General features: G+C 48.0%; 6 protein-coding genes across 9 annotated transcripts; 3 read left to right on the top strand and 3 right to left on the bottom strand.

Moving 5' to 3' along the window:
• Positions 1-8,028: 8,028 nt before the first annotated feature.
• Positions 8,029-87,374, bottom strand: LOC116909120 (ATP-binding cassette sub-family A member 17). Its single transcript, XM_032912596.1, has 30 exons — positions 87,172-87,374; positions 86,046-86,307; positions 74,935-75,062; positions 73,817-73,982; positions 68,930-69,189; positions 67,029-67,145; positions 65,941-66,058; positions 58,165-58,338; positions 55,362-55,534; positions 54,301-54,444; positions 50,931-51,060; positions 46,864-47,018; positions 41,665-41,820; positions 41,314-41,524; positions 39,719-39,869; positions 38,280-38,378; positions 35,251-35,413; positions 31,707-32,013; positions 29,103-29,376; positions 28,763-28,967; positions 27,815-28,034; positions 25,790-25,948; positions 20,506-20,684; positions 19,744-19,866; positions 18,292-18,486; positions 10,697-10,884; positions 9,297-9,467; positions 8,909-9,099; positions 8,706-8,779; positions 8,029-8,325 (listed from the first exon to the last, which is right to left on the bottom strand). The coding sequence occupies exons 1-30, from the start codon at positions 87,223-87,225 to the stop codon at positions 8,029-8,031; spliced, it is 5,244 nt and encodes a 1,747-aa protein (XP_032768487.1). The 5' UTR covers positions 87,226-87,374.
• Positions 87,375-94,284: 6,910 nt separating this feature from the next.
• On the top strand, positions 94,285-151,537 carry Abca3 (ATP binding cassette subfamily A member 3). Its single transcript, XM_032911711.1, has 32 exons — positions 94,285-94,544; positions 103,671-103,869; positions 107,739-107,848; positions 107,956-108,220; positions 109,147-109,274; positions 110,286-110,451; positions 117,977-118,236; positions 119,915-120,031; positions 120,228-120,348; positions 121,222-121,395; positions 125,244-125,425; positions 127,214-127,357; positions 127,778-127,907; positions 128,726-128,880; positions 129,134-129,289; positions 129,450-129,660; positions 130,739-130,889; positions 135,385-135,483; positions 138,533-138,719; positions 139,367-139,670; positions 140,347-140,620; positions 141,964-142,168; positions 142,733-142,952; positions 143,102-143,260; positions 144,596-144,768; positions 146,623-146,751; positions 146,884-147,078; positions 148,837-149,024; positions 149,388-149,558; positions 149,789-149,979; positions 150,117-150,190; positions 150,613-151,537. The coding sequence occupies exons 3-32, from the start codon at positions 107,795-107,797 to the stop codon at positions 150,742-150,744; spliced, it is 5,115 nt and encodes a 1,704-aa protein (XP_032767602.1). The 5' UTR covers positions 94,285-94,544; positions 103,671-103,869; positions 107,739-107,794; the 3' UTR covers positions 150,745-151,537.
• Positions 151,538-157,496: 5,959 nt separating this feature from the next.
• On the top strand, positions 157,497-167,794 carry Rnps1 (RNA binding protein with serine rich domain 1). 2 transcript variants are annotated; one of them, XM_032912582.1, is made up of 8 exons: positions 157,497-157,605; positions 160,742-160,922; positions 161,152-161,307; positions 162,626-162,817; positions 163,997-164,099; positions 164,419-164,572; positions 166,291-166,432; positions 166,965-167,794. In XM_032912582.1, the coding sequence occupies exons 2-8, from the start codon at positions 160,852-160,854 to the stop codon at positions 167,062-167,064; spliced, it is 918 nt and encodes a 305-aa protein (XP_032768473.1). In that variant the 5' UTR covers positions 157,497-157,605; positions 160,742-160,851; the 3' UTR covers positions 167,065-167,794. The 2 variants fall into 2 exon arrangements, with proteins under 2 accessions (XP_032768473.1, XP_032768472.1); XM_032912581.1 differs by having other exon boundaries at positions 157,567-158,040.
• On the top strand, positions 167,623-182,462 carry Eci1 (enoyl-CoA delta isomerase 1). The gene is made up of 7 exons (XM_032912601.1): positions 167,623-167,631; positions 168,554-168,911; positions 174,673-174,800; positions 179,740-179,886; positions 180,802-180,923; positions 181,014-181,192; positions 182,204-182,462. The coding sequence occupies exons 1-7, from the start codon at positions 167,623-167,625 to the stop codon at positions 182,368-182,370; spliced, it is 1,110 nt and encodes a 369-aa protein (XP_032768492.1). The 3' UTR covers positions 182,371-182,462.
• Positions 182,463-183,855: 1,393 nt separating this feature from the next.
• Positions 183,856-186,051, bottom strand: Dnase1l2 (deoxyribonuclease 1 like 2). Its single transcript, XM_032914340.1, has 6 exons — positions 185,695-186,051; positions 185,467-185,555; positions 185,296-185,379; positions 184,924-185,215; positions 184,578-184,829; positions 183,856-184,281 (listed from the first exon to the last, which is right to left on the bottom strand). Exons 1-6 carry the CDS (start codon positions 186,022-186,024, stop codon positions 184,228-184,230), a joined length of 1,101 nt encoding a protein of 366 aa, XP_032770231.1. The 5' UTR covers positions 186,025-186,051; the 3' UTR covers positions 183,856-184,227.
• On the bottom strand, positions 183,856-198,864 carry E4f1 (E4F transcription factor 1). Of its 3 annotated transcripts, none has more exons than XM_032914336.1 (17): positions 198,447-198,864; positions 194,486-194,637; positions 192,545-192,656; positions 190,329-190,522; positions 190,121-190,241; positions 189,814-189,966; positions 189,550-189,716; positions 188,993-189,202; positions 188,486-188,594; positions 188,161-188,378; positions 187,792-187,990; positions 187,571-187,713; positions 187,438-187,500; positions 185,467-187,362; positions 184,924-185,379; positions 184,578-184,829; positions 183,856-184,281 (listed from the first exon to the last, which is right to left on the bottom strand). In XM_032914336.1, exons 1-14 carry the CDS (start codon positions 198,598-198,600, stop codon positions 187,006-187,008), a joined length of 2,352 nt encoding a protein of 783 aa, XP_032770227.1. In that variant the 5' UTR covers positions 198,601-198,864; the 3' UTR covers positions 183,856-184,281; positions 184,578-184,829; positions 184,924-185,379; positions 185,467-187,005. The 3 variants fall into 3 exon arrangements, with proteins under 3 accessions (XP_032770227.1, XP_032770228.1, XP_032770229.1); XM_032914337.1 differs by having other exon boundaries at positions 188,486-188,591; positions 198,447-198,656; XM_032914338.1 differs by lacking the exons at positions 183,856-184,281; positions 184,578-184,829; positions 184,924-185,379; positions 185,467-187,362 and having other exon boundaries at positions 187,378-187,500; positions 198,447-198,660.
• Between the last annotated feature and the right edge of the window lie 7,418 nt (positions 198,865-206,282).

Here is a 206,282-nt window from a genome sequence, read left to right on the forward strand (position 1 = left end):
ATGAGTTTTGATTGCTGGACCTTGTGTTTTGACAGTTGGACCTTGGTGATTAGTCTCAGGAATGAGACAGGCAGAGGGAAGTGGCCAAATAAATGAACGGACCTTGGAGGGGGTAGGAATGTGATCTAATAGTTTAGCAAGGGAGAGGGGAGGGGAAAGGGCAGAACCTGTGGGGCTCTGTCTGCCACTCACGAGCCTGCTAGAGCCCTTCAAGGGTCACATTTGGCTTAATGAAATAATAGTTGACAGCCTAGGGGTGGATGAGGAAAAACTCCAGGATAGCAGGCTACAGAAGGCAAAGTATGCAAAAGTTAAATATTACGGGATCTGAGGGACCTCATCGATTTGAAAGAGGCTGAATGGAGCGGAAGATGTGGAAAAGCCTAGGAAGGTTTCCATTATGAAAGGATCCAGGAATATCGTGGAATTCTGCAGAACACTCATTTGAATAAGAGATCAAGAAAACATTTAGCATAGCAAGCAGGGGTTGCATAGACTGCTGAGAAGACCGTCCACAGTATTTGAATGTTCTATAGATGTCTGTCAAGTTTGTTTTATTTATGGTGTCACTTACGCCAGATATTTCTCTATATTTCTATCAAGATGATCATTCAATTGGGATGAGAAGAGCCTAGAATTCATTACTAATATCATCCTGGGGTTGATCTGTGACTTTACATTTAATAGTATTTGTTTTATGAAATTGGGTGTGCCTGTGTTTGGGGCATGTGTTTAGAGCTGTACAGTTTTTTTTTTCTTTTTTTTTGATGCTCCCTAATCAGTAGGAAGTGACCTTTATTATTTTTTTCCACTAGTTTTGGTTTGAAGTCTATTTTGTCAGGTGTTAGACCAGCTATGCCTGCTGGTTTCCTTGGTCCATCTGTTTGGACTGTCTGTCCCAATCCTTTCGCCATGAGGTACTGTCTGTCTTCTCCGGTGTCTTCTTTCTCAGGCAACAAATAAATGGTTCCTATCTTCAAATCCAATCTACTGGTCTGTGTAGATACTTAGTTGTTATGAAAAGGCGTGTGTTGGATTCTGTCTTCTTTCTGATTTTGTAATTTGTGGTTACTCCTCCTTTTGCTCTTAATTACCGCTCTACCATGGTTTGTTTCTTTTAAAAATATTGTATTTTCATGTGTATGAGTGCTTCACCTACATGTATGCACATGTACCCCATGTGTGTGTGGTGCTCTCAGAGGTCAGGTGAGAGTCGGATCCCTAGAACTGGAGTTACGGACATTGTGGACAGGCTGGATGCTGGGAACCAAGACCAGGTCCTTTGTAAGAACAAAGCCTCCTTAACTGCTGAGTCATCTTTCCAGCCCCAGTTCATTCTTTCTTTCAGCCTTCTGGATGGTTCTCCCCCTGGAGCCAAAGAATTCTTTCAACTATCTTTGTAGTGGCTTAGTGGCCATAAAGTCCTGTAGCACTTTTTTTTTTTTTTTTAAATCAAGGAAAGTTTTTGTTTCTCCTTTGGTTATGATAGATTGCTCGACTGAGTATTGCTGGGTATAGTCTGGATTATCTGTTCTTGTCTTTCAGAACTTGAAATACATCCTTCCAGGCCTTCTTGGGTTTTAAAGTTTTAGTTGTAAGTTGTCAACAGCCTTGACTAAGGGCCCTGTGACCCCTGACACACCAAGTCAGAGGGAAGGCTCTGCACAACAGGAGTTTCTGCCTCAGGGATCTGGGAATGTGCTATTGCTTAAGACATGTGGACGTGGGCTGGAGAGATGGCTCAGCGGTTAAGAGCACAGACTGTTCTTCCAGAGATCCTGAGTTCAAATCCCAGCAACCACATGGTGGCTCACAACCATCTGTAATGAGATCTGATGCCCTCTTCTGGTGTGTCTGAAGACAGCTACAGTGTACTTATATATAATAAATAATTAAATCTTTAAAAAAAAAAAAAAAGACATGTGGACGTGCAAGTTTCCAAGGTTTTCTATCCATACTTCCTTGTCTTCTGCCTCTGTTCTCCTGGTGATCTTCTAAGTAAAACATTCTATTCCTTATAAACACGATTTGATGATTTTTTTTTTTAACATTATGATTATCTTTGCATGTAGTTATTCCTTATAAAAGCCCCTAATAAAAAAAAAGTGTTAAGAGGCACTCTGGATGCTTAGAGCTTCGTGCTTGCTTTGTGTCCCCAGCCGCCTCGGCTGAAAAGTCCCATTGCAGACTCTGAGTCTCATTTCGTGCACGGAACTCAAGTGGCTCTGGCAGTAAGTCTGCTGTTAATTATGAAAACAATGATGGGCTTGCCTTTATATGTGTTTTGGTATTTCTATCTTGATGCTTTCAAGATACTTTATACTGTATATTTATTTATTTTAATATGATGATGGCCGGGAGGTTCTTGTTTTGGGAGGGGGTTTGGTGTCCTAAGTGCCTTGTGTATTTGGCTTGGAGTCTCTCTCTCTCTCTCTCTCTCTCTCTCTCTCTCTCTGAGAAATTTCATCATGATTCCTTTGAAGATGTTTTCAGTTCCCTGAGAATGAGATTCTTGTCCTTCTTTTGTTTGTTTGGTTTTTTTCCCCCTAGTGTCTTGTGTATCTTGGAATTCAACTTATACCTTATTATTTTTGCTTTGATCTTATTGGATCTGATCCTGTTTTCAAGTTCAGATGTTTTGCCCTCCCTTTCATCTAGTCTATTGTGAGAGTCTCCACAGAGCTTCTCTGGGGTGCATGCGTTGTCTTAGTTAGCTTTCTACTGCCGTGATAAAGATTATATATGACCAGCAAAAGCAGCATGTGACGGAAGGGGCTTCTCTGCTGGGCTTACACAGTTACAACTCATCATGAAGGGAACCCAGGGAAGAAGCGCAAACCAGGAACCCGAACTCGGGAACTGAGACCGTGGTGGGAGCAGCTTCTTGGCTTGCTCTCCATAGCTTGCTCAGCTTTTGTACACACTTCAGGGTTACCTGACCCCAGGGTGACATGACCCCCAGCCATGACCCCCTGGTTCCTCCCGCAACAATCATTAACCCTGAAAATGCCAGACAGATGTGATGGAAGTATTTTTTTTTCTATTGAAGTTCCTCTTCCCAGATAACCCCAGCTTGTATCAAGTTGACAAAAACTAGCTAGCATTTATTTAATTTTCCTCACAGAGCTTTTTGTTTGACTTACATTTTTACTTCCTGAGTTTCAGGGTTTTGTTTTTTTTTTTTTCAGTTTTTTTTTTTTAGATTTATTTATTTATTTATTATATATGAGTACACTGTAGCTGTCTTCAGACACACCAGAAGAGGGCATCAGATCCCATTACATATGGTTGTGAGCCACCATGTTGCTGGGAATTGAACTCGGGACCTCAGGTTAACACTGAGCCACCTCTCCAGCCCTAGTATTTTTTTTTTTTTTATTGAATTTCTTTTTGGTAACTTGTACCACTTTATGTCATCTATTTGTGCTCCCAGTCAGGAGCTTATTTTCTTATATTATATCATCATCATCATCATCATCAGTAGTAGTAGTAGTAGTAGTAGTATTGTGTTGTGATGTATGCATATGAGTGCAAGTGTGTGCATGTGGGATACAGAGTATAACTTTTAAGATTATATATTCTATATTTTTACTGTGTGGGGTCCATGGATTCAGCTCAGGTCTTCAGGCTTGGGTGGCAAGTGTTTTGATGTGCCGAACCATCTTGCTGGACCTATCTGAGCTTAGTTTCTTCTTTGACTTCACAGAATACCATTGTCGACGCCATGACTTACGTTGCCTTTGTTTTCTGTGTTTATTATGCTGCTGCATTGGTCGCTTCTGCATCAGGGCCTTTGTTTGCTTGTTTGTTTGGTCGGCTGGTTAGTTTTTTGGTTTTGGTTTTGATTTTTGGTTTTTTGTTTGTTTGGTTTGCTTTGGCTTTCCAAGACAGGGTTTCTCTGTATAGCCCTGGCTCTCCCAGAACTGGCTTTGTAGACCAGGCTGGCCTCGAACTCAGAGATCTGCCTGCCTCTGCCTTCCAAGTGCTGATATTAAAGGTGTGCATCACCCCGCCTGACCCGCATCTCTAAGCACTTCAGAGAGGGCAGATAATTCTGAGACAGAAAAGTATATTATCCCACTAAAGATCTAATTATCCCTCCTGTGGTGGTTTGAATGAGATTGGCTTTCAGTCTCATAGGTTTGAATGCTTGGTCTCCACTTGGGGGGGACTGTTTAGGAAGGATTAGGAGGTGTGGCCTTGGTGAAAGAGATGTGTCACTGTGGGTGGGCTTTGAGGTTTCAAAGTTAGCGCTTTCTCTCTGCCTTGTAGTTTTGGATCTGATATAAGCTCTCAGATGCTTACGTGTACCATGCCGGCAGGTATGGTACTTTCTGCCCCAGTTAAATGCTTTTTTTTTAAGTTGCCTTGGTCATGGTGTTCTGCCGTGGCAATAGGAAAGTAACTAAGACACCGCCCACTTCGTAAGCCTGGCTTAAGAACCTGCCTTCTTGAGAGGCTGCCGTGGTCAGGTGACCGACCTGTCCAATTAAATTAACTTTTTGTTCTGTATTGTTTCGAAATAAAGTCTCCCTGTGTAGTCCTGGCTGACCTGGAACTCATTCTGTAGGCCAGGCTGATCTTGAACTCAGAGATCTGCCTGTCTCTGCCTTCCAAGTGCTGGGATTAAAGGGGTGTACCACCATCGGCCTGCAAGAATTAACTCTTAAGGAAGGAGACAACGATATGCCTCCACTGAGATTCCAATCTTCTGGCTAGGAGGTAATAACGTTCCCTTAATGGCCGTCAATGTAACTATACAACCCTCGCCCCTCCAAGAAGTAACTTTAAAATCATTTAGAAGATGGGCCGTGTGCTGGTTGGTTTTGTGTGTCAACTTGACTTAAGCTGGAGTTATCATAGAGAAAGGAACCTCCTCGGAGGAAAAGCCTCCATGAGACCCAGCTGTAGTGATCAAAGGGGGGGAGAACCCAGCCCATTGTGGGTGGTGCCCGTCCTTGGGCTGGTGGTCCTGGGTTCTATAAGAGAGCAAGCTGAGCAAACCAGGGGAAGCAAGCCAGTAAGTAACATCCCTCCATGGCCTCTGCATCAGCTCCTGCTTCCTGACCTGTGTGAGTTCCAGTCCTGACTTCCTTTGGTGATGAACAGCAACATGGAAGTGTAAGCTGAATAAACCCTTTCCTTCCCAACTTGTTTCTTGGTCATGTTTTGTGCAGGAATAGAAGCCCTAATTAAGACAGGCTGAAATCGGAGAATAAATATACATCCCACCCAATCTCACAGTTCTTCCAGACGGCTTGACTTGGCCAGTGTAAAGTCAGTTCTAGAGGAGTTATATGTGAGCGTCTGATTCTCAGGTCTCCCACCTGCTTTCCTGAAGCAGGCCCTCCTAGCTTAATAAGTTCCTACAGTCAGTTTTGGTGTGAGCGCAGGCGATCAGATGGAACTGTGGGGTATTCACTTCCACTGAAATGCCCCTGGGTGCCACTCTGCCCTATGAATGCGATTTGAGGTGACCCCGTATCAAGCTTACTGGGCTAAGAGCTGCCCTTCTTTTTTTTTTTCTTTTTTTTTTTTTTTTTGCAGCTGGGGACCCGAACCCAGGGCCTTGGCTTGCTAGGCAAGCGAAGAGCTGCCCTTCCAACCATGCTATGTGGGATGGTTAATCTCTCTTGTCAGCTTGATGAGATTCTTATTCACTGAAGAGAGGTGGGGAGCTCGGAACACTCTTCCCGAGGATTGTTAGTGGACTTGATGAGAAGACCCACCCACTGTCTGAGGCGCCATTGGATGGGGTGGGAAAGCCCACCCACTGTCAGAGGCACCATTGAATAGGGTAAGACCCACCCACTGTCGGAGGCGCCATTGGATGGGGTGGGAAGACCCACCCACTGTCTGAGGCGCCATTGGATGGGGTAGGAAAGCCCACCTACTGTCTGAGGCCTGAATCTCTTGGGACTCTCTGAATGTTTAAAAAAGGGAGCTGGGCACAGGCATTCATTGAGCCCTGCTTATTGACTGAGAGTGGGACATTACCAGCTGCTTCAAATTCTTGCCATTGTGACTTTCGCTCTATAGCAGACAGTAACCTGAAACCCTGAGCCCAAGGCAGCTCTGACATTGCTTTTGTTAAGATATTTTGTTACAGAAAAAGAAAAGGTAACTAAGAACATTTGCACAGACAAATAGTGCTGCTGGTGGTGGGATACACTTTACCTTTGGAACGGCTTTGTGGGAGAAATGTAGTTGAGTTCGAAAGTCTGGACTGGAAAGAGCTTACAGCTTTTCTGGTGACAGCTTGAAGGTGAGACTGCTGAGAGAACCCTGGGTTGTGCAGGCTCAGTTCCCAGTTTCAGAGGGCTCTATCAGGAACTGGAATAGGAACCATTCATGTGATATTTTCACTAAGGATCTTAGGGTTTTACTGCTGTGAACACACACCATGACCAAAGCAACTCTTATACATTTAATTGGGGTTGGCTTACAGGTTCAGAGCTTCAGTCCGTTATCATCAAGGCGAGAACATGGCAGCATCCAGGCAGGCCTGGTGTAGGAGGAGCTGAGAGTTCTACATCTCCGTCTTGGAGGCTGCTAGCAGAATACTGACTTCCAGGTGCCACACCTAACTCCAACAGGGCCACACCTCCCAATAGTGCCACTCCCTGGACCGAGCACATACAAACCATCACACTAAGGATCTAGTTTCATTCTGCCCACATCCTGAGAATTGGAGTGAATTCGAATTTAAAGGTAATGGGCTAATTTCTTAGGCAGGGAGACTTTCAAGACAGGAGAACATTCAGGCTAGCTCAGAGAACACAGATGTAATTGTTAAAGAGGTCAGCACCACAGGGAGAGACCTCCTGCACTGTACGGAGACGGTATGAAAGTTTTTTGGGATCGTCCCCATCTGTCTTGTCAAAATCCAAATCTATTTGAAGGTGGGTGAATTGAAGGGGTTCCTGGCTCCCCAGGGCCAGCATGCCGAATTGATATAGCTGTGGTCCCAGGGGTCCTGGCCACATATTGAGCCCACAGCGGAGCTTCACAGTATTGTTCAGACAGTACTTGTTTTTTTTTTTTTTTTTAGTCATGAAAGCAGGCAGGTAGATCTCGGAGTTCAAGGCCACCCTGGTCTACCTAGTAAGTTCAGGGACAGCCAGGGCTACATAGACACACCATGTCTAAAAAGAGAAACAGAAAACCCAGAACAAAACAGGCTATGTGTGATACAGCCTGCAGATCTAGAGAGGTGGGGCTACCTAAATCCTTTGGTGCCCAGAAAATTACATCATGAACTGCAGAGGCAGGGCGTGGAGTTAAGTACGGATTTGGTTTTGGTGTTGCTGTAGCCTGACCATTCCTTACTGTGCTCTGTTTCTCCCATGTTGGAAGGAGAATGTTTACTGTCTGCCGTTGCATGTTGCAAGTGTATAACTTGTTTGGGGCTTTATAGAATTGAATAGTTAAGAGGTCGCCTTGAGTCTTAGGTAAGATGTGAACTTTGACCTTTCCGGCCATTGAAATTGGTAAAGACTATGGGGCACATTGGAAGTAGCCTTACAGCATGAGATCTGGGGACAAAGGGTGGAAGGTCATGATTTAAATGACATGCTTTGGTGTCAAGTTGACAAGGGGTGGGATTTTAATGGTTGTCACCAGTTGTCAACTTGGTGAGATCTAGAAACACTTGACAGACAGGCCTCGCCTATGGTGATTATCTTGATTAGGTTGAGGTGGGAAGATTCGCCCACTGTGGGTGGCTTCCTTCCCTAGGCGGGGATCTTGGACTGTATAGAAAGGGGAAAGTGAGCAGAGGACAGACATCCACTGCTTTGTCCTTCCTCACTGTGGATGTGGCCATCTTCATGACTGTGGATCTTCTTCGGGGAGCTGCTTCAAGAGCTGCCGTCTTGACCTTCTTGCCTCGATGGCCTCATTGAACAATGGGCCAAAATAAACCCTCCTCCATTAAGTTGCTTTTGTTAGGGAATTTGCCACAGCGACAGATGAGTAACTAACATAGCAGGCTATGCGCACCCAGGCTACCCTGCACTAAGCTCTTTATTACAGAAGGACAGGCTCTGAGGGAGGCTGAGAAGGACGTGAGGGAGGTCGTGAGGGAGGACGTGAGGGAGGACTTGAGGGAGCACTTGAGGGAGCACTTGAGGGAGCACTTGAGATAGGCCTAGAGTTAGAGTGTGATAAGGAGATGTCTAGGGCAGCTTGCCCTTGTTGGATGTTTTCTTTAGTGTCAGGCACGGGTCTGGTGAAGCTCAGGAAGATGTCCTCCAGGGATAGCTGGCTGATGGAGTAATCTTCCAACATGTAATCCTTCTTGGCTTGTTCCATGATGCCAAACACCTGTAGGAAGGGAAGCCATTGCTGCACGGAAGCCCACCCATAGGTGATGTGACGCACACAGGGAGAGGTGATGTGGGAAAGTGCAGGAGAGGCCACCCTCCGAGACCTTGTGACAAGGCGCACAGCGCGCCTCACTCAGTTGCTACCAAGTGCCTGCAAAGGAGTCCAAGCTGTGAGCTCATTCCAGCTGGGTCTCTGGCTCGCTATGCTATGCTCCTCGCTAGCCCCCACCCCCCACCGTGGGAAAAGCTGACTTCCCCAGCTCCTTGCGGCTTTTAAGTTAAGCTCTGCGACATCCACACAGACATCTCTGTGGTGTGGGCGGAGGACATGGGCATGGCCCCTCTTGGAGAGGGGGGTGGAGTAAGAGGCGCCCTCACCTTGGCCCAGCTGAGGTTTTGGCCCGGCAGGTAGTACTGAACCATGTTTTGGTGCTCGTCCTCCAAACTGCTGCCTGTACAAACACAGAGACTGGTTCTGGAGGGCTCGCAAGGGCAGCCCGGGTGCCCAGCATCCATAGGGACGGACTGTGCAACAGCCAACAGGTCCAGACAGGAGCCTGGATAGCAGCGCCATCACACACCTGGGAAGGTCACGTCCACAAATGCCTTGAACTCCTCTAGCATCTGCTGCTGCCATTTCCTCCGGACCTTGGCCTGCAGGGAGTAGCCGCTGCCAAACCTGCTCTTGAGGTGCTGCGGGCTGCCCAGGCACTTGAACTGGCCCTGTACCATGATGGCCAGCCGGGTACATAAGGCTTCACACTCCTCCATACTGGGGAAGAGGAGAAAGCCTCAGACAGTGCGGGAGGAGGCTGATGCCGACAATGAATGTCAAAGTCTTGTGCAGACTGGAGGGGCTCTGTGTCCAGACCAGGACATTCCAGACTCCACATGCAGAGCCTGGGAAGTGTCCTGGCAGAGGAGCTTCTGCTCACCTGGTCCCACCCCAGCCACCCATTCTGCCTCTACCTGTGGGAGGTGATGACGATGGTCTTGCCAGACTCACGGACCCGTCCCACAGCGTCCCACACCAGGCGCCGAGCCACAGGGTCCATGCCAGTGGATGGCTCGTCTAGCAGGATGACCGTGGGCTCTCCGAGGAGGGCGATGGCGGTGCTCAGCACGCGCTTGTTGCCGTCACTGGATGTGGGGGAGATAAGGGTGGGGACATGGAGGGTGTAATTGTGGCCTCCGGGACTGAAGCCTGCGCGTTCAGCGTCCAACCCTGGCCTTCTCTCTGACGCACTTCACACTCTGGTGGGGCTCTCAAAAGTAGCCCCACCGTCTTCACTCAGGTGGAACGGTGACTTGGTTTGTTCACTGAGGATCTAAATGGCTCTAGGTGTCCAGATTGGGCATGTGGTCTGAGAGTAAGGGTATAGGGTTATTTTAACAGTTTTTCTTAAGAAACTCACTGTGTAGTCCAGGCTGGCCTTGAACTCCCCATCCTCCTGACGGCCTCTCAAGAGGTGTGCACTACCATACTGGCTTTGTTTATTTTTCTAAACTTAAAAAAAAATGTATGTGTACATGTGTATGCCTAAATGCGGGTACTCTCGAAGGCCATAGCGTATCAGATCATCTAGAACTGGAGTTAGACGAGGTCGTGAGCTGCTTTTCTGGGTGCTAGGAGCCAAACCTGGGTGCCCTGCAGGAGCAGTAAGTACTCTTGACTGCTGAGCCATCTCCCCAGCTCCCTCACTAAACTCGCACAGCATTTACTGTGTGCAAAGCTTCGCTCTAACGTTTTTAAATGTAAATTCATTTGATCCTCAAAATATTCAGGGAGATGTGGAAAGCTGCCCAGGATTCAAGCCGACAAACTCGGGGAGGGCTGAGGACTCTATCTGACACCCGAATCCATTTGGTCAGGGTTAGAGGCATCTCTGTGCTCTTCCCAGTTCCAAGGATGGAGTGCTAGCAGACACCTGCCCGAGAGCACAGTGCACAACTCAAGGGGAGCAGAATCAGGACAGTCGGTTCCAAGCTTTGACTAAGCTAATCCGAGTTAGGGTTCTGTCATTGGCAACAGGGATGGACTGCCTCAGACTCCTTGGGAGATTTATCATGGTGAAGTAACTATAGGTTTGATAAGAAAACCTACCCTATCCGAAATAGGAAGCTTGGCATGAACCGACACAGAGATCTGCCCACCCTGTTGTTTTAATCACACGTGATACCATAGACTTATTCTCAGCCACAAAACTGCCTCTGGCTTGGGATAGGGACCAGCTTCCCCATCCCCAGTGGCATAGATGGCACAGCTTCTCTATACCTGACAGGCTTTAAGCTCGGCTCTAGTTCTGAGAAGAACTGGGATTATCTTGCAAATGGAGGTGGGAAGGGTAAGGGGACCCCCCAAATCTCACCTATAGGTCTTCACCAGCTTGTCTGCATACACGCACATGAGTAAGTTCTCAAGGATCATGTCCACACAGGTTTTGATGTGGCACTCGGGGATGCCCCGGATACGGGCATGCATGACAAGCATCTCTCTTCCTGTCATGAAGTTTAGCAGGGCATCAAACTCAGGACAGTAACCAATCCACTGCTGCACCTGAGTTACAACAGCCCAAGAGGGAGACGCGTCAGAGCGAAGCCTCTTCTGTAGTCTCCCCACACCTCCAGCTCCTCAGTGGTTCCCAGACCCTCCCTTGGCCTGGTGCTTCAGTTTAGCGTTTGTAAATAACCATGTCTACTATGGGAACAGTCGTGCAGCATGAAGGAGCCATGCGTGGATGACAGTGTGCTGGGCAGAATTAGTGTATCCTTTGCTGGTGGTGTTGCTGGTGTACAGGCTTCTAAAGGATGGAGGGGGAGGATGGAGGAGGAGGAGGAGAAGGAAGATGAGGAGGAGTAGGAAGAGGAGGAGAAAGAGGAGGAGGAGGAAGAGGAGGAAGAGGAGGAGGAGGAGGAGGAGGAGGAGAAGGAAGATGAGGAGGAGGAGGAGAAGGAAGATGATGAGGAGGAGTGTGTCTTGTTCCCCCTCTTGCCCACATGCCCTGGAAACAGAGGCACTTAGTGTCCCCTATTTTAGTAGTCAGGAGAAGCCATCTTAATTTTCACTTTTATTAAATATTAATTCACTTTTATTAAATATTTCACTAAATATTACTTCTCATTATCATTATCATTATTACTATTACTATTATTATTATTATTATTATTATTATTATTATTGGGGGAATGGGTGTACACATACCATGGCTCATAACTGGAGACCAGAGGACAACCTTGTGGATCTGGTTGACTCCTTATACCTTTAGGTGGGTTTTGGGGTGGATCTCGGGCTTTTGCAGCAGGAGCCTTTACCCACTGAACCATGTCAACGGTTTATCACTTCTTCTTTATGTTTTCTATTAGACATGCAATCTATAAATAGACTACGTACATAGTCTACTTTATATACATATGAAACATTTACATGAAGGCCACTGGAGTCTCTGCCAGGGGCTTGTGGTCTGGTTGGTGTGCGTCCTCCAGACTTCTGTGTTAGTGCTGGGTCTTACACGGGAATGCTCTCCTAGAACAAGGCTGTTTGCATGCTAGCATCATCCCATGATTACCATGTGTGATCCCATGTGTTTTCCTAACAGAATATTGCAGACTGTCTGTAGCTCTTCCTGTGTTGCCATATACAGCCCATCTCCCAACTCAGTTTAGCTGCTGTATACCCAGAACAGGTTTTTAAAATACTCATTTAGGCTCAGCGGTTAAGAGCGCTGTCGGCTCTTCCAGAGGTCCTGAGTTCAATTCCCAGCAACCACATGGTGGCTCACAACCATCTGTAATGGGATCTGATGCCCTCTCCTGGTGTGTCTGAAGACACACATTTAGTCATATTAAAATACTCATTTAAAATTACTGAGATCTGTTCTTTGATATCACAGGTGTATACAATGTATTCCAACTACTCTCACCCTTAACTTCCCTCATCTCCCTCCGAATGTTGCAACTCCACTTTCTTACAAACACCCTTTCCACACATGTGCCTTACTGTTTTGTTTCGTGACACTGAGTTTAACCAGGGCTGTCTGTGTAAGCATGGGTTTAGAATGACAGATCCCGAAGAGCTCGGCTGGCTCACTAATAGTATCCGGTAGAAGACAATGACTCCTCCTGGAATCTTTCAGTGGGAAATAGTTCAGCAGAGATGGGTAAGGCCAGGGAAGTTTCTTAGATTTCACTTAGAAAGTTACTAACTTGGGATTTTCAGATATATTTGAGTTACTTCTGTCTTATGCTATTATAAACGTAGAGCTTGCCAGCCTGAAGTACTCTCCTGTCACAGAGTGACACAAGCTTTGCTCTAGAAGCTGGATACTGCAAGGCTGGGGATGAGGACGGGCAAACACAAAGCCACCTGGGGTGTCTGCTTAGGGAACAAAGGGTCAGAGGTCAACGAGAGAGAGAATGAGGAGTTGGGTTCCAGGTGGCCTGGAAGACAGATGCCTCCAGATCCGAGACGACAGTTGAGAAGCAAGCCATGATGTGGGTTGCATGAGGATGCTTCGGGTGTCTCACGATTAAACATGGAGAGTTCTGGTAGGCCGTCTTCACCAATTCATCTTACTTTTTCTTTTACTTCTGACGTGTTAAGTTCTTGCTTGTTTTGCTTTGTTTTAGACACAGGTATCACTGTGTATTCCAGGCTGGACTGGAACTTACTACATGACCCAGATGAGCCTTGAACTCACGAACCTCCCATCTCCATGTCCTCAGTGCTGGACTAAGGGCACGCTGAATCAGGTTAAGTCTATCTCGGCCTAGGATTTTTTTCAAATCACGAATGCAAAGTTTTCGATAAGCGCTTTTTAAGCACTCTTCCCATGAGTGAGTTATCACTCTCAAAAAGGGGAAAGAGAGAGAGAAAGAAAGGAAATGCTTCAGCAATCCCTGAAAGAAACAAAAAGGATACTGGGAAAGACGCGTTGGGCTGAAGTGAGCAAATGAATGCAGCCTTGGCAGCAGTTTCCTTGTTTCAGGGGTGGGGGTTAGAGTTGGAGGTGGGGGGGGTGAGGGAGTTTCTTTTCCTCTTTGCTACTGTTACTCCAGTGGTGAAGAGCACTGGCTGCTCTTGCAGAGGACCAGACTTTGATTCCCAGCAACACATGACAGCTCATACCTGTCTGTAACTCTCGTCATAGGGGATCCAATGCCCTCTTCTGACCACCTTGGGCACAAACATATATGGAGCAGAACGCCCATGCATAAAAATAAATATTAATTAATTTTTAATAAGGTGGCAACTCGACGATTGAACTCAAAGATCCTTCTTGTCACTGAGATAGAATACCAAGACCGAAAGTGACTTACGGGAGAAAGAGTTTATTTTAGCTTATGATTCCAGAGGGGATGTCCTTAATGGTGAGGGAGGCATGGCGTCAGACAGACAGAGCAGGAAGCAGAGCAAGCACATGAGCCACAAACACAAGCAAGAGACTCAACAGGAAGTGGTGGCTATAAACTCTCAGAGCCTGTTCCCATGACGCATTTCTTCCAGCAAGACTATGAAACCTCCCCAAACAGTGCTTCTAACTGAGGGCTTAGCTTTCAAATACCTGAGCCTAGTGGCGATTTCTCATTCAAACCACCACAGATACGGAAAGAGGCAAAATGACTGACGATGACTTTTAAAGTTTTCAGACAAAGATGATCCATGGGTACAGAAAAAGAAAGTTCAACAAAAATCACAAAAGAAAATTTCCGGGGTTGGGGATTTAGCTCAGTGGTAGAGTGCTTGCCTAGCAAGTGCAAGGCTCTGGGTTCGGTCCCCAGTTCCGAAAAAAAGAAAAAAGAAAAAGAAAATTTCCCCAGTCGAAGTAAAGAAATACCCATTAAGTGGCAAGAGATATACAGGACACCAAGTGGACAAGACCAGAAAGGAAACTCTCTGGCCAGGGGCCGGTGATGCACACCTTTAATCCCAGCATTCAGGAGACAGAGACAGACAGATCTTTTGAGTTTGAGGCCAGTTTGGTCTATAGAGCAAGTTCCAGGACAGCCAGGGTTACACAGAGAAACAACAACAAAGAAAAAATAAAAGAAACTTTCTATGACACGTAATAATCAAAACACTAAACATACAGAACAAAGAATGTATATTGAAAGCTGCATCAGAGTAACACCTGATGGAGACGTTGGAAGCCCAGAGGAACTGGACTGGTGTTCTACAAGTTCTGGATTACTACAGAGGCCAGCCCAGACAACTGTAGCTTTGAAGGAAAAAATAGAAAATGTACAGTTCAAAAATTTAAGGGTCACCGGGAAGTGGAATGGAGCTAAATCCTGTGTTTAAGAATATTAAATGGAGGGGCTGGGGATTTAGCTCAGTGGTAGAGCGCTTGCCTAGCAAGCGCAAGGCCCTGGGTTCGGTCCCCAGCTCCGAAAAAAAGAAAAGAAAAAAAAATAATATTAAATGGAATTAAGAGAGTGGTGAGCTCAGTTCAAGGTCCCACCTAGCTAAGCTTGTTGCTTATGTGTTTGCAGTTGAGGGATGGTTACACCATTGTTACCACCTATTATTGGTTTCATTTGAACATAAAGAGAGATGCTTGTGTGTCAGACTGACAAGGATGATGGATTGTGACAACTATTCTCAGTTGTCGACTTGATGATATCGGGAACGAACTGCGATCCCCGAACGGAGGGCACACCTGTGATCCAGATCCTGAGCCAGAGTGACCATGCTTGTAAAGATCTCGTGAAAAGGAATTAAATTAAAGTCATATCCAGGCATGGCAGTACACGACTTTAATCCCAGGAGACCGAGGCATGTACGTCTCTGGGTTCAAGGTCAAGCCTACAGAGTAAGTTCCGGGACAACCATGCTTAGGCAGTGAAGGCACGTAAAACAGAAAGTTGAAGATGTAATAGAACAAGGGGGCCATGTTCCAGCCTCAGACCGCAGCAGAACTTGGCAACTCTGGCCTTGGGGCTCTGCCTTTAGAGTCAATGATGTAAGCTGTTATGGGGACAATTGATTCTGGTTACCTGGAGCTAAGAAATCAGCAGTGATTAAGAAGGCATCATTGAGGTGAAATCTTCTGGGAAGTGTTTTCTGAGAGCAGAGGAAGCTGTGTTCCAGAGACAGACATAGTACTGCAGTTGGACTTGGTATTAAGGCATGAAGGGGGCATGGAGAGCAGCTGAGGCTTGGCGCTGTGAGAGGTCAGGAAAGGAATTGGGTGAAGGTACCATATTGGCAGTTGAAGGCCCAGGACTGAAGGGATCATGCCAAGAAGCTGAGGCTTGACACCGTGAAGACAGCCTATGAGAGGCTATTGGTCAAAGTGTAGCTTAGTTGCAGTGGAAGACCCCAGCATATTGGAGAGGCCAGGACTGTGGGATGACCACCAAGAATAGCAGCAGCAGTGGAGTGGGTCAGCCAAAGCCTAGAGTGTTACAGAAAAGTGTTGGAGAAGTGACCCAAGACCTTTGGAGGAGTCAAGAAGATTATGTGTGAACCCCAGACACATTGGAACAGGACACCGTGAAATTGAAGTTGCCTTGGAGACCCCAAAATGTTTGAGATGCCAGAGCCATGACATATCTGCCAAGGAATGCTGCTAACAGGGAGTGGAACCAGCCCAAGAGAAAGAAGTGCGTTTCCGTCATCAAAGCTGGAAGGAATTGGAGATCTGAAGAGTGCTTTAACACCAGACATGGAGATGCAGCGTTCCCAGTTGGCCCAGTGGTGTTTGGTCCGGTATTTCCTCACTATGACATTTGGAATGCTCAGTGTATATCCTGTGCCATGATAGGTTGTAAATCTGCGATCTGCTTCTTTATGTTGATTCTATACGGGACTACAGTTAAGAGACTGCATGAATCTCAGAAGAGACTTTGAACTTTTAACACCTTTGAGATTGGTATAGACTATGGAGGCTTTTGAACTTGGATTAAATGTATTTCGCATTTTGTTATGGCTAGGTATGGCCTGTTGCAGGTATCTGATCATATGATGAACCCCAAGATGGTGAACTGGAAAAACCCATTTCTTATAGTGGTGTGGCTCAGCCCTAGCACATACCTTTAATCCAAGAGCTTTCTGTAAACGGGATTGAATAAAAGCCAACTATAGTTCGAGAGGTAGAGCAAGTACTCAGTTGACAGGGAGTGAACACAGGGAAAAAACCCCACAGAGTGTGGAGGACAAGGAGGAAAATCGAGAGATGCACAGGAAACAGGAAGGAGGAGCACTTAGTTTGAAGGGTTTTATGGCAGTGTGGAGGAGAATGACTCTTTCCCTCTAGGACATCAGTGAAACAGGAAAGCCAGCTGTGTTTTTCTGCCTCTCTAAGCTAACAGGCTTTCACGCCACCATCACCATCTGCCTCCTGAGTCTTCATTAGTCAAGTCAAACTTATGGGATTTTGTTTTATAAAAAACAACAATGGGCCCCTATAGACCCATGTGTTTGAACAAGCCTACGGGATCCATGGATTGGAATGTGGTGGTTTGACTATGCTTGGCCGAAGGGAAGTGGTACTGTTAGGAGATTCGGCCTTATTGGATAAGGTGTAGCCTTGTTAGAGGAAGTCTATCACTCTGGAGGTAGGCTTTGAGGTCTCATCTATATGCTCAGGTCTGGCCAGTGTGGCCCTGCTCCTGGCTGCCCTCAGATGGAGATGTCGACTTCCTGGCTCCAACAGCACCAAGTTTGCCTGCAGGCTGCCGTGTTTCCCACTATGATGATAATGGACTGAACCTCTGAGCTGTAAGCCAGCTCCCAATTAAATGTTTGCCTTTATAAGAGTTGTCTTGGTCATGGTGTCTCTTCATTTATGGTTATAAATGAATGTCTTTTGCAATGTTGAGCAAGTTTTAGCTCTTGTCCAGTTATGGAAGCTGAGTTCTGCAATTGGACGCATAGGACTAGAGTTGGCTATATGGCTACTTTGGAAGCATCAGCAAGTGGGCGGGAGTGGGAGCCAGAGAATCAGAACGAGCCATGCGGGGATAGAAGGTGAGGGCAGCGAGATGTGCATACGTAGCTCCGGAAAACCACAGCTTTCAGGAACGGATAAAGGTCTAAAAGGTCTACCGGAAGAGCCAAGTGGTGGCACAAGCCTATAATCCCAACCCTTAGGATTACAAGTTTGAGGTCAGCCTGAGTTACATCACGAGACCCCGCCTCAGAGCAAAAGGAAGGATTTACTAAAAGCCTGGGAAAGAATTGTTGGCGACAGAGATGGAAAGGGAGAGAGGGGGGCTGTGGAATAAGCAGAAGAGGTCTTGGAGCTGGAAAAGGCTCGCAGTTCCAGGTAGTACAGAGAAATGAGGAAGATATAGACTAGAGTGACTATGTAGAAATGGGTTTGAGAGGCTGGAGAGATGGCTCAGTGGTTAAGAGCACTGGCTGCTCTTCCAGAGGTCCTGAGTTCAAATCCCAGCAACCACATGGTGGCTCACAACCATCTGTAATGGAATCTGATGCCCTCTTCTGGTGTGTCTGAAGACAGTGACTGTGTACTCACATACATAAAATAAATAATATTTAAAAAAAAAAGAAATGGGTTTGAGAGAACAGAGCTGAGGGGTTTTGTTATTTGTTTGTTTGTTTGTTTGTTTGTTTTGGGGGGGTTGAGCATCTATGCACCATGGCTGCCAACTGGATAACTAGAGGTATCTTGAATGGCAGGTGGATGAGCGTGCCCCTATGTCTTAGGAAGGACAGGGGAGAAAGAAGAGGCAGAGGAGGAGGAGGGGGAGGAAGAGGAGGAGGGAAGATAAGGTAGTGGAGACACTAGTGGGCTGACTGTGTTTCTGGCTCCTGTAACCATGAGAGTGTTATGTGAACAGCCAGCCCTGGGACCGAGAGTGGAGAGAAGTATCTCGGATATATCTTTACATTTGGAGGTTACAAATGACACAGGCACGCGGGCCTTTTAGAGATCAAGTCCCAGCTTCATGACCCCGAATCCTGTATCTATCTCCAAAATTTGTTCCAGGCCACACCCACCTTCGCCATGTCAGTCCTGATGTTGAAACCCTTGACAAAGGCATCCCCTGAAGTGATGGGCTGCTCCCTGGTCAGCATGTTGAAAATGGACGTCTTCCCAGCTCCATTGAGGCCAAGAAGGCCAAAGCATTCTTTTTCTTTAACGACAAAGGACACCTTGTTCACAGCCAACAGGGGCACCTTCTTTTTATAGACCTGAGCGACACAGGACAGAGATGCAGAGAGGAGGCTGGCAGCCGGCAGCCACTGCACGCCCGACCTAGCTGCCCCTCCTGACCCAGCCTCAGTCTACCTGCTCCTTCCTACAGCTCTTGCATATTGTCAACATCGTTCTTGGAGGTACACCACCTCTCTTTGTCCCTGAGCAAGTAAAACTCGCTGATGTTGCTGAAGGCTTTTGTGTTTTGTTAACCACCAGAAACTGAAGGGAAACGTGACTAAGAAACTTGCAGGGGGCGGGGCGGGATTCTATAAATGTTTGAAACGCCTTTCAAAACTCTTCCTAGGAATCTCAGAGAAACTTAGGAGGCTCCCTTTAGTTTCCAGAGTCCTTATCACTTGGCCACTTGGCACCGCCATAATTGTTGTCTGGATACAGGAGAGGCCATGCTTGGTAGGCCTCTCCCGTTCTTTCTCGGGTTTTTAGCAAGCATGGCTCTCATCCCCTCCTGCCTCAGACCCTCCCTTTACCACGGTGATCCCAGCAGAGTACAACAGTCTCTGTCTCTGGGTGAGAATGATCTCAGGTGAGCTTCATTCTTTTTTTTTTTTTTTCCCTCTGGAGCTGAGGACTGAACCCAGGGCCTTGTGCTTGCTAGGCAAGTGCTCTACCACTGAGCTAAATCCCCAACCCTGAGCTTCGTTCTTAACCAGAGAGACCTCACTAAGTCTGTCTTCCCAGAAGCCCATCTGCCATTGCGCACAAGCCACAGGCTCATCAGAAGGGAGAGTCTGTGTGGATGGGCATGGCTCCCATAGACTCACGTGTTTGAATGCCTGGACCTTAGAGAGGGACACTATTAGGAGGTGTGGCCTTGTTGGAGGAAGTGTGTCACTGTGGGGGTGGGCTTTGAGACCCTCCTCCTAGCCATGTGGGAGTCGGTAGTCAGTCTTCTGTTTGCCTTTGGAAAGAGATGTAGAACTCTCATCTCTCCAGTACCATGCCTGCCTGGATGCTGCCATGTTTCCCCGCCATGATGATAACAGACTGAACCTCTGAAACTGTAAGCCAGCCCCAGGTAAGTGTTGTCCTTTATAAGAGTTGCCACGGTCATGGTGTCTCCTCACAGCAATGGAGACCCTAACTAAGACACAGGGCATATTCTTGTAATCAGGGCATTTAGGAGGCGGACGTAGAAGAATCATGAATTCAAGGTCTATGTAGGCCACATAGCAGGACCCCGCCTCAAGTCAGACAAACAGACAAAGGAGCAAAGCTAAGTCTAACTTTACCTTTGACAATTCTTTAACGACAAGTGGACTTTTCTCTATCAGTGTATCCAAATGATACTTGATGTTTTCTGCCTCTTCTAGAACGTCTTCATCTTCAGCCCCTGTTACATTCAAGAGCATCCTCTACATTCCCAAGACAAGGGTAGAAACGCGAGATTAGAAGACAGAGCTTGACTAGGGTCAGAAGGGATGGGACCCTGAAGGTCCTGTGACAGTGCCCCTGTACACACCACCACCGTGACCTCAGGAACAACGTAGACGTCTACATTTATGGTGGCTTGACTATGCTGAAGTGGGCGGTCAAACCGCACAGTGTCAGCTTCTGAGTCGCACGAGTTTAAAACCCAGAAATGTCGAGATAGACCAAAAGCTTGTCTCCTTCAGTTTCCTCTGGAGACCCTGTCCTCTCGAAGATATCGTACCCTGAGCTAACAGAGCAGATCTTCCTCTAGACTGTGCACAGTTCACTGCAGGGGCATTTCATATGGTGAGTTATCCTAGCGAGCTAGGGTCTCATCCCTAAATACAGCCCAGTGATCAGTATGTGGAACGGGGCCTCAGGGGCCGAATCAGGTGCTTCTTCTCCGCTGTAGTCCCTAGGCATGGGCTGATACCTCTCTGCCCTGAGATTATGAACAGATGGCTGGATGGCCTCAGGGACCCCTCTGAGATGGAAAACTCAAGGTGGCTAAAGAACACAGGAAGGAAGCTTAGAGCCAGAACTTGGCCTGTTCTTACATGACTTAACCCCAGTTAACTCACCAATTTTTGCTTACAAAAGAAGCCAGAGAGCCTGGCTTTCAGTGCATAGAATGCATTGGCTTCAATGAGGAAAAGCAGGGTGATGTACACAGGTCCCAAGATGGCCAGGGCTGTCAGATACTTTCCTATCCCCAGAGATTCCCAGGCATAGATGTTCTTTTGGACCACATATCCTTCTACTAATAGGAAACAAGCAGATATTAGCACACTGATTTGGAGATTTTCAAAGGCATTCCTCGTCTCAAATATAGCAAGGAAATTCACATAGTAACAAATAGTACCAGAGAAGCATCATTGTTACCATCGCATACCCTAGCCCAGGGGTGGAGAAGAATGCTTTTGCTCCCTGCCTCCAACGCTTTGTAAAAACAATGCAAGGAGCTGAGCGCTGTGGTTCACACTTGTAAGTGCAGGTCTGAGGAAGCTAAGGCAGGAGAACTGCCATAAACATGAGAGGAGTGTAGGATACTTAGCAGCTCGCAAAAGCAAAGCAGCAAGACAAACACCCAAAACCTTGAGACTAAATAGGGTCATGAACCCTGGGGGGAAACTTACTACTGTTTTTCTGCTGAATGAATGTTGCGATCAAATGACTCCCATGCCTATAGATCACTGCACTGCCCAACCCTGGTCAGAGAAGGTTCTTTTTGCAGCAGATGATAATTAGCACCGAATCCCACACTCTGCATGTTTGCAAAGAGAAGCTTTGGAATGCTCTGCCCTAAATGAAACGTCTATGTGATTCCCTTCTCCTCAAGGCTCAGGGATCTAAGCCAAAGACAGGGCAGGAAGGCTGTAAGAGCTGGAGGTGGTGGGTGGATAACGGCAAAGAAACTGCGTTTTCCAGGAAGAGGCTGTGATAACCTGCACAAGATCTCCACAAGCTCAAGCCAGACAGAATCCCGGCACAGAGGGGAAGTGGGCGTGAAGTCCCACCCCTAATCAGGAGGCTATTAGTAACTGTTGGGAAAAGGAAAGTGAGTTCCCTTCAGTGGAGTAACACTGCACATCAACTACACAGGGGCTCCATGCTCAGAAGAGAGCAGCCGACACAAACCGGACTCTATCCTTGTTTGTTTGTTTGCTTAAGAGAGGAAGAAACTGGGTTGGGATTCAGCTCAGTGGTAGAGCGCTTGCCTAGGAAGCGCAAGGCCCTGGGTTGGTCCCCAGCTCCGGAAAAAAAAAAAAAAAAAAGAACCAAAAAAAAAAAAAAAAAAAAAAGAGAGGAAGAAACTGAAGTTCAGTGGTTATGAAACAGGAGGATCTGGAAGGAGTTGGGGGATGGGAAAGAGTAAGATTAAAATATTTTATGAAATTCTCAAAAAATTAAACAAAAACATTATTTAAAACAACAAGAAGAGGGCTGGACAGATGGCTCTGTGGATAAAAGCACTCTCCCATAGGACCCTGGTTTGGTTTCCAGCAGCCATGTGGCAGCTCGAAACTGCCTGTAACTCCAGTTCCAGGGATCTGATGCCCTCTTCTGGATTCTGCAGGTACTACATGCATATGCTGCACAGACATACACCCAGGCAAAACACCCATAAAGTGGAAACACCCATAAAGCTTCTTTAGAAAGTCAGTTGTGTCTAACGGTGTTTTGTTGGAGCAAACATTCCAAGGAGTGTGTTCCTGAAGTGGATACAAGTAGAAAGGCGTTTTACTAAAACAGATGCAGGGGTTGGGGATTTAGCTCAGTGGTAGAGCGCTTGCCTAGGAAGCGTAAGGCCCTGGGTTTGGTCCCCAGCTCGGAAAAAAAAAGAACCAAAAAAAAAAAAAAACCAGATGCAAAGGAAAGGTTTCGCTAAAGCAGACACAGGTGAAAAGATGTTTCACTAAGGCAGACTCATAAAGAAACATTTAGCTGAAACAGACACAAGTAAGAAGATGGTTTGCTAAAGCAAGCACATAAAAGGACGTGTAATAAAAGATTCTTCACCAACAACATGCATGTATTGGTTTGCCTTACATGCACTGATGAGCTCCATTTGTTGTGACTCCGTAGAGAGAAACAACCAAAAAACTTCTCAAGAGGTTCCTGTGGCTTCTTGCCCCTTTTGAGGACACAGAGGACCCGCAGGGCGATGTCAGCTGACACAGACTTCCGTGAAGTTTTGCTAAGACAGACTCGCATACTGAGACAAGACACATGGTGAGGCAAGACCCATGGAGGACATGTGATGTTTGGAGGGAGCATAAATAGGACTCAGCAGGGGCTTGGCTTGCACAGCTAGCTTTGCATTTCTTGGTCCCGCATCTTTGCTGAGAGACACACAGCTGAGAACTTCTCCTGGTGTCCCTGGTGCTCCTGGTTCCTCCTGCTGACTCATGCTGATTCAGCTGAGGCCGCGCTGTCTCCCCTAGGTTGTGCCTCTGCTTTTGATTGGTGTTTGCTATCCCTAGGCTTCCAAACTGAACCTGCTGGTGTATTCATAAAGTATTTACGAGGAGAGCCAGCTGCTGCTGCAAAGTCCTAAAACCTGAACTGCTGGTTTCCGGACAACACAAATGGGGTTTGCTCCAAAAAATAATTTCTAAACAGGTCCACTTCCCCCATATCCTAGTAACCTTTCCATTCACTCTGGTGGGTGATGGGCTAGAAGGGAGGCTAAAGCAGTTAAGAATCGTCATTAAAAGTAGGTTTTAAAAAATTAAAATGTGGCTGGGGATTTAGCTCAGTGGTAGAGCACTTGCCTAGCAAGCGCAAGGCCCTGGGTTCGGTCCCCAGCTCCGGAAAAAAAAAAAAAATTAAAATGTGCACACTACACACCCATACACATAAAATAAAATAAGTGAAAAAGGAGAATGCAATAAAAGGCGTTTCTCATTCTGTAGTATATAAATGCATATGATTTTTGCCAATTTAAGAGCTTGAAAATGGGGGTTGGGGTTTAGCTCAGTGGTTAGAGCGCTTGCCTAGGAAGCAAGGCCCTGGGTTCGGGTCCCCAGCTCCGAAAAAAAGAACCAAAAAAAAAAAAAAAAAAAAAAAAAAAGAGCTTGAAAATGTAGCTCAGTGGTAGAGCATGCTAAGTATGTTTGAGGCAAAATTTAAAAAACCCATCAATATTAATAAAAGAGACTTCCTTGTTTATATAACATCTATCTAAAACACAAAACGCTTCCATGTTTGATTGTCCATTCAACCATCAATCCCCTTGCAAATGAACTGGCTGCTTACGTAGAAAGCTTTCAGGAGACTTGGGAGGTTACCTCAGTGTCGAAGGACGCGCTCAGCATGCAGGGGACCCTAGGGGTCGCATCCAGCATTGCAACATCGAACCAAAAATCTGACTTTCGACATTCTCTTTTTTATCTGATCTGCCTTAAACATCTGTAAAGATGTGTACTAAGAAATTAAAAAAGAGGGGTTGGGGATTTAGCCCGGGGGTAGAGCGCTTGCCTAGGAAGCGCAAGGCCCTGGGTTCGGTCCCCAGCTCCGAAAAAAAAAACCAAAAAAAAAAAAAAAAAAGAAATTATACAATAAAATCATGTTCACCAAGGAAACAAAAGAGAATGACACAGGCAGTAAAAGTTCTTTTCCACTTCCTTAAACGTGGCTTGGCTCTGTGCATAATTAATCCTTTTTTTAAACTTGTTTTTATTATGCAGTGTTGGTGCTCCAACCCAGGGCATCATGCATGCTACTCAAACCACTACTGAGGTGCAATGCCTACATATTATCTCGTTAAAACTATTATACTAGCTGGTGTGGTGGCACATGCCTTTGACTTTGATCCCAGCACTTGGAAGACAAAGGCAGGCAGATCTCTGACTTAGAGGCCAGTCTGGTCTACAGAGCAAGTTCCAGGAGAGCCAGGGCTACACAGAGAAACCCTGTCTTGAAAATTAAACAACAAAAAATTGTTTTATGTGTATGGGGGTTTTGCCTGCATGTTTGTCTGTATAACGTGTGCGCTTGGTGCCCACAGAGTCCTGACAAAAGCATTAGGTCCCCTAGGTCCCCTAGGATTGGAATTAGCTGTTGGTCACCAATTGGCTGCTGGGAATTGAACTCAGGGCTTCTGGAAGAGCAGCTGGTGCTCTTGATGGCTGAGCCATCTCTCTAGTCCTTAATTTTTAAAATTACATTTATTTACCTACTCATGTATGCATATGTGTGTATGCATGGGGTGGGAGGCACATATGCCACAGCACGTTTAGAGATTAGACAGCTCTGTCTTCCCCTTCTACCAGGTGAGTCCCAGGGATCAAACTGGGTCATCAGGCTTGGCAGCAAGCCCCCTTTCCCACTGAACCATGTCACTGGCCCAGATACTAAAATGGATACCTTAAAATGGAAATGGAACTGTCTTCTTGAGTCCCACACAAAATTACATAGCGCAGTGATGATCTCTCTGTATTCATAGGTTCTACAGCCATGGGGTTCAAACAATGGGAAGGTGGAGATGACAAAAATTCAGACAATAAAAACTGTATTTGTACTAAATATCTATCATTTTCTCCTTGTCATTCTTAAATATAGAATAACTACTACTTACATAGCATCTACACTATATTAAGTGTTTTAAGAAATCTAGAGATAGGGGTTGGGGATTTAGCTCAGTGGTAGAGCGCTTGCCTAGCAAGCGCAAGGCCCTAGGGTCGGTCCCCAGCTCCGAAAAAAAAAAGAAAAAAAAAGAAATCTAGAGATAATTTAAAGTATGTGTGAGCAGACTAGGATATAGCTCAGTGTAGAACAGTTGCATAAAATGCACAAGGCTCTGTATTAGATCTTGAGTGTCACAGAGGGCGAAGAGGAGGGGAGGGGGATGGAGGGAGAGGGAGAGGGCGAGAGGCAAAGAGAGACAGAGAGAGACAGAGAGACAGAGAATGTGCAGATATACACAGCTTATATGCACATGCCGTGTCTTTCCACAGAAAAAGGTGAGTGCTGCATGGAGCTATAGGCCGATGGAGTAGCACATGCCTGTAACTAGGTAAGTCTTTCCAAGTTCAAAGCTAGCCTGGTTAAATAGTGAGTTCCTGAACAGCCAGGAATACATAGTGAGACTCAGTCTCAAAAAGACCAAATTAAGCCAGGTGGCAGCGGTACAATTCATTAACCCCAGCACTCGGGAGACAGAGGCGCGGGGGGGGGGCAGAGGGAATCTCTGAGTTCTAGGCCAGCCTGGTCTACAGAGCGAGTTCCAGGACAGTCAGGGCTACACAGAGAACCCTGTCTCAAAAAACAAAAGGGGGGAATAAAAAGAAAGAGAGGTCAAATCGTATTATATAAACCACGGGGGTGAGAATGTTCTCAGCACACTTCCCTCATAGTACTCACAAACATCATTGCAGTCAATGTCACTCAAGTTCTTAGCATTGCAAAACTTTTTTATCTCAAAGTTGTAGTACAAGTTGGAGAAGGCCATTCCCAGGCAATGTCCAGGAAATATTAGGAAAATACGATCCAAGGTGTCTGAGAGCTCTGTGTAGCCAAGGTCTGCAATGAGAATAGGAAGCACTCATTTCACTAGCACGAAGGCGAGAGGCCATGTCACCCCTCTCCTCAGTCACTTCTGGACTCCAGACGTCTACTCTCAGGCCTCCAGACCAAACATGGGTTCCCTGACTCCTGGTGTTGACTCTCCCTCCCTCTGTTCATTCAAACCCTAAGCAGTGAGAATGTTTCTTTGCTTAGTTCCTTCGATCTGTCACTTCCAGAATCTAGAGAGCACCCCGTGTCTGAGAAAGTCAGAGACGGCATGGCTCCTGGGGCTGTGTGAGCAAAATGGGAAGGCAGAGGGGAGGGGTGTGGGTTGGAGGTGAGCTGAGCCTGACCGAGCAGGGATAGGACCCAGCCCTGGACTTCCCGGGGTGTTTACTTTCCCTGTACTGAAGACTGAACCTAGGGACTCACACATGCTAGGCCAGCATTCCAGAGTGCCATCTTGAAGTCAGACAAGGAGTATAAGGTCCCTTCCTCCATGGTTTATGGAGACTAAACTGTCATGAAGGGTCCCTTAGACGAGAGGACAACTAGGACAAGTCCCCAAGTAAAAGAAAAGAAATTGTAAATCAAATTTTAAATACAAGTAAGGAGGCTGCCTGGGGCGATGGTTCAGTGGTTAAGAATACTGGCTGTTCTTCCAGGGGACCTGGGTTCAATTCCCAGCACCCATGTGGCAGCTCATAGCACTCTGACTCCAGTTCCAGGGAACCTGACACCCCTTTCTGGCCTCTGTGGCTACCAGGCATGTAAGTGATCTACATACAGGCATTCATGCAAACACTTACACACATAAAATGATGTTTCTTAATCTTAGGTGCAGGAATGTTTTGCCTGCATGCAGGTATTCCCTAGAGATAGAAGAGGGCATTAGACCCCCTGGGACTGGAGCTACAGGCATTTGCGAACCACCATGGGGGTGCTGGGAGTAAAAGTGGGTCCTCTTAAAGAGTAGCCTGTGCTCTTCACTGCTGACCCATCTCACCAAGCCCCGCCCCCAAATGAAAATTACTTTTAAAAATAAAGAAGAACGTGGGAGGGAAGGGAAGTCCATGTGAAGATGCTGTGAGGTGTAAACGCAGATGACAAAGAGCATCGTGGGGCAGAAGAGACCCTCGGCAGTGAAGGGCCTTCTGCTCTTACAGAGGACTGGAATTTGGGTCCCAGCACCCAGGTCAGACAGCTCACAGACCACTTGTCCTGTCCCTTCAGCTCCCGGGGGCCTGATACCCTCTTCAGTCCTCTGTGCAGACACACAGAAAAACACAGACACAAACACACAACGATATAATAAATCTTAATAAAAAACGGAGGTAACGAATTGGCCCTTTTGTCCAACCCTGACGCATGTTGGCAGCATAAGCACGGGGATTTTAGTTTAAAGGAAGGGACGTAACATTTTAGTGAAATGCATGGATCGAGGGTGGACAATGACTTGTGAGTATGTATTTCCACATAAACTAGTGCCGGGTTCAAGATCAAGAACATCTCTTCATCCCCCAAAGCTTGCCAGTGTGTTCTTTCCCTCAGCCCTGTCGACACCCCCCCCCCGCCCTGCACTGCTCCCCCGGGCTCCGAGGCAACCCTTGTTCTGATTTTGTCTCCAAGATTCATTTTGTCTGTTCATGGACTTCACTCAGGACAGCAAACTCTCCCACTCAGCGTTGTCCCCTTTTACAGCTGATCGGTAACCTACAGAGGGAATGTGACTGAGTTGTTTGTCCGTGCTCTGCCCACGGCAGCTGTGAAGGCTTTCGCTTGGGTCTCCGGTTAGACACACGTTCTTGTGGGCGTGGCTGCTGTGGCGGCTGCTGGAGGGGAGATCCCTGCTTTAGGCAAAGCGTGGGTGTGATCTCCTACCTTTCTCACTTGTGACGGTGACGAGGACCACAGGGCTGATGCTCAGGAAGGTGAGCATTGCCACGAGCTTCACGCACCCGCTACCAGGGGTTTTAAAAGAGAAGCTGACTGTGTAGACCAAGGGGATGATAGCCCAGCCGTATAGCATCATTATCAAGACCACCGCCGGGATGCTCTGGGGGTGTGCAAAAGCTTCTTCCTTGTACCAAAAAAACACCAACTTAAGAGAGGGGAGGGGGAAGAATTTGGAAAAGTCAGTGAGGGTCCACGCCAAGTGCTGAGAATACAGTGATTTCAGTGTTAAGTACTTTATGTACTCGTGGGGGATGGAGCCACTGCTGTGGGAGGACAAAGGACCATTCTCTAGGGTGGGTTCTTCCCGCCACCTCTTATGACCCAGGGATTAAACAGGTCACAAGGCCCGTGAGCAAGTGCCTTTATGGGCAGAGCTATCTCACAGGCCCATGAGCTTAGGTTTTTAAAGCAAGGCGCTAACAAACCTTCACAAGCTAATGAGCGAGCCCTGAGACATGCTCTCGGGGAGCTGCCCTGGTTATCAGTGACAGAGCAGCACAGCAAAAGATGGGGAGATGCTTATAAAACACACCAGACAAGGCAGGAGGTGATCCACTCTGCACAAAGTAATCAGGCTGGTTCCGCCACAACCAAGTACTTCATCCCCGGTTCTCTGACTATCTACTTCTGAACGATACATACATGTCTCCAAAACACTGTCTCTCCCTGACCTGGGGCAGCAGCTCTGTGAGGACTACACAGACACCAGTGCACAAGGTACCCGGTGCCTGAAGATATCAGGGCTAAAAGATCTTGCCGTTCCAGTCAGGGCTGAACCAACTGAACTTCTCAGCCGGTTCTGGTTCGGCAGGTGGTTCTATCAGGGAAGACCCTGGTCTGCAGGACATGATGTCAGCCCCGCCAGGTACTCACCGCCAGCAGCAGAGTAGGAATAAGGAAAGAGATGAGGTCCCACAGCAGAGCGGAGAGCCAGAACGCAGCCATGCTGACTCCGCTGAGGAACTGGAGGTTCTTGGACTTCATGCTCTTCTCTCCGACCGTCAATATGGAGAAAGAGCTTGACAGAAAAGCTATTCCAAAAAGGAAGTTGACCACAAGGTAGTGTCCTTTAGGGCCCCTGTGGAAGACAGAAAGCAACTGGGACTAGCAAAATGGGCACTTGAGGTGAAAAGGAGACGAAGAAGCAGGCAGGAAAGCGAGAAGTCCGACAGAAGCGGAGGCTTGGAGCGGGGAGGAGGGAAGTCTCACGCACTGGTACAGGATAGTCTCTGAGAGCTCCATGGCTGTCTGAGGCTGAGGATAGTTGGTTGTGGTAATGGAAGCATTGGCACCAGAAAGCAACTTGAAGAGAACGTTGTCCACCAGAGCCAGAGCCAGGCTGGGGGAGTGGTAGGCCTGGTTGTTGAACAGAGCCTTCACCGTGGTGTGGTCATTTACGTCTTCGAAAGAAGCCGCCACTACGTAGAGCTTATCGAAGTCCTCAGGAGCCTCCTTGGCCTTCTTCAGTAGGAAGTGCTCTACAGAACCTGGGGGGAAGCCAAAGGCACGCTGGGCAGGGAGGACTGCTGAGAAGACACCACACCAGGCCCAGGGCCACACACTACACTCATCATGGGCCTCCCCAAGTCCTCTGCTCCTTCTGGGTACCCCTGTTACCAACCTCACACACACCCAAGGCTGGCCTCCTCCTACCTGGATCTCTATTGGATTCCAGCTGATCTCCAAATCCCGGTCTCTTAAGTCCTTGTGAATCCCAATTACTATTCTCCTGCCTCACACCTCATCTGGGTCTAGCCCCATAATGGCTTCTGGGACCATGTGTTCCCAAACGAAACTCTATACCGTCTGGATGGTATCTGCATACTTGGTGCAGAAGGACACACCTAATACCCACCATATTTGCAGTGACTCTGACCTCTAGGCAAAGCCACGTAGCCACATGTTATAAAATGCACCTTCTGTTTTGCTTTTGTTGTTTGTTTTTGAGACAGAGTCTCACTATGTAGCTCAGGCTGGAACTCACTCTACAGACCAGGCTGACCTCAAACTCACGGAGGCTGACTGGGAAAAGCATACAGCACCTTGCCTGGCTTAGAACTCATTTTCTGTGTTATGGTTTGGATGTAGTTTGCTTCCCACTAAAGCTGTTTAGAAAGACGGTCTCCAGGTAATCGCACTGAAGGATGGCAAGAGCTTTATTGTGGATGACCTTGTGGGCTCGGATACTTCAGCCTTAAAGAGTTACTATTGCTGTAGTAGGAGTGGGTTACTTCTCTTTGGAGGTTGTGTCTTAGTCAGGGTTTCTATCCCTGCACAAACATGATGACCAAGAAGCAAGTTGGGGAAGAAAGGGTTTACTCAGCTTACACTTCCACATTGCTGTTTATCACCAAAGAAGTCAGGACTGGAACTCAAGCAGGTCAGGAAGCAGGAGCTGATGCAGAGGCCATGGAGGGATGTTTCTTACTGGCTTGCTTCCCCTGGCTTGCTCAGCTTGCTTTCTTATAGAACCCAAGACTAACAGCCCAGGGATGGTACCACTCACAATGGGCTGGGTCCTCCTACCTTGATCACTAGTTGAGAAAATGCCTTATAACTGGGTCTCATAGAGGAATTTGCTCAACTGAGGCTCCTTTCTCTGTGATAACTTCAGTTTGTGTCAAGTGGACACACAAAACCAGCCAGTACAGAGGTGGCGAGTCATGGCAGTGGATTCAGCTTCCTCTTCCATGAATTCCCTCCCTCCTGCTACAACATGAAGCTCTCCTCAGAAGCCAGGCAGATGATACCTTACTCCTGAACCTCTCACCTCAGCACCGCATGCCAGAACAAACCTCTACTTTCTTCTTGGTTGCATGTTGACAGAGTGAAACTAGCTAGTCGCTATCTAGATGCTTGGCCTCCTGTCTTTAAATTCTCACTTCACCTATGATCTAAGAGCCCCTTACCTTAAGCCTGCAGGTCCTCCTGATGCTCCAATGCCTTTGGTTACTTTTCCTTTCCACTATCCAGTTCCCACTCAGATGGCACCTGGGATCCCCAGAAGCTGAGACGTACGCGTCTGTTATAATCATTGCTACTATTCTGTAACTATCCATCAATCGTGATGGGCTTCCTGCTTACAAGTTCCCAGAGGGCTGGTGCTAATTCAATACCATAGTCCCAGTACATGACGCCATACATAATATAAAGCCTACCTATAGTTTTTAGAAACTTTAAAGCTGAAAAAGACCATTAGTGATCTAAGAAAAATAATGACGACTCTATTATGGACTGGACACCAAGTATACAAAATATTCATCTGAAAACTGTCCTAAGGAGACAGCAAAACAGAGTTATCCTAATTTAGTACACGAAGAAACTGAAGCTTTATTAAGCATGATGTATTAGTCCTGTTTTCTATAACTCTAACAAACATCCGAGATAATCAGCTTGTAAAGAAAAAAGGTTTGTTTTAGCCAATAGTTCAATTCACAGTCAACTGACCTTGTGGTAGAATATCATGAAAGGGGTGTGGAAGTGCAAGCTAGTCTCCTCGTGGACGGGAAATGGAAAAGGATCCGGAAGTGCCTGGGATATACCCATCTCTTTCAAGGATATGCTGTCAGAGACCTGGGTCTGACCTTCCTCTATGATCAATTTCTTACAAGACTTCAAAACGTCTGGAGAGACACATAGGGTCTGACCTCTAGAAGTCCTCCACTTCCCGTTAGCCAGAGTCTACATGACATTTTCCTGAGCCTCCCAGCTATTCAGTCTGACGTCAGGGAGCTCTGTGTGGTTCAGAAAGCCACAGCCTTCCCTGCAATGAAAAGCAAGCCCACTTCCCGCTCAGGCCCAGTGCCCTGCTTCTTACCTTGAATACGCAAAGGAACCTGTCCTGCAGCCACGAGCATTTTTACAAAGTTATCTGAAAGCTGAGGATCCAGGCGGGAGTTCTCGGCAATAAAAAACGGAACAATGGTCTGACCATAGGTTTGCAAGGTCAGCTCCAGGGGCACGTTATCCAGCTTCCTTAATTTGAAGTTGAAAAAACTGAGGCTTAACATAATGATCACCAGAGGTAGCAGAATCTGCACAGACAGCACCAGCCTCCAGTTGCGCCGAGAAAACGCGACCTTTTTCAGGAGCATGGCATAGAATTGTTGGCACAGGAGAGAGAACTGCGGTTAAAGAAGAAGAGGGGAGGTGCTATGTCAACACAGTGACCGGAGCTGGAAGAAGCACTGAGGTGGCTTCTGCTCACGGCCACTCACAGTCCCTCACCTCACTTCTCAACTGTCCCAGAATCTGCCTTAGGTTAGGATGCAAGGATGTCACCGCGTTAACCAGTACTCAGAGGATATGCCAATGGGAACACCTCCAGAGGTGGAACGGAGGGCCTTCAGACACCAAATGCAAACGATGGCGTTGTTCCCTGCCTTGTAAAAGACTTGTAAAAATTTAAATTTGGTGAGACTATGGAAGAAATGACGCCATCAGTGGATGTTGTATTTGTTACAACTTAAAAAAAAAAAAAAACCCGGAGAAACGGCTTGTTAGTTAATAGCACTGACTGCTCTTCCAGAGGAACCTGGTTCAGTTTCCATCACCCACATGGTGGATGGCAGCCATGTTAACTCCAGCTCCAGTGGATCTGATGCCTTCCGACTCCATGGGCACCAGGCAGACGCTATGCATGGACATACATGCAGGCAGAACACTTGTATACATAAAATAAATAAATCTTTGAAAAATTCTTGCAGGGTGACACACGACTTTAATTCCAGTATTCGGGAGGTAGAGGCAGGAGAATCTTGTGAGTTAGAGGCCATCCTGGTCACACGGTGAGTTCGGAGCAGGGCAGCCAGAGCTCCATAGTGAAACCTTAGCTCAAAAAAATGAGAAAACAAAAAAACAGAGCAAAACAAGACAAAAACCCCTCTGGATGGATATAACTTAATTTCAAAGTCATCTTTAACTTAACATGTCCTGCTTCTACTCAGATAATTTGTATAAGCGGGGGGACCATAAGCATGCCTTTGTGGTAATGATAATCAAAATAGAAATATACACGGAGCTGACGCTGGGCCTGGAGTGAAAAGCCGTCGTGGTTAGCGCTGTCTGTGCTCACTAAGCCTCTCTGGGAAGCGGCATGACTGAGGCTGTGGGGAAGGGCCAGGTTCCATATATACACAGCCCTTTGCCTAGGAGCCATGTGGAAAGAGGTCTCGTGGTCAGGTTTAAATCAGGCATTCCAAATTCCTGGCTGAATTATCAACAAGCCATTGGAGGGCTCTACCAAACATTTGAGTTTTCTACGTTTGAAGTGATGGACACTCACCTTCAGTGTTCTCCGAAGGTCTGTTTTAACTCTGAGGGCAAACATGGAAGGTAATTTATAAGCTCAGGGGAGGCGCCTTCAAAAGCACACCAGGGCCGTGTGGCACCAGACAGTGCCTTGCTAAGGATTTTAAGAGAAATGATTAATCCAAAACAAAAAAAAAAAAAAAAAAAAAAAAAAAAAACCCAAAAAAAAAAAAAAAACCCAAAAACAAACCAAAATCCCAGACATGTCCTAGTTTTGTGGATAAAATAATGTCCCCTTCCCATGCGGCTAAAGATTGAAAACAAGGAAATCAATCTCTAACCCACAATAATTGTGTTTTATACCAATACCATCGATAGCTAGGTAAAGATTATTTTATAAAACGTATATCAAGTCAGGCCGTGATGGTGTGCTCCTTTAATCCCAGTACTCAGGCGGGAGGCAGTGACAGGAAGATTGGTCTACAAAGTGAGTCCCAGGACAGCCAGGGATACCCAGAAAAGCCCTCTCTGAAAAACTAAAAAATAAAATTATATAATATATAATATGTATAATATATAATTCTCTAAATATATATATTTCTCCAAATATATATAATTCTCCAAATATATATAATTTTTCAATATTAAGAAAACATCATAGATGTTCATGTATTTAAAAGGACATGTACACACACACACACACGTGTAATCTTTTTTACACAAGGTCTCTCTTTTAGAAAGCCCAGGCCAGTCTTGAACTTAGGACCCTTCTTTGTCATCCTCCCACAAGTTGGGATTATAAATACATTTTCTAAACATTTGAATTCTAGGTGGTACAATACACAACCTACTTCACAGTGCAAAGACTAGGTACTCTGGCCAGTACACGTAGTTCTTTCATTCTCTTATCTGATGAAGAATGGCCAGACCCCTGCTAGGATGCTTTTAGATGTTGTTTTTCTACTGGGTTAATGACCATCTGTAGTGGTTTGAGTGAGAATGGCCTCCATAGGCTCATATATTTGAGTGTTTTGGTTTTCAGTTGGTGGACTGTTTAGGAAGGATTAGGAGGTGTGGCCTTGTCAGAGGGGTGTCTATCAAAAGCCCACCTCAGGCCTAGTCAGCCAGTCAGCCAGCCAGCCAGTCAGTCAGTCAGTCAGTCAGTCAGTGTGTCTGTCTGTCTCTGCCTCTCTCCTCCGCTTCCCCCTCTCTCTGCCTTCTGCCTGCCTACAGATCAGGATGTAGGTAAGCTCTCAGCTACTACTCTAGGACCGTGCCTGATTGCTTGTCTGCCTTCTATGCTTCCTGCCATGATGGAAATGGACTAATCCTCAGAAGCCCCAATTAAATGCTTTCTTTTATAAGAATTGCCTTGGTTATAGTAAGAGCAACGCTAGCTTGGACACTTTAGCCTTTGTGCAAGAGCAGGCTGTGTAGTACTGCAGAAGACTGACGGACCCATTCTTTATTCTTATCTTATTGACACAGATCTCTACAGGTAGCCTAGGCTGGCCATGAACTCATAAGCTGCCTGATTCAGTCTCTCAAACACTGGAATTACAGGCGTGTATTACTAAACCTAGTTCTTTATTTTTATTTTTATTTTTTGAGACAGGGTCTTGCTATGTATCCTTGGCTAGATCCATAGTCCTGGAATACATTGTGTAGATGAGGCTAGCCTTGAACTCACAGAGATCTAGTTGCCTCTGCCTCTGCCTCTGCCTCTGCCTCTGCCTCTGCCTCTCTGCCTCTGCCTCTGCCTCTGCCTCTGCCTCTGCCTCTGCCTCTGCCTCTGCCTCTGCCTCTGCCTCTGCCTCTGCTCTCTGCCTCTTTGCCCTCTCTCTGCCTCTCTGCCCCTCTCTCTGCCTCTCTGCCTCTGGGATTAGAAGTGTGCCCCCGGGGTTGGGGATTTAGCTCAGCGGTAGAGCGCTTGCCTACCAACCACAAGGCCCTGGGTTCAGTCCCCAGCTCCAAAAAGAAAAAAGAAAAAAGAAAAACAAAGAAGAAGAAGTGTGCCCCCATTATGCCCAGCCTAAACACAGCTCTTGATAGAATGCCAGCATGACCCCATCAATTAAACCACATTTGTATATTTGAAACATGCTGCTTACCCCCGTGTTTAGTCTTATCGGCTGGTCAGAGCTCAATGAGAAGATCCTTGAGTGGAGAGATTTAATTCTGTCAACGGGAACTCTGTGATTCCGGGGAAGATGACGGAGAGAGGGTCGCTTCTCAGTTAAGACATTTGTGCTGGGATCAGCCAACTTACAAACTCTAAACCAAAAACAGAAGCAAACACAAAGTCACAAGACAGTTCACTCTGCTCAGGTTTAAAAACTGAAGTTCATAGATTTGGGAAAATGAAAGTTATAGGGATAGTGATGGTGCCAGGAGCTGTATCTAAGCTGTATGATGGGGGCATATGACCGTCCATTTTGTGTCGACTCATCCACGTCTTTTCCAAAGATCTTACATAACATTATCATGACTACATTTTGTTACTTTGTTTTGAAACCTACTACATGAAAATTAAAGCAAAATAATAGTTAATCTTATGAGGAAAAACTCTAAATTCTTTTTTAAAAGGTTTATTTATTTATTTATTTATTTATGAGTTCACTGTAGCTATCTTCTGACACATCAGAAGAGGGCATCAGATCCCATTACAGATGGTTGTGAACCACCATGTGGTTGCTGGGAATTGAACTCAGGATCTCTGGAACAGCAGCCAGTGCTCTTAACCACTGAGCCATCTCCCCAGTCCAAAACTATAAATTTTAAAACATAGCACCATTAAGATTATAGACTAGGAACTTAGTAAGTTCTGGTTAGTGGTTCGGAAGCAGCTAAGGCCTAGCCCTGAACTCAGAATGGTTTTGCGTTTTGAAATGGTTGCATGTTGGTAGTTACATAAGTGCCTACATAATATTCTTGATTGTGCCACTAAGCTTACATAGCATAAAATACTATCTGGCTCTTTAAGAATAGTTTGCTGACCCCTGCTTGAAGCAGAGTCCATTCACGGAGAAAAGTATTCAGTGGCAGGTAACGTATTTCTGTTGAGTCTTTTTTCTATTCCTAGGAGTTTGTCCCAATAAAAGACACAATTAGTTGTGGCTAATCTTTCTTTCCTCCCAGTTTTATAAAAGGTGATACGTTTGTTGTTTATTATTACAACAAAGTTTATCATCAACTTAAAACAGCTGTAAACATACATTATCTCTCACGGTTTCCATGGCTAAAGAAATGGGGCAGGAATTAACTTTATATGAGGCTGCATACTGGCAAGGGCTGCAGGTGTCTGGAGGTTGGACTGGGACCATTAGATTCACTTCTCAGAGCAGGACGTGCATAAAGCTTTTTCTACGCCCTGTCTTTCTCTTGGGATAACATCTTGTAGTGCATGGTTTAAAAAAAAATATGGACTAGAACCAGTAGGTTCTTTCTTTAAAAACAAAAGAAGTAGAAACTGACAAGTTCGTATCAAGGTACCTATAACAACTGAAACAATCTTAAAAACAGACCAAGGCTGGAGAAACTAAACTCTGCCCACCTCCGAAACATATCGTAAAGGTGCATTGGGGACAAAACAGACCCATGGAGCAGAATTGGGAACATAGAAGATTTAAAGTCAACTGACTTTGGGGGATGGAATCCAAGTAATTTAATGTGCAAAGAACAACCTTTTCAACAAATAATTGTATCCCAACTGGATAGCCATGTAGAAGACCACTGACCCCTTATCAAGTCATACCCTAAAATAGTCATTAGTTGAATTATATTCTTTTTTTTTTTTTTTTTTTCGGAGCTGGGGACCGAACCCAGGGCTAGGCAAGCGCTCTACCACTGAGCTAAATCCCCAACCCGAATTATATTCTTAATGTAAAGCCAAAACAATAAAGTTCCCAGAAGAAAAATCAGGGGAAATTTTTGTGATCCCCTAAAGTAAATATTTTTTTAAAATGGGATGGAGTTTTTAAGTCCAGGAAGGCAGAAATGTATAAATCAACTTCCATAGAGATGGCAAGTTTTCATTTAAAAATTGCGAGCTAGGGAGGCCAGGAGGTGGTGTGGCATGCCTTTAATTCCAGCGCTAGAGAAGAGGCAGGCAGATCTCTGAGTTCAAGACCTGGCTGGTCTTCAGAGCGAGTTCCGGGACAGCTGTGGGTGCAGTCCCAGCTGAGTGGGGATCTGAAGTAGGAAGTCATAAATTCAAAGACTTTGGAGTAAGTTCAAGGCCAGCCTCCCCAACTTAGTGAAACGCCATCTCAAACTAAAAGTAGAGGGAGGGGATTTCAACTGACAAAAGAGTTGGTCAATGGAAAAAATGGTTGTTGCATGTTTGTTAGAATACCAGCACTCAAGAAGCTAAGGCAGGAGCATCACCCCAAATTTGAGGCCAGCTTGATCCTCATAGAGAGTTTCAAACCTAGTTAGAACTATATAGTGAGACCATCTCGAAAAGTCAAAAGACTAAAACCACAAAACGAAACAATAACAAAACCAAAAAGAATTGTTAGGCCAGGGGTTGGGGATTTAGCTCAGTGGTAGAGTGCTTGCCTAGCAAGCGCAAGGCCCTGGGTTCGGTCCCCAGCTCCGGAAAAAAAAAAAAAAGAATTGTTAGGACCAAGCATGGTGGCACCCACCTTTAACCCTAGCACTCAGGAGGCAGAGGCAGGTAGATCTTTGTAAGTTTGAGGACAGCCTGGTCTAAATAGTGAGGTCCAGGACAGCCACACATACAGACCCTGTCTCACCGTCCCCAGTGTAAGTTTGTCAAATAATAATACCTTGAACATATATCTAATTTGACATATCTAATATTTCATTAGATCAAAAGTACTACCCAGAGGCTCGATAATCATTCAGCAGGACAATTAGGAAAAAGAGTGAAACACTGGATAATGTTTAAACGGATGATGTTCATGATCCCTTCCAAAACTGGGATCTTTGGAGCTGTCAGGTGTGTGTGTGTGTGTGTGTGTGTGTGTGTGTGTGTGTGCACGCAGATACATTTGATGACAGAGAAAGATGTCTGGTGTTTTTCTTTATTAATTTCCATCTTATTCGTTGAGACAGGGCCTCTCTCTCTGAACCTGATGATCTCTGGGTTTGTTTGTTTTTTTTTATTTTTGCTTACCGTATGAACACTTCCTCCATAGTGGTTACGGAGGCCCCAAAAGTAGAGATTCCCAGGTCTGTCTGTCTCTGTTCCAGGTCAGCGAATAGAGCTTCGAACCTAGACGGGGAGAAAAGGTTTTATTTCTCAAAGATGGAGGTGAATCCTTTACCACCCTTAGCTTTCTAGAGCAGAGAAGACATGGAATTTGCTGTCAGGATATCTGTTCAGATGTCCTTGTAATAGCGTTTATTTTGGAACGTTCCTATGGGGAGAAATGTAAACTGTATCTAGTACAGAGGTGAAATTTTGCTATTTCTGAGCCCAGGCAATAAAAAGAAGTAACTAGATTTTCTCTCTGTTTTAGTCAGACTTTCTATTCCTGCACAAAACATCATGACCAAGAAGCAAGTTGAAGAGGAAAGGGTTAATTCAGTTACACTTCCACGTTGCCGATATCACCAAAGGAAGTCAGGACTGGAACTCAGATGGGGTGGGAACCTGGAGGCAGGATCGGAAGTAGAGCTAGGGAGAAATGCTGCTCACTGGCTTGCTTCCCCTGGCTCGCTCAGCTTGCTCTCTTATAGAACCCAGGACTACCAGCCTAGGGATGGCACCACCCACAATGGGCTCTCCTGTCCTTGATCACTAATTGAGAAAATGCCTTACAGCTGGGTCTCATGGAGGCTTTTCCTCAAGGAAGGCTCCTTTCTCTGTGATAACTCCAGCTTGTGTCAAGTTGACACACAGAACCAGCCAGCACCCTCTCCACCACTCCTTTTGTTCAGTTCAATCCTTTTCTTGGATTCTGTCTGCCATACTGTGAGAAGCCAAAATCATCTGAGAGTCCACCTAGAGGAGCACTGGATGCCACAGTTAGCAGCTCTTGTAAGCGCCCAGTCGTTAGCCAGCACCATTTTCCCAGGTGTGAGAATGAGCCATCTTGGACATTCTAGATCGTTCTAGCCCAGGAGAATAAAATTAATGTGGAGCAAGAGAACTATCCAGCTCAGTGCAGCCAACATAGGGAATCTTCTGGGGGAAGGGGTAGGCAAGAGTTAGAGGCCCTGATTTTTTTTTTTTTTTTCAGAGCTGGGGATCGAACCCAGGGCCTTGCGTTTGCTAGGCAAGCGCTCTACCACTGAGCTAAATCCCCAACCCGAGGCCCTGCTTTTTACGTGTAAGGCCTTGGGCTGAATTTCCAGGACAAGGGGGGTAAAAAAACCCATGAGAAACACTAAAATAGTTGCTAATTTAAGTCCGAATTTTTGAGTTGAGTAACTTAGTAATCCAGGAATGTACAAGTGATCCAAAAGGCACTATTAAAAAAACCTTCTAGATTCTAGGACATGTGTCATGTTTTGGGGGCAAGGACAGTGAGGTGAAGGCAAGAGAGGCTTCAAGAGAAGCCCAGGTGGTGGACGGAGAACAGTGAGGATTGTTAATGACCCAGGTCATACCTGGGCATGGCCTTCTTAGGAAGTGTGAAGATCATTTCTTCTCCAATTCGGGACTCCAAAATTGCATTCGGAATGTGGTGGTAAATAACTTTAGCGAGCTTCTCAGTGTCGCAGAGAGGTGTTTTTATTATAGTCATGTAATACCCTGCACCTGAAATGCCACATAAGAGATGATGAGACCACCTTATTCCTTATTCCATTCTTCTCGGGGCTTCGCTCTGTTCTTCAGGACGGAGAGAATTAGGGCAAAGAGAAGGGAACCCTGTGAGGCCCGTTACAACTGGAGTAACCTGGCTTCACTCATGTTTCAGGAGATGGACTGATAGCAAACCCAATAGTGCTAGGCAGTGAAAAAGGGGCTTCAGTAAGGGTGACCATCAGGGGTCTGCACGGGTCCTTAGGAATTCTGAACGGAATGCTAGACATTGTCAGGTACTCGCTGGGACTAGTGGGTTGAGCACAGAGTCCGAAGGTGTGAGGTTAAAGACAGAGATGGGCTAGGAGTCATCTGCAATAGTCCAGGTAGGGGGGGTTGGGGGTTTAGCTCAGTGGTAGAGTGCTTGCCTAGCAAGCTCAAGGCCCTGGGTTCGGTCCCCAGCTCCAAAAAAAAAAGAATAGTCCAGCAGGTAGGAGGAGCTGCTGACCAGAGTGCTACAGTGGGGTCACAGACTGAGAGAGATGGATAGAAATATTTTGAAATGAAGGCTAATTCTGTTTTGCAGACAGGTCAGACTTGGACCGTGAGAGAGATAGAGGTCTTGGGTTTTGTCTGGGGGTTGTTTGTTTCTGCTTCACAGATTAGATTTTTTTTTTTAAACCCCAAGAAAGGATATGTGGGTTGCTGTCAATTTACAGGTGCGGGTGGGCACAAGCTAAGGCAAGAGCCTGTGATTGGGCAGTGGAAAAGGAAGGCGGGCTGGTAATTTTAGAGATGGGAAGATTGAGGAAGAGAAGGACGATCTAGGTTCCACGTGGCTTTAAATAGCCACAGGTAGCTATGGATATCTTATAAGGAATGGATAATGCAGGATGGTTTGTCTTATCTAGATGGGCCGTTTATATCAATATCAGCCGGCTCTGAGTTCATCGTGTGGACACTTTGTGGTGTGAGAACTTACAGATATGAATCTGATTGATAAATTACAAGCCTCTAGATTTGATTGGGACTTGTGACTATACCCACAGGGGGCGGACGGCTGGGAATGTGAGCAGAGCCCACAGCAAGAGAGCCGTGAGATGGGCGGTCGATACATGGGGCTTAGCCATGGAAGCCGGAAGACTGCTGGGGCCAGTAGCCGGTGCTAGCGTGGGATGGTGCCTTTTTTATTATTTCACACAACAAGGATAGACTAATTTGGTGCCTGGATGAAGAGACAAGAAAGTGACAAACTGAAATATAAACATGGCTCTTCTGATCCTAAGTCTCAAAGGTATCTTTTACTTCATTTCTGCCTCATTCTCCTAAGACCTTCCACTGGACCAAGGGAACAGGAAATCTAGAAGGCCGTTCCCAGCCAGGATCAGGACCCTTCCCAAAGGCACGGATTCTGCCCCAGGCTGGAGGCTGATCTGGGCTCCTGCTGCCCGCTGCTTACCGTATTTCTGCTTGAGGAACGATGGTGTCCCGCAACACTGGAGCTCCCCCTTGGCCAAGATGGCGATGCGGTCTCCCAGCAGGTCAGCTTCGTCCATGAAGTGAGTGGTCAGCAGGACGGTGCGGTCACCCTTCTGCTGCTGAAGAAGGTCCCAGATGGCCCTCCTGGAGGAGGAGTCCATGCCTGAGGTGGGCTCGTCCAGAATCAATACCTGGAGGGCAGAGGTTCGAGCTGTGGGACCCCGTGCGGCTCCAGCTGGGGTTAGATAAGCTGTCGTCAGCCCCCTGGGGTTTGTCCATGTGTGGGAGCCTGACTTGGCTGCATCGAGAGGCCAGACCCCCTGCCCTATACCTTAGAGCCCGCTATGAGGGCGATGCCGATGGCGAGCTTGCGCTTCATCCCCCCGCTCAGGAACTTGGACCTTGAGTTCCGCTTGTCCTCCAGCCCGAGGGTGTGCAGCATCTCCTCTATTTTCTCATGACAGTCCTGGTGAGACAGGCCTTTCAACTGAAAGGCGAGAAATGGGGGTGGGGGAGGCTGCTATGAAGCAAGATACTGATGGGAGTTGAGCTGTCTAATCGAGCTTTTGATTGTATACACGTATAAGATACGGACAAGAAAAGTATGCCAGAAACATTCTTTTCAGGGAAAGGGACAAAGGAAGATATATGAATTATGTGAGTGAATAGATAAATGTGGAGGATGTAAACGAAACGCATCCTTTCTATTGGAGGTTGAGTGAGACGAAGGAAGTCCCATCTTTAAAGAAATCTGTAAAGACGTAGAGACCATCTGGCAAAAAGTCCTCCTCCGCACCAACACCAATCTCCCCTCCCCTCCTCCTTCTCTGGTTTATTTTTAGACAGGGTCTCACTGTGTAGCTCTGGCTGGCCATACAGAGCTGGCTCTGTAGACCAGGCTGGCCTCAAACTCACAGAGGCCTGCCTGCCTCTGGGTCCTTGGTGCTGGGATCAGAGCTGTGCGCCACTACTGCCTGGCAAATCAACACGTTTCTAGGATCAAAGTATTTGCTCAAAGTTGTATTCCGTTATCAAAAGCTGCACTTCGCTTGTGAGTGACGTCACTCTGAATTAGCCAGCTATGTAGGACTGTGAGGCCAGTGTCTGACCACTCAGGCTGAGGCAGAGGCAGAGAACCCCTGCTGTGTGCCTTTGATTGCTTGACCTGACATGGCTACCCACCCTTCTGTTTAGAACTTTTGCCTTGTTGGAATACTTGGGGTTGTGTGGTCATGGTCTTGTGCCCTCAGACCCAGTTCTAACAGTAAATGACTTAAAAATAAATACTTGGGCACATTACTGAACACGCTAAGACTCAGTGAGATTTTTCAACATGGTTTTTAAAACTGATGTTTCATGGTGAAGAATTTATGTGGCCTTTGTCCCTGGTTGCTGGCAAGGACTCTCTTGAATTTGGAACTTCCCAAGTGACAAGAGCATCTTTGTCACCAAGTCTTCAAGGTAATCGTCTCTGAAAGGCCAGCCTTGTGCAAATTTGTATTTCTCTCTTTGTTTTGGAGTGTGTGTATATCTGTGTGTGTGTGTGTGTGTGTGTGTGTGTACCTATGTCTCTGTGTATGCACGCACATTCATGCACATGTCTTGTGTGTACACAAGTGCATTTGTGCATGTAGGCTAGAGTCTGATATTGGTGTCTTCCACCAACTGCTCTCCACATTATTTCGTGTGTGTGTTTCTGTGTGTGTGAATGTTGTGTGGGTATGTGTGTGTGAGTGTGTGAATGTTGTGTGGGTATGTGTGTGAATGTGTGTGTGTGTGTGTGAATGTGTGTTAATGTGTATGTGTGTGTGAATGTGTGTGTGTGAATGTTGTGTGGGTATGTGTGTGTGAATGTATGTGTGTGTGAATGTGTGTGTGTGTGTGAGTGTATGTGTGTGGTGAATGTTGTGTGGATATGTGTGTGAATGTGTGTGTGAATGTGTGAGTGTGTGAATGTATGAGCGTGTGAGCGTGTGAATGTGTGTGTAAGTGTGTGTGTATGTGTGTGTGTGTATGTGTGTGTGTTTTGTTCTCTCTGTGCTTTGCTTTTCCATCTTATCTCTTGAAACAGAGTCTCTCACTAAACCTAGAGCTCACCAATTGGCTAAACTGGCAAACCAATGAGCTCCATGGATCGGCCTACGCCATTTCATTTACAAAATCACCCCATCCCCCACTCCCATCCTCCCATCCCTCCATTCCCCCCGCCAGCCCTCCCCACCTCCCTCAGGCCTGGGCTAAGGACTATGCTCTGCTTGTGGGTGGCTTGGACCACAGGTACTTTGCCAATTGTGCTAAATCTCCAGCTATGTTTTGTTTTGTTTTGTTTTGTTTTGTTTTGTTTTGTTTTGAGGGTGTGATTCAGGCTGACCTTGAGTATGCTCTGTTGCTATGAATGACATTGAACTATACTATTACACTGGTCCTCCTGCCTCAACTTCTTAGAGAACTGAGATTACAGGCTGTGCCACCATGCTTGATTTTCTATGGTGGTGGGGCTTGAACCCAGGGCCTCACACACATTAGGCAAGCGCTGCATAAACTAAGCCACACCACCCACCCCCAAGTCTGTATCTTTTTATACTGGCAATAAACAATTTAAAAACACGGTTTACTCTGGCATCACAAAGGTATTTAGGAGTAAATTTATCCATGGAGATGCAAAAGTTGCACACTGGAAACTACAAAGCACTTCTGAAAGAGACTGAGTACGCAGAAACATATTTCCTGTTCAAGGACTGGAAGCTGAACTTTATTAATAACGTTAAGATGCCATTGCTATTCAAAGAGCCCTGCACATTCTGACAGCCCTTAAAACATGTTTTTGTTTGTTTTGCTTTGTTTGTTTTTGTAGATATGGACAACACTTGTGTTCCTAAACTCGCCTGCAAAATAATCAAGACAGCCTTGAAGACAAGAACGGGGTAGGGGAGTCGCACTTCCAAAGCCAGCGCTTACTGTAAAGCTATAGTCACACCGCACTGAGGTAGTTCTATAGAGACAGGCATTAGAAAGGCAGAACAGAACTGAGATTCTGACAACAGTGGTGCCTGTTCGAGGACTGAAGAGGGGTGCGTCTTGGCTTTTAGATCCATTCTTCCTGTGTGGTTCTGGGTAGCCTGGAACTCGCTATGCAGACTAGCGCTGGTCTTGAACTCGCAGTGATCCTCCTGCCCCTCCCTCCCCCGAGGGCTGGGATTACAGGTATGTGCCACCCTGCTCAGCTAAGGAGAGTCTTTTCTTTCCCTTTTAAAAGTTAGATGTACATAGTTTATGCGTGGGTGAGTTTTTAGCCTGCACGTGTGTACGGAGACCACATGCATGTTTGGTGCTCACAGAGGTCAGAAGAGGGAGTCAGATCTCCAGAACTACGGGTGGTTGTAAGCCACTGTGGGAGTTCTGGGAACCCAACCCAAGCCCTCTGAAAGAAGAACAAGTGCTCTTAATCATGGAGCCATCGCTCCAGCTCCTATAGAGCCATTTCAGTGTGTATGTGCAGGGGTGTGTCAACGATAAAAATAAACTTCTGTGTATCAGAATTTACTATCGATAGTGGGAATAAAGACCGTGGGTCGTGTTGGAGAACGTTTCTGCAGACCACACTTATTTTTCAGGGGCTTAGTAGCCAGCACCTAATTAAAAATGTCTTACTAAAGGTTAAACAACTCAACTAGAAAAAGGATATGGAGAGAGATTTCTCCAAGGAAGCACACAAACAGCCTCTAAGCTCCAAGGGACCAGGCCTCTGGTTTCTGTGAGACCAGAAAGTACTTGCATTCCGACCTCCAGTTTCAGTGAGACCCAAGGGCACTAAAGGAAGAGGCCTTCTGCTCCAGAGAGTCCTGAGAGCACCCTGAGACCTGATTCCCAGCTCTCGTAGGGGGTCTGGGGGCAGTACAAGCACAGGCCTCCCGACCCAGGGGCCTTGGAGGTCAGTGTGGATGCGCGGTTTTGACTCCTGAGGTTCACTAAAGGACTGGGGGAGCCTATAATACTGGAGTGCTAGGTTACGTCAGGCCTGTGGCTCTAACCGTGGCTTCCAGAGAGCACACAGACTTCAGTGGGCCTGGTGTTCGATGTCCTTTTCCCATAATTACAAGATCTCAAGGGATGACCGAGGTTTTGCCTCCGTCTGGTTGCCTGGGGCTTAGTGAACAGCCTGCCCTTCGTCATGTTGGCACACAGCCAACATGGAACCGCCTAGCAGCTCCATTCAACAATCAACGCCAAGCCCCATGTCGGTGACCCTCTAGGGAGAGTCACAAAAAATAAAACATCTAGACTAACCTGGAAGAAGGGAAAGGTGAAACTTAGAGACAACCAGCGTCCAACAGATGTATAAGACAAAACAAAGAAAAACAAAGAACATAATCCAATCACCGGTCACACCCTACTCCCAGTCACCTGGCTCCCCTGCAAGGGAACCTAAGACTACAGACATGGCTGAATCGTCTGAGAAAAAATTCAGTCGTACTTTTTAAAAGAATTAATGATCAAACAGAAGATTCAAATAAATGCACGAGCTAAGAAAACTTATCCAAGACCTTTTCGATACAGTCTCCAAAGGGATGAGCTAGTCAGTAAATTGGAGGAGAAGTTCAAAATGTAGAAAAAATTCAGTAAAAGAGAGATTGAAACATTAAAAAAAAAAAAAAAAAAAAAAGAACTAGAACCAGGCAGTGGTGCGTGACTTTAGTCTCAACACTCGGGAGGCGGAGGAAGGTGGATCTCTGTGAGTTTGAGGCCAATCTGGTAACGATAAAACAAAATGAAAAGAAGAAGAAAGAAAGAAAGGAAAAAACCAAATAGAGAGATTTAAAATGAAGGAGTCAATCAAACAAAAATACCAACAAATACTATCAATATAACTGACCATATATCCTATATATCATAGTCTATATTCATATTCTGTAGAAGGATGAATTTCTGTGATGGAGGGCCAAGTGGAGACAATAATACCAACGACAGATAAGGAATTAAGGAGAATGGGTGAAATTTCTAAGCAATCTGGAGCACATTCAAAATTATTATTATTACATAATAATTCATGGTATAGAAGAAGGAATAAGTGGGAGGCCTTGCTGTATCTGCTTCACCTGAGTGCTCACTGTAGCCTTATTTACTTATTTACTTATTTATTTATTTATGCAAGGAATTAGTCACTATAAGGAAGTGTTCCTTTGAGTTTTGTGAGCAGTCACAGAAAATACCAAATCCGGGGCATGAGCTACGGAAACAACTTGAGCTTTGCAAGTGACCTCTCAAGCGGGAGGTCGTCTTGTGGGATTGGATGCCCAAGCTGATTGCTAGCTCCAGGTAGCGCGAGAACTGAATTACAGGACGCCCCCGGTCAGTGTGTACGGGACTGGATCAGTCGGGAAACTGCCTCCCCATATCTGGTCTCAAGAAACACATGCATGTTCCCTTAAAAAGACCCCTCCCCACCCCAGAATGAAGCAGAAAAAAGCAGAGCTGTAGTCTACCTTACCGTTCCTAAGAATGAACACGGGCCCATTGTTCTTCAACTCACCTGACCGTAGAAATAAAGATGGTCGGTTACCGTGAAGTTATCAAACAAGATGTCATGCTGTGGGCACCAGCCCACGTTCTTCCTGATCCGAACCATGTCTTTCGAGATCTCACAGCCATGGATATACGCTTGTCCTTTTGAAGGAGGAATAAGACCTAGAACCAAGCAGAGAGGACATCCTGAGGTCATTTCCTGTCAGAGGCTGTAAGAGCAGGAAGGCCTAGCCACCCTGGCTCCGTCTCTTCTCCCACAGACCAGCCTCATTCCACTTTGCCACCGTCACTCAGTCAGCAGCACCTGAGGGACACTTGTACTGTGTGTGACTGTGCTTGAGAACGCACAGGAAAAGACTGGAGACAGGAGAAATACTTCCTGCATCTGAGCAATTCCAGTCAGGCTGAATGAACTCAATTACGTGGGCGTTTACAAAGTAAATCACATTGCTGCCCCGATTACGGCAAGTCTGCATGATTCGTAAATATGTTGGGGGGGGAGGGGAGCACTTTGGGAATCTAAGGGTTTTGAAATGTGATCCTCAAAGGCAAGGTCTGGCTTTATCCTGATCGACAATCAATATTTGTTTCCTGAATAAATGAATAAATGACGTCACTGACAGATGCATACCAGTATGCACCCTGACGGCCCGACTACCCACATTATTTTTTCTCTTTATTCTAGTAAGAATGACGGGAGCAAGACGTTCTTATCACAAAGAGCTGAGAAAAAGGAAGAAAAGGAGTGACCAAAGAAACAGAGGCTGGAGAGTTGAGCCAGAGGTTAAGAGCATTTATTTGTTCTCTCGGAGGACCAGGCTTCAGTCCCCAGAACCCACAAGGTGGTTTACAATGTCAGTAGCTCCACTTTCAGGGGATCTAGCGCCCTCTTCTGGCCTCCTCGGGCATCAGGCATATCCACGCATGCAGGCAAAACATTCATAAGCATAGAGGAAAAAAAATTTTAAACTAGGTGGTAATGATGCATGCCTCTGATACCGGCACTCGGGAGGCAGAGGCAGGGGGGTCTTTGTGAGTTCGAGGCCAGCGTGGTCTACAGAGCGAGTTCTAGGACAGCCAGGGCTACACAGAGAGACTCTGTCTCAAAGCAAAACAATACCACCGCCACCACCAGGTGTAGTATATATATGTGTGTGTGTGTGTGTGTGTGTGTGTATTACACACACACACACACATATATCAGTTATAAATATGTTTAGTCTTACCTAGTTTTATACACATTCTACTTGTTATTTATGTTTGCTGTGGTACAGATAGACTGAATCTAGGGTTTCATACAGGCCAGGTAAGAACTTTACCAACGAGCTAGACTCTTAACGTCGTATATTATTTTTATACTAAAATAAAAAATACAAGGTTTTTCTTTTTAAAAAAAAAAACAACATTTTCTTTTCTGTTTTGTGGGTCTTGGTCGTTTAAGACAAAGTCTCCATGAATGCCAGGCTGCCCTTGGCTTTGCCATTCAGCATGGACTGGCCTAAACATTCTGGTACAGACCAGGCTGGCCCTTCTAGGCACGCACTAAGGTGCTGCATTCACTCGCTGCCACTGTTGCCGCTGTGTTTGTTTTCAGTAGAATGGTGTGTCCATGCTGTTTGTCTCCAGAAAAACTGTCTCCTATTTATTTATTTATTTAGAGATGAAGTTTGAGCGTGTAGGCCAGGCTTTTGACTGCTAGCTTTACAGGCATGTGCTACCATGCATGGCTAGAAACACATCGTCTTAAAACTCACACATGCATTTATTTATGTGCCTCAGTTGTATGCATGGGAGGGGGTGAGTGCATAATACATGTGGAGGCCAGAGAACAGCTTGAGGTTCTCTCCCTCCACCACAGAGGTTCTAGGGGTCGAACTTAACTCTTCAGTCCCGGTGCCTTCATGTGCGGAGCCATCTCACCGGCTCGGATCTGTATGACTTAAGAGCTAAAGAGAGGGGTTGGGGATTTAGCTCAGTGGTAGAGTGCTTGCCTAGGGCGCAAGGCCCTGGGTTGGGTCCCCAGCTCCGAAAAAAAAAAGAAAAAAAAAAAAAAAAAAAAAAAAGAGCTAAAGAGATCTATCTCATTGCCACAAGGTGTGGGCCTGTTTAGTTATCCGACCCACTTGTGCCTCTCCCCAGCAAGTCCCTCATGTGAGGCTTGTTGTGCAGTGTGGCTTTGTGGGATTCCCTGGCTCCCGAGTGCCAGGAAACCTTACACTGAGCTGTCACTTACACTGGCGATACCTCACCCAGCCAGCCATGACACTTCCAGTACACACAGAAGACGGCTCACGGCTAGCTGTGACCCCAGCTCCGAGAGATCCAACATCTCCCCTGGCCACTGTGGCGAGTGCTGGTGCTGAGTACATGAATCCTAGAGCCAGAGGTCACCCTCAAGTGTCACTCCTCGGGAGCTGTCTGCCTCGGACTGTGAGACAGGCTCACTCACAGGGACTCGGTGCTTTGCTGATTAGGCTCAGCTGGCTGACCGGAGAGCCCCAGGGATTGCCTTGTACGGCAAGCTCCCTACCACGGGGAATTGAGGCTACAACTATGCAGCTTATGCCTTCAGCTAACAGGAGATCCTGAATTTAAAAAATGCCAAGCTAGCGCAGGGCCCTGGGTTCGGTCCCCAGCTCCAAAAAAAAAGAAAAAAAAATGCCAAGCTGCCTTTAAAGGTCAGCGTGTTCTCTGGAGTCCCGGAATGCTGGGATGGGTGCAGCACACACACACACAGACACACAGACACACAGACACACAGACACACACAAGTGTATATATATGACTATATATATAACAGTGTTGAATATAATGGCACCTAGCTATAATCCTAGCACTTGGCACTTGAGGCTAGCCTGGGCTACACAACAGATTTTTGTCTGCAAAACATCATGGCCTTGGAAGCCTTTTATTAGCCAATGTCCTGGGGAACCAGCTGGATTTCCCTTTTCCACTGAGTATCTGCCGGGCACACGACTATCATTGTTCTCCTAGGGGCATCTTTCACTGAGCCGGAGTTCACTTTTTTGGTATGGTCTGTCATTTTGCTAGGAATCTGTGAGAGAGCGTCTATGACACCGCATTCATAGCTGGCATTTGGTCAATATTCGCAATTCACCCTTTCAGTCAATGAAGTGCACGTGTTCTGTGCAAACGCACTGTTCCAGCATTGTAAGTCCAGAAGTAAACGGGGCAGATTCTTAGGGGATAAGATGGGATGGGGACACAGAGAAATCACAAACACATACGAACGAAACGCAGGCTTTGAGAAATCTGGCCACAAAGATTGTACAAGGGACTGTAATCAGGAAGCCTGAGTGAGGAAATATGGACTTGTGGCCTTCCTTAACGATCTGCTACCGGACCTGCCTACTTGACGCTTAGCCTATGGGCACAGCTGGACCTCTTTTCCAGCAGTGAGAACTTCGCACACACCTTAGCCTAACGTGTCAGGAACCGCCTACGTTTGAAGAGGTCTACCCCTCTAGACATGTCTGTACCTCTGTTTAGGACAATGTGGGGCTCAGTTGCAGTGTGACACACACAAAACTCACCCACTGTATGTGCTAGTTGACACTCGGCGTTCAGTCCTGATAGCAGAGGTGTGCAGCCAAGAGCGCCTCCCAGCAATTGTCACTAAACCCTGCCGTTCGGGTGTCTGTACATGTATATATGAGGAGACTTACAGCTGCCTGGCTGAGCCGCTAACAGCTTCCTAGCCCTGTGGTATCCTGTGTGTGAGAACCTGCTGGTTTCTGGAGCTCCTTCAAGACTGAATATTCACCCCCTTTGGTGTGGTGCAGAGCCTTGTACGTGTCGAACCTCCAATAAACGTTTCTTGAATGAGTTTTCAAATTCCACGGGATATCATTTCAGTTGACGGGATGTGAAATAATTGTTTCAACATAAAAATTACTCTGAAGTGGGTATCTTAGGGCCATCCACAGATGCCGTCCCTAAAAGGACCTGTGGTAATCAATCCAACAATGTTTTCATTGGGAGGTTAGCAGTAAATCTAGATCCGTGCAGACATTTATCATGGGCTTTCTCAGCAGAGCTGACCCACACAGGTACCTGTCAGAACGGAGCAGACAGTAGTTTTTCCTGCTCCGTTGTGTCCCAGAAGAACCGTGATCTGTCCCTTGTACAGGTTCATGCTCAGATCTTTGACAGCTATGCATTTATTCCTTCCCGTATAGAACACCTGTAAGAAAAGCCAGGGTGTGACTGGCACGGTAACACCACACGCAGAGGCAGTTCTGAAGAGTACAGCAAAGCTCATATCCAGGTCAATTTGAAATTCCTTTGAAAGTTCATCAAGCAGGGAGGGAGCTGGAGACAGGGCACGGGGGTTAAGAGTTCATGTAGCTCTTGCAGAGGACCCACGTTTGATTCCAAGTATCCATTGGCCAGTCACTCTAGCTCCCAGGGCATCTGAGGCCTCTGGCCTCCATGGGTACCTGCATACACTCATGTGCACACACCCCACCCCCAATTTCCCCACATATGTGCTCCTACTTAAAAATAAAAACTGTTTTAAAAATGTGGGTCACTAATGGGTATCCAGTCCCACAGCCTTGAGCTACTGGGGAGCCTGCCTGGGAACCTCTTCTCAAGCCCTGAAACACGGTAACGGGAAACGTGAACCAAAGGCCTAGGAGCTCGAGGATGGAAGGCCTGTGGCACGAATGAAATTCTTCTCTCCACCCCTTTCCCCAGCTAAGCCTCTGAGAAAGGGAACCCTGCTTCCTCAGAAGAGCATCTGAGTCTTCTGTCTTCCAGGTCAGACAGCTCCAGAATTTTAAATACCATTTTTATTATTAAAGAAATTTGTGGTTTAAGAGGAAGGAGGAAGGGCTGGAGAGATAGTAAGTGTGGCCTCGTTGAAGGAAGCGTGTTACTGTGGGGGTGGGCTTGGAGGTCTCACGTATGTTCAAGTCTGGCCAGCGCACCAGTCTCCTGCTGCTGCCTGTGGATCAAGATTAGGATCAAGACTCTCAGCTCCTCCAGCACCGTCTGCCTGAGGCTGCCATGCTCCGGCCATGATGATAATGGACTGAACCTCTGAACCTGTAGGCCAGCCCCACTTAAATGTTGTCCTTTATAAGAGCTGCCCTGGTCATGGTGTCTCTTCACGGTAATAAAACCCAAACTAAGACAGTGGCTTACAACCGTCTATAATGGGATCCAGTACCTTCCTCAGGTCCTGCAGCAAGCACACATACAAAAATTACATAAGTAAATAAACCTCCAAAATCAGAGTGAGGAAGAAAACCAAAAACCATCTATAATGCCACACCAGAGATGAAGTGCTTTTCAGCATCTGTCTGTCCCATTGAATGGCATTTGGGCTGGGCATGGTTGGTCATAGGGATTGGGCTGGACTTTGGATATGGGATTCACTGTGGGTCATTGGGACTTAGATGTCACTTGTCACAGGTCATCCAATGATGCCCAGAACGGGATATCACAGAAGGAGTTTGCTCACTCCCCCTGACCTTATACCTATTTGGTTTCTACGGTTTTGAAGCGAGGGACAGTCTTGCTTTTTTATTTCACTCTCCTTTCAGCAGGGGTGTTGTGTGGCCCAACTGTGAACCGGGATGACAGGCAGACTGCTGCAAGCAAGTGGAGGGAAGGAGGGCAAAGAGAAGGAAGCGCACGCCGGAGGGAGCGTTAGAACCCGGGCCTTCCTCCACCAGTGAGCAGCCCCAGCCATCCTGCGGTCCTAAAAGCTCATGGTATGAATGGTCCGGGGGGAAAAACAATGATTACATCTGTCACGGTTAGAAAGAGCAGAGAGCTGACTCTGCTGATTGGCTGAGATAGTGTGTATTACGAAGAGAGAGCCAGAGCTAGGATGTGAGAGAACCCCACAGAGAGCTAAGGAGGTGCCTAACTACTACTTTCATAGAGGACCTGAACCCATTCCATGTGTGTCCTGGGCTAGGATGTGACCCACTTGATCCCCCAGGTAGAAAGCAACACAAGACTGAGTGGTTGGTTGGTTTTTTTTTTTTTTTTTTTTTTTTTTTTCGGGGCTGGGGGCCGAACCCAGGGCCTTTGCTTTCTAGGCAAGTGCTCTACCACTGAGCTAAATCCCCAACTCTGGTTGGTTTGTTTTTAAAATATACTTTTAAAATTTTATTTACTTAATGTATGAGTGCTCTGCTGCATACACACCCACCTGCCTGAAGAGGGCATCAGATCCCCCTCAACATGGTTGTGAGCCACCATGTGGTTCCTGGGAATTGAACTCAGAAGAAAGAGCAGTCAGTGCTCTTACCCTCTGAGCCATCTCTCCAGCCCTGTGTTTGTTTGGAGACAGTTTTAACTACATATCCCTGACTGCCCTGGAGCTCCCTATGTAGAACAGGCATCCATGTGCCTCTGCCTACCAAGTGCTGGGGTTGAAGGTTTGTGCCACCGTATGCAGCCAAGGGAGAGTTTTAAGGTCACAATACCAAAAGAGCAGAGTGTCCCACTGCTTTCTTTTACAGTTGAAAAACAGAGATTTCAGGGGTTGGGGCCACACTCTGTAGACACCGTAAGCACTGAGACGAGACCCGTTGCAGACATCCTTGGTTGGCAGGACTCTGTGTGAAGCAAGCCTCCGCGAGCTCCTGTGGGAGAGCGGCTGCCTGCTCCTGCGTTTGGAAGCTAACAGTGAGATCTGGTTTGCATTTTGATTTGGTGGGAACGAGCCGCCCACCAAATGGCTGCGCTTCTGGCCAATGGAGGAGACACTTGGTACTAGAGGCCGAGAAGACGCTTTCTCCAAAAAGAAAAAAGAAGAAAATCAACAGGTCTCCATGACAGGAAACAGGGCATTTCAAGCTGTTTCTGGTTTTTGAAAATAGGATCATATAAGGACCAAATACAGAAGCCAGGGACCCCTGTGGATGAATTAGGAAAAGTCTGGAAGAAGCTGAGGAGGGCGACCCTGTAGGAGGACCAGCGGCCTCAAGTAATCTGGGCCCCAGAGAGCACTCAGACACTGAGCCACCAACCAGGCAGCTGCTAGAGGCCCCCACACATATACAAAAGAGGACTTCCTGGTTTGGCCTCAGGGAGAGAAGAAACACCTAACCCTGGAGAGACTTAAGGCCCCAGGGAGGGGGGAGGTCTTGTGGGGTGGGGGTGGAGACATCCTCTGGGAGACAGGGAGGAGGAATGGGTTGAGGAACTGTCGGAGGGTGGGCCGGGAGGGGGATGCGACTGAAGTGTAAATAATAATAATAATAATAATAATAATAATAATAATAATAATAATAATAATAATAATAAAAGAATAATAAAAACAAAACAAAACAAAAAAAACAAACAAACAGAAAAACCAAAAACTCTGAATTCCAGAGAGCAGTCTGTAAGCACTGTTAGACTAAAACACAAGCTTAGAAGGGTTGTCTCTCGAGCCTGGGGAAGGAGGTTTGAAAGCCAATACCTTATACAGATGCTGGATCTCGACGGCGTTTATGTGGCCCGCTGGCTCGTCCTGCAGAAAGTCCCCTTTTGAAGTTTTCTCAGGATCCCCAATAACCAACAGTGGCGGTATTACTGGAAAGGACTTCTTGCGCCAGAGGGGACACTGCACGAGAAGTTAACCTTCACACTCACTGCTTATGTGGTCTTACCCTTGTGGGAGACGCATGTTGGCGGATTAGACCCCTGCCCCCACAGGCGGTTTACTTGCTGAATCAAACACGTCATGGCACCTGGAGAGGTTAGCCAGCTCGCTAATGGATTCGCTCAGGGTCACTGACTTTCAGCCTATAATCCCGGGGCACTCAGGGAGGATCTAAGAAAACAGCCTTGTTCCCTCCCCGCTCTTGACTGCCCTTGGACAGCTGCCTTACCAGCAGTCAGGTTCTTGCGGGGAGAGACCTGGATGGGGATGCTGGAGTTATATTTGTCTGCTTCTCCATACCCCAAGGAAGAAGACAGACAAACGCCTCAGGTCCTCACTGTGCCCATAGGTGAGCCACCACAGGCCACTGTGGAGGCTGAATGATGCACAGGGAGCTCATGTTTGTAAGAAAAACGTAGTCTGGATTTCTGGGATTGTCCAGAGAAGCCGTGGCCCTACTGCTGACACACTGGGTGATCACAGAGGCCTCAGAGGGCCTCTGCTAATGCAGCTCAGTGGAGAAAGGGGGTGTGAGAACTCTGGCAAGTCGGGTTCTGATGTTAGCAAGCGGGTGAGTTCTGTGGGATAAAGCAGGGCCTGGTATTCAACAGACATACCCTGGATGGGATGGCCCTGCCTGTCTCATCCGCGAGTCCAGTGCGTCAACTGGTGGGGGGGGTAAGTTCAGAGAAACCGAGACTGGTAAATTACGCTCTGCTGCCAACCGCAGGGTGACTGATAGTTATGAGGTGAATCCAGGGTAGAGACTGACTGGTGTCTGAGATCTTAATTAGTACTCCACTGCGAGGTGAAGGAACGAAGATGACAGATAGAAAGAATTTAACATCTGTCTGTAAAGTAGCAGACTCAGAACTTACCTTGGCAAAGATGTACCAAGACTTAGGCATTCCGATCTTTCTTGGGAAGAGAAACTCCACCAAAAAGGCTACCAGGCAGTACAAGAAGGAGTCCAGCAAGAGCATCACCAGCACCTGAGTGAAGCTGAAGTCGCCCCAGACGTTGCCCATGTTCCTCCATTGGATGCCTGTGCCTGTTCCAAAGGAGGGAGACGGTGGCTGTCTGCGTGTTGGCAGCTCTGCTCAGTCTACAAGATTCGGCAGTCCTAATCTAGAGGTAAGGGCTAGGGGGAGTCCTGAGAGCTGAAGTCCGCACTGGACTTCAGAGTAGGGTTCTGATGTTAGCAAAGCATGGTGGCAGCAGCAGCAGCAATGCATGCACTTACCAATAGGGTGGGAAGGTGAGTGGACAAGGCACCCCCATTTCCCTCAAATGACATTAAACTGAGGCCAATGCTAGAGTGTGCTCCCCCCTGGGGTAGAGGTTCTTCCTCTGCACCTCATCCTCACAAAAAACACCCCCACAAATATATCAAAGCCATGTCTCTTAGTTGATGCTGGCCCCGATGACATTTATAAGCAATACTAGCCACCACGGAGGTTTTTAAAAATATCTATTGTAGGGGGACCAGGGGTTGGACCTATGACCTCGCACACACTAGGCAAGCACTTCACCACTGAACTATATCCTCAGTCCTTCCCTCTTTTTGTATAATAGACATTTCTGAGGCTGACCATGAACTCTTGTTCCTCCTGCCCCAGCCTCCCTAGTAGCTGGGATTACTGGCATATGCTAGGAATTGAACTCAGGACCTGTGGAAGAGCAGTCAGTGCTCTTAACTGCTGAGCCATCTCTCCAGCCCTGACGGAGAACTTCTTTAAATTTCCATTTTTCATCCTTTTGCTCATTTGCACGGAAGTGGCGTGTGCGTGCCTGCGTGCCTGTGTGCCTGTGTGCCTGTGTGCCTGTGTGCCTGTGTGCCTGTGTGCCTGTGTGCATGTGTACCATGGCATATGTGAAGGTCAGAAGCCAGCAGGGAGGAGGTCAGATCTCTCCTTCTTTCTACCGTACATGCTCTGAGGATCAGACTCTGGGCATCGGATGTGAAGGTAAGCAGCTCTAACCACGAAGCCATCTCACAGCCTTTCCAAGGCCTCACTCTGTCTCCACTACTGACTCCCTAGTATCTTTTAAAAAGAGATAATGTGGGTCTGGAGAGGTGGCTCAGCAGTTAAGAACACTGGCTGCTCTTCCAGAGGTCAGAGGTTTGATTCCTGCCACCTGTACGTGTATTAGCCGTTTGTCTGCTTATTCTAATTACAAGAGCAAGTTTCTAGCGACGAGAGTGAGTTCCTCAAACATTCTCAACATAAGCAGCCTGACGGCTCAATGTGAAATGTATGTCTTCTCCCAGCCCAGCCTGTCTGTCCCTTTTCCTTGGGCATCTTAATTGCCATGTCGATATTTTGTTATTTTTCTCAGTGGGGCTAACAAAGAACAAAAGGAAACCGTAGGAACTTTTGAAACAATCAAAGCTGTGCAGTTCAAGGCTGACCTTCTCAGGCATCTGCTACAGTTATGGAAAGCTGACTAGCAGTGTGTTAAAGGGTTGGTCCTCGGGGACATGCTATTGGGAGTTGGCAGAAACTTTGGCAGGTGGAGCTTAGCAGAAGGTGGGGTTTTTAAGGAGGTGGGGCTTAACAGGAGGTGGACCTTAGGAGGAGGAGGGACCTTTTAAGGGGTGTGGCTTAGTAGGGGTGGGGCTTAGCAGGAGGTCCTTAGATTATTGGGGGAGTGTTCTAAGAGAATATGAGGGGGTTGGGGATTTAGCTCAGGGGTAGAGCGCTTGCCTAGCAAGCGCAAAGCCCTATGTTCGGTCCTCAGCTCTGGAAAAAAAAGAAAAGAAAAAAAAAAGAATATGAGACTTGGATCATTCTGTTTTCTTGTTCACTTCCTGGTAGCTTGCTTTGCTGTGTACTTCTCTCATGAAGTGCTAGATACCCAGAGTTCCAACGTAAGGAGGCCACCTAATCTTTGACTAGAATCTACAGATTTGTAAATCAAAATAAGTCTTTCTCTTTACAAGTTAATTATTTCAGTATTTCATCATAATAACATAAGGCTGATTAATACCATTCCCTAGAGAGACTTGTAAAAGAGGGGGGGGCACCACAAGCAGTAAGACTAATACATGCTAAAACTACATTATCAGTATAGTTGGAAATGTTTTCTGAGCTTCTAATCATGAAGTTATACATTTTAGATCTATAAAATTGTACAAGTATATAATTTCCTAGTCACTGTTTCCAAACAAAGTTACTCTGTTGCCCAAGCCTAGATGGAATTCCTGGGTTCCAGGAATCTTCCTGCTTCGGCCTTCCAAATAGCTGGGACTAAAGGTTTACCATGCCGACATGATTGGGTCCTGTTTCTTTTCTTTAACGTGCTTTAGTTTCCCTCCCCATATCCACATCTATGCTGTAAGGTTTTGTTCGTTTCCTTGCTTTTAGTTTTGATTTTCAAGACAGGCTTTCTCTGTGTAGCCCTGGCTGTCCTAGAACTCACTGGATCAGGCTGGCTTTGAACTCAGAGATCAGCCTCCCAAGTGCTGGGATGAAAGACATGTGACACCACGGCCCGGCTTATGCCGTAAGGTTTGCCAAGCATGCTCTGTATCTCTTTAGCATCCCACATTATGATGTAAATCTCAGAACACTAAATGGACAGACACGTCAACTGAGTGCAGTTGGAGATGGAGGGCGGCCTTGTCCGTTTCGAAGTAAGTAGGCATCCTAAGTAGAGCTGGAGAGAGATAGCTCTTACCTTCTGCTTCAAACAGAGAGATGAACCGGACTCCCATTGCCATGGCAACATTGGAGAAGAGGCAAGAGAGTATCTTCTGGGAGTAAGTCCGCTGGTGGTAACTGAAAGTGATGTACATGTAGGGAAGGTAGGTGAAGAAGAAGACGATGCCGCCTATCACAGTTCCTACGTGGGCTGCAGATTCAGAGGGGAAAAAATGGTGCATTGGTAAGTTACCGTGACCGAAACCTTGTTTCCTGCCATGAGAGAAAAGTCTCTCTGTGATTGGGCCAGCGTTTCAGAAAGGAAGCAATCTCTTTTTATACTTGCCTTCTTACTAGTGAAGGATGAAAACATTTACGGTATTTTAAAAAGTAGCTGGGTGTGGTAGCTCCTGCCTTTAATTCCAGCACTCAGGAGGCAGAGGCAGGTGGGAGTCTTGTGAGTTCAAGGCCAGTCTGGTCTATGGGGTGAGTTTCCAGAGAAACCTTTTCTCAAAAACAACAAAAGCAAAAACCCTGTATTGACTCCTCTCCAAAGGGGCGTGGCAGACCTGTGTAGCATCTATTCAGCCCTCTGAGATCATGGTGAGCGCGTTGTATATGTCATCTTATCTTCACAACCTCCCCACTCTGCAGAGGAGGAAACTGGAGCTTAACTATACAAAATATACTAATCGGCTTACTGTCATAGAGCTATCACTATATAAAACCATATCATCTCTGAATAGAGACAGTCTTACTTTGTTTGTTTTGTTCAGATCAAGAGACAGGGTTTCTCTGTGTAGCCCTGGCTCTCCTAGAGCTCTGCAGACAAGGCTGACCTTGAACTCTGCCTCTGCCTCTGCCTCCTGAGTGCTGGCAACCAACCGTCCGGATGGGTTTTACTCTTTTTTTTTTTTTAATAATATATTTATTTATTTATTTATTTATTTATTATATATAAGTACACTTTAGCTGTCTTCAGATACACCAGAGGAGGGCATCGGATCTCTTTACAGATGGTTGTGAGCCACCATGTGGTTGCTGGGAATTGAACTCATGACCTCTGGAAGAGCAGTCAGGTGCTCTTAACCATGAGTCATTTCTCCAGCCCTTTTTTTTTTTTTTTTAAATCTCCTTTTGGATGCTTTATTTTTCTTCGTAACTGTTTTGACTAGACCTTTCAGCAAAATATCAAATGGATGTGGTAAAAGTAGATATCCCTTGGTTTTTGTTTCTGGTATTAGGAGGTAGTCCTTCAATCTTTCACAATTGAAAATGTGGGGGAGACATATATCTAATCAGGTTAATTTCCTTCTATCCCAGCTTACATCTCTCTTCCTTTTTTTGTTTAATAATAAATTCAATTTTAATTAGAAAGCCTCTATAAAGCATTTTCTAACCCTTTCTCTGCACCATGTGACAGCAATAGATCTTTCTTCATGCTTAAATGCTCGCATCAAAAATAAAAGCCCTGGATTAGAAATTTGTGGTGGGGGCTGGAGAGATGGCTCAGTGGTTAAGAGCACTGACTGCTCTTCCTGAGGTTCTGAGTTCAAATCCCAGCAACCACATGGTGGTTCACAACCATCTGTAATGAGATCTGATGCCCTCTTCTGAAGACAGCTACGGTGTAAATAAACTCTTAAAAAAAAAAAAAAAAGAAATTCATGGTGGGCTTAAGTCTCCAACATTTAGGACACCCTCAATTCCCCGGCGACCAGCAAGAATTGAGAATTCTTGAGCCACTTTGAACATCTGGATATATGGTGTAAGTTCACTTAAAATTAAGAATTTCTACAAAAAAATAGTCATTTTGCTTATTAAAATGTTTCAGAAGATCAGGCATGCGGAATGCGCTTTTAATCCCAGCACTCCAGAGGCAGAGACAGGCAGATCTCTGTGAGCTTAGAAGCAAGCCAGGATTACATAGAGAGATCCTGTCTCAAATAAGGAGGTTTCGGGGAGGCACGTAGACCTCCAGGGAGCCACTGAGTGGATGCTCTGAGTCTTCGAGAAAACTTAATGGTAGATGGGAGCTGAGCACCAGGCTTTGCAAATCCCGACCCAAGGATTGGCCAACGTGGGAAGTGACAGCGGCATCAGGTCTTTGGTGACATGCTGAAACCGGGGCTCCCCTTGATAATGCTGGGTCAGAGGGTACAGAAGTTGGGGCCAGCACAGCTCACTCCGGGTACAGTTGTACTCTGTGAAGTTGATCTGGAATCTCTCTTCCTTTTTTTTTTAAATCATAAAAGAGTATTAAACTTTGCTGATTTCTTTTACATCAACTAAGATGTATGTATATGTATTTTTCCTTCATTTTAAGTGGTGCTGACTACTTCCCATATGTCAAACCATTCTCGTTCTTCATTCCCCCTCCCTCTCTCCCTCCTTTCTTCCCTCTCTCCTCTTCCACTCAGAAGTTCATGCTATGTGGTCCAGGTGTAGACCAAGCTGAACTTGAACCTACAATTCTCCTGCCTCAGCCTTGTCAGCATGGGGTTACAGGGACCAAGCCCAGCAGACTAGAAAGCTAGTCATATTACATTCAGTTTTGTCGAGATTCTTATTTTGACAGAGTCTTACTGTAGAGCCGAAATTGGCTGATAATCCCACTGCCTAAGAGTCCAAAGTGCGAGATTATGAGTCAAATTCACATTCCTGGGATGAATCCGATTTAGCATGGCACTTAATTCTTTAATATGCTTATTTTGATCCACCAGTATTTTGTTGAGAATTTCCCATAAATTTATGTCAGATCACTCTATAGTCTCTATAAAAAGATTTGACATTTTTATATTCATTATGTATGTGAGTATTTTGCCTCTGTGCGCATGTGTGCATACAAGTGTGTATCGAATCTATGCTTGGTGCCCACAGAGACCAGAAGAGGGCATTGGAGTCCCCGGAACTAGAGTTGCAGATGGCTGAGCCACTGTGTGGGAGCTGGGCACCAAACCCGGTCCTCTGCATGAGGAGTGAGTGCCCCACAGAAGGACCGAGAATCCTTGCCAACTGTAAAATCTGACCAAGGATTAATATCCAGAACATATAAAGATATCAAAAACAGGCAAAACAGAAAACAAAACAGATGACACACTCAAATAATGGGCTTAGGATCCAAACAGAGAGGCTGGGGAGATGGCTCAGGGGTTAAGAGCACTGACTTCTCTTCCAGAGGTCCTGAGTTCAAATCCCAGCAACCACAGGGTGGCTCACAACCATCTGTAAAGAGATCTGATGCCCTCTTCTGGTGTGTCTGAAGACAGCTACAGTGTACCATATATAATAAATAAATTTAAAAAAAAAAAAGATCCAGAGACTTCTCAAAAGAAGAAAAAAATTACTAAAAAATATCCTAAAGGTAATGCTCATTGTTTCTAGAAATTAGAGAAATGGAAATCAAAACAACCCAGTCAGAATGGCAACGATCAACAACTGACACCAAATTGGATTGGTGCCAAGGATGTGGGGTAGAGGGAAGCCCCATTTACTGTTTATTCGATTGCAAACTTATCCAGCTGTTCTGGCAATCTGTGTGGAGAACTGTCAAAAGGCTACAAATAAACTTACCACTACGACCGAGCTAACCCCCTGTTCCGCACATGGCCAGAGGACATCCTACTCCACGGCCTCTTTCTTGGCCCTGTTCACTGCCGTTTCATCCACAGTAGTCGGGAAACAGAAACAACCTAAGTATCCCTCAACCAATGAGCGGATAATGAAAATGTGTTACGTAAGCACTACGGAATACTATTCAACTGTAGGGGAAATGAAGTCAGAGAATTTTCCTTTTTTTTTTTTTTAAGGATTTATTTTATGTATATGAGTACACTGAACCTGTCTTCAGACACACCAGAAGAGGGCATCGGATCCCATTACAGATGGTTGTGAACCACCACGTGGTTGCTGGGAATTGAACTCAGGACCTCTGGGAGAGCAGTCAGTGTTCCTAACCATTGAACCATCTTTCCAGCCCCTAGAATTTTCTTTTTAAAAATAATTTACTTATTTTATTTTTTTATATACATTGATGCTTTTTACTGTGTGTGTGTGTGTGTGTGTGTGTGTGTGTGTGTGTGTGTGTGTGTGTGAAGATTGTTGGATCCCATGCAACAGGAGTTATAGTCAGTTGTGAGCGGCCGTGTGGGTGCTGGGAATTGAACCCTGGGCCTCAGGAAGAGCTGGCAGTGCCTTTAACCACTGAGCCATCTCTCCGGCCCAGAAGCCATAGAATTTTGAAGTAAGTGGATGGAACTAGAGAAGATCACATTGAGTGAGGTAAACCCAGACCCAGAAAGACAGATGTCGTGTGTTCTTTCTCATCTGTGGTTCCAGGTCTTCAGAGTAACTGCAGGAAATAGGAAAGTAGAAGTTCTCCATGGTGAGCACAGCATTGTAGAGGGAAGGAGCAGGATACGAGTGAAGAGGGAGATGGGAAAATGGGTGGGAGGGGGAGGAGTAGTCACGGAGAAGAGACAGATAAATGCAGAAGTAGAAAAAAGAGGATAAAATCATAGCAAGGATTTCTAAAAAGAATCATATTAATATCCATTTACCTAATATTGCATATAGTAATATAATAAAAGTTTGTGGGCTGGAGAGATGGCTCAGTGGTTAAGAGCACAGACTGCACTTCCAGAGGTCCTGAGTTCAATTCCCAGCAACCACATAGTGGCTCACAACCATCTGTAAAGAGATCTGATCCCCTCTTCTGGTGTGTCTGAAGACAGCTACAGTGTACTTATATATAATAAATGAATAAATCTTTTAAAAAATTTAAAAAGTTTGCATGTACATATATAACTTAGATGAAAATTTCCCATCTGGGCTGACAATGTTACTCCCAAGAGCTGCAGACTGACTAACAGAAGTCCACCACCAGGCATGAGTAGCCCCCTTTTGAATTGTTGGTCAGGATCATCCAAGAGACTCCCAAACACTATAGGTCATGGATGTTGCCCTTGGCTGCCTCCCTGAGACTGAAAGCCAAGTCTCTATTCCTGAAGACATCGTGGGCATAAGTCTCAGAGGATCCAAGCTGGGCCTAACCTGAGGACTGCCTCGCTTTCATAACAGAATGTGCTATGAAAGTTTCCAAAGGAAGGAAGCAACCAATATTCCTACACAGCTAGGATGCCTATGAACTACAACACTGGCCAGCAGGACACACTGACCCTAAGGCGCAGCCGTGGCACACATACCTTGGCAGTAACCAACAGCTCCCTAAGTGGATTTGAGGCCCATTCAACGAGAGGAAAATTATGCCTGGTACCGGAAACCTAGCCAACTACCCAGGGCTAGTGAAGTCACCCATCACAGAGGAGAACTTACACTTTGCTAAACTAGCATAATTCCTAACTTCGCTCTAAATACTCACACACACACATGCACACACACACACACGTCTGTATATATATGGATTTTATACATATATAGATAAGTCTCACCCTTCATCAAAGGGAACATCAAAATGGAGACCAGCACAGAAACCCACAACCAATCAAAATGAAGAGAACACTAGATCGAGTGATGCCAGACACGACTGATACATCTACAGCGCAGCTTCTGTACTGAAGCCCAGGGATCACAGTAGAAGAGGGGGCAGAAAAAATTTTTTAGAGTCGAAGGGAACGGGAATTAGAGACTGCATCTTTTAGGAATGTCAGAAAAGCTAAACCCATGACGTCTCATAGACATCAATGCCTAACCCTAAATAAAGACGACCCGACAGACAGCTAGCATGGAGGGGGAATCTTTGTTTGTTTTGTTTTGTTTTGTTTTGTTTTTTCAAGAGATGGTTTCCCTGCATAGCCCTGACTGTCCTGGAACTCCTTTGTACACCAGGCTGGCCTCGAACTCACAGAGATTTATCTGCCTCTGCTGGGATTAAAGGTGAACCACCCTCTACCCCACCCCACCCCCACCCCCACCCCCACCCCCACCCCCACCCTCCACCTCGGCGACAGCACTTTCTTGATGTTCAAAAGTTTTAAATTTTTCTGAAATGCAACTATCAGTTGTATCTTTTATTGGCTGCACTAAGAAGTCATCGTGGAATGGAAATGGTTTTCTCTTCTTGTTTAAAAATATTTCTATTTATTCTTTGAAACTTCCACTCGTGTATTTAATGCATTTTGATCATACCCACGCTCCCTCACTCCACCCACGGGGACACGCTTAGCCCACGCCCCTCCTGCCTTCATGCCCTCTTTATCTCTTATATGTTCTTATGCATATACATGCGTGTTCATGTGGATTTACATTCGTATGTATGTGGAGGCCCGAGGTTGACAGTGGGTCTCTTTGCTAAGGATCTCTCGCCCACCATGGATCACTAACGCTTCTGTTTACTTCCTCCTGGACGGATTAGGAGCGTATGGTATCCATGCCCTTCCATGTGGGCCCTGAGGGATTGAACCTGGGTCATTCTGCTCACACGGCAAGCATCTCCCCAACTGAGCCAGCTCCCTGCATGTTCTTTTAATGTGGTCTATCACTTACATTCAAATTTATAATCAGTAGGAGCCAACTTGAGTATATGATGTGTGTAGCTCTCAAAGCGAATTCTTTTGAAGACAGTCTTCCAGTTATTCCAACGTCCTTTGTTGAAAAGACCTCATTGTCAAAAACCGACTGGCTACCAGTGTTGGGCTACATGATCTGTTTTTGCCTTCATTAGTCACTTGCCCCCAGTTTTGCTTCCTTCTGATTATGACTTGTGTTTCCGAAGTCATTGATCATCTTTGATTTATAAATGTCTGCTTTCTCACCGCACTTGGCCACGTGTTTAACTTTTAAGGCTTCAACCTTGAGGACTCTTGAGGCCCAGGTGTAGGTATGTTCTAGGTTCCCTGACTTGACTAGCGCCCTCTTGTGCTTGCTATAAAGCCGGTGGAATTCAAAGTTTGAACCACGTGACTTTCACAGACTCCTTTTCCATCTTGGCAGAGTCGGTATTCTCCGGGAGTCACGCGTTAGAGCGAGCTATTTGATACAGAGCATGCACGAATGTGAACGATGAGCCGTCTGGCCCGTTGGCATCACATTTCTTCCTAATTCTTATACGCGTTTCCTTTGGGGGGGCTGCTGAGATCATTTTCTCTTACTTTTTACCTTTTTTGGGGTAACTCACAGTCCAATTCTTCTGCACTCTGATTTGACTCTGCTTCCTGTTACCTCCATCCTCTCTGTACTCATGTACAAAGGCTTTTCCACGTAAGACCTCCAACAGAACCCAATGCACAGGGAGTCCTTTACGGTGTCTTAGAAACCCCTTTACTGTCATGCCCTAACTCCACGATCGTGACCTGGAGGACTTCCTGTCTGAAATGCATCACGCTTCCAGTCTTCTAAACCGAGACTCACAGGGGCTGGAATGATGGCGGAGGAGTGAAGAATAGACGCTGCTCTTCCGGAGGACCTGAGTTTGGTTCCCAGCTTGGGTGGTTCACATCCACCTGTAACTCCAGCCTCAGGGAATCCAAGGGTCTCTTCCGAGCTCCAAAGCCCAGTACCCACGTGGCATACACACATAGAGATGCATAAATAAAAATATATAAACCAAAACATTATCTCCCTCAGTTTGAAATGATTATATTTATTTATATGTGTTTTAACAAGGCTTTAATAGGGAACAGAATTCTCCCACTGCTGAGATAACCGTAAAAGGGAAAGCTTGGCAGCGGAGGAGTAGTAAGCGCCTTGTTCTATAAGTCATGGGAATGATGGACAGAGCTTTCAGAGAAAAGTCATTAACATCCATCAACCGAAAATGACGTCAGTACTTAGAGAAAATGATGTCAGTACTCACCTCTTTGGAAGAATGTGGTCATCATGAATGCAAAGAAAATTGTGGCGATGGCAAAACACATTAGAAAAATAAATATCAGGATAGGGTTACTGTTTCTGAACACAGCCACACCGTTCATCTACAAAGCAACCGCACATGTGAAGAAAGCGTGAGGTCTCCATAAAACACTGTGCAAAAGATTGTTTTTAATTTAATATTATACATAGTTTTTTTTTAAAGGCAAACATCTGATCTACCATCTGCTATCATTTATAAATTGTTACCAATATTTTTTTTCAGGGAAAAATAAGTTTGGATTTAGTTTTTGACCTAATGTGAATATTTTTTCTCTTGGGGGGGGTGTTTATCTTGGGCATTGCACTGAGGACCTTGTATTCCCTTGGCATGTGTTCCACCACTGAGCTACACCACCAGCATAAGTTTGATTCACTTGTGGTATTATCGGTATTCCTGTTGTTACTTTGTGTCTTCCGTTTTAACACTCTTTGGTTATTTCTTCTGTCTGAAATATTTTCCCGTTTAGTCTGGGTTTTCTTGCCTTCACCACACTGACACAATGTTCACAGTTTGGGAGTGAGCTTTTATATATCCAAGTAGCCGGTTAGTAAATGTCTGCAGGCAAATGTTACCCTCACACTCCATTGACACCATAAAAAACAACCCACGGTGACGGGGAAGTAAAATAATGTTTTACTAAGTGTTTTCAACCATTGTGCAGTATGAAATTTATGCTTTCAAGCCTGTAGAGATGCATTTTGTGAGCCTCAAGTTCCTAAATACTGGATTAGGTCAGACAGCCAGGAGGGTAACCCTCGAAGTTTGGAGGTAAAGTTGAGGGTTAACACAAATTCAAGATCAGCCTGGCCTGTATGGTGAATTCCAGGCCAGCCAGGGCTCCACAGTGAGCCTCTGTCTCAAAAGGGAAAAGAAAAAATGGGGGGCAGGGGAGATGGGAGAGAGTGAAGAATGCTTCATTTCCCAGTTTCAGCAAACACCTCTACACATTCCTCAACGCCTGTATCACCCACCCACACCCGATTCTTTCCTATCCAGTCATGGCTCACCGTATTCTAAAGAACGAAGCATACCTTTGTGCAAAAGAGAATCGTCATACCGGAAACAGTAACTAAGGTGGAAAGGAAGAACGTGATGAACCAAGCAACCCAGTGCAGCCAGTTCTCCAGTCCCATCAAATACATATATTCCTAGAAAAGCAAGAGAGCCTCGGGTTAGAGCCATGAGGCTGCTTCCCGTCTAGTTAGATGTCTTAGGTACTCTAGTCTGGGAGTCTGTAATGCACTCTAGCTAAACAGCGAGGGACCAACACTTGGCTTAACTACGGCAGAGTTGGCCCTGTATGAACCTCCAAACAACTGCTAAGAGAACTCAAGAGTAGGACACCTACGGAGGTTGGACTTTAACGCAGAGTATAGTCCATGCCTATAATTCAAGCATTTGGGAGACAGAGGTAGGGAAATTTGTCAGGAGCACAAGGTCTGTCTGGTCTATAAAGCGGTGGCAAGCCAATCAGGGGTTCTATATTGAGACTTTGCCTCAAACACAAAACAAAGAACAGTCTGGACTTTATTCTCAGGGCCACATACTCAGAGGGAGATTCGATAAATGAAGGAACCATTGGAGTTTTAGGCATACGCCATTATGCCTAACTTCTACAGTATTAATATCCGTATGAAAAGAAGATTCGAGTAGAAAAGGAGAAAAATGTGACTGACGTGTAGACGCTTTATGCCCACCAGCTTTCTACACAAGTTTGTTGTTGAAGTAACAAACGGGGAAGGTCAGATTTCATCATACAATGGAAGTTCTATGAGTATTCTAGTCATACATCAGAAGCTCCTGGGGCTTCCCCGTGAATATAAAACCCACTGTTATCCATCCCAACAGAAAGGAGGCGTCTGACGCCTCACAGCGTCAGAGCACAATCGATGCACCCTCTAGGCAGTGCCAAGATGGCGCTCAGTCTGCTTCTTACAGCAAGATGAAGCAGGCCAGTGAAACAGCTCTCTAGCCACAGACATGGCCAGTGGGGCCAAGAAAAGCCCAAGGAGAAACTACCAGGCTGTTTTAATACTCGGTCATAAGAATCAATAAAAAGAGAAGAAAATTGGGGCTGGAGCGATGGCTCATCAGTTAAGAGCACTGGCTGCTCTTCCAAAGGTCCTGAGTTCAACTCCCAGCACCACATGGTGGCTCACAACCATCTCTAAATGTAGTCCCATGGGATCTGATGCCCCCTTCTGGTGCACAGATGAAAAATGCCCATGTACATAACATACATGAATTAACAAGTTATTTTAAAAAAGAGAAGAAAGTGCAAAGCGAGAAAATTTTAACCAGGTGAACTTCTTGCACCTAGGAGGCAGAAGCAAAAGGATCATGGGTCCATGGTCAGCCCGGATAACACAACGGGTTCCAGGTCATTCACTAGGCCTACAGAGGGCACCACATCTGAGAAATGGAAACCTAAGCGAGAAAAAGAAGTAACAGCGGCTGCGTGACCAGAAGAACACAGAAAGTGAGCAGTCTGAGCCATCCCGGGACCAACGAGGTAACGAAGCCTGCTTTAGGTTGTGTTTTTCCAGAAGATGCTTCCCAATCATCTTCCCACAAAACGGGAGTGAGTTGATTGTGGGTAAAAATTCCCTCTGTTGCCAACATTTTTCTTCACACCTGCCCTATTTAGCAGCAGTGCGCTAACCTAGTAGGACCTACTAGGCTAGGCAATCTAAAAGTAAGCATATATGTGACATCAAGAAATGGTACGCCCTACCCTGTAAACAGGCTTCAAATACTTCTCATTTGCATATGAGAGGTAGAGGCTCCTCCCACAAGCCCGGGCCTCAGTCCTATTCGCTTCTCATTTGCATATGAGAGGTAGAGGCTCCTCCCACAAGCCCTGGCCTTCGTCCTATTCAAGACACTTCATTACCAGCCTCCCTGTTCCCCCGGCACTTGCAGACCGAGTTACCTTCTGTTTCCTCTCCTTCTCCGACAAGATGGAATTGGTGATTATGAGCTCAACACAGATGAAGCTGAGCATGAGGAGCAGAGGGAACTCATTCTGAAGGATCACTAGGAAGGGGTCCTGGATATGGGACCCAGATGGGAATCTCTGCACCGAGACCTGGAGATTCTTAAACATGTCCAGTGCTGCTTTGGGAGCATGGTGCAGCATGATGGCTTTGTCTACGGCATGCTGTATTGCCAGGAAGCCTTCTTTGTTGTATCCTACAAGGAAACAGAATGCCAAGTGTAAGAAAGTAAAGATCGAAGACTGAAATGAGTGAAAATTCTGGTGGATCCTGGCTAGACAGCAGCCAGAAGGTGCTCCCACATCATACAGCATGGAGGACAGAGAGGGGCCCGCTCTGGAGGGCTGAGGGAATGAAGCAATGATCAGGGAAACAAATTCTGTCAGAAAGGACAAGGCATGCTCTATACAGGGATCTTCCAAGGTAGAGAGCCATCTTCTCCCTTCACTCTCTGGCTCTGTGGGCAGAGTACCTGTTCTGTGGTATGTCTTATTCAGTATGTACAGGATGGTTGAACTCAAAGCACTTGGAAGACACAGATCTGATTGGGTTCACTGCCGTGTAACGAAAGGATTAGGTTCCTGTGTTGTGCTGGCAAGCTACAGACACTGCCCTTCTCATAGGCAGCCTTTTTTTTTTTTTTTCAACAATATAGTGGTCTTTCGGCTTTCAATAAAAGAGGTCGCATGCTAAGGATCCCCTGAGTGATATATGCTCTAGTTCCAAGCAAGGGCAAGCAGCCCTGTAGTAGACCACTGTGTCCCATTGTCTAGACATAGGCAAACGTCCAGACCTGTCACACTGGAGAAGGGAAGGACAAACTGACGGTTATTAATAACCTGGACAACATCCTGGCTAATGTTATGTATTCTCATTTGTTTGTCGGAGCATGTTCACTAAACAATTATAGATATTTTCTGGAATCTGGGTAAGGACTTGAGTACCAGTTTGGCATCCAGGCCCAAGGCTTCAAGACATTAGTGTGGTCGTCCTATAATGAGGTCTTGACTATCCTTAATTTTAGAAGAATAGTTAGTTGCTTAATGGGTGTTCATGTTTAACCTCTCACAAGTCAGGGGAAGTTTGCTCTGTGGGAAGGAAATAGTCCTTCAGTGATGAACTGTTACTTCTCTACAAGTCTGGAGTTGTCAGAGAGGAAGCTAGGGGCTGTGATGGAGTGAGCAGATCCAGGAAAACTGGATGCTAAGTAGGGGTGTCTGCACTGTTAAATACACAGTTATGTTCCTTTCCACAGCAGACAACAGGATGACAGAAAGACAAGATGACAGAAAGCAGTTACTAAGTACTTTGCTCACACTGGAAAATTTCAGAAAGTCAGCAGGGCTTCCTGCAGAGAAGATTATGATATCTGGGAGTCACAACCCAGCTTCAGAGATTGTCCTAGTCAGGGCTTCTTTCTTTTTTCTTTTTTCTTTTTTTTTTTCCGGAGCTGGGGACCGAACCCAGGGCCTTGCACTTGCTAGGCAAGCGCTCTACCACTGAGCTAAATCCCCAACCCCCCTAGTCAGGGTTTCTATTCCTGCACAAAACATCATGACCAAGAAGCAAGTTGGGGAAGAAAGGGTTTACTCAGCTTACACTTCTGCATTGCTGTTCATCACCAAAGGAAGTCAGGACTGGAACTCACACAGGGTAAGAACTTGGAGGCAGGAGTGGATACAGACGCCATGGAGGGATGACACTTACTGGCTTGCTTCCCCTGCCTTGCTCAGCTTGCTTTCTTATAGAACCCAGGAACCCCAGTTCAGGGATGGCACCACCCTCCTGCCGTTGATCAATAATAGAGAAAATGCTCTTCAGCTGGGTCTCATGGAGGCATTTCCTCAAGGGAGGCTCCTTTCTCTGGGATAACTCCAGCTTGTGTCAAATTGACACACAAAACCAGCCAGTACAGAAATCTACGTTATTCTGTAGGACATAGGAGCTCCTAGGAACGCCTGACCTTCTGATTTTAATGCTACCTGCTTATCCTTAGCAAAATAGGGAGAGGAAGTGCCCTTTCTCAGGGTGTGATTTCAGAGGGGGGACACAAAAGAGTGGGGATTGGCATAGCCAGCTAAGACCATGAGATCTCAAGGAAGAAGCTGCCGGTATTCTCCCTCCAGGTGTGGGTGGGCAAGGTGGATGGAATTAGAACAAAAGAGGCCTAAAGATTCAGAAAGAGCAAGTAAAATCAAATGAAGCCTCAGCCATGCAGGAGTCAAGCAGGGGTCATGCATGGGTCATGTGTTCAGAACCACCCCCACCCCCACTGCTGCCACTGCCCCCATGTGTATGGAAGACAGGGCCAATCTTTTGTGTTTTTTCCTTGAAGAGCCATCAACCTTGTTTTCTGAGACAGGGTCTCTTGCTGGGACCTGGAGATTGATGATTAGGCTCGGCTGACCAGGGAGCCCCAGGAATCAGCCAGTCTCTGCCCTCCATTACTGAGGTAATAAACATGCGATATCACACCCAGCTTTTCTCTGGAGTCCTGGAGACTGAACTCAGGTTCTCAATTTGTGCAGCAGCACTATACCAACTACACTACACCCTAGCCCCAAGTTCAAGAGTTCTGGAGGCAGACCCTGGGGCTACCCTTCAGAGCAGGAGCGGAGTCTTTAAAATGACTCAGGCAGGCAGGCAGAGAGGGAGCCCTGCAGCAGTGCGCACAGCTGTTGTTCCTCCATCATCAAATTAAAGGGGAAGTAGAGATTACAAGACATGTGTTTAGTGGTTAGTGAATGAGGCCTGATAAACACAGATAAATGTCTTAAGGCCTAGGTAGAATGTTACCGCCTAACTGTTACCTGTGTAGCCTGCCATTTTGTGCTGTTACTAATATTATAAGGAAACCTTCTCATATGTTTTTTTTTTCTGCTGTTTAATGCCCAAGTGGATTGCATGTTCTGTTATGTTCTGTGCTTTTGGAAACCAACAGAAGTCAGTTAGAACTGTTTTGTGTAGTTAGCCGCAATAAGCTTAGACCCAAACCAACCACCCAGCAGCACTTCCCGTACCTGCATGTAAACTTTTATGGGTTTTCTAAGCTACCCCTGGGATGGACCCCAACATAAAAGAGACACCCGCACCTATTTGGAATAAGACTTCTGTTTCGAGTAGGGGGTCAAGTAAAGTTTAAGTTCCCAAGACTTTCCTGGGAACTGACATCCTACTTGGCAGAAAGGGACATGTATGTGCGTAGCTGACATCCTGGTTGGTAAGTTAAGACATGAATGTTAGACAAGGCAAGTCCCCTGCCACAAGTGAACACTCTAACCAGTGGGAGTGTACAACAAAGACATGTTCCTACGGAATTCCTCTATCCCTAAATCCTGACAGGTGGAATAGCGTGGCACACATGTTTGTAGATTTTAGCTCTTGAGTCTGGACCATGGCCCTGATCCATCAGCCCTGAGAACATGCTCAATAAACCATCCTGTCTGACTGAGATCGGTGTTCATGTGGTTTGTGAGGCTGCTCCTGGACCCCAACAAAATGGAGCATTTGTTGAACAAGTAGAAACATTTGTATGTTCAAAACAATATCAGAGACTCGGTGTGCTGACACAAGTGAGCAATGACGCCGGCTTGCATCCCAGTAACTTGGAAAGTGTAGGCAGGAGCGTTCAAGGTGGTCCTTGGCTTCACGGCGAGTTTGTGGTCAGTTTGGGCTCCACAAGACCCGAGGGGGGGGAGAAGACGAGCTTGGGTAGTATATGTGAGACACTGAGCTCTGTCCTCAGGATTGCAAAAGCAAATGAACAACAAAACAGGGTTAACAGGGTTAGAGGTACAGCTCAGGGTTAGAGGTACAGCTCAGTAGTAGAGTGCTGGCCCATTGTGTGGAAACTCCTGGGTTAGGTCCCCAAGACTGCAGGTTTGGGGAGGAGACAGAAAAATAAGAGTGCTACTTACAGGTGGAAAGGGGAGGTCACATAAGCATTGCATATTCATAAAGTGTAAGTCATGTTTTGTTCATGATGATGGCCATGTCGTCCCTAAAGAATTGGCCATTCTTACTACACTTATTATGGTTCCACTCTGGGGCTACATGTGTGTTGCCCAAGAAACATCCATACATCCATGATGCCCGCAGGTTCTCAATAGGCGACTTGAGAGCTGTGGGGACCTGGTGACTGTGCTCAAGGTAAATTTGGTGTCTGCCAAATTCTCTTCCTTCTGGTGCCTAACCACACCCATCAGGCACAGTCTAGTGTGGCAGTAAGCAAAGTGTGTCAGTGCTGTGTCCTCCAGTGTCTGGGATGCCTTTTCTGGCAGTAACCTTGGAAGCTGCCGTTATATCAAGATGAATTCCCACATAGCATCCCTAACAGTCAGCGGCGGACGTTCAGTGCTAGAGACAGAGCATGGGGCTTTGTACATGCTAGACAAGTACCAGTGAGGGACACCCCCAGCCCAGGAGTAACTCTCCTAAAAGGAAAAGGAAAAGGTAAAGGAGTTGTCACTTTATATGCATTTTGACAGATTAAAGAAAACCGCTTAAGTCGTGGTTTGTAGAGAACGCTTTAAAAAGCAAAACATTAGAGACACAAAACACCATACTCCTGGTTCTTGTAATGTTTTCACCCTTTCAAGCAACTCAATGTCATTATGCACGATCAGAATACACACCTGCTGTTTTACTTACACTGAAATCCAGCATTTTATTGACTGCCATGTTTCCCAAAGGCAGCTCCTTGGACCTCTGCTGAAAGGCTAATCTTAGCAAGCATTCGGTTAGCAAAACAGTGTCACAAATGTGTGGTTCAGGGCAGAGGGGCTGTGCTCACGGTAATGAGACAGGCTTCGGGGTCTCCTCACCAGGGTGTCCCCCATCGGCGTATGAAAATTCCCGGGGTGCTTGGCTTAGATTGGGAGGGTAAAGAAAAGCCGTGCACCAGCCTTCTATATCCTCTTGAAAAAACAGATGCCTCGGCGGGGATATAGAGTTCCTCTGGACATAACTGAAGCGCAAGTCATACTTCACCTATGAGAAACAAGGGGAAAACATTTGGCCATGAGGTCCTGGAACCCGGCCATCGTATGGGGCAGAGCAAAACCGTTAGGCTTTAGCTCTAACTAGAGAAAAGCCCACACGGGCGGGTGTCCCTCCTAGAACCCCACACTGCTCTTCCCCATATTTCTCTGGAAAGTGTCCCTGGGACCTACATGGGAGACGGTGATGGGCTGGAGGATACTCGGGAACCCGTTCACCTGGACCTCAGCCCCAAATTTCTTACCGAAGTACCGTCACCCTGGGGAAGTTACTTCACCTCAATTATTACGCTCCGTCTTCCTCACGGGGTGGGGGGTGATGATAGGAGCCCATAGGGTCATACAACATGGTGTCTGACATGCATGTGACATGAATGCATGCTTGTGAAACATTGTTTTCTATTAATCGCAGGGCAAGTTCTAAAGGTCACTAAACAGCCTGCCTAAAGCCAAAGCTACACATGAGTGTTTTGCCCACTGCAGAATATAAATCAAATATCCCTGTTTAACATCTTGCTCTTTCTTTAAACACACATGCCTGGCTACCATACCTAAAGTCTGTTAGCTGGGTAGGAATGAAAATTAACTGACCCAGTGGTAAAAATCTTGCTCCCAATCTACCCAACTGCTCTGTCCTAAGCACTTTACATGCATAAACCCGAAACTCATGTGCCAGGCAAGATTCTCTGTGGCCAAGTGGTGGAGTTGAGCAGTTGAACATGATCCATGCTGTACTGAGGACAGACACTCAGAACAGATATCTTTTAAACCTCCTGGAGATAATCGTGGAGTGGGTTGTAAAACATGGACGTGGATTATTCATCCCCCCCCCATATAAAATGACAAAGCTGCCATAGAAGAAACCCGAGGGGGTGACTGGCTTGATTAACCCATACTTGTGGGGTCGTCGCATAGTGGGATGGTTATAGGATGGATTTTCTTACCACAAGTGGCAACGGTTCATTGCTGCTATTGAAGTCATGGTGAAAAACAATTCCCACCAGGACGTAGAAAGACTTGGGATCCTTAATGATATAGTTTTCAAATAAAGACACTGAAGGGAAGCCTAGAACTGCAGAGAGGAAAATCCAGTCAGTGAACAAGTAGCTGGGCATGAAAGCAAGCGTTGGCATCACCCATCCACCTAAGGAGACTTAAGATCCCAGCTTGTTTCTCCAACCAATCACCCAGTCATCCTGCAAACGTGTGAGCAGAGAGAGAAACGCAAGAAATAAGACCAGTTAAAGGGCGTGATTTTTAGCCGGGCAGTGGGGGTGCATGCATTTAATCCCAGAACTCAGGAGGCAGAGGCTGGTGGACCTCTCAGTTTGAGGAAAGCCTGGACTACAGAGCGAGTTCCAGGACAGCCAGGTCCACCCAGAGAAACCTTGTCCTTTGTGGTTATGATTGTTGTTATTTAGTTCAGAACTTATACCAGAAACTGCCAGCAACTCTCTTTGGACATCAAGGAAGCAATGCTGAGGAGGGGAATTGAAGTGGGAACTTAAAGGTTCTTTGGAAACTCAGTTGTGTTTTGCTGGGGCAAATACATGAAGGAATGTGGACACAGGTGAAAGGCTAAGGAAGACTCGTGAAGAAATGTGTTGCTGAAGCAGGAGAAAGGATGTTCTGCTAAAGCAAGTGCATGAAAGGACATGTGATAAAAGATTCTTTGCTAAAGACACGCATGTATTGGTCCACCTCTCATTGCATAGTTGAGCTGCCTTTGTCAGGACTCCGCAAGAGAGAAATGCATCAAAAACAAAAAAAACCAACCAAACAAACAAACAAAAAACTTGTGATGGCACGCAGCAGTTTCTTGCTGCTTTCACAGACTTGGGCTGACTGGCAGAGTGATGTCAGTTGAGACCGATGCACACGCTGAGGCAAGACCAGTGGAAGACACATGATGTTTGAAGGGAGTATAAATGAGACTCGATGGACAATAGAACTTGGCTGGGCTAGGCTTGCTTATAGAGTTAGCTGTGCAATGGTTGTTGGTCTCAAGTCTTAGCTGATCTTTGCTTTGCTGAGAGAGACATAGCGTAGAACTTTTCCTGGTGTTCCTGTTGGCCTGGTCCCTCCTGCTGACTCGAGCTGAGACTGAGGCCTGGCTGTCTCTGTTAGGTAGTGCCACCACTGCTGATTCACGTTTGCTATCCTAACTCTACCCAACTGGATTGCCGGTATATCCGTGAAGTGTTTGTGGATGGATTGGGCTGCTGCTGCTGACTCCTGTGAACTACCAATTTCCAGAAAACACAGATGGGAGTTGCTCCAAAGAACCTTTCTAAAGCAGGTCCACTCTGCTCCTGTCTCCCTATCCTTTCTTTTCCACTACCTCTGGCGGGGTGGTGGGCTACAAGGGAGGTTAAAGCATTTAAGCTCCATCATTAAAAGTAGACTTTGAAAAAATTAAAGTTACAGGGAATAGTTTGCTTTGTTTTGTTTGTTTTCAAGACAGAGTTTCCCAGTGTGGCCTAGGTTGTCCTGGAACTCACTTTGTAGTCCAGGCTGGCCTCAAACTCAGAGATCTACCTCCCTCTGCCTCATGAGTGCTGGGATTAAAGGTGTTTGCCACCACTGCCTGACTGAGAGAGTAGTTCTTATTGTGTGTGTGCTATGTGAATGCAGAGTATGTGAGGGTCACAGTATCATTTGTGGCATTGGTTCTTGTTGTGGTTTGAATAGCTATGGCCCCCATAGACTCATGTGATGGAGGGCTTGGCCTATAAGGAATGGCACTATTAGGAAGTGTGGCCTTGTTGGAGTAGGTGTGGCCTTGTTAAAAGAAGTGTGGTGCTGTTGGCTTTAAAGTCTCCTTTGCTCAAACTACACCCAATATGGTGGTCTCCATCAGCTGCCTTCAGATCAAGAACTCTCAGCTCTTCCAGCACCATGTCTGCCCGAATGCTGCCTTGCTTCCCGCCATGATGATAATGGACTAAACCTCTGAACTGTAAGCCGGCCCCGATTAAATGGTTTCTTTTATAAGAAGGCCATGGTGTCTCTTCACAGTAATAAAACCCTAAGACGGTTCTCTTCCTCCACCTTGATATGGATCCCAAGGATTAAACTCAACTGTCAGATTTATGGGACAAGCACCTTTATGCATGGAGCCATGACACTGACCATACCCTTGAGACGTGGATCAAGCTTTATTGTTTGTTTTTTTGGGGTCAAGAATGTTGGCTTATGGACCATGGCATGTTTGTGGTGGGCTTTCTTTGAGATATAGAATGAGGTGTAAAAACAAGGTTTTGAGAAATACATCTGATGTCAGGTTGCCTAACGATATGACAAAATTTTAGTAGTCAAGAATGACCAGGCCTCACTGACCAAGGCCAAGCGAATTAGGACAAAACAAAGATAACTGTTCTCAGAAAGATTCCCCACCCCTCCCTGTGGTGAATCCCGAGAACAACCACAAGATGTCATCCTGACCCTGCCTGACCACCAAGTTCTTCCCCCCCCTTCTAAGGGACTTGCCAACTTAGCCCTTTCCCAGTGATTCTCCAAGGCCAGGTGTAGGGCTGGATGAGGAAAGTGACTAACTAGGCCAAGAACAGCCCCTTGAGCAGGCCAGCCAATACCTGACAAGATCCTTTGTCCTGTGTACCATCAATGAGAATGGGCCAGCTAACCCTGTTGCTGAAGTCTGCCCTCTGTAAGGAATAAAAGTTGTGTGCTTTTTGGGTTCAGGGTTGTTGCCTCTCCCTGCGTGGATGAGCAACCCCACATACACGGGTCATTAAACCTTTTGCCATTGCAGCGCTCTCTCAAGTTATGTTCTGTGGGTTGCGCTCCTGAAGTAAGGCCATTTTGGGGTCTTACAACAGAGGTGTCTTTTTTTCTTTTTTATTGGTGCTTTGTGAATTTCATATCATGTACCCCAAACCCACTCATCTCCCCCCACCCCCATACCTGCCCTCCATCCTTGCAACATCCCAGCAAACAGAGAGAAAGAGAACCTCAGTGGAAGTTGTAGTGTGTCACAGTGTGTCCCACAGTATTCCCTTATGTCCACACCTCTTTGCTTGCAAATGTTCATTGCAATGGTTTGTTGGTCTGATCCAAGGCCTCTGGCTTCTGCTACTCTATCCTCCTTTCTCTGGGATAACTCCAGCTTGTGTCAAATTGACACACTCTATCGATAATGGAGCCTCACTGGGACTCCTCTCGAGTTCCTGGGGCTGGAGAGATGTCTCCGAGGTTAAGAGCAAAGGAACAGGTTTGGGTTCCGGCACCTATATGGTAGCTTACGACCAACTGTAACGTCAGCCCCAAAGGATTTTTTTTTTTAAGATTTATTTATTATATATAACTATACTGTAGCTGTCTTCAGACACACCAGAAGAGGGCATCAGATCCCATTACAGATGGCTGTGAGCCACCATGTGGTTGCTGGGATTTGAACTCAGGACCTCTGGAAGAGCAATCAGTGCTCTTAACCACTGAGCCATCTCTCCTGCCCAGCCCCCCAGAGGATCTTATACCCTTATAGGACCTCCACAGGTATCAGGCACATATGTGGTACACAGAAAAGAAAACCCTTAAACATAAAATAAAAATTAATGTTTTTTAAAATCCCTGTATTTACAAGAAATTTAAGATTATAATTTTTTTCTTTTCTTTATATAAAGAGGTGAGAGGGCTTCTGAATGACCATTTCATTTCTTTCCTTCCTACTCCCCCTCCCAACTCCCCTTCCCCAGATTGGGTTTCTCTCTGTAGTTCTGGCTCTCCTGGAACTCATTTTATAGACCAGGCTGTCCTTGAACTCTGATATCCACCTGCCTCTGCCTCCCAAGTGCTGAGATTATTTTTAATTATTATTTTATGTGTATGAGAGTTTTGCCTGCATTTGTGAATGTACACCACCACATGTGTGCCTGGTGCCCTCGGAGGCCAGAAGAAGATATCGGCTCCCCTAGCACTGGAGTTACAGATGGTTGTGAGCCACTGTACGGGCCGGGAATTGAACCCAGGTCCACTGCAATTACAGTCAGTGTTCTTAACTACTGAGCCATGACTTTAGCCACTGTCTTCTTCACTCATGTCATCTTTCCCTCTGGATTTCTGCAAATTCCACCTCTTCCCAGTCGTCCTTCCAGATAATAGCTCTCTTTTGTTGTTTGTTTGTTTTTTAAGACAGGGTTTCTCCTTGTAACTCTCTGGCTGCCCAGGAATTTACTCTGTAGACCAGGCTGGCCCCAAACTCCCAAGTGCTGGGGATTAAAGCTGTTCACTGGTACCTCTCCCGCCCCCAACTCTCAAACCCCTAGCTTTAAAGAAATCCCTTTTAAAACATACTATGTCACAGGACTTCTTTCTTAAACCATTTTTATGGCTGCCTTTTTGTGTGTAAGAAGGAAACTTAAACACTTTAACATGTTCGGCAAGGTTCTGAATTACATGAACTCGATTTAACTTCTCAAATCCATCTCGCCTCCCTCTCACCCCAACTCTCCATTCCTCTCTTTAACTTGGCTTTCTGACTTTCAGGTATCTAAGTGCTTGCTGACTCTGGGCCCTTCTGCTCTCCGCTGCCTGCACAGCCCCCTTGCTCCTGGAGGCGCTCCCTGCTACTGCAAATGGCTTGCTCCTTACCATTGTCTTAACCAACCGACTCCCCCAAAGAAGAGTCGTTTTCATTTCACAATGTCATTAAGGAATGAATTGAATTAGAATAGTATTTTAGTTACTGGGAAACAAGAAACAACACTTCCAGAGCAATGCTTCTCAAAAGACGTAAGAACTGTCCTCTGTCTAGTGAAGCAGGTAGGCCAACCTCAGATCTTCACGGTCCTCTCCTCCACATACAGTCCCCCAGGCTCATCCCCAGCTCTGTAACAGACTACCCTTGTGGCCTCTGCTTGCTCTCTGCCTCCATTCCCAGGGGACTAACCAGACCCTAGTAGAACTCCCTGCTTTCCTCCTTCCTGTGGACCTTCTTAGTGCCCTCCTACACACACACTTCTTCTAAGTGCCAGCTTCCAATAACTAGAAACACATTTTACCCAGAACCCACAGTGGGCACAACTACCAGGATCCCAGAAGAGCTCCCTACCAGACAACACCCACCCACCACACCCTCCTGAAACCCAGAAAAGGCAACAGAGACCAAGGAGCGAAGCGTTCGCTGAACAAAGTTAAGATCAGATAACAACTAGCAACTAGAATTCCAATCATCCCAAATCCAGATGCCTTGACGCCAGTGTGAAAACCCTAGTGACAGGCAGGACAGTACAAGTCCACTAGAGTCCAGCAACCCTACCCACCATAGTAGGTCCTGAGAATGGCAGCCTAGCTGAGGGACAAGACAAAGACCTTAAAATAGTCCTTATGAAGATGATAGAGGTCCTCAAAGAGGAAATGAATAATACCTAAATACAATCTTTGAAAACACAAACGTCAGTGGAAGAAATAGATAAGACATAAGACAGGACAAGGCCTGAAAGTGAAAATAGAACCAATAAAGAAAATCCAACCCAGGAACTCAAACAGGAATCTTAGAGGCAATCAAGAGATAGAAGGCTCGGGTTGGGGATTTAGCTCAGTGGTAGAGCGCTTGCCTAGCAAGCGCAAGGCCCTGGGTTGGTCCCCAGCTCGGAAAAAAAAAAAAAAAGAGAGAGAGAGAGAGAGAGAAAAGAGAGAGAGAGAGAGAGAGAGAGAGAGAGAGAGAGAGAGAGATAGAAGGCTCTCAGGCATGGAAGATGGAGGGAAGGGGTGGTGAGGGTGAGCCAGCCCCAAGGGAGCAACTCCTCTGCAGTGAGGTGGAGATGGGGGTAGAGGTGTGGGGGGGCGGGTGTTTAGAGATGCCCTCTGTCTCCTCAACCCTCACCATCTGAGGGGACCCTACACCTCACTTGGTCAGCACAGTAGAGCTGGCCCTGGTGGGGGAAGTGCAGGTGAACTGGCCCCTAGGGCATGAGAGCAGGAGAGCTGACCCCGTCTCTTGCCAGTGTCGGCCTAGCCAGAGCAGAGCTGGAGAGTTTGTCTTGTGGTGCAGATAAGGGAGAGCCAGTGTGCTGACCAGTTCAGCCACCACCCAGGCCTAGATCTAAGACTCTGAGTTGGCCCACCCAAATTCTATATCACCTGCGAGTAGTTGGGATGTATGAAAGGTGCAGGGTCTCCGTGACACAGGGCAACAACAAGATAACCAGGAGGAGTTCTGATGAGGATCTAATACTGATGGTGTCTCAGACGTCAGAGATCTCGAACCAGATCAGTGACTCATTGCAGGTGAAGGTGTGTGGACAGAGGGATAGACTGTGGGACACACCGTGACACACTGCGGCTTCCACTGAGGTGTTTTCTGTGCTTGTTTTGTTGTTTGTGTGAGTGTTTTATTCTGCGGAGGAAGATTACAAGGGGTTTATGAGGGGAAGTGGAGATGAGCAGGACTGGGGTGCATGATGGGAAACTCACAAAGAATCAATAGAAAGTTAAAAAAAAAAAGAGAACAACCCAATTTAAAAGAAAACAGATGTAAACAGCAAATTCTTAATAGAGGAATCTCAAATGCCTGAGAAACACTTACAGAAATGTTCAATATCCTTAATCATCAGAAAAACGCAAATGCAAACTTCTTAGGGATTTCAGAGTAGCCAAGATCAATAAGATGAGTAACGGCTGTGGAGTAAGGGGAACACTCCTCCATTGCTGGTGGGAATGCAAACTTGTACAGCCACTATGAAAATCAGTGAGGCACTCGTTCCTAAGGAAGATGGGAATGAATCTACCTCGAGACTCAGATATATCACTTCTGGGATATATCACCCTCAACAGATGAATGGATAAAGAAAATGGAATATTACTCAGCTTTTTTAAAAAGAATAAAATCATGACATTTATAGATAAATAAATGGAACTAGGAAAAAAAAATCATCCTAAGTGAGGTAACCCAGATCCAGAAAGATAAATTTGATATGGATTCCCTTACATGTGGATATTAGCTGTTAAGTCCATGATAACCGAATTACAATCTGTAAAGCCACAGAACTTAGGTATAGAGTGAGGGACTAGGGGGATGGACAGATCTCCCTAGGAAAGGGAAATAGAACAGATCTTATGGATGGGAGGGGAGTGGGACTGGAAGAGGAAGAATTGAGTGGGGGAGGGGAAGGGTAGAGGGGGTTAAGGGGGACTTGGAAGAGAGACAACTAAACTTAGGAGCATTGAGGGGTACAATGGAAAACTACTACAGAGAATCTTCCTAGAGTATATGCATACACAAAGGTGATCGAAATGACATCGCCAAATAAGGGGAGAGACAGAGCCCCAACCAGTCGTCTCTTGTTACTAAATGAAGCTTACCGTACTGGAAATGAATTACATCTAATTGAGTTGTTGGTCAAAGGGGTCCCATGGGAACCCCGCAAAAAAACCCAGGCTGTTGCTAAGACGATAGGTTGCTCTCCACAAACTGACCACAGAGTTCTACTGCTGAACACAATACTTATGCTCGCTGAACATGGAGAGGTCAAGCTGGCGCCTAAATAGATCCTTCACCCCTACACGCTAGTGTTTTGGTATAGGAAGGCGCTCTGCGTGATACTGAAGAAGCCGTGTAAGCAAGAGCTAAGCCACAAAACCTTTGACCTAGAATGGTGTCCTGACGGCACAATGTGCTACTGTAGTCAATGGTGGCCTAAGGCTTGTGGAAGTGGCCGATCGGTATCTGACTTAACTTAAGATTCACTCCAGGGGTGGAACCTGTAATCGACACTGCTCGGGGGACCGAGAACCTGGGACCAGAGAGCCCAGGGACCTGGGGTAAACCAAACACTACCATTCTACTAAAAGAATTAGCAATAAAACCACTAGTGATATTCTGCTATACTCAGAGGTTAATGCATTGCTTGGCCATCATCAGTAAAGCGTCTTCCTGAAGCAGAATGGAACAAATACGGAGACCCACAGCCATACCCTCCGGAGAGTGAGACCTCGGAACCCTCAGTCCTAAACAGATGTTTCCATCAATCCCTCCCCTCGGGGCCCAGGGAACCTTGAGGAAGAGAAGGCATAAAGAGTAGAAGAGCCGGAGGGGACGGAGGGCACCAAGAGAACAAGGCCCTCTAAGTCAACAGGATAGACGCGCGTATGAGCTCACAGGGATGGAGGCAGCGTGTGCAGAGCCTACGCGGGTCTGCACTGATGCTGCCTGCCCCAGTGCTGAAAGGAGAAGTGGACCCATGCCCCCATCTTTAACCCGGAAGCTATCTCCAATTGGTAACCACTTCCAAATGCAAAATTTAATTTTCTCCAAGGGGTCTCACTTGGGGAAACAAACTACTCTTAAGGGTAGGCCATGTGCCCAGCAGAAGATGGCTGACAGGAAACAAACCCAGTAGCATCTTTAGAGGGTCCTTGTTTCATAACGTCGCATCATAATGTCGCAACATGGCTCTTTTTGGCTTTTTTTTAATTCTTTTTTTTCGGAGCTGGGACCGAACCCAGGGCCTCGCGCTTGCTAGGCAAGCGCTCTACCACTGAGCTAAATCCCCAACCCCTTTTTTTGGCTTTTTAAAGTTGTGTTATTTTTATTTTATTTTATTTATATATGGTTTATTTTTCTCTCTCTCTTTACCATTAGGTCCTTGCTTAGACTTCCAGTTTAGTGTTTTTATAGGATTCCAGAGTGTGCAAGCATTTGGGTCTCATCTATATCAGTTTCTTGAGTACTTTCTTGGGCTCTTTCTTTCTGTTTGTTTGATACTATTTCTAGGTGTTAGCTTTTTTTTATCATATCATATTATATTATATTATATTTATTATAGAAGCTTGGTTGTTTTCTAAGGAGAGACAGAAAGGGGGTGGATCCAGGTGGAAGGGAGGTGGGGAGGAACTGGGAGAAGTAGAGGGAGGGAAACCATAATTAGGATATATTACGTGAGAATTTTAAAAAAATGTATTTTCAATAATAGAAGAAAAAAGAACTGTCCACATTGAGTGGCAATAGAGCTGGGAGTTAAACAACCTTTTTTTAAAACTTGTATTCTATATCTCATTAGAAGAGCTTTGCAATAGCGTACGTATATCACAGTAATTTTGGAAAACCTCTTGGGCGAACTCCACATTTGGAAAATTTCTATTCATTTGGTCAAACTGCCATATTCAATAACTAGTTACTGGGCCACCTACTACATAGTTCTATTAGGGACATGGTGACAACCAAACCAGACATGGTTCTCGCCCTTCTGAAGATGGAAGAGAAGTGAGGAAGGGCACATTGAGGCACAGAAAACTGTAAGGATGCCATTCAGACGCTTATGAAAATAAAGAACAAGGCAGCGGAGAGAAACAGAAAGCTGCTTACTTAACTGCCTCCCTAAAACCCAGAGAGACTGGCACAGCAGTGACTGGTGCGAAGCGATCCACATGAAGAAGATTCTGAAGAAAGCAAGAGAAAAGCTAGAGAGGAAAGCAGGACATAGGTTGAGAGACTCTGTGCGTTGGAAGCCATAGAAGGGTCTGAGCAGGGGATGGCAAAACACCAGCAGCCTTTTGAGTGCCTTTCTGCCTCTGTTTGGAGAGAAGCAGAGAAGCCTGCTAGAATCTGTGAGTGCTTTCAATTTTAGATTAGTTAGAGATGTGCAATGTATTGGCTGGTTTTGTGTGTCAACTTGACACAAATTATCAGAGAGGAAGGAGCTTCAGTTGAGAAAATGCCCCCATGAGATATAGCTATAAGGCGTTTCGTCAATTAGTTATCAGTGGGAGAGGGCTCAGCCCATGGTGGGTGGTGCCATCTGGGTTGGCAGTCAGTAGATTCTATAGGAAAAAAGGCTGAGCAAGCCAGTAAGTAGCACCCCACCATGAGCTCTGCATCAGCTCCTCCTCCAAGTTCCAGTCCTGCTTGACTTCCTGTCCCAACTGCCCCAATGGTGGACTACGATTTGGAAGTGTAAGGCCAATGAACCCTTTCCTCCCCAACCTGCTTTTTGGTAATGGTATCTCATCACAGCAAGAGAGATGGCTCAGAGGTTAAGAGCACTGACTGCTCTTCCAGAGGTCCCGAGTTCAAATCCCAGCAACCGCATGGTGGTTCACAACCATCTGTAATGAGATCTGATGCCCTCTTCTGGTGTCTGAAGACAGCTACAGTGTGTACTTCTATACAATAAAAATAATAAATAAATCTTTTTTTTTTTTTTTGGTTCTTTTTTTTGGAGCTGGGGACCGAACCCAGGGCCTTGTGCTTCCTAGGCAAGCGCTCTACCACTGAGCTAAATCCCCAACCCCACAAATAAATCTTAAAAAAGAAAAAGAGAAACCCTAACCCTAACTAATACGTGTAAGAATTAGTCAATCAGTGGAGAGATGGCTCAGTGGTTAAGAGCACTGACTGCTCTCCCAGAGGTCCCGAGTTCAAATCCCAACCACATGGTGGCTCACAACCATCTGTAATGAGATCTGATGCCCTCTTCTGGTGCTGAGGACAGCTACAGTGTACTCATAAATAAAATAAGTTAATCTTTAAAAAAAGAAAAAAAGTTAGCCAACCAGAGCTACTGACTAATAGAAAATAGTAGTGTCCCAAGAGTGAGTTAACTATAAGTAGCATTTAACATTTTAATTGCCATTTAAACCCTGTATGCAAGCCTCTGTAAAATAACAAAAACACAGCATGGGCCACTTTCCTTCAACCACCACCTCAGACAGTCTTTAGGACGTGGAGACCCCAGATTTTGAAGCACTTTTGTAAGAACTCTCAGGAAAACAACTTCAAACCACACTATTAAAATGCCCTCCCAGGATGGCACGATGACCCCAGCAAACCTGACAACCTCTGAGTTCAATTCCCAGGACCCCCAGGTAGGAGAGAAATGACTCTGGCAAGATGTCCTCCAACTTCCACTCAGTCACGCGCCATGGCATGCACACATACACACATCTATACTCACGGTCACAAAATAAATGAATGCAATAAGACATGTTATGGAGACACATACACACACACACACACACACACACACACACACACACACACACACACACACACACACAAAAGATGGAAATGCCCTCTCCACCCCATCTTATATCTGACCTTCAAAGTCAACGGTGAAGGTTTGCTCCACCACTTCAGTAACGGCTTTCAAGGTTTCGCTCTTGGAAGGGATATAAACCAACTGAAATTTACTTTTCAGAGGGTAGTTGTGGAAATATACTGGCAGTAAGCTGACATCGACTGCCGGGTAGTTGGTGTTTGCCTTGTGTCTTGGCATACTATTCAAACGAAGATACAATACAATTGCAGAAAACAGTACTGGCATCAACGTTTCCAGGACAGTTACCAGAGTCTTCCGCTTCTAAACCAGAAACAGCAGCTGTGTGTTAACCGCAGACAAAAACCCAAGTGTAAAATGTCTACCCCGGGGCCAGAGAGACCTTCTCAGTAAGCACTATCCCTACAGTTGAATAAACCAAGAGGTTGGAAGGCAGAAAGATCAGAAATTCAAGGTCATCCTTGGCTACTTAGGAAATTCCAGCCCATCCTTTGACATAGGAGACCCCCACCTCAAAAAAACAAACGCCCCATTTCCTTTCCTCTTGCTTCCCTACACGAAACCCGGAGAAGAGAAAAGGACAGAATGAGAGCAAGCATCCCCACTCAGCTCTTCCACACCATCAGTGCTTAGAACGCAACAACAGGGGTTGCATTTAACAATGGGAGTTAACGGAGTTACTTTGCGAGCAGTTTTCACAAGGGAAGTTCATCGTTGTTCTTCAACTCACTATTAGTGACTGTGATGTCAACCGGACAGAGCCTAAAATCACTTGGGAGACAGGTCTCTGGGTGCCTGTGGGGACTGCCTTCTGTTAACTGAGGTGAGAAGATTTGCATACTGTGAGCAGAGCTGTTTCCTAGGTAGGTCCTCAGACTGTGTAAATGGGAAAGGGGGACTGAACAGTACGAATTCACTGTCCTTTGCTTCCTGACCATGGGTGTGACAGGATCGGCCGGTTCAAGCTCCTCCCACAATCACCTTCCCAACACAATACCTCTACCTCTAAACTCTGCCAGAACAAACTCTTTCTCCTTTACGTGACTTTTGTCTTGGGTGTCTTGTCACAGCAACAGGAAGAGAAACTAAGACCGAAACTCATTTAACTTAAAAAAAGCAGCTATTCCCGAGGACCTACATCTTCCCCGCAGGTAAGCATTTCCTTACCTTTAAGACGAAGTTCTTCCAGAGAAGAAGTTTTAACTTCTTGAACGGGGCCATTTTTCTTTTCCCAGTTGAAGAAGAGGCTCGACACTAGTCAGGAAACAAACTGAGAAAATGTTAAGAAGGGTTCTTCCAGCTAGACTCAGTGGTGCACACCATTAATCCCAGCACTTGGGAGGCAGAGGCAGGTGGATCTCTGTGAGTTCGGAGGCCAGCCTGGTCTACGGAGTGAGTTCCAGGACAGCACAAGCCACAGAGCAAGACCCTGCCTCGAAAAACACAAATTAAAAAAAAAATTCTTTTCACACTTTATTAACATTCTTCTTGTGACCTTTTGGAACGCTGTCAAATTACTTTCCTCCTCTCCTATTGTTCCTTCTAGGTCTGTTAGGCGGATCCTTCACAGTCACTCCACAGGTGACCTCACGTTCCGACTTTCTACCTTCTTTTCTCCAGCTTGGACTTTGACTCAAGCTCTTTTCCCAAAGATTCAGCTTCAGGGTGTCTGTCCCCACCCCCACTGTGTTTTATCTCAAAACTGCCCTGGCCTATTCATGGACCTCCTAAACAAATCACCCCACTGTCTCCCCTTCACCTCAGCTCCTGTCAGCTCCGGGCTTCAAGTTAAAGGTTATTATGGCCTTCTCTTTTGAAGCCTATTGTCCCAAACCTATTTGTCCAGTCTTTGAGACGTTTCCAAAGTCGACGCCTTTCACACCCTTGATTCTTATCACCCTCACCCTGCCTGACTTTTGGCAGCAGCCCTGGCGGTACAAACGCGGTATCTGATCTCGCCATTTTGCAACTCATTCTCTATGCAAGGATAAGAACCACAAAATTCAAGTCAGATCACCCTGACTCTTCCACCACAAACTCTTAACAGCTCTCATCTCTCTCCACGAAAAAGCCTTGCCTTCTGATAGCCTACACAGTTCTACTACAGTTTCTGTCCATGTTACCATCCTTCAGCCATCTCCTTGACTGTTCCTGCCTATGTCGCAGGCCTGTTCCAAAACCCAGTAAACACACAGTGCTGCACGAACTGGATTTCTTTCTGCCAAGTTCCTCTGTGTCTTTACATGATCGTTCTGGACAGCTCTACAATTATTATTATTTTTTTTTGGATATTTATTCAGAAAGTTACTTTCTCAATAAGGTTTTTAATTGACCATCCTAAATAAAACTTCAATCTTTTTTTTTCTTTTTCTTTTTTTCAGAGCTGGGGACCGAACCCAGGGCCTTGCGCTTGCTAGGCAAGCGCTCTACCACTGAGCTAAATCCCCAACCCCAAAACTTCAATCTTTTAAAATGTCCTATATCTGCTTTTCATGTGTACTTTTCTTCTTAGAATATTTAAGCAAAGAAATGTACTTTATTTCAGGACTGGGGAGATGGCTCAAGAAATGGGTAAAACTTTGCTGCACAAAATGCTTGCAGGAACCGAGTTCGGTCCTCGATGTAAAAGTCAGGCATGGCAGCACATGCCTGTCATCCTGTATCTGTCAGCTGAGCCGAGGCAGACAGATGCAATGGAAAATATGAGAATTGGGGCATTTCTCCAATAGACCCTGCATAAGATGCGTGGACTGGTGGGTTGGCTGAGCGTTAAGAGTCCATCCTGCTTTCCAGAGGACCCGAGTTCGGTTCCCAACATCCACATGCAGCAGCTGACAACTGCCCGCAACCACAGCTATAGAAGGTCTGACATGCTCTTCTGCCTCCGCAGGTACTCAAACAAACATGCATGTACATGTGTGCACACACGCGCACACACACACGCACATACACCACACACACCACAGAGGGAGAGGGTGAGACACACACACACCACACACACACACACACACACACCACACACCACACACACACACACACACACACCACACCACACACACACCACAGAGGGAGAGGGTGAGACACACACACACACACACACACACACACACCCCCACACACACCACACACACACACACACACACACACACACACACACACACACACACACCACAGAGGAGAGGTGAGACACACACACACACACACACACACACACACACACACACACACACACACACACACACACACACACCACAGAGGGAGAGGGTGAGACACACACACACCCACACACACACCACAGAGGAGAGGGTGGACACACACACACACACACACACACACACACACACACACACACACACACACACACACACACACACACACACACCACACACACACACACACACACACACCACACACACACACACACACACACCACACACCACACACACACACACACACACACACACACACACACAGAGGAGAGGGTGACACACACACACACACACACACACACACACACACACACACACCACACACACACACACACACACACACACACACACACACACACACACACACACACACACACACACACACACACACACACACACACACACACCACACACACACACACACACCACACACCACACACCACAGAGGGAGAGGGTGAGACACACACACACACCACACACACACACACACACACACCACAGAGGGACAGGGTGAGGAAGAACCAGCCAGATACATAGATAAATAATAAAATATGTATTAAAAAATAAGATATAGTACTTAGGAGATACTACCATAACCAACTATATCTACATTAAAAATAAACAAACAACCCAAAAGCAGGCGGGAGGTGGTGACACAGGCCTGGTCTTTAATCTCAGCACTCAGGAGGCAGAGGCAGGCATATCTCTGGGTTCAAGGCCAGCCTGGTCTACAGAGTAAGTTACAGGACAGCCAGGAATACACGGAGAAACCCTGTCTCAAAAAAGACAAGCAACAAACAAACAAAAAAATCCTTCAAAGCATCATATTGGTTTTGTCTTACTGTAATGAAATATGTGAAAATAAGTATTTATGAAAAAAAAAAAAAAAGGTTTCTAACCTTGTAGGCTGAAAGCCCACGAAGCACCAAGCTCTGGCCGTGGTCCTTGTGGTTTCATCAACGCATGCAGGCTTGTACCGCAATGGTATGAAAACACACGGAACCTGTATCCTAAGGCAGGATGCCAAAGTGTGGCTGTGAACTGAGGTCCCACAAGAACTGTGCAGAGAGAATCTCTTGTGCGCTGTGTGAAAGCATTCCCCTGTCTGTAAAATGCTGGGTAGCCAATGAGCTGAGGCAGGATCAGAAGGTGGGGAAGATCTGGCAGAAAGAGAGAGAGAGAGAGAGAGAGAGAGAGAGAGAGAGAGAGAGAGAGAGAGAGAGAAAGAGAGAAAGAGACAGACAGAGACAGAGAGACAGACAGAGACAGAGACAGGCAAGGGAAGACATACAGGAAGTCATTTGCATGAGGCTGAGGACCTTGTAACCAGTCACTTGGCAAGACTTAGAATAGAATAAAGGAATAGTTGAGTTATGAGCGACTCGGGGGACAGACCCTGGCTTATTGGCCTAGGCATTTATTCATAGATAAGATGTCTCAGAGCCGTTGTTTCGAGGAACAAAGAAGCTGGGTAGAAAACCACAAGATTATGGAGAGACTTAACGACAGAATGTGTTCTCTCTCCCAAGAGTCTCCCAATGACCGGGAAGGATTTATCACAAGGCCTCATCTTTTTTTTTTTTTTTCTTTTTTTCGGAGCTGGGGACCGAACCCAGGGCCTTACGCTTGCTAGGCAAGTGCTCTACCACTGAGCTAAATCCCCAACCCAAGGCCTCATCTTTTAAAGGTACTATCAACTCAAGACACCTTGGGAGAAAAATCACACCATTCAAGCGATAGAATATGTCAAGATGATCACATACCACAACCAAGGGAGATTTATCCTAGGACTTGGAAGGTGGTATAACATGAGAAAATCAACCAACACAATATCAACACACACACAATAGAATAATAACAACAACAAACGTCTTGAATGATTATCTCAAAGGATGTAGGAAAGGTAACTGACAAAATTCAACACTCTTCCCAGTACTCAAAGGCACAGGTAGGAGGATCAGAGGTTCAAGGTAATCAATCCTCCAGTATAGTGAGTTTGAGACCAGCCTGGGCTACGTGAGACCAAAGGGTGCAGGAATGGTACACACACTTAATCCCAGCAATTGGGAGGCAGAGGCAGATGGATCTCTGTGAGTTTGAAGCCAGCCTGGTCAACATAGAGAGTTCCAGGCCAACCAGAGCTACATAGTGAGACTCGTGTCAAAAAAATAAAAGGGAGTGAGGAATGAGACCAGCCTTAGTGACCCATATTCCACAGACAAGAAAGAGAACTGAAAGTCAGGCCAGCCTGGACTGCACAGGGATTTTCAGGCCAGCCTGGACTGCACAGTGATTTTCAGTCCAGCCTAAGTTATATAGTAAGACTGTTTCAAATATATCACATGAAAAAGAAATGAATACATTTTCATTTTTATATATGGGAAATAACACACACACACACACACACACACACACACACACACACTCAAGATCATGATTTTAAAACCAGCCTGAGCTATATAGTTTGACCTCACATAACCCCAGCCTCCTGCCCCCCCAAAAAAAAAAAAAAGAAAAGAATCTACTTTAAAGCAAGATACACTCAGTGGAGAATTTCCCAAGCACAAGAGAGAGATGCAAATGTCATGTGTCAAATTTACATCTTTAGACATCTATAGACAAATCTATATATTTACATAGGTAGAAAATTAGAGAGAGAATTTACTGAACAAATGGCACAGAAAGAGGATAGTAATTATAAAAAAAAAACAAACCTGGTTTTTTGTTTTAAAATTTGAACAAGAATATATTCATATAATACTTGTTAAGTTAAATTTGGGAATATACCAAGTCATTTATCTGAATTACCTCTAAAATTTCTTATCGATTAAAAGCTATGCAAGTTACATTTGAAACAAGATATTTCGTGATTCGCAAAGATATTTCATAATCCGCACAAGCACAGCCTATGGCGATGTTGCTACAGTTTCTGTACTACTTGGCTATTTAATAGGACAAGCCTAAATAATTCCCTGACACAGTCAATGGATGGATACACATTCCATGGGATTGTGTTTAGTTTCAAATGGCAATATCTCCAGTTCTAACAATACATTGTTGAGGATTCTGAATTCTGTTAGATGGGTGTTTTTTTAATACTTGCGTTTCAAGTTTCATCTGTACACCTTCAATACACAACAAAATGAGAATTTAACACAAGACACTGTGAGATTCAGTACACCCAGTCTCATCTTTAATTAAAGGAATTCTAAGTCACCCGGTTCTGTTCTTAGATTTAGTTTTTGCAGAACTAGGATTAGGTTTGCAAGCTCCGGTCAATTTAAGTTGAAAACGGCAAGTACTGTTTTGAAAGAAAAGCGATTAAGATTAACGTGCAGCCAGATCCGCACTCTTTCTGGCTGTAGAAATGGAAAAGGCATTTTGGTTTGGAAGAAAGATGAAGAGAAAGTCTTTAGGACCAAGACTTTCAGAGATGTTTATAGCACAGTAATAACCCAAATCCCCACCTTGCTTTAACTGCCCCCCGCCCCGTGACCCACACCACCCTCCCGCCAACACATATCCCTGCGTGCTTGTTATTGATGTGCATGTGCTGCCATTTAAGTGCCAAGCATGATAATAATCACTTAAACATGCATTTTTCTCATTTCACTTTGAAAAAACAAAAACAAAAACGGTGGTTGGGAGGGAACAGCAAGCTTCAAATTTGCTATTACTACCATTTCAATCTTAGGAACAAGAAATCAAGATTCCGGAAAGTAAAACGACTTGAATACACTAATGAAGGACTCAAGACCCGAAGCCAGGTCTTTGTGACTCCTTTATTCAGCCAACTTGACTAGAGCTGTTTCTGGGCGGTGTTCTAGGACCCCGGGGAGCTGACCATGTGCCAGGCAAGGGCTCTTTCCTCAGGTAGCCCATCTTCTGGGTTAGCCATACTGGACCCTAGAGAGCGAGAGGTTATGACCACATGTAACTGGCATCGATTTGGAAGTCGCGATCCAGCGTTACCTTAAAGCTCAGCCGGTCTGGTCCGCAGCCCGAAAACCGGGTAGGGTTGCGACTCACTCACCGCCCGCACCTAGTCGGTGGCCACGGGCGCTCAGAGACCCGCTGAATCGCCCGCGACGACTGTTGGCCCCGTGACACAGTCACGCTCAACCCGGTGACCGGCTTCTCCCGGGCGGGTCGCGCGGCTGCACAGGCTTCAGGAACCTGTGATTCCACTGTGATTCCCTCCTGCCTGAGTCGAGGATTGTCCGAGGGCACGCGGATGCTCGCACCCTACTGTCTGAAGGAACCACAACCCCCTCCCACCTTTCGGTTGAGAGTGCCTCCATGCCAGTCTACTGCCTGAAGAGATGCCAACGCCCCAGTCTGAAGGGACTCTATCGCTCCCAGTCTCCTGGAGAAAGGGACCCCGACGCCCTGCCTTCTGCCTGAGGGGACCCAGATCCCGGATAGCCCTCTCCCACTCCCGCCGCGACTGTATCCTCCTAGTGGTGCTGCTGGGCTGGATCGTGACTCTCACTTTACTCGCTGCGGGCTGTCGCCCCTGAAAGGTTCCTAGACCTAATCTCTCTAAGGGCTTGGGTTCCTCCTGCAGAGGCGAGAGCAGAAAGTAGCACCTTCTCTTGGTGACAGGAGTGAGATGGGAAGTGGGCCCTGAGGAGAAAGAGGAACTTGAAATAGTAAATCCCGCTGCGAGAGTGAAATTCTTGATTTTACAGTCTCAACTGCTTTGAAACACGTTTGTCCAGAGCTTAGCTACAGGTCAGCGGCCCCGGGGCTCAGAACCCCAGCCAAACGCCTACTGCCTGCTGGACGCCGACAAGGGCGTGCTGCATGATGAGCGGCGGGCGTGCGTGCGGAGAAAACCCGCAGGGGCAGCCCATCACGCACGCTCAAAGCAGCCCCACACCACCCCGCCCAGCCCGCGCGCGCGCCCACGGGAGGTGCGACCTGCGTGGAGTACTGCGCAGACGCAGGATCCGGAATGTTGAATGGGAGGAGGGGTGCGCGCGGGACGTGGAGCGCCCTCTGTCGGAGCTGGGCGACATGTGCCGGGCACTGCGCAGGCGCTGAATCCGGAGCCTAGGCGAGGCCGAGCCGGCCGGGAGCAAACCCGGGGCACCTGCAGGGGCGACCCAGTGCGCACGCGCGATCCGACGCGCCCCCTCCAGGAGCCGGAGCTTCCTGGTGCGTTCTTCCACCCGCGCCTGTGGCAGGCGCCTCCTCTCTGCCCGGCGGCCTCAGCTGCCAGCTTCGGCCGCAGCGGCCCCTGCGAGGCTGGAGCAGAACCGGGAATCTAAGGGAGGGAACCTGGCGAGAGAGCTGCGCCGACCGCCGCCAGCCTGGCGCTGAGGGTCGGTGAGTGTCACTAGGACTTGTCACTCGCGCGCTAGCTCAGGGCTCTGAGATTTCCCGTCCTTGCCCGAGTCTCCACTCTGCCAGCGGGCAGCGCCCCAACCTGGGGCCTCTGAGCCCCTGCCTACCGCCGGGACCTGCTGGCTCCCGGACTGTCCCTTCGTGTTGATGCAGGTGTTGCTGTTGAGGCGTCCTCGGTGCTGGGTGTGTCCCCGCCATAGCGGGTCGCTGAGCGTGCGGGAACTGAACAGACGGCTGGGTCGTGCGGTCTATTGTGCGGGCCCGGCAGGTGGACAGACAGCCGCCGCCCTCAGGCGCTTTGCGGGCTGCGACACAGCAGGCCGGCGGAGTGCTCCCGGCTCAACCAGCCAGTGCTGGTCCTGGTTGGAATTCCTCCCAGTTCTTCGAGCTTCACCATCTTCATTTTCACGAACTTTAGCATGGGGTTCAAGGGGTGATTTGCTAGGGGTTGAAGTTAGCGAAGCCCTCAGTATGTAGGACCGGACTGGGAAGGGGGAACCACCGGTGTAGGCTACGGTTCGGTTCGGCAGCCACTGTGCCCAGGGTCAGGTGTCTTGATGTCGGGTGTTGGGTGCAGATGCTCTGAACGAACTTTGGCCAGGCCCTGGGGGTTAGAACCCGAGCCTGTGTCTAGGGCAGGTGTTCTTGGTGCTTCATGCCTGAGGTTTCCCTGTGTGTGGCCCATTTGAGCCTTGTCTTAAAGGATATCTGTCCCTTTGCCTTCAGGCCTGAATGGTTCTTGTATCATAAATAGGAACTTGGTGTTTGCACATCAGGGGCACGCAATGCTCTCAGAATGAGTGGCTTTGTGGAGACCCAGGCAAGGTTTAAGGAAACGAATCCCACCCTTGTCTCCTAAGCAGCCTTAATTTCGTTCACAAAGTTTTGTTGTTGCCGTTAGTAAGCTTGAAAAGACCGAAACCATTTTAGAAAGCTTACCTCATGGGAAGTGAGAGAGGGGGGTGGGGAGAGGAAAAATTGGTTAAAAAAAACCCAAACAAACAAAATAAACGGGTGCCATGGGAGTCCCCCTCACTCACATTGGTTTGAATTGAGCCCTTGCAGACAGATAACATCCTCCTTTTAGGTGGCATCCCACCATGCCGACAGAACAGCATGACACAGAGCTGGAGTTCTTTTTAACAAGCCACTAACTTTTCATGTTATATTGAACAGGCTGTCACAGAGAAACTATTTTGACTTAGTGTGCACTGGGAAGACCTTAGTTTGGCCTTTATGGAGTTTATGGTTTCTCCTTCCGCCCTGCTTCTGGAGATTGGCAGGAGATTCCTTTGCTATATTGAGTCTGTCTAGAGCTACATTCTAGAACTCTTAGGCATGTCCGTCATTCTCCTGATGGGCAAGGCTCCAAGCAGGATTCTGAGTCGATAGATGGTCCCTGCTCTTAGAGGCCTTAGAATGGCACTGATTTACTCACAAGAAAGTGGCTTAAAACAGAAACAGGCCTGGTAGAATGGGCCAGCGAGTAAAGGTGCCTTAACCATCAGACCTGACAGGTCAAGTTAGATCCTGGTGACTCACGTGATAGGAGAGAGCCAGCTCCTGTAAGTTGTCCTTGACCTCCATAGAGACACCATGGCATAAGCCTGCCCCCTCCACAGCGCAAATAAATATATAATGTGTTCGTTTTTATTAAAGGATGAGCTAAGTGGTACAGGACACAGAATAGATGCCACAGGCGTCTTAAGGAGCAGGAGATCTGAACTGAGACTGCACGTTAGAATTGCCCAGAGAAATGTTCCTGTGCCCAGACCAGGGCCCACAATCTCCATGGGTAGGCCTCAGACATCAGTTTCTATCTGAAATCACCCCTAGAAGGCTCTACTTTGCAGTTAAATGAACTCCTGCTTATCAGAGACAGCATTACAGAGGGCCTAGCACTGACATGGGCAAGGCTAGGGCCTCGTCGGTAGTGCAATATGTTAGATGATACTCTCGGCTGATTGAAGTGCTGAGGCCCACAGTCTGTGGAGAGAAAGGCCTGTGGGCCCATTCCTGTGTCAGTGCCATTCGCCTGGAACAGCACAAGGCCTGGAGGCAGCAGCAGGTCAGTGGTCACCTTTGCAGAAGCCGTAATGAGCTCCTTGTTGCTTAACTTGTTACAGAACATCCATGGTTACCTCTCTGGGGACTCCTCTGATTCATTACCTCATTTCCCAGGCCTGGCAAGGCAGAAAGGCTGTCTGTCCAGGGAATGGGACCGAGGCTGTGGCATGGGAATCAGGCAGGAGAGCAAGCGACAGCATACATTTTGTGGAATTCTTTTCACAGAGCCTGTTTTGGGGCCCTTCTTTGGCCTAAAATATATCTTGGCTATTCTTACCAAGAGCTTCCAATTCTAAGGAGACCCACTGCTTTCAGCCCTGGATAAAGCAGGCAAGGATAAGCGTATGTTCCAGAAACTACGGTTCTCTACCTGGGCCTGCAGAACGAATCACCCTGTTTCAGCCCTGGCTTCCTCGGGCTCTAGAGCAGCTCTGGTTTGCAGGCTGTGATCACCTGATCCACTTAAGGGCCACTGTGTAAACAAGTCATCCTCAGACTTTTTCTTGTGCACTGCTGTGTAGAAAAGAGTTTGTGAGTGTCCACCACACCCCCCGTGTGTGTGTGTGTGTGTGTGTGTGTGTCTGTGTCTGTGTCTGTGTCTGTGTGTAGTCTGATAATGAATCCTGACAAGTGAATCTAGAAACCTAGATGAATATGGACCTTTTAAGAGACACGAGGTGGGGCCAGGTGGTGGTGACCCAGGCCTTCGGTCGCAGCCCTCAGGAGGTAGAGCAGGTGGATCTCTGAATTTGAGGCCAGCCTGGATTGCAGATCGAGTTCCAGGAAACCCTACCTAGTTCTACCCAGAGAAACCCTGTCTAAAACAACAAACAAACAAAGAGATGAGAGGTAAAGTCAACATGATTAAAATCTTCCAACATTATTGATAGAAGGAAGAATTATGGCGTAAACACGCCTCGTAAACCGAAAGCCTCTCGGTCAGGCTCACATCGCTGATGTGAAGCCTAAGTCCTAGCATTTGAAACCTGCTTCTAAGTCTGTGTGTTTCAGAAACCAATTGTCGTTGGATGCACAGGTAAACAGGACACGCCTACGTGGGCGCAGATCTGTGCTTCTGGGTCTGGGCTCATTCACCTGACATGCAAACGCTCTAGGCGGATTGGGGCTGGCTTGTGTTTGCAGGTAAAAGGAAATGCGCAAATTCTGGACATAGATCTGCATATGTGACACCTGTGTAGCATCCAAGGCAGTGTGATATAATTATTAACTATCTTGTGCTTATCAGCTTTTTAAAATTAACTTTACACCAAACCAAAGTTTCCCCTCTCTCTTCTCCCAGTCCTTTCCCTCGCCTACCTGACGACCCCCTGCCCCCACCATCCACTCCTCCCTTTCTCTTCAGAACAGGGGAAGCCATCTTTGGATATCAATCAGTCTTGGCATATCAAGTTGTGGTAAGGTGTGTCTTCTCCTACTGAGACTAGACAAGAAAGACCAGTTAGGGGAAAGGGATCTAAAGGCAGGCAACAGAGTCAGAGACAACCCCTGCTCCTGCTGTTAGGGGTCCCACATGAAGGCAAAGCTACACAACTATAACATGTTTGGAGGGCCTGGGTCAGTCCCATGCAGGCTCTCTGTGGGCTCCTGTGCGCTCAGGTTAGTTGATTCTGTGGCTCTTCTCGCCTCTGTGCCTATCAGCTTCCTGTTGTAAAGACTTGAGGCAGTTTTTATCTCGTCGTTTAAAAGGTCTCAGCCCACGATCTCCTGTCAGGGCCAAGCTAGGGTTTCTGCCTTTAATGTACGAGCCTTTAGGGGACACTGAGAGCCTAACTGTCGCTCATCTATGTTCAGACATTCGTGTTCACTGGTATTCTGGTTTTGGCACGGGTTCTTTGAAAGTTGGAATTCTCAGGCCTCATCACCTTTTCCTGGAAGGGGCAGGTTTGGGGATGGGGGGTTGATGAGGGAGAGGGTTTTTTTCAAGGAGGGTATGTCCCTAGCTTTGTATTTGTGTGGATGTATGTGGTGTGTATAGGTATGTGGGTGCACAGGGGTGTAGTTGGGGTGTGTGTGTAATGTGTGTGTAGTGTGTATGTAGTGTGTGTGGTGTGGGGGTGTGGTTGGGGTGTGTGTATGTAGTGTGTGAGGAGGTGTAGCTTGGGGTGTGGTTGGTGTGTATAGATGTGTAGTGGTAGAGCTATGGGGGTGTGGTTGGGGGGTATGTGTGTAGTGTGTGTAGGTGTGTGATATATGGTGTGTGTGTGTGTGTGTGGTTGGTGGTGTGTAAGTATGTGGTGTGTGTAGGTGTGTTTGTAGGGTATGCGTGTATATGGTGCGGGGCTGTAGTTGAGGTGTGTATGTAGTGTGTGTGTGTGTGTGTGTGTGTGTGTGTGTGGTATGTGTAGTGTGGGTGTGGTTGGGGTGTGTGTGTGTGTGTGGTGTGTGTAGTGTATGTGTGGTTGGGGTGTGTGTGTGGTTGGTGTGTGTAGGTGTGTGGTAGTAGGGCTGTGGAGGTATGGTTGGTGTGTGTGTATAGTGTGTGTAGGTGTGTGGCGTATGTGTGGTCATTGTGTATGTGTGTGTGTATAGGTGTGTGATGTGTGGGTGTGGTCAGTGTGTTTGTGTAGTGTGTGTGTGTGTGGTTGGTGTGTATAGGTGTGTAGTGGTAGAGCTATGGGGGTGTGGTTGGGGTATGTGTGTGTAGTGTGTGTAGGTGTGTGATATATGGTGTGTGTGTGTGTGTGTGTGTGTGTGTGTGTGTGTGTGTGTGCGCATGATGGGAATGCAGCATGGGGGAGCAGAGGTCAGCCATGGTGTCTCTTCTATTGCTCTTGGTTTTTTGAGATAGGACCTTTGACTGGACCTGTAGCTCATTAATTTGGCTGTCTCTGTACCCCTGTCCCGCACTGGCCCCCACTCTAGCACTGGGATTACAGACATGCTCTCATGCTAGCGTTTTGCATGTGTGCTAGGGATCTGAACTGAGGTCCTTCCATGTCTGTAACAGGCAGTTTACCCAGTAACATCTCCTCAGTCTCAATATGTTTATACCTCTTTAAAATTTTTATTTTTACTCTACACATATAAATGTTTGTCTGTCTGTATGTATGTATGTATGTATGTGCACTATGTATAGACCTGGTACCCATGGAAGCCAGAAACTGGCATCAGACCGCCTAGAACCAGTGTTATAGAACATTGTGAGCTGCTACCTGGGTGCTGGGAACCAAACCTGGTCCTTTGCAAGAGCAGTCATTGTTCCTAAATGCTTTCTTTCTTTCTTTTTTTTTTTTTTTTTTTTTTTTTTTTTTTTTTTTTTTTTGAGCTGGGGACCGAACTCAGGGTCTTGCGGTTGCTAGGCAAGTGCTCTACCACTGAGCCAAATCCCCAACCCCCTAAATGCTGATCATCTCTCTGGCCCCTATTTTTTAAAGGATATTTTACACATTGTTTTCACACAGTTATTTGTTAGTTTAATTTTTTAAAGGTCTCTAGGTTTGGAAATTTCATGAAAGAAATCCACACACACACACACACCCCTCTCTCTCTTTTTTTCTTTTTCTTTTTTTCGGAGCTGGGGACCGAACCCAGGGCCTTGTGCTTGCTAGGCAAGCGCTCTACCACTGAGCTAAATCCCCAACCCCTCACCCCCTCTCTTTTAAATGGCCCAGTAAGTTCTGAGCTAGCCTGTGAACTCTGTGTCACAAAAGGTGTTTGTCATCACTTCCCAGGTAACTGGGAAGTTTGTCAAGCTTTGGTCAGTCTCTTGTGAGACATTTTATTATGTTTCTCCAGTGTGCATATGCGCCTGGGTAGGGAAATCAAAGGACAATTTCTGAGAGTCAGTTCTTTCCATCCACCACAGGTTCCTAGGGTTTGAGCAGCTCCCCAGGGTTGGCAGCAAGCGCCTTTACATCCTGGGCTGTCTTACCTGCCCTGTCTCTTTTTAAAAACCCCGTCCATGATACTTTTTTAAAAAAGGTATCTTGAAACATGGAGACCTCATGCCCGAGATGCTTAAGAAAACTCCTGAGAGCTGCCCTACCCATGCTGCGACTCTTCTCAGGATGTCCCAGCCACCGCCTCATGACCAGAAAACCAGAGTCCACCCATGTGTTAAATGCAGCTTTCTCCTTATTTTTCGAGAATACAAGAAAATTGCTCACTGTTCCTCCACTGTGATGTACTGTCTTGTTCGTTCTGCTCGGAAACAACGGGTAAGGCTCACAGAAGGGCCATACCCTAACAACGTACCTTTTAGTCTCTCTTTTATTTGATTATATGTATTTCATCTGCAGAATCCATTGCATTTGACATTTTCCAGTGTTTAAATAGCCTCAGGAAAAAAAAGGTCATGAACAAAGTCAGAAGTAGAAGTAAGCCGAATAGGCTTTAGCAGATAGAGTGTGTCCTTTAACTCTTCCTTGGGGCCTTACGTCTGCTAGGCACAACGGCACATGATTTACTGCCAGCACTTCTAAGGTAGAGGCGTATGGATCTATCCTGGATATTAAGGCTATCCTGGTGTGCATAGCAAGTTCTAGGGCAGATTGGTTACATACTAGACAGACCCTGTCATCGTTGTCGTCATCATCATTGTCGTCATCATCATCATCATCAACCTCAGGGTCTGCCTTCATCTCTGTCTCATTGTTTGCTACTGTCAGGATCATGTCCGTGCTCAGGGTAACAGAGTGTTTCTCACAAACGTCCCTTCATGTCTCCAAGATCCTACTGGGACCCCTTGGTAATAGAGCAACTTGAGCACCGTGGTCAGCCAGCCCTCTGCCCGTCTTACTTGCTGTCCTGAATACATACAGCTAATTCCTGTCTGCTCCAGGATTTTATTTGGAAGCATTATGACATGTGGCCTTGTTGGAGTGTGTGTGACCTTGTCGGAGGAAGTGTGTCACTGGGGGTGGGCTTTGAGGATTAAGAAGTTCAAGGGAGGCCTAGGGGCTTACTCTCCTGTTGATCCAAATGTAGAACTCTTGTCTCCTTCGCCAGCACCGTGTCTGCCTGTGTGTCACCATGCTTCCCCCATGATGATACTAGACTAAACCTGAGTCTGTAAGCCAGCCCCAGTTAAATACTTTCCTTTGTAAGAGTTACCGTGGCCACAGTGTCTCTGGGAAGCGATGGAAACCTTTACTGAACTGTCCAACAGTTAGAAGAGAGCCGGGCATTTCTGGACTGCAAACGCCTTGGCTTGAGAGCATTGTCGTGTCCATTGGTAAAGCCTTACTTACCGTGTTACATCCGTCACAGTAAGCATTTGGCAAATGTTCACTGAACGAATAAATGCTTGGTTTTGTGTGTCCTAAAAAGCCACAGATTCTGTCAGCAAATATTAATTAAGTACGTTCAGTGCATGCACACAGACCTTTGGTCCTGGCTGGATGCTGGGAATTCTCCAGATTGACAATCAGATGCTTTCCTAAGAGCATCTTAAGTAGGGCAAAGCAGTTCCTCATGCTGAAAGAAGGGCACTGAGAGTGGCCAGCCCCACCCACTAGGACACCTCTGTGTCACATCCCTAGGTGAATCACCATGGCCATCAGTCTCTCTGCATCCTCAGCAGGCCAACTCCTGGCTTTATTAGGTTCCTTTCTTCTCAGGGCCTGTGACTTTACAGAGAGAAATGCACCAGTGCTGGGCACAAACACATGGCCTGACACCGACTCCCTGTCCACTTTACTCACTGGCTCTGAAGGCCCCTCACTACCCTCAACACCAAGCACCATGCCTGCAAACATTCATATGGCACCAAGAAATCAGATGACAGGGCTCAGGGAAGCTGCCATGGTGGGCAAGTGGTAGAGTTCTTGCCTGGTGTACGTGGGGCCCTGGCTTCAATCCAGACACCGATTGGGGTTCTGCCAGCTCACTGCTGAGCAGATAGATGTACCACAGTGCTCATGGGCGGCACAACCCTAGTCCCAAAGCCATATACCTATTTGATTGCCCACTTCAAATACAAACATTGAAATACTCATTGCCTTGTGCAATGTTTGATATTTTAACTGGGAGCAAACAGGCCTTCCCTTTCTGATTGTTTCGTCAGGAGCAAACTGAGCCCTCTTCAGTTGGCCATCCTCAGAGGAGTCCTACAAGGGGTGGAGGGCTAAAGTGACCCAGTGAGTCTTGGCGCTTGCTCTTGTTCCGTCCCCGGGGTCAGCCTCAGATCTCAGCCACTGCCACTTCTGAGGACTCTATGTGCCACTGAATGTCAAGTGCGTTAAGGAGCTCTGACTTCCTTCCCCTGTACACACTGGCTTTCGAAACCAGGAAGTGTTCCAGATTTTGTAATTCTAGGATCTCTTCCTTTAAATGCCTTTGCTCAAACAGAACATGCACAAGTGCAAATATGCCTTCACCGAGACTTCAGATAAGGCTTAACGAGAACAAAGCAGTAAGCAGAGCGTTGGGGGGAAGTAGGAGCAAATTAAAGCAGTAAAGAGGTGACGGGGCTGACTCTAAGGTCACAATCCAGAGTGACACATAAAAACATTCGAAGGATGTTCACCATGTCTAGAATATGAAAGATATATATATATAAATATATAAAATGAATATATAAATATATAATGTATATATTTATAAATATATAATGTGTGTGTGTGTGTGTGTGTGTGTGTGTGTGTGTGTGTGTGTCCTATATATAAAAGGTAGAGGCTAAGACGGGCTGAGGGTCAAGCGTTGACACAGCTTACGTGCAGTTTGGTCTTGGCCAGTACTTTCTTTCGGTCTCCGTCTGTCAAGGATGATAATCCTAGGGACCGGAGCCACATTAGGAAGCTGTGAGCTCACAGCGCCAGGCACCACTGTAAATACACATCCTGTAGCTCTGCACCTCGCCACCGTCAGAGCTGTCCTGTTTTAGTGGTACCCTATTCTGAGTGTCGCTGGGGGCCTCGAACCTTTCGAATGTCAGACAAGTGCTCCACCCTCTGATCTACACTCCCTAGTCCCTAAGAAACAAACCCAGAACTCATGTGGCTCTCTTAGTTTCTAATTTAGTAAAAGGGTGTTTTGTGGTTATTTTTCAAATTACGCTGAAGTACCCTTCATCTACCAAAGGTGCCCGCGCGTCATGCCTGTAAGCCCCAGGTCCCTCCAGATGTCCCTGGAGATCTCGGAGCTCCTGCTCCCTAAGGCTGCTGTTTCTGCCCAGGGGCCCACTGACTCCACCCCGGGTTCGTCTGAGTAGAACTGCAGCTCCAGGCCGCCCGCCTGCAGCCTTGCAGGGACGCCTCCAGCAACCTTTCCTGGAACTAAGGTCAGTCTCTGGTGCTGCCTCTGCCGTCTGCCTGGCAGGTGGCGAACTGCATGTCCTTCGCCGCTCAGGCCTCAGAAGGAATGGGAATAAGCAAGAGGGTGTTTATATTCTCAGACGAGAGCCAAAAAAGGGAACTGTCTACTTCTTAAACCAGAATATTTCTATTTCCTTTTTAAGACAGGGTCTCACGTAGCTCAGGTTGGCCTTGAACTAACTGAGTAGTGGAGGAGGGTGACCTTGAGCTCTCCATCACCCTGCCTGCTAGGTGCTACGCTTATAGGCATTTGCCACCGTGCCCCATTTATACAGTGCATTTGATTGGGCCCAGAGTGCCCTGCTTCCCAGGCAAACACTCTACCAACTGAACCACATCCTGGGCCCCAAAGCCTTTTGAACTATGACCTTTTAATATCCCTTTCCCGGTGGAGGGAGAAAGTTCATCTTAGATGAGCGACCGGTCAGCACTGGCTTTAACCAGAGCCTCCCGATCCCCCTTTTCAGCCGAACTGTTTGTGGAAAGCTCTCATAAACACACATGTGGGATAAGGACACGGCACAGTGGGCAAAGGCACTGTGTTAAACCTGACGACCTGAGTTTGACCTCTGGGACCCACACAGAACTGACCCCCTCAATTGTCTTCTGACCTACACCTACAAACAATACACACGAAGAATAAATAACTAAAAAGTCACAGCATTAGAAGATAAGCACCGGTCTTACCAAGACACTAAACCATTGCTCTTTATCAGTCTTCTAGAATTGTCTTTAAGACTCTGACCGACAGGAGGTTTAAGGCTGTTGTGTGGGTTTTGGGGGTTGGGGTTTTTTGTGGTCTTTGTTGGTTTTGTTTTTGTTGTTTTTTTTCCAGACAAGGTCTCAGTATGTACCCCTGGCTGGCCTGAAGTTCACGGTGATCCACCTGACTCTGTCTCCACCTCTCAAGTGCTGAAAAGAAAGGCCTCACTGCTCCTGGCCTGGTGCAGTTTCTGCATTTGTTTTGTTTGGATTTTTGGTTGTTTGGTTGGGTTGTGGTTTTTTTGTTTGTTTGGTTTTGGGTTTTTTTTTGTTTTGTTTTGTTTTTTCTTTCTTGGGGTTTTTTGTTGTTGGTGGTGGTGGTGGTTTTTTTGGTGTTTTTGAGGCAGGGTTCTCTGTGTAGCCCTGGCTGTCCTGGCACTCACTCTGTAGAGCCGACTGGCCTCAATCTCAGGGATCCACCTGCCTCTGCTTCCCAAGTGCTGGGATCAAACGTACGCGTTACCACGCCTGACTTTGGTGGAGCTTTAAAATATGCTGATCGATGCATTTGTTGTTGTAGGCAGAACCCCCAAGTCATACATGCTACAGTCAGACTGCTCCCTGCAGCCCTTGAGATGGCTTGCTAAGTTGCCGATCAGTAACACATTGTATTGCTGTCCCTCCCCACCCACCCACCTACCCACCCACCTCCACCCTCCCGATTTCAGGCATGTCATTAAAAGCCATGTTTTAAAAGTAGAAATGGCAGGAGGCTGATACCACAAGTTTGAGCCCAACCTTGCAAGACCGTATCAAAACAATCCATATTTTAAAACTCACGTGCGAAATTTCTTTACAGCTTATGTTTTTAAAAGGCAAGATGTTTAGTCCTGTTTAATGTCTGTTTCAAAAGGACAAGATGTTAGTTTTTTTTAAAGCGTTTTTAGATTTTTCTCTTTTTTAAAAACTGCAGTGTGTATCTGCGTGAGGGCGTGTGCCCTTGAGTGCAGGTGCCCACAGAGGCCCAGGTATTGGATCCCCTGGACCTAGAGTTCCAGGCAGTGATAAGCGGCCTGCTGTGGATGTTGGGAATGGAACTCGTCCCTCTCCAAAGGCAGTGTGGAGCCTTAACCTCCGTGCTATCACCGCAGCTGTAAAAGCATTCTTTATAGAGATTATTTTTAGCTGTAAAAGTAAAAACAGAAAAAAAAATTATTTTTTTTTTGGTTTTCATTTTTGTTTTTTTAAGACAGGGTTTCTCTGTGATGACTTTGCTATTTTGAAACTCGTTCTTATAGATCAGGTTGGCCTCAGACTGATAAGAGATCCACCTGCCTCTGCCTCTGCCTCCAGAGCTCTAGGATTAGGTACCACCACTGCCTGGCTAGGGGTTGGTTCTTCACGCCAGGGGAAGTCTCCAGCTACTCACGTTAGAAGTACGTTAGCTTTTACACATTAATAAGTGAATGTGAGTTACCTGTGTGCCCTGTTTTGCCTTCATCTGACTAAGAGTTGTTGTCTGGTTAGTATTGACCATGAACAATCTCTGACTGACTGATCTTAAACTGTCTGCTGTGAGTCAGGCTGGCTTTTCCCCACTTGGAGAAGCTAAGCTGGGAAGTGCTTTCTCTGCTTGCAGCTCTCAGGAGCCCCGGTGTTTCCTTCCCTCTCCCGTCTTCACACCTGGACTTCCATCCCTTCAGTGTGACAAATGGGGCCCTCCTGACTGGGTGTGGCCAGTTTACTCAGACCACCTACTTCTCCAGCAGGTCAGCAGCTCAGTGTGTCTGCTTCCTCTACTTGAAATGCAGTAAAGCCCAAAGTCTAAATAGGAAAACATAAATTTCGTTTTTGGTTTCGCTTGTGATTGATAAACTCTTAGCTGATTTTCCCTCCAGTTGTGGGGGCCAGAATTAAATGTTTGCATTTATCTGTAATATAGGAGAGATACTTTCAGGATGCATTTTCTTAGGCCAGATGTAATGGCACGTGCCTATAATTCTGTCAGAGGCAGAGACAGAGGATCACTATGGGGGCAAAGTAGCCTGAGCTACCTAGTGAGTTTCAGGCCAGCCTGGGCTACATGCCAAGACCCTTTCTCAATAAGGGTGGCGTGAGGGAGAGAGGGGCTGGTCATGTGTAGTGAGGATTTGGGTTCCAGTATTTGTAATATCCAGAGGAGAACTTGGCTCGTAGATTCAAAAGAGGAAGACTGATTGTTTTCCTTGTACAACTCCCTGACCCGCTGGGCTCCCGAGTCAGCAAGGCCACTGAAAGCCGCAGTCCTTGATCTCTGCTTCTCTCTCCCTCCACGTAGGTCCCCTCAAGTCTTAAAAACCACCTGTAGCCAAGACACGAAGCTGAGTTTTCTTGGTTTTAGTTGGTTAATTTAGTGCATGTGTACACATGCATGCACACACACACACACACACATGACCACACACAAGGATAATTTTTAGTTCTCTTTTACCTTTACCTATGTCCCAGGGATCAAACTGGTTGCCAGACTTGGCTGCAAGCACTTTTCCCTGCTGAGCCTCTCTCTAGCCTTGAGTTTTCTTTTTCTGGTTCTATACTGCTTCAGAGTAAAGCCAGTCAAGGCTGGGGCTTCTGTAAGTCAGAATTTTTTGCTATTTAATGGGATGTGCATCATAACGAAAGCATCCGAATAGTGTTGGTCAAATAATAAATACCACAGGAGCAGTGGAGAGCACAAACAAAGCATGTCGCTGGGTGGGTTGGGAAGCTCAGTGGGTAAAGGCATTGCCTCCAAGCCTGATGACCAGAGCTGGATCCTCCAGACCCATGGTGGGAAGGAGAGAACAAGCCCCTGCAGGACAGGTTTGTCCTCTGACCTCCACAGGTACGCCATGGCACTTGTAAGTGCACACATGCATGCACACAAGAATAGATAAAGAAAATGTAATGAAGCGTTTGAGGAACAAAACAGCAGTTGCCCTGGAGTGTGTGCGCTCTCTCTAGACATCTAGAATGGTGTGTTTGGGGCATTAGGAAGGCTTGCTTTCCTCGAAGGGCGTGTTCAGGTGTAAGCGAGGAAGGCGAGAGAACGTGGAGGGAAAGGGCTTGTAGCGATTCCCCCAGGTAATCATGGTCTGTTTCCATGGTGCTCCAGTTGTCCATCTTTAAGTCTTGATCTCTGGTTGGTGCTGGCACCGTGCCTGCAGGAAGATGGTGGAGCTGCGGCAGCTCAGGCTCCTACTCTGGAAGAACTATACTCTGAAGGTGAGTGCAGGCCCACAGGAGGGTGGCCCTTGTCCAGCCGATCCCCAGGGAAAGCCCTAAAGGACAGAGTGCTGTGGCTGTCACCAGCTTGGCCATTTCTCTTGTAGAAACGGAAGGTCCTAGTGACAGTCTTGGAGCTCTTCCTGCCCCTGCTGTTTTCTGGGATCCTGATTTGGCTTCGCTTGAAGATCCAGTCGGAGAATGTGCCCAATGCCACTGTTTACCCAGACCAGCGCATCCAGGAGCTGCCCCTGTTTTTCTCATTCCCTCCACCTGGGGGGAGCTGGGAGCTCGCCTATGTCCCTTCCCACAGCGATGCTGCCAGGACCATCACGGAGGCCGTGAGAAGGGAATTCATGATCAAGATGAGAGGTGAGACCAGGGACTGAGGAGATTCCTGCGGTTGGTGAGGTGTGACAGGATTGCCTCCAGGTTGCAGGGAGAGCCAATGAAGAAGCGTGTGGCAGTGTGGGGCATATCAGGCTCCACAGCCTCATCTTGTGAGAACAGAGACAGGCAGGCAGACTCAGTCAGGAGAGCGGTTTATTCTGAGAGCAGAGCACAGTTTAAGTACATAGTACAGCTGACCTTCCTGGGAGAGGGTTTCAGGGGCAGCCCTGATATCACTGAGCCCTGTGGAGGGAACGGCCCAGGTAATACATGCTAGCCTTCTCTACATCTTTACTCTCCCTTTCCCCTCTTCCTGTGGGCATGTACTTCTTATAACTTGTTTTATCCAACAAGTGATTACAGCAAAGCCCTGGATGTAAAAGGAGGCCAGAAGTCACTTGAGCAACTCCAATTTTCAAAGCTTGGTGGCACACACCCTTAATCCTAGTACTTGGGAGGCAGAGACAGATGGATCTCTGTGAGTTGGAGGCCAACCTGGTCTACGGAATGAGTTCCAGGTTAGCCAGGGCTATATAGAAAGACCCTGTCTAACAGTAATAATAAAATAAAAAATGAATTGTGCCATGGTCAGGTGTGAGAGAATCAGGGGGGCAGCGGTGAACAGGAAGAGCGCTACAGCCACCTTAGCCTGCAGCCCCTGCCCTGCCTTGTGACAGTTTTCTGTGACGTGGCCCTGCTGCAGGCCTACTATGCCACCCTGATCCACACTGCAGCAGGAAGATTAGCCTAAGTCTCTGCCAAGACAAAAGCCACTATTTCTGAGGGTTTCCAGAGCTCTTGCCGGTGTTGTCAGAGTGCTGCCTTTCATCTGAAGTGCTCTGACACTCCCTGGCTTCTCCAGGGGCAGGGATGGTTGGGCAATGTGTGTTCTGGTGCTTGGTCCACAGTGCACGGCTTTTCCTCTGAGAAGGACTTCGAGGACTACATTCGCTATGACAACCACTCCTCCAACGTGCTAGCAGCTGTGGTATTTGAGCACACCTTCAACCACAGCAAGGACCCCCTGCCATTGGCGGTGAGACTTTGACCTCCCTCCACACACACTGTGCTGAGCTTCAGTATCCTCTCACAGCCTACCACCAGCAACTACAGATGCTTTTCCTTAACCCCCACCTGCCCCACAGTGAAGACTAAACTGTCCCTCGGTGCCGGCATGATATTCAGTCCCTACTGAGGGAGCGTGGTGGTGTTAACCTATCAGTCCAGAGCAGTTTTAAAAGTCTACCCACCCTTGGGCAATCACTTCAGGTCCCTTTCCTTTGGGGGTTTTACAGAAGGTCTCTTTAGATAGAGTCACCTAGGGAGGGAAGAAAGTAGCAGCTGTTTGGACTTACGTATGTCTTTAAAAACATAAACACAGGAAGCTCTTTGCTTTCTGGACGGTAAAACTAAGCAACTGTCCCACATGTGGTGGCAGCCTTCCATTGATCCTGCCTATGTGGCATTGAAAATAGGATATTGCTAGGCATGGTGGTGCAGTCCTTTATTCCCATCACTTGGGAGACAAAGGCAGATGGATCTCTGTGTTTAGGCCATCCTGGTCTACCTAGCAAGTTCTAGACCAGACGAAGATAGGCAGTCAGACCCTGTCCCAAAAAAAAAAAAAAAAAAAAAAGTATGTTGTTAGATAACAAAAGAGAAATGGCTACATATGTCCCAAAAGTACCCCTGTGTGTCCCCCTGTCCGTGCTGGGAAGAATGACTCCATCCGGGGCTAGGGAGGTCTCAGCAGTTAAGAGCATTAGCTGCTCTTCCAAAGGACCCAGCACCCACATGGCAGCTCACAAGTGTCTGCAGTTCCAGTTCCAGAGGACCCAACACCCTCAATGCACATAAAAAAATAAATCATAAGAAAAAAGTGTGACTCCCTCTGATGTTTTGAGGCAACTGGGGTAATTTCCGGATGGGGCATGGTGAGTTCCCGGTGACAACCCCGCCTAGTGAGGAAATGCCTTCATGGTACTCCAGCCTCAACTCTGCAGGCTGGGTCCTTTAGAGCCGTGGGCTGTCAACTCTGTTTCCACAGGTGAGATACCACCTACGCTTCAGTTACACGCGAAGAAATTACATGTGGACCCAAACAGGAAATCTTTTCCTCAAAGAGACTGAAGGCTGGCACACCGCTTCTCTTTTCCCGCTTTTCCCAAGCCCAGGACCAAGGGAACCTTCATCACCTGATGGCGGTGAACCGGGTAAGAAACACAAAATGAACTGAGCTGAGCAGGAAAGGTATGGGCAGAGCAAGGCCTTACACCAGTCAGTAGACCTGTGTCAGGAGAAGCTGCGGCTGTCATACCAGCTGCTGCTGGCTGACCATGCTGGGACGTAGTTCCCCAGTCTGTCCTGTTTCTTGAAAGCAGCAGCAAAGTATCTGTTAAGCCAGGCACAGTGGTCCACGCCTTGAATCTCAGTACACAGGAGGCAGAGACAGGCAGATTTCTATGCCTTAGAGAGCAGCTTGTCTTATATAGCGAGTTCCAGGACAGCTAAGAGATCCTATCTCCAAAAAGAAAATCTGGGGCTGGAGAGATGGCTCGGGGGTAGAGAGCACTGGCTGCTGCTCTTCCAGAGGACTGGGGTGATTCCCAGCATGCACATGGTGTCTGAAACTGTCTGTAGCTGCAGTCCAGGGGAATCAGTGTCCTCTGGCTTCTACAGACACTAAGCAAGAACGCCTGTGGTACACAGACATACAGGCAGGCAAAACACCGAGACATAGAAAATAATTTTAAGGTAAAATAAAGTAGGTCTTAGAGGAAAAGACTGAGAGATTTCAGTATGGACAAACTCACAATTTGTTCCCAAAAGAAAAACCCCCATCACTGAAACATTTGCAGCAGCTGACAAAGGGAAAATGTCATAAGCCAGGAATAGTGGGCCAAACCTGTGCCAAGACTTGCCCAGATTGTTTAGAAGTTCGTGAAAGCCTGCATGGGTTAGTGGGAAGGTTATCAACACTGGCATGTGGCAGGCCATGTCCAACCCCACTTTTGTCCCAAACTCACTAACCACATCCTGGTAAGTATATGACCCTCCCTCAGTCCCCCCCAGGGATGATGAGATGGCTCAGGGTAAGGGCATGGACCCATGTTTGATTCCCAGCACCCACATAGCAGCTGACAGTTCTGTGTAATCCCTGTTCCAGTTGACCAGGCATGTACATGGTACACAGCCTAATATGCTGCAAAACACCTATTCACGTAAAACATTTTTAAAAATTATTTAGTTTTTAAAAAAGAATATCTTTGCTGGTGATATACACTTTTAAATTCCAGCTAGGCCCCCTAGGGCAACACCGAGAAATCTCCCCTTGAAAAACCAAAAAAAAAAAAAAAAAAAAGAAAGAAAAAGAAAAGAAAGAAAGGTCCACCAGAGTCTGACAGAACAAGAGAATATTTTCCATGATTTAACTTATGGTCACAAACATTTCCCCAATGGAAACCTAGTGGATTACGGAATGATAACTTCATGCCTGAGACTGTGTCTTAGTCAGGGTTACTGTTCCTGCACAAACATCACGACCAAGAACCAAGTTGGGGAGGAAAGGGTTTACTCAGCTTACACTTCCACATTGCTGTTCATCACCAAAAGAAGTCAGGACTGGAACTCAAGCAGGTCAGGAAGCAGGAGCTGATGCAGAGGCCATGGAGGGATGTTACTTACTGGCTTGCTTCCCCTGGCTTGCTCAGCTTGCTCTCTTATAGAACCCAGGACCACCAGCCCAGGGATGGCACCACCCATGGTGGGCTGGGTCCTCCCCCCTTTATCACTAGTTGAGAAAATACCTTACAGCTGGGTCTCATGGAGGCCTCCCTCAAGGGAGGCTCCTTTCTCTGTGATAACTTCAGCTTGTGTCAAGTTGACACACAAAACCAGCCAGTACAATTGACCCTTTGTCAACTTGACACACAAACACATCACTATTAAGCCTCAACCCTTACTTTCTTATTTATCCCCAAGATCTAAATAACTTTAAGAGTCCCACAGTCTTTACAAATTCTTACGTATTAAAATTTCTAGCCCTTTAAAATGTCCAATCTCTTTTAAAATTCAAAGTCTCTTAACTGTGGGATCCACTAAAATACTTTCTTCCATCAAGAGGGAAAAATATCAGGGCACAGTCTCAATCAAAAGCCAAATAAAACTAACTGTCCTATTGCTGGGATCCATTCGCAGTCTTCTGGGCTTCTCCAAGGACTTGGGTCACTCCTCCAGCTCTGTCCTTTGTAGCACACAACTGGTCTTCTAGGCTCCACCTGCCTGTACTCCGCTGCTGCTCTTCTTGGTGATCATCCCATGGTACTGGCATCTCCAATACCCTGGGGTCTTTCACTGCAACTGGGCTTCACCAATACCCTCTCACAGGCTCTCTTCATGGTTCCAAGCCTCAACTCCTTTGTATGACCCCTTCAGTCCTGGGCCATCAATTGCAACAGAGGCTGCACCTTCACCAATGGCCTTCCATGGCCTCTCACAGAGCCCAGCCTGAGCTGCTCTTCATGACCTCTTCATGCCTTCAAAACCAGTACCACTGGGTGACCAAGTCCAGCCACAGCACGAGGTACAACCTTGGCTTTCTCTGGATCACAGCCTCTTTGTGCTCTCAGAAAACACTTCCCAGAAGATTTCACCTCATTGATGCTGGCCTCTTAATCACCACTCATTTCTTAGCTCCAGCTGACCAGCATCAATAGCCCCAGTAATGCAAAGGTTTCGCTTTAGTAGCTCTGGTATCTTGTTAACCACCGCTGCTTCTTCAGCCCCAGCTAACCAAAACCACAGAATTGTCACAATCAAAACAGCAATGACCCTGATAAAAGTCTGTAATCTTCCCTCTGAATTTTCACAAGTCAGGCCTCTATCTTCTACACTGTTCTCAACATTATCTTCCAAGCTCCTACAGAACATCCCACAGAGCTCTCAACACCTAATGATTCTTCTAGCCCAAAGTTCCAAAGTCCTTCCACAGTCCTCCCCAAAACATGGTCAGGCTGTCACAGGAAAACCCCACTATGCTGGTACCAATTTGTCTTAGTTAGGGTTTCTATCCCTGCACAGACATCATGACCAAGAAGCAAGTTGGGGAGGAAAGGGTTTATTTAGCTTACACTTCCCATGTTGCTGTTCATCACTAAAGGAAGTCAGGACTGGAACTTAAGCAGGTCAGGAAGCAGGAGCTAATGCAGAGGCCATGGAGGGATGTTACTTACTGGCTTGCTTCCCCTGGCTTGCTCAGCTTGCTTTCTTATAGAACCCAAGACCAACAGCCCAGGGATGGCACCACCCACAGTGGGCTGGGTCCTCCCCACTTGATCACTAGTTGAGAAAATGCCTTACAGCTGGGTCTCATGGTGGAGGCATTTCCTTAAGGGAGGCTCCTTTCTCTGTGATAACTCCAGCTTGTGTCAAGTTGACACACAAAACCAGCCAGTACAGACCAGTTTTCAACCTCCCTAGTGCTTTGACCATTTAATACAGTTCCTCATGTTGCACTAACCCCCAACCATTGTTTTGTTGCTAACTTCATAACTTTTACTACCATTAGGAACCGTAATACAAATATCTGATATGTAAGATATCTGATATGCAACCCCCAAAGAGGCTTCAACCTACAGGTTGAGAGCCACTGCCTTAGACTTATCAAGTTGCTACCATTATAAGGATGGAAACCACTAAGCCGCAGGCTGTCTTCTGCGGAAACTATGTGGACAAGTAGCAGGCAGTCATTTGCAGAGAAAACAGTCATGAGAAGGCATGACTTAGAAGACAAAGTTTCTGGGGTCCCATTCTCAGCTGAGCCCCTCACCAGCCCTGTGCTTCCCTGGGCTGTTTGTCTGGGACAGACATCTCTGTCTATCCAGTGAGGCTAGCATTCACTCCTGTGAAGTGCCAGTGGGAATTCTTGCTCCGCCAGCACTGGCCTCAGCACACAAAGTGGTATTATGGTCATAAAACCAGAGTGAGACAGAATAATGTCAGCACTCGGTAACTTATGCAGGAGTGCGACTAGGATTTTGCTATTCTCTAGGCTGGAACCCAGGTGAGCAGACAGTTTTGTATCTCAGGATATTTGTATCTAACCACTTGGGCCAGTAACCTTGTCCCTACTTTGTCCTGAGGCTGAGAGCTTGAGATCTCAGGCTGCCTTTTATCTTCTAATCCCAAACCGGCTTCTTCACTGGGTTTCTCTCTCTAAGCCTTGTATGCCTTAGGGCACTGTGCTTGCTGCTGTTTCTGCCCTTTCCCTTTGAGCTTTTCATTTCACACCCTTTGGGGAGTCTAGAGGAGCCAGCTAAGGTAGGTCAAATTATGATCCCTAAGTTGATGCCATCCCAGTCATTCAGAACCATGGCCTGTTTGAAGCAGAAGGAAATTAAGTCTGGTAGTCGCCTGATTCAAGATAGGGACATTTTCAGTTACCCTCCAGAAGCCAGTGTAAATGCAGGATCCTTAAAAGTAAACACAAGCAGCCAGGTGGTGGTGCCACTCAGAAGTCAGAGGCAAGTAGATCTCTGTGAGTGTGAGGTCAACCTGGTCTACAGAGCTAGTTCCAGGACAGCAGGGTTACACAGAGACCTTGTCTTGAAAAACAAACGTGAATGTAGACAGAGGCTGCAAAAGAAAGTGTGAGGCAAACTTGAGGAACCACCGTGTTGGTTTTCAAAGTAAAGGAAGGGACCATGTGCCAAGAAACGTAGCTATCACTACAAACTGGAAGAGGGAAGGATCACATTTTCCCTGACCCCTACGAGAGAACACAGTCCAGTAGACACTAATTCACACTCAGTTAACCCTGTGTCAGATTCCCAACCACCTGAGCTTCTAAAACAACAAAGCAAATCAAAACTTGTTTCAAAATGCCTCTGATGCCACTTGGGCAAAGGTCTCAGCCTCTATCTCCTCTCTGCCACCTTCTACCTTGAGTCACAATTTGGCACCAGAGCCATTAGCTTCTTTTTCTTGACTCTTAAACTGCTGGGATAGCCCTCAAGACCTCTCAACAAACAAGGCCTTCTACCTTCTTCGTTATCCTTGTGTTGTGATCCAGGAGTCGCCTCACAAACCACACGGACACCAATCTCAGTCAGACAGGGATGGTTTACTGAGCCTAAACCCCGGGACTGACTGATCAGGGCCATGGTCCAGATTCGGGAACTGAACCATGACCCTGAATTAAGATCCTACAGGGTTTTTAAGCCTAAAATCCACAAACATCTGTGTTAAGTTATTCTACCAATCAGGATTTAGGGATAGGAGACTTCCTTAGGAACATGTCTTTATTGTACACTTATCCTGTTTCCATTGAATGGGGTGTTCAACTGTGGCAGGGGACTTGCCTTGTCTAATATTCATGTCCTAAATTGTCTACCAGGATGGGACTTGTCTAGCATTCATCCTTGACTTGTCAACCAACCAGGATGTCAGTTACCCACACACATGTCCCTTTCTGCCAAGTAGGATGTCAGTTCCCAGGGAGGTCTTGGGAACTTAAACTTTACTCGATCACTATTCAAAATGGAAGTCTTATTCCAAATAATTTCTTATATTGGGGCAGGTGTCTCTCTTATGTTGGAGTCCATCTCAGGACAGCTTATAAAAACAAATACCATAAAACTCATACACAGGCACAGGAAGTGCTGCTGCATGGCTGGTTTGGGTCCAAGCTTATCGTGATTAACTGTACAAAGCAGTTCTACTGACTTCCAAGGGCACAGAACAGAAGAGAATATGTAATCAACCTAGACATGAGAGTTTCCTAGTAACAGCAGAAACATGTGAGAAGATTTCCTTATAATAGTACCAACACAAAATGGCAGGCTAGCCAGCTAACAGTTACCAGATCTTACCATTGCATCTAGGCCTTAATATTTCACCTTGGCATTAACAGCTGTGTCTCTGTCTTCACTCTTAGTGGTTTCTTTCCTGGTACCTATTTAGCCTAAGCTTTACCTATTGAGAATTTTCAGTCCACCCGTTTGAGGAATACAGGGTCTCTCTCCCACCAAGTTTATATCAGGTTATGTGTGTGTAGTGTGTTGGGTGTGCATATGTGTGTAAAGTGTATGTAATGTGTTTGGTATGGACATGTATGTAGTGTGTGTGTGTGAAGTAAAAACTTAAGGGTTCTTTGGAAAGTTGTTTGGTTGGTATTTTGCTGGGACAGACACATGACGGAACGTTGAACTGAAATGGACACAGATGAAAGACTAAGAAGAGACTTGCGAAGGAACGTTTAACTGAAGCAGACACAGGGAAAAGGATGCTAAAGCAAGCACGTGATGCAGCATTCTTTGCAAACAACATGCATGCGTTGGTCCACCTTACATTGTGTAGTTGAGCTACATTTGTTGGGACTCCACGGAGAGAAATGAACCAATAAACTTCTGGTGGTCTGCTACAGCTTCTTGATGTTTCTGAGGACTTGGGTTGATTGGCAGAGTAACGTCAGCTCAGACAGACACAGAAGACATGTGATGTTTAGAAAGAGTATAACTAGGACTTGACAGACAGTGACAGCGGCTAAACAAGACTTACAACACTAGCTATACAATGCTTGTGGGTCTTGAGTCTTTCCTGAGCTTCGCTGAGAGAGACACAGCCAAGAACTTCTCCAGATGTCCCTCCTGGTCTCCTGACTTATGTCAAGGCTGAGGCCTGGCTGTCTCTGCTGGGTAGTGCCACTGCTGCTGATCCTTGTTTGCTATCCCGACTCTACCAAACTAGACTGTGGATGTATCCATGAGGTGTTTGCAAGTAGATCGAGCCGCTGCTAACCTGTGAACTGAACTGCCAGTTTCCAGACAGCACAGACGGGAGTTATTCCAAAGAACCTTTCTAAACAGGTCCATTTCCCACAAATCATTTCTTTCCCACTTCCTCTGGTGGGTGATGGGCTACAAAGGAAGTTAAAATTGTTAGAAGCCGGGTTGGGGATTTAGCTCAGTGGTAGAGCGCTTGCCTAGCAAGCGCAAGGCCCTGGGTTTGGTCCCCAGCTACAAAAAAAAAAAAAAAAACAAAATTGTTAGAAGCCATCATGAAATGTAAGCTGTAAAAAATTAAAGTTATATATATGTGTGTTGTGTGTGCAATATATAGTATATGTAATATGTTTGGCGTACATGTAGTTTTGTGTGTGTGTGTGTGTGTGTGTGTGTGTGTGTAAGTGTGTGTGTAACCATGCTCATGGGTAGGCCAGTGGCCAGTGTTGAATGACCTTCTTGGCACCTTTGGCACAGTGTCTCTCACCGAACCACACCACTTTGGGCTAAGCTGGCTGGCCAGTAAGCTCCCAGGATCTGCCTGGCCTGGCTCACCCTGAAATGCTGGGTTTTACAGGCATGCGCATGGTAGGCTTTCCTGAGGGTGATGCAGATTCAAAGCCAGGTTTTATGCTTATGTCCCAGTGTTCTGACCCACCCAGCCTTCTCCCTAATCCTAAATCAAGCTATTTTTAGAATGTGATCATGTTAAGGACGCGTGTGGCTTATGTTAATTATGAAGTAGAAGTGTCACTTGGCGATATGTAGCATGCTTTCTCTTCTCCTTGGGGCCACCGAATGGTGTCAGATACGATGAGTGGTTTACAGAGTAGGGTATCAGGTAAAGTTACCCATTGCCTCCCCTGGCCCTACCTCTGCTAAGCCAGGGAAGTGTGTCTTTCAAAGCCTATCCCTGACAAAGCACCGTGACACAGCTGTCCTCTGTTTCTGAACTCAGGGTACATCCGTGAGGGCTTCCTGGCAGTGCAACACGCTGTAGACAAAGCCATCATGCATTACCATGCCAACGCCTCTGCACACCAGCTGTTCCAGAAGCTCACGGTGATCACCAAAAGGTTCCCGTTCCCACCATACATCTCAGACCCATTCCTCATTGCCATCCAGTACCAGCTTCCTCTGCTGCTCATGCTGAGCTTCACCTACACCTCCCTCACCATCATCCGGGCTGTGGTGCAGGAGAAAGAGAAAAAACTAAAGGTAACCCTCTGTGCATGGCTTTGCAGTATACTGGCGAGTCAGTGTGAGAATGCTGGGTCCCGGGACTCCCTCAAAAGAGTCGGCCTGCCCCAAGGCTGCTGCCATGAGCCAGGGCTCCATCCTGTACGCTGGAACTATAAGGCCAGGATGTAGCATGGACACCCGCTATGGCACAAGTCAGGTGGCTCCACTCTGGCTCCGATCGTGGGTGTGCCCTCACCCTGCAGTCTCCGTTGGGGAGGTGGATTTTGGTTCGTTTTGTTTTTTGTTTTTTGTTTTTGGAGGTTTGTTTGTTTTATTTGGTTTTATCCAGACAGGGCTTCTCTGTGTAGCCCTGGCTCTCCCGTAACTCAACTCTGTCAGCAGGCTTGGCCTAGAACTTGAGGGTTCAGTCCCTCCTGAGCACTGGGATTAAGGCGTGTGCCACCAACACTGCCTGGTTTGCTTCTTGTGTTTGTTGTTTGTCTTTGTTTCTGTTTTATATTATCTTTATAATTTTTTGTTCTTTTTTTTTTTTCATATAATGTGTTTTGACTGTTTTTCTCCTCCACTAACCCCTCCAAGATCCTCCTGGTTTTTTGGTTGTTTTTTTTTTTTTTTTTTTTTTTTTTTTGTTTTCAGTGCTGGAAATGGAACTCAGGGAATGTAAAAAAAAAACAAAACTCCCCCCAGTGAGCCGCACGGCCAGCAAAGGGCTGCATTTGTACTTTCCTTGCCAGCTTTAGATTCCCAGAAGCCATAGGCAGCGCTGGTCGGTGGAGGAGCTGGGTGTCCTCGCAGCACTGCTCAACAACCTGATAAACAGGAAGGGGAAGGCGTGCTCAGCGTCTCACCTTGCCCTGTTCTTCCACAGAGACAGGAAGTACCTTCCCTAAGAGGGTCTAGGCTTCTCCTAAGTGAGAATGAAAGTGAATGGATGCCCAGGCCTCTTGTATGTCCTCAGCCACAACTTGTCAAGGCCCACAGCCCAGCGTGGTCAGTATGGCCCGCAGAGTCTTCCTGCCAGCCATGGGAGGGGCCGGGCTTCGTGACTCGACTTTGGTGCCTGCTGCCACACCCCTGGCTTTTGGGAATCAGCTCAAGCCAAGTGAAGGCTTGGGAGCATGCCTTGAGAGTTCAGAGTTGCTCCACCGCATACAAGGCTTCCCTGGAGGACTCAGAGAATTCATCGACCTAACATCTACTGGGTACCTGTGCCAGACCCGAAGGAGGCACAAGCAGAGCAGGGGGTTTCCCACATGACAGAGCTTAGTGGGCCCAGTTGGGCGGTAACTTCTCTCTCACGAAATAGAGCAGAGCCAGACCATGCTGAGTAGTGAACTGCGGGATAGGGCAGGCCATCGTGACTCAGGAAGAAAGGGCAATTAGTTGACTGTCAGGGATAGCTTCCCAGACAGGGTAGCATGTGCCACTGATAAAAGATAGACAAGAGCTGGATCTGTACACCACAGGGCTAAGAGCGGTTGGGCTAAGGCATGCTAGACCACAGCCTTCTCTCTCCCCTCGTGTGCTGGATGACTCCTGCCTGTGCCCCACAGCCCAGGTCTCCTGGTCTACCTTCCTGTACGTGGCACTGTATGTATGTAAGCAGACCGGCCGCACACTGGGGCTTTGGGGGAAAGCTAGCAGCATGCAGACAGGATAACGGCCGGGCCGTGATGCTGTCTCCCACTCACAGGAGTACATGCGCATGATGGGGCTCAGCAGCTGGCTACACTGGAGCGCCTGGTTCCTCATGTTCCTCCTGTTCTCCCTCATCGTGGTCTCCTTCATGACCCTCCTGTTCTGTGTCAAAGTAAGTGTGGCTTCAGCGAGGGCTCTGGGAAGAAGAGGTGCAGAGAGCTCCACGGCCCCTGAGCTCAGGGCAAGTCTTTCCCCTGCCGTAGAAGACAAGTAGGGCTTCTCCTGACCTGCACCTTAGACCTGCCTAGCCCGTTTCCGCCTTCCCTGCCTCACCTTGCCGCTTTTGCTTGGGTCGGCCCGTCCTACAGGTGAAGAAGGACATAGCAGTCCTTTCCAACAGCGACCCCTCCCTGGTTCTGGCCTTCCTGCTGTGTTTTGCAATCTCCTCCATTTCCTTCAGCTTCATGGTCAGCACCTTCTTCAGTAAAGGTGAGTCCTGTTGTTCCCCTTAGGCCAGAGGGCAGGGGTAATCCCAGTCTCGGGAAACTGAGGGGATTTATGCACAGTTAAGGAGCCAGAGAGTGAGTAGTTTTGATGGTGACCCAGGGCTGAACTGAAGAGCAAACTCCTGAGAGGCTGAGGCTTGAGAGAAAGGCAGACAGGAACACAGTAAAGCTCGAGCCTCCTGGAGTCCCCTAGGAAGGAGCTGGGCAGTGAATAGGGGCGGAGGGCACCCGGTGTGGGCCAAGAAGGATAGGCAGGATGTGCAAGGGCAAAGGGGAGTTGGCAGAAGCAGGCGTGCCCACCGTGGACCGCTAAGAATACTAGAAATGGAGCTTGGTCCGCTTGCCCATGTGATTGCTGGTGCAGTCAAGGGCGGCGCTGCTCTTTGAATTTCGGGTTCATCTTATTGTTGTCTTGTGTTTTCTCCCTTGCTGCCCTCTGCTGGACAGCGAATGCTTCCAAAAGTCTTTGGAGCTCTGATGGCTTAGAATATACAAACTATGCTTCTCGTAGTGATTACCCTTAATTTGAAATGCTTTTAAATTTTTCCTAAGAATTAGTATGTCTCAGGTCGATCCATAACGTACTGGGATTCCCCAAGCTACCTATTGTTTGTATTTTTAAAAAAAAAATTTGCAAAATAGTAGTTTAGTTGTTATTTTGCCTTCAAGCTGTTGCCAGCCTGCTTTGTGCGTATCCACTTGTGTGTGTGCTGCTTCAGTGGGCACAGGACCTGCATGAGGGACCTAACAGCGCCAGAAGAAGCTGCAGCCCCCAGCACTGGGACCTGGGTGGGGTGGGGCTCTCCCGCTGTCACCCCTGCAAGTGTATAGCACCCCATGCTCTTTGTCCCCACAGCCAACATAGCAGCAACCGTGGGTGGCTTCCTGTACTTCTTCACCTACACCCCTTACTTTTTCGTGGCTCCTCGGTACAACTGGATGACGCTCAGTCAGAAGCTCTTATCCTGCCTCCTATCTAACGTTGCCATGGCGATGGGAGCCCAGCTCATCGGAAAATTTGAAGCCAAAGGTGAGTCTTGTCCTCAGGTCACCGTTTCCCGATTCTTGCAGCGGAGGGAGCGTCTTGCCAAAAGTGTTCTGAGCAGTTAGCCTCCCCTCAGGTGGAAGGGAGGCCGAGCGAGGCCTTCATCAGAACACAAGCACTGAGTATACCTAGAGCTAGCTTGGCCCAGGTCTGACGGGGAAATAGCTCAGATAAAGCCAATGGGAGCCAAATACAACCAAGGGTAAACCGCCCAGAGGCAGTGGCCACCCAGCTGCCCTGCCCAATGACTGCATTTTACCAGATGGTTTTCAAGTCACTTCCTACTTTTGTTTTAAAGCTTTTTTTTTTTTTTTTTTTTTTTTTTTTGGTTCTTTTTTTTTTTTGAACTGGGGACCGAACCCAGGGCCTTTCGCTTCCTAGGTAGCGCTCTACCACTGAGCTAAATCCCCAGCCCCTTAAAGCTTTTTTTAAAATGTAGTTTTATTTTCAACTATGGTGTGTGTGTGTGTGTGTGCCCACTCGCGCACGTGTGCACATGTATGTGAGAGAAGATGCCACAGAGTCAAAAAGAAGGTATCAGCTCCCCAGACCTAGAGTTACGAGGGATTGTGGGCCACCTGATGTGGGTGCTGAGAACTCAACTCCTGTCCCCTGGGAAGAGCCACAGATGCTCTCAAGCCATCCTGCCATCCCCCTTAAAAACCTCGCTACATATTTTATTGTGAATGTTTGCATGCACACAGGAGCACACATGTGCCCCAGCATGTATGAACAGACAGCTCTGAGGAGTCTGTCCTTTTACCGTGGGAGTTCCTTCCGTCGTGGGAGCCCAGCAGCGTACATCAAGTCAGCAGGACTGGCAGTGCGCGCCTGTGCCTGAGTTGTCTTGCCAGTTCTCTTCCTTCTTGACACCTCAGAGGGGCTGCACAGGGGACCTCAGAGCCAGGGAATTTTGAGGTCTTTGAGGCCCTCCCAGCTTTTGGTGAGTGTAGAGTTAGCGTGTCCTGCACCCTAGTACCTGCAACAACTGACCATGAAGACAGGGAATCCTGAGAGAGAAACCGGTGAGAGCCCTGGAAGAACATGTTCTGGTTTTTGTGAAATTTCCTGTCTTGAAACATCATGGAAGTCAACTGAAACCCTTGCTGGAACTGACTGACTAGTGCACTCTACATCTGCAAAGCCCATGGCGGATACTCAGAGTTCAGAAGCTCCAAGCCTCTGAAGATCAGCTCCTCTTATTGCAAGACCCCCATGACTTATGGATAGGGCTAACCCCTCTAGCAGGAGAACACTGGAGAGGGGACCACAGTCTGGGACATGGCCTCCCTTCTCCTGTTTGCAGGACAGGTGGAGGAGATATGAGTAGCTGTGTCTGGCCACTACACGTGACCCTGACATCCATTCTTGGGGGCTTTGCATGCTGTTCAGCTTTCCTGGAAGAAGTGCAGTTCGTTTAAACAGGGTTTCTCTGTGCTCTGTGTAGCCCTGGCTGTCCTGGAACTCACTCTGTAGACCAGGCTGGCCTCAAAGTCAGAAACCCACCTGCCTCTACCTCCTGAGTGCTGGGATTATATGCATCCACCACTTCTGCCTAGCTTGTAATCTACCTTCTTTTTTTTTTTTTTTTTTTTTAAGATTTACTCGTTTTATGTACATGAGTACACTTAGCTGTCTTCAGACACCAGAGGAGGGCATCAGATCCCATTACAGGTGGTTGTGAGCCACCATGTGGTTGCTGGGAATTGAACTCAGGACCTCTGGAAGAGCAGTCAGTGCTCTTACCCACTGAGCCATCTCTCCAACCTGTAATCTACTTTCTTAAGGACTTATTTAAGATGGTTCTTGGCTCTTCCCTACCCAAATGTTCTCATTTCTTCCAGTCATGTGTCTTTGTCTGTTTGTGTTGCTGTCACAAAATACCTGAGACTGGGAAATTTGTGAAGAACAGGAATTTATTTCTCAGTTCTGGAAGCTGGGAAGTCCTAAGATGCTATGCCTTGTAAGAGCCTAGTAGTTGCTTCCAAGATAGCACCATAAATGTCCCCCACAGAGTAGGACACTGAAAAAGACAAAAACCACTCCGGTAGGACTTTTATACAACAGCTTTGTCCAGTTATGAGGACTATCTCCCGCACTATTAACCTGGAAACTAAATTTCTGACCAATGAATTTAAGGCCGTGCATTCAAACTGTACCACTGAGCAAGACAATCATCGCACTAAGGAAGTTGAAGCAGGACTGCTGTGAGTTTAAGGCCATTCTGGACCACGTGATGAGCTCCACTCCTGGGCTAGAGTGAAACCCTGCCTTATGAAATAAAACAAAAGCAAGCAAACAACAACGACAAAACAGCTAAAACGTGTGGGCCATATGCATGTGTGCACACATGGAACCAATGTATGTGTGGGCCATATGCACGTGTACACACATGGAACCAATGAATGTGTGGGCCATATGCACGTGTTCACACATGGAACCAATGAATGTGTGGGCCATATGCATGTGTGCACACATGGGACCAATGAAATGCAAACCTGTCTAGTCAGTTCATGAGTCAGTTCTCTAACACTGCATAAAACCAGACATGGTAGTATATCTGTAATGCCAGCATCAAAGAGATAGGGCAGCAAGATCAAGAGGTCAAAAAATGAGGTTTATGTGTTTCAAGCATTAGTAGTCTCCTGATAAAGTGTAGACTTTGTAAACTAGCAGAAGCTTCCAAGGCCTCTAGTACTTTTAAAAAGCCTTTCTCCAGTGCTGGAGAGACGGCTCCATATTGAAGAGCACTTACTGCTCTTTCACAGGTCCCTAGTTCAGTTCCCAGCACTCACATCAGGCAGCCCACAACATCTGTAACTCCAACTACAGGGGATCTGACACCTTCAGACTCCTCAGGAACCTGAACTCACATGCACATAGCCACGTGCAGACACACGTAGCCACCTATATGTAATTAAAAATAATAAAAGGCCATTTCCAAAGAGGAATCTCCATATATGACACCCCTTTTTTTAAGTTGCATAGTGACTTTTCTTAAAACAGACCAGTCTCTAGCTGTTTGATGGTACGTATTCATCCAGCAAGGCTGTAGGGCAGACAGGTCTATCCGACCCTCTGACCAGTAGCAGACTGTTAGACACTTAGTCCAGGCTTGCATGGGCTGTGACACTGATGTTTCATGAGCTTTGCAGAGTTGCACATTCATTTTGAGTTCTCCTAGTTTCATTGGTTACATTGACCTAACACGAATGTGTGTGCATGCATTTGTGTACATGAGTAAGTATATACGTATGTATATATGCACATGTGTGCACATATGTATCCGATGAAATGCAAACCCATCTAGTCAGTTCATGAACTTTTAAAAAAAAAACTTAAAGATGGGGCTGGAGAGATGGCTCACCAGTTAAGAGCACTGACTGCTCTTCCGGAGGTCCTGAGTTCAAGTCCCAGCACCCACATGGTGGCTCACAACCATCTATGATGGGATCTGGTGCCCTCTTCTTGTGTGTCTGAAGACAGCTACAGTGTATTCATATACATAAAATAAATAAATAAATCTTTAAATAAATTTAAAGATGTAGTGTGTGTGTATGTGTGTCCTGCATTCTTGTCTCTGCACCACATGCATGGATTACCTGTAGAGGCCAGAAGAGGGAGCTGGATCTCCTAGAACTGGCATTACAGAGGCCTGTTAGCCACCAGGTTAGTGCTAGGACTTGAAAGTTGCCAGATTTTTACAAAGTCAAGGTGACAGCACAGGGAGACTTGCATGCAAGCATGAATACACATGCCATCAAGTGCTCCCGGTCTCACCCCTCCTAGCCTGCTCAAACAGTTCAGGACTATTTTCCCAATACATCCTCTAGGCACTGGCATCCAGTGGTGTGACCTCCTGAACCCTGTCAACGTAGATGACGATTTCTGCTTTGGACAAGTGCTGGGGATGCTGCTGCTGGACTCAGTACTCTATGGCCTGGTGACCTGGTACGTGGAGGCCGTCTTCCCAGGCCAGTTTGGCGTGCCCCAGCCCTGGTACTTCTTCCTTATGGTGAGTGCTGATGCCCCTGTTCTTCAAGCAGGCCACTTCTTTGGGGGACAAAGGTGTCCCCAGCACTCACTTGGGACCCCTTTGAGTCCCATAGCATAACACCTGCATGGGCCTGGAATAAAAACTCTGACCTGTGTGTGTGTCCTCAAGGCCGTTAAGATTCGTCCAAAGAGATGAAGATCTGTCTCACCGCCAGGTCCGAGACGAGGGGACACGGAGACAAATTGATGCACATAGCCTCTGCCGCCCCCAAGCTCACGTCTTTATTCATGAAAAAAGCCTTTAAAATATTTTTTAGTAACACTGAGGTTTAATCTGAGGGCCTTGTATATGCGAGGCAAGCACTCCAATACTGAGGTATATTCCCCAGCATAACCAGTATCTTACTGGGTTTTCTGCCACTAAAATAATGAACAGTTTTTTTTTTTTTTTGGTGGGAGAGGGGCACACTAAAAATATAGCGCTTCCCACTGTCAGGAAAAAAACACTGCTGACCCCTGGCTGTGCCTCGTGATACTTTTCTCATTGACAAAACAACAAAAGCATCTGAAGGAAAGAAGGTCTTCTTGTGCCTCATAGTTTGAGGGGAGTCATGGCAACAGGAACGCGATGCTGCAGGTGCCTCTATTCAGGAAGCAGATATCCTGAGTGCTGTGCTCAGCCTGTTTCCCTGTTTCTTCAATACTGGGATGGATGGTACAGGCTGTACACCCACAGCCCAATCCAGAAACTCCAAGACACACCCAAAAGTTTGTCTCCTAGGTGATAATAGATGCTGTCAAGCTTACAACGCTGATCTTCACAGCTTTTTCAGACTTGTCCTTTGCACTCTCTACCTGGCCCCTGCAGATAATTTGCTTGATAAAAATGGGCCATATTATAAAGCAGGCTGGAAACGGGTTTTTTTTTTTTATTCTAACAGTGTTTCTGTTATCTTAAGCAACGCATGTATGGTTCTTTAGACTTTTAGGTAGTCATACTTATAAATATATTGTTAATTTAGCAATGTATTTCTAAATAATAGCTTTTTAATGAGTGAACTTCATTTGTAATGACCATGTAGCATCCCCATGTAAGGTTTCACCTCACACACTAACAGTTTCCAATTGATAATTAGGTTCACTAATTATTGTATGAGTCAGCAAGTATCTGTCAAGCGTCAGCTGTTGTATTTCATCAAATGCATGTTGAAACAGCATGTTAGGCCTTGCCTATAGCTGTGGGTGGAAAATGCCACCATTAAACTATGGCCTTTTGCTATGTGGAATCCACTTGACTTCAGGTTCACTTTAAATGTGAGATGTGTGTGCAGTGCTACCAGTGCAGTAGTCCTCTGTGCACTGGGAACAGAGCTAACAGGTCCTCACCAGGCAGCTTTCTCTCCAGGGTCCCTGTCCACAGGGAGCCTGCCTGCGCCGTGGTGAGCAGAGGACGGAGACACAGCGTCTTTCCTCTTAGCTCTGACAGTGCTGTGGCCTGGGATGCTCAATAATGTCTCTTCACACACTGGCAAGTTCCCTTTTCTCTCTGTTAAATCCGAGTTTCACCACAGTGCACTCTTGTGCCCATTTACCAGGTTAGGAAGTCAAGAGTTAGAGCTTTCCCAGGTATAATCAAACCAAGAAATGTGCTGGAGTCTAAGAGGGGGTCGTCTCCTCAATAGCATGTCCTGTGGTAAAGGCTCAGGTCATGTTTTGCACGTTTAGTGTGCCAGTGGCCCTTGTTTTGTTAATCGCAAACGAAACAACTGACACTTCTGACTGTGGCACCCATGTACCTCCATCCCAGCCCTCCTACTGGTGTGGGAACCCGAGAACGGTCGTAGGGAAGGAAGAGGAAGGCGGCGACCCAGAAAAGGCTTTCAGAACCGAGTACTTTGAAGCTGAGCCGGAGGACTTGGTAGCTGGGATCAAGATCAAGCATCTGTCCAAGGTGAGCCTTGCAGGCAGACTGGTGAGCTGCGGGTGCTTTCTGTGCAGCACTCCCTCCAGCTGCCCTGAGCATCTGAAGGAGGACGGTAGGATTCCCTCCTGGCAGCTGCTCTCGGCCCACAGTGCTCAGACCATCCCTCCACATCTGGCCACATGCTGGCAGACACTGTGTTGTGTCACTGTAACCATATAGTCCTGGGTGCACCTCTCACTGGCTTCTCAGTTCATGCCACACTGGGCACAATGACAAGAAGGAGGTCATGTAGGGACTAATGGGGATGTAACCTCTGCCCCACAATTCTATTCTGTGTTGATTCATGGGACTTGGTTTAGTATCTTGAGACATTAGGGTAATGTTCCAAAGGAAAGGGAAGACCCTGAAGGCCACAGGAAGTCAAGACAGACTCTGACTTACCTACAGGTGTTCCAAGTGGGTAATAAGGATAAGATGGGCATCAGAGACCTGACGCTGAACCTGTATGAAGGACAGATAACAGTCCTCCTGGGCCACAACGGTGCTGGGAAGACCACGACCATGTCTATGCTGACAGGTGAGCGGTAGCCCCATGGCCATCCATGCCTGGCAGGCCCTTCCCCTCTGTCTGCTTCACATCAGCCACAGACTTTTCCCCATATGGCCTCAGTCCTTCCCTGGGGGAAGTGAGATATGTTTAGAGCCAGTACGTTTTATTCCCGTGGGCCAGGGGAAAATCCGAGGAGCCTCTGGATAGTTCCCACCCTCCTCAGCCTCTGTCTGAGTGCCCAGACCTGCTGGGATCAGCAAAAACGAATAAGAGTAATTCTCCAGCCACAGAAGAACAGATCCACCCTGTACTGATTGACTCTAATCCCCCTGTGCTGGGCTAGGGAGGTGACTGAGTGGTGGAGTGAGTGACTGGCACTCATTGAGCCCTAGTTTCAGTCCTAGTACCGATGGGAAAATTAGGGGATAAAGAGAGGAAGGGGGGGACCTGACATCCCTAGCGTGTGTCCCTATCTGAACTACTCCTTGTCTTCCTGAAACACTGAGGTGCTTGGCAGAGCACACACCGTGATGCTGAGAGTGGGGCTTGTGACTGGAATGAATTCAGTTCCTACACACTTGTATGAGAGAGACACAGAGCCAGGGAGAGCGGGGTTCTTCTCTATGACCAAGTGATGTGCCCGTAACAGAGCTGGAGCCCCATCCTCCTCCTGTCTCCTGCTGCTCGGGTGAACAGAACCTGATATGGAAGAAGGCAGGGTCCCTCTTATGGACGGGATCCACAGTAAGCAGGGGAGGTAGCTTACGTGAGCCAAGGGGATCATGCACCTTGCACAGGTGGACAAGAGTTTCATAATGAATTTGGGGTCTTTGGGTCGGCTGCAGGTCTCTTCCCCCCTACCAGTGGCCATGCTTATATTCACGGGTACGAGATTTCCCAAGACATGGTTCAGATCCGCAAGAGTCTGGGCCTGTGCCCCCAGCATGATGTCCTGTTTGACAACCTGACAGTTGCAGAACACCTTTACTTCTACGCACAGGTAAGTCTGCGGGTGACAGGGACATGCGGGTGGTGACTGTTCCCTCACTAATACACCTAGGGATCCTGTACCATTAGCCTCACAGGAAGGAGTCTGCTCTGAGGAGCTATTCCATAAAAGCAAGGGTAGTCGTGGAGGGATAGGCAGAGTCCAGAAATGTCAAAGGAAGACGTCTCTTGAGCCAGAGAACCTGCTGGATGGTTTAGCTCCTATCAATCCACCTGCCTCATGTCCTCTCATCCCTGCCTTCCAGCTGAAAGGCCTCTCTGTCCAGAAGTGTCCTGAAGAGGTCAAGCAGATGCTGCACACCCTCGGGCTGGAGGACAAGCGGGACTCAAGGTCCAAGTTCCTGAGCGGGGGGATGAAGCGCAAGCTCGCCATCGGCATCGCCCTCATAGCGGGCTCTAAGGTATAGGGCAGGGGGTCTGGCCTCTCGATGCAGCCAAGTCAGGCTCCCACACAAGGATGAACCCGGAGGGGGGGTGCAGAAGGCCACATAGCACAGCCATCCTGAGCCTGAGATACGGCTCTGTCATTGTCCCACGACTTCATCCACCTTCGCCCTCCAGGTGCTGATGTTAGATGAGCCCACCTCAGGCATGGATGCAGTGTCCAGGAGGGCCATCTGGGACCTTCTTCAGCAGCAGAAGAGTGACCGCACCGTCCTGCTGACCACTCACTTCATGGATGAAGCTGACCTGCTGGGAGACCGCATTGCCATCTTGGCCAAGGGGGAGCTCCAGTGCTGTGGGTCTTCACTATTCCTCAAGCAGAAATACGGTGAGCAGTGTGGAGGCAGAGTCCAGCTCAGCTTCGTGACAGGGCCAGGGCCACTATCCTCTGTGGAGGCGCCAGACAGTAACTGGGCAAGGCAACCTTTAGACTTTTCTCTTGTCCCACGTAGAGGTTTGTGGAAATGGTACAGCAGAGTTATCTTGAGTAGTGGGGCTCTCGCTAAACCACAACAGGTCTACCAAGAGCAGGAACCTGTGGGAGTAGACAGGAGTCCTGTGAGTGTCATCACTGCTCTCCTACATGGAGCTCTTAAGTATTCACTGCACAACCCAGTCCAGCAGGTGGAGACATAAGCCAGAACTCAACCACCTTGCTGTGTAGAATGCCTGGCTTCCTGTTGTCACTTCCTGGTCTAACATTTCATACTTGGCTCCTACCTCATACAAGAATACCCTTCCCCACAAAATGCCCATGGTTCACATCTTACCTCTCTCCTGGGCCAAGCACACACCCCTAGAGATCCCCACATTCAGAGCAGGTTAGAGAGAGCCCCCTCATCCTGAGTGGCCATGTGCCTAGTGAAGATACTGGGGTACCTTCATCAAGAAGGGGTGGTATCCATCTCTACTAGAACCTCAAGAGTTCTGCTTGCTGCTTCTTGCCTGTCTGCCCCGTTAGCCAGGCCGTTGATTGCCCTGGGTCCAACACCCTTGTCTGTGAAGGGAATAAGACAGAGCCATTTCCTGCAAAGCACTGTTAGACAAGAAGCCAGATGGAGCTCAGCGTGTGCAGAATGGTCCCACGGCTCCTGCTATGTGCCTTCCTCACAGCCACGTTCAGCATGAACTGCAGACACAATCACATGCTCAGATTATTGCTGTGACTTTCCCCTCAGGAAGTCTCTGGCTTCTAGTAGGGGTACTACATTCAGTGACTAGTCCCCAACCCTTTCCCCCCAAGTAGGTGATGGGAGGTGACAGTGCTGCATGGAGGAGCCCAAGAAGCATCCGCTCTGGCCCATTTGAGCCGATGCTTCCCCGACCCTGCCTGGTTTGAGCCACAGAGATGTGACATGGCAGAAGGGGACCTCCGATGGGCCTAACACTAGATCCACGTGTTCCAGGAGCTGGCTACCACATGACACTGGTGAAAGAACCGCACTGCAATCCTGAAGGTATCTCTCAGCTGGTGCACCACCATGTCCCCAATGCCATGCTGGAGAGCCATGCTGGGGCCGAGCTGTCCTTTATTCTTCCCAAGGAAAGCACACACAGGTATGTGTCCTGAGGAGCACACGGGTCCAGATCCAGGAAGGCCCTGTGGCTGCGAGGGCTCTATACCCTCTGTTAGGACTGCTGGGCACCTCTCGCTCTTAGGTCGGGGATGTGCCAGGCCGGGAGGGGACTGAAGAGCATCTACTGGGCTGAAACTGCTTATGACTTACTTATTGCTTATTACTGCAGAGGGAGAGATTGCTGGTACCTGAGGAGGACAGGCATACATCAGAACAGGCATACATCAGACAGGCTAAGGAGGCAGTCATTTCTCACCACATTCATACCCACACAGGGCTTCCCTTCCACAGCAGCTTGAACATACAAAAGCTATTGCCGTGCATAGTGGGGCACACCTGTAATCCTAGCACTTGAAAGACAGAGGCAGGAGGACTATCTCAAGGTCATCCTCAACTACATATCAAGTTCAAAGTCAGCCTAGGCTGCATGAGACCCTACTTCAGCCTCCCTCCAAAAATAAGTAAATACACAGAAAAACGCATATAGAAATACAAACTGTTAACTTGTGGAGCTCCCATGGGTTTGCAGACAAATTGTGAGTGTTCATAACTTCCCCATCTCAGAACCAGAAACAGTCAATTCACTATTTCCCAGCTCTGTGTGTGTGTGTGTGTGTGTGTGTGTGTGTGTGTGTGTGTGTGTGTGTGTGAGAGAGAGAGAGAGAGAGAGAGAGAGAGAGAGAGAGAGAGAGAGCACACCCATTTACACACGTGCACTCAAGTGCAGGTGGAGGCCAGAGGTGTCACATCACCCTAGAGCTGGAGTCACAGGCAGTCGTGAGCCACCTGATGTGGATTTTAGTCCTCTGCATGAGCACTGCATGCCCTAACTGCTGAGCTGTGTAACCAGCCTGAGGTTTATATCAAACATTTGAACCCCCTTTGAGGGGTGGAGGGTTTAAGAGCACTAGCCACCCTTCCAGACCACGTTGGCACTTGTTACTACGAAACCTACGTGGTAGGGAGCCATGTCCCACAGTTGTAATCCAACCATCACACATGCATGAACAGATAAATGAAATAAAACTGTTACACATTTAGTCATGTGTCTTGGGGTTATCATTACTGTGATGAAGGACCATGCCAAACCAAGATGGGGAAGAAAGGGTTTATTTGGTTTACCCTTCCACATTGCTGTTCACCACTGAAGGCAGTCAGGACAGTGAACTCAAACAGGGCAGGAACCTGAAGAGAGCAGGACCTAATGCAGAGGCCATGGAGGAGTGCTGCTTACTGGTTTGTCCAGCCTCTTTATAGAACGCAGGACCACTAGCCCAGGGATAACCCCACCAACAGTGGACTTGCCCCTCTCATATCAAACACTAATCAAGAAAATGCCCCCCTGGCTTTCCTGCAGCCTGATCTTATGGAGGCATTTTCCCACTTGAAGTTCCCTCCTTTTAGATGACTCTTGTGTCAAGTGACATCAAACTAGCCAAAACAATTCACCCCTTGTCAACCTGACATACACAAGCACATCACTGTTAAGCCATAACCTCTCCCTTCTTGTTCATTCCCGAGAACACACATTAATGCAGACAGTTGTTAGATTTCAAACCCAGGACAAATGGCTGGGGCGCCTACTTAACATATGAAAGTGGACATGGCCTCCAGGTTCTCCCTGCAGCCCTCAGTCCCTGTTACTGGACCCTCCTGGCTGGTATTCCCCCACCCCCCGCACCCCCCGCCGCACCCTCCAGCCAGGGGGCTGAGCTGCTCTTCCCTATATAATCCAGCCATTTTGGTCACTCCTTTTCTTCTGCACCTTTGGGCTTCCCGGCTGCTGCACCTGCTCATTTCCCCACTCCTGTGGCCTACCTCAGACTGGTCTTGTTCACTCTGGACTCTCCCAGATGTCCCCGCCTCTGGCTATGCTCTCTCACATGTCTACAATAAACTCTCTTCTGCCACGCCTAAGAGCTGTCAAACTCAGAACCAGCCATGTCCCTTTTCCCTCATTCATTCATTCATTCATTCAATATAAAAGATTTTACAATCTTAAAAAGTCCCACTGTCTTTAAAAATTCCAATGTTTCAAAATTTCAGTCTCAGACAGGCAGTGGTGGTACACACCTTTAGTCCCAAGACAGAGTCAGTCAGTCAAGACTGAGTTCAAGGCCAGCCTGGTCTAAGAGCAAGTTCCAGGACAGCCAGGGCTACACAGAGAAACCCTGTCTCAAACAAATAAACAAAAAGTCTAAAATCTCTATAAAAACTCCAAAATCTCTTCTAAAAATTATAGTCTCTCAACTGTGGACTCCTGTAGAATAAAAAATAAGTTAAATACTTTCTTATTTCAAGAGGGAAGAACCAGGGCACAGTCACAACGGAAACAAAGCAAAGCAGACTCCATCTGTGTAAATAGGACACATAGTGTCCAGTGTGGGATCCTCAGACTTGTGCTGCCCTCTGGCACCTTCTGCAGCACACACAGATGTCTCCTGCTCCTGGGCTGGCTCCACTCAACAGCCTCTGCTGTCCCCGGTGTCGTCTCAGAGTGCTGGGGTCTCTGCTGCAGCTGGGCTGTACGTCACCAGCAGGCTCTCCTGGGCTCTCTGGGAATTCTAGCTCTGCCACACAGTGCGAGCCTCAGCTGCTCTTCCTGACCCCTCCACGCCTTCAGTACCACCTGGGGAGACTCTTACACATAACCACGTTTGGCTCCCAGAATGAGGTACTTGATGAGGCCACCTCTGGAATACAGCTGCCATGTGCTGACTCTGAGGAAACACTTCCCACAAGATTTTGCCTTAGCAATGCTGGTCTTTTCTTAATCCCAGTTAATTTCTCAACTCTGCCTGAATAGCACTGGCTTTCCCAGCAAAGCACAGGTTTCACATTAGCGACTCTGGTAGCTTGTTAAGCACAGCTGATTCACTATCCCCAGAAACTAGGACCACAGATTAACTCAGAAGTATGCAGCAGCCTCAGTAGAGTGACTCAGACTTCCGCCTGGACCTACACAACCCAGGCCTCCATCACCTGCATGTCTACTGACACCTTTCTAGCACCACAGAACAGATCACCAAAATTTGAACATAGCTTTTCTAACCCAGAGTTGCAAATTCCACAATCCTCTCAAAAGCACACGGTCAGGTCTCCCAGCAATACCCCACAATCCTTGTACCAATGTCTGTCTTACTTAGGGTTACTATTGCTTTGATGAAACACCATGACCAAAAGCAAGTTAGAGAGGAGAGGGTTTGTTTTGCTTACACTACCATACGACTGTTCCACACTGCAGGAAGTCAGGGCAGGAACTTTCCTATAAAACCCAGGACCACCAGCTGAGATGGCCCCACCCACAATGGCTGGGCCTTCTCACATCAATCAATCATTAAGAAAATGCCTTACAGGCTTGCCTGCGCCTGATCTTAGGAAGGAATTTTCTTTCTTGAAGTTCCCTCCTCTTAGAAGTTGACTTAAAACTAGCCAGCACATCAAATATGATTATGTAAGGTTTTGAAGAGATTTCTAATGTTTTTTTGGAATACAGAGGCTCAAACCCAGGGCCTCATGCATGCTAGACAAATACTCTACCCCCAAGCTACACCCTCCAATCCATGTAATGTTTTTCCCCCTATGCGAATGAGTGATTTTATATGAGTGATTATGTGTATGAGTGATGTGTATGAGTGATGTGTGTCTAAGCGTTACGTGTCTGCAGTACTCCCAGAGGCCAGAAGAGGATGCTGTGAGCTGAACCCAGGTCCTCTGCAAGAGCAGCAGTTGCCCTTCTGAGACATCTCTCCAGCCCAGTGACGCAGTTTCATGGTACCATAATGCCCCATGGCTTGGGTGCAGCATGGTTTAAAACTCCAATATTACACACATGTGATTTCCTACATTTTTTAAAGATTTTATTTATTCATTTTATATATGACGAGTACACTGTCACTGTCTTCAGACACACTAGAAGAGTGCATCAGATTTCGTTACAGATGGTTGTGAGCCACCATGTGGTTGCTGGGATTTGAACTCATAACCTCTGGAAGACCAGTCAGTGCTCTTAACCGCTGAGCCATCTCTCCAGCCCCGATTTCCTACATTTTTATTCTCAGTGTTCTTCTGCCCTACCCAGCTAGTAGTCATCAGAAGGTTAGGTGTGTGTTTGCTTCCTTGGTTCTTGGGTTGCTTGTAGTTCTTTTCTGTTCTCAGAGCCCAGGTCCAAGTTTTCTGCTAAGAGGCAGAAAACACTGAGCAGGCTGACATTAACCTTTGTCCCTCCTCTAAGGTTCTCATGAACCTAAGACTTCTCTAAGAAAAATAAGAACTTAGGGTGGAAGTGTGGCTATAGCTCGCTAGGAGAGCACAAGCAGGGCCTCAGGTTTAATCAACACGTATGTTTTTGATTCATTTTTAAGGAAGGGGATGTCATTGCAAGATAGCATTCCAATCTGTCTTCCCCTCCTTGCATACAGAGGTAAGTTATTTAGAAGGTGTCTGAAGAGCTTATTGCTCTGGTCTCCTTTCAGGTTTGAAAGTCTGTTTGCTAAACTGGAAAAGAAGCAGAAGGAACTGGGCATTGCAAGCTTCGGGGCCTCTGTCACCACCATGGAGGAGGTCTTCCTTCGGTCAGTAGGTGTGGGCGTCCGTCTGTCCCAGACCTTTATGGGAGATGATTTTGTTAGAGGCCTCTGCTCTGCAGCACTGTCAGAGCATAGAGATGTGGGCAGAGGGCAGGGGCTGGGAGCCAGAATTCAGATGTGACTTTTACGGACACCTGCGTCCTCAGGAAGCCATGGCCTCTGTGTAGGGAATGTGTCTAGACTACCCAGGGTCCTTACTAAGACAGCCATCCACTCAGGTCACACAAAGCTAGTAAGTTCTCCAAGGGGTGGGGCGAACCACAGGATTTATGTTTCTACGCCGGAAGTGTGAGGGTTAGCTCTCAGATCCTTAGAGTGCCAGACTGTTGCCGTGGTTACTAGACATTTCTAGAATGCTTGTTTAGCTGATACAGTGCTGATAACTAGAAGTAAATATATACTTGAGAAGTATTTTTTCTTCTTCTTGAGGAAACCATGTCAGAGGATGCAGAATAATAACTGACCAAAAGTTCTAAGACCTCGTACTGTGCTCAAAGGCCTATGTCGGGAACTGTGGGGACAAACAGGAAAGGCCGACATTACTGCAGGGAGACTGGCCGGCAGAGCTGAGCACAGAAGGGGTTTGTGTACCGTGAAACAGAACAGCCATGAGGGAGAGAGGGAGGGACCAAGAGAAGAGTTGTTAGCTCACCTGCACCCAGCACAGAGTGAATCAGAATGGCTTTTGGTGTGTCTTGGTTGAATAAAAAGCCACATCCCGACCTCCTGTCAAAAGTACCTGAGGGCTCAACTTAGCTTTCTCTCAGAAACTGTAGGGCCTCTGCACCTCTGTATTTCCTGGGATTTGGTGCCTGTCTAGCCCCCAGCCCACTTGGTCTCCCCGTTTACATCCAGCACATGACCCCACCCAACTTCTGGCCTTCCCACTTTACCTCAGCTCCAGGCCAGTGCCTACAGTGGTTTACCTCAGTCTCTCTGCTGTCCTGCCGAGGATCCTCAGTGGTAAAGGCAGGCAGCACCTGCAGACACTCAGAGGGTGGGTGGCCTATTGTTAATTCAGAGGGAATATTAGTGAGATGGTGACACTTGGTGTCTCTGACTCGAATCTGTGACTGAAAAATCAATGAGTCTGGAGCCAGTGATGGCTCAGCCCAGGCCCCTGTCAACCTGAGCTTGATCTGCGGGGTCCACATGAAGGTGGAAGGAGAGAAACAACTCTCCAGAGTTGTCCTCTGACTCCACATATTCATTCATTCATTCATTCATTCATTCATTCATTTCTCTCTCCCCTCTCTCTCTCTCTCTCTCTCTCTCTCTCTCTCCCCCACCTCCCCCACTCTACACCTACCCCTACTCCTCTCTCCCTCCTCCTACTCCTCTCCCCCCCCCTCACACACACACCCTATATTTTTTTTAAAAGGCCAGGCATGGTACATACCTATAATCCCAGCACTCAAGAGGCAGAGGTAGGCAAATCACTGTGAATTCAAGGTCAGCCATGTCTACATAGTGAGCACCAGGCCAGCTAGATATACATAGTAAGTCTTGTCTCAAAGGGAAAAAAATCGTATTGAAAGAAATCAGTTTAAAAAAAAAAAAAAGGAGGGGTTTGGTTAAGGACCAACAGAGTGAGGCCTGAAGCAAGCTTGGGGGGCGGGGGGGGCAGTCCTCCAACCAGGCAGAGACGAGCTTGTTTGGGCTAGATCAGAAAGGCCCTCCGCTGCTCGGTGGCTTCAGGCGTCACCCCTGATCAAGGAGCTGCAGGAGCGTTTGAGTTCTGCAGGGCTGAGCATCTTACCCAGCACCTTTGTGATGTGTACAGTGGGGTGGCTTTGGTGATCTCCCTGTTCTGCCGTCCTCACCGGACTAAATTCACGGTGCTTTAATCACTCTCTGCACTGCCCTGAAAAGAATCCACACACTGGCAGTCACCTCCTGTTCCAACGGTGTGCCTGCTTCTGTCACTAAAGCTTTGCCTGTCGTGAAAATTTGACATGGATTGAATCATACAACAAGTGGTGTCACAATGCCTTTGAGGTCCATCCATGCTGTAGCACGTGTCAGAATAGCCTTCCTTGTCGTGCTGGACACATGCATCATCTGGGAGACCGTGTTGTTAGTCTCAGTTGAAGGGCATGTGTGCTGTTTCTCTTTTTACATTTTTCTTTTTATCTTTTAGGGATTGTGTTTCTGTGAACATTTTGTATACGAGTTTTTGTGTGGATACCTGCATTTATTCCTATTGGATTAATGCCTGGGGTGGATCGTACAGCAATGTTTGTCACTCCATTGGTGACAAGTACCCTTCATTTAGAGGCCTCTGTCAGAAGCACTAGAACAGATGGGTTGTCATTAGCTTCCTTGCTTGTCCATCTGAGCCCGTGCTCACACTCATCCATTTATCTTATCTTGTCTCTACTCAGTAACTCACTAGGGACATCGTGGGCACAGCCCAGCAAGTGAGAAAGAACCAGACAGGGCAGTTCCTCTGAGAACTTTCTAGGTGCACAGGGAGGCCGACTAAAGCTCATATTTATAACCAGAGCCTGAAGAGGATGATTAACTCCATGGATGCTGACAGCCTGGATCAGGCTACAGTGCAACCACAGCACATTCTGACCCTCAGCACCTTCTGAAGGACTTGCCAGCCCCACCACCTGCCCTCCTCTACTGTGTCTATCCCTGTCACACCCTCCTGAAGCACATGTCTGCCCCCTAGTCTTACCATCAGCAGGCAGTACCCCTGACCCTTGTCTTGGGACGCAGCACAGGTTGTGTGATGGTGATGTGCATCTCTTCTTAATCCCTAGAGCGCCCTGCTTATAAACGATGACTCTGGGCCGTTCCCTTGGGGAACAGGGCTCTGCACTGGAGTCCCAGCCGGTGGTCTCTTTCCCAGGGACGTTCCATCTGGCACCTAGAGATGATGTTCTGGAGATATGGGTTGATGAATGAGTAAGAAAGTATAAACCGATGGCTTTGCTCTGCTTCAGAGCCTCTTTTTAAAGTCCTCTTTCTGGGTCCCTCCCTACCCACAAGCTGGGCTATGACTGGTGCCTGTGTTCTGGTGCAGGGTTGGTAAGCTGGTGGACACCAGCATGGACATTCAAGCCATCCAGCTTCCTGCTCTGCAGTACCAGCATGAGAGGCGAGCAAGCGACTGGGCTCTGGATAGTAACTTGTGTGGGGTGATGGACCCAACGAATGGCATTGGAGCCCTCATAGAGGAAGAAGAAGTTTTGGTCAAGCTCAACACCGGGGTGAGCCCCTCAAACTGGGACCACGCAAGGGCTGCTGGGGAAGGCTGTCATCCTCTGAGCTTCACTGGTGCGAAAGTCCACACAGCAGGAGTTTCAGTAGGAAACAGAGGGCAGATTACAGCTTGTGCTGCGTGGGAGCAGGGAGGGGAAACACTTTTTTGTTTGATATATTTTGAGAAAAGAGCTCACTCTGTTATCCAGGTTGGCCTAGAACTCAGTATGTAGACCAGGCTGGCCTAGAACTCAGTATGTAGACCAGGCTGGCCTCAAACTTGTGGTCTGGCTCCTTCCAATGCTGGGATAAGAGATGTGCTCTGCCACACCCGGCTGAGATGCCTTGATGTTCTAACTTGGGCAGTCACAGCAAACTGTACGTTCACTTATGACAATGAAATGGCCTTGCTGGGGGGCCTGCCTTAGGCCAAGCTCTGTCCTAATCTGCCGTGATAGCCACCTAATGAAGTAAGAGGGCAGGAAGGACCCTGCTCCCATTTTATAGCCAGAATACCAGGGAGAATGTCACCCAAAGTCCCACAGTTGATGCTGCTAAGGTCATCATGTGTGCATGCCCCGTGTGCATCCCCCTGTGCATGTCCCCTGTATATGCCCCGTGTGCAGCCGTGTCACCTGCCTCCCCTCTGCTGCAGCTTGCCCTCCACTGCCAGCAGTTCTGGGCCATGTTCCTGAAGAAGGCTGCGTACAGCTGGCGGGAATGGAGGATGGTAGCCGCTCAGATCCTGGTCCCCGTGACCTGCCTCACCCTGGCCCTCCTGGCTATCAACTACACCTCAGAGATCTTTGATGACCCTCCCCTGAAGCTAAGCCTGAACGAGTATGGTACAACAGTTGTGCCCTTCTCAGTCCCAGGCACATCCAGGCTGGGCCAGCAGCTGTCCGAGCATCTAAGAGACATGCTGCAGGCTGAGAGGCAGGAGCCCCGTGAAGTGCTAGGTAAGGGGCCCAGTGCTGCTGACGCTGTCATGTCTGTCACCGGTGGGCTGTCCTTTTCTGTCCTTTGCCTTCATCCCACATTTAGCATCCCTGCTTGGTCCTCATATCATGCCAATCAAATCTGCCTTCAGACAGCACCAACGCCCCTTAGGCCAAAGTTCATGGTACTGAGGCAGGAAATATCCCTGGGACACCAGAGGCACAGGCTCACTGTTAGGACTTGGACATACCCATTCTCCCAGACCTTTTCTGAACAAAAGCCGAAGCCCAGTGGTCTTCCCGCGCCTTGTCTTTGTTTATAGGCGAGGTGCCGACAGTGCCCTTGGTCATCCAACACCTTGAACTTAAAACTGCCTCAAGTCTCTAATAGCCATTGGTCAACATTGCCTCTGGCTTGGAACTGCCACAGTCTGGTTAAGTGGGGTGTACTGCTCACCTGCTCTCAAAACCCCTAGGCTCTGTGGACAGATCGATGACAAAATGACTGAGTTCCTTCTTGGCAAACGGGTGATTCTATGAGCAGTGGGGAGGCCGTCCACACCGTGGTGGGCACTCCTGGCCCAGCAGATGTCCTATCACAGCTGTGTCTGGACTGAATCCCTGATGAGAGTCAGTGGGATGGTGACGGTGCTCCTCTCTGTCCCACCCGGTACCCTGACACTGCATTACTCCACAGGTGACCTAGAGGAGTTCCTGGTTTTCAGGGCCTCAGTGGAAGGGGGCGGCTTTAATGAGAGGTGCCTGGTAGCGACATCCTTCAAAGACAGTGGAGAGCGGACAGTGGTCACTGCCCTGTTCAACAACCAAGCATACCACTCCCCAGCCACTGCCCTGGCCATCGTGGACAACCTTCTGTTCAAGCTTCTGTGTGGCCCTCGGGCCTCCATTGAGATCTCCAACTATCCCCAGCCCCGGAGCACCCTGCAGGTCGCCAAGGACCAGTTCAACGAGTACGTATACAGCCACCCACCCACCCAGGTGTCCCTCAGCAGGACTGCCATTGAGACAGCATCCTAAGTAAGGCTTGGTAGATGGCAGAGTGATGTACCTACTCTTAGGTGCTGTTGCTTTTTGGCCAAGGTCACTTCAGCCTTTCGTGTCAACCATTCCGTGTCCAAAACTCAGAACCGAAGCACCCATCCCAGGGCAGCTGTAGCCTGAGGATCTGGCGGGCATCTTTGCCTTCTCTTACCAGCAGGGTCCTCAGCAGTAGGGCAGGGCTGTGTTTGGAGCTCGAGAAAGGCAGTCACGCCTGTCAGGCTGCAGGCTGGAAGGCCCAAAGAACAGGCTAAGGGGCACAGACTACAGTGAGGACAGTCATCCAGGCAGGGTGCTGATCTAACAGATGTCAGTCATTCATGCAAATGTTACTACAGAGAAAATACACAGTCAGATGCTCATTTATGCAGCCAGACGCGGCCCTTCCCCTCTGTGTCGTTTTGTTGGCTATCTCCTTGTCCCCAAAACAGTTCTGTACCCTCTAGTGGTCACCCTCATCCTCCTGACTCTCAGGCCTCAACTGCTCACCTGCTCTCTGTAGGGCTTCCCACTGTTACTTCATCCACCACGAGCATGTGACCTTTCAGCATGGTGTTCCCAGGCCAGGCCCATGTCCTCACTTCTCCCTCCTTCCCCTGCTGTCCCATTCTTTCCCTTGTCAGATACTTTGGTTTGTTTCGAAACAGCATCTTCCTATGTAGCCCTGGCTGTCCTGAAGACCACTGTGTGAACCAGGCTGGCCTAGAACTCAGAGCTCCACCTGCCTCTGCCTCCCCAGTGCTAGGATTCAAAGTGCGCCCCACCATGCCCAGCTTGGTACCACTCTTTACCTCATTTGTTTGGATCTAAAGATCTGTAAGCCTGGGGTAAATTGAGCCTTCACGGCCTGCTTCAGTAGCTGCTTCTGTGAATGCCTGTAGCACATAGGATATAACAGGAAGAGGATTTATCCACCACAAAGGTCCAGGAACTTAACAGTGAGATCTAACTGGAGATGATCGGAGAGCAGTGCAGAAGTTCCCAGAAGACACAGTGACAAACAGAAGTGCAGGTGTCCAGCTGAATGCTCAGGGACAGGTGGCTTAGAGCTGTCTAAAGCCTAGGAGAGAATGCTGCCCTTGTTCATGCAGGACACTGGGAGGAGCTGTCCTCAGGGAGTGGGGATTTTACCATCTTTGTGGTTCTTCCTTTACCCCCTGTGAGTGGTTTGGCTACTGTCCATGGATTTGGATGGTCATGACCAAGGGCTCAATCTTTCCCACTACCCAGACGCACTGTGCTCTGCCCTCCCCAGGGGCCGGAAGGGATTTGACATTGCCCTCAATTTGCTCATCGCCATGGCATTTCTGGCCAGCACGTTTTCCATCCTGGCAGTCAGTGAGAGGGCCGTCCAAGCCAAGCATGTTCAGTTTGTGAGCGGTGTCCATGTGGCTACTTTCTGGCTCTCTGCTCTGCTGTGGGACCTCATCTCTTTCCTCGTTCCCAGTCTACTACTTCTGGTGAGTGCTGGGTGTGCTGGACCCCACTCTGCACACCCAGGGAGCACACCTGGGGTCCCTTGCAAACCCTGGACCAGCAGGGAAAACCATCTAGCAATCAAGTCTGACCCAGAAGGCCAGTTGGAAACACCAGGTGTTTCCCTTCCTGCTCTTTGATAGGCAAGTACTGGGCCGACTCTGCTGGTTCTAGCTCTTTTTTTTTTTTAAATATTTATTTATTTATTTTATGTGTAAGTACACTATAACTGTCTTCAGACACACCAGAAGAGGGCATCAGATCTCATTACAGGTGATTGTGAGCCACCATGTGGTTGCTGGGATTTGAACTCAGGACCTCGGGAAGAGCAGTCAGTGCTCTTAACCGCTGAGCCATCTCTCCAGCTCTCGGTTCTAGCTCTAATAACCAAGAAACTGCTTCTCAGAGAGGACCTTAGGTGACAGCCACCGTGAGGCCTTTGGGTCTGCATGGCCAAGTCAGAGCCTAAGGGCCACCCTTTTCCTGACCTGGGGAGCCTCCCCTCCCACTGTCCTGTGCACTGACCTGCCTCCCATGTGCTGCTGCAGGTGGTGTTCCGAGCCTTCGATGTGCATGCCTTCACGAGGGATGGCCACATGGCTGACTTGCTGCTGCTGCTCATGCTCTATGGCTGGGCCATCATCCCCCTCATGTACCTCCTGAGCTTCTTCTTCTCAGCTGCGTCCACGGCTTACACCAGACTGACCATATTCAACATCCTGTCGGGCATAGCCACCTTCATCGTGGTCACTATCATGAGGATCCCAGGTGGGGGACTGACCCTGCTCAGCCAGTCACAAGGTGGGAGGTGTCTACAGCATTCTCCCAGGGGAGGGACCTGACCTTCCCTACCTGGATCTGTCCTCGGGCAAGAGTATTGTGTCAGCCAGCACTAACCGGTCTGTACCTCTTCGCAGCTGTGAAGTTAGAAGAACTTTCCAGAACCTTAGATCATGTGTTCTTGGTGCTGCCAAACCACTGCCTGGGGATGGCGGTCAGCAACTTCTATGAGAACTATGAGACTCGGCGCTACTGCACGTCCTCGGAGGTTGCTACCCACTACTGCAAGAAGTATAGTGAGTGTGCACGGGGCCTTCTCCAGCTCTCGGTTTGCACCCAGAGCTTCCCCGGGACTTGCCCAGCCAAGGGGGTTATATTCATCTGTGTTCTGTTCCCTATACCACAGTGTCAGAGACTGAGTAAGTTATAGATCAAAGAGGACACAGGTTGACTTCTGGCAATGGTCCTCTCACTCAGAGAATCTCAAAGATGTGCCAGGCTTCTGTGACCTGAGATGAGTTGAATCTCACGTGTCCTCTGGCCTCTTGTAAAGCCACCAGGGTTCAGTCCTGAGGTTCTGCCCTGTGGAATGTATTCAGTGCTAATAACCTTTCAGAGGCTCCACCTTTGAATGCCACAGTCGGATTAAATTTCCGCCTTTAAAAATTCCCTGTGTATGGGGCTGTGTTGCCGACATGTACTGTGCTTGTACATGTACTTTTAGGCTTGGTACTCAGAGCCCAGGAAAGGACATCAGAGCCTCTGAAACGAGTTACAGGTGTTTGTGAGCCACTATGTGGGTACTGGGAATTGAATCCTCCTCTGGAAGAGAAGCCAGTGGTCTTAACTGCTGTGCCTTCCCTCCAGCCCTGGATACCCACCTTCTTAATACCCCACAATAGAGATTGCATTTCAACTCCGTAACGGGGCTCCAATGTTCCAAGTCATCAGACACTTGGTCCACACCATCTCCGAGTCCCACACCGGCCCCTTACTCCTGCTTACGTGTTCTGGATCTGCACCCGGGCATCTGACTTTCCCACCTATTCAGGTGCTCTGCAGCTTCTAGAGGAGTACTCGCTCTCCTAGGTCATTAACCAGTGTCTCGTTCCTTAACAAAGTCACATTCATAGAGTTAGATTAAGAGTTAGATCTGTCTGGGTGTAGGGAGCTTTTTATACCCGGAATGGTCTCCTTTGTACATCAGCAGAGAGCCCTCAGGCAAAAGTGAGTCTCCCTGCCGTGCTGCTGCACATTGCGTTAAGACAGAGCTTGTGAATCCTGTCCCCACTCCAATGCCTAGAATTGGGGATGTCATTTGGGCATCTTCACATTAATACACAGTTCCAACTCGAGGTAGTGTGACTTGCAGACAAGGGTGTAATTTGTGAGCAGTCTCTCGTCACAGGTGTGCAAGGGACACCTCACATGGCGAAATTCTTCCAGAGCTGGACAACACCTAGACATCTGACATTGACTAACACAGGCATGGCTTAAAGAATTAGGACACTGGGCCTTAGTGGGGGGGGGTCTGGGCATTTGTGTAGCCTATGGAGCTAAAGAAAGAACTGGGGTCCGGGAAGGGAGAGGGATCTCAGCCAGAGGCCCAGCTCGGTCCTTTCCCTGCACAGACATCCAATACCAGGAGAACTTCTATGCCTGGAGCACCCCAGGCGTTGGCAAGTTTGTGACTTCCATGGCTGCCTCAGGGGGCATCTACCTCACCCTGCTCTTCCTCATTGAGACCAACCTGCTGTGGAGACTGAGAACCTTTGTCTGCGCCTTCCGGAGGAGGTGGACTCTGGTAAGCTCAGGAATGCTGGAAGGTGCACCCCATGTCCTCCACGGGCCTGAGACAGTGAAGGACCGCCTCCCTGTGAGCCCAGCCTTGAAGCTTGACCACCCCTCCCATTTTTCACACTGCCTCGTGGCTGACACAGAGTGTGGCTCCAGCGTGGCCAGATCCAAGTACACTGTCACAGCACAGGGAGGAATGGCGGCATTCATTATTTCCAAGGTCTGCCATAAAGCCTGAGATCCCAATGCTATGACGCCTGTGGCCATAGGCAGAGGCAGTCCTGAGTCATGTGAGGCGCCCAGCTGGACAGGTTGTTATCACGTATACACATGTCTCCACATTTAACTAATGAATGTGTATGCGGGTGAACGTGGAGGTGAGAAGGTACATTCTGTGGGGATTGCCTCACTGACTCGGTCCTCCCACCATGTGGCTCCTCCCACCATGTGGCTCCCAGGAGTGGACCTGGTTGTTAGGTTTGGCAGCAAGTGTCTTCTTCAGTTCTTCTTCAGTGAGCCACCTCACTGCCACACACATTCATGTTCCCATACATACTCCATGGCGTCCTCTCCGCCCTCACATAAACAAACAAGAACAAAGGCTGTTAGAATCATATTGGGACTCTAGATTAACTTGAATCAAACGGACTCCTCAGAAACATTTTAACTTCTCCGAAATGAGTTCCCTCCACACTGAGTCAGCCTTCCCAGACAGGTGCAGCGTTACGTAACTATAGTCTCAGCTACTCAGGAAGACAAAGCAGGGGGATTATCTGAGCTCAGCGGTGAGACAGCCAGATAACACCAACACACATTTCTCTTTTTTTTTTCCCCCTGGAGCTAAGGACTGAATCCAGGGCCTTGTGCTTGCTAGGCAAGTGCTCTACCACTGAGCTAAATCCCCAACACCAACACACATCTCTTTAAAGGAAATTCAATAATGAGCTGGCAAGGTGTCTCAGTGGGTAAAGTGCTTGCCACAGAAGCCTGCCAGCTTGAATTTGATCCCTGGAACTCATGCTCAAAGACAGAACCAAGTCCTAAGGGTGGAAAAATGACTTAGCAGTTAAGAAAGCACACTGCTCTTTCAACAAACCCCAGCTCAATTTCTGCCCCTACCTTAGATGTCTAACAACCAGCTACCCATAATGCTAGCTGCAGGGGTATCTGACACCTCAGACCTCTGTGGGCTCTTCACTCACGTGTGGGCACACACACAATAAAATTTTAACTTAAAAAAAAAAGAAGAAGCTGAAGGCTGGAGAGGTGGCTCAGTGGTTAAGAGCACTGACTGCTCTTCCAGAGGTCCTGAGTTCAAATCCCAGCAACCACATGGTGGCTCACAACCATCTGTAGTGGGATCTGATGTCTTCTTCTGCTGTGTTTGAACACAGCAATCTAAAAAAATTGCCTGTAACTCCAGCCCCATGCCCTCTTCTCCACAGACAGGAGGCATGTACATGGTACATAGACATACATGTAAGCAAAACAACCATACACATGAATAAAAATAAATTTAAAAACCTCTTCACGGGGGTTGGGGATTTTGCTCAGTGGTAGAGTGCTTGCCTTGCAAGCGCAAGGTCCTAGGTTCGGTCCCCAGCTCCAAAAAAAAAAAAAAAACCTCTTCACATCACTCAGTGATTATGATTTTCTTCTTGAGTTCCACACAGTCCTTGTGCTACTGCCTCTCTTCTTAGATGCCGAGTTCAGCCCCTAAGACCACCTGCCTCTTGTGAAAGAGTGGTGTTTGGGGGATGAGGGGTAAGAAGACCCATCAAATTTCCCTGTCAGCGTGGGCTCCTGTCCTGCTTCCACGGGGCTGGAATTCACATGTGTAGTCTTTACCTTAACCAATCAGGCAGAATTGCAGAACCGGACATCAGTGCTTCCTGAGGACCAGGATGTAGCTGATGAAAGGAGCCGAGTCCTGGTCCCTAGCTTGGACTCCATGCTTGACACACCGCTGATCATCAATGAGCTCTCCAAGGTAAGGCAAGCTCTGCCTTCCACTGGCCACCCAGCTGTCCCCAGTGCCCCAGAACCTAGTAGGGGTTGGAGGCCAGAGGGCCTGGATTGTCTTCAGGCTCCTACCTGGGGCTTTCTGACTGGCATTTCACAGGTGTATGACCAGCGTGCACCGCTCCTTGCCGTGGACAGGATCTCCCTTGCAGTCCAGAAAGGGGAGTGCTTTGGCCTATTGGGTTTCAATGGAGCTGGAAAAACTACAACATTCAAAATGCTGACTGGGGAGGAGACGATCACCTCGGGGGATGCCTTTGTTGGTGGTTACAGCATCAGTTCTGATATTGGGAAGGTGGGTGTAACAAGGATTCCCTTACTGGTGTGGAACAGGCAAGACAAGGGCTACCCTGGAGGCAAGATAGACTTGTCTCTGGCTCACCTTAGGCACAGCAGTATTTGTGGACATCAGGACAGGACAGTGGCCCGTGGTAAGTGTGTGGGAGAAAGGAAAGAAATGCTAGCCAGAGAAACATAACTCTGCCGTCTCTGTCTACCCAAATATAGACAGAAATAAATAAATATGGACTTGAAGACCTAGAAAGATAAAAGGAGAGAAAGGAAGGCCCATAGCCCATCCACTGGGCTGAAACCACAGTGGTGGGCCAGGCACAGCCCACGAGTTCCCATGGCTGAGAACAGTAGAGAAGGCACCTGTGGGTCTTTTATATGTGTGGGATTTGTTTTGCTTACATGTGTATCCATGCACCGCATGAGCACATGGTCTGTGAAGGCCAGAAGAGGGGGATGGATCCTTTGGATAGGAAGTTAGTCAGCTGTGAGCCACCATACACGTGCCGATAACCACTGGGCTATCTCTACAGCCCACAAGCTCAAATTTAAGATCTTTAGTGTCTGGATAAGATTATAAAAATGACTTAATATGTTTAAGGATTAGAAGTTGCTGGACATGGTGATATCCCAGCACTCAGGAGGCAGAGGCAGGTGAATTTAAGGCCAGCGTGTGTGGGTCTACACACAGCAAGATCCAAGACAGCCATAGCTATGTAGGGAAACCATCTCAAATCAAGGAAAATGAAAAAGGCGTCAGGAATGTATGCACAGGGGATCTTGCAGTGACCCACATCCCATCTGAAAATGCAGGGAGGGAGCGAGGCGGTGCTAAGCACACTTAACCTGAGGTCCAGAAGGAAAGGGGATGTCGTGAGGGAGCCAAGCCAAAGCTGAGAATTGTTCCAAATCAATTAAAAGCAGCTCTGGATGTCCAAGGAGGAGAATCTCTGGGATCTCCAGAACCTAGGCAAACCTGCCCCAGCCGGCAGAAGGTATGGGGCAAATGGTACACAGCCCCCACCAGAGCGGAGAGGCCTGCTGTGGCGCGCCCTGGCTTTGCTGCACATGGACATTGCTGACACACTTCTGAGGAGGGATGCCCACTGCACGCTATCACCAACGAGCGCTCTTACGAGCAGAAAGACCCCAGCACATTAGATGGAGGGAGTGTATGATCACAAGTCAGCCATGACGTTTCATGTGGTGACCACCTGTATAATAATGAACCTTTTTTGGTTGGTTTGTTGTTATTGGTTGTCTGTTTTGAGTTCTGGTGGTAGTGGTGGGTTTTTCATTTAGGTTTGTTTTGATTGGTTGGGTTTTTGGTTTTTCAAGACAGGTTTTTCTCTATGTATCAGCCCCAGCTGTCTTGGAACTCAACTTTGTAGACCAGGCTGGCCTTGAAGTCACATAGATCCCTGTCTGCCCCTGCCTCCACAGTGCTGGGATTAAAAGCATGCACCTTCACGCCTAATGAAACCATTCTTCTGCTAGCTAACCTCACAGTTGTCTGCCATAGGCTCCCGGCTAGACCACTCGTTGGCCCTTCTGTCCTTTGGTAGCCAAGTCCTTCCTGTGTCCCTGCTTGGGTATTGCTTAGAGAACTTCAGCTGTGGCCAACCACCAGGGCCTACTTTAGACAACCCTGGACAGACATTGAGGACTGCCTCTGTAGGCAGGCACCATGGCCAGGGGTTGCTATGTCCTCTGAGAGATGACCTGTCTAACCCATTCCCTCCCATACCATATTCTAATCTAGGTACGGCAGCGGATGGGCTACTGCCCCCAGTTTGATGCACTGCTTGATCACATGACTGGCAGGGAGATGCTGGTCATGTATGCACGGCTCCGAGGCATCCCAGAGCGTCTCATCGATGCCTGTGTGGAGAACACTCTGCGGGGTCTGCTCCTGGAGCCACATGCCAATAAACTGGTCAAGACTTACAGGTGCGACCTATACGCCCCCTCTGCTCCTGAGATGAGCCTGGCCTTCTCAAAATAGTTTAATGTCCCCTTATCATAGAGCTCAAGGTCGGTGGCTCCAGAACCAGCCTAGGTGTGATAGCATGTCTCAGACCTTACCAGATGAGGGGACTTTTCTGTCATTTCATGCTAAGAGAAGCTAACTGGCCATGACAAGGACCCCTGGGCACAGCTTACTCTAGGGCCTCCAGCCCTGTGCAGTGGGCTTTCCAGTACTATTGACCTCCTTTCTCTCAGCTAGAGTCCTTGGGTGTGGGATTGGCTGGTAGTGAGGGTATTTGTGTTAATTGCTGACCTTGCCTCCCACCGGTCACCCATCCACCCCAGTGGTGGTAACAAGCGCAAGTTAAGCACTGGCATCGCCCTCATTGGAGAGCCTGCAGTCATCTTCCTGGATGAGCCATCTACCGGCATGGACCCCGTGGCCCGGCGCCTACTCTGGGACACTGTAGCCCGGGCCCGAGAGTCTGGCAAAGCCATTGTCATCACCTCCCACAGGTAGAGGGCTTGGGCATCTGTGGGTCAGTGGGAGAGGCAGAATGGGTGGCTGGGGTGGGACCAGGTGAGCAGAAGATATGGCAACAGCTAGGACACTTCCCAGGCTCTGTGCGGGCAATCTGGAATGTCCTGGTCTGGGCACACAGCCCCTCCTGTCTGCACAAGACTTTGACTTCATTGTCGGCATCAGCCTCCTCCGGCACTGTCTCAGACCTCCACCCTTTCCCCAGTATGGAGGAGTGTGAAGCCTTATGTACCCGGCTGGCCATCATGGTACAGGGCCAGTTCAAGTGCCTGGGCAGCCCGCAGCACCTCAAGAGCAAGTTTGGCAGCGGCTACTCCCTGCAGGCCAAGGTCCGGAGTGAGGGGAAGCAAGAAGTACTAGAGGAGTTCAAGGCATTTGTGGACCTGACCTTCCCAGGTGTGTGATGGGGCTGGATAGGGCCTGGACCTGTCTGGGCCTGTTAGCCGCCGCACGGAACTTATCCCACACAACCTGACCCCGCAAGGACCCCGGGCTGGCCTCCCAGCCTGACCCGCCTGGTCTCCTCTATGCAGGCAGCGTCCTAGAAGATGAGCACCAAGACATGGTCCACTACCATCTGCCTGGCTGTGACCTCAGCTGGGCCAAGGTGAGTGCAGGCCCCAGAACCCCACAGGGTGCTAACAGAGACTAAGAAGGAACCTCTGGGACTCCAGGTTCTTTGCAGGCTAGAATCACATTCTAATTTCCCTCTGTCACTTACCCTAATATTGGCTGGGTTTGAGCTTTTATATGTAAACTATTTGAGGTGGAAGAAACTAAATGTTTGCATGCAAGGAAACTGGCCCAGAGATGGGACAGTTTGTTTACTCAAGGTCATGCTTTGGAGATGAAAGCAAAACCTTGGCTTCCCCCTTGAACCCCTCCTTGCACAGCCAGTGTCCCCTTCCCTAGCAGAGTGGCTGACCTCGTGGGAGTGACTTCTCAGGGGCTCTAGGACAACAGAGGGCATTATCAGAGAACTCGCTCTCCCGGACATGGGCTTATCAGTAGCTTTTCTCTTTGAAAAAGGTATTTGGTATCCTGGAGAAGGCCAAGGAGAAGTATGGAGTGGACGATTACTCTGTGAGCCAGATCTCGCTGGAGCAGGTCTTTCTGAGCTTTGCCCACCTGCAGCCCCCCACCACTGAGGATGGACGATGAGGAGCTCTTCCGCCTCCAGAGCACCAGGCGTGGAAGGGGAGCCAGTGCTTAGCCTCGCATCCTCCCCTCCCAGTCTCTGTTCTTTCATTTTTAATCACTCTTTTCTATGATGGACATGACAAGAATCAAGGTGATATGCACAAAGTGGACCATGTGTGTCTGTCAATGCCTGCAGGCAGGAGTCAGCATGCAGGTTTCCACTCCTGAAGTCAGGTCTCTGGAACCGCAGTCCCCGGCCCCATCCCGCTGTGCACGCAGACAGGCCTTGGTCTTTGGATGGGGACTGTCCCAGCTGGTATTGCAGCTAACCTGGGGGTTGAGCTTCTGTCCAGTGCTTATCCTGTCTATGTTTACATAGGACACTAAGCTCCCCTGGGGGTGGAGGGTGGAGAAAGCCAACAGGGTTGAGCAACAAGGACTTCGAGGCTGCCAGGAATGAGCAGCAAAGTTGCAAATAACTCCATGAAGGGAAGATACTGGCTATGACTAGGTGCTGAGACCTTTGGCTCCCAATGCAACTAGAGACACCCTTGGATGTCAACATTCCTTTGGGTATGGACACTGCACCGGGCTGATCTGATCCTGAGCCAGATGTCATCCCACAGAGCATCGGCAGCACAAGAGAGATGTGGTCAGACTTGAAGCACAGACCTATGTTCCCAGCTCTGTGCCTTCAAGAAGTTACTGGCCACAGGACAGTCAGGGACCACTACAGGGCTGAGTAGTGTCATCTCTTGAGGATGCACTTAAACATATTGTGATTCTATAGAAAATAAAGGCTAAGGGGACATGACCAGTCTTTGAGTCATACATATGGTATGAGGCGGCATCATGGGACTAGATCACTACCCCACAAATCCCATATCCAAAAATGGCTTTCATACCAAGTTTCAAACAAAAGCAGGAATTGGCTTTTCGTAAGAGAGGAAGCTTACAGGATTCACTGTATGGAGTGAAGGATTAGGCATCAATTACTTTCCTTGTGATAAAATACTTGACCAAAGCCACTGAAGGGTGTGTTTTGGCTCCTGATTCAAGGGCACAAGGGGACAAAGTCGTGGTGCTGGCAGCTAGGAGTGTTCAGCCACCCTGCGTCTGTAGGCAAGGATGCCGGCCAGCCCTCACCATTTGCTCTCTCTTTTCAGTCCAGGACCCTAGACTATGGAACGCTGTCACCCACAGTTCTCATAGCTCAGTCTGCCAAGGCAGACACTGGGACTAGAAGAGAAAAGTAGATTGCAGGTCAGACTTCTCACCTCAATACAACCTAGAAACTCCTTCACACACCCAAACCTGTTACTGTGGTGATTCTAAAGCCCATCAAGCTGGTAATTGTCACCCATCACAACCCCCAGAGGCAAGTGGAAAGTGGGTCCTGTCTGCATCCAAGAAAACAATATAAAACCAGTACAGTACTCCTCGGGCTCCAACATCATCCATAGACACACGAACATGTCAGGAGTTTCTTAAACATGAGTCCCCTTTTATTTATGTGCTATCGCTTCTTTAAAACATTGAGTCAACATTACACCCTTCTTGAATTGGTTTCAGAAAAACTGCTTTTGAGAAGTCATGGCCACAGGACAGTCAGGAACCACTGTGAGGCCGAATGGTCATCTCTTGGAAATACAGAAAAAGACTGAGAGACATGACCACAGTCTGAGTGACACGGGCAACAAGGAGTTATGGGGTTTGGTCACTGTCTGCCTTAGTGAGTTTTCTTACTGCCGGGATAAACCTCTGATGACAACTTGTTAAGGGAGAAACCATTTCAGTTCAGGTTACGATCTGTCGAATCTAGGAAGTCAGGGCAGCTTGAGGGGTTTGGCATGGCGTCTTCAGTGAAGTCGAGTGGGGAGCGACAGCTGCTTGTGCTCAGCTCACCTCTGTCTGCTTTTTAAAAGATCAGTCCAGGACCCAACTGTTCAGGTGTCGCCCCACAAACCACACGAACACCAATCTCAGTCAGACAGGGATGGTTTATTGAAGACACACCTAAAAATTGATCGACCAGCTGAAAGCTGTGGGCCTGTCCTTTCTCAGGGCAGCTTATACAGGCAAAACCACAATGAGCTCATACACAGGTGCAGAAGTGCACTGCCTGGTGGAGTGCCCTGCCTGGTGGTGGGCCCTGACTCACAGTTTAGACAGAATGGTTCAAACCGACCTTTAATTTGATGGATCCTAAGTGAAGTTTACGGTTGTCGAATTTCTTAAGATTAACAAACCTCAGAACAGCAGGGTGTGTGGTCAGCATGACCCTGCTCTGAGTCAAGGTATTTTTCTGCACCAATGATTGGCAGGCAGATTACAGCAACAATATGAAATAGCTGGCGGGCAGGGAAGAAAATGGCTTCAGCTATGTGTGACGGCTGTTCCTGGTCATCAGCTTGAGTACATCTGGAATAACTACAATCCAGAAATGTAGGCCATACCTGTATCCAGATCTTGAGGCCACAGGTTTCTGACCTGGATCTTGACCTGGAGATCTTGAGGCATAGTGGCCACGAAAAGCTCACGCCCAGGCAAGGGAGTCCACGCCTTTAATCCCCAAACACTGAGGCAAGCAGATCTCTGGGTTGAAGGTCAGCCTGGGACAAAGCAAGTTCCAGATCCTGGGCCTTCTGTTGGACATTAGAAGAATGAAGACTCACTCTTCTGTTGGAACCCACTTCAGGATTCCAGCTTCTACAGAAGACCAGCTGAGACAACTAGCATCACGGGACTGAGCAACTATTAGATTCTTCCCACTCACAGTGGCCCATTGTTAGGTTAGTCAAACTGCAAACGTTAAGTCATTACAATACATTGCCTTAATGTATAAAGATATTCCATAAGTTCTGTGACTCTAGAGAACCCTGAGTTCTCTAGAATATACTATGCTAGGGGGCAGATATCAACCTTAGGAAATGGGGCCACCCCAATGGTTAGGCCTTCCCACCTCAGTTAACCTAATTAAGATAATCCTCCACAGATGGATAATCACCCATCTCCTAGGTGATTCTAAATCTCATCATGTAGACAATTGAGATTAACCATGCTGTCTCATCACTTTGAGACAACTTGTTTTAATTTTTTCAGTATTTATGTGCATGAGTTTTGCCCACATGAGATTCATTGTGTGCATAAATGTTCTTAACCACTGAGTCACCATTCCAGGTCCTCTATTGTTTTGAGACAAGATCTCACTATGTAGCCCTGATTAGCCTGGAACTTTCTGAGGCTAGGCTACCTTCAAACTCAGAGATCTCCCTGTTTCTGCCTCCCAAATACTGGATTAAAAGCATGGGCTACCACATTAAGCAACAATATTTTTAGCCAGTTTTTGAAACATTTATAGGAACTTCAAAGAGTTTCCATAGCACTCATACCTTTAAAAAGTCTTCAAAGCTGGATATGGTGGTGCACACTCAGGAGGCAGAGCCAGGAAAGCTCTATATGAGCTCCAGGACACCCAGGGATACCCAGAGAACCTTGTCTCAAAAACAGACAGACAGACAGAGATCCACCTGCTTCTGCTTCCCAAGTGCTGGGATTAAGATGTGAGCCACCACCACTCAGCCCTTGTTTCTTTTTCTTTCTTTTTTTTATTTTTTGGTGGTGGTGGTGGTAGTGGTAGTGGTGGTGGTGGTAGTGGTGGTGATGGTGGTGGTGGTGGTAGTGTGTATTGTTTTGTTTGAGACAGGGTCTCTCTATTATGTATTATGGCATTAAAAAAATTTTTTTTGAGTGTTCTATCTGTATGCACACCTGTGTGCCAGAAGAGGGCACCAGATCCCCTTATAGATGGTTGTGAGCCACAATGTAGTTGCTGGGAATTGAACTCAGGTCCTCTGGAAGAGCAACCAGTGCTGGCTGCCTAGTTCTTCCCTGGGACTCAAGGCTGTTTCCTCTGTTCCCCATGACCTGACCCAGTTACCATGGGTCCAAGAGCAAGTCGTGTAGACAGCCACTCTGTTTCTTCTTTAGTCCTATATGCCCAAAAAAGTGGTCCAACTGAAACACTGTCTTCAGAACTTCCTGTTGAGGATATAGGAGTGGGGAAGCCCTATGTGGGCCAGAGTGTAGCCAAGCCCACTCACTACCTTTCTAGGTTTCAAAGGAAAAGGCTGCCAGGTATCATGATACACATCTGTAATCCCACCACTTGGAAAGCAGGGACAGGATGAGCCCCACGTTTTGTTGTTATCTTTTTTGCTGTTTTTTTTGTTTTTTGTTTTTATTTTAAGGATTATTTATTTATTTATTTTATGTACATGAGCACAGTGTAGCTGTCTTCAGACACACCAGAAGAGGACATCGGATGCCATGACAGATGGTTGTGAGCCACCATGTGGCTGTTGGGAACTGAACTCAGGACCTCTGGAAGAGCAGCCAGTGCTCTTAACTGGTGAGCCATCTCTCCAGTCCCGTTTTGTTTTTTGAGACAGCCCTGGCTATCTGGAACTCACTCTGTGGACCAGGCTGGCTTTCAACCTTGAGAAAGGAAGGAAGGGAGCTTAGAATCCTTGCCAAGGCTCACGTCACCTCTCAGTTGTGGCCAGCTACTCGTGTTTCTTCCAGCAAACCAGAGCCACACAGGTGCTTTGGGTCTCTGGAAATCCTAGCTGGGTGGCCCTTAGCATCTCGGCCTCAGTAGGTTAGCAACAGGCTGGGATAAGGATGCTTGGACTCGAAGGAAGGAAGGAAGGAAGGAAGGAAGGAAGGAAGAAAGGAAGGAAGGAAGGAAGGAAGGAAGGAAGGAAGGAAGGAAGGAAGGAAGGAAGGAAGGAAGGAAGGAAGGATGGATCGATCCAGAGATTGAATGCTCACAATCTTCCTGCTAATCCTCAATGGTGATGCTTTCAGAGCTTAGCAGCTGCCTAGTACACTGGATTACAAAGCCCGTATTTAGCAACAAATTTTATCAACACATCTGAGTAAATCATATTTAAAGCTTACATGCATGCCAAATTAAATTACTTTGAACATTAGGGGGGAAGCAGGGGAAGGGCCATTAGCCCAACTTCTTCTGTCCTCACCCTACCAGCCATGTGGGGTCACTAGGTTTCTAGGGTGTCCGTGCTGCCCTAGACAAAAACTCTATTATCTTCTCTAATCACAGACTCCACTAAATCTTCAGAGAATTGTACATGCTGCCTGTGTGACCATTACCACCTCATCACAGAGCCTCACAGGCCCTTTCTCTCCAAGAACTGACTGAAGCCCCTGGAACTCTGAACCTCTGATCACTGAGAAGGATAATCTCGGCTGTCAACTTGATTGAATTTAGAAGTAACCAAGAGGCACGCCTTTGGGCACACCTGTGAGGGAGTTTTGTGATTATGTTAATTGGGAAAACCCAACCTAAACTTGAGCAGCACCCTCCAGTGTCTGCGTAGGAGGTCCGAGATTTGCTTTTGTTGCTTCTCTCTCCCAAGTTCCGCTACCTTTTTGCTGCCATTTTTCACTGGCATCAGACCCCAGCTTCTTCAGCCTTCCAGCTAGTGCTAAAGACCAGGAGTCCTCTATGATTTCAGCACCAGACTACAAAGGAATCTAGTTTCTTAGAAACCTACTGGTTCTCAACCTTTCTAGTGTAAACAACCCTGACTGAGCTACATAAGTCAGAGAACATCATTATTTGTTTGTTTTCATTCTATGAGTTCTGTCCCTCCAGAGAACCGCTAACATCCACTCACTGCTCATGTCTGACCACAGCAGACAAGACAGCAATGCAGGAAAATCGCATATCCTAAATATCCTATACATCAAATCATCTTAAATCCAACCAGGGTACCGTACCAAACTGTCTATCTAGATCTGCTAACCCCACCCCCAAAAATGAACTGGCGCCTCAGGAGAGCAGTGTGGCTGTCCTGTGCCGAGCTCCTTGGACCCTACCTCCTCTCTCCATGTCTACGGGGTCACTAAGTTGCACTTTGGCTTTTTCCTATCTTTCACAGCAATATGTAATCCAAATCTAAGTCATCTTTGTTCCTTCCTCCTGACGCCCTCCTTAGATCTGTTCCTCTTTCTTCCTGCCTGCCTCAAATCTACTTAGATAACCGCAGAGACTGTATGCATATCCACTTCTTCCGCAAATAATCACAGAGCAAGAAATGTGCTAGGCAAAGTTGGGAGGCGGGGGCACAATGGCGGGCGCTACTCTTCAGCCTTGTGCAAAGACCCGGACCTCCATGTCCTTGCAATGAAGGTCCTGGAGGTGACCCCCGTCCAGACTAGCGTCCCTCTTCTCCCTGCGAGCTTTTGCTGTTCCTTCTGCCCCACACCTTTGTCAGAAATGTCGCCCTTGAGAAACCTCTCCTACTGCACCTTGTCTTCAACATTTCCTCAAACTCCTTTTCTTTCTCCTCTCACCGGCCTCCCGCCGCACCTAGTCAGCTGAATCCCACCAGCCCAGATACAATGTCCACGCGATCACCACTAACTACCAGAGTTTTGACAGTACTCACCATCCGTACCAGCCTGTCCCTTTACAACAGCGCGGCCTTATCAGGGCGCATAGCCTTAGACTCTAGGAACATCAGAGGTAATAGAGGAGGCAACCCGAGTAACTCCATCACACAAAACCCATAGGCGCCGAGGAGCACAAACCTCCCCTGCGGGTCAGCAAATCACCCGCCCGCTCCAAGAAGAGCAAAACAACCCTAGGCAAGCTTAGACTGGCCTCCAGTCAGAAGTGGGGGCGGGAACAGTTGCCGACCTTTGCTCCTCCTCCGCTAGCGTACATTGGTCGGGTTGCTTACGTCATCGCTGTGCGACGACGGCTGCGCCTTCCCGCTTCTCAACTCTGACGACAGAGTTGCGCCAGCGTCCGGGTCTGAGAAGAGCGGGAGGAGGTGGCGGCCTTGGGAAGATGTAAGTCGGGGTAGGAATCCGGCCGCATCCGACATTTGGGGACCTTCTGCCAGGCTTGGTGGGGCGCATCGTGGAGCCAGTTGCGTTCCGCAGCTCCGCAGTGCGGCAGAGACCCGCCAGCGAGGCGCAGAGCCCGAAGAGAGAGTGAGGTTCAGGTCGGGCGGAGTGGGAGGCGTCGAGGCCGCGGCCCGGAAGTGGTCGAGGCGGTCGCCGACGGAAGGGTGATCCCTCATCGTTTGCTCGGCCGAGACCAGTTTAGCCTGCAGGACTCCAGCAGCTGTGTGCGCCGCCGCTTCTCTTGTTTTCTCGTCAGGCTGGAGACCTAGGCTCGCCACGCCAGGCCCGACCTGAGTAGTGAGTGGAGAAAGAGGGTGGGAGGCGAGGTCGATGTATGTGACCGGAGCGGACGGTGCAGATTGCGAGCCGGCCTAAAAGGTTGGTTTCCTTTTAGATCTCTTTCCACGAGTGTTTGTCGGATCCCAATGTGCGGTTCTTAGTTCTGGGCCTTGTGGATCCGTCCTAGGGCGGACTGAGCACGGTTATGGAGCTCAGAGGGAGAGAATGTGGGAAGGTTATGGTTGATGGTAGAGAGACGTGGTATAGGCTTGCTTTCTCTACCTTGTGTTACTTCGTAGGCACTGTGTCTCAAATGTGCATTTTATATGTAGAGAGTGCTTTGAAGATTGCCAAAACGCCCTCTGCTCGAGATTTAACTATTTGTTTTCTCCTCTCTCTGGCTGTTGGACGCACACCTTTCCGGAGGATGGGAGAGGTGACCGAGGTCCTGAGCTTGTATGAACAGAAACCCTTTCTAGCATTCGACCACACCCAGCAAAGTTCGCTTATTCCATGGTTCATAATTTGTAGACCCCATGGTTTATAATTTGTGGGTTCTGCTTGTTTCATAAAGGATGTTCCGGCAGGTTGGGCTGGGGGTGCACAAGGGTAATCTCTACTTTTTGCCACTGGTATGAAGCACTTGGATAGCAACCCAAACTGAAATGTAAACGTACGGGCCAGATTTAAATGACTTAGTATAGACAACCCACAAAAACTTTAGTAACTTTGTATTGGTTTTATTACTCATTATCTTTTAAAAAGGGATTCTGGGACCCACACACTGCCTTTAATCCCAGCACTCGGGTGGCAAGTTTGGGTTTGACGCTAGCTTGATCAACCTAGGCTAGCCAGGGCTGGCTGCCTAGTGAGACCATGTCTCAAGAGAAAAAAAAACAAACAAACAGAACAGAACCTTTCATTTTGTACTGTCAATGTATATGTCAGTGGTAGAGTCCTTGTTGAGTGCACTGGACTCTGGGTTACTCCGTAGCCTTGCCAGTCCTGGAATCAACTCTGTAGACTAGGCTGGCCTTAGAGAGCCTCATTCCAGTTGTTGGGGGCGAAAAAAAAGGTTTCACAGTTTTTGTGATTTGCCTAAGAGGAAATTTAAGGATGTGCTCATGGTTCACACTCATGGACAATACTGAGCTGAACTATAACATAGTTTATTAAGCTTCGGAAATCAAATATCATTTATCACTGAGCTTTTAGCTGGGTGCCTTGCCAGGATTGATAGGTTAACTTAGCCAAGCAAGGTTTTTGGGAACCACTTGTCAGGAAAGGTGAGGCTCTAGAAATACTTCCTTGGTAGTGTGCTTTTGCGGGTTAGACACGAAGCCCCGGTTTCAGCCCCATGTAGAAAACCTATAACCCAGGTGGAGGCAGGAGATTCAGGTCATCCCACATAGAACATTTGAAGCCAGCCTGGGCTAGAGACCTTGTGTTTAATACTCAGGAGAGGACTCTGTTCCAGGACAGCAAGAGCTACATAAAAAAGACAACATTGTAAGAATACATCCCAGCGGGGTGTCATAGCACACAGTTTTAATCCCAGCATTTGGGAAGTTAAAGATCTCTGAGTTCTAGGACAGCCAGAACTACACAATAAGGAGATCCTGTCTTTTTTTAAAAAAAAAAATGTATGAATGCCACGACCAAGGTGGCCCTAGTGAAACCTGAAACACAGGCGTGCTTGCTTGTTCCAGATGATGAGAACGGGAAAAGATGTCGTAGCCCTAGAGAGAGGCTAGATAGGTAACCATTTGTCAAAGCAGGGGAGGGGAGCTGTTCTCTTGCTAGGCTTAACTCAGCAGCATTTAGAAGTGCTCTGCCTGAAATGGTGTATTCTCTCCTTACAGTTGAGGAACGTGAGAAAAAAGAGTTAAGATGTATCCTGGGGCCTTTTTGTGTTTTGCTCCCTAAGAAGAAGGCACAGGGAGAATTAGAGGTCTCCATTCCAGAACTTACTGTTACTTAAGTAATTCCTAAACCCTGTCTAGAAGATCTTAACCCATTCCAAAAATGTAAACAGTTGTGCCTACGTGGCTGATGCCTAGATCCAACAAGTCACATCTTCCCCATATTTGTTTACGGATTACCTACCTGACAGTCTTTCTTTTTCTTGCTTTTCTTTTTTTTCTTCCAGACTGGGTTCCTTTGTCACTTTGGCTGTCCTGGAACTAGCTCTAAAATCAGCCTGCCTGTTTCCCAAGTGCTGTGATTAAAGGCGTGTGCCACCACTCCCACTTGCCCATTTTAATGCTCTCCCGTGGTGTTTTGTACATTGTGTTGAATAATGTTTTGGTGCTTGTCACTCAAAGTGACATCTAATATCACTCATTGTATCTCTAGAGAACACTATGCCAATAAGACAAATATGGGTTTTTCTCCTCTGAAACTATTGTGGCGTGTAATATTTGAAAGCCATCTACAGGTGGCTCATCCTCAAACTTTGTGAGCTCTAGTGTGGGACTGGCCCTAAAACCAATATAGATAACAGCTACCTCTCCCATCTCATTAAGGAAAACAAGGAAGAGTCTTAATATGCCTGTGCCTTAGACGGGTAATGCATTCTGCATTTCTTTTTCCAATTAAAAGAAAAAAACTAAGGTGACCTCTTGTGGGGGTAGGAAAGGCCTCCATGAGGAAATGAAGACCGTCCCCTCAGTGTGCAGGCCGTGTGGACACTTGCTGTTTGCTATGCTTTCTTCTTGTGTGCTCAACTTTTTGATGCAAAGTCGATTTGATGCTTTGTCAATTCGTTTACTCTATTTAAATCCTTTTATCTTGTTACTAGGCTGCTCTTTGGCGTAAATTGCAATCGATTAGGGATCGTTTCTCAGACTCAAGTTAGAAGTGAGAGTTCAGATAAGTGAGGCCGACATTGCTGCCTTGAAGAAGGGGAGAATGGATTTATCAGGAGTGAAAAAGAAGAGCTTGCTAGGAGTCAAAGAGAATAATAAAAAGTCCAGCACTAGGTAATCCTCTGTAAGATTTTTCTAGTGCTATTTGGGGGTGCTTGCTATTTAAGGACCCTCGGAAAGGGGAGATTTTTTTTGTTGTTCTTCAGTGAGTGTCCTAATTCACAGATAATTTTGCTCTGTGATCACTTGGGGGTCTTAGTCCTTTTGGACCCCACTCCTGGGTTGTGCTGTCTCAGGGATTGATCGGGGGAGCTTGCACCTTACATTCTTTCTTACCATGCAGGGCTCCTTCTCCTACCAAACGAAAGGACCGCTCTGATGAGAAGTCCAAGGATCGATCTAAAGATAAAGGGGCCACTAAAGAGTCCAGTGAGAAGGATCGTGGCAGAGATAAGACCCGGAAGAGACGCAGTGCTTCAAGCGGAAGCAGCAGCACCAGGTAGGGCAGAGGGAACCATGTCCTCCTTCACTGTGAAGCCTTCTAAGGACTTTTCTTTGGGGGAGGGGGTGACACGAGTTTGTTATGGAGGCCAGAGATCAGCCTTGGGTGTTCAATTCCTTCCTTTGGGAGATGTGAAGAACATCTGCCCTTCCTATGTTCCCACAAACACACCTAGGTCCAGTTCATCAGAGTTCACTCTACGGAATCAGGGAGACTTTGTTAGGCTTCCAGTGCAGTAATGAGGTGGTGGGAGTGTGGATGGTAACTGCCCTGTGGTTGTGTTCCTTCTCCTCACAGTCCCTTATTTAAAACCTTTGCCTGAGACCTGGGGACCTGTAAAATTAGGGCAGAATTGCAGCTGGTTTGGAGGGGTGGCTGGATACTCAAGTGAGGATCCCTTGAACTTGTCCCTTCCAAGAGAGAAAAGCCCAGTTGAACCAAGAATGACAGCAACTCTGCTGGGACAACAATCCTGTACAACAGCTGTAGCTCCCTAAGAGCTGTCCACCTTGCTTTGATACAGGGTTTCATTGGTACCTGCAGTTGCCAGTTGAAGTGAGCTGGTCACCCAAGGGAAGACTACCTGATCTTAAATACTTTGAAAACAGTCAGGCCCTGGGGTGGGATGTTGATAAGGCCCTAACAGAGTGTGCTGATTTTGAGTTTCATTTCATTATATGTTACCTGGTCTTCTTGTTTATGGATGTGAACTCTTCTATGATACTAAGAAGTGTGATGTTTGGTAATGTATGAGTTGTTTCTCTTGCAAGTATGTATGCATTCTGAGTTGAGATTGAGCAGCTTTCGTGTAGAGCCTTTTTTTTTTTTTAATGAGTTTTGCCCGTGTCTACACATGTATACCATTTGTATACCTGGTGTCCACAGAGGCCAGAAAGGTGCATCGGGTCCCCTGAAACAGGAGTCGCAGACAGTTGTGAGCTGCCATGTGGGTGCTAGAAATCAAACCTGGTTGCTCTAACCTGCTGAGCCATTTCTTCAGCCCCTAGAGTTTTTTTTTTTTTTTTTAAGTATTATTTCATGTATGTGAGTACACCATCCCTGTTTTCAGACACCACAAAATGGCATCTGATCCCACTACAGATGGTTGTGAGCCACCATGCCTTTTCAGGATTTGAACTCAGGACCTCTGGAAGAGCAGCCAGTGCTCTTATCCGCCGAGCCATCTCTCCAGCTCCCCCCCACCCTCCCTTGGGGGGATAGTTGGAAACCTGTATCCTCTGCTGAGCAGTCAGTCTGTTGTGCAGAGATGTGACTCTTGCTCATTGACCATGTGACGCCCCCATCTCGTCCTCAGGTCCAGGTCCAGCTCGACCTCCAGCTCGGGCTCCAGCACCAGCACAGGCTCGAGCAGTGGCTCTAGCTCGTCCTCTGCGTCCAGCCGCTCAGGAAGCTCCAGCACATCCCGGAGCTCCAGTTCCAGCAGCTCCTCCGGCTCCCCAAGCCCTTCTCGGCGCAGACATGACAACAGGCGGCGTTCCCGCTCCAAGTGAGTCCAGAACGGTGCCTGCTCGTTACCATAGTTACCAGAAACACAGATGAAGGTCTCTGCTGCTGAGATTAACAGCCTGAGTTCAATCCCCAGGACCCACATGGTGGCATGAGATAATTCCCGAGGGTTGTCCTCTGACCTCCACATATGCACAGTAACACGCGAGTGGTTTGTGTGTGTCTGTGTCAAAGTGAAGTGCAGTGGTACATGCAGTATTTGTAGCAAGATGGTCAGACGTTTGAGGTCGTGGTGGGCTACGTGTGAGGCTGTCTCAAAAAGTCATGAAAGGCAGTGAATAGAAGGAGTTAGAGGGTGGGCAGGATGTGTGAGTCAGTGCGGGTGCTTGCTGCCAAGCCTATGAACAGAGTGCCCATCCTGGAATACACGAGGTGGATGCTGAGATGCTGAGAAGGGCATCTCCCACAAGTTACTCTCAGACTTCCTGTGTGTTTCCGTGGTGCATGCCCACACAGAGGAAAAGTAAAGCAGACACACATATTTGAAGGGGTCTCAGTTTGGTTTCTGAACCAGGGATAGTCTTAGTCAGTGTTCTGTTGCTGTGGAGAGACACCGTGACCAAGGCAATTCTTGCAGAGGCAAACATTTAATTGGGGCTGGCTTAGAGTTCAGAGGTTTAGTCCATTGTCAGCATGGTGGCACACAGGCAGACGTCGTGGCTGAGATTGCACATCCGTATCCAAAGGTGGCAGGAAAATTGAGAAACTGGACCTGCCTTGGGCTTTTGAAACCTAAGCTCACCTCCAGGGACACACTTCTTCCAACAAGACCATACCTCTTAATCTTTTCAAATAGTGCCCCTCCGTGATAGCTAAGCAAATACATGAGCTTATGGGACCATTTTCAGTCAAACCATAGATGATATAGGTGAACTGGTAAGAAGCTCTTCTAGAGGCTGTTGAAGCCAAGAAGGAACCTCACTGTGTGTTGCTGAAGCAGGGTCTCATTAGCAGTGCAGCTTGGCTTAAACTCCTATTCCTCCTGCCTTGGCCTCATAGGTACTGGGCTGTTGGGCATATACCAACCAATACACTCACAGCTAATATTTTTCTTTTTCAGTGCTGAGGGCCAAGTCTGGGACTTTACCCTTAGCTCCATCCCCAAACCCACTGTGCTTGGGGTATGTTGAGAATTTCTGGGTGTTTTTGTTTTTTTCAGATCCAAACCACCTAAAAGAGATGAAAAAGAGAGGAAAAGGCGGAGCCCTTCACCTAAACCCACCAAAGTGCACATTGGGAGGCTCACCAGGAATGTGACCAAGGTAAGAACCACAGATCCACAGAGGTGGTGGGGGTGTGGCTGGACACGCTGGTGTCAGGCAGCAGATGCACCTGAATGTAGTCCTTCTTTTGGAGAATGATGTATGTGCAGTCTGTGATTTGATTAGTGCTGCTACGTTTATTATTTAGTAAGTAACTGGCCTTGTTTATTAGACTTACGTCTAAGAAGTTTGACCCTGGTGACATCATCAGGTGGCAGAATGTTTTCACACTACCCGAGATTCGCTTGGTGTTTAGTGAATTCCCTTTGACCCTTAAGTTATGGATTGGCAAACAGGGGTATAACCTCTCTCTCTCTAGGATCATATCATGGAAATATTTTCTACTTACGGGAAAATTAAAATGATTGACATGCCTGTGGAAAGGATGCATCCTCATCTATCCAAAGGCTATGCGTACGTGGAATTTGAGAATCCAGATGAAGCAGAGAAGGCACTGAAACACATGGATGGAGGTCAGTGACTCTGTGCCTCCCTCCGCCCTGTCACCTCTGTCCTTGGAGAGATCTCAATGCGTATGGACCCTGAAGTAGATTTCCAAACCAGGTGGATCTTACTCAGTAGGGGTGTGTGTACCAAAAAGATGTTTTATGAAGCACTTGCCATTCTTGAAAAACCCAGCAAATATGAATACATTAGCATTTTAAGAAATCTTCAATCTGTTATAAACTGTGGATTTAATGAAGCTTTTCTCACAAAGAATATAATTGGCTTTAACTTGGGAGTATTTTCTAAATATCCTTTTTTATTTTGCCAACATTTCAGCATTTTCAGAATTGCTTTGCTGCATGGTACATACACTGACATCATACAGTATCTCTCTTAAGACTGTCCTTTAATGTTTATAAGTTTGTTAGTGGAGTGCTTTTTAAAGCACACGCACTTAGGAATGGCTTTTGATGTTCCATGTTGTTTACTAATGAGCATCGTAGGGACTGCAAAACTTGTTTTAGCGCTAGGATGTAGGGTGCTGGGGCTGAGAACTGGCAGCTTACAGTCTGGACCCTCAGTCTGTTGGGGAAAGAATCTTCAGGTGCCTGTTAAGCTTTACAGATATCTCAACAGCTTCAGGTTTTCGTGTTTTTGGTTGTTTTGTTTTGCTTTGTTTTGACGATTGCCTTTGAGTATGAGTTTTCTTTGATACGTAGCTATTTCGGGCTCCTCGAGTGTCTCAGTAGCTCAGTGTAAGTCACCTATTCCATTCTTATCAACGCCAGTCTGATGAATCACTTTTTTAATCTGCCTATCTGGAATTGGCATAGTGAGCAATTTGCTAATGAATTAAAAATTCAGGGAACTAAACATGGCTAGCGTGGTCTTCACTGGCCACTGGCTAGATGTGGTGCCCTGCAATGCTTTTCCCTGTACTGTTGAGATCATTTATAAACTTTTCCTCCCCTCTTTGGAAGTGAGTTCATAAAGAACACAGACGTTTTTTCAGTAGGTGTCCCTTTTCTTTAGCTCTGCCTGAGTTTCCCACTCTCTTTAAAAGAAGGAAATTCAAGGTCAGGTTTGGTAGCACACATCTTTAATCCCAGCAGTTTGGAGGCAGAGGCAGGTGAATTTCCGGAGTTCCACGTTGGTTTGCTCTACATAGTGAGTTCCAGGACAGCCAGAGCTATGTGGGAGACCCTGTCTTGAAAAACAGAAGGAAGCTCAGCTTTTACTGGCTCCTTCCTGACCCCGAAGAGCCCTCACTCTGCACATCGATCCTTGCTATCTTGTCACCTTGGCTGGTGTTTTGTGCCTTCTGTCCTGCACATTCTTCATAATGTTGTGGGGCTTGTCTGTCCTCTGGGAAGTTGTTCCAGTGCCTCACTTAGTGTCTCTTTTAGATCTCGTGCCCTTTTCCTGGTGTGTTTCTGGGATTGCATGCTGAACACCCGGCTTGGTGCTTCCCTAGGGTACATGGGGTTTTGTTTTTGAGACAGGGTCTCCCTACGTACTCCTAGCTGCTCTGACCTTAGTTTATAGACTAAGCTAGCTATTAAGTCTCAGGGGTCCATCTGCTCTGTCTCTACTTCTTAGATGCTGTCCTATTGGGTTTTGAGGTAGTATATGTTGCCTAAGCTAATTAAGGTTATTCCCCCTGCCTCTACCTCCTGAGTGCTGGGATTTCAGGCATGAGCGGCCATAATTAAAAATTTTATGGTTTTGTTCCCGTTTTCTACAGGACAAATTGATGGCCAAGAGATCACTGCTACTGCGGTGTTGGCACCCTGGCCTCGTCCACCGCCTCGGCGATTCAGCCCACCCAGGAGAATGCTTCCACCACCTCCCATGTGGCGTAGGTCACCCCCACGGATGAGGAGAAGGTGAGTCGGTTTGGAATTGTCCTTAACTTACCTTGCTTCTTTGTGTGATTTACAAATCTGAATGGCTGTGGTGACTTTTGGTCCTTTGGGGTCAGCATGTAGTCCTTGGGAATTGGCCAGAGAGGGGACAGTCAGAATATGTATTACTGACAGGGGATGAGTCCCCTTCAAAGGACTAGTCTAAGCAGTTGTGGGTCCCTAGAGACACTGTCTTTCATAATGTGAGACCAGGCGGGGTGGCACTCGCATTTAATACTCGCATCCAGAAGGCAGAGACGGGCAGATAGATGTCTGTGAGTGTGAGGCCAGCCTGGTCTATGGATCTGGTTCCAGAGTAGCCTGCTGTATACAGAGAAACCCTGTCTCAAAAAACCAAAACGGGGATCTGGGGGAGAGCTTTGGGGTTACACATAGCTGAGGCCATAGTTGAGGGTTGTGAACAAAAACAGGATGTCTTAGAAAGGCCAGTCTGTCCCATAGCTGTGCTGCTTGAAGATTGCACTTTTGGCTGACCAGGCTTCTCTTCCCACAGGTCTCGATCCCCAAGACGCAGGTCCCCTGTGCGAAGGAGGTCTCGATCGCCTGGCCGCCGCCGCCACAGGAGCCGATCCAGCTCCAACTCTTCCCGATAAGCAGGGACATGGATTCGCCCTCTGTAACTTATGTTCCCCACACTCAGTTTTGTCCTTTTCTCTAGCCAAACGAGGATCTGTAAGGAAGGATCCCTTACCAGGGTAGGCTTTGAAGACAGCAGTTGAGATGTTTCCTCTGCAGGAGGGTTCTGCCTTGTAGAGGTACTGTTGATTCAGGACTGTGCCCGTAGAGGTACCCTGTAGTTTTCTGGCTAGAAAGTTCGCCCCTTCAGTTCTTGATAGTCTGTTCAGTAGCAGAGCCAACTGGAACATAGGGCAGCGCACCGTTTTCCAGATGACCTAGGACCCGTCAGACAACCTGGCCAAGCCATGCTGTGCCACAGCAGTGGAAAGGACCAAGCCTCTGTCTGTTCTGTTAGGCCTGCCCATGGCCCCTGCTGAGTACCCTTCACCTTCTAGGGTTGAAACCTTTGAAGGATTCCTCCATAAATGGTTGTCTTTTCTGTCCCAGTGTCTGTTACTTTCTAAAATTGGTGAACCAGTTCTACAGGGTCCTCGTGAAACCTAGCCCCCCATTGTCACCTGCCATTCATGGTGATGTCGCAGGTTAGCCTTGGCAATGTGTGAGTTGCCTCTTTGCTTTTGTTGTACAGTCAGTACTATAAAATCTGTTTTGAGTTTTATAACTTTGTAGCATTTTAGATAAGGTTGTGTTTGTACTTGTGTAGAGTGAAAGGACTGTTGAATAAACCTAGAGTTAGAATGCAAATCGAGTGCTGTTTTCACTGTCTTAGTCCAGAACATTCACAATTTGGGATCAGAACATTCACAATTTGGGATGACCGTTCAACTAAGAACTCACTTCCACTTTAATCCCCAAAGTGGCCTTTCTAAAGCTCTCAGCCAGGAGGACTCAGCGCTTGTGTGCTTAGGGTGAGATCGCCAGTGGCTGAGAAGCTGGCTGACTGCCTGAGACTGCTGCTGCTGGGAAGATGGGAGGGACACTTCTGTCTCATACTGGTTCTGAGGCGGTGGTCGTGTCCAGTTTCTGATTTCCTACTGGCGCACCAAAGAAGTCGTCACCAAGAAGGAAGACTTAGAAACATTTAAAATGAAAGTAAAACTCTCATTGTCCCTCACTGCAGTGCCTATGCCACACAGGCCGCCGCTTGTATCTGTGCCCCTTCAGTATTGAAACAAATAAAAATACGGTATTGAGGGCACGTGACCCAGGTAGAAGGCCTCCCAGGCTGGCCCCTGTGCTGGCAAGGCAATCTGTTCTTCACCCCTTCCTCTGCAAAGGCCAGCCTGAGAGCCTGCAGCTCTGTCCAGCAGACAGCTGGCAGGAACTCAGTGAAAGCTCCCTGTGACACATACACACCCTGCCCCTGCGGGGGCCCACCACACAGGCCAGGTCCCTGGCAGGAGCTCACTAATCAGATGCCAGCAGCTGTGGGGCTGGGGGGGGGGTCTCACCCTGAACCAAGGAACTGGATCCAGGGACTGCCCAGTCCTCTCGAGGCTGCAGGCTGACTGGCTGGCTGACCTTGACCTTGTGAAGGGCGGGGCCGGTCCGAGAGGAGGAGTCTGCAACTCCAGCCTAAAAGGGAAGCCACTCCGGCTCTGTAGTCCCCACCGATATCCAAGATGGCGCTGGCTGCTGCGAGTCGCGTTCTGCTGCAGGCCGGTGCGTGGCCAGGGCGGGAGAGCTGGTGCACGGCCTCACAGAAGTCTGGGTGTGCGGGCGGCGGTGGCGAGAGTTAGGGCGTGCTTGCTAACGTGCTCCCTGCTGTCCGCAGGATCCCGCCTCGGGCTCAGGGGGGCCGTGGACAGCGCGCGGCGCTTCTCTAACAAGCGGGTGTTGGTGGAGAAGGAGGGCGAGGCAGGTGAGTGGGAGGAGGACACGGGATTACTGTCCTCGGGCTCCTAGCCCAGAAGATCAGTGTGAGATCCGGCTGACAGTGAGCGCTTTGTATTTCCAAACCAGTGAGCATAAACTCAGATTCTGTTTAAAACATAAGTACATGCCTAGTGGCTCAAATAATAGAACGCGTGAAGTTTTGGTTAAAGTTTCTAAAGTTATGGTCTGTTACCTAAACTGTTAGTTACGAATGATTATAGCTTGCTGCGGTGGCTCCTGCTTGTAAACTCAGCTAAAGTCAATCTCAGTCACATGAGACAGTGTCTCAGAAATCCGACACGAAAATGATTGGAAGTATTTTTGAATATTTTCCTAATACTGGAGTGTGGCACAGGCCCCAGCAACTATTTTCCTAGTTAATGTTGGGAGCTGTAAGTAGGGTCGCCCTCTGACCCCAACAGAACGCCTAGGAAACACCTCCCTCCACAGGCAGAGGCAGGAGGATGGTGAAGTTGAGGCCACCCTAAGCTACATAAAGAGCCTGTTTTTCCTGTGCTTTTTTTTTTTTTTTTTTAAGCGATGATGCTGGGGGTTTGGGGGGGGAGAGGGGGATTTCCCAGGACAAGTGATGATGAACTGGGGAGAAAAACCGGGGAGAAGAGGACACAGCTGGTTCTCTCCTAAGTGCACTGGAGAGAGGTACCTTAATAGTGCAAACTTTGTCTAGCATGTGTCAGGCCTTGGGTTTGATCCCAGTACCACAAACGTAAATAAGTAAAATTACTAGGGGGCTGGAGAGATGGCTCAGCGGTTAAGAGCACTGACTGCTCTTCCAAAGGTCCAGAGTTCAAATCCCAGCAACCACATGGTGGCTCTGTAATCAGACCTGATGCCCTCTTCTGGTGTGTCTGAAGACAGCCACGGTGTAATTATATACAATAAATATTTGAAAAAATACTAGAATGGGTAGAGGTAATTACTATACCATGGAAAGTCAATGGTTATACACATTACTATCGTGTGGTGTGTGTGTGTGTATGTTTATGTGTGAGTGTGTGTAAGTTTGTGTGTATGTATATGTGTGTGTGTGTGCATGTTTATGTGTGTGTGTGCATGTAAAATTTTAAGTAATAAGTAATAGAGTATATACATCCAGTAAAACAGCAAAGCAACTGGTTAACTGGTTTGATTGGTTTATTTGGGTTTATTGATCCAATGGTGCCTATATTTCAAAGGCAAAATGAAAAGACCATATGTCCCTTTAGCTTATGGGGTTTTCGTTGGTTTTGTTTGCTTTAGACGTGGTTTTATTTATCCCTGCCTGGCCGGGAACTCATTATGTCACCGAGACTGACCTTTGAACTTAACCCACCTGCCTTTACCTCCCAGAGCTGTGATCTTAAGTGTTTGGCACACTGGCTTACTTTATTTTTTTTGTACAATTTATTTTATTTATGTACATAGGTTTCGGGGATTGGTTTTTGTTTTTCTTTGTTTGTTTTGCCTGCCTGTATGTTTTCGCCTATTGTGGCCAAAAACAAAAGGATGTTAAATCCCCTGGAACCGGAGTTACAGACAGTTATAAGCTGCCAGGTAAGTACTGGGAATTGAACCCAGGTCCTCTAGAAAAGCAACCAGTATCCTTAACCACTAAGACATCTGTCTAGCTCCCTCTCGCTCCCTCTTTTAAGTCCCCAGCACATACACACCCTACAGACTGAGCATTGCTGTCACAGAAATAGTCTCTTTCCCAGCTGATACAGGGTCTTTTGACAGGGGTTCGTTCATCTTGTGTGAAGACAGGCTCTCTGGCCTGTATTGCCATTTCTCCAGTGTTGCCTGGCAGGCCCTTCCAGGGGGCACAGTCCTCAAATCAGTTGTGCCAAAAGCCAGGGGCATTTATGTTTGGTTTTAGATTCTGCTCAAATCACCATTCAAGAAGCTGTTATCTGCTATGCACCTTGCCCCAGGAAGCTGCTGACTTCTCCCATGATGACCATCTCTTCTCTCTTTTGTTAGGTCATGTTCACCTTTCGCCTGGTTACCTTTCCCCCAGTGTCCACTGCCCTGCCAGACTTCAGTTATTTTCCTTCCAACTAAACGTGAGGTGTTTGTCCTATGCAGGCCTGTAAGTGGTCCACAGTCACCTCTTCACTGAAATCAAAGGTCGTAAAGGAACCCACTTGGCACTGCGTCCTCAGCTGGCTGTGCCCCTTGTGGTTTTGGGAGTCCTTGCAGCAGGGCCAGAGGCTCGTAGGCTGAACTCGGTGGCTGCCGGTACACTGGAGATTGGCCCTCGCTTTCGCACTTAGACCACAAACAACGGACAGTGGGAGGGCACCTGACTCGGGCGTTTTCAGCTTCAGTGGCAAATGAGTCCGAGCTGAGCCCCCTCTAGAAACCTCTTTGCATATCTGGGTCTGAGAGGTTTCAGTTGCCTCTTCCTCTGAGGACTTGCTAGTACAGAAGAACTCACACATTGATGAATTAAAGACAGGGAAGATATAAGGACAGGCCGATCAATACAACCAGCCTCTTGCAAGATGTCAGAGTCACGGCACAGATCAATGGTCTCTGCAGCCGACTCCTTGGTGTCCTTTAAGGCTTAAGCCACAGTGCAGTCTGCTCCTGGCGGGAGTGACAAGCAGCTACAGTGTTGTCAGGGAAACCTTTACTCCTATCTAAAGTAGGTTCCTCGCCAGATCCTAATGTCCAGGCAGGTGAGCTGCCTTAAAATCAGATGCTCACCCGTGGATAGCAGAAAGATGGGGAGCACTCAGAGGCCTGAGGCAGGTGCCCCTCAAAGACCACCTGTTTCCCAAGCCCTTAGGACCGGGTGGCTTATGCCTGGAGAGCTGTGCAAGCTCGGCGGGTGCAGGATACAGCACACTGCACTGATTTGTAAAGAAGCCCAAAGCCATGGACGGGAAGGACTGTGCTTCCTGAAGCCTCCAGGAGGCTCTGTGCATCTTCTGGCCTTTGGTACTGCTCGCCCCTTGGTGTCCCTTTGCTTGTGGGTATTCACTCCTTTTACTGTCTGTCTGTCTCTTTGTCTGTCTCGTGTATCTATGGTGTGTGTGAATGAGGTGTACACATGTGCATGTTTTCAGCTTTATTGAGGTAGGGTCTTGGGCTGGAGAGATGGCTCCGTGGTTAAGAGCACCAACTGCTCTTCCAGAGGTCCTGAGTTCAAATCCCAGCAACCACATGGTGGCTCACAGCCATCTGTAAAAGAGATCCGATGGGTTGGGGATTTAGCTCAGTGGGCAAGGCCCTGGGTTCTGTTCTCAGCTCCGTTAAAAAAAAAAAAGGGGGTTGGGATTTAGCTCAGTGGTAGAGCGCTTGCCTAGGAAGCACAAGGCCCTGGGTTCGGGTCCCCAGCTCAAAAAAGAACCAAAAAAAAAAAAAAGGGGAGATCTGATACCCTCTTCTGGTGTATCTGAAGACAGCTACAGTGTACTTATATATAATAAATGAATAAATCTTTAAAAAAAAAAAAAAGCACTGACTGCTCTTCCAGTGGTCCTGAGTTCAAGTCCCAACATCACATCGTGGCTCAAAACCATCTGTAGTGGGATCTTGGCGCCCTCTTCTGGCACACAGGCATATATGCAGGCAGAACACTGTACATAATAAATCTTAAAAAAAGGGTTGGGGATTTAGCTCAGCAGTAGAATGCTTGCCTAGCAAGCACAAGGCCCTGGGTTCGGTCCCCAGCTCCGAAAAAAAAAGAAAGAAAAGAAAAAAAATAAATCTTAAAAAAAAAAAAGAGGCAGGGTCTCTCCCTGAACCCAGAGCTTGCAAATTCTATCCGACTTGACCTGCCTACAAAGGGCTGGACTCACCAGTGAGGGCCGTGCCTCTCCAGCCTTTATGAAGGTTCTAGGGATATGAACCTCAGGCCTTATGCTTAGATGTCAAGTGCTTTATCTACCACCCCGGGCCTCTGCCAGTGTCTTTATATGGCCTTCTTGTACCTCTCCTTGCATGAGGATAGCAGTCCTACTGAACGTAAGGCCCATTCTAATGGGACCTCATCCTGGCACACGGTTTGCTTGAGACAGGGTCTCATGTAGCCCACTGGCCTCTGTAAATGTTTCCGCTCAGGTGCAGGGGCATCCTGGGTCTTGGAAGCCAGGAACCACACAGCTCTGTGGGGGGAAGGTGTCCCAGTGGAAGAGCGTCCTGAGAAGAGCAGCTCCCGGGGAGGGGATCCCCAGCTGAGATCAGGAGCTCCCAGGAGCAGGCAGCAGGGAACTGAGCAAAAGGCAGCGTATACAGGAGATCTCGGGGTGGGACATTTCAGGGCAGAGTTTTCTGGATCGAGGATGGTGAGATTTCAAGTCCAGAGCTTCCCAGGGGGTTGGCAGGGTTTTTCACTCCCTCTAACCTGCCTCACACCCATGGGTTGGAATAGGAAGACTTTCCTGGCCACAGGCAGTTTTGGCTGAGGCACCATCCCTGTGAGCTGCTGTTGGAAGCTGGAGAGGAGGTGTCACCAACCTGGACACCTCATGGAGGACAGCTCCTAGGGTGGTTATTTTACAACGGCTGTAGGCTGAGGCAGGAAAGAAGGGGCCGGCACGGTGGGCAGCTCCCATGGCAGGAAGAGAGATGAACCACCATGAGAAACTCCTGTGAGGGCTAAGGAAGTGTCTTGGTGCCACCAACTTGACAGCTCCTGGGGTGACATTCTACTGTGGCTGCAGCTCTTGTGGCAGGCCACCCGGGGACCATAGCATCCATCTCTGTTTAACCAGAAAGGATCTTGAACTCCTGATCCTCTTACCTCTGCCTCCCACAGAGCCATCTCTCCAACCCTTTTAAGAATATTTTAAAGTTCATTCCTGAGGAGAATTTAGCCCAGCCTCCAGGTCAGGGAGTCTTTCGAGTATAATCTGGCGTTAGTAATTTTATATATTATTTTGAAATGGGGTCCTGGGCTCACTCTGCTTTTCCTACCTCAGCTCCCAGGTGCTACAAGTAAAGGTGGGTTTTTTTTGTTTGTTTGTTTCATTGCTCTGTTTTATATTTTGTTTCTGTTTATTTTTATGTTTTCTGTCTAGAAAATGAAAGCAGATTCTGTAGTTGGGGAAGGGGGTTTTTTCTGTTTTTGAGGCAGGATCTATGTAGTCCGGCTGACCTAAAACTGAAGTCTGCCTGCTCTTTTAAAGGTTAAAATTGGGGGGCTGTAGAGATGGCTCAGTGGTTAAGAGCACTGACTGCTCTTCCAGAGGTCCTGAGTTCAATTCCTAGCAACCACATGGTGGCTCACAACCATCTGTAACGGGATCTGATACCCTCTTCTGGTGTGTCTGAAGACAGCTACAGTGTACTCATATAAATAAAATAAATAATTCTTGGAACTTGCTTTGAATACCAGGCTGGCCTCAGACTCAGAGATCTGCCTCCTATCTATCTATCTATCTATCTATCTACCTCTGAGCCTCCTGGGTGTTGGGATCAAAGGTGCACACCTCCACACCCAGCCCCTGTCTGAACATTTTTGGGTATTTTTTGGGGAAGGGAGCAGTTAAGACAGGGTTTCTTTGTGTATCCCTGACTGTCCTGGAACTAGTCCTGTAGACCAGGCTCGCCTCAAACTCAGAGCTCTCCCCATCTCTGCCTCCTGAATGCTGTGATTAAAGGCTTATGCCACCACCACTTGGCCTGCCTAAACTGAGACTTCAAATTCACCAGTTCCGGTAGCCAGGCTGAGGACCAGGGGTGGGCAGGTGTGGCTTGGACTAAGCCCTTTTCGAGGATCCCCCTCTTTTCTAAACTAGGAATCGCAGTGATGAAGTTCAAGAACCCTCCAGTGAATTCCCTCAGCTTGGAGTTTCTGACAGAGTTTGTCATCAGCCTGGAGAAGCTGGAAAATGACAAGAGCGTCCGAGGTGTCATCCTCACTTCGGTACGTGCCTGTACAAGCCACGCTCACCCTCAACCCTGGCCGTGGGAGGACTGGGCGCCTGGAAGATCTGGAGCCCTCTGTCATGGGGCACTGAGTCACCAAGCAACCCTGATCACCACTGGGGACCTCTAGGACAGTTTCCTAGAAAGCTGGTTTCCAAGCACTTGCCTGGGAAAGTCTTTTTTTATTCTCCTGCTGTAATTCTTGTCTTGGAGGTTTAAAACCTGGCCTCTCTCAGCTTCTGAATTGTTTTGCTTGGCCTCAAACTAACTCTGGCAGGCTGTTCTAATTGTCTGTCTCCTTCTCATTCTTTGGCTCCTTCTGTCTTCACCCGCGTCTACCTTGTTCTCTCTTCAACCTGCGTCTGTGAAACGCTTTCAGCAAAACTGCCTCCTTCCTTTCTCCCTCTCTGAAGTAGCTCCCTTTCTCTCTTCTCATGAGGGTTGAGCATATTCTGTCAAATCTCTGATTTGTCACATTGTCTGCCACTCAATTAGACATCACTTTTAAACGTGGATGCTTCTTTCTATAGTAGTCGTTACCTTCATTGTTAGGGATTAAAGGTCTGTGCTAAGGCTGAACCACACGACAACCAGAAACAACTTTTTTTCAGTAAATAACACATTTGGGGTTCACTGTGTGACCAAACATTCTGCGACTTACCAGGTCTGGACTGTCCTCAGGAACCTGCTGAGCGATCTCCATGGGAGCTTTGCCTTCCGAGGTCATCTAGTCATTGACAGGCATGGCCAGGATCTCCCAGTCTAGCTTCCCCCCGGGGGCTGCAAGTGTCTGAGGCAGTCGTAGCAGGACATATGCCTCAAGTGCATAAGTCTACTCTTTGGGGTTTTAAGTTAGGTATCAGAGGGTAAATTCTGCCAGCTGAATTCTTGAGGGGAGCCTGGCACTGCCCACAGTGAAATCCTTACCGAGGGGAGGTTGTACAGTGGATAAGGAAGTCCGCAGAGTTTTGGTCCTTGGCCAGACTGGGCATCATCACATCCCCTACCCTTTTCAGTGTGAGGACACGAAGTCAGTCCCTTTAGTCCTGTCATGGGAGTCAGGTTCTTGTATCCCAGACTGGCCTCTACTTGTTCTATAGTCAAGGCCAGAATGCCACTGTGCCGGTCTGTGGGGCACTGAGAACCAACCCAGGCCTTGGTGGTTGCTAGGAAAGGGCTCTGCCCACTGAGAGACACACAGACACATGCACACACACATGCACACATCATCTCCTCCTCCTCTTCTCCTCTTCCTTCCCCTTCTCTTTCTCTTCCTCCTCCTCGTCCTCCTCTTCCTCCTCCTCGTCCTTTCTTCTTGGGAACGATGCTGGAGATTGAAGCTGGGGACCTCTGTACCCCGCTCCACCACTGCACCACTTCCCTCAGCCCCTATACAAGGTGGGGTGACAGTGCCACCACCTCTCTAATTAGGCTCAAAGCACAGGTGTCTCCCTGTGCTGTGTGCTACAGTAATACAGAGGCCAGACTGGTAAATGTGCAGAAGCTGACAGTCATCACACCCCAAAGGGCCGGGCTACCTAGTAGAGAGACAACCACTGCCCTGGACCATTAACTCCTGTGTTTATCACCACTGAAACTATTAGACTATTTACTGAGCCTTAGCAGTTCATCTCACAGCGGATATCGCTGCAGACCACCTTTAATGCATGTAATCGGTAGGGCTATGTTAGTACTGATAAGCATTAATCCACAAACTGCCAGTTACATTAATTTTTTTTTTTTTTTTTTTTTTTTTTTTTGGTTCTTTTTTTCGGAGCTGGGGATCGAACCCAGGGCCTTGCGCTTCCTAGGTAAGCGCTCTACCGCTGAGCTAAATCCCCAGCCCTACATTAATTACTCTTATCCCATTAACTCCTAGAATTTGCTGTGGCCCTTCTGTGTTTTTGCCCTCTTCGTTAGTCTTCATTTACATGATAACATAATGACCCTCCGAAGGCATGCATGTAACCTAAGCCAGTACCACTAACTGGAGTCCTCTTGACCCTTCTGACCTCTGGCCCAGGGTCTCAGCTAGGGTCTCCATTGCTCAGAACAGACACCATGAGCAAGGCAACTCCTATGAAGGACAACATTTAATTGGGGCTGGCTTACAGGTTCACAGATTCAGTCCATAATCATCAAGGAGGGAGCGTGGCAGCGTCCAGGCAGGCATTGTGCAGGAGGACCTGAGAGTTCTGCATCTTCCTCTCACTTCAGCCAGGAAAAAACTGACTCCTCCACCTGGGCGGAACTTTGAAGCCCACCCCCACAGTGACACACTTCCTCCAACAAGGCCACACCTCCTAATAGTGCCACTCATTCCTGGGCTGAACTTTTCTTTTTTTGCATGCATAGGCATATATGTATATGTGTATATATGATACATATGTGTATGTATCTGTGTGAATGTATGTATGTATGTGTGTACACTGTCGCTGTCTTCAGACACACCAGAAGAGGGCAGCAGATCCCATTACCTATGGTTGTGAGCCACCGCGTGGTTGCTAGGATTTGAACTCAGGACCTCTGGAAGAGCAGTCTGTGCTCTTAAACACTGAACCATCTCACCAACTCTGACAAATGTCATTTTAAAACGAGCTTCTGCTTCTGTGTCATCCAGAATACACCCTGAGAAAAGTGGAACTCGGGGGACAAAACTAGCCACTACAGGGAAGACCTGGGAGGAGTGAGCAACCAGGTACCGTGAACGACAGCTTCAAGTGAGAGTTGGATGGCTCAGTTCCCCCGAGGCCCCAGCGCAAGCCGGAACTAAAGTCCAGGGATCACAGAGTAGCAGTAAGGCTTTCTCCTGACGTGCAGTGAGTCAGCTGGGGACTTGAGTCCCAGTCACAACAGCAATAATGACTGTACCCGACAGGAAGTGGGCTGAGTATCTACATCAAGGCCTGGTGTGGATACGTAAGGAGCCCCTGTGGTAAATCCTAGAAACAAAGAGAAAGCTCACCAGAACCATTTCTATAGATCGATGGCTGTGGCTCATGGCTTAAATCCTGACTCTCAGATATAGGAGCAGAGTGCAGGAAGGACAGGCAGGCAGATCTCTGAGCTCCAGGACAGCCAGGACTACATGAGGAAACCTTGTCTCAAAAAAAAAAAAAAACAAAAAAAAAAAACAAAAAACAGGGCTGGAGAGATGGCTCAGTGGTTAAGAGCACTGACTGCTCTCCCAGAGGTCCTGAGTTCAATTCCCAGCAACCACATGGTGGCTCACAACCATCTGTAATGGGATCTGATGCCCTCTCCTGGTGTGTCTGAAGACAGCTACAGTGTACTTATATATCATTAATAAATAAATCTTTAAAAAGCAAAAACACAAGCAGAGGGAAAGGGAAGAGAATACTGGAAGTAGGACAGATCACACAAATAATGGGGCTCGGTGTTTGTTAACAGCCTGGTGGTTTTGTAGGAATGACGGTAGTGATGACGGCATCAGTTAAATGAAGGAAAAATTAGTTAAGCCATGGATGTTCCTGGGAGAGCTAGATTTCCAACTAATGGGCATCAACAGTTCAGCCAGTTCATGCTCCTGCTGTCACTGATGCCAGGAGGAAATCAGAAGCTTCTAGTACTTGTGGGAATAAGCACCAGCCTCTTTCTACAATGGCTATATTTATAGACACCAGAGGTAAGCATTTGAATGTGACTTGGAAGTCTAGAACCCATCAGATCTATCGGTGGAACCTGGAGTGCTTTACTTTTCTTCTCGTGAAATCTGACTCACGACCATCTAGATCTCCAGCCCCAGGGGACCTGACACCATGGCCTGACATCTTCAGGCACCAGGCACATACAGACAAAACACTCATACACATAAAAAATTAAAAATAAAAGTTCAATCTGCTGCTGCTGCTGACTTCCAAGTGCTGAGATAACGGACATTCGCCACCAAGACTAAGCTTTTTGTTGCTGCTACTGTTCTTCCATGTGGCCATTGTCCTGTCAGCCCTGTCCCTTCTGCCTTCCTCTGCCCATGGTGGAGATGACCCACAGGTCCATTGTTCCCAGTCTCGTTAGAAGCATCGGAGTTGGTCATGCATAGTGGTGCACACCTTTAATCTCAGCACTTGGGAGGCAGAGGCAGGTGGATCTCTGAGTTCGAGGTCAGCCTGGTCTACAAAGTAAAGTCCAGAACAGCCAGGGCCACACAGGAAGACGAAGTGTTGGCAGGGGTGGTGCTCGTGAATTAGCACCATTGAGTGTTTTAACAAAACAGAGATGCATTTCATGAAAACACTGAAATCAGACCACAAGTATTGTGCCTCAGTTCACGCCCAAGAGAAAATGGACTCAGCTACACTGTTGACTCCAGAGTCACAGAGGATGTCTGTCTGTCTGTCAGGTGCCAAGAGCATCCAGATGCTGCACCAGTGCTGCCCTTTAACACATCTACCCATGAACTGAGAAACCATGCAGAGGGACTGTCCCAAGCGGGACTTTTACCTGGAGGCTCCCCAGCCATTTCCCAGGCTTTGTTGCTGACCCTGACACAGGACTCTGCCCTCACCACTTTCCTGCAGCCCACTGTTGCTTCCTCCAGCTGTGTTCTCCCCACACCTGCTCTGGCAGCTGTGTCTGACCTGAAACTTCCCACTGAGGGCCCACGTGTGTCACTGTGTTGTCCTAGAGATCTCTTCTGCCCTAACACTTTGTTTCTGCCCCTGCTCAACCTTGGGAGTTAGATCAGAACCTGTGTCGCTAAACCTCAGGGATGACCGAACTCAGCAAGCGTGTGCTCGGTGTCTCGGCTTGGTTTGGTACCTGAGTGTCTCTGAGCGGTGCCCGCCCTTACCTGTTTCTGTGTGAAACTAGGAAAGGACATTCCAGAAAGCAGTCAGTCCTTGACACCCTCAGTTCTGGACTCCTTGGAAGCACTATCTTACCAGCCAAACATGACCCCACCCGGCTTCACCCTGCAGGAGCGCCCGGGTATCTTCTCGGCTGGCCTGGACTTGATGGAGATGTATGGCCGGAACCCAGCCCACTACGCTGAGTACTGGAAGGCTGTGCAGGAGCTGTGGCTGAGGCTCTACTTGTCCAACCTGACCTTGATATCTGCCATCAATGTGAGTGCCCCTCCCCCATGCACACACCCACAGTTCTCAGGGACCTGCCCTGGGCCAGGGGACACTCTGACCTTCCTGGGCCAACAGACACAGCAGAGAAAAGGCCAGCGCTTGGATAGCTGGAATGAGCCCTACGCAGATGTACGCTGAGGAGGTGATATTCTGTTTGCCCTTGGGAAGGTAGAGAAAGAATTGGGGCTCAACCTCAAAAAGTAGGCTTTTTGCCAGATGGGGCGATGCACACCTGCGGTTCCAGCACTCAGACAGCAGGGGCAGCCTGGTCTACACAGAGTTCCAGGACAGACAGCCAGGGATACACGGAGAAACCCAGTCTTGAAAACAAACCCAAAAATAAAAAATAGAATAAGATAACAACAACCAAGAAAAAAAGAAAAACCCAGATTCTCTGAGTGGGTTTGGCTCTGAAGATCAGAGCCATGGGGACTCAAAGTTAGGTCATAGAGAATGTGAGGGCCTGGAGAAGACACGCATGACTTGTCTCAATATGGGCCATCACAAGGAAGACACTGGCATTTTGGGGTTCCCAGGCATCCTGGTCTCACTGTACGATAACCGCTCCATAGTCTGACAGCTATGTAAAATACTTAACATCAGGTAAAAGCTGCAAAAGGAGAAGCAACTTGCTGTGCTATGAGTAATTTTTTGGCCCCCAAAAGCTGAGGAGTCATAAGCCAAAGCCTTTGAGCCTCTTCAGACCCCCCAGGTGCTGATCCGAGGTGCCAGTCGCAGCTTACAGACCTGACAGACATGCTTGACCCAGACGCCAGTGCAGAGCCATGAACTCCGATCTATCCTCAGCCCTTAGAAGCGTGGGCACCTTGTGTCCTGTCTAAGGAATATTACTGGGAACTGGAACGTCTCCTGACCGACCGATTCTCTTGCTTCTCTCCACAGGGCGCCTCTCCAGCTGGAGGCTGCCTCATGGCTCTCACCTGTGACTACAGGATAATGGCGGACAACCCCAAGTATAACATAGGATTGAATGAGAGCCTGCTGGGCATCGTTGCCCCCTTCTGGTAATACACGGGACTACACCCATACTTTGTATTTGCGTCCTGGTGGGACATGCTCTCACAACTCAGAAATGAGCAATGTCTTCATTGCAGGTTAAAAGACAACTACGTGAACACCATCGGGCACCGAGCAGCTGAGCGTGCCCTTCAACTGGGGATGCTTTTCCCACCAGCAGAGGCCCTCAAGGTGGGTTTGGTGGACGAGGTGGTACCTGAGGATCAGGTACACAGCAAGGCTCGCTCAGTGATGGCCAAGTGGTTCACCATTCCAGGTAAGGAGCAAGCAGTGGGTAGCTTTGGGGCAGGTGGTCAAGGGAAACCCTTTCTCATCCTGGTGATCCACCCTGGTGACACCAAAGGTCGTCACAAGTTGGGATCGGGAAGGAGGCTGTGCCACTGGTGTGTGTGACGCTGTGGTGCAGGAGAGACTGCTGGGGAGCAGGACTCTTACAGAAGGAGGGAGGCCGTCAGAAACACAGCTCCCACACGGCTGCATGTGGTGAAACCGCAGGGACGCCAAGGCGTTTTGGGTTGACTTTGAGACAGGGTCTCAATGTGTAGCTAAGGGTTTCCTGAAAACCTGCTTACCCCGTGTCTCCCGATCTGGAACCTGTTCCAGGGTGGAGTACAGGCACGTGCCACCAGCTCAGTCACTGAGCTTTAATGTCATCGATTTCCCAAGTTACAAAGTGTCTGGGCGGGCCTCCTTGGAGCCCTCTTCTCTTGTGGGGCCATTTGCCCGTCCCTCCAGGCACTAGCAAGCATTTACTGATTAGGAACATGTGGTCAATAATAGAATTCAGTGAAAAGGCCTATTAGTTATTTGTGGGGCTGGAGGTGAAACCCAGGGCTGCATACATGCGCTGTACCACCGACTTGTGTGCCAAGCCCTAAAAAAGCGACCTAAGAAAAGCAAATTGTAAGATCCTGTAATCCTAGCACTCAGGGGACTTAGAAGTGCTACACAGCCAAGAGCACCCTGCACCACACAGAGAGACTGTCCCGGCAACAGCAGCAGTCAACGCTCTCCTGTGGCATTCTCCTGCCTCCTCTTACCTTGCATTTATGTTGGTTTGTTTAGACGGGATTTCATATGCATCTCAGGCTGACCCTGCTGACCCTGGACTCCTAGCCCACGTTACCTGCCCAAATGCTTTCTCTCTGGTTTTCTGAACTTCCTAGGAGAGTCCATATCTCAGTACTTGAAGAACATGTGGCAAAGAGTGGGAAGTGGCCCCATGTACTCCACAGGTGGGTTTCATAAGTAACCCCATTTTCTTCAGACCATTCTCGGCAGCTGACGAAGAGCATGATGCGAAAGGCCACGGCGGACAACCTGATCAAGCAGCGAGAGGCTGACATCCAGAACTTCACCAGTTTCATCTCCAGGGACTCCATCCAGAAGTCCCTGCACATGTACTTGGAAAAGCTCAAGCAAAAGAAGGGCTGACCTAAGGCTGCCACACGGGTGTTTAGTTACACGTGCCTTCTAGGGACCCATGGTCCCAAGGATTATCAATAAGGTATTTTTCAACTTAAAAACTGTCTTAGCTCTTGTGTTCCTGACCTTTAATTGTCCTGGAGAGGTGGCTCAGTGGTTAAGAACACTAGCTGCTGTTGCAGAAGTCACAGGTTCAATTCCCAGCACCCACCTGGTGGTTCATAGCCCTCTGTAACTACAGTTCCAGGGGATTCAGTGCCCCCTCTGGCCTCCAAGGGCACTTCATATGACATGTGTGGTACACATACATACAGGCAGGCAAAGCATCCGTGTGTGTGTGTTCGCGCGTGCGTGTGTGTGCCTGTCTGTCTGTCTATCACAATAGTCCTGTTAGCTGGGTGGGGTGTGTAGGTCTCTCAGTACAGTGCTTAAATGCTATCCCAAGAGCTTGATACAAGGCAAGGTGTGGCAGATGCGCTCGTAACCACAGTACTGGGGAGGCACAAACAGGCAGATACCTAGGACTCTGGCCAGCCAGGTAGTGACTGCCAGTGAGTCACCTTGTCTCACAACAAGCTAGAAACTTCCTCAACCTTCCTCAACCGAGTGTACATGTACACACAGAGAAGCTGGTCCTCCAAGCCTGGGGCCCTACAGCTGCAACTGCAAGCACCTTTCTGCCCCAGCCCAGGGCTTCTTATTCAGTGGTGCAGTCCTGAATCTTATATTAGATTTTGCAAAATCCAGATAGGTTTTGCACTAAATCTTTTGTTGAATTCCCAGAAATGCCAAAACAAACAACAAAACTTTTCTAATCCATCACAAGGCTCTTTCCCTGTAATTCATGCCTTTTCTCCAATCTCTCTAAAGAGGTTTTATTATCACACACACACACACACACACACACACACACACACACACATACGACAAGTTTTAACAACCAGAAACCTCGTAAGAGCCTTGTGTCTACAGAGCTATGTCCTACTCCTAAAGCGATGACTCGTCTGAGCATGAAACCTCCATCCTCCCAAGGCCTTGCCCAGCGCAGATTTTAAGGAAGACGCTCCAGAAGGCGCCTTTGAAGGGCTTGGCCTAAGCTGAGTGCGGGCTGGGCAGGACTCAGTTGCCAAGCCTTTGCTGTGAGCGCCTGTGCAGAAGGAGCCACAAGAGCTCACGTACAGAGTAGGGGCAGCAGCCTCCCTTGCCTCCCGCAGTGCTACAGAAGAGTCAGCCTCTGCCACAGTGGAAGGCCTTAGGGTTGAGGGGGTGAGGGGGGTGGAATGATCATGGTCCTCCTCTCAAATCCAGCAGGGTCCAGAGAGACATTACCAACGGAGCTGCCACGGGGGTGTTGACTCATGGAAGCATTTGAAGTTTGCACAAAGGAAATAAGGATGGGGAGGTGGCAGGGTGTAGCAGAGCCTGTGTCCCCCAGGCTGGGAAGTGAAAAAGCTAAGCCATCCCCTTCCCTGAGAGCAATGGAAGCAGACCTACTGAACATTAAGACCAAGCTCTGCAGCCTAGGTACAGAGGTCTCGTCACATAGAGGCCTCATCTGACCTGTGGGCAGTCCTGGCTGAGAGCGGCTTGTTTATTAAGCATGCAGCTGTGCGCTCGGCACTCAATGCTCTGGTCCCTTCCTGGGTTCTCACAGCAGCCCGATGAGGTAGGAGATATTAGTCCACCTTGCAGATGAGGAAACGGGAGCCTTAAGGAATCCTGTAATGTGTTCATAGCTGTTGTCCACACTAGCTGGTTCTACCCTGTATCCTCAATGGGTGGGTGGCCTGCCACCCTGAATGATTCATTATGGTGCCATTCCTTTGGGTCATAGTTCGCAGGTGGCATATCCTGAGGCCTTGGCTCTCAGTGAGGCTTGAAAGTCACTTCCACAGGGAAATGGTCGCTGATGGCAAGAGCCTGGAAGAAGAGAGGAAGAGCCGCAGCAGTTCAGCAGGGCAGCATGTCCTCTAGCTGCTCCCCCTCCCGCAAAAGGAGGCAGTGAGGCCTGGTGGTCACTCTTGGGCCTCAGACTGCCTCCACGTGGCAGAGAACAGAAGTGTGGGGCTTGGCACTCTAAGGATCCTTGGCTATGAGTGCTTTTGCTAGAGTGAGCACTAACGTAAACTCACAGCGAGCGAGCGAGCGTTTCTGTGAGCCCGCTCCTGAGGGCTGGGGCTGGCCAGTGTGTCTGCTGGAGCCGTGTCCACACTCACCTGGGTCTGATCTAGGTCAAATTCCTCCTGAAAGTTGTGAACTGAGGCTGACTGCGGCTTCAGGCTCTTGCGCAGGTGGGCGCCACTCACTACAATCCGGTCATAGGCGCAGTCTGAGTTGCCCACTGTGGTGTCCGCACTGTCTGGGATGAGCCACTTAAACACTTGGCTGCTCCGGAGACGGATCGAAGGCCAGTCATGCGCCTTCACGTACTTGCAATCAGCATTAAAGTCACCCAGAAACAGCATGTCCTGGAGGCAAACACAGCAGGCACATCTTAAACCTCGGGGAACACTTGTGGTAGTCTGGGACAGGAGTCGGGGGGCGAGGGGAGGGGCTGCCTACATCCGTGTTCCACTTGTCAATCACATCGAGGTACACGTCATAGAGCGCATCGATCTCCGCCACCGCCTGGTTTGGCGCTGCATGGAGGGGGATCAGCACTAGCTCCTTGGCGGCTGTGGAAAGTGGGGATGTGAGAGTCAAGGAAAGCCTGTAAGAGGGAGGTGTGTGTGTGGGGGGGGGTATGAGCTCACCACAGCCAGGAGCTGAGAATTTGACCACAAAAGGCTCCCGGCTGAAAGCATCCTCTGGGTCTGGATACTGGTACGTGCTCACCACTGACACTACATCTTTCCTGGGAGCAACAGAGAACAAGGTGTCTGTGGATCTGGTCACCGCTGCCCCAGTGTCCCCTCCCCGCAACCCGCCTCTCACCTGTAGACAAATAGATACATTTCCTTATACTGGTCACGTCCAAGTGGCTTGCTGCTCACAAAACCGTACTCGTGCTTCGACATGCTGTGGAGAGAGACACCAGTCCTGGGTCAAGTCACCGAACCAAGCTTGTGATCTTGGCTGGGGTTGTGGTGCCCGGCCCTGCCACACCTGTTAATTTGCTCCATGAGCAAGGACACTGCACTTAGGTCTGGGTCTCGCACTTCTTGCACCAGGGCGATGTCATAGCCAGCCAGAATCTGGAGGAAGAACCCACAGATGCACTGTCCCAGAGCCTAATTGCCCAGATCTTAGCTCCTGGTCCCCATCTACTCAAACCCTCCCTCTCCCACTCACCCTCCATTGTCTCCAGCCCGTCCCCACCCCACTGGGCCTCACCTGTGCTATGACACTGCCACAGTCTGGATCTGATGCTTTATGGTCTCCAAAGCTCTGAACATTGAAGGCTCCGATACGCAGTGCTGTGGCCCCCATGATCCCCAGGGCCCAAAATGCCGTCAGCGGGGCCCAGGGCCAACCCATGGCAAAGCAGAAAACCTGAAGACAGTAATGTCCCAGAGTAACACCAGCCCATACCAGGTCATAGCATGCCTGTAGACCAGCTAGATCTGGTACCCAGAGTTGGCCTGCATCCTGACACACTCCATGTTTCTCCAGTGTGTATGGGGCAGTGATGTCATTGCAAGGATGGAAAGATTCTATTCCCATGTAGCCTCTAGCTCAGCCCCTTGGACTTACCTGGATTGTGAATAAAGTCAGAAACTCAAAGGTCCCGAGTCACTGAGATGCAGTGCAGACTGAGGGCCTAATATGGCCCAAGATGAACTGCAGTCTCGGACCTACCAGCTCTGACTTCAAAGCACTCAGGTATTTGAGGCCCTGGACCAGGAAGGGGCTGGGCCACCATGGGAACCACCCCTTCCATGGAGTGGATTCCAGAACTGGCTCCTGTCCCAGAGACCCAAGAGGCAAGGGACAGAGCATATACTAAGCCACTTCCATTAACTGAGAATCAGGGCAAAAGCCCCTAGCCACCTCAGCACTCTAATGACAGGGACATCCATGCCCATGGCCAACTTCTCATTCTTCCTTGAGCTGCATTCCCCCAGGGAAACAGGCTGAGAAATCAAGAAAGACCAGCCCTAGCCTGCTCTGCCGTCTTCTGCTGCTTCTCCAAACCTGCCTATCACAGAGGACAGCATCAGCCACTCTGTCTGACCCAAGGTCCCAGGTCTCTAGACCAACCCCTTAACCCCTGGCAGTCCCAGATTTGGAAGCTGAGAGGGCACACCTCACACCCTAGCAGGCCTGTGAAAACGAGTCACAGACCCAGCTAGGTAGGGCATAAGGCTGTCTGTCTTCATGCCAGAGACACCCACGCGCCTTGAGGCGCCACCAGGGCTGGAAGCCAAGTGTGTGGCTAGAGGGTGGCCTGAGCGGGCAAGTGTGTCCAGAGGGTACCTATGGAGACAGTTGTGCCAGCCCCAGAGGCTGCCTCTACCCAACACAACAAGCTGCAGGTTTTTTAAGTTTTATTGTAAAGCAGAAAACAAAACAAAACAAAAAAACAACAAAACTGAGTACGTGTTCACGCTCTCTCTCCTCTGGCTGCCTGAACGTGGATGTCTTCTGACCAGACGGGCGTGGGCAGACACTCGGGGTTCTCACTCTTCCACAGAGTCCCTCAAACTATACAATGACTGTCTGCACCTCAAGCTGGCCCTCTGGTGAAGCAATGACCAGCTCCCCTCCGTGCTCAAGGATCTCGATGTCCTCTGATGACACCATTGTCACAGTGGCCTGTTCAGTACTGTTCGGCCCTGCCCGGGCTGTGAGCACAGTGCCCTCACTGATGGCTGAAGCCAGCGTCATGGCCACCTGCTCAGTCAGACTCTCAGGAGTGGCAATGGTGATCGTGTCCGCGGCAGCTGCCTCTGAGCCCAGTGCTGCCTCCTGGTCCATGGTCACATTCTGCACGATGATCTGGTGCCCAGCGCCAGCCTGGTGCACGATCTGCTGGACCACCTTCATGATGTGACTGTCCACCTGCAGAGACCACGTTCAGCCTGAGGGGCTGCTCGGCAGCGCGATGGCCCTCCCAGCCCTCACCCAGACCCTCACCTCTGTCTGCGTGCCCTCAATGATCTCAGTGGCTTCGCTGGTCTCCGTGTCATCCGCAGTAGCCTGGACAGTTGATTGAAGGTCATCACGGGCTGTCCCGAGTCCAAACCTGCCCCACCAGCTCTATACCTACCTCAATAATGTACTCTTGGGTGTCAGCCACCACAGATGAGAACTCCACCAGCACCGTGTGGGGGTCTTCTGCAAGCACAGTAGCAGCCGCAGAGGGGCTCTCCTCGGATACCAGCAACTCCTCCACTTCGAGCAGGCAGCCCCCTGCCAAGAGGGATGCTCAGCTCAGTCTGGGCCAGTGGACCCCAACGCTCACCCTCTCCTGCCATGTGCGGTCCAAACCTTTAGTGCGCAGGTGCCGGTTGAGTGTGCCATGCTCTGCGAAGCCACGGCCACATTTGTAGCACTTGAAAGGTTTCTCGCCGGTGTGGTGCCTCACATGCCGCACTAGAGAGCCCTTCTCCCGGAAGCCTCGGCTGCAGAACTGGCACACGTGGGGCTTTTCTTCCAAATGTGTCCGGAAGTGCACTTGCTGGGCATTCTAGGGAGACCTTTCTGTGACAGCCTGTTCTCCACTCTATCCCCCACCGAGGGCTGGGAGGCTACGAGTCAACAGACTAGGCCAGGAGCAGGGTGTGGGGACTGGGGGACTGTCCAGTTAGACAATGGAGAGTGGGTTCAGGTGTAAGGATCTCAGGACCAAAGGCCTACCTTGGTCTTGTAACGCTTGCCACACTGGGGACAAGGGAAAGGCCTCTCGTCGGAGTGGACACGCCGGTGGCCCCGCACATGAGCAATGGTCTTATAAAGCTTCCCACAGTCTCCACAACGGAAGCGGCGCTCGTGCACATGCACCTCCTGGTGCTTCTTGAGCAGGTAGGCTTTGGGGAAGGTCTTGCCACACTGTGTGCAGGTGAATGGCCTCGGCCCTGAAGCCATACCCAACGTCAGGGCATTTTCACCACCCACAAGCCCACCAGCTGGCAGCCCACAGACCACCCTACCCATGGACCCCCTTCACCTCCCTGCTACCCACCTATATGACCTCTCTTGTGGGCCTCCAAGGTAGCCGCTGATGGGAAAGTCTCACTGCACTGAGAGCACGGGTGGGTCCTGGGCACAGTGGTGGCCTCACTGGCTACCTGCTGGGAGACCACAGACCAACCTCTAGTGCCTACTGTAAGCTGTGCTTCAATGGTACCAAACCCAAGAGCCGGCTGTCTTCCCTCCCGGCCTTAGGTAAGGAAGTTAGCAGTCTAGAGAACAGTTAAGCACCAAGCCGGGCACAGTGGGCCATGCCTGTGATTCCAGTACCCATAGAAGCAGGAGAGTCTAGAACTGAGGCCAACACTGGCTACACTGTAAATTTGAGGCAACCCAGATTACACCAGGCTGTTTCTCAAAAGACATAAAAAATCTAAATAAAAAAGAATGAGGCAGCTACCCGCTCCCCACCCCCTACCTCCCCCCGTCACCCCCACCTCCCATGAGAAGCAGACATTGGGTCAGCCCCGTCAGGAGCATGCCTGTAACAGAAACCTACTGTCTCTATCTGCTCCACCTCCAGCAGTGGCAGCTCTGGGGCTCCATCTCCCAGGGACTGGGGACTGGACCCAGAAGGAGGGGCTGGCTGCAGGGTACTCTCCTCCCCAGCAACCCTGTCGAGGACGATGCCAGAATTCTGCATGGCCTGATGTAGCAGGTTCTCCCGGCTGTTCTCACGGGAGCAGGGAAGCTCCTCACAGTCTGCCGACTGTAAGGGAGGCAGAGGGAAAGGAGGAGGGAGGGAGGCCTGCCAGGCAGCCCAGCCCAACATAGGGCACCCACCCCTCTCACCCCACATGGCTGACCCCGCACAGGCCCATCTTTGGAGCCCATGCTGCACAGCTACCTTTGTTCTCATTAAATTCCGTCCCGTTCTCCCTAGACCTGAACTCACTCCCCTGCTGCTCCCTGCTTTGACATGCCGTCTACTAAGTTCCCCCTCAACCTGACTGCTTTCTTGGGGTGGTGGTGGGAGGTAACCTCGTCCCGTTCCTGCTGAAGGCAGCATCTGAACCCAACCTGGCACTGTGATCAAAGTGCAGAAGCAGCACCAACCTCTGGGGTCAGGGCTTTCATGCCCAGGGGAAGCTCCTGCATCTGGACATGGACTTCATGGATGACAGTGCCCTTGGCATCTGTCACCAGGTGAATCACAGGTGATGTCTCCATGGGTTCTCCTGCCACTGACGATGTCACTGTCCCCACAGTGGAGGCACTGGACCCTTTAAGGCAGAGTTCAGTCAGTCCTGGAGCCTGGCAGTCAGTTTGGGGAACCCCAGTCCCAGGAGCTCAGACAGGCAGCCTCCCCGCTAAGCTGACCTGCAGGCACTTCCTCTTTGCCCACGGCTGTGTCCTTGCTTATGCTGAAACGGATCTTTTCTGTGCATGGAGTGAGAGATTTGAGGTGCCGAGTCAGTGCGCCTGACTCTCGGAAACTCTTTCCACACTTGGCACATTTGTAGGGACGCTCATCTGTAGAGAGAACAGTCAGCCCCCGGTGGGAGGTGGGTAATGCCCTGTGGTGAGGGGACACCAGGTCTTTTCATCTAAGACACAGGCAAGCTGTAGGGGCCCCTAGAGCCAACCAGCAGGTTACTTAATACGGCTCTAACCCCACTTCACATACCAGTGTGCCGTCGGTGGTGCCGGATCAGAGAGCCCTTGGTCCGAAAGGAGGCCCCACAGAGCTTGCACTCGTGGTCCTTGCGGCTGCTGTGTGTTACCATGTGAGCCTTGAGGATGCTGCCCTGTGGGGAGGGGCAGTGAGGCTCAAGGCACTTCACTGAATGGGAACAGGCAGGGGAGCCAGTGGGCCCTCGGCCCCAGGGGCTCACCGTTTTGAAGGTCTTGTGACATAGCATGCACACGTAGCGGCCTTCCTTGTTCACCAGCAGCTTGACTTGGGCCTGCTCGCCCTCCCCAATAAGCCCAAGTTCCTGATGGTTAGGACTGCCTGGAGCCTCTGCCATCTCGCCATCCCCTGGCTCTGCCTCAGCAGCCACAATGACCTCTTTGATGTGCCCACTTCCTGAGGGAGAGGCGAGTTAACGTAAGCCTCAAGACCTATCACAGCCCTGCCCACAGCGATCCCTCCACAGGGTCCACTAGGAGCCACAGAACCATCTAGATCACACACCCCCAGTCCTAGGGCTTAGAACCTAGTTCGGCTCCCTCATTCTCTCCTTCTGGATAGTCACGGTCCCATCGACACCAAGGAGAGAGTTCTGGGGGCTGTCTGTTGGCCTTGGCTGCCAGCAGGTAGACAGGCAGGCCTAGCCAGCTCCATGTGCAGAAAGGACGGGAGAAACCAGACACAGATGGCTGAGAAGAAGGTCAGGGCTCTGCGCTCCTTGAAGGATGCTGAGGGCCATGGTGTAAACACACTGCACGTTTCCTACTCAGAGGCGCTGAGTGGGGTCTGCTGCACAGCTGTTCTCAGAAGCCATCCCCATCCCGAGGGCTGTGTTCTGACAAGCCATTCTCTCAAAACAGAATGAGTGAGCACCATGACTCAGGAACAATTAAGGGCATCTCCCGCCCATGCTCCAACCCAGTGCTCCAAAAGTCCCTTCGCAAAGGACAGAGCTGATGGGCGAGACACACAGGTGCACCAGCCCAAGAGGAAATGAAATGCCTTTGTGCAAGACAGGACTCCCTAGAGCCGATACTCAGCCACCCCACGCAGACCCTGCTGGCCAGCCCCACACACCCCCACTGCCTTTTCTTTACCTGGGCCATCAGAAATGCTGGTGGCCCCTGGCTCCCCTCCCCTGGGGACACCTGCAAAGAGAACAGAAGCAGAAGCCCCTGAAGAGGGGACACTGTGCTAAGCCAGAGCTTGAAACCACTGGAGGTTGGGAGTGGGTGGAGAAGGATGAAGCTGCTAGAGCCTGGTTATACATCAGAACCAGTGAACTTGTTTCCCCAAACACCACCACCCACCACAAAAACTAAACCATGCACCAGGGCCCCACCCCCATGTGACAACATTCCTAAGTCTGAGTCCAGGGCTGAGTCTCCTGGTTGCAGGAACATTGAGGAAGGCAGTGCAAACTCGACAGGTGCCTCCTCGGAGAGGGCAATGTGCTCAGAGGCCCCTTCCCAAGGTTGACTTCCTCAACACATCCTTCTGCTTCCTGCCCCAGCTGACTCTCAGAGCTTCTCAAGGTCAAGTTCTATCCTGTTTCAATCCCTTCCTGCCCACCTGCCCGTTCATCCAGCAGTCTCAGCAGAGCACTGACCATTGTCTCCCCAACATCCAACCCCATTGTATCCTTCAGTGGCTTTTAGCGCTCATCCCTTTCCTGAACTCAGTCTGCCTCCCTCCACCTGTCCAAGCCCAGAATGCCCTTGGAATGCTCCCTGCCTCCTCAGCACAGCCTCCTAGTAATAAGCACCTGACCCAGCCAGGCCTCTCGTAGCTCCTTTCCACTGCCGTCAGTCAGCACCTCAGTTGAAAGCATCAGCCATCAAAGAGGCTCGGCATCATATGCTCATAAAAGCCCAACAGGGACCAGGCACCAGTCCTCACACAGTGGAAGGACGCAGAGGGATGAAAACCAACGTCAAGCAGCAAGTCCGGGCCAGCTAAAGCAGCTGCAACACCCTGTGCACCCCACTGACTCGACAAAGGCAACTGCTGGGGCAAGGGACCATGTTAGGGGACAACGACGACACTGCCTAGGGACAGGAAGGAAGGATCGGGGTGGGAGAGAAGTGCAGAAGATGCTAAGGAGGACGAGGACAGAGGTGGCCTACAAAAGCACAGGAGGCGAGAGACGAGTTCACGGTGATGAAGAGTCCGGTGCCTACAAGCACTCTAGGCAGTAAGAAATGCCCTGGCCCCCTTCCTAAAAGAGCATAGGGGCTACTGATCCTCCTCCTGAAGGGACTGCCTAGGGGAAGGCTCACAGGCTCGGGCCCCTCGGTGGACAGGCCTGGCCCTCGGGAAAGTGAAGGATATACGCAGTGGAGATCCTCCAGCCCTGACTATAATCAGCCGTCAATCAATCCCTCAGAACTGAGGGCGACCCATGGACAGCTGGCTTACCAACGAGGTCAGGAGCATGGCTCATGTCTTCTGCCAGAGAGGTGGCCTCCACCACGATGTGGGCCACAGTGATGGGTTCCTCTGGACCTTCCTCTGCCGCTGTTGGCACCACCTGTCACAAACAGATGAGATGCACCTGTGGGTTCCAGAACTCACAGGGAACCTTGGCTCCCTCTGTGGAAGAAGGACTTCCTTCTAGTCCAGCCCATGCCCAACAGGAAGGCTGTCGGGTGGGCTCTTGAAGAAGCATGGCTCTACGCCTGACTCACAGCCTGGCCCCAGAGTCAAGGTCGTCCCATCAGTCTAACACCTCTCACCACTGTGGCCTGGACAGAGACCAAAAAGCATAAACAATGAGGGTTCATAACAGGCACCAAGATGGGCTGGGAGTGCAGTGCCCCCACCCCACCGCCCCAGCCCGACGGTCAAAAGAAAGGACCTCATGGCTGTGGGACAAACCATCCAGGAAGGTACTCAGGGAGGGGGCCAGTACTAAGGGCAGGATAGGAGAGTTAATCCTTTTCTAATGCGGTCTGTACAAATCCCTGTTCATAGCCCGAGGCCACTGACATTTCCTAGCAAAGGTCTTCAACCTTCCTAACACCACACCCTATAATATCGTCCTCACAGCATGGTGACCCCCAACCATAAAATTATTTTTGCTGCTACTCTATAACTGTAATCTTACTACTGTTATGAATCCTAATGTAAATATTTGTGTTTTCTGATGGACTTGGGGTGACCCCTGTGAAAGGGTTGTTTGACAACTCCAAAAGGGTCACAACTCACAGGCTGAAAACCACTGTCCTAGAGGCTTCCTTCTCTTGGAGCAAGGGTACTAGAGACTGAACCTGTAGGCTTGTGCAGGTTAACAAACATTCTACTACAGAGCTATATTCCTAGGCCTCTTTTCATTTGTAAAAATATAAAAGATATATTTATTTTCATTTTATATACATGAGTGTCTTACTTGTATGTATATATGCATGTATGTATGTATGTATATATGTATGTATGTACACTACCGGTGTGCCTAGTACCCACAAAGGCTAGAAAGAGGGCATCAGACTCCACAGAACTGGAGTAACCAATGGTTGTGAGCTACCCCACAGATGGCTGGGACTGAACCTGAGTTCTCTGGGAGAGCAACAAGTACTCCTAACCACTGAGTCATTTCTCCAGCCTCCTTTTTTTTAGTATATGTGCTGCCGAAGCGAGCACTCTCCAGCCTCCTTTAAATTGTTATTTTGAATCTAAACTGTCTAAAATCACCTCGAGCTTACATTGTAGCCCAAGTTGGCCTGAAACTTGAAAGCCTTTTGCCTTCCCCTCCTCCATGGCCAGGATCACAGATCTATATACTACCAGGCCTGGCCAGAGCTCTTCTTAATTCTCCCCAACAAGACTGTGAGAGAAGGGGTTGGGGATTTAGCTCCCAGGCCCTGGGTTCGGTCCCCAGCTCCGAAAAAAAAAAAAAAAAAAAAAAAAAAAAAAAAAAAAAAAAAAAAAAAAAAAGACTGTGAGAGAGTACCCATCTCACAGGGATGCTGTCTAACTTAGTAAGACAGTGAGGACATCCCCAAACACATCACTGGAGTCCAACCAAGTGGCTCATCTTCCTGCAGGTGCCAGGACCCAGCAGGGCCTACTTCAAGAGACCCCCAGGAACCATATGTATAGGACAGGGGATAAGGAAAAAGACAAAAGTTTCCGTGATCTCTTAAGCTGAGACCTACACGCACGCATGCACCCTGCAACTATGTAGGCTGCTGAGAGGCTGAGTTACCCCAGGCCACGCGAAGCACCACTACCCTCTTACTAGTACAGTCTTGTCTTCCTTCACTCACAGCCAAGCAGTTGCCACATCATGAACCAGCTGTACAGGCTGGTCAAAACACCGTTTCACAAATGAGCCAAACCAGAGGAGTGAGGATGGCTCACCTCCTGGCCCAGCAACGCAGTGGCAGCAGGGGTGGTGGGCAGGGCCTCTTGTGGGGCCCGATGGCAGGTCTTCTGAATCTTGTGCTGGACAAAGTCCTCCAAGGCAGTGAATTCCACTTGGCAGCGTCCACATCTGTGCACGTCATCCTCATCTGCAATAAGCCTGAGGTCAGGGGGCTGGGGCCAGTCAGGGCCTCATCCAGCTTCCCGTCAAGGCTGAGCCGAGAGAGAGCCAAGGATGGCCTCAAACCACAGCTGGTACGCCTGCTCACCCAAGAGCTGCTGGGAACACAATGGAGGAGTGCATCCAAGGCGGGGGAACTCCAGGGTCTAACCCCACGCTTTAGAGTCTACAGAAGCAAGGCCTCCCAGAGAGACCAGCATTCTGTACAGGGTTACCCTGGCCACACATTTATCCTGCAAGGGCACACTGAAGCTGTCGTAACCAAAGTCCCTACCCTCCAGCCTGGGGAGAGAGAGGATGGGGGACACAGGATCTCACACAACCAAGTCTGGAGACAGCAGAGGACCCAGATTTAAGATGACTGGGGAGTTGGGGATGTAGCTCAATGGTAGAGCACTTGCCTAGCATGCATAAGACCTCTGAGTTTGGATCCCCAGAATTTAAAAAATTTTAGGACTGCTGGTGATTGAATATGTAAGCATCTCTCTTGCCATCCTGAAATTATTTCCACATCTCGAGAAGAATAAAGTGGGCTAATTAGGGGGTTGGGGATTTAGCTCAGTGGTAGAGCGCTTGCCCAGCATGCGGAAGGCCCTGAGTTCGATCCCCAGCTCCGGAAGAAAAAAAAAAAAAGTGGGCTAATTAGTATAACTGGTACATAAGAGGGACTCAGAAGGTTGATAGCCACAAAGCTCTAGCTAATAGGCCAGCTTTTTAAAAACACAAACTAGCAGGAGCCCTCACCTCTGACCAACCCTACTGTTTTGTATATGTTTGCATGTGGTGCTGAAATATGAGCTTTGAATAGGCTGAGCAAATGCTCTACCACTGGGACAAAGCTAGCCCCTGCCCCTTCCTTCCTCTCTTCTGATGCTATGTTGTCCCCATCGGGTAGCATCCTGCTCCAGAGCCTACACCAGGGATAAAGCAGTTACACATCCTCCTCACTGAGCCCCTAATACATAATGATCACACAAGAATCGTTTTGGAGGGGCTGGAGAGATGGTTTAGTGGCTAAGAGCACTCGGTGCTCTTCCAAAGGACCCAGGTTCAATCCCCAGCACCCACATGGTATCTCATAACTGTAACTCCAGTTCCAGGGGATCAGACACCAATGCACATGAAATAAAATTAAACTATGAAAAACAGATTTTTCTTTTCTTTCTCATTTTTGTTTTGCTTTTACTGAGACAGGGTCTCTCTTCGTAGCCACAGCTGTCCTGAAATTCACTATTTAGAACCAGGATGGCTTTGAACTCAGAGATTCACCTGCCTCTGCCTCTCCAGTGCTGGTGTGTACCACTGCTCCTGCCCCTCCCCGCTTTGCTTTAAGACTTGCCTATTTTTACTTCATGTGTGGGTGTTTTGCCTGCCTGTGTGTTGGCGCACTATACATGTGCCCATAGAGACCAGAAGATGGATCAGATCACCTGAAATTGGAGTTGTGAACATTTATTAGTTACTGTGGAAGTAGGAATTGAACCCAGGTCCTCTGCAAGACCAACAATTATTTTGTTTTGTTTTTGATTTTTTTGACACAGGGTTTCTCTGTATTGCCCTGGCTGTTCTGGAACTCACTCTGTAGACCAGGCTGGCCTCAAACTGTGAGATCTGCCTGCCTCTGCCACCCAAGCACTGGGATTAAAGGCATGCGCCACCAGGGCCCAGCTGCAACGAGTTCTTAACTACTGAGCCATCCTTCCAGCTCAGCACCTAAGAATTTAACCAAATCATGCCAGCACCCTGGGGAAAGGGATGACTTGGTCCATCCTAGAAAAATGACTAAGGTTCAAGGTCACTGAGCTGAGCCAGCCAGACTCAGCTTCCAATGCAGTCTGCCAGTTTCCACTGTCTTACACTCAGTCCCACATCAAAGGCAAACCCAGCCTAGGACAAGGAGGAGTCAATGACAAATTAATGATCAAATAAAAGGCCAAACCCAAGCTATGACTGGCCCATAGGCCACCTGAAAGAGGGTGGGGGCCCTCCACAAGGCTCACAAACCAAGCACTGAAGTAAGTGCCTAACCCCACTCATTTAGAGTCTGACTCAGCACCAAGATATTGATACTGAAAGAGCCCCTGGCCCAGAAAAGGTCACACCTATCCCATTTCACAAGAGGAAAAAAATAAAATAAAAAAAAGACTATAAACCAGTGGTTCTCAACAGGTGGGTCCCGACCCCTTAGGGTCGCTATCAAATATTTACATTTCACCTCATAACAGTAGCAAACTTACAGTTATGAAGTAGCAACAAAACAATTTTCTGGTTGGTGGTTCCACAACATGAGGAACTGTATTAAAAGATGAAAGCAGGGGTTGGGGATTTAGCTCAGTGGTAGAGCGTTTGCCTAGGAAGCTCAAGGCCCTGGGTTGGGTCCTCAGCTCCGGGGAGATGAAAGCATTCTGAAGGTTAAGAACCACTTTCATGGGCTGGAGAGATGGCTCAGCGGTTAAAAGCACCCGACTAGGGGTTGGGGATTTAGCTCAGGGGTAGAGCGCTTGCCTAGCAAGCGCAAGGCCCTGGGAAGAGCAAGGTCCCCAGCTCCGGAAAAAAAGAAAAAAAAAAAAAAAAAATACCCGACTACTCTTCCAGAGGTCCTGAGTTCAACTCCCAGCAACCACATGGTGGCTCTCAACCATCTGTAAAGAGATCCGATGCCCTCTTCTGGTGTATCTGAAGACAGCTACAGTGTACTTATATATAATAAATGAATTAAAAAAAAAAAACATTTTCATAAGTAAACCCAAGAATCTATAAGCACATGCCTTTATCCCAGCAATAGGAAGACTGGGGTAGGAGGAGTTCTACAAATTCAAGGCCAGTCAAATCTACATAATGAGAACCTGTCTTTAAAAAAAAAAAAAAAAACCCAGAAACTTCTCTGAGAGATCCCTGAGACTGTAACTGACCCTCTCCAAGCTGAAATAAAGGAGAAAAAGAATTCAGAGTGGGACTGAATCCTTTCGTGACAAAGAGCAGCAATATATTTGCCAAACCACTTCCTGTCTGATCAAATCCACAGCTCCGTGGAACTAATGCACAGGGGATACCCAAACCATCTCTGAAAGATATCAGTACCTAGAGAAGTAATCCTTAGTGTACCCAACACAGCCCTCGGCATACAGACACGATTTTAACTCCCATCCTCCTAGGAAAAAATTAAAGGGTTTAGGAGAGGAGTTACAGCTTCGGCTCCAGTCTGATCCTTGACAGGAGCCAGATGGACGACTTAACAACTTTACAGCCCTTGAACCTCAATTATCTCCATCTCTGAAGTGAAGAGTATTAATAATAGTTCGCCCTTCGAGGCTGGTTTAAGGAATGGTAAAAGTCGGATAGAGCGGGGGTGTTCCGCACATTCCTGGAATCGTTGCTCCACCCCGTAGAGTAGACCCAGGTCCTCAGTGGGGCGGTGCCGCCTCCCCAGGTCAGGTCCCTAATCCCTTTCTGGCAGGGCGGCCCCGCCTCCAGTCATCAGCTCCGCCAGGGCTAAGGCCCCAGTGGCAGAGGGGACGCAGGCGCTAGGGCTGGTGAGCGCTGAAGAGCAGCGAGCAGTATCTGTTTGGCCAGATCTACCCCAAAGGGCTGGAGAAATGGGCTCCCTATGAGCCTCTGCATCTGGCCCAGCGGTTGGAGGTGGTCCGAAGGGAACCCTGTGAGAGTTGTGAAGGTTTGCAGACACTCGAGGAGCCTGGATCCGGGCGAGACTGTACACCGCAGCTCGGGCAAAGCCGCCCGCACCCCGGCCTTACCAGGCTTCTGTAGCCTCATTACCTTCCTCGCTGAAGGGCGCTGGGAGCCCAAGAAAGCCACCGTTGGACAAGGCCGCCGCCGCTGCAACCCCGCCCTCGCCCGCTTCATGCCCGGCTTCGGCCCGGGCTTCTGCCGTATGAGCGGCCGTCACCCGCACTGCCATCGCGCCCTCCATGTCGCAACGCGCCACAGGAAGATGGCGGATTTACGACCATGTCGTCATAACAACGGGCCGCACCGAGGGCTGCGTGTCCTACAGGCAGGGGGCGGGACAAGAACGAGTTTGATGGACAGGTAAAGGGGCAGGGCTACGGGTTGTGGTCTAGCGCGTCAGTAGAGGTGGAGCTTAGCTCTTTGAGCCTCCAGCGCGGGACTTCAGGGCGGAAGTGGGCGTGCCGGAACATGGCTGAGGGTGAACTGTCGGTGGAGTAAACAATCTGAACGCTCACACGTTCTTTTTTTTTTTAATGTGTATGGATATTTTGTCTGCATACATGTCAGTGCACCACGTGCATCCTGGCGACCGCGGAACCCTCTTATGGGTATCTGGAACTGGAATTGCAGATGAAGTTACATGTAGGTGTTGGGAATGGATACGCTGAAATAACAGCCATTGTGTTCTTAAACGCCCAGAGAATCTGAACTCTTTAGTGACACCACCCAATATAGCATCCTGGACTCAGATCAGGGTTGCAATGTCAGAATTCCCTGGGCATGAGAAAAAAACTCCAGTTGGAGATAGTGCCCCTTTCCGAAGACTTTTACTCTTCATATAGTTTTGAAAAGTATACATAAAAATGGCCACTTGCGACATTTAGTACACTGACAGTGTTGAGTGCTCATCAACAAAATTTAGTTCCAAAATTGGTTAATTAATCGGTTTGTTGGTTGATTTGAGACAGGGTCTGGCTTTGTGGCTTTTTACTCCCGGTGGCCAGTAACTCGGTGCTGGGAATATGCCTGACTTAGTTCTAGAACACTTTCATCATCAAAACCTGTACTGACTGTAGCTCGGTTTGGGAGACAGCTCACCTACCAAGCACAAAATGAATAAAATAAAATAAAAATAAAAATGTGCAGAGTATCTCAGGTCCATAATTCCCGCATTTGGGGGAAGTGGAGGTAAGAGGATCAGAAATTCAAGATCATCCTTAGCTAAACAAGGAGTTCAAAGCCAGCCTAGGACATAAGAGAAGGGAGCAGGGAGAAGGAGAGAAACAGAAAGAGAATTATTGAATAATATTACATTGTATAAACAACACATTTATATTTCATTCACATTCAACTTGTATTACATTGTATAAACAACACATTTATATTTCATTCACATTCAACTTGTGTCTATCATTCTGGCTATTATGAAGTGTTGCTTTGAACATCCTTGTATAATTTGCTTTTATACTTTTGTATTGTTTCCAAGTCCCTTTTATTTTTAAGTAACTCCTGGGGGCTGGAGAGGTGGCTCAGCAGTTAAGAGCACTAACTGCTCTTCCAGAGGTCCTGAGTTCAAACAGCAACCACATGGTGGCTCACAACCATCTGTAATGGGATCCGATGCCCCTCTTCTGTCACACAAGCATGTATAGCACATATATATAATTATACATATACACAAACCTTGTATTTTAAAGGGAGAATGCTAAAGGGTTAGAGATGGCTCAGAAGGGAAAAGCACTGTTCTCTCACACAGGGATTTGAACCCCAGAAGCCATATGACCTCTAACAACCATCTGGAACCCCATTTCCATGGGATCAGATGCCCTCGTTTGCCCTCCCACGAATCAGGCATACAAGTGCTGCGCTAAATATTTAGACCAGGCTGGCCTCAAATTCCCAGGAGACTCACACCGCTCTACTTCCTGGGGGGTGGGATTACGGCACGAGCCACTATGCCTAGCCTTGTAATTTTATTAAAATAAAATTGATTATCTTAACATAGTATAAGAAAGTTGAGCAAACATTTTCTGTAAAGGAGGAATGATTGACACCTTTAACTCATCCTTTAAAAATTTTATTTAGATTTATTTTATTACTATTTTGTGTGTAGTATTCTCCATCACACGCATGCCTGATGCCCAAGAAGGTGGTGAGCTTCCATATGCGTACTGGGAATCAAACATGGGCCCTCTGCCAGAACAAGTGCTCTTAACCACTGAGCCAACTCTCCAGCCCCAAAAGGTTTTATCTTAGCTGTATGGGCGTTGCACACATGCATGTTTATACACATTTATGCAGTGCCCACAATGACCACAAGATGGTGCCCTACTTCACGGAACTGAAGTTACAGCGGTTGTTAGCTGCCACCATCACCCCTTCCTCTGGAAGGGAACCAGTGTTCTTAACCACTAAGCCATCTCTCTAGAAACAAGCCTGGGCTACACAGAGAGGTCCAGGCCGGCCAAGACTTCCTAGTGAGACCCTGTCTAAAAACGAGTTTAAAATAAATTAGATAAATTATCATTCTACCAGCTAAGAATGTTTTTGTTCAAAAAGTAATCCATTATCTCCATTTTGTTGTTTTCCAAAATGTATGTGTGTTGGGGGGGAGGGCGGACTCAAGCACACACGTGTATACCGTGGAGCCACAGAGGATGCTGTCAAATGACCCCCTCTGGCCCTCTTCACCTTGTATCTGGAGCTCACCATTTTGTGGCTAGGGTCAGCCAACCCCAGTGACCCTGTCTCTGTCACACACATGGGCATGTTCAATTCCCCGCCCCGACACACACCCCTTTTTCCCGAGACAGGGTTTCTGTGTGGCCCTGGCTGTCCTGGAACTCACTCTGTAGACCAGACTGGCCTCAAACTCAAGAGATCTGCCTGCCTCTGCCTCCCAAGTGCTAGGTTTAAAGATTTGTGTGTGGAGGGGTTGAAGCTACAAAACAATGAATTTACCACCCTGGGCTATATAAGAAGCCCCTATCTCACAAAAGAAGCACCCGGGGGTGGGGGGCAGGACCCTGAAATAAAAAAACAAAGGAGAAGACTTGGGTGTAGCAAACAGGAGAAGCTAGTCCGAGAGAGAGAGAGAGAGAGAACCTGCTGGGTAGAATTCTCAGGGGCAGGCCAGGACTCCTGCCCAGTCACCCCCTAGAGGTATGGAGCTTTGGCTAGAATGTCCTGGCCCAGGCAGATCACTGCATTAGCAGGCAGCAAAGCAGCCTCCGTCACTTCAGGGCCTCCTCCCCTGGACTCCAGCTGGACACCAAGTGTTGATGTACCATGGTCTTGATAGACAGGAACTCAAATTCTCCTTTTTAATTTTTTAAATGTGAGGATTTTTCTTTCCAGAGAGAACATAAATTTCTTAAGGAAAATTTTAGGAAAACTGAGTAGGAGGGGTTACAAGAGAGGAGTACCTGTTCTTTAAATTTTGAGGTGGGAATTTGATAAATTGTTCGGGCTGTCCTCCACAACCTAGGATTTGGCCTGGCTTCAGAAGAACAATGAGGTTGCCCACCATCCTGCCTTCTCTCTCTCTAAGGTCTTATGTATCTAAAGTTGGCCTTGAACTCTATGTAGTCAATGGTGACCTTGAACTTTTAGGGGTTTTTTTTGTTTTGTTTTGTTTTCTTCTTTTCGGAGCTGGGGACCGAACCCAGGGCCTTGCGCTTCCTAGGCAAGCGCTCTACCACTGAGCTAAATCCCCAACCCCTAGGGTTTTTTTTTTTTAAGATTTCTTTATGTGTGTGTGTTTTGTTGCATGCATGTGTGAATGCACCATTTGTGTACCTAGTGGATGCCCTAAGAGGGCAGAAGGAGGCATTGACTCCTCTGGAACTGGAGTTACAGTTAGGAACCACCATGTGGGGTACTGGGAACTGAACTTGAGCCCTCCAGGAGAGCAGCAGCTAACTGCCTTTAACTACTACGGTACCTGGCCAGCCCTTCTGACCGTCCTTCTTCCAGTCTCGGGATTCTGGCATTACAGGTATGTGCTGCCGTGCCCAGTGTCCTGCTGGCTTGGAACGCGGAGTCCCAAGCAGCCTAGATGAGTGCCCTGGCACTGAGATCTCCTTAACCTCAGGTGTTATCCCGAGACAAGGTTTTACTTTGCAGCTGAATGCCGGCCTGGAGCTCACAGAAATCCTTCTGCTCAGCAAGATGGCTAAGCAGGTAAAAGCACCTTAATATACTGAGTTTGAGCCTAGAATTCATGGTGGTGTGAGTGTTTCTGTGTGTGAGTAGAGTATCAGTGTCAAAAGTTGTCCTCTAGGGGCTGAGAGATGGCTCAGCGGTTAAGAGCACTGACTGCTCTTCCAGAGGTCCTGAGTTCAAATCCCAGCAACCACATGGTGGCTCACAGCCATCTGTAATGGGATCTGATGCCCTCTTCTGGTGTCTGAAGACAGCTACAGTATATTCACATATATTTTTTTTTTTTTCAAAAAAAAGGCTTTTAAAAAACTAAAAGAGAAAATGAAATAAACCTTCTTGCATCAAATTCCTGAACTCTGGGGTTGTGTGAGCCACTATGCCCAGCCATGGCCTGCCTTTGTACTTAGATCACCAAAGCAGTAGCACTAACAATACTGCCTCTATGTTCTAAAGCACTGTAAATTATGGACTAGTGTAACTGGTGTCTCTGAATTACTTGCTTAATCTCACCACTGTGACTAGTACCCAACAAGCAGAACAAAGGGAGGGTTTCCGTTGGCTCCTGATGTGAGGGAACACACCATAATGGCAGCAGAAATGGTTGGTGGGTGATAAAGTGCTTTCCTGAAATGCCAGAAGCCCTGGGTTCAACGTACAACATTGCATGACCCAGGCATGGTGTCATAGGCCTGTAATCTTAGCCATGAGGACATGGAGGCAGGAGGGCAAGAGGATCAGAAACTGAATATTATCCTCAGTTATTTTTCTTTAAGATTTATTTATTTTATGTATGAGTACAATGTTGCTGTTTTGAGACACACCAGAAAAGGGCATCGTTATATAACTAGCGCTAAGACAGCTGTGGATACAACAGATTCTGTCTCAAAACTATCAACAATGAAGATCAAGTACCCCAGTCAATATCCCACTGTCTGTCCTGTACCATGGTCTATCCTGTACCACTGTCTGTCCTGTACCATGGTCTATCCTGTACCGCTGTCTGTCCTGTACCATGGTCTATCCTGTACCACTGTCTGTCCTGTACCATGGTCTATCCTGTACCGCTGTCTGTCCTGTACCATGGTCTATCCTGTACCGCTGTCTGTCCTGTACCATGGTCTATCCTGTACCACTGTCTGTCCTGTACCATGGTCTATCCTGTACCACTGTCTGTCCTGTACCATGGTCTATCCTGTACCACTGTCTGTCCTGTACCATGGTCTATCCTGTACCACTGTCTGTCCTGTACCATGGTCTATCCTGTACCACTGTCTGTCCTGTACCACGGTCTATCCTGTACCATGGTCTATCCTGTACTACTGTCTGTCCTGTACCATGGTCTATCCTGTACCACTGTCTGTCCTGTACCATGGTCTATCCTGTACCACTGTCTGTCCTGTACCATGGTCTATCCTGTACCACTGTCTGTCCTGTACCATGGTCTATCCTGTACCACTGTCTGTCCTGTACCATGGTCTATCCTGTACCACTGTCTGTCCTGTACCATGGTCTATCCTGTACCACTGTCTGTCCTGTACCATGGTCTATCCTGTACCACTGTCTGTCCTGTACCATGGTCTATCCTGTACCACTGTCTGTCCTGTACCATGGTCTATCCTGTACCACTGTCCTGTCCTGTACCATGGTCCTGTATCCTGTACTGTCTGTCCACCATGGTCTATCCTGTACCACTGTCTGTCCACCATGGTCTGTCCTGTACTATCCTGTACCACTGTCTGTCCTGTACATGGTCATCCTGTACCACTGTCTGTCCTGTACCATGGTCTATCCTGTACCACTGTCTGTCCTGTACCATGGTCTATCCTGTACCACTGTCTGTCCTGTACCACCACGGTCTATCCTGTACCATGGTCTATCCTGTACTACTGTCTGTCCTGTACCATGGTCTATCCTGTACCACTGTCTGTCCTGTACCATGGTCTATCCTGTACCACTGTCTGTCCTGTACCATGGTCTATCCTGTACCACTGTCTGTCCTGTACCATGGTCTATCCTGTACCACTGTCTGTCCTGTACCATGGTCTATCCTGTACCACTGTCTGTCTTGTACCATGGTCTATCCTGTACCACTGTCTGTCCTGTACCATGGTCTATCCTGTACCACTGTCTGTCCTGTACCACTTTCTATCCTGTCCCACTATGTATTTCGCCTGTGTCAGGTTCCTCACTTGGGAGGACATGACATTGGTACCATCTACTAAATAATCTTTACTGTGTACCAACTGTGTGTGAAGAACACATTGAGATGGGCTGCTGACCATCCCCACAGTGTCACTCCATCATGAAGGCCACTGTCCCCTCCAGACTCTGCCAGGAGCTTTCCACAGCCACCTTCTCTCCACTACTTTTCATCCACTACTGCGGGCTTGGGCCCTTTCACCAACAGACAGGCCTGCCATGCACTCAGCAGATGAGGCCCTGGTCAGTTTCGGACCCAAGTGAGTTTCACCCCTGCTCTGCATAGTCGAGCTGGTGGCTCCTTGTGTCTCAATCTCCTCACTGTAACACAGATGTGCTAACAGTGCCTACTCCTCAGAACTTTGATTCTGATGGCAGGAGTGGTAATTTTTGTCTGCATATTTACTGGGTGTCCAAGTATAAACCAAGGCAATCAGGTAAGTTTCAGAATCTGGTTACACCCGGTCACATTGCCATTCTCCATTGTAGCCTGTATACCAAATCAAATTAGGGTTTCTCTCTTTTCTTTTCCTTTTAATTCATTTTTATGAGTACCTTGTAGCTGTCTTCAGACACACCAGAAGAGGGTATCAGATCCCATTACAGATGGTTGTGAGCCACCATGTAGGTACTGGGAATTGAACTCAGGACCTCTGGAAGAGCAGTCAGTGCTCTTAACCACTGAGCCCTCTCTCCAGTCCTCAACTTGGGGTTTCTAAGTGATAATAAAATCAGTATTTGTAATCTCTTGCATATCCAGTTCTTCCCAGGGATAGCTCAGTTCCCCACACTAAGCGTGAAGACGGGGATGAAGGTGTTCTAGGCAGTCTATACTCCACAAAGGGACCCTGCAGTCCCTGCCCTCCAAGGCTATGGTCTTTGTCCTTCAGGTTTTCCAGGCCAGCAGAAATAGGACATTCCATAAATAGGACCCTTAGGAGTATTGAGGTCATTGGGTTTATCTGATGCGTTTAAAGGTAGAAATGATTTAGGAAAAAAACCTTATGGAGAGAACTGGGGTTCAAGGACAGGCAGGAGGCTGACACATTGGGAACTGGGAGCCTATAAGACACTGGAATCTACTGTTATTCTGACCCCTGGCTCTAGTCAAAGAGATGCTGATAAACACATGGCTCCGAATGGTACACCTGGACATGGGAACATAGAGCCTCACATCCATGCATAAGGACAAGAATGTTCACAGGGACATTAACAGTGTTAAACTAGAAATAACAGTGCCCATCGGGAGGAAATCATAAAACCGCAGGGCAGTGGTGGTATGTTTTTACCATGGTCCAGGTAACAATTCAATAAAAATTAAAACAGTAAAAATAAGAAACTGAGGATGTGGGGTTGGGGATTTAGCTCAGTGGTAGAGCGCTTGCCTAGCAAGCACAAGGCCCTTGGTTCGGTCCTCAGCTCCAAAAAAAAAAAAAAAGAAACTGAGGATGTATTATTCAAACTATCATTGTTTGTTAAGACAGGGTTTCTCTGTGTAACAGCCCTGGTTGTTCTGAAACTTGCTTTGTAGACCAGGACAGCCTCAAACTCACAGAGACT

The sequence above is a fragment of the Rattus rattus genome, chromosome 9 (assembly GCF_011064425.1).
Source record: "Rattus rattus isolate New Zealand chromosome 9, Rrattus_CSIRO_v1, whole genome shotgun sequence".
NCBI lineage: Eukaryota > Metazoa > Chordata > Mammalia > Rodentia > Muridae > Rattus > Rattus rattus.

Coding starts and splice junctions, on each gene's coding strand:
- LOC116909120 (XM_032912596.1), bottom strand. CDS start 87,225: ATGGCCCCGTTCAAGAAGTTAAAACTTCTTCTCTGGAAGAACTTCGTC. Junction 58,339..65,940: donor GACCACATTCTTCCAAAGAG/GTGAGTACTGAC, acceptor CTGAATCTGCAG/CCCACGTAGGAACTGTGATA. Junction 35,414..38,279: donor ATGGAGGAAGTGTTCATACG/GTAAGCAAAAAT, acceptor TTTTTGGTTTAG/AGTTTGTAAGTTGGCTGATC.
- Abca3 (XM_032911711.1), top strand. CDS start 107,795: ATGGTGGAGCTGCGGCAGCTCAGGCTCCTACTCTGGAAGAACTATACT. Junction 120,032..120,227: donor CCCTCCTGTTCTGTGTCAAA/GTAAGTGTGGCT, acceptor CCCGTCCTACAG/GTGAAGAAGGACATAGCAGT. Junction 120,349..121,221: donor CAGCACCTTCTTCAGTAAAG/GTGAGTCCTGTT, acceptor TTGTCCCCACAG/CCAACATAGCAGCAACCGTG.
- Rnps1 (XM_032912582.1), top strand. CDS start 160,852: ATGGATTTATCAGGAGTGAAAAAGAAGAGCTTGCTAGGAGTCAAAGAG. Junction 164,100..164,418: donor TCACCAGGAATGTGACCAAG/GTAAGAACCACA, acceptor CTCTCTCTCTAG/GATCATATCATGGAAATATT. Junction 164,573..166,290: donor ACTGAAACACATGGATGGAG/GTCAGTGACTCT, acceptor CGTTTTCTACAG/GACAAATTGATGGCCAAGAG.
- Eci1 (XM_032912601.1), top strand. Junction 179,887..180,801: donor CCTTGATATCTGCCATCAAT/GTGAGTGCCCCT, acceptor TTCTCTCCACAG/GGCGCCTCTCCAGCTGGAGG. Junction 180,924..181,013: donor GGCATCGTTGCCCCCTTCTG/GTAATACACGGG, acceptor TCTTCATTGCAG/GTTAAAAGACAACTACGTGA.
- Dnase1l2 (XM_032914340.1), bottom strand. CDS start 186,024: ATGGGAATAGAATCTTTCCATCCTTGCAATGACATCACTGCCCCATAC. Junction 184,830..184,923: donor TTGACAAGTGGAACACGGAT/GTAGGCAGCCCC, acceptor GTTTGCCTCCAG/GACATGCTGTTTCTGGGTGA. Junction 184,282..184,577: donor TTGACCTAGATCAGACCCAG/GTGAGTGTGGAC, acceptor CTCTTCTTCCAG/GCTCTTGCCATCAGCGACCA.
- E4f1 (XM_032914336.1), bottom strand. CDS start 198,600: ATGGAGGGCGCGATGGCAGTGCGGGTGACGGCCGCTCATACGGCAGAA. Junction 189,967..190,120: donor GCACCACCGACGGCACACTG/GTATGTGAAGTG, acceptor TTCTCTCTACAG/ATGAGCGTCCCTACAAATGT. Junction 187,714..187,791: donor CCGGCACCTGCGCACTAAAG/GTTTGGACCGCA, acceptor CCCTCTTGGCAG/GGGGCTGCCTGCTCGAAGTG.